The following is a 288,358-nucleotide window of genomic DNA, read 5'->3' on the forward strand; positions in this document are numbered from 1 at the left end:
GCTGGATCCTTCACCCACTGAGCGAAGCCAGGGATTGAACCTGAGCCATGACTGGCAACTCCTCACCCACTCTTTTCCTACCTTGCCCTCCCACCAACCCCATAGACCATGCGGCAGCTTCTGATCACATCTCCCAGCATCCCCTTGGCCTGGAAACAACACCAGAAGTCTTTGCTTCTCAGGTCTTTCCTGACAGGTCCAGGAGCAGGAAGGAAGGCCTCGGCGTGCTCTGTGTGCGTCCGCAGATACACGCCCGAGGCCCCTGAACCGCGGTCTATTGTGGGAATGGAGGAGAGGGGATTAGCAAGTGATGAGAACCGGCAGGACTCTGTTTAAACCTTCTCCCCTATCTAATCTCCTATTGACTGAGAAACATCACAAGGAGGTGTCTGGGAGGAATTAACACTAATCCCTTTCCCACTCTGCAGTGCCTGCACTCACCAACCCTCTCCTCTGCCGGACGCTCCACTGGGGACCTGTCAATCACAGAGGATCCTGGGTAATCAATTGTGAGGCTCACACACCACCTTCAGAAAGGCCTTCGTCCTGGTGCCCCCGACACATTTGAAAGTAAAGCACAATAAAAGTGAAATCTGGAGCATCACAAATGAATTAAAAGAGGAAGATGAAAGCGGGAAAGACAGGAATGACATAGGGTTTCATTTAAATATGAAAGGAGAGAAAAACAAAGGGAAAGGAGAGAAGAAGAAAGAGGAAGGAACTATTTATTTGTTTATGTATGTATTTTATTTATTTATTTATTTATTTATTTATTTATTTATTTTGCTATTTCTTTGGGCCGCTCCCGCGGCATATGGAGGTTCCCAGGCTAGGAGTCCAATCGGAGCTGTAGCCCCGGCTTACGCCAGAGCCACAGCAACCCGGGATCCGAGCCGCGTCTGCAACCTACACCACAGCTCACGGCAACGCCGGATCGTTAACCCACTGAGCAAGGGCAGGGACCGAACCGGCAACCTCATGGTTCCTAGTCGGATTCGTTAACCACTGCGCCACGATGGGAACTCCTGTATTTATTTATTTTTAAGGCCTCCATGCGGCGTATGGAAGATCCCAGGCTAGGGGTCAACTCAGAGCTGCTGCTGTTGGCTACAGCATGTGGGATAGGAGCCAGGGCTGTGACCTACACCACAGCTCATGGCAATGCCAGATCCTTAGCCCCCTGAGCAAGGTCATGGATCAAACTCCCATCCTCATGGATACTAGTCGGGTTCATTTCGACAGAGCCACAACGGGAACTCCTCATTTTTTCTTTTAAAAATTAATCCCGCTGCTATAAACTGGGCCAGACAAGGCCTCCAGGAACCGCTTCGGTGTACACAGTCAGGCCTGCTAAAAGGTGAGATTCACAGCAGGGAAAATGTTAACTAGAGCCAAGTGATTCAAGATCAGGGGTCTTGCCAATTAAAAGGAAAACTGGTCCCTGTGTCCTGGGTGCATATTGCCAAGCACACAGCCTGATACAGAGGAGAGGCTCTGGGAATGTTTGTTAAATGAATTGGTCCCTGGTTTTCTACACCAGTGTTTAATTACTCCATCCCCTCCAAGCTCCCAGGCACCCTTTTTTCATTTACTCCTCCACCAATTCATCCATTTATCAGACATTTATTGAGTGTTGCCTAATCTGTGCCAGATGCTGTGATAATAAATGGTGATGTAGGCATTCCCGTTGTGGCACAGCGGAGACCAATCTGACTAGGAACCATGAGGTTGTGGGGTTCTATCTCTGACCTCACTCACTGGGTTAAGGATCTGGCGTTGCTGTGAGCTGTGGTGTAGGTCGCAGATGCGGCTTGGATCCTGTATTGCTGTGGCTGTGGCATAGGCTGGCAGCTGTAGCTCTGATTGGACCCCTAGCCTGGGAACCTCCATGTGCCGCAGAAGTAGCCCTAAAAAGAAAAAATTTTAAAAAATGGTGATAACATGGTCACTTTCCCCACACACCTCTATAATTGGACAGATATTCATAAAAGCTAGAAGACACTCTAAGTGATCAGTAGTACCTTAGGGCTCATAGGAAAGGCACTGAACTTTTTTGGGGATGCAGAGAAAATTCTGGAGCTACTTACATCTAAATTAAGACCTAATAAGTGAAATTGGCAAGGGGGCTTGAGACCAGGGTATTCCATTTAGAGAAAAGAGCCCTGATGTCAATGCAGCACATGAGAGGAAATCAATGCTGCTCAGAAAGACAAGAGCAAGAACCAGGCATGAGTTACCAGGTAGAAGAAGTCCAGGGTGTCTGATATATAACAAGCCTGGAGGAATAAGCAGGGTCAGATTAATTTCATATTTTATTCTGAGGGCAACAGAGGATTCCTGGAGGGTTTTTAGGCAGGGGGGAAAATGGCATAATCCAATTTGTCTTTAAAAAATTTTATCCTAAGCATAGAAAACAAACTCTAGGAGGTAAAACTAAAGGTAATAAAACTAAGTAGGAGGGAGGCTGAGACAACAGTCCAATAAGAGAGAAAGGTGATTGAATGCAGATAGTAGTGGAGGTAATAGGGGGAAAAAGAGGATATTTTGGCGGGGAGAAAAAAAAACTGTCAGAACTTAATAGCCAATTGTACACGGGGGAATAATCAAGAATGACTTTCCTCCCAGTATCTCTCTTGCTCAACTGGGTGGTTGATGGTTCCATTTTTTTTTTTTTTTTCTTTTTAGGGCCGTACATGAGGCATATGAAAGTTCCCAGGCTAGGGGTCAAATCAGAGCGACAGCTGCTGGCCTACACCACAGCCACAGCCATGTGGGATCCAAGCCACATCTGCTACCTGCACCGCAGCTCATGGCAATGCTGGATTCTTAACCCACCGAGCGAGGCCAGGGATGGAACCTGCATCCTCATGGATGCTAGTCAGGTTCCTTCCTGCTGAGCCACAGGGGGGACTCCTGCTGGTGCCATTTAGCGGTGAGGTAGGAAGGAGTTGGGAGGGAGGGAGATGATGGGTTTAAGGATGGAGACGTTCATTTCCCCATAGGACATCTAAATAGAGATGTGCAGTAGGTTTCAAGAGAGACGTCTGGACTCAAGGCATTGGCATTTGGGTAGGAATCAAGGTCAAGGAACCAGGTGAGGTTACTCAGGGAAACAGGGGTCCTGCAGCCATGCCCTGCCCCACTCATTCCTCCCCTGGTCAGAATCTTGACTCCCAGCCCTTATCAGAGGTATATGGACATGGCTGAGCTCCACTAAAATGGACCTTAGGGCAGCTCTATTTTTCTTTGTTTGTTTGTTTGATGGGGGATGGGAGGCAGCTTCCTGAACATTAGGCTTGGACCACAGAAAAGCTGTCTGCTGTTCTCACTGTGATTCTTAGAGCCAGAAATATGTACTTGGAAAGATGGCTATTTTTACACTGCCTGTATTCTCTGCAATTATTGCCTTTCAGTTTCCCTTAGTGTTTAGTAAAACTCTTGCTGAAAATACCAGCCCGTCTCTGTCGTGTTAAAGGGGTAGAGGAAAGGGGAGTTTTGCCAAGCTTGGGTTCAACTATGAAAAGTCTAGCTGTGGCCCCTGGGGGCTTTGCACGGTGGCACAGGAGGAACCAGCCAGGAAGAGACCCAAATGGAAGGTAAAACCCTGGGGAATGGAGTCAGGGGTCATCTGCGCCTCTCTCTCCCCTCTTACCTGAAGTTCTTCCAACCTGATTCTCTGCTCTCATTTGTTTCGTGAGATATGGTGGGAGATTGTGAAAAGCAAAGGGAGATTGGGGTCAGACAGAAACCGCTTGGATCCCTGAGCCCTGCTACTTAACAAACTGAGTATTTTTTTTTTTTTTTTTTGTCTTTTTGCCATTTCTTGGGCCACTCCTGAGTTATATGGAGATTCCCAGGCTAGGGGTTGAATCGGAGCTGTAGCCACCGGCCTACGCCACAGCCACAACGTGGGGATCCAAGCCTTGTCCGCAGCCTACACCACAACTCACGGCAACGCCGGATCCTTAACCCACTGAGCAGGGCCAGGGATCGAACCCGAAACCTCATGGTCCCTAGTTGGATTCATTAACCCCTGAGCCATGACGGGACTTCCAAAACTGAGAGTCTTGGGGCGAGTAACTTAACCATCCTGAGCCTCTATTTTCACGTAGGTAAAATGCAAATAATAACAACCAACCTCGCAGTATTACTAGAAATTGCCTGCAAAGCTCGAGTCGTAGAGGGGGAACGTGATAAGCGGGGTCAGTGGTCATGACGGTCCCTGTGAGTAGCCATAAGGGGTGAAAATAACGGAGGGGTGGAATTCACAAATCAAAAATGAGCTTCCAGGAGAGGAATCAAGGGAACTAAATGGCAAAATTGGGTCAGCATCGGGTCCAAGTCAGGCAGAAGATTCAAACCTAACAGCCGGTCAGAACAGGAGGCTGATAGGAAGCGGGAAGCACAGAACAAAGAAGAGATAAGAGGCACCAGCCTTCAGAAGATGCCCATGTGAAACCAAGCCATGTCCCAGCCTTTGCATTCTTGTAATCTTCCTGCTGAGACAGAGGCTTACCCATCTGCTCAGTTCTCCCAGTGCCCCGAGGGAGCAGGTGCCTGGGACCTAAGTGGAGGATTCTGATGCTCTTTTTGGGATGTAGAAGTTATTGACCTGTTCACGCTGAGCCCCTACTGCTTGACAGTGACTCTGGCTATATCCCAGATGCTCTATGCACCTTTTCCATCTACTCTTTCCCTTAATCCCTAAGAAACCAAATAACTGCCTCCCCATGTGAGCACCTTTCAAAGACAGGGTGAGTGACTCCAAAAAGCCACTGGTGGCCCAGAGCTCATTTCTTCCCCCTTGCCAGTTGTCTCCATTCGTCCTCCCACCTCTTATGGGAGGAGGTGGATGGATTACAGTCACTTCCTAGGAATTACAGCTGCAGAGATGATACGATGGCTAAGAAGTAGGTATTTCTGGCACAATTTATCTCCTTGTTTTTGGTAGATATTTATGATGCCAGAGATGAAAAGGCTCATGGAATCGCAAAATCCAGGGGTTGCAAAAACTCAGATGCAGTCTCCTCAATTCTGCACTCCCTTGTCCTGGGAGACAAAGTACCCAGGTATAGAGGTCAGAGAGGTATGCCCTCTGGGGTGTCGGCAGACCAGCACATAGCATTCTCCTGTAGGCACAGGACTAATGTTGTTGCAAGAGAATGAGCTTCAAGACTTTTATTCAGTGGTTGGTAGATGAAAAGTCGTCCCTCTGCTCCTGGATGCAAGCAAGGGACCAGGCAGCCCCGGGAGCTGTCAGCATCAATATTATTGACATGAGAAGTCAGCCTGAGATCAAAGCAAACTACGAAGGAGGAGCTGCAGTCCCATATCCACAGTGAGTCCCTCAGTGAAACTGACCCTAAACGTGCTCTCCTTCTGGTTTCTTGAATCAGTGCCAGTAAGCCACCTTGAGTCAACTTCCGGTGACTTGAAATGCCAGAGCTCCCTCTTGATTTGCTGCTTAGAGAGTCCTCCCTTTGGCTCCACATGAGCCCCAAACCAGGAAGTCCATGGAACTACCCTCTCTTCTGCACTCCATTTGGAGTCTGACTGCCCATTGACCTTTGGAAAATTACTTAACCTCTGCATCTCCTTATCAGTAAAATGCGATAATAATAGACCCACCAGGTAGAACATACTTAGACCAGCGCATGAGGGTTCACTGTCCATTGATAGCTGTTATTGCCAGCAGTAGTAATAGCAGTGGTTGTAGTCATGTCAGGATTGGTATTATTACCCTCAACTTTAGTTCTGGGCAAAGTCTTCATTCTCTTCTTTGCTCTGGGGCCTGGGGTAAGTCACTGGAGATAAGATCAGTTCATTTCATATCTGGTATCTCTTAATTCTGGGGAAGAGCCTGGGTGTAAGAGGAGCCTGGGAGGGGAGACCTGGCCGGGTATCAGTCAAGTGGAGTGTGCTGGGATCTGGGTGACAAAGAATGACAGCCAGATTGAGGTGTATTGTCATAGGACCCAAGAGAAGAAACAGTTGAAAAGGCAAGTTTCAAGCAAAACCCTTACGGCTCATGCTTAACCAACCTAGGCAAATCAAAACCAACCAAGCCTAAAGGTGAAGAGCCAGGTCAAAATTCAGGCACAAGTTAGAACAGACCTGGGGTAGGGCAGGAAGAAAGAAAGGTTCTAGGGAGATTGCTATTTGGTCACGTGATCTTTGGGGAACTGGACTGCTTCCTCTAGACACCACTGTTACCAAGGGAATTGGCACAGCTCCACCATACTGGTTATTGGTCATACGAGTCACAGGGATTGGGGGGGGGGGGAGTGGATTAAAGGATCAGGCTCAGGACGGACAAGAGCTCCTAAAGATCCAGTGTCGGTCATTGTGAAGCCCCCATGAATTATGTGATTCTGCGAACCCTAAAAAAAACAGGGGGCAATTGTTCCTGTTATTCATTTGGTGCTATTGTCAACCTCCAATGCCATCATGCATTCTTCATACAGCAAAGAGGTAACGAGCCTGCCTGGTACCTCTTTGATCAGTCCTTCCTCCTGCTACCGAGTCATTCCGGGTGGACAGAACAATTCTCCAGGGACACCAAGAGATATCACTTTCCTGCCTTCATAATACAATTTGTCTCTGATAATCCTCTTGTCATATTTAACTCCCCACTTCCTGCTGGCAGCAACAAGGGCTCCTTTCATTACATGGCCGCCAGGCTTGCTCCAGCCCATCCTGCTGCAGAATTAACTTGTCATGTCCACCTCACCGTGGACGACCTGCCGGATGTCAGAGCCTCAAACAGCTGAAACACCAGAGGGAATGAGGACTGGCTGCCTGCGTCATGTCCCATCTGCAGCACCATGGCCAGCTCATTAAGGAGTGCATTGGTAAGTGCCGCGGATGGAGCGTGTGCAAGGAGAATGGGGACCTGCTTTCGAACTTGAAGTTGGGAGGACATGTGTTTGTAGGACATTTTACACCTTCCAAAACACTTTCTCGTGTTCTCACAGATGAAACAGGCCATGGGGAGGTGATTATGTCTCTTTTCACAGAGTTAGCTGCCATGCTGCAGGAAAAAAACAAAAACCAAACTAAACCAAAACAAAAAACAATCCTCAATTCTGAGTCAGGAGCACCCATCTAGGTGATGCCTCTGCTACTAACCAATTTGTGAATCTGTGCAAAGTCACCTAACGTTTTTCAAACTTTGGTCTTCTCAGCTCCAAAATCAAGGCAACAAAAACAATGTTAAGAAGACTTGATCAGATGAACGTAATTTTAAAGTTCTTTATAAATTCTAAGGTGCTGTAAACATGGACCCATTATACTGATTTTGCTAGGAAGCTGAGGCTCAAGCTGAAGTGAGGCAGCGTCAGTGAAGGCAAAGAGGGCAGCTGTTACCATGGGCCCAACTCCCCAGGTTCTAGTCTTTGTTCCTCCTCTTCCTCCTTCTGTGGCCTGGGGGTAAGTTACTTAACTTCTTTGTGGATTTATTATGGCATCTGTAAAGTGGAACCTAATAAAAGCCACTTTGAGGTTTACTTTGAGGATTAAGTGAGATAGCACAGTCAGAGTACATAACACAGAGGCCAGAACATCATAAATGTTCAATGACTAGCTGGTATTATTATCATCATTATTATTACTTCTGGTTACTAAATATAGGATCCGAATCCAGAATCCATCATTCCTGGTCCTGTGATGCAAAATCTCCCATCTATTTGATGACTAATGATCCTGTTGCAGATCATTAGAGCAAGGGGCACTGGCAACCACAGCCCACCTTTCTGTTATTATGGACAAGAAAATGGGCTCAGAGAAGGAACTGAATTACCCAAGATCATAGGAGGTTAAAAAAAAAAGAGCTCAGACTTCAACCTACGTTCCTGACTCTCAGTCCAGTGCTCCTTCTACTCTCCTGCTGAGCCAGAGACCCACAGATCTTAGAACTGCAGACTGTGAGGGACCAGCTAGCTCATCCCATTACACATGATGGGAGGCCTTCTTGAATCAGACAGGAAATGACATTGATACTCTGGGGTCTCCCTCACTTACCTCAAGCCTCGTTAGAAACCTCACACTGAGGGGGATCCCTTGTGGCTCAATGGGTTATGGATCTGAAATTTTAACTGCTGCAGTTCAGGTTGCTACTGTGTGATTGGTCTGATCCCTCCTGGGAATATTCGTATGCTGCAGGTACAGCCAAAAGAAAGAGAAGGAAGGAAAGAAAGAAAGAAGGAAAGAGAGAAAGAAAGAGAGAAAGAAAGAAAAAGAAAGAAAGAAAGAAAGAAAGAAAGAAAGAAAGAGAGAAAGAGAGAGAGAAGGAAAGAGAGAAAGAAAAAGGCGGAAGGGAGGAAGAAAGTTAGTTAACATTAAACACCCTTGCTGAAGTGAAACTAAAAATTCCAAACCAAAAGGAGAAACTGCCTTTAGGGAAACAAAAGTGAGAACAATAACTCACTTATCAACAGATACCAGCAATGCCAGAAAACAAAAAAATAGCCTCTTTTAGAGCTCTGAAAAAAATTGCCAGTCTAGAATTCTACTCAGAAAATTTGCTCTTCAAAAACAAAAGGAAAAGAAAGACATTTCCAGAGAAACACAAATGGAGAGAATTTGTGGCCCACAGAATTACACTACAGGAAATGAAGCTTTGGGGAATGAAGGAAAATTATTCCAGATGGACTCGTGACAGTTCAAGAAGGCATGACCAGCATTAGAGAGGGCAAATATATAGGTCACTTTAAGAAATATATGGGTGGTTTAAAGCAACAGTAATAACAATGACTTGTGTAAAGTACAACATATGTTGAGGGAAATATATGATAATAGCAAAAAGTGAGAAATGAAAAGAGAGTTAAACTACAGTAAAGATGAAGCGGTGTTCTGGTTGTAATAAAATATTAATCATGGATAGCCTAAAGATTAAAATACATTTTGTAATTTCTGGAGTAATCACAAAAAATACATAATAAATAAATCATGGATAGGCTAAAGATTAAAATACATTTTGTAATTTCTGGATTAATCACAAAAAAAAAACCAGAAAAAAATAGAGGCGGTAAAACAAACAAGTGAAAAATACATAATAAATACCCACAAAGCAGTGAACAGGGAGTGATAAAGCAAAGAACAGAAAGGACATATAAAAAATACCACCATGGGAGTTCCCATCGTGGCGCAGTGGTTAACGAATCCGACTAGGAACCATGAGGTTGCGGGTTCGGTCCCTGCCCTTGCTCAGTGGGTTAAGGATCCGGCGTTGCCGTGAGCTGTGGTGTAGGTTGCAGACGCATCTCGGATCCCGCGTTGCTGTGGCTCTGGCGTAGGCTGGCGGCTACAGCTCCAATTCGACCCCTAGCCTGGGAACCTCCATATGCCGCGGGAGTGGCCCAAGAAATAGCAAAGAGACAAAAAAAAAAAAAAAAAAAATACCACCATGTTAAATTTGATAAACTTTTCTTTAATTTTATCAGTAACTCCATTAAATTAAAATAAATACCCCAATTAAAAGATTTCCAGACTGTAGTAAGAAAAAACAAGCCCTGCCTATGTCCTGATTACAAGAAGAACATTTCAAGTATAAAGGATAGATTGCAAGTAAAAGGATGGAAAATATATGTCACACAATATATAAACACTAAGCAAAAGAAAGAAGATGTGGCTATGATTAATATCAGAGAAAGGTAACAGTAAAGTGAAAAGTAGAAACATATGATACAATAATAAAAGAGTAAATTCAATTGAAACATATAACTATCCTCAAGTTGAACATATTTAATAATAAATCGTTAATGTATATAAACCTTAATTATACAGAGGCAATGGGAGAGAGAGACAAAACTACAATAATAAATGGAAATTTTAACACACATATCTGAGTAAATCATAGAACATTCAGAAAAAAATTAGTGAGGTTATAAAAGATTGAAACAATATGACAAAAATTTGACCAATATGGCCTAATGGGATACCTCCAACAATGCAGAATGCACATCTGTTGCAAGTGCACATGTAACATTTATCAAAAAAAGACTGTACTCAAAGCTACAAATCAAGTCTTAAAAATATTCCAAGGAAGGAAATCATTTAATATGTATACTATGACAAATGTGGAATTATGTGGAATTAAATTAAAACTCAGGAAGAGAAAGATAACTAAAAAATGTCCAGATGATTGAAACTTAGCACACCTCTAAATAACCCAGGTGCAAAATGGAAATATAAATGGAATTTAGAAGATATTTTTATCTGCATACTGAATATCTCAAATACTAAGTAAGTAAATTTGTGAAATGATGCTAAAGCAAAACTGGAAAGTAAGTATATATTTATGTGCATATATTAGAAAAAGAAAGAAGTTGAAAATTAATCACCTAAGCTTCTAATTCAATAAAGTTGAAAAAGCCCACCAGATTAAGCCCAAAAAATGTTAAAGGAAACTAAAACAGGATCATGAAAAATTACAAAAGCGTATAGACATAAAATACAGAAATTAACAGAACCGAAATTTGATTCTTGAAAAGATCAATAAAATAAATAATACAGTAGTGAGACAAGGAAATAAAACAAAGAGCAAATAAAGATTACAAATACCAGGAATAAAAAGTTACCTCGTTATAGAATTTTCTGACATTTAAAAGATAGGAGAATACTATGAACAATTTTGTGAATGTGTATTTATTAAACATATGAAATGGACAAATTCCTTCAAAACCACAATTTACCAAAACTTTAACTGGAAGAAATTGAAAGTGTGAAAAATCCTGTAAGTACACGGTTTCACTGGTAGATCCTATCAGACAGTCAAGGAATAAATAATACAATGCTTTTTGATACTCTTCCAGAAAATAGAAAAACAGAACACTCGCTAACTTCTATTATAGTTCAGTATAATCTTGTCCTATATTTGACAAGAACATTATGAGAAAAAAAATTGAGGTCAGCAGTATCCTTCTTGAATAGAGAAACAACAAGCCAAATCAAAATATTAACAAATCTAATTCGGTGGATATTTTTATTAGTTCCAGTATTGCATTGAAGAAATAAATATAACAGCAAAAAAGCCAATCAATGAATGGGAAAATGGGCAAAAGACCTGAATAGACATTTCTCCAAAGAAGATATACAGATGGCCAACAAACACATGAAAAAATGCTCAACATCGCTGATTATAAGAGAAATGCAAATCAAAACCACCATGAGATACCACCTCACACCAGTCAGAATGGCCATCATTAATAAATCCACAAATAACAAGTGCTGGAGGGGGTGTGGAGAAAAGGGAACCCTCCTGCACTGTTGGTGGGAATGTAAACTGGTACAGCCACTATGGAGAACAGTTTGAAGATACCTTAGAAATCTATACAAAGACCTTCCATATGACCCCGCAATCCCACTCTTGGGCATCTATCCGGACAAAACTCTACTTAAAAGAGACACATGCACCTGCATGTTCATTGCAGCACTATTCACAATAGCCAGGACATGGAAACAACCCAAATGTCCATCGACAGATGACTGGATTCGGAAGATGTGGTATATATACACAATGGAATACTACTCAGCCATAAAAAGAATGACATAATGCCATTTGCAGCAACATGGATGGAACTAGAGAATCTCATACTGAGTGACATGAGCCAGAAAGACAAAGACAAATACCATATGATATCACTTATAACTGGAATCTAATATCCAGCACAAATGAACATCTCCTCAGAAAAGAAAATCATGGACTTGGAGAAGAGACTTGTGGCTGCCTGATGGGAGGGGGAGGGAGTGGGAGGGATTGGGAGCTTGGGCTTATCAGATACAACTTAGAAGAGATTTACAAGGAGATCCTGCTGAATAGCATTGAGAACTTTGTCTAGATACTCATGTTGCAACAGAAGAAAGGGTGGGGGGAAAAGTGTAATTGTAATGTATACATGTAAGGAAAACCTGACCCCCTTGCTGTACAGTGGGAAAATAAAATTAATTAATTAATTAATTAATTAATTTAAAAAAGAAGGAAATATACACAAGACATTATAAAAATACCATGTCAACTTCTCTTGTGAACATAGAAATAAAAATCATAAAGATTAAAAATAAAAATAATAATAATTTTTAAAAATAATAATAATAGAAGAAGGAGTGGGGTGAGGAGAAAAGAGGAGGAGCAGGGTTTCTTCTAGGAAGGTAGAGTTGATTTTATATTCAAAAATCAGTTGTGTAATTAATCATAAACAGAAAAAAGAGACAAAAGTTAGATGATCATCTCAAAAAATGAAGAAAAACTATTTGATAAAATTAAACACCCATTCATGATTTCAAAATAAGGAAAAATTCAGTAACCAAGAATTGGAAAAAAAAAAGGTTTTTTTGAATTTTTTTATTAGAGTATATTTGACTTACAGTGCTGTGTCAATTTCTACTGTACAAAACAGTGACCAAGTCATATATATGTGTGTGTATATATATATATATATATATATATGTATATTCTTTTTCTCATGCTCTCTTCCATCATGTTCTACCTCAAGTGACTGGACATAGTTCCCTGTGCTGTACAGTAGGACACCATTGCTTATTCATTCTAAATGTAAACTGATAAAGATATCTTAAAAAATACCTACTTCTAACATACTCAATGGTGAAAATGTCACATTGGGAAGAATAGATTTCCACTATCATTGCTTTTATTTGGTTGTTTTGGAAGTCTAAGTCAAAGCAATAAGGCAAGAAAATAGAAATAAAAGATAAAGTTTGGAAAATAATTAAAACTATCTTTATTCACAGAAAGTCATTTACAAAATTGTGTAAGTAGAAAACCCACAAGATCCTATATAAAATTATTAGAATTAGTAAGTTCATTTAATAAAGTTAATGATATCTAATCAGTATATAAAAATCAAGTGCATATCTATAGTCCACAACAAATAATTTTTAAAATGAAAATTTAAAAAAAATTTACAGTAATACTAAAGAAATCAAATCCTAGAGGTGAAACACTTCCATGCTGAAAACTACAAAACTTAACTGAAAGAAGTTAGAATATTTAAATAAATAGATAGTCCATATTTATAATTTAGAAGACACTATAATAAAGGCGGCAATTTCGCCCAAAATGACCTAAAGGTAATTCAATCCCCATTAAAATGCCAGAAGGAGTGTGTATGAGTGTGTGCATGTATGTGTGTCTGTGTATGTGCACACTGACAAGCTATTTCTAAAATTTATAAGAAAATAGAAAAAAAAACTGCGGTAATAAAAATATCTTAAGGAACAAATTTGGAGGACTTCAAGTGTCACATTTCTTTTTTTTTTTTTTTTTTTGGTCTTTTTTTTTTTTTTGCTATTTCTTGGGCCCAGGCTAGGGGTCCAATCGGAGCTGTAGCCACCGGCCTACACCAGAGCCACAGCAACGCGGGATCCAAGCCGCATCTGCAACCTACACCACAGCTCACGGCAACGCCGGATCCTTAACCCGCTGAGCAAGGGCAGGGACAGAACCCGCAACCTCATGGTTCCTAGTCGAATTCGTTAACCACTGCGCCACGACAGGAACTCCCAAGTGTCACATTTCTATGCTTAAGTTATAATAATTATGGCTGTGTGGTATTGGTTTAGTAATATATGAATAGAACAGTGGCAGACAAGAGAAATTCAGAAATAAATATGCACATAGATTGCACTTAATTTATATCATTAGTCTCCATGCAACTTTGGGTGGAGGGAGAATGGTCTTTTTAATACATGACTTTGATGCACTTGGATAGTCACATTTTTAGAGGGACCTTGGCTCCTATTTCACACGAAAAATTAATTTGACATGGATCATATTCCTAAATATAAAAGGAAAAAATATTAAGTTTCTGGACAAAAACATAGAAAGAATATTTTATGACCTGGGGAATACAAAATTTTCCTTTTTAATTTTTTATTAAAGTATAGCTGATTTGCAATGTGGTGTCAATTTCTGCTGCACAACAAAGTGACCTAGCCATATATATATTTAATATTATCTTCCATCATGTTCTATCACAAGAGATTGGATATTTTTCCCTGTGCTGTACAGTAGCACCTTATTGTTTATCCACAAGATTTTATTAAATAGGACAAAAATTAACTATAAAAGAAAAAAAGATAATACGTACTTCATTACAATTAGCAACTACTGGCATTCCCACTGTGGCACAGTGGGTTAAGAATCTGACTGCAGTTGCTGTGGAGGGGCTGGTTCAGTCCTGGCCTGGCACAGTGGGTTAAAGGATCTGGCATTGCCCCAGCTATAGCTAGGTCGCAGCCGTGGTTCAGATTCAAATCCCTGGCCCAGGAACTTCCATATACCCCAGGTGAGGCCAGAAAAAAATGAACTAAAGTAACAACTACTATTTATCATAAGAAATAATCAAGAAAGTAAATAGACAAGCCATAGACTAGAAGAAATTCTCAAAACAGATATCTGATAAAGACTATCCAGAAAGTACTTTTTTAAAACTTCAAATAATCCAATTTGAAAATAGGCCAAAACTTTTTAATAGGCACTTCACAAATAGTAACACCCGAGTGGGTGATAAACTCGTGCAAGTTGTTCAACATTGGAAAAACACAAATTAAAATCACAATGGGACATGAGCTCACACCCACCAGAATAGCTAAATCTCAAAAGCCAATTCCAGATTTTGGCAAGAATGTAGTTCTTCTGGGTCATAAAAGACCAAGAAATCCCACTCCTATATATGTGTAGAAGAGAAAGGAATACATAGGTTCACAAAACACATGTACGGAATTTTTATATTAATTTAGTCATAATAGCCAAATCCTAGAAATGATAAAGATGTTTAACAGCAGAAAAAAAAAAGATAAAATTTGGTATATTGGGTATGAAATACCGCACAACAATAAATAAGACAAAACCACTCCAACACAGAACCGCATGAACCAATTTCACGGGTATTAGGTTGAGTGAAAGAAAGGTAGTAGTTTCCACCTTGCAACTGGCCCCTGATGGATACAGGTGCATAACGTATGATTTCACTCATAGGTGCTCCTGAACAGACCAAATTCACCTATGATGATATAATTCAGGACAGAAATTATCTCCGGATTGGTGATATGGACCAAGAAAGGGTATGAAGGAATCTGCTGAGGTGCTGGTAATTGTCTAAATTTTGACTACTATGGCAGTTACACAATTGTATACAAAGGTAAATATTTATTACATTCTTCACTGTATGTAAGTTAGACTTCGATAAAAAAAGAGAGAGAAGTATTAAACTGCCCTTCCAAATCCATCTTCCTGTTACATTATTTTTTCTTGTCAAATTGTAAGTACATTTTTATTTTACAGATACCACTTCTTGATCTATTAGTAGTACCAAAGTTTTTCAGATCTATTATTTATTGATCCTGTCCATTGATTTTGTTTATGGTATCTTTCAACACACAAAGTTTAAAAATTTTATGGAGACAAATATTTCTCTCTTTAGACTTCTGGGCCTCTAACTATGGTTAGCACATTCTAAACATCCCTGATTGTACATGGAATTCCCTGGACAGTTCATAAGATTTTTATTCATTCTTTTTTTACATATGTATTAAATCTTTCCTATATAGAGAATTTTTTGGTACTTGGTATGTTCTGTGGATTGAAATGTGTCCCCTCAAAATTCATACGTGACAACCCTCACCCCCAAAGTGACTTGAAAATAGGGCCTCTAAGGAGGTAATTAAAGTGAAATGAGGTCATTACTACAAGGTTTTGACAACATAATTAGTACCCGTATAAGAACAGACATGAGAAAAATATCTTTCTCTTCACCAGGTGGGGACACTGTGAGAAGATGATTATTTACAAGCCAGAAAAAGAATCACCACCAGAAACCTAACCTTTCCCAGACCTTGGTCTTGGACTTTTTAGCCTCCAGAATTGTGAGAAAATAAATTTCTGTCCTTTAAGTCACCCAGTCCCTGGTATTTTGTTACAGCAGCCAGAGGAGACTAAGGCAATCTGTTATGGAAATCCATTTTGATTTCCTGCTGGATACATAATCAAACCAAAAAGATCTGCAGTAACCTTTCTTTATCCCACTGATTGAAATTCTCAAATATTTGGGGGTAAAAGTCTGGATTCTTCATGTTATTACATGGATAAGTTTGCCATGTCTATACACATTTCAATACCATATGAAAGAATGAGTTCTCAGGAATAGCCATTTAAAAAAAAAGAAGAAGAAGAAGAGGAGGGAGGAGGAGGAGGAAGAAGAGGAGTTCCCATGATGGCATAGCAGTAATGAACCTGACTAGTATTGGTGAGGATGAGGGTTCAATCCCTGGCCTTGCTCCGTGGGTTAAGGATCTGGTTTTGCAGTGAGCTGTGGTGTAGGTCACAGACACGGCTTGGATCCCACATTGCTGTGGGTGTTGGGTAGGCTGGCAGCTACAGCTCCAACATGGCCCCTAGCCTGGGAACTTCTTAGGCCATAGGGGCAGCCCTAAAAAGACAAAAATTAAAAATAAAAAAATAGGAGTTCCTGTCATGGCTCAGCTGTTAGTGAACCCAACTGGCATCCATGAAGACACAGCTTTGATCCCTGGCCTCGCTCAGTGGGTTTTGAGGATCTGCATTGCCCTGAGCTGTGATGTGGGCCATGGGCTAGCTCAGATCCCTCAGTGCTGTGGTGTAGGCTGGCAGCTACTGCTCTGGTTGGATCCCTAGCCTGGGAGCCTCCATATGCTGCGGGTATAGCCATAAAAAGTAAAAAAAAAAAAAGACCAAAGAAGAAAAAAGAAGAATGCTACGTAGCGTTCTTATCGGACTATAGGATAAGTCTCCTGAAATCAAATTAATATCGTGTTACGTATGAGGATAAACAATGGGGATAAGAAGTGTACACATTTGCTGCTAGAACTTTGAAGGCCACAGTGTTTGTAGAAAACATGTATTAAAATTAATAATACAGAGTTCTTTCAGTGAGCCCCTTCAGTGTAGGGTACACACCTATAGAAATGAAAGCATAAGTACCTAAGGGCATGAATCCTAGGCTGTTTCTTTCTGCATTGTTCTAAATGGCAATGAACTGGAAAAAAGTGAAGGCCCATTACTAGATCAATGACTGAGTAAGCGATGGAACATTTCTATGGAATATTATGTAGTCCATTATAGAAAATTAAAGTTATCTGAGCACTTGGAATAATTTCCAAAAGGAACTCTTGAGTGAGAAAAGAAGATTCCTGAAAGATTACATACCGTGACACCATTTGGGGAAGTAAAAATACCAACAGACTTCTGATATATATGTGTGTATAAATAGCTATTAGAATCATGTGGATCCTAGGAGAAATATGAATGAATTCAACATGAATTATTAATATAAGCATACAGGGAGAGTAAAAAGGAGAAAAAGATTAAGCATGTCAGGGGGAAAAGACCACACTGAGAAAAAGCAGGTATATGATGACATTTATACATTGATGAAAAAGTGTGTGTGTGTGTGTGTGTGTGTGTGTGTGTGTGTGTGGTGGAATATGTACAAAATCTTCTAAAGAATTTTTTTTTTTTTTGGTCTTTTTGTCCTTTTAGGACTGCACCTGCAGCATATGGAAGTTCCCAGGCTAGGGGTTAAATCAGAGCTGCAGCCACCTTCCTACACCACAGCCTCAGCCACATGGGATCTGAGCTGCATCTGTGACCTACGCCACAGGTCACATCAACGCTGGAGTGAGTGAGGCCCACTGAGTGAGGCCAGCGATTGAACCTGCATCTTCATGATTGCTAGTCAGTTTTCATTACTGCTGAGCCACAATGGGAACTCATTAGTGGGTTAATGATTTGGCATTGCAGTCAGTGGTGCTGTAGGTCACAGATGCAGCTTGGATCCTGCATTGCTGTGGCTGCGGCTGTGGCTGTGGCTAGCAGCTGCAGCTCTGATTCGACCCCTAGCCTGGGAACTTCCATATGCCACACATGCACCCCCACCCCCTCCCAAAAAAAAAAGGCAAGGGAAAAAAAGACAAATAAATTCAACAAATCTCTGGCAAAATTCATCTAGGAGAAAGGAAGGATTGCTTTCAGTAGTTCATAGAAATAAAGAGCTGTCTGTCCAGTGATACAACAGATTGTTCTAAGAATCTCTGTTTAGAAGAGGAGTTAAACTTCATTCACTCCAATAATGTTTATTTATTCATTCATTTATTTATTTATTAGTCTTTTTAGGGCCACACCTACGGCATATGGAAGTTCCTAGGCTAGGGGTCAAGTCAGAGCTACAGCTGCCAGCCCAAGCCACAGCCACAGCGATGGAGGATCTGAGCTGCATCTGTGACCTACACCACAGCTCATGGCAACTCTGGATCCTCAACCCACTGAGTGAGGCCAGGGATTGAACCCGCATCCTCACGGATACCAGTCGGGTTCATAGTCACTGAGCTGTAACAGGAATTCCTCACTCCAATAATTTAAACACTGATGTTCCATTTTTTTTTTTTTTGTCTTTTGTCTTTTTGTTGTTGTTGTTGTTGTTGTTGTTGCTATTTCTTGGGCCGCTCCTGCGGCATATGGAGGTTTCCAGGCTAGGGGTCGAATCGGAGCTGTAGCCACTGGCCTACGCCAGAGCCACAGCAACGCGGGATCCGAGCCGCGTCTGCAGCCTACACCACAGCTCACGGCAACGCCGGATAGTCAACCCACTGAGCAAGGGCAGGGACCGAACCCGCAACCTCATGGTTCCTAGTCGGATTCGTTAACCACTGCGCCACGACAGGAACTCCTGATGTTCCATTTCTATAAAGAATGTCATTGGTAATTTGACAGGGATTGCACTGAACAGGAAGATTACCAAAACAGTAGTATTGCTATTTTGACTCTATTGATTCTTCGATCCAAGAATATGGTATATCTTTCCAGCTATTTGTGTCATCTTTGATTCCTTTCATCAGTATCTTATAGGTTTCAGAGCACAGGTCTTTTGTCTATTTAGGTAGATTTATTTCTAGGTATTTTATTCTTTGTATGTGATGGAACTAGAGACTCTCATACTAAGTGAACTAAGTCAGAAAGAGAAAGACAAATACCATATGATATCACTTATATGTGGAGTCTAAAATATGACACAAATGATCTATCCGCAAAACAGAAACAGATCATGGACACAGAGAACATACTTGTGTTTGCCAGGAGGGAGAGGGGAAAGAGAGGGACCGATAGGGAGTTTGGGGTTGTTAGATGCAGACTATTACATCTGGAATGGATGGGTGATGGGGTCCTGCTGTACATTTCTGGGAACTGTATCCAATCTCTTGGGTAAGAACATGATGCAAAAATGAAAAAGTAGGCATGTATGTGTGGCTGTGTCCCTTTGCTGTAGAGCAGAAATTGAAGGAACATTGTAAATCAACTACACTTTTAAAAAAATAAATTTTTTTTTAAAAAACAGTGATGGAATGCTCATTCACCTTGAGAGCATCTATAATCATGTGTGTACCTTCACAGCTATTCCAGCACTTGACAATGGGTGTACAATGGAAAATCCAGATCAAAGCAAACATCTATGACAACAGGACAATGAGCAACAAAACCAATTTTCCAAGCATTTATTGACTCTGGGCCAAGTCTGGCACTAAAAGCTTTCTCATTTCATCTTCACAGCAATCTTGTAAAGTAAGAACTGTTGTTACTATTTTGACCACTTTTTTCAGATGAGAAAGTGTCAGCATGAAGAGTTAAATAACTGGTCCAGAGTCAAATAGCTTATCAGTGATAGAACTAGAATCACCCCAGGTACTCTGAGCCTCAGTTGCATTTATAGAAGGTGGGTAGTGACCCTCTATCTCAGAGGGGGAGGACATCAGATGGAGATCAGAGACTGAATGTTGAAAATCACAAAAGGTGGATGAATATTAGGGACAACGTGGTGATTCAGAGTCTGGCCTATGAGACAAACAGACCTGGGTTCAAATCAGTCCCTGCAGTTGAGTGACCCCCTACACCTCTGTTTATGTTTACCAGATGTAGCAAGTAAAAATTCAGGAAGCTGAATTAAATTTGATTTCAGATAAACAAAGGATATTTTATAGCATAAATTATGTCCTATGCAATATTGAGGAAATAATTATACCATAAAAAGTTGTTATCCATTTGAAATTCAAATTTAACTGGGCAGCCTATATTGGGGTTTTGTTTGTTTTTTCCAGAAAAGTCCTTTTTTTTCATGAGACTGAGTTTTTAAATTTTTTATTAAAATACAGTTGATTTATAATGTTCCTTCAATATCTGCTATGCAGCAAAGTGACCCAGTCACATATATATATCCTTCTTTTCAGAGCATCATTCATATTGTACTAACCCCAGAGATTGAACATAGCTCCCTGTGCTACAGTAGGACCCCTATACTGTATCTAGCAACCCCACTTGAGTTTTCTTGCCTGAAAAGATGGGTTGGTATCACTGAGGGTGTAGGTTGACCCCAAATATCCATCCTTTTCTTCTCCCTCACTAGCAGGACCCTGACTTGTAGCTGAGCAAAAAACTACCCAGCTCAATGACTATTTCCTAACGCTCTTTGCAGAAAGTTGTGGCCACGTGACTTAGTTCTGCCCCAGGAAGATGTCAGAAGAGTACAGAATAAGATTCCCAGAAACTTGCCTTGAAAGTAAAAGGATACACCCATCCTTCATCTCCTTTTTCTTCATCCTATTTCCCAAAACATGGGTAGGATGGCTGAAATGCAAAGAGCCTTCTAGGCCTTGAGGACGAGCTATGAGGCATGTGTCTGTCCTAGGGTTTGCAGTCACAAGAGTTGGAAAGATAAGGGAATTCCTGTCATGGCTCAGCAGAAATGAATATGACTGGCATCCATGAGGATGCAGGTTTGATCCCTGGCCTTGCTCAGTGGGTTAAGGATCCAGCGTTGCCGTGAGCTGTGGTGTAGGTCACAGACGCAGCTCAGATCCCGCGTTGCTGTGGCTGTGGTGTAGGCCGGTGGCTACAGCTCTGATTCGACCCCTTTCCTGGGAACCTCCATATGCTGTGGGTGCAGCCCTAAAAAGGCAAAATAAAATAAAATAAAATAAAATAAAATAAAATAAAATAAAATAAAATAAAATAAAATAAAATAAAATAAAATCACCTGGGTAGCATTTAAAATTCCCAGTGTCAGAGTTCTCTAGCGGCCTAGTGGTTAAGGATCTGTCATTGTCATTTTGTGGCACGGGTTTGTCCCTGACCTAGAAATTTCTGCATGCTGATGATGTGGCCAAAAAATGCTTAAAAATAAAAATAAGACTCCCAATGTCCTGAATGATTAAATTAGAAACTTTGTGGCCATCAGTATTTTTAAATGGCCCCTAGGATTACATTATACGAGGATAAATGTTTTAAGATCTCTTCAGTACGTTGGGGGAAAAGGTTTTAAGTTCTCTTCAGTATTTCCCAAACAATGTCCAATGAGTAACCAGGATCTCCTTGCTCTTTCATGCCCATAATTCAGTAAGTTCAGCTTGGGACCCAGGAATCTGTTTTGTTTTGTTTTCACCAAGCACTCCAGGAGATGCTTATCTTCAGTCAGGTTTGGGAAATACTGTTTAGGTCAGTGTGTCTGGGTCTGTGCATCTAAAATAATAATGAGCCTCGGAATCACTTGGAGAGCTTGTGGGGTTTTTTTAACAACTTTATTGCAGTATATTTTACATCTCATAAAATTCACCCATTTCCCATGCACAATTCACTGATTTTTAGTAACTTTACTGAATGGCACCATAAATCAGTTTTAGAACATTTGTATTCCCCCAGTACAATCCCTCATGCCCACTGACAATTAATTCCCATTTCCACTCCCAGCCCCCCAAAACCACTCATCTACTTTCTGTCAGAAAAATTTGCCTTTTCTGGACATGGTCTATAAATGGAATCATATAATACGTGGCCTCTTGGGTCTGGCCCTTTTCACTTAGCATCATGTTTTTAAAGTTCATCCATGCCATAGTGTTTGCCAGAGGTTCATTCCTTTTTTCGCTGAGCAGTATTTGGAGAATTTGTTAAAATTCAGACCCAGTAGTGGGATCCAGCCCCCAGAGAGTCTTATTCAGTGTAATTTGCATTTCTTTTTTTTTTTTTTTTTTTTTTGTCTTTTGTCTTTTGTCTTTTTGTATTTTTGTTGTTGTTGCTATTTCTTGGGCCACTCCCGCGGCATATGGAGGTTCCCAGGCTAGGGGTCGAATTGGAGCTGTAGCCACCGGCCTACGCCAGAGCCACAGCAACGCGGGATCCGAGCCGCGTCTGCGACCTACACCACAGCTCACGGCAACGCTGGATCGTTAACCCACTGAGCAAGGGCAGGGACCGAACCCGCAACCTCATGGTTCCTAGTCAGATTCGTTAACCACTGCGCCACGACGGGAACTCCTAATTTGCATTTCTAACACGTGATCAGATGTTGCTGGTCCACACACCACTCTCTTGGACCAGAAAATGCCAAACCACATCTCCCTACCCCAACACACCTGTCTACTAAATACCATCCCCCGAGTGACAGAATATTGCTAGGATGGTGCCCTGGGCATATGGTTCATCCTGGGGAGGTTTATCGCTGGAAGTTGTTTTTTTTATTTTTACTTTGTCATCGACTGACAAAGGTGTCACTATACACAGGTCCCTGACAAAAGCTCAGAAGTCATTTAGAAAAATAGAGAAATCAGGTCATCGACACGTGGGAACATGACATCTGTCTAATAACTGGGAGGAAATTATTTAAAGTCACCAATAATTTAAAGGATAAAATCATATTAGCCTATCAAATTGTCAATGATGTAGTTAGGTATTAAATGCCCAGTGTTGATGAGAGCATAAACGATGTTGTTTGAGGCAGTGGGCTTTTTTTGGTTTTGTTTGTTTGTTTTTCTCTTTTTACAGCTGCACCTGTTGCATATAGAAGTTCCCAGGCCAAGGGTAAAGTCAGATTTGCAGCTACAGGCCTATGCTGGCTTGTGGCAATGCTGGATCCTCAACCCACTGAGAGAGTCTGGAGGTAAAACCTGAAGACACTACGTCAGGTTCTTAACCTGCTGAGCCATAACAGCAACTCCACTGCTGTTTTTCATGTTGAAAAGCTAACTGCCGCTTAGGTGTTCAACACATCAGGGAGAGAGGCTACACATAATATAATGCATCCAATATGGTAAGGAGGCCAAGAGCGGTCATTTTTGCTCTAACTAGGAAGAGTTCAAATCCCAGCTGTGCCCATTGCTGGCTGCACAACAGTGGACAAATCACTCGCTATCTCTCTGCCTCAGTTTCCTCATCTATAAAACTGATATAATAGTATTACCTACCTCAAAATGTATGATGGTTAATTCTATGCGTCGACTTTACTGGGTCACAGGGTACACAGATATTTGGTAAAAGGTTAGGTGAGGCTATTTGGGGAGGAGTTTAGACTGAGGTAAGTAAATGGTCCTCCATTAATAAGGGCCCCATCCATCAGTCAAAGGCATAAATAGAACAGAAAAGGCTGATGATTTTCCAGATAAGAGAGAATTCCTCCTCCCTGACTGCCTACAAGCTGGGACATCAGGTTTTTCCTGCCTTCAGAGTCAATGGAACCATTAGTTCTCTTGACTTTCCAGCTTGCTGACTACAGGGGTTGGGACTTGCCCACTTTCATCATCATGGAGGTCCCCAGGCTAGCAGTCCAGTCAGAGCCACCACTGCCAGCCACAGCCACAGCCACAGCCACGCCAGATCCGAGCTGCGTCTGCAACCTACAGCACAGCTCACAGCAACGCTGGATCCTTAACCCACTGAGCGAGGTCAGGGATCGAACCCCCATCCTCAGGGAGCTGCTTTCTTATAACAGCTCTCTCTCCATAGATGATAGATTAGATAGATAGAGAGATAGATAAATAGATAGATAGGCTCTCTCTTCCTCTCTCTCTATATATATACCTTATTGATAGGCAATATGTGTATCCTACTGATATATCCTATTGATATATCCTATATATGTATATCCTATTGATTCTATTCCACCGAAGAACTCTGGTCCTGGTTCATACACAATGACAGTATGATGATTCCTCAAAAAATTAAAAATAGAATTACCACATGATCCAGGAGTTCCACATCTGGGTATATACCAAAAGAATTGAAAGCAGAGACTCAGATATTTGTAGGTCCATGTTCATAGCAGCATTATTCACAATAACCAAAGTATGGAAGCAACTCAAGTGTCCATTGATCAAAGAACCGATTAACAAGAGGTGATATATACACGTGCAATTGTAGGTTATTCAGGCTTAAATAGGAAGGAAATTTCTGACCCATGCGACCATATAGATTAGCCATGAAGATATCATGCTAAGAAAAATAAACCAGTCACAAAAGGGCAGATACTGCATGACTCCACTTATCAGAGGCACCTAGAATAGTCAGATTCATAAAGACAGAAAGTGAAATGATGCGGAGGTCCCTGTCGGCTCAGAGGGTTAAGGATCAAGTATTGTCACTGTTATGGCTCTAGTCACTGCTATGGCGCGGGTTCAAGCCCTGTCCAGGGAATTTCCACACGCCTAGGACATGACCCAAAAAAAATTGAAATGGTGGTTACCAAGGACGGAAAGAAAGGGGGAATGGAGAGATGGAGACTTCGTGTTTAATGGGTACAGCTTTGTTTTGGAGAGAAGAAAAAGTCTAAAAATGGATGGTGGTGATGTTTGTACCACGTTGTGAATATATTTCATGCTACAGAATTGTCCACTTAAAAACAGTTAAAATCGAGTTCCCACTGTGGCTCAGTGGGTTAAGAACCCAACATAATTTCCATGAGGATGCAGGTTCCAATTCTGGCCTTGCTCAGTGGGTTAAGCGTTCGGCACTGCCCCAAGCTGCAGCATAGGTGACAGATGAGGCTCAGGTCACAGCCCCAAGCTGCAGTATAGGTCACAGATGAGGCTCAGGTCACAGGTGAGGCTCAGGTCACAGGTGAGGCTCAGGCCTGCAGCTGCCTCTCTGATTTGACCCCAGCCCTGGGAACTTCCATGTGCTGCAGGTGCGGCTGTAAGAAGGAAAAGAAATGGTTGAAATGGTAAATGCTATGTATACTTTACGACAATAAAAAAAAAATGAAAGAAAATTACTTACCTCATAGACTCTCTGTGAGAAATAAATGAGTTAATATATGTAAAACGGCCATACAGTCAGCATGATGTAAATGATATTTGCTTCACAGATAAACAACCTACATAGTTTCAAAGTATATTAGCACGTAAAAATACTCTAGCGAGAAGCTGAAATTAAAATGCAGAATACAAAACTATGCATTACCAGAATAATTCCAATCTTGCTTGAAATATTTTTAAGGTCTACGTATATCTACATGCAGAAAACAAAGCATGTGATCAGGAGCAATACAATGTCAACTGATTCATTCTGGGTGAGGACATCCCATGCGAGGTTTGTTTGCCTTGATAGGTTTCCAATTTTCCCAATTTTGACAAAGGATGTGTGTTATGAGCGTCCCTCCTAAATGATGATTTTAGATGTTTGAGGGGAGCTTACCTGTGTCCAGTATCTTGCTGCCATGTCCTCATTAACTGGAGGTGCCTTTCTCCTTCCAGGAGGAGGGACTGTCCAGATGCTGTCTCTGTGCCCTGCTTACATTCCCCAGACACTTCATCTCTGTGTCCAAGACAGATCAAGGGTCTCTGTGGGAGGAAGGTTCCTTGGAGCATGTGTTTCGCATCCTGTCTTCAGAAGAATTTTGAGAAGCCACAAAAACCTAGAGGCTACAAAGAGGAAATAAGAGTCAGGCAAGAAAGCGGGCTCCTGTCAGACATGGGCAAACTTGACACTCTTGTGTATGTTCCACTTTTTTTTAAAAAATCCGTTCCAGAGACCTCAGGGGACTTGCCCCACATCCCGTGTAATCAGGGCCTAGTTGGACATCTCCGAGACGGACGAATCTCTAGGCTATCTGCTGTCAATCACGTCTTCTCTCACCTTCTGTGTAATTGGAGGGTTTCAGAAGAAAAGCAAAACTCCAGAGATTGCCACTTCATGTCCTTCAAAATTTGGCCTCTGAAATTTGGTTATTATACAGAACCTTGCTCTGGGTGTCCTGTATCTAAAATACATCAGCTGCAGCTTTCTGCCATCCTCTGCTGGGAATATTCACACCATATGTGTGATTTTTATCTCTGCCCAGACCTATTCTTCCTAGACTTCTGCCTTTGTCAGGATACTTCCTATTTTTCAAGGTCCAAGTGGATGGTTATATTTGGGCAGCCTTTCCCAACTCCCCAGGCAGAGTGGAGCTCCCCCATCCTCTGAGTTGCCAGGACCATTAGCAACCACCCACCCAAATGATTCTCTCTAGATGTACCTCCCTACACAACTAGAATGTGAGCTTCCTGAGGGCGGGGGTGGTACTCACTCAGCTTTGTAGTAAGAGCTCAATCAATACAGATCACATATTAAAGAATTCTGTTCAGTTTCACCCTGGCTGTGTCATATCCGCAATGATATCCACCAGCTCATACGTGAAAGGGAGAGACCATTCTTGGCTACTTTGCATGGGTGGCAGGAGAATGTGAGGATCCAGGAAGTTATTGAAAGTGTCATTTTTAGAAAGTTTCAAAAGGATCCCAAAGGATCGTGATAATAACCATGAACTTGCCTGACTCCAATGAAGCAAGCTGGGCCCCAACCCTGGCTCTGGTCACAGCTTTGCTTTATACTGCTAGAAATGGAAGCTTTTCAACTGCCTTCACCTGAATAATTGAATGTTTCATTGCTTGGGAAAGGAACAATTGAATATTCAACTGTTGGGAGAGGAACAATTGGGTGCACTCCATTGTTTGGGAGAGGACTGATTGAATGTTCCATTGCTTGGGAGAGGAACAATTGAGCATGAAACTATTTGGAAGAGAAATAATTAGGCATCCCATTGTTTAGGAGAGGAACAATTTCATACCCCATTCCTTGGGAGAACTTTTAAGGACAGACTTTCACCAATTTAGGATGCTATTCTACCTAAAAGTTAGTTTCCAAGTCATTTATTTGTTTGGAACAGAGAACACTTTTATCCAGAGAAACAACATTTGTAATGATTTATAGATTTGTAGGTTTCCGGAGTAGCACCTTCACCACCACCCCCAACATCTATTAACTTTCCATTATATCTCAAGTAGAGAGCAGGCTTCGATTTCACTTTTATCATACCTCTACTTCTGATACTGCATCAATAAGGAAATGCATCCCTAAATTCAGCCCTGGATGGCAATAGTTTGCATTACCTGTCCTCCCTGCAGACACGTGACCTCCTCCTTCACTGTCCCTGTCAATTCAGTCTTCACAGGTAGAACAGACTAGAGAGGCCAGCCAAGTCACTTTCTCAACCACTCTACATAAATTGAAGTCAGGTCTGTGTGTTGCATAAAAGAAAGTAGCTTTCTAAGCCAGTGACTCCTCAAGGCATCTTGAATGGAGCATTGACCCAAATATTTTCCATCCAAAGAGCGGTGTTAAATGCTCAAGGTTTCCAGAGTTTCCTTGCTTTATATTTCTTATCTTCCAAAAGTAAGTGACAATGAGTTGTACCATCTGCTAAGCTACTGGTGCAAAATTTCAAAGAATTCACTCTCTTGGAGCTGGTTGCCTCTTCTAGGCACTGAGATAAACTTCTGACAGTGACAGTGTCCTTCAGATAGGATTTTGAATACATCCTTCCACCATTCCTTCTCTCCATTTTTTATATCTGTGATAATTGTTTGCAAAACTGGCTTTCAGCATTACCTTCCCTGTAAAAAACCCTTGTATAGGGACCTCCCATGCTGACTCTGGGCTTGGCCATATAACTTGATTTACCAATGAACAGAAAATGCCATGCAAGCAGAGACCTCAAAAATGCTTACATATTGGGGGTTGATCTATCTATATTTAAAACTCTACCTGTTATGTGAGCAAGCTTGTTCTAGCTTGCTCAGCGATGGGAGATACATGGCCGTGTCACCCCTGATGCCCCAACTGATGAGCTTTCCACTTCCAGGTGTATGAGTGAAGTCACAGAGTGCTCACTCAGTCACCAGTTACTCTGCCAGATGACAACAGATACATAAGCAAGCTCAGCAAAGGTAGCCTTGCTGGTCCAAACTAAAACATAGCTGATCCATGGAATCAAGAGCTGAAAAAAAAATTGTTGTGTTTTAATCCAGTGAGTTTTATTAGAGTTGGTTATTATACAGAAAAAGCTAACTGGTAGAGAAATTGATACCTAAAAGTTGGGAGCTTCTATAACTAAAATCTAAAATATGTGGGACTGGCTTTGGAACCCATGGATGGAGTTCTGGAGAAGAGGCAAGGGAAATATTAGTGAAGACTATGGAAATAGTGAGCAAACTGTCAGTGAAAACTGGAAAAGCATGAGGAAACTGCAATAGAAATATGAAAAATTACCTATGATATATAGTGGTGCAACAATTAGTAAAGTGTCATCTGTGATGCTCTATGATAGCAAATGTACCTTTGGACCTTAGAAAAATTATTCCCAAGCATAATATCGATAGAGTCAGTTGGCTTATATAGGTGCCTGTGATCAGATACAAGACAAGAGAAGGCAATTAAAGAAGGCATTGGGAAAGAAAAAAGAAGGAAGGAAGGAAGGAAAACAGGGAGGGAAGAAGGAAGGAAGGAAAAAAGAATTGTTCAGTTTGCAAGCAGAATTGGGAAGGCACAGAAGTATCCAGATTTGTTACATTATAACATAAATATATTTTTCAATCCCAGACTTTTGAGACAGTAAATGATTCTCCAAGTAAGAAATAACCTGAAGGTAAAGGAGAATTAAAGATGTGGCTCTAAGATATTTCATAAAGACTTTTGAAAAATTTAATGAGCTGCCTGTCAGACATTGTTAGCTAGAGGAAAAGGCTTAGAAGAACCTTATAGCAATTGTCCCAAAATAGAAATAGGATTTATGTATTTGTGCAAGATTATGGTCTTACAATTTGATACTTAGAAAACCCACAAAGTATTGAGGGACTCATATTAGGAAAAGAGCCATCATCTTTAATTGGATCTGGATGATGTTGCTCGAATTGCAAAAAGACCTCTAAAGCTCCAACTTTATGAGGGCATAAAGCAAGAAAAAAATCTACTCAGCTGCAAACATAGGTAACTCTTTATGGAAAAGAAAGGATATAGCAAAGGTAGGCTTGAGAGCCAAGATAACGGACCCTTTTAAAACAATAGACTCAAAGTCCCTCTCAAGATGTTAAATTGGATCTTGATCAAGGAACATGTATTGTAGGTGTACAGGGCAACATCTGCCTGGAGGAACTTCAAAATTGCTGTGGACAATGATTGCCAGGTGCCTCCCGTTATATTCATTCTTATGATTATCCTTCCCTTTATTAGTATGGTACCTTGGGGTCAAATATCTTTATTCTAGCTTAAGATCTCTAGATTAAGGGGACTTACATTCAAGGAACCACACCCATGAAGCCTCATCCATATCTGGACCTGATGTAGTTCAGGAGATCCTAGACTTTAATCCTGATGCTCTGATTGGATGATATTTTAGAGGATCCAGAGATGGAACAGGTGTGTTTTGCATGTGAGTGGAATGTCATTGATTTTGCAAAGGACAGACTGTGGTTGATTGTAAAGGTAGCCACATATTTTTCTTTAAAAGTCTTGCACTCTAGGGTTTATATCCTCTTGCTTCTCTTGAAGCTTGCCATTGCTTTGATAAGCATGAGCTAGCCTGGCATATTAAAAACCTGAGTTAGCATTTTGAATGATGATAGACATGTGGCACAGTTATCCCTGCTGCTTCTAGCAAGAAAACCACCAGAAATTTGAGTGAAGCATCTAGGCCCAGCCAATCTGCAAATACCAAAAATACCAAGTGAATGCAAACATATGAGCCAGCTCTGCTGAAATTCACTAAGTCCAGCCTACACAGAAGATTCACCCAACAGAAAGGTGAGTGAAAGCTAAATCTCCAAATACCTGTGATGTGTTAGCCACCTTATCAGAATGGTACCACAAAACCATTGGAATAAATTATACATATTCTAATTTTGGAACTTTAAACACACTCCATCTATATTATGTATTTGCCACTCTTCCTCATCCATTCAAAACAATATTTTCTCCTTTATCTACTATGGTGAAAATTCTTGCCTCTTCCCTAACTAGGCTGTAAACTCCTTTGTAAAAATTAAAAAAAAAAAAAAGCAGCATAGTGGTTAATTGAACAGACTTTGGGGTCATAATTCTTGGGTTCAACTCTCACCTTCATGATTACAAGTTTTGTGACTTTGGGTAAGCCATGTGACTTCACTGCACTCAATTTTCTTAGCCCTAAAATAGGGATAATAACAGTACTTGCATCTACGGCTGTGGAAGAATTATATGAATCAGTATGTGTAATCTGCTGAAAGTGGTACCTGGCGTATATTCATAGTGAGTTCTATGTGTTTCCATTATTTGAGGTCCAAGATGAGTCTTAGGCAATACCAGATCCCTCTTATACTTCCTGGAGCTTTGATTGATAACATATATCTATAAATAAGTAACTGTTAATCAAAGATGTAAAAAAAAAGACATGGGGATTCCAGGCATTATTTAGACTATGAGGCAGTGAAGTACATGTACTATATTCAATGCTATCAGTTTAAGGTACTTGTGCAGCATTTTTCTTTTGGGGGTCTGGAAGTGTTCCCCAAACATTACCTCAACCAGCTCTTCTACCTGCCCTGCTATGTTCTAAGCCTAAAAATGGGTAGATGACTTTTCACCACTAGTGCTGTGTTTTATTCTTAGAATTTACCTTCCTGTGCAAAGAAAACAAGAAAACACCTGTTGTACCACCTCAAAATCTGGCCAAGGCTGAAAAGAGCAGCCCCCAGGTGTTCACATCCCACTCTTCTGGCAGCATCTACCATGTGGTTTGCAGGCTCTGCTTTTCACAAGAAGTTTATCAAACCCCTGGACAATCAATCAGCACCATATCTCTGATGCCAAAGTCACGATATTTTTGCAAAAGACAAAAACCTAGAAATGGGTCTTTCATAAGCCAGCACAGGTGGAATTTCCCTGTAGACAGAGGAATAAATGATGAATAGGTAATTCTATGAAAAGAAGAAGCTGCCTCAATACAAGGAGTTTTCACCTCCTCAGACAAACATTCATTACCCTCAAATCACCGTGGTCACGGTAAGAATGGGAGTCATTTAACAAGTCAGGCACAGCTTGTTGGTATCCATAAATACCTGCATTGATTTAATCTGTCCTTCTTGCATCTTGGATACTTGTAAAATATGATACTTGACGCTGCACCAGAACCTCCAGGGAGCAAAATAAAAATTCTGATGCTGAGCTCAACCCAGATGTATTAACTCTGTGTCCCTAGGGTGGGTGGGGCCCTGGAAGCTCCTCTTAATGATCTCCCCGGATACCCCTTGTGCAACTAATGTGTCGGTCAGGTGCAGACTTGTGCTATAATGACAAGAAGCACAGCGAAGAGATTTAAGAAGTGAGGAAACAAGGTGCATCGAATACCCATTCTTAATAAGTTCCTCCTGTAGTTAGAGAGAAACAGAATGAATGTCTGTACAAAACACATCTTCCCTTAAGACCTGACACACATACCCATTAAACGCACACACTTAACAAAAGTTTCAGAAAACAATTCTTTTTTTCTTTATTACTCAATGAATTTTATTACATTTATAGTTGTACAACGATCATCGCAACTAAATCAGAAAACAATTCTTATAGAAACTTCATAACACCACTTGAGTTTCTTCTGCATTTTTAGTGTATTTTTTAAGAATCCAGTCACATGCGAGTAAATTGGTTTTTTCCACCAAGAGATTGCAAATAGTGTTGGTGTGGAAGAATTGGGGTGGTGATGAGAGTGGAAATAAAGGTAGACAAGACTCAAAAGAACTAGGGCTTTTTCTCTTTGCAAGGAGAGCCAGTGATATTGATCGGAAAGAGGATATAATGAAACCCCTTTCCTCCTCTTGCCTCAGTGATGATTGTCTAGTTCCTTTCATGAAATAGATGCCACGAGTCCCCCTGTGATAACTGAACGTCTTGGGGAAAATGAATTGGGAACAAGAATAGTAGTTAGGCAGGAACCAAACCACACTGACCTGGAGGAAGAAAGTATATTAAGGTGATTTTGGCTATTTGTGGAGACTCTTAGGTTTATACCAAAGTTGCTTCTCAGGTCAGAAAAAATGTGCCTAGGTCCATATGAATCTGCAAAGAGTCAGGAAAAATTAAATTGTCCGTCATGGCCAAAATACCTAACTTTCCACAACATTCCCTTGTTTATTCAAAAATCATTTATTGGGAGTTCCTGTTGTGGTGCAGTGGGTTAATGATCTGACTGCAATGGGTCAGGTCACTGCAGGGGTATGAGTTTAACCACCTGCTGTGGGTTAAGGATTGGACATTGACACAGCTGAGGCATAGTCTCAGCTGTGGCTTGGATTTGATCCCTGGCCCGGGAATTTCCATATGCCATGGTGTGGCCATAAAAAGACAAATTAAATTAAATTAAATTGCAGCCCTTTTCCCAACAAGCCCGTCACTATTTCTTGTTTCCTTAATATCTATTAGCATGACACATATTATATATTTTGCTCACTTAAAAAAGATTTCTACCTTCTTCCGCTGATATGAGCTCCATAAAGGTAGGGGATTTTGTTTCTTTTTTTCATTTTTTTAGAAGTTGTATTGAAGTATAGTTGGTTTACAATGCTGGGATAATTTCTGTGTACAACAAAGTGATTCAGTTATACATGTACACACATCCATTCTCTTTCAGATGGATTTTGTCTTTTTTGTTCATTGTTTTTTCCTTAGCTCAATAAATAAGCATTTGATAAATAAGCATTTTTTTTTTATGGCCACATCATGGCATGTGGTGTCCAATCCTTAACTCACAGCATGTGGCTGAACTCATACCCACTTGATTTTGGAGTCCTCAGCTCCAGAAAGAGGAGAGAACCTTCTGTAGGTCTGTGTTATGGCAGCCTTGGGCAATAAATGCAATGGCGCTTGAGGATACTTATGAGAGATGAGAGCGCATCTTATGGGGACATCTGGAGGGAAGAGCATCCCAGGTCTACGGGACCGTCAGGGCAAAGGCTCTGAGATGGGAGTGTGCCTGGCATGTTCAGGGATGCTGAAGGAGAGCAGGGTGGTTGGAGCAGGGTGAGCCAGGAGAGGAGCAGAAGATGCATTCAGAGAATCAAGGGGATCCAGGTTACCCTGAGCCCTGTAGTTTTACACAAAGTTGAGCTTTCACTTTGAGCGACAGGAGGAGCCGTTGCCGAGTCTTGAACAGAGGGGGTGACTTCCATTAATAGACTCACTATCTTCTGCAGACAGAATAAGCTGAAGCAGAGTCAGAGCGGAACCAGGAAGACCAGTTAGGAAGCTATGCACACAGCCCAGAAGAGAGATAACGGATCAGAATGTGGCAGGGTTGGTGGTGAGAAAGGATTAGGTTCTGAATATATTTTAAAGTTTTGCCAACGGGATGTTCAGTCAGTCGACCCCAACACCTGTCCCCAGGCCAGCAGAAACCTGCTTTCTATCCCCATAGACCAGATGTGCACTTTGTGTCATTTTTTTGCTCAGCCAAATGTGCTTGAGATTTATCCACATCAGTGGCCATATCGGTAGTTTGGCCACTGTAAGAAGACTGAATAATTTCTATATCTAGTCCTCTGGTGATGGACAGTTGGGCTGTTTCCAGTTTTGAGCTATTATGAATAAAGCTTTCCGTAAAAGTCATTTATAAGTCTTTGTGGGGACATCTGTTTTCCTTTCTCTTGGGGAAAATGTGTGGGAGTGGTATGGCTGGGTGGTGTGGTAAGTATACGCTAAATACTTTAAGAAGCCATCAAACAATTTTTTAAGTGATTGTACCATTTTATATTCTCATCATCAATGTATCATTTCCAGTTGATCACATCCCTGCCAGCATATTGTAGGATCAATTTTTCCGATTTCAGGCATTCTCATCATGGTGATGTCTCATCATGGTATTAATTTTCCTTTCCTCATCTCCAATGTTTGAGTATCTTTTCACGTGATTGTTGGCAATGCACTCATCTTCCTTTGAGGGGTATATCTGCTCAAATCTATAGTGTTATTGAGGTATAAATGCGCAAGAAATGGCACATGTTTAAAGTGTGTAATTTGCTAACTCTTGGCATATGTGCAGCTATGAAGCCACCTGTAACCTTCCTTCAAAGAGTGCTGGGCTTTGTTCTCCTAAGCATTTAAGTTACTGGATGGTTTCCTCTTCTTTTTGAGGTCTGTTTTGAAACTTCATTAGGTTGTGTTTACAGTAGAATTTTATCCAGGCTACTTTATTCCTACTACTAAAGCGTGACTCCTCTGGCATGTCTACCCACACCTGATGTTCAACAAGGAATCTCCACTCAAACAGGTCAGAACTCTAATGCCTCCAGCCCTGTCTTGGATCTGGGAATTATTTAACTTAGAGTTCCCTGGTCGTTCTTTGCTCAACCTTGCAATTATACTCTATGGATGTGTGTAATGTATTGGTGATTTAGTATTCATCAACAGATTCAAGAAAACCCATGTTCAGATGTCTGGAGCTTTCTCTTTTTTTTTAAATGATCTTTATTTTTTCCATTATAGTTGGTCTACAGTGTTCTGTCCATCTTGTACTGTACAGCAAAGTGACCCCATCACACATACATGCATACAATCTTTTTCTCACATTATCCTCCATCATGCTCCATTATAAGTGACTAGATATAGTTCCCAGTGCCATACAGCAGGACCTCATTGCTTATCCATTCCAGAGTTAATAGTTTGCATCTATTAACCCCAGATAACCAGTCCACCCTACTCCCTCCCTCTCCTCCTTGGCAACCACAAGTCTCTTCTCCAAGTCCATGAGTTTGTTTGTTTGTTTGTTTTTCCTGTGGAACAGTTTATTTGTGCTATATATTAGATTCCATATATCAGAGATATCATATGGTATTTATCTTTCTCTTTCTGACTTACTTCACTTAGTATGAGAGTCTCTAGTTCCAAAATAATGCTATTTGCAGCCGCATGGATGGAACTGGAGCTTTCTCTTCTTTTAGCATTCTCCTCTCTGGTTCTCTGCCCTGCAAATTATAGCCGTTCAGTTCCTCAAATTCTGATCTTTGTTTTCTCAACTTTGTTTTCCCTGAGCTCCCCCTCCCTGCGTAAGGGTCTAAGGAGGGCCTCTATCAAGGAATCCAGGGCACTCACTGGGCTCAACATCACTCAGGAATCAGACTCTGCACTCTCTCTTATCCAATGTCTGAAAGCGGGGATTCTTCTCCTATACATTTTGTCCAGTTCTCTAGCTACTTCCAGCAGGAGGGTTAGATGAGCTCTGGTTATTCCATTATAGCCAGAAATAAAAATCTTGTTTGGGCTTAAGTATCTTGACAAACACAGAGTTAAATATATTTTGTAGTTATTATTCTCTCTTTTTGCCAACAGATGTCTCAGGAAAGTTGGCTTCCAAGTCTTTTGGATGTATTCCCATTAAGTTATAACAGCTTTTTGGGTTCTAGGAAGATGGTTCCAGGCTGGTTATTTTGTCTGTTCGAGATCTGGAGTCAGACATTTCTACAGAGAGCCCTGGTTTCTTTTATTTGGAAGTGGAATTTGGGGACCACAGTGAGGGTAGCAGGGGCGGCTCACTGCTACAGTGTTGATCATTGAACCTAGTACTTTTTTTTTTTTTTATTTTCCCACTGTACAGCAAGGGGGTCAGGTTATCCTTACATGTATACATTACAATTACAGTTTTCCCCCCACCCTTTCTTCTGTTGCAACATGAGTATCTAGACAAAGTTCTCAATGCTACTCAGCAGGATCTCCTTGTAAATCTATTCTAGGTTGTGTCTGATAAGCCCAAGCTCCCAATCCCTCCCACTCCCTCCCCCTCCCATCAGGCAACCACAAGTCTCTTCTCCAAGTCCATGATTTTCTTTTCTGAGGAGATGTTCATTTGTGCTGGATATTAGATTCCAGTTATAAGTGATATCATATGGTATTTGTCTTTGTATTTCTGGCTCATTTCACTCAGGATGAGATTCTCTAGTTCCATCCATGTTGCTGCAAATGGCATTATGTCATCCTTTTTTATGGCTGAGTAGTATTCCATTGTGTATATATACCACATCTTCCTCTACTTAAAAGAGACACATGCACCCGCATGTTCATTGCAGCACTATTCACAATAGCCAGGACATGGAAACAACCCAAATGTCCATCGACAGATGATTAGATTCGGAAGATGTGAACCTAGTACTTTTTTTTCAGTGGACCAAGCTAGAAAATAAGGTTTTTGGTTCCTTTTTCACTTGAGAAAACTCATTATGAGTCATACTCAAACTTCAACATTAAATTCACGACTAAGGAGTTTTACTTACTCTCTTCAATCACACGCCTTTATGTCTTTTCCCCCACACTAATCATTCTAGTTCTCAAGACACCAACATAAGCATTCATTAAATTTATCCCATGATGGACACACAGAAGCCTCAGAATAACCATACCAATTCCACGCCAACAGTGGAATGACTGCAGATACTTAGGTGTATTTAATAGATATTTTTATCCGTGGAGTATATGTCACTAGAGATATAGTCAAATTATTGTGTTTTGAAGTCACTTGAAATAATTCTTCTCTGTTTTATTATTGAACACACGGTTCGATTCATTTCTTTCACTTTGCTTTCAATTTTTAGAGATGGCTATCATCTAAATTTGATTTTGCTTTTAATTATGTAAAATGTCTCTGGTTCCAGAGTTGAGTCTACAAAGCAGGGTATATTCAGAAATATTTAACTCCCCTCCCGCCATGACACTCATCTTGTTTCTTCACTGCCCTTATAGGTCTGTGCAGCATTTTTAATTTGTGTTTTTGATTTAACTTCCCAGCACTATTATAAATATGCCCATATATAGACATATATAATTTATACCTTTCCTCTTATTTTCTTCAATTACACATTTTTTCTTTTCTTTTTTTATATAATGATTTTTTTTTCATTATAGCTGGTTTACAGTGCTCTGTCAATTTTCTGCTGTATAGCATGGTGACCCAGTTACACATACATGTATACATTCTTTTTGCTCACATTATCCTGCTCCATCACAAGGGACTAGACATAGTTCCCAGTGCTACACAGCAGGATCTCATTGCTAATCCATTCCAAAGGCAACAGTCTTCACTATTAACCCCAAGCTCCCAATCCATCCTACTCTCTCCCCTTTCCCCGTTCGTTTGCTTTTTTTTCAATTTACTTAATTTACTTGCTTTAGTCCAGAATATATTCCTGATGGCCTCATGGTTAAGGACTCAGCATTATCAGTGCTATGGCTCAGGTGTGATCCCTGGCCTAGGAACTTCTGCATACCACAGGCACAGCCAAAACAAACAAACAAACAAAAAAAGCAACAAAACCAACAACAACAAAAAAGACAATGAAAAAACAATATATTCTGAGATTACTCCATTGCTGTTTAGAAACATGCTCCTTGTTACAGCCAGGTGGATATACAAAAGGTTATTCAACTAGTGCCCTGTTGATGCACTGCATTCAGGTTTTCCCACCCTTCACATACATTTCTTTTTGCCCAAGAGTCTTTTTAGATCCTTCTTTAAATTTTATGAAATCTTTGGCTCTACAGATGATAGGAATCGCTAAAGACCAGTTTGGAGGTAATAGATGGAGAGAAACACACCCTGCTTATTTCTTATTTCCACTTCACAAGTGTCACTGATTCTGTGCTATGGCCAAAGCACTGTGGTAGGAGTCACAGGAGAAACCAAGATAAAAAGAATCATCTTGCCCTAAAGGGCCCCAAGTGAGTAAAAAACAAAAACAAGAGATATCTAATTGTGTAATAAAAGGCAGAATAAGATCAGTGTTATAACAGAATTATTGATGAGAAGATGAGGAAAAAGCAGGTGATGACTTACAGCGGGGAAGAGAAATATAACTTCAGGATGGAAGAATATTGTTGTTGTTTTCTTTTTCGAAACAAGTGCAAAAGTTGTGACCAACATAGGTAGAGGAGGATGGGCACGCCAGGAAGAATTAAAGACAAGCATGCAGGTGAGCTCAAGGAACATATGAGATGAAGCTCAGGGGATTCAAAAGTGACATACAAGAGTTCCCATGGTGGCTCAGTGGTTAACAAATCTGACTAGGAACCATGAGGTTGTGGGTTCGATCCCTGGCCTTGCTCAGTGGGTTACCAAGCGAGGCCAGGGATGGAACATGCATTATCATGGAGATGGTGTTGGGTTCCTAACCCACTGAGCCACAACGGGAAATCCCTCAAAATACTATTAATTGCTTATTTTGTACCAGGCAATGTTCTACATACCAAGGAAAAATTTATGAACAAAACACCTGGATGAGGCTGTTATGGAGCATGCGATATGTGTCAGGCATTCTGCTAAATATTTTATGCCTATCGGGTGGTTGAATTCCCACAACAAATCTGTGAGATCAATATTTGTGTGGTCTATAATACAGGAGAATAAAATGAGTGCTGGTTAGAGTAACTAGCATGATACCTGAGTTTGCATCCCACTCTTTGTCTAACTAGTTGTTTAATTTGACCAATTTCTCACAATTTGAAGGATCTCAACTTTGCTCAGTCTCAAAATTCTCACATATGAAATGGGGTTGTTAATTCTTACTTTACAGGATTAGAGAGAAAGTTGTATGTTTATTTAAAGTCCTTAGATTAGAGATTTGGAATTGGCATTGGCACACAATTGTTTATGGAATGGATGGTCAACAAGGACCTGCTGAATAGTACAGGGAACTCTACTCAATATTCGGTGATAGCCTATAGGGGGAAAGAATCTGAAAAAGAATGGATGTGTGTATATGTATAACTGGGTCACTTTTGTTTTACAGCAGAAATTATCACAACATTATAAATCAACTATACTTCAATATAACTTTAAAAAATGAAAAAAAAACTTAAAAAGTACTTAACACAGTTCTTAATCTATAGTACTTGCTCCTTAGCACACTTCTTAATCTATAGTACTTGCTCAATAAATTTCTTTTTTTCCCCTTTTTTGGCTGCCCCAAGGCATCAATAGATTTCTACTATCATAATTATCATTGTTCTTACTCTTATCAATACAGTATTACTCTTGAATGATTAGCACAGTTCCAGTAAGGGAGAGGGTGTTCAAAAACCACTTTGTGACTCAAAGGGACATAAATGAGATAGAATTGATTTGGAAGCTCCCCCCTCCACGCCTCCCCCCCCCCACCTGCCATCCCCACCGGGGGACCTGAGCGATTACCACTGCCTCCCTCTGTTTTCTGAATGGCAACTCATCACTTGCTTTGGTTAACACTGAGCAGTGAGGGCTTACCCCTGCTAACTCCTTAAAAACCAATACTGGGTTTGCAAAAACTGCTTTGTAATGCTCTTGAAGAGCCCTCCAGAAAACCTCATTAGCAGGTGCCAAATCACTTTGGGCTATGCGGGGGAGGTTTGCATGCATGGCCAAAGGGCACTAGGTCTCTTTTGCCCTTGATCGAAGGCAGAGCATGTGCCATGTACCAACTGCACAGAGACCCCATCCCCAGTCTCTGACAGTCAGTCACCTCTTCTTCCTCTTGTCCATCTCGGCTGGGGCTTTGGGGCTCAGTCACCTGCCAGCTGACCTGCCAGACTCCAGACTTTTCCTGCAGAGATCCTCCATAGTCCTCATAGCTGGGTGTCATTCCTCTGCTCAGATGCCCAGCATGGATGCCTATTGGCTCTGCCCCCAAGTCTGAGCTCTTCCCAGGGCCCACTTCCCACCTTCCTCACTTGCTCCTCATGACTCCCTGACATGACACCATTTAAATCAAGTGAATCAGGACGTTCCATCCCAGATCAACTTTTTCCCTGCCATGTGCCTGTTCCACCTTCTGGATTGCCATGGCTCACATCACAATTGTCCCTGTGGCATGGCGGGGAGGAGAAAGAACTCAGGACATGGCTTCTATAGATAAGGGTTCTTAGCCTATCTTTATACCTCAACCATTTTTTGGCTGAGAACAAATACATCATTCAAGGCCCACATGGTCTTCCTCATTGTTCACAATATGGCAACAGCATCGACCCTTCACCTCACATTCAAAGAGAATAAAAGAAAAGACTTGGGCAGGCCCACAGTTGGCTCAACTCCTTCCATCTTGGTTCCCACGCTTCACCCATCCTCCCTGGTGGCTCCAGATCTGGTTGGTCCCTGTAGATATTGCCATGACAATTACCAGCTGTCAGAATGCCTATCCTGATCAATTACAGTAAGACAAAAGTTGTCTCTTAAGAGGCATTCAAAACTGGAGTGGAAGAATAAAACACAAAAACATAAAGAAAAAGAAGCTCTGAGTCCATCTTGATTTCTCAACATGAGTGCTTAATTTCTAAATTAGCTTCCAGTTCTGCAATTCCATTTTTCCACAGAGCGATGCTATGATTTTAACAGATAGGATGTTTAACAAGCAGAGCTTGGGGCCACTTACCAGCTGTGTGACACTGAGGCATCTCTCTTCATTAGGGAGGAAAATCCTTAAAGGGGTTCATTTGCTCTTGCCATAAATACAAGAGAATTTGAAGAAGTGAGCACTCATCATTATCGGCTTCCGTTGTGAGATAGGGTCTCTTCTAGAAGGAAGAAGAAGGGGAATGGCAACTGAGTGAGTTACTACTATTCAAAGACATATAATAAAATGTCCCATTTCTATAGTCAACAATGCACAGTATTGTTTAAAACATCAGCTATCCAGAGGGCCCACACTGTGAGCCTGTTTTCATTGTTACTTTCGGGGGGGGGGGGGGAAGACTCTGTTCTTACTTTTTTATTTTATTTTATTTTATTTTAATCTTTTTGTCTTTTTTAGGGCCGCACACTCAGCTTATGGAGGTTCCCAGGCTAGAGATCCAATCAGAGCTGTGGCCACCGGCCTATGCCACAGTCACGGCAACATGGGGTCTGAGCTGTGTCTGTGACCCACACCACAGCTCACGGCAATGCCAGATCCTCAACCCTGGAGCGAAGCCAGGGATCAAACCCGTGTCCTCATGAATGCTAATCAGGTTTGTTAACTGCTGAGTCACAATGGGAACGCCTTAATTTTTTTGTTTTATTTTTGCATGCGTGTTCTTTCTAACACGATGCTTTTTTCCCCCTTCAAAAGATTTGAAATTTCTAACAGATTCCTTGGATCACCTTTCCATAGCCTGGTGAGACGGGCCTGTTGGAGATGAGAAAAGGAGGAAGCAATATCTTGTTATCTGAATATTCACAGTCCCGTGTAACCAACATGCTTTGAATTAACTTTCTGTGCATGATTTTACATAATTCTTAAATCAACCCTATGATATAGATATGATCAGCACCAGGGCCAGAAGGCTAGGTGAAGAAGTTAGGTGCCTAGGGCTAAAATTTTAAGGAGGCACTTATCCTCAGGGCTGAGCTAATGGCTTCCCTGCATTGACATAACCTAGAAAGTAGGTTCCTCCTTAAATCTTATACTCCAGGCTTCTCACTCACCTTAGCCTCACCCTGGTCCTGATCATGACCACGGCATAGACAAGACCATTGCAGAGGTTATAACTTATTCAAAATTATATTCCTGAAATTTGACCATCCGTCTGACCCCAGAGACCTCACTCATAAGCACTGCAGGCTGCTGTTTTGAGTATGAGTGATGCAGGCAGGTACCATGGAGACAGTGTGGAGGTCTGGGACCAACTGGTAAACCAGATGTCTTAAAGAAACAAGACTCTACTCCATTGAGTGCTCATCCATTAAGGGCAGCACGTTGACTTTAGCTGGTAAAAGGCAGCTGCCTCACTTCTCACTAAATTTCTGTCAGTCCCACCCACCCAAAGCTCCAGCCCCTTTTGCTCCCTTCCTCCTCTGTGACATTTGCCTTCTCTCCTGGGGCAGGGGGGGATACACCTGCAAGTCCCTAGAGCACTCCCGAATCTCTCTTCCAGCTAATTAATTCAAAATCTAAAATAGAGGAGTTCCCATCATGGCTCAGGGGTTAAAGAGCCCGACTAGTATCCCTGACAATGCAGGTTTGATCCCTGGCTTCACTCAGTGGGTTAAGGATCCAGCATGGCTGTGAACTGTGGCATAGGTCACAGACACAGCTCGGATCCTGAGTTGCTGTGGCTGTGGTGCAGGCTGGCTGCTGCATCTCCAATTCAATCCCTAGCCTGGGAACCTCCATATGCCACGGGTATGGGCTTCAAAAGAGGAAATAAATAAAAAAATAAATAAATAAAATAGAGCATTGCCCCAAGCTTCCCTAGTGGCATTCAATAAGAGATCATCTCTCAACTGGATACCTTGCTGTTCACCTCTTCTCAGTTTAGGTGTCCTATAGGGTGACCACAGAGGAGACTGAGTGACAGAGTTTTCTCCATCCTCAGGTGAATTTCACAAGATAGTTTGTCTCCATATGCCTGTGTTCTTCTAGTTAATACAGAATCAGAATATAGAAAAAAAAATCCATCTGGTCCCTAGAAAAGAGAGGGATGCTCAAATGGTTTGACTATTTGATTGCCAAGTACTTGGTGAGGTATGATGATATGTGAGACACTTGTGAGTCTTTGCCAAGGATACCAGGACACATGGACTGGGCTGCTGAGGTTCTGCCCTCCCTCTAACCTAAATTTATAGGCCAATTAACACCTACCTGCAGATCCATCCTGCTACAGAGGTGGAGTAAGGAGTACATTGCAAAAAGATATTCAAATCTACCCGGCCCCATGCTTTAGCTTTTATTTCCCTGATTAAATGAAGCAGCATTTTGCTTTATTATTTCACAGCCAAGCTTGAACCTTATATCGCACATACAGCAAGCAGTTCTCTGTCGGATCTTGATAGGCTCATTCAGTTGCTTTCCTATCTCTGGGTGGACCTCATGATGTAATGGAAAGAACATGGACTTTGGAAGACGTTAGACCTGTTTAGGAAAACCTGGGCTGAAGCAGGAAGATTCCCTCCTAGTCTAAATATAACCCGTTGATACTAGTTAACACTTAGCCAGCACAGACCATATGCCAGGGAATGTTCTGTGTGTTTTTTATACATTGACTCATCAATCCCCAAAGAAACGCTGTGATTTAAGCTCAATTGTTACATCTGTGTTATCCATGAGGAGATCTAGGGCACAGAGGGTTTAAATATCGTTTCCAAGTTGGTATAGTAGAGAATGGTGGAGCCGGGGCATCCTCAGAGTCACATGGGAAAGACCATGCGCTTAACTACCGTGCTTCCCTGCTTCTCATGCAGAATTCTTGGATAAAAGTAACAACAACAAAAATTTAAATGCTGTCGCATTTTAAAACAACAGGGGTGATTCTCAGGTGCCACAGAAAGCAAATGGAAAGCAAAGAGCTGTGACTAGAGTTTTGTTTTGTTTTGTTTTGTTTTTTGTCTTTTTGCTATTTCTTGGGCCGCTCCCACGGCATGTGGAGGTTCCCAGGCTAGGGGTTGAATCGGAGCTGTAGCTGCCAGCCTACTCCAGAACCACAGCAACACAGGATCCGAGCCGCGTCTGCAACCTGCACCACAGCTCACGGCAACGCCGGATCCTTAACCCACTGAGCAAGGGCAGGGACCGAACCCGCAACCTTGTGGTTCCTAGTTGGATTCGTTAACCACTGCGCCACGAGGGAACTCCTGACTAGAGTTTTGATACGCATCCAGGAACAGGAATGGAGACCTCTGTTCCTAGGTAACCAGAGCAACCTTCCTGTCACAGAATTCATAAAAACTCTAAGTAGTCTTTAAAAATGAAAATTCTCCAGAGGTTAAAAATGATAGGAAAATAAAGAAATATGATCTGGAAGAGAAATTATTATTTTCCCTGGGACTTTCGATTTCTAGTGACCAAAAACTTAGGTTTTCACAGATCATGCACCCACTCAGGGGACAGTGGCAAAACCCAGGACTTGCACAGAGTGAAAGCTGAATCAGGAACTCTATGTAAAGAGAAGAGTCTCAAAGTGATTCAAGAAAAATATTAAAAATGTTAAAAAAAAATTAAAACCTTGCTGTCCAGAAGGCAAGGTTGGGATATTTGCTTATCTCTGGGTAGAGCAGATTAAAGCCTCCCCAAGACTCTCTGCTCATAATCGCTCTCCATTCGGGTCCAGAATTCATATGTGATATATAGTCCCCAAAATATCACAAAACAAAGATGAGCTGTGAGTAGTCCAATGATGCAGTAGTGCCCTAGGGTCCTGGCCAAACAAAAAATCCTCTTTTGAGGAACGCAATTTAAACTCAGGCCCCTGAGGAGTGATGTTGCAAAGAATATGTACTCACAGTTATAAATTACATAATATGTAGAAACAAGTCATTAAGATTAAAATTTAAAACATGAACAGCAACGAAATGCAAAATTGTCAAACTAGACTCAAAAAGACTCTCAGTATTAGAATTAACATGAAAAATTTAAATGTATTTGCAAAATATTTAAAGAAATAAAAGAGGGTATTAGACGTATGACAAAAGACCACACTCACACCCAAAAAAACCTATCAAAATTGACCAGGAAATTTTCTGAAAATGGAACTTTTAGAAATAATAAGTGAATAAATAATAATTAGAAACCACATGAGGAGATTATATGGCAGGTTATGTAGAGGAGAGGAGTCTTTGTGAAACCAAAGATAGATTTAATTATTTACCAAGATGGCAGTCAGGAAAGACAGAAAGTTAGGAAATATGAGAAGAAAAAAAAAAAGAGTCATAGAAAATGGAGCAAGAAGGTCTAGTAACTAATCAATTGGCAGTCACAGGAGACAAGAGAAAGGCTAAAGAGACAAAAGCCAAATTTAGGAAAATTACTCTCTGAAAAATTATCAGAGTCACTGAAAGGCACGATTCCATTAGGTTCAGGAAATCTAATAAATCCCAGAAGATAAAAATAAAAACTACTGTCAAAGGGGCCACAGACTGAGAGATGACTTCTCATGCACCAACACAAAAGCCAGAAGATGACTGAAAAATAGCAAAAGAAGTAAAAGAAAAGCATTGTCAATCTAGAATATATGTTTCCAGAGAAACATCTTTTAAGAAAAAGTGAAATAAAGACATTTTCAGATGAAGAAAAGTAGTGTTTACTACCAAGTGACCTTCGTAAAGTATGTACTCAGGAAAAAAAAAAAAAGAGCGAGCCTCCAAAAAGGATTAACATAGAAGGAGGGATGGTGAGAGAAAATTAGTAAATGTAGGAAAAGTTAACACAGGTTTATCGAAACAATTTAGAAAAGTACAAACAATAAAATGATGTCATGTGTGAGGTCAAAAAGTAACTAAAAGAGGCATCATTTTTATTATTGAAGAGTAAGTAGCAAAAAAGTATTCTATGATCCTTTTATTGTTTGGGAAGATAATAAAGATAAATTTTAGGTTATTTTAAATTAAACATACATGTTTAAACATCTAACGACCAAAAGGATAGAAATACTTACATTTAAGACTTCAAGGATAGTAAAAAATATATATATACAATATGAAAGATCTCAACTGGCAAGATGGCACAAAAGGAGATAAAATTGGTAGAAACATAGAAATTATAAACAAAAATCTGAGTCATGACACCAAAAAAATATATACATCTTATCTGTATTCCCTTCCACTGCTTGGAAAAGGAGCAATGAAATGTGTGGATCGCCAGAGCTGGAGGAAGTTGTCTCCGTAAGTCAGGACACACAGAATTAAACGTAGGAAACTTGCTACAACTAAAGATGAGCTTGTGGAGTTCCCACCATGGCACAGTGGGTTAAGAATCCAGTTACAGTGCTTCGGGTCACTGGGGAGACATGGGATTCAATCCCCAGCCCAACTCAGTGGGTTGAGGGATCTGGCATTGCCACAGCTATGGCACCGATTGCAGCAGTACCTCAGATTTGATCCCCGGCCTGGGAACCAACATATGCCATGGGTGCAACCAGTACAAGAAAAAAATCAAAAAAAGATGAGCTTGTACTTAAAAACTATAAACTACATACGGATTAAAGGTCAATGAGAGTCAGCAAATGTCAGTCATGCCCCAAGAACCACGGATGATGATGATGATAATAATAACAGCCTATTCTGTGAACACGGAACTCAGGGTTACTGAAGTTATGCCATCTTTCTAGCACCCGGTATGCTACAGTGTATCCAACAGTCTGATATTTTGGTGTCAAGCCCAGACTGGGGATGGACCTTTCAACTTAAATATCTTTAAAATATTCAAAGAGGAGTTCTCATTGTGGCTCAGTGGTAGCGAAGCCAACTAGTATCCATGAGGATGCGGGTTTGATTCCTGGCCCCACTCAGTGGGTTAAGGATCTGGTGTTGCTGTGAGCTGCGGTGTAGGCCTGCAACTGTTGCTCTGATTCAACCCCTAACCTGGGAACTTCCATATGCTCCAGGTGCGGCCCTGAAAAGACAAAAAAAAAAAAAAAAATTCAAAAAGACAAAGGAAGAAAGAAAGTCAATAATATAACGACTACCAAAAAAGTATCAATAGATTTGAAAAAGACCCAAATATAAATTGTGGAAGTGAAAAACACAGCAATAAAAAACAAATAAAACCTCAGTAAATAGACTGAATGATAAATCTTTAATTAAATTTCAGGTCTACCACCCATGGGTTAACCTTAGTTAGGCAGATTATTTTATTTCTCCAAACCTTAGTTTCATATTTATAAAATGGTCTATTAGTGCCTATCTCATGAGATCTTTGTGGCATTTAAATGAATAATAGATAAACAAAGCTTGGCACACAGTTAATCGCAACCTTATTGCTTTTCCACATGCCTACCTAGGTTTGTGGGGTTTTTTTGCCTTGTATTTTAGTTGTTTTTATGCTTGATTTTTCCCCTACCTGACTGTAAGTTCTTCACAAGCAAGATCTAATATAAAATTTGCATAGAGAGGGTCTGGCGTAAATAAAATTTTATATAATATACATAATATAAAACATATACACACTAGTATGCATAAAATAGATAGGTAACACAGACCTACAGTATAGCACAGGATAATCTACTCAATACTCTGTGATAACCTATATGGAAAAAGAATCTGAAAAGGAACAAATATGTATAACTGAATTAGGTTGCAGCACACGTGAAAATAACATAATTTTGTAAGCCAACTATAAGTCAATAAAATGTATTTGAAAAAGAAACTATTGGACACATTTAAAAGAAAAAAATATACCAGTTCTCACTGTGGCTCAGCAGATTAAGAACCCAACTAGTGTCCATGAGGATGAAGGTTCAATCCTCGCCCTCGTCCAGTGGGTTTAGGATCCCATGTTTTCACAAGCTGAGGCATCGACTGCAGATGCAGCTCAGATCCAGCGTTGCTGTGGCGATGGCATAGGCCTTCAGCTACACCTCCATGGGTGTGGCTCTAAAAAGCCAAAAGAAAAAAAAAAAGAAAAATTAATTAATTAAAGTATAAAAAATAAAGTTACTGCCTTCACTTTAAAAAAAAAATGGAGAAGTAAATACATACACAAAAACAAGGAAAGTCAATTATACCTGAAAGGGAAGTAAAACAGAAAATCAAGGATTGCTATCCCAACACCCTGGAAAAGAAAGAATTCTGAACAACTGCCCCAAATTTGAACCAATGGTTCCTGGCATTCAGCCACACTTATTAAAGGAGCTCAGGAGTCAGCAACTTTTTTCTGTTAAAGACGAGGGAGTAAATAGCTTTAGGCTTGGCCGATCGTATGGTTTCTGCTGCAACTCCTCAACCCTGCTGCTGCAGTGCAAAAGCAGACTCTATGTGAATAACAGCGTGGCTGTGCTCCAATAAGATTTATAAAAACAGGTAGCAGGCAGGATCAGACAGGTAGGCCATCGTCGGCCACCCTCCAAAGTCAGCTGCTTTTTTCTATGCCCTTTTGCCTGCCTCTTCTAGTCTGTATCCTACTAGAGACTAGAGTATGTACATCTGCCTCCATTACCAGACTATAAACTTCTCCAGCTTAGGAGCATGAGGGATTCCCTTTTGCAACCCCCAGTGCCAGCTGGCCAAGCCTTGGCATAGGATCAGGGCTCTATAAACATTGACAGGGTAAATGAATGCTTGACAGGTGTGGTCTAATACCCCTCCCCTTAAATCTATACACATCTTAGGACTTGGCTGCCTACTAGGTCTGGAGCTCCTGAAGCTGTGGCCTAAGAAACCCTACTGCTTCTGCTTGGCTGTCTTAAAACCCTGTCTCGTAGCCCTGAGCAGTTTTGGAAGAAGGCAGATGATGGCTCTGCAAGAGGAGACATGTGGAGAGGCCGGTGCTGAAACTATCTGAAAAAGGAGAGTGACCTAAGACCATCCTTCCAGCCACATCCCCACCAAGGCACCAGGCAGGCCCACAAGTTCTGTTGGACCCTGAAGCCTGGCTCAGCCACTAGCTAATACTGTGAATGATTCTACCCGATGCATAGAAAAATCTTATGGCCATTGTTCCAGAATAGAGACGGGCTTTATATATTTGTGCAAGATAATGGACTTGCAATGTGATACATGGAAACCCCACAGAGCACTGAGGGACTCATATCACTAAAAAGGCCATCCGCTTTAGCTGGTTATGACTGATATTGCTTGTTGGAGCAGAAGGATCATCAAACTGAGCCCTGTCTGAATTCCTGAGCAACCAAATCATGGGGTGTAATAAAACAGTGGTTGTTTGGGGGCTACTACTTTTGGGGGTGGTTTGTTACACAACATCAAATTATCAGAACACTTGGAGATTAATTATATCAAGGAGTAAGCTCCCCTGATGACCCTGGGTGCCACTGTCCAAGAAGCAGCCTCCTCCAGGCAGTCTTAGCATTTCTCTGCCCCCTCCTTCACTTTTCCAGAAGGCTCTCCCGGCTTAGGATGACCTTTGAAAATTCTGCCTTCAGGATCTAACCCAGCCCTGAAGATCCCCAAAGAAAGGCCGCTCTGAGTGGGTCCAGGCCACAGCCAACCCTCCTTTCTCTACAAATCAATCGTGTGTGTTTCCTGTGCCACCCTTTGGAAATTCAGACCTCGTTATGACACAAAATTGTTGTGTGAGTCTTACCTGGGCTTTTACACTTTCTGTTTCTATATTTGTGGGAGATTGGGTTGTACGACTTCTGAGTTCTCTTCCAGCTCAGCAATTCCAAGGGTACATCTAGGAAATCTGAGCACTTACGCGAGTCAGGTCTAAACTTCTTTTTAGGGATATAGCAGGGAACGGGCCCGGAGCCAACCCTTGAGAGGGGGTTGCCAGGCAACCCGAGGAGAACTGCAGGGATGATTTGGCCATTCTGGGCTGCACAGGGAGTCTTGTCTCCTTTCCCTTTTACGATGCCCCATCAGCTAAAACAATCCTAAACCACAGCCTCTGCATTGCCAGGCCCCATCTCCACCAGCTTTGCCCGATGGAGAACAAACAGGCGCTGTGCCTCTTCAGCGCTGTCAAGAGTTTTTCTCACACTCTGCATCCTTGAGCAGTCCTTCATGAATCCACAGCAGATGTTTCTTGGTCCTTTCACTTTCCTTTTTCAGAGGAATTGTAATCGGCGGTGCTTTAATTAGGATCTCCCTCAGGATACTCCGGCTTTCTTCCACACCCGGGAGTTTGCAACTTCCCTCTTAGTGCACCAGGCTGATTAGATTTCTTAATTCTCTCAAATTTGCTGTCTTGAAGCCTAATAACCTTGTAGTGATGAGGTCTGTCTCTCTCCCTTTCCTCTCCTTATTGTGTTCCATCCAGGCGTCATTCTCGTAAGGTGCTTCATCTCTGATTCGGGATCCCTCTCTCTCCAGAGGGTAAGCTGACCTCGAAGATGGAGCCTCTCCTGGATGAACAAGCTGACGGAAGCTGAGAGGTGCCTTTTGCACTGATTTGGACAGTCCTTCTCCGGGCAGCACTCAGCAGGCTGGGCTGGATCTAATTTGGAGGGACCAGCATAAGCCTAGTACAGGTTGTAGCTTTTCATTCATTCAGTCATTCCTTCCATGAATTTCTATGGGTCTCCTGCAATGCACAATGGAGATATCATTATAAATGTGGTTCTTCATTTCTTAGAAATTATTATCTAGTGGGAGAGACCAAGAAGTCGAAAGATACCCTGTGGTGCTTTGAGCAAAGCAGGACACCTAAGTGGGCATCTACCAGTCTTGGGGGGAGGCGGAAAGAGAAGGATTTCTGGGAAAAGCAACATCTACACTGAGACTTGAAGGTCGGGTAGGCGTTTCAGGCCAAGGAGGTTGGGGATGGGGTGAGAAAGCATAGTAGACAAGAGAAGAATATTCCAGGCAAAGGAAGACCCTAAGGCAAGAGAGAACGTGAGGCTTATCCTGAGACCTGAAAGTCATTCATTGTCTCTGGAGTGTAATGCAGTGGGTGAGAAATTGAGGTGTGGTGTGTGTGTGTGTGTGATGAGTGTTGAGAGCTAAAGATGGCAGAGTGGGCAGAGGCCAGAGCACACAGAAGACCAGTGAACCAAAGACCATGCAAGTCACTTGCGTTGTATCAGATAGAAGTGGTTCTCTCCCCTTTTGATCACTTACAGTGTGGACTTCAGCACCTGGCACAGGGTGCCCAGAGGAATTGGGAGAGCCCACCACTACTCATACTCTAGTAAAGGCTGGTCCAAGCTGCAGGTGCCGTCAAAGCCTAAAACACACACCATCTTTGCTCTTTGAAACCTGTAAACCTTATGACCAAGGAAGCAGGCTAGAAAAGACCAAAAGAGTCCAGCAGAGAAGTCGATGGGAAATATAACCTCAGTGAACCAGGAACTGGTGTTCTGAGCTGTTGAAGAAGCCAGAATAATGGGGCAAGACTGCTTTAGACTTTCTCTTGTCATAACACTCTTGTTGCATCCAAGCATGGCTGCATAGCCACTCCGGATGGACCCGTCCCTAATACTTGTCACAGATGGATGGGCTGCCTTTTTTTTATTGCTTGAAGTTTGGGGATTTTAGTTTGTCTCAAAAGCTTCTTGTTGGGTTAGAGGGTAGAAGAATGGGGGAGCAGGGCAGAGAGGGCATTTGCGTCTGTTCCTTTTCGTTCTAATTCAGGGCAAGGCAGAGGAACCAAGCTCAGGGACGATCCAAGTCAGGAGAGGTGGGAATTTATGGAGATTCATGACAAGAGCAGCCCTGGAGTTAGGGACTGAGATAGGACAAAGATCAAAGGACAGGAAGGCATTAGAAACCGAAGGTGGCCAAAAGGCAAAATCTCAAAACCCCAATAACAGATGGGACCAAAGGCTCGAGTACTGAATTATCAGTCAATTGATAACAAGGGACAAAGGTGTGAACAATGGTGATGTGTCATGATTGTTATCTTCCTTAACAACAATAACTATTGTTATCAGTTGATTCCGTCATCAGTGATCATCATTGATAATCACTCTGTGCATTGATCAGGTGCTTACTGTGTGTCAGGTATAGCATTTTCTAGAAGAGAGACAGACACATACATACGTGCAGGTAGAGAGCTAGATAATTAGGTAGACAGCAGCAATGTCTCCTTTTCCCGCTGAGAAGTATATAAAACCTAATCACAGGGTTCCCTGGTGGCCTATGCAGCTAAGGATCTGGCATTGTCACTGTTGTGGTCAGGTCACTGCTGTAGCACGGGTTGCATCCTGGCCCAGGGAACTTCTGCAAGTTGCCACTGAGCTCAGCCAAAAAAAAAAAAAAAAAAAAAGAAGAAGAAAAACCTAATTACTTCAAAACTGTAACTAGGCAAAGAGCTTCCAAAGTTAATAGAAAAATTCTTTTTTGTAGAGCAAAAAAGAGACACAGGCACTCCTATCAGACTGAAAAAATATGCCAGCTCGAAAACCAGAATCTACTGTGTAACCCGGGTGAAGACATTTGTCACAATATTAAGTCTTGCAGGACAAGGTATTTGAATTTTTTTTTAATCACTCCAGGCTATTAAAGAAAACAGGGAGATAAAAAGTCAAGAGAGATCCCAGGGCAGGTGGTTTCCAAGTCTTTTCTTGACTCCACTTCATCTCCGTGTGTTGTTTTTGTTTTTGTTTTTGTTTTTGTTTTAATCTTTCTCTGCCCAGCAATACAAACAGATGCAAGAATCCTGAGATGCAGAAGGGGGTTCAAAGCTTGACCACTGCTAGGGAAGAATGACAATCTGGTAAAAGAGGGGAGAGGGTGGGAGAAAGAAAGAGGCTTTGTATTTCTTTCCATAGGAATCTGCTTGACATTTTTCACAGGCTGGGAGATTGTCTGCAATGGTGCCTGGAGGCTGGCAGCTGGGAGAGGAGCTGCTGTGAAAACCCTGTTAGCCAGAACAATTAGAACCAGCACATTGAAAAAAAAAAATGGTTAAAGAAGAGAAATCTTTAAAAATAAAACATGCAGAGTTCCCACAGTGGTTCAGCGGTAAGGAATCCAAATAGCATCCATGAGGAGGCAGGTTCAATCCCTGACCATGCTCAGTAGGTTAAGGATCTGGTGTTGCCATGAGCTGTGGTGTAGGTTGCAAACATAGCTCAGATCTGGCATTCCTGTGGCTGTGGTGTAGGCTGGCAGCTGCAGCTCTGATTTGACCCCTAGCCTGGGAACTTCCATATGCCATGGGTGCAGCCCTGAAAAGAAAAAGAAAAAGAAAAAAAGATGTATATCCTAAAATTTTGTTTCAACCCAAAACTGTCACCACATTTTTTTGCCCGATGTCATGGGGCCCATATTTTTTTTTTTTCCACATGGTCCTGCAGACTGGATACCCCCATCTTCGAGTATAAAACTCCTTTAGGGTCCAATTTCTATTTTCAAATCCTTTCAGATGAGATGGGAGTGGAGAGACCCACGTGAAGCCATTGGAGCAAAGAGTCATTCTCCATTTTTTGCTACTGTGTTCCAACAGCTGACTAGTACCTCGCATCGACTTGATGGAAGAGCATTTTTAAGTGACTTGGCTTTTCAAATTTTTCCCATTAGTTTAACTTCGTTTTTATGGACACACTGCTCTATTTCCTTTTACATGCACATTTTATCAACTTATATAATTTCTAATTAGGTTAAATTAACAAGAGTAGCCGGATATTAAATGGAATTTTTACTGTTGACCCAGAATTAGCACAGGGTAAAGTGGCCTCGCGTAGCCCACATTCTGAAGGAAACTGAGAATGTTGGGCAGCCACCCCCCACCCCAGGGTGTTCAGGGGAGTCTGAGCCCCCAAACCTCTCTTCGGTATAAGCAGATCTCTAGGGGAAGGGATGGAAGCTAAGACACAAGCAGAGTCTGGGGAAGGGATGGAACCCCAAGGTATGAGCCGCCTCCTCCTAGGTGGGGGTGTGGTTTTGTTCCTCCCTCCCTGCAGGGGGAAAGAGAGGGTCACTCCTTCCTCCCAGGTGTGAAAGGAGGGCACTGAGGACATCACAAAGAAAGGCTGAGGATGTGTCATTCTTTAGTGGGATGCTGGGTACACCCCACCCCATTCCATGCCTATCTAAGCAGAGAGAGAAAAGGACTGGGAAGAAATGCCAGGGCAAAGAGGGGGAAACAGCTGGAAGAGCTGCATGCCCACCGTTGTGGCAAGGATGAGGGGTCTCTAGTGGGTTGGCAGATACTTTAGAATGTAGCCATGAGCTGGGACCAGGGAGTTGGTCACTGATGGGGAGACTTCCTTAGCAAAAGTCTATGGGTTGGCATACAGGGAATGAGCAGAAGATGGGTGCTCTATCATAGCACCACGCAGTAGAGGATCCCCCCCCCCATCGAGGACCCCACATGTGTGTCCCAGAGAGAGTCAGCATCTAAGAGTCACCACACAAGAGGCATTGCCGGCTATCTGTGATGGACACAGCTGGCTTACAGAATGACTCACTTCTCCCCATTGCCAATTTGTATCCCAGGAATTCAACAGAAGAGGTGTTGATAACTGTGGACAGAAGAGAATACTTTTAGAAACGGGACCTGAACATACACGTAAATACGTAGATCCCTAACTATACAAATGATCCCAAGTCTTTGTATGGTGCCTACTAATAGGTACAACTCTGAACGCTTCACCTGGATACTAGTTGATTTCTGAATACTCATCTGTATATTTCTATATCGGAATATAAAGAATAGGTACATCCGATGTGTTTTATCCAAATAAAAGTGGAACGTATTTATTCAGGAATAGGTTTCTGAGGCAGACACTGCTAGGTGCTGACCCACCCACCATCCTTCTTCTCCCTTTCTAACAATCCAATTTTATTCACCCCAAGTGGTGAATAATGATGGTCCTTAGCCTTTTCTCCTTTTCTCCTTGATTCTTCCAGAGAAGTAAAAAGGAAAAGTGTGCTGGGATTTTCAGAAAGGTTTTACTTTTCTGATTAAACAGATAGATCTCTGAAGCTCATTCTGGAAATGAATGACCAATAAGGGGTTAACATCGAAAAGACACAAATAGCTCATATAACTCTCTCCAAAAAAAAAAAAAAAAAAAAAACAGGCTTTTAAATGACCTAAATAGACATTTATCCAAAGAAGACATATAAATGAACAACCAGCACGTGAGAAGATGCTCCATATCAGTAATTATTAGAGACATACAAGTCAAATCTACAATGAGGTACCACCTCACAGCAGTCAGTAAGGGCATCAACAAAAAGTCTACAAATAATAAATGCTAGAGAGGATGTAGAGGAAAGATTCCTCCTACTTTGCTGGGGGGAATGTAAATTGGTACAATCACTCTGGAGAACTGTATCGAGTTTCTTTTAAAAAACTATAAATGCAGTTACCTTATGATCTAGCAATCTCACTCCTGGGCATATATCTGGAAAATATGAAAACTTTAATTCCAAAATATACATGTACCTCAGTGTTCATAGCAGCACTCTTTACAATAGCCAAGACATAGAAGCAACCTAAATGTCCACTGGCAGATGAATGGATAAAGAAGATGTGGTACATGTAATACAATGGCCTATTCCTCAGTCATAAAAAGAAGAAAATAATGCCATTTGCAGCAACGTGGAGGCAACTACAGATTATCATGCTAAATGAAGTCAGACAGAGAAAGGTTAATATCATAAGCTATCAATTACATGTGGAATCTAAAAAAAAATGATACAAATGAACTTTTTTTTTTTTGTCTTTTTGCCTTTTCTAGGGCCACTCCCACGGCATGTGGAGGTTCCCAGGCTAGGGGTCAAATCGGAGCTGGAGCCACCGGCCTACACCAGAGCCACAGCAACGCGGGATCCGAGCTGTGTCTGCAACCTACACCACAGCTCAAGGCAGCGCCAGATCCTTAACCCACTGAGCAAGGCCAGGGATCGAACCCGCAACCTCATGGTTCCCAGTCAGATTCGTTAACCACTGTGCCACGACGGGAACTCCAAATGAACTTATTTTTAAAATGGACTCACAGACATAGAAAACAAACTTATAGTTACCAAAGGGGAAAGGGGGAGGAGGGAGAAATTAGGAGCTTAGGGTTAGCAGGTACACTCCACTATATATAAAATAGATGAACAACAAGGTCCTACTGTACAGCACAGGGAACTGTATTCAGTATCTTGTAATAACCTATAATGGAAAAGAATCTGAAAAAGAAAAAAATATGTGTATATATATATATATATATATATATATATACACACACACATATAATATAAATGAAATAATAATTATATATATATTTAATAATAAATAATAATAATGAAATAATCCATACATAATATAACGAAATTCATATAACATTGTAACTCAGCTATAGTTCAATATTTAAAAGGGGGTATCTGAAACTGCAGTAATCATTTTGCATTTATTAGGTAATAATTATGATTAGGAAAGGCCAATCATAATTGGAGCAAAATGGAGCTTTCTGCTCCACATCCTTCCAATGTACTAAAGAGAGTGGAGCAGAAGGATGAAAAGATTCAGTCTTTGACAGCATTAGTTGGCAGCTGAACAAATAACAACAAACTCCTTAATAGGGAGAAGGCAAGTGCTGGTTAATCATCCCTTAGGTATTATGCTATTAATAATACCCACCCTCAAATAAACTTCTTCCTGAACGACTGCTGCCTATTTAGATTTAAAATCTCTCCTATTTTGTACAGGTGCATATTTAAGTGTATTATGTCAGTGATAAAATCGTATCGTTTGTCTATGAAGAAAAAAAAATAAGGTTTGGAAGACAAGTTCATAAGAAGGAGAATATATAGATGGTACTGTAACTATGAAAAGTTAACTTCTATCTCATTAATCAACCTCAAATAAGGGTTCGAATGACTTTGAAACACGATTCTGATTGGAAATATGTATATATATCACAGGGTTTTAGCAGAACAAGCAAAGTTATGTTCTCATTATTTTTCTGAGCATGTCTGTTCTAATTATAAAAGGGTAAGATTTTAAAATGAAACCAAAGAGATGTGCATCAGTAGCTGGATTTCTTGAGCAAAACAAAACAAAACAAAAATGGGAGGAGGGGCAGTGGGTCCTTGGGATGTAAAAAGATTGCTTCAGTGCTAATCTGGAATAAAGAAAAAGGTAAGTCACATGCCATATTAAACCTCGTTTAACTTTTGTGACCCCCAAGGCATCAGAAGTTAACTTGCATCATGATTTATCCCTTGATGTGTTTCTCCCCCATTTGCTGAAGATGCACCTTCAGATCCAGGCTGGAAATTGCCCCAAGTGAATATAAACCATTTGGCCCTAGGAGTCTAATGAATGGGTCACTCCTGATGCATAATGAGTCCCTGCAAATCTGCTAACTATTTGTGTGATGCTGGGGAAAGTTTCCCAAATGCTCCAAGTCTCAGTTTGTTTTATTGAAATGGGGTAATGACATCTGTCTCTGAAAGTGTTTGTGTCGAAGAACAGACACAATGAATGCACGATGTAGCTTTCTCAGCACATAGTACATGCTCAATTAATGTGAGTTCAAGAACCTTTCTTATGTGTAGAGGAAACAAGATTTTTCAGAAACCTGATCTGAAGGGAGTAGCAGGACATTCCATTTTTGAAAAGCAGAGGTTGGAAAAGTATCATAGTCAAATCTCTTTTGATTGCAAATGGCAGAACCCAACTCAAACCAGCTTCAGAGTTTACTTCTCAAGGAGAGAGGGGTAACTGCCTGTGGCTCATTCAGAGGAAAATGTGGCTATTCTAGCTTTAAGCAAAGGTGGACCCCGTTAGTCAGACAATGCTGAGAGAAATCCATCTCCTTGTCCCTTAACTCTCCCTTCCACCCACTGTATTGGCTTAATTTTCAGCCAAGCCTTCACCATGTGGTGGGAAGTATAGGGATGCAGGGCCAAAGCTCCTACAAGCCCTATGCTTGCACCATCCCAGCTTCAAGGCAAGAGGAGAGAGAGCTTCTCCTTTCCAGAAGTCACACCAAAAGTTCTATGAGTGCATCTTATGGATGCCCAAATTGGGTCATATGCCCCTGATCTGGTTTGCTTGGGCTGTTATAACAGACTGGCTGGCTTAAACAAGAGACATTGATTTCTCACAGCTCTGGAGGCTAGAAGTCCAAGATCAAGACGCGGACATGACCGTGCTCCTGGCTTGCAGATGGCCACCTTCTCACTGTGTCCCCATATGGCAGAGAGAGCTCTGATGGCTCTTCCTCTTCTGCTAAGGACACTAATCTTATCATGGGAATCCTACTCTCATGACCTCATCTAAACCTAATTACCTCCCAAAGTTCCCAGCTACAAAAACCATCATATTAAAGGTTACAGCTTCAGCATATGAATTTGAGGGGGGGATACAAACACTCAGTCCGGAAAACCCATCCTGAACCAACCGCTCTGGTAAAAGAGAGAAGGCTAGGCTGTGAAGGACCAAGCTCACCAGGTGAGGGGCGGAGTCAGCTCTACCTGAACCATACATTCCAAAATAGGAGTGATTTCCCAGAGGAAGAGCAGGATGCTGTAATAAGTATAAGGGGGATGGATCCCTGGTAGAAAAAAAAATCAGATTTCTTCTACACATAGTAAAATATATTGAACTCTCATTAATTGAGCATGTACTATGTGCTGAGAAAGCTGCATGCATTGTGTCTGTTCTTCTACACAAACACTTTCAGAGACAGATGTCATTACCCCTATTTCAATACAATAAACTGAGACTTGGAGCATATGGGAAACTTTCCCCAGCATCACAAAAATGGTTAGTAGACTTACGGGGACCCTGCCATAAATACATCTCATCTCAAAGTGCTTACTCCCTGGGGTTCTGTCTTCTGTTGTGTCACTTACAAGCTCACCAACCTAGCAAGCAAGTTCCTGCTCAATCTGATGTGGGGGGGGGGGGTGTGGGGTAAGGTTGGTGCTTACCTTCCACGTTCTTGGGATCAGCACGTAATTTCAATGAGGAGCAGAGAATTAAATGGGACTTTGAAGGCGAGGCAGAGTTAGTTAATTGTGAAGAAGTCAAAATTATAAGACTTGGGAATTCCCTTGTGGCACAGTGGCTTAAAGATCCAATGTTGTCACTGCAGTGGCTCGTGTTGCTGCTGTGGCGCATGGGTTCAATCCCTGGCCTGGGAATGTCCACATGCTGTGGGGGGAAAGAAATTATAAAACTGAATAGTCTAACTCTATTATAGAAAAAGAGGGAACTATATTAAATATCTTGTAATAAACTACAGTGGAAAAGAATCTGAAAAAGAATGTATATGTGCATGTATGTGTGCATATATATATTCTTTACATAGAATGTATAAATATATGTGCTGGAACACGATGGAGGATGATGTGAGAAAAAGAATGTGTGTGTGTGTGTGTGTGTGTGTGTGTGTGTGAGAGAGAGAGAGAGAGAGACTGGGTCCATTTGCTGTACAGTAAAAATTGACAGAACACTGTAAACCAACTATAATGGAAAAAATAAAAATCATTAAAAAAGCTTCTTGAGACCCAAAATAAATAAATATATATATATATACATATTTATTTATATATATATATATATATATATATATATATAACTGAATCACTTTTCTGTACACCAGAAACTAACACATTACAAATCAACTATACTTCACTTGAAAGAAGGACGGAAAGAAAGGAAGGAAGAAAGAAAAGTAGCAAAAAAAAAAAAAAAAAAAAAAAGAGAGACTGGAGCCATTTACTAAACAGGTTGAGAGTGATGCTTCAAGGAATTAAAATGTAAGGAATTATCTTCCTCATTATACTTTTCTGATCTTCCCAAATTTTCTGCCATGAGAATGACTTATTTTTAACCGGAGGAAAATCTATTTTTAACAATCCTGGAAATACAGGGTGAGCAAAGGTAAAATAACCTTCTAAGATATTTGAATCAGGTTGATAAGCTGGAAAAACCTTGTCAGGTTCCCGTGAATGAATTTTTTAAAAATGAAGCATTGGAGTTAATAGCAAATTCTCTGCATGAACAGACGTTGATATTTTCATGCCCTCTGGCACTCGGAGACCAGCAGCCCACACTGCAGGTATATATATATATATATATTTTAACAACCTGGACACGGGTGCAAATAGCAAGGTTGAAAAAGTTGCTGACTCAGGCGCGCTCCCAGAGTTGCAAGAGATGAAGCAAAGACAAACTCTGAAAACTCTTCCTGGAAGACCCAGAGCTTCTAGAATCACAGGCAGAGGAAAAGTATCCAATGAACCTGGAGAAAGCAAACAAAATCATTTTTTCCCGGGGATGCAAAACCCTGGATGATTCTTGGTGGAGGAAAAAATCATCATTCCCATCTAAAATTCTTTTTTCCGGGTGAAATCCAAGAAAATAGCCCTCATCACAATCAGGGCGCCTCTGACCTCTCTGTTCATTACAATTTACAAACTACTTTCTCATTTACTCTCTCGTTGCACTCCGGTTATGTAAAATAATGCTTTTGTTTTTAGGATATACACACTTAAGTATTTGGGGGTAAAAAGGCATCAAGCTGGCGACCGAAATTATTCAGAGAGAGAGGGAGAGGGAGAGAGAGACTGACCTACACACAAATAGACACACAGAATGATAGAAAATGATAAAGCCAACTGGGATACAGTGGGAAAGATAGAGATCTAAGTATAGACAGGAAATAACAAAACCTACAACAGTTGGGAATCTGAGCAAAAATTGCAAAATATTTCTTCTTACTCTTCTTGCAACTTTTACATAAGCTTGAAACTATTTCAAAATAAAAAGTAAAAAGAGTTCCCGTCATGGCTCAGCAGTAACGAACCCAACCAGTATCCATGAGGACGTGAGTTCGATCCCTGGCCTCGCTCAGTGGGTTAAGGATCCAGCGTTGCCATAAGCAGTGGTGTAGTTTGCAGCTGTGGCTCGGATCTGGCGTTGCTGTGGCTGTGGCGTAGGCCGGCAGCGATAGCTCCAATGTGACCCCTAGCCTGGGAACTTCCATATGCTGCAGGTGCAGCCCTAAAAAAGGGGGGAAAATATAATTTTTAAAAAGCGAAAGAAAAATAAATAAATAAGCAACTTTGGTAGAGCAGATGTGGGATAGATTGGCACATGTGCAGCAACTTCCCATTGCATGTGACAAAGATGCAGGAAGAAAACAGGTGTTTGAATATGGTCAAGGGTGGGACCTGTGAGGTGCGTACATTGCTTGGTCCCAACATGAGCTGGACCTGACTTGACACCATTGTTTGTCCCACACACACGCCAGCGTCTATAGAGCACTCACCATGGTCACACGGACCTCCAGCCACAACCATACCTCGAGAGACACCTTAACCCATGTGATATCATGCCCTGGAACCAAGACTGGAGATGAGAGAGAATTAGCTGTTTGGGACTCCTCCAATAAACAGACTTCATTCTTAAGCGTATGAGTGTTAAGAGCATTGATTTCAACGGGGCCATGTGGATGAGTTGTTGAGGGGTGTGCTAAGCTGTTCTCATAATGGAAACAAGGCGTTTACCCATGAGCTGAAGACCAAGTCTCTTGCTTTAGCAACAGTAAGATGGTCCAGCAAGGCCAGAACAATCCTGTCTTCTGCCCAGAAGAAATGGATGGACCACAGAAATCCTGCAAGGTGCCAGCAAACCGCCTAAGACCCAAGCTAGGACAGTATCTGAGGAAACTGGCCATGAGGTGTCTTAAATGACGTGTGTGACTTGTCAATACCACCCCATCATGGCTTCAATTTCAAATCCTCCAAGGAACGGTGGGGCCCGCTGCTCATCATTCTAGCTAACTCAAGGTCTATTTGGAAGAACAAGAATCATTTCCACTTTGAAGATGAGAGAAACCCAGAGAGGTTCAATGACTTGCTCCAAGACACACAGAACAAGATTGTAGACCTGAAAATTATACATGTTATATACTTGTAATTGTACATTTTACCTGAGCCACTTTTAGAATTTGAGATTTTCCATACCACATTTCCATCTTTCATGGCCTTGGCCACTAGACAAAAACTTTTTTTTTTTTTTTTTTTGTCTTTTTGCTATTTCTTGGGCCGCTCCCATGACATATGGAGGTTCCCAGGCTAGGGGTCTAAAAGGAGCTGTAGCTGTTGGCCTGTGCCAGAGCCACAGCAACGCGGGATCCGAGCCGCGTCTGCAACCTACACCACAGCTCATGGCAACGCCAGATCCTTAACCCGCTGAGCAAGGGCAGGGACCGAACCCACAACCTCATGGTTCCTAGTCGGATTTGTTAACCACTGCGCCACGACGGGAACTCCGACAAAAACATTTTATGGACAAGATGTTTGTCGACTCTACCCAACATTCTCTGATAACCTTTATGGAGAAAGAATCTGAAAAAGAATGGATGTGTGTATACATAAAATGGAATCCCTTTGCTGTGCAGCAGAAATTATTACACCATTGTAAAGCAACTATTTCAATACAACTTAAAAAAATGTTTTTAATTAAAAAAAAATTTAAGAAATTGAATGGCATGGGGTGAGAAGAGATGATAATGGTATGGAAAGGAATGAGATGGAAAGGGCTGTGATGCCATGCAGTGCCCTGCAGTGTGATGCGGTGGAAGTACAAAGAGGGAAAAACACCGTTGTGCAGAAAACTGAACGTAGATGACAGGTTCCTGATGTGTGTGGCAGCAAACAATCTTGCACCTCAATAGTGCTCTCCACCCTCAAAATTCTGTGATTTAGTTCCATATTCTTCCATATTTCCCTCTCGGAGAGAAATCCATAATGTATATAAGCATCTGACGTCCCAGTCAGGAAGACCTGGATTTTTATCCACTGGCCAGCTAGGCAACTTTGAGAAAGTCCTTCATATCTCTAAGCCCAAGCCCCTCAATGGGAAAAACATACCTAATGTCATGAGGATTTAATGAAAAAAAAAATGTGAGATATACGATAAACATTAAGGTGCCCAGAGGATAGCTCAGCAAGCAAACGTACAAAAGACAGTTTATTTTGCCCATTTTTGCTTTCTCGGCACTTTGCCATATTCTCAGTGCCCCAGGGCAACTGAAGAGGTAGGCTGAGCTGCAGGGTCTTCCCCTTGAAGGGATCTCCTGTCACCATCATGCACTGAGTGCCATGTGTGACTCAAATGTGGGTTCCCCACAACTGGGGCTTCTTTCAGAACCTTGTCCTCTTACACGGCAAGTAACCATTTTGGAAACATTTTCATCCAAAATAGATGACAAAAACACTATTGAATTTAATAGAAAACAGACCACATGAACCACCTTATTTCTTAACAAAGCCACGAAGATCAAGCATCATTATTAAAAATGGAAAGTGGTGCTTCGTTACACCTGGCACAATTTGTAATTTTGTATCTATTCTTTTTGAAAAACATTTTTATTGTGTCTGTCTCCTCTCTAGACCATAAGCACCGTGAGGGTAGAATTTAGTCTGACCCCTAAGTGTTTCCATGGTGCTTAGCACATGATGAATTCTAAATAAATGTGTATTGAGTATATGAATAATTTTGGAGTTTGTTTTGTTTTGTTTTTTTTATGGCCACAATTGCAGCAGATGGTTCCCAGTCCAGGGATCGAATCAGAGCTGCAAGTGAGGCCTACACCACAGCCACAGCAACACCAGATCCTTAACCCACTGAGTGAGGCCAGGGATCAAACCCACATCCACACAGACACTGTGTTGGATTGTTAACCTGCTGAGCCACAAGGGGAACTCCGAATGTACAAACAATTGAGTGGGAATTTCTAGGTCTGGAGGGGCTTCTTAGAGATCACTCATGATCTTTGGTCTGGTTTGCAGATGTCTACCTTCAAACAGTCTATTCTCTTCCAAAAATATATCTCTGGAGAGTTGGAATATGGAACATGAACCTACCCATATTCTAATCTTGTCCAACCTTAGTTCACTGGGACTCATCCTGAGAGGAGATACCTTAGTCCCCATGGCTACATCCACACTGGAAGATGTTTTCTATGTCCTGACTCTCTAGAGCACTGAAGATGAGGCTCCAGGCCATCAGACCTGGGACTATAACCTGGAGTGATCTTGGGACCAGTGGATGGAGAGGCAACAGTTTTCCAACTACTATCTAAGGTAGCCTAGTGATAGGGGACCGTGGCAATTCATAGAGACCTGGAGAGGACCAGTCAGAGGCCAAAGCCCATCTGGACAAGAGTTCCTGTCTCCTGACTACCTGGGCCTGTATCCCAAATCCACCAGGTGAGTGCTCTGAGACCTTGGGAAATCCCATCCATCGTGAGCGCCTCAAGGTCCCCATCCTTCAAATGGAATGGAATCACAGAATAGGTTCATGGAACTGTTGGGAGGCATGAAAGCAATAAGGACAGGGATAGAGTAGATAGTTAGGCAGGTAGTTGTAGAAGTCCCAGTAGAGGACCACAGATAGAGAGGGAAACCCAGGGAACTTTGGGAGACCACTGTAAGTTAATGATCGCTCAAGAAAGCCACCAGAACATTCATGGAACAAGCAGGTTTGCCTAAGTATAAAACTATAAACAAAGGCATGAGATAGGCCTCGGGTCAATCAATGAAAGGTGAAATGAGGCCTGCGTTCAAGTTCAGCAAGATAATAATTCTTAGGACCCAGGACAGGAATATAAAGGAAAAAACGACATTACAAAGTAGGAGACCCTTATTATATGAAACCTGAGATGATTCAACATATTAAGCTAATTTGAATAAGCACCCTGGCAGTCCTAGTTTGACCTCATAGGGTCAAACATATACGCTCTTACCTGACATGAGGAGCTAGTGATGTAAGCCTGAAGTCTACTCAAAGAATGAGGAAGAAGGCGGCCTTTTCCCCACTCTCTACTTTCTTTGGATTTTAAAAATACAGCCCCCCTAATCCTCAGGGCAGAGCCTCCTCGCCTGCCTGCTTGTATCCCACACAAGTGTCCTATCTTAATAAATCTATTTCATGCCTATCACTTTTCCTCTCGCTGAATTCCTGCTGCACTGGGACACAAAGAACCTGAGCCTCAGTAAGTCCAGACACCACGTGGATTCAGGTCCCCATCTGGAGTTTGGCTGGGTCCCTTCCTCAAGTCTCCACTGTCAGGGGTGTTTGCAGTTTCAATAACGAGTACAGAACCAGGTACCTGTAAGTGCCCTGCCTTTGCTGTTTTTTTTTATTTTTATCCCAGGTAAAGATTGAGCAAGTGTCACCAGGAGACCCAGTAAGAAGACCTCAAAAGGGAGAAACAAGAACTGTGACGTCATCACTTCATTGGAGAGAGCGCTGCTGTGACAAGGAGGCTTTCAGAGGCCAGCACCATGCCCTCTGGACCATGCCAGAGCTGTCTTAAAGGTTCCAGAAGCATTTGGCACAATCCTCCGCTGAACTGCAGAGAGCACCGTTGATTGGAGTAAACGCATTACATTCCTTCTGCCTAAATTCAGGGTTTACTCCACCCTCCCCCATCACAGACTTCCTGAAAAGACCAACTTGCAACTCATATCAACATTTAAGTTGTCAGGATGTGATTAAGCCTTCCAGAAGATTAATTACTGACTTTCTTATGCTTAACCCCCCCTCCCCCGCTCACATTCCCCCCCACCACCCCCACCGCTCAACCTCTGAAAGAATCTAACATTATAAACAAGGATCTAATTAGCAACTTGAATTCAAGCTTAAGATCTTTTGTGAAGGTTTGGTCACAGAGGCTGCTTTAATCTCCGAGGATTATCCTTCAGCATCCAGAGACACTTCAGTTACTTTCCTGGGCCTTTGAGGAATTTCATCTCATTTGAATACTGCTGCCAACTCCAAGGACCTGCTGAGACGTGGACCCAAGATGAGCCCTTGAGGGCTAAGAAGAGCTCTCCCTCTCTCTAGCATTAGACTTCCTTCCCATTCCATTTATACCTTCAGAGGATGTTAACTCCCCCAACTGAGTTTCTCAGTTGGGACGACAAGGGAGATACAGGGCTCCAGTGCTGGCTTCAACTTGGGAAAGATACAACAGAGCGCTGATTTGCTTGCCAACCCCAAGGACCATTCTAGCTTTGATGGTTAAGGCTCTCAGGCTGGCCTCTAGACCCACGTTCCTTCCCCTCACTCAAGTCCCCACTGCTCCATATCACAGTCCATGCACACAAGTGGAAAAAGAGTTTTCCAGACTCATAGCGAGTTGATGAGAAGAAGAGTTTATTGAGCTAAGAGATGCTGCAAGCACAGCAAGACGACTTCCTAATAATCAGAGAGAGCTGATCCCAGGCACATGGTTGTGTCTGTTTTTAGAGCCTGGAGACAAAGAGAGAGAGGAGAGGGCTGACCTTACACCTGTTGACCTGCTAATTGGTTGGAGAAAGGTGGGGGCTTCCAATACACTTGCTGGTAGGCTGGGGGTGCACATTGCCCCATAAAGGCAAGGTGAGGAACAGACCACATACTTTTCCTAGTAGAAGGCAGGAAGGGGTAAGTCAGGTTGCTCAAAGTGGGAAGGAAGCATTCCAATGAGACAGATGGGGCGATGACAAGGGCCTGGTAATTCTTGTCTTGGCCAGAGGCTTTGGGTTTTATCTCCTCGAAGAGGCCTTGATGTTCCACAGGCCACCGTCATAGGAGTTCACATCACCTCTTGCCTGGACCATAGCTAACTCCACCCCATTCCACTCCCTGTCTTTCTTCAGTCCTGTGTCGCTTTCACTTGACAGCCCGATTCACGGTTCTCTTTGTAGCTCTGATCACATCACTGTGTCAAAACAAAGCCTTTAGTGGCTCCTGGCTGCCCAGCGCCCAAAGTCCAGAGTCCTCCCTCACATCAAGAGCCTCCCTGCTATGGATCCAAATCACCACATTCACCCATCTGCTTTCTCTCGCTTTTCCTCTCCATTCCAGCTCCTCAAGCTGCAGGCGGTGGCTCATTAAGGAAGTCCTGAAATCAGTTGTTCTTGTGACCAGCATTCTCAATGAGGTTTACAGCAAAATGGCAAATATTTATGTGGCCTTTCCGTAAGGGTGGCTCTGTGCTAAATCCTAACTTAGACACATAGATTTCTCATACCGACCCTAAGACATAGGCAGTGTTGCCATCCCTGTTTTATAGAGAACACTGGAGCCCAGTGAGTTTAAATAAAGTGTCTAAGGCAGTTATGCCAAACTTGAACCCAGGCAGCCTGGGGGCAGAGGCCATTTTCCTAACCACTATGCTCTCTGCCTCCATCTGTTGCCAAAACTTGGCAAAACCAGTGCCAGATAGAAACGCAGAGACAGACTTTTGAGCAAAGGAGAAAAAAAGAGCTTTACTGATTTGCCAGACAAAGGAGGGTCACAGCAGGCTAATGCCCTCAAAACTGTGCCCTCCCTTGGGGGAGAATAGGAAGCCAGGGGTGGGGGGCAGAGGGTTATCCTTAGGGAGTAGAAAATAGGGCCACAGATAAGGATCAATGTAGATGCAAACTTTTTTTCTTCAAAGTTGGTGTTTAGTGACCCCAGGACTTGTTTTTGTGGTCTTCTTCCCCTATCTTCATTTGTTGGGGGTTTTAGTTCTACAGAAAAACTCAAAGATTTTGTTATATTTTCCTTGAAGAGGAACCAGGACCCTTCCCAAAGGCTCCATTTACTGTTTCTTGACTTTTCCTCCGTGGTCTCTGCATCCCCTCCCTTCCCTGATTAGCAACGGTTGGAACCTGCCCTCTGGAACTCAGAGAAGGCCATGGAAGCTGAAGCTTATTCCCTAAAAACAAGAAATGGGAGACACAGAAAGGCTTGAGCCCAGGACCCCCACAGAGCCCTGCTCCGCTTCATTTTCACTCTCACTCCCCATCGGTGTGATGGTTTTCTGGGATTCGAGTTCTTTCTATGTCAGTTCAGGGCAGTGGGAAGTGTGGGCCCCAGACCAGCAGCTTCAGCACCACCTGAGAACTTGCTAGAGATGCAAGCACTCAGGTTCCACCCAAGACCTCCTGAATCAGAAATTCTGAGCATGAGCAGCAGGAATGTGTGCTATAACAAGCCCTCCAGATAAGTCTGATGTTCGTTCAAGTTTGAGAACCACCAGCCTAAGGATAACTCATTCTTATTCAGTACCAGTGAAGAGTTTCCTCCACGAGTCTGGGCCAGTTGACTGCAGTGCCATGTTGACGAGGACAAGGTCCTGGGATCGACCTCATGGACACAGGTCAGTGATGTGTTTCATCCATGTGCCCAACTCTAATTTTAGCCTTTGTGCAATTGTAGGCTATTTAATCCTAAGAGAAAGCATGGATGCCTCCATGCACATCTGTCCCCTGCTCAAGGCTAACGCACAGCTCTAAATTACTAACTGCCCTACCCTCGATCATTCACGGAGCCAGGCTCGAGCCATGAGCCATCAACGCCCGGAAGCAGGCACTAAACACAAACCCAGGAATGGACAAGGGGTCTAGTTAGAGGCTATGAGAATGCAGGCAGAATACCAGTCTGTAAAGCACAATTTTAGGATGTATGGCCAAGACAGATTGCAAATGATTGCAAAAGACAAGGAAAGCCCATGTGGATTTACAAGGGGAATAACATTTCATAGAACATCCAAGGTCACAGAAATAACAAAGACGGCTCGAGAGCTAGCTCTTGGATTCAGAAGCATTTCCATGGACATTTGATGTTTGGAAACTCAAATGCACATTCTAAGAAGAAAGAGACAAGATCGCATGTGAGGAAGTGGCAGAGCTAGAAAGCAAATCTAGCTTCTGCTGCTCCCCACTTTACTGCCCTCAGGGAGCTGCCTAGTCTTCTCAGTGCAAGCCTCCCCTTCTCTGTCCCTTTTCCACGCCCCCCATGCTCCGGTCACATAGCCCCAGTGCTGCCCTGCCTGACCACTAGGGCTCTGTACTTTCTGTTCCTTCTCCTTTAAGTATTCTTCCCCTGAATGTCCCCCGTGCCCAGGGGGTCCCTCCTTATCCCTTCAATCTCAAATCCAGTGCTTCTTCCTCAGAGGGGTCTTCTCTGATCGCTTAGCTGACCCTGTGCCCCTGAATGCATTTCCTAAGCCTGCCAAAATCAATGGCCACAATAGGATGGCTTAAAACAACAGACACATATTCACTCACAGTTCTGGAAGCAAAAAGTCTGGAATCAAAGGGTCAGCTGGGCCATGTCTCTCTGAAGGCTCTATGGGAGAATCTGTTGCATGCCTCTCTCTTGGTGTTTGGTGGCTGCCAGCACCCCTTGGCATTCCTTGGCTTGTCAGTGCATCACTCCAGACTGTCTCCATTGTCACATGGCATCATCTTCTCTGTGCCTGTGTCCACATTTCCTTTGGAAGGACACCATTCATTGGAATAGGGAGCCACCATGACAATACATGAACTAAATTTGATTACATCTGCAAAGACCCCATTTCCACAATAAGACACGTTCATAACTTGGGGGTTTGCACTTCAACATATCTATTTGCAGAGGATGCAACTCAACCCCCATAGCCCCAGACACTTCCCTCCACCGTATCTCATTTGACCATCTTCATGGCACATATCAGTACATGAACTTATCCTATTTATTTAGAAGCATATTCATTGTCTGCCTACCACTCCCACCCTCAACTGGAAAGCAAACTCCTTCCGGCCAAGGTGCCTCTCCTTCTAGCTCACAGCAGAACCTCTAGCCTGGCATGAAGTGGTGTTTATCACAAAGCGACTGACTGACTGAATATCCTCTCCCCACCAGGGTCTTTACACAGACCCACCTCCCCAACCGTAGGAATGAGTGTGTGATCTGGGCTGGCCCATCAGAACCCTTCTGAGGATAGACTGTGGAAGAAAGGCTTGTCAATGCATCACTCCAGACTGAAGTTCCATCTTCTGAAGTTATTGGCTATGCCGATGGTTGATGATACCATAGTGTTGCTAGCTAGGATACTGAAGGACTAATCCATGTTTTAGTATGTGCCAAATATTGCATGGGATATACTTATACTAAAACATGGGTCAGTTGTCTATCTGAGATTCAAGTCTAACTGAGCCCTCTGTATTTGTATTTGATACATCTGGCAACTCTGCTTTCACCCTCAAACGGCCAGCAACCAGGTTGTCCATCCCATGGAGAAGGAAGCTTTCCTAGAAGAAAATAGACTCAAGAGAATAAGACGGAATCCTGGTAATATTTTCCATGTGCCCGAATTCTATCATGCCTAAATGCTTCCTTCGCCCCCGAGACTTCCCAGTAATCTGGGTCAATAAAAATCCTCTTTTTTTTTTTTCCTTTTCTTTTCTTTTTATGGCCATATCGTCAGCATATGGAAGTTCCCAATAGAAGTCAAATTGGAGCTGTAGCTGGGACCTACACTACAGCCACAGCAACACCAGATCCAAGCCTCATCTGCGACCTACGCCATAGCTCGTGGCAGCACTGGATCCTTAACCCAACCGAGCGAGGCCAGGGATCAAACCCACATCCTCCCAGACACTATGTCAGGTTTTCACCCTCTGAGCCACAACAAGAACTCTCTCTCTCTCTCTCTTTTTTTTTTTTTTTTTTTCCTTGCCTAAACCTTTTTGAAGTAGGTTTTTGCCACCTGCCAATGAAAGAGTTCTGGTGAACACAAGACACCTTTTAATCAGCACCAATTCCTAGCCTCATGAACACCAGAAGGTCCACGGTCTCTCCATCTCCCTCCTTGTTTTTCTACCACTTTCTCCCGGATCCCTATTTCATTCTGATGTGGTCCTTTGTGATCAAGCCAGACGTCTCAGGCGTCACCCGTGGATGTGTATCATCAAGTTCCATCAAGTGATAAGTGAGAGAGACCAAGAAAACAGGTGAAGGAGAAGCCAGAGAACCCCATCCTGTTGCAGCAGAAACTTCAACGGAGCCTCTGAAGAGACAGACCTCCATTGCTTGGTCTGGGTGTTACAGGTTTCCCAAGCAACAGAACCTCTGCCTTTCATGCCCTTCTCCTGCCTCACTGCAGAAGTCCAGGAGAAGACCCCACTGACCACACAAGAGTGACAGCAAAGGGCAAGGTTCACAGAGGCCAGGGGACACTCCAGATGGTCTTACCTGCAGGTACTCTGTGCCTTATTCCTGCCTTAAGACATGTCCCTTTGGTTCTGCATAATAAATCTTCTCTTGTGGAAGTGGCAGGCTGCTGGGACTGCTAAATTTAGTTTTGATAGATCCTGATTTGATAAAGATCAACTTTTTCATTCCAGGCAGAAGAGAAGAAATAGGCCAAATACTAAGGTGCCCTCCCCTTAGCATCTGGGCAGAGAAGAGAGCAAAGGCACAGCCTTAACCAAGAGCCCATTCAAATGGCCATAGGCAAAGTCACTGACCTCCACTCAAATTAAACACTTGGCTTTCTGAGCCCAGTATTTGCCAAGCATATATTTCATTAAAAGACATTGTTTATTTATCCACCCAATATTTATTAAGATTAAAGAATATACTAACTCTTTGCTATGCACTTGGGAAACAAGCGTGAGCTAATATAAACATGGCCTCTTCACCCTTGCTCCTCTAGTTGGGAATGTGGACATCGATCAAATAAATACTTAGGTAAATGAAAACATTATGGTGCTAAATGCTTCCAAGGAGAGAAATACATGATAGGAGAACCAATAAGAGGGGTTCAACAGACTTCATTCAATATTCAACAAACATCTGTTGTGGCCCCTGTTATGTGCCAGACACTGTTGTGGATAAGTGACAACCATACTTTATTCATCAAGGGTTTGGATCTATTAACTGGTATTATTTACCCCCCAGTGAAAAAGCTCATCTCCATCCCAGCTTGTGTAATGATTGCCCCTCCCATCCGGTTGCTGGCTTCCTGGGTACCTCCATCCCAGAACAGACACTTGCCATACCTATTCGTTTAAAGCCCGCAGAAGTCCAGGGTCTGTAATCAGTCACCCTGGGCTCTCAGGAAAGCAGGGACACAGGCAAGTGAGTTCTGGAGTCAGAATGGAGCAGGTTGTTATTTTGGTTTTGGACTCTGTCTGTGAGACGGGAAGAATTTAGAGAATTACAGAGTAGAATTAACGTAGGACCCAATTGGGTAGCATTCAGGTGTTCTATGCTTTCCTGATGATTCACCAAGTGGGAACTTTGGGGTTTTAATGTATTAGCCTTTGTGTTGTTTCATGTGTGTGTAGGTGTGTGTGTGTGTCTCCTTGGTTTTGGTTTTGGTTTTGTTTTAAGATTCCTGGCTGCCCATGGCTTCTCTCCAAGTGATGGTCCCTCTGATGATTTGCCTTCAGACCCACCCACCACCCTCAGCTGAGGAAAACCTAGTGGCTGTTTCCTTGCCAGGAAAGTGCCCTTGCTCTTCCCATAAAGAATTTTGGCTGTTGGCCCAAAGTCAAAATTCTCAAAAATGTTGCAGCAGCCCTGGACCCCAGCATCATATGCGTTAGTCCAGTCTCTTGACTGATGGAACCCACTTTAAATGAGCTTAAGCAGCTAAAAGAAAAGGAGGGGGGGAGCTGTAATCAGGAGGAGGATGAGGCCTGACTTGCAGAACCCAAGGCAGGCAGAGTCGTCGGGCCCTACAAGGGTTTGAAACCGGAAACTGGGCAGTCAACAGGGAGCAGGATGGCCACAAGGCAATGTCTTCTGTCCCCGAGGCCCCTCATCTCTGCTGGCCTCTATGTTATCTGGGCCATCCTTTCCCGATGCAGAATAGCTGTCACTTTGCTCTGTGCACAGAGGGAGGAGGACGACTTTACAGTTCCTGCTTTTCCACATCCTTGCTTTCTGCCACACCAGAGACTGACCTTCCTCTGAAATTCCAAAATTGAACCACGTAGTCATTTAACCGCACTTATGAAGCACCTGCCATGGGCCAAACCCCATTGCAAGCACTCTACGAATATTTACCTGTTCAAGTGAGCCCTTCAAAAACCCCAAATCATCCTTGTGAGGGTCCTTTGGGAGGGGGTGATACGTGTCTGACCCTCCCCCTCCTGTGTACACAATAATTTGAGAGACGAGACTATCGAACCAAAGCAGGGTTTTTATGTTTGATGGAAGATGTGAGTTACGTTTGTAGATTTTCCAAAGCTGAACCCCAGAGTTGAAGCCTTACCCTCTCAGACACCGGCAGACCTGCCAGGAGAGGCCTAAGGCCATAAGCAGAGCTAAGAGCCACCGCCTGGAGCAGCGACTTAGAACTCACATACCCTGAGGGCAGCTCGCTCCCAAGGAGGAACCAGCAAATGCTGAGAAGAGTGATCTGCTTCCTTCTTCTAAATTTACCACCTAGATAAATCACTTCGCCTTCCCTTGGGCAGTGTCTAAAGAGGCAGAGAAAGGTCAGGAGTGGGAGAACAAACTTGCTGCACAAAAGAGACAATAAGAACTGAAACAGCGCTGCCCACCCCCACATAAGCATATTGAATATTCTTCTCTGTCATTATCAGGTACGTTTTTAAAATCTTTTATTAAAAAGTCTGATTTTCTTTTCTTTTCTTGTTTTAACTGTGTGGGCAAGAGTTGCTGCTGATATTTTGGAAAGCTCAGGTTATTGTTTGTCCTAGTGGTTGTCTTTACAGCTACACTACGTGTGATATATAATTCTCTATTCTTTCTCTCTTTTTTTTTGCTTTTCAGACTGTTCCCACAGCGTATGGAAGTTCCCAGGCTAAGGGTCAAATCAGAGCTGCAGCTGCCGCCCTACACCCTCGTCACAGCGACACGGAGTCTGAGCTTCATCTGCCGCCCACAGCACAGTTCACAGCAACACCAGATCCTTAACCCACTGAGCAAGGCCAGAGATCAAACCCGTGTCCTCGAAGATGACTGGTCTGAGCCACAAGAGGAAATCCTATAATTCTCTATTCTTTAGACAATATCTATCAACTCCCTGATATGAACTAGGGCAATATTTTCCCTCCTCTCACACCTCTTTCTTTTCATGACCACCCAATTTTAGTTGATTCTTCTTTTTTTCTTTTTATGGCTGCACCTGTGGTATATGGAAATTTCTAGACTAGGGCTCAAATCGCAGCTGCAGCTACAGGTCTGTGTCACAGCTGCAGCAACATGGGATCTGAGCTGCGTCTGTGACCTACACCACTGCTCACAGCAATGCCAGATCCTTAACGCATTAATCAAGGCCAGGGATCAAACCCACATCCTCATGGATACTAGTTGAGCCATAATGGGAATTCCCAGATTCTTTTTTTTTTTTTTTCTTTTTTGTGGCTGCACCTGCAGCATGCAGAAGTTCCTGGGTCAGGAATTGAACCCATGCCACAGCAGTGACAAGACTGGATTCTTAACCCACTGTGCCACCAGGGAACTCCTTCAGTTTATCTTTGTATTTTTAAATATACTTCTGTTCCATGATCTATCAGCTTTAAATCCTACCCAACTATGAAAGATTAAGAAGCCTGCCTATATAACATCACCTTCCACCGTGTTGCCCTCTGCTTCTCCCAACTTTTCTTAATGAACTTCTGCATTGCTTATAAGGTTTTGTTCTGCAGTCATAATCCCCAGGTTTATTTTAGTCTTGGTTCCAGTTAGGTGGGTACCACACTCATCATGATCACTTTCGTGACACCTCCTGTCATCCCAAAGTTCATCTTCTGGTCATTTCTTCAAGCAGGGCTTTGGGGAAATGCATCCTGAGTTAGCACACGCTCGAGAATACCTGTCTTCTCTCTCCAGATGCATTCCACTGCATAAAAAAATTATTCTCTCACATTTTTTCTTATGAATATAAATATTGCTCCACTTCTTCCTTCCTCTGAAAATTGTCCTGGAAACACTGAGACATTTCCGGTGATTTGATACTTTTTCTGGTTGCCTAAAATATAAATTTTTGATTTCTAAAGTCTGTTGGTCTAATTATTATATGTCTAATGGTTGATCATCCTAAACCAATGTCTCCAGGATATGCCTGTCCCTCTCAAAGTGTGTGTGTGTGTGTGTGTGTGTGTACTTTCCTGGAAAGTTTTCATGAACTATGTTTTGATTATTTTTCTGTTCTACTACATTTTTTAATTTTTATTTATTTTTTGTTCTCTTTTAAAAACATATTTTAAGATGACCTTAAAAAAAAAAAAAAAAAGACTTGAAAGAAAAAAATATCCATCCATTACGTGTGTGTCGTGTCTCCGTTATCCATCTTCCATGGCTATCGTTTTATGTCTAATCCATTTTCGTTCCCTGTTCATGGCCATTTTATTTAACTCACTTATTCACTCTTCCATGTCCCTTTTTACATTTTCAGCCATGTGTCGTCTATTCAAGTGCCTCTTCCAATAAAAAACCCTCATTCTTGAGATGGTTTATTTTTTTTTCTTTCTTTTTCCCTGAGTGCTGCCATCTCACATTTAAACTCTTTTTGTTGTTTTACTATGTTCTCTCTGACCTACTCTGTGCTCATTTTAGACCAGTATTATGGAGGTGACGCTTTTTAATAACATAAGGATAAAGTACATCTTTTTAAAATCTGCTTTGTCATAATTCTTTATAGAAAGAATGATGATCTTGGCTTGATCTTTAAATGCACCCAATCTTTCAACCCACCTGCACTCACCTGCAAGGAAGACAATCACAACCTCAGCACCACAACTGGACATGCTCCAGCCTAAGCTCATCATTCCTGTGTTCCTGTTTGTCAGAACCACTGGACTTCTAAGCATCTCTGGGTATCACTTTATCATTTAGATCTCCATTCCCGCATGTCAAAGTTTATCCTTTAACCCTCCTCTACCTTGCTTCTTTCCTGGAAAACTTTCTTCTCTGCCTTCTGGAACTCAAGAGTCTATTATCAGCCAGATCTTTGATAGTCTCACATCTCCTCTGAATTACCCCTTCATCTTTCTTTCTTTTCTTTTCTTTTCTTTTTTTTTTTGATAGGGCAAGAAATAGATTTATTAAGATAGGATGCTTGTGAGAGATGCAAGTGGGCAGGCAAGGAGGATTCCACGCCCTCAACTCTCCCCTCTAATTGAAGCCTGGCCCTAACTAAGGACAATTGAGCTCTTCCAGAGCTTTGCAGAGTTGGCTATTTCCCCCACATCCTTCTGTACCGCTGGACCTGGAGGTGTTTTGTCCATTCCATGTATGCCCTGATGCTTTTTTCCAGACAACATCTCCTCCTTTCTCCTTGATAAGCATTGGCTGTGAAGCTTCTACCATCAGATTGCATATGATCTACCTTCCTTCCTACAGTTGTCTACAGAAACCTGGACCAACCCCTCTTGTCCATCAGAGATTCTAGCCCCTCAGTCATTGCTGCACCCTACAGTATTATTCTGAATGATTTCAATATCCCCATGTAGGATCCTCTCAATACTCTATTCCCTGAATTTCTTTGACCCTTTTATCTCAGCGATCTCATTCTCCACCTTAGTCTCTCAATCTTATCCTTAGATGTAGGTCTTATCATTGTTACTAATGACAATTACTAATTACAATGTTTCAGGCATCCTAAACCCTACCACCTTTGAACTTTCCCACCCATTTTTAAAAATGTTCCCAACACCAATAATTGTATAATCCAAGGAGGACCTTTAGTATATTGATTCCACCATCATTTTACATTGTACTACCATCCTCCACTTTTTTTTTTTTTTTTTTTTTGGTCTTTTTGCTATTTCTTGGGCCGCTCCCGCAGCATATGGAGGTTCCCAGGGTAGGGGTCGAATCAGAGCTGTAGCCACCGGCCTACGCCAGAGCCACAGCAACGCAGGATCCGAGCCGCGTCTGCAACCTACATCACAGCTCACGGCAACGCCGGATCCTTAACCCACTGAGCAAGGTCAGGGAGCGAACCCGCAACCTCATGGTTCCTAGTCGAATTCGTTAACCACTGTGCCACGACGGGAACTCCAACTACCATCCCCCACTTTATATCCTTACTTCCCTGTTTATCCAGCTGAGATTTCACATTCCCTTACATATATCTTCAAATACCTTGCTTTTTTCTCTCTTTAATGTATTAGTCTGGGAAAAACAAACAAACAAACAAAAAAAAAACAGAACCTTGGTTAAATACGTCTTGCCCAGACAATTGAACATGTTCAGAAAACACACACCCCTTTTGCCTGATATTACTTTATACTTAGCACCACTAAATTCACATGAGCCCTTGAGGAACACTCAACAATCGCAATAATTTTTCTTAGTGCTTTCATTTTCTCTCTCTTCAAGACAATAATTTAGCATTTTCTCCTTTCTCCTCAAATTTCCTCCCTCATTTCACTTTCGGTTGATTATCCTGCTCTGTATTTCTTTGAAAAAATAGAAGCAATGAGAAAAGAACCCCCTTGTGTTCCTCCAACCCCATATGTGAACATGCCAGATTTGCTGCCATACACTGTGTCCCCTTCTGCTGTCAGCAATGAACTATACATGCTCCTATTGAACGTCAAAGCCTCCTGGGCAACAGATTCCAACCTGTCTCCCCTTCACAAGATTATTGCTCTTCCATTTGTCTCCCCCAACCCTTTCTCCCACCTTATCACAATTTCTCTTTTAAATAATTACCCTAAGTATGTTAATGTGCATATGTTCCTTACATTAGTCGAGATACTCCAGAGAAACAGAATCTAAACAAGAGAGATGAGAGAGAGATTAGATAGGAAGGTAGGTAGGTAGAGAGAGAAAGAGCCTTATGCAGAATTAGCTTTTGCAATTATAGAGGTCCCGAAGTCCCACTGTCTGATATCTGCAAGCCAGAGACCATGCAATCAGGGAAAGCCAGTGGTGTGTTTCCAACCTGAGTCCTAAGGCCTGAGAACCAGGAGAACCAAGGCTGTGAATTCTAGTCCAAACTCAAAGGCTTGAGAACCAGAAGCACTGCTGGTATAAATTCCCACCTGAGGACAGGAGACTATCGTGTCCCAGCTCGACAGTCAGGCTGAGAGCTCAGAGTCTCACTTCTCCCACCTTTTTGTTCTCAACAGACGGGATGCTGCCCATTCTCACTGAGGGCGGGGGGGGAATCTACACTGAGGACAGCTTTACCCAGCCTACAAATTCTAATGTTTAACCTCATCCAAAACACACTCACAGACACACCCAGTAACAACATCGAACCAAACGTCTGGACACTCGAGGATCCCACCAAGTAGACACGTGAAATTAACCATTACATGACTCACCCCCACCCTCCCTCAGGTCCTGCCCTGTTATTCTGCTTCCCTTTGCAGTGAAACCATGTCCTATTTCCTCACCTCCCTTTCTCTCCCGACATCAGCCGATGGGTTTTGATCCTCACCCTTCCACATCCTGACAAATGCCATTCTGTCCTCCAAGAAACACGGGGCTGTTTTGCCGACCCCCTCGCCCTTGCAGACTGCTTCCTGGAGTTATGATTTGTCTGGGTGAATTTCTCATTCAGCCCCATCTTCTCTTCTCCTTCAGGCCAAACTGGGTCCAGGGAAGCACCTGCCATAAATTTATAGAGCCGTTCCCACTGTTCCAAATAGGGGCTCGCCAAGTTTGCCCTGAATGTGCCATGGATGCCATGGAATGCATTTGGCCATATTCTCCTGACATCTGCAGCTGTGAGCGTGTTTTCTCTGTACCTTCCCTCTTCCCTCCCCTCATTTGATCTTTTTTTTAAATTTTATTTCTATTATAGTATAGTTGATTTACCATGTTCTGTCAATTTCTGCTGTATAGCATAATGACCAAGTCATATATATATATATATGACATTCTTTTTCTTCTATTACCTTCCATCACAGTCTATCCCAAAAGACTGAATATAGTTCCTTGCGCTATACAGTAGGATCTCATTGCTTATCCACTCTAAATGTATAGTTTGCATCTACCAACCCCTAACTCCCCGTCCATCCCACTTCCTTCCCCATCCCCATGCCAGCAACTTCAAGTCCATTCTCAAAGTCCGTGGTCTGTTTCTGTTTTGTAGATAGGTGGTACATTAATACAATGGAATACCACTCACCCACAAAAAAGAACAAAATAATGCTATTTGCAGCAACATGGATGCAACTAGAGATTCTCTCATTTGATGTTCACTGTATTTGACAGCTCCTCTCTATATATGGTGGTTCAGGTTTACAGATGCCTCTTGGCCTCATCGAAGATGGAGCTTTCATTTCTTTCCACATAGTTGTTGCTGCTTTAAGGGTGACCTCCAAGAAAGCAAAAATACCATTTGAAACTAGAAATCACAAGGTATGTGATTCGAAATTTGCTTTGGGTTGTTTTTTTGTTGTTGTTGTCGTTGTTTATTTGTTTGTTTTGGCTGTACCCATGGCATGTGGAAGTTCCTGGGCCAGGGACCAAACCTGAACCACAGCAATGGTCCAAGAGCCACAGCCGTGACAACGCTGGATCCTTGAACTGCTAAGCCACAAGGGAACTCCTCTAATTTGCTTTTAAGATAATTCTGACCACAGTACCTAGGTTGAATTGGGAGTAGAAAACCAACAGGCAGGGACAACACTTGATAATGGCAGATGGTCCAAAAAGCGGTGTCTAAGAAGTTGTTGGAATTTAGAGCCTAAAGAGTTTAGAGAAGAATTGAGCAAGACTACCTTTGGACATGCATTCATTCCAATGTGCCAGACAGGGTTCTTATAGATTAACAAAAACTAGTGCTTTTAAATTGTTTAAGATATTTGAGGCAGGGAACCAAATGCTTATAAAATTATTATAAGGTCTAGGTACATCTAGGTAATGAGTGCCCAGGAATGCCTCTAAAAGAGCACCCCATTACATGGAATGCTCTTTTAGAATGGAATGGAATACTACTCAGCCATAAAAAAGAACAAAATAACGACATTTGCAGCAACATGGATGCAACTAGAGAGTCTCATATTAAGTGAAGTAAGTCAGAAAGAGAAAGACAAATACCATATGATATCACATATGTGGAACCCAAAATATAGCACAAATAAACCTATCTACAAATCAGAAACAGACTCACAGACACAGAGAACAGGCTTGTGGTTGCCAAAGGGAAGGAGAGAAGAAGTGGTATGAATGGGAGTTTGGGGTTGGTAGATGCAAATGATTACACTGAGAGTGGACAAGCAATGAAGTCCTACTGTACAGCACAGGGGACTATATCCAGTATCCTGAGATAAACTACAGTGGAAGATAATATGAAAAAAGAAAAGAATGTATTTATATATGTATGACTGGGTCACTATACTGTACAGCAGAACTGGACTCAACCCTGTAGATCAATCTACCCTAATAAAAAATAAATTAAAAAAATCAAATAGCATCCCATAACTAGCTCATGGAGAGAACTTCCATAACAATAAGGCTATTAAGTAATCAGAAAACCAGCATTCTAACTACTTTCTTCCACCATCCAGGTCTCAGGAGCCCAATGCCACAACTGTTGGATCAAGAGTCATGTGGGGGTTGGGACATCATCATCCGAACGCTGAACCCTCCAGAGCCAGAGTGGTCCAGACACGGGTGACATAGACACTTCATGCATTGCTGTCCCTTTCCACCCATCTCCGTCCTGAAACCAAGTCTCACAGGTTGTTTGATTGGCACAATTTTTACATCAAAAACTGTACCTTCAACTGAGAAGGTTATTTTTAGATTCCCGAAGTGTCCAGTTTAAAAACACATAAAAGAAGAAAACGGGAGCAGATGATGAGCAAAACCACCCACCTGTGGTCCTGCTTTCGTCTCCTTCCTCTTGCGCTCACTTCATGGATGCTTTAGCTGCTATTAGCACTGATTTCCTCAAATCCCTTTCCTTATTCCACAGTCCTTTATTCCCACAAATATCTCTGTCGCTCTATACCACATATTATCCTATTTGCTTTTCATGACAGCCTTAGGTATTATTAACCCCCATTTTATGGACAAGGACACTGAGGCTCATAAAAAGTGAAATAATGTGTCTAAAGTCACCCATTCAAGAAATGATGGATTTGGGACTTAGTCTCATGAACTTGCTCTGAATCCCTTTGTCCTTCTTCTGCCTATTACGCTCATGAACTTTTTTTACTATGTCTCCTTCTGAACTGTGAAGGGCACCAGCCTCTCCTGAGCAAGTAAAATTGGTTTCTTAATCCCTATATTTTTCTGATGCCTAATTACCCTATACCCCTCACCACTGCCTGTCCAGATGGCAAATGTTGTTGCCAGCCTGGCTGAGGGCTACACACAACATTACCCTGCTCTTAAGGGACTACCGTTCTCTTGGTTGTTGTATTTTACCTGGGTGACTCATCAATCAAGTTTTCCCTCATTGGCAAAAGTTATTGATGGTCACTTCCTCTTGAATGTCAAAAAGGAAGTTTCTAGTCTCCAACCAACAGGTCTCTTGGGTCCATAAACTGATCAGCATTCTCAATGGTCCCAGCTTTCCCTGATAACCACAGCTTCCTTCCACAAATCTGGCCAAGTTAAACTTCTCATTCTGGTGGGACATGGCCCAGAGTTCATGCCTTTGTGGATAACGGTTCTCTCTGGCTGGACTTCCCTTCTCTTTCCCAAATGCCTGGGAATCCAAATCTTTACCCACCTTCCAAGGTTTATCTCAACCAATCCATTTTCCATTATATTTCCCTCGAATGCTCAAGCAATTAGAGCAAAATTCTTCTAATTTTGAGCTATTTTGACATTTCTATCTAGACCTCTCCTCCCGTGTCTCTGACTTCCTACTTGGTATTAAATAAACATGATGTAGGCTCACTACTGGACCCAAATATTTTCTTCCTTTGTAGCAATAGTATATATCGGCACTCTTGGTGTGGCCAGAGGTACTTGGCTCTGGGCTTCGACATGTGACTTGCTTTGGCCAAAGGCATTGTTAAGAGAAGGTGATACAAGGAGAGGCTTGAAATGTACGTGCATTTCCTGTTGTCTTGCATTTCTGCCTTTTGCCAGGAGGAGAACTTCTGAGGGTAGATGCTGTTCCAAGGAGAATGGAAAACAAACGGAGCAGATTTGCACCCAAACTGCAGCTTGAAACCAAGCCCAGCCTAATCATAAGCCAAATTCCAGCCAATCCAACTACATAAGTGAAAACACATGCTTTTTTTGCATGCTACTGGGATTTTAGCAATGCTTTTATACAGCAGTGACAGCCTAACACCCACCAAGGTGACTTCATGTCCTTCTGCAGACCATATGAAAGGCCTCACCCTTTGTACAGCTTGGTGACAACAATGCATCTAACCATTACGGGTCACTTACTATGTATCCTATGAAAAAGCTGAGGTCCACCAAGGCTTAATAAATTATCTAAAGTTACATAATGAAGTAGTTAACGGAGATGGAGCTCACATCCAGGCAACCTCACTATAGAGGCCGATGTAATACATCCATCTAGGAGGTTGTGGGTTCCATCCCCAGCCTCACTCAGTAGGATCTGATGTGGCTGTGGCTGTGGCTGTGGCAGCTATAGCTCTGATTGGACCCCTAGCCTGGGAACCTCCATATGCCACAAGCGTGACCAAATGCAAAAAAAAGGAGAAGAAGAAGAAGAAACATTTCAGAGTTTCTGTTGCAGTTCAGTGGGCTAAGAAACTGACTAGTGTCCATGAGGATGCAAGTTTGATCCCTGGCCTCGCTCAGTGGGTTAAGGATCCAGCATTGCTGCAGGCTGCAGTGTTGGGTGCAGCTGTGGCTCGGATCTGGTGATGCTGTGGCATTGGCAGGTGGCTGAAGCTCTGATTTGACCCCCGGCCTGGGAACTTCCATATCCCACAGGTTCAACCCTAAAAAGAAAGAAGAAAAAATATTTCCTACTTGCTATTGAGATTTTAAAAGTATAATTATGACCTACGCCCTTGAAGAGGATGTTTATCCTTTTAATTTCTCAGGCATTATTCTTTTGTATGTGTAATTTTTTACATTTTTATTTATTAATTAATTTTGGCCACGCCCTTGCCATGTGAACGTTCTTAGGCTAGGGATCAAACTAGCATCAGTGACAGTGTCAGATCCTTAACCCACTGCACCATCAGGGGATTCCTTTTTTAATTTTTGGAATTCTGCATTTCTTTTTCATTTTTTGATGTTTTTAATTTTTAATTTTTTTTAATTTTTATTTTTAGGTTCTTCTTTCTTAGAGCACCCGACAAACTTTTAGGGAACACCTGTACCCACATTTCTTGGAGAAGTGTACATCCAGGCAAGGATCTCCTGCTACAGAACCCTTCCACCTGCAAGATCTCCTTGCTCCGGCCACAGAAGAGCCAAGGGATGGGCCCGTGAGCCAAGCTGACCCAGCTGGCCACTCTGTCCAGGACTCAGGTGAGTGATGGAAAGAAGAGCTTCATCAAACATCACAGGACGGCGCACACACCAGACCTCCTCGCGAGGAGCCATGGTTGGGGCTCAGACCGTGAGTTCTCCTGAACGCCCCACCTCCTCCCCACTTCCCTGCCTAGTCCCAGCCTCCTTAGGTCAGAGAGTTCCCCATTCTCTTCTAATATATCCCTCACCTAAGAAATCCAGTGTTGGTTTCTGTCGCTTGCAACAAAACCCTGTGATAGGTCCTAGTCTTTTCCCCAAAAAACAATTCCCCCAGTAATGGAACTATGTGCTTCATTGGCTTGAAATCATGAGGGACCTAGATTTTGAAAGAAGTTCAAGGACAAGTCACCTGTCTGTTGCTCTTTTGCCAGTTGTGGTCTGCATGCGAACAGCTCTGAGACCAGTAGCTGGTGGTTTAAACACATCTGCTGCCAGAAGAGGAAGATAAATGTGCTCGTCTGACCCTTTTCCAGGAAAGGAAAGGATAGGAAATATTTGAGGCTTTGCCAGCCATATAATCTCTATCACAAATACTCAATGCTGCCATTGTGGTACAAAAGTGTCCTCACACCACATGCAAATAAACGGAGCCCAAAGGCCTTCAGATACCCCAGGTCCTGGGCACCACGCTCCACCTTTGAACCTTGGGGAGTGGAGACTTCTAGTCTGCATAACCCTGCATGACCCTGCTTGACCCAGTGGTCAGGTGGAGTCACAGCCCCTGGTGTGTCCTGGGTGGAATCACAGAAGGTGGAGCTGCAGGACCTGGTGTGTCCTCAGATGGAATCACAGCATGTTCAAACTGGATTTCATTTTAAGAACATCTGGTCAACTCCTTTGTTGAGCAAATGAAAATGAATCCAGCCCTGAGAGGGGAGATGACTTGACCAGAGTGGAACAACTTAGTGGCAGAGCTGAGACTAAACTACGGGTGTCCTGATTCTCATTCAGGTCTCTTTCCATCCCTCCACCTGCTGTCTATTTCTCTGCCAGAGTGCTTTGTTTTCATTTTAAAGCTAATCCAGTAGGATAGTGTTTAAGAGCACAGCCTGGGGGGTGACAGATCACTGGGCTCATATCTCAGCTAAGCCACTCACCAACTCCCTGACCTTGGAAGAATCACTTTCCTTTCTGCACTTCAGTTTACTCATCTGTAAAATGGGGATAACTGCAGGATCTATACCCATGAGATTGCCATGAGAAACAAATATTATAACTGTATTAACCTGGTCCTTGGCAGACAAAACGTGCTCAATGAATATTAGAAATCATTAGGATTCTTCATAAAGGAAGTGATCTTGAACATGTTATTCCTCATTGTAGAATTTTATTTTATTTTATTTTATTTTATTTGTTACAGCCATACCTGTAGCATATGGAAGTTCCCAGGCTAGGGATCGAAGCAGAGCTGCATGAGGTAACCTATAAGCACAGTTCTCTTTGAAGCAGATCTGGAGACTCAACCAAGAGAGTGACCTGCTTCTCTTTCCCTAAGCACCTCAGACCCGGGTTCGGGGACTGTTGGCTCCAGCCCTGGCATCCTTCCTCAGCAGCTGGAATCCTCTAAAGAAGAAACAGGGAGAACTCGGATTTGCCAAGAGCCAGCCTGGCTTTGAACACCGCAGGGGAAAGTCAGAGTCACCCTCACTTCCTGATTGTAGGATTTCAACAGCAAGCAGGCTATTTGCTTTTTCGAAAGGCTTGGGGCCATAGAATGGGGCATATGCTTTGGCGATGTTGGTTTTAACATCAGATCTCAGGGTAGGAGTCCATGACTTTGGGCAGGGCATGTAGCCTCAAAGGAGTCTCAGTGTTCTACTCTGTAAAATGGGAGCAACAGTATCGAACTTGCAGGGGTGATGTGGTCGTTAACAGAGATGATGCATGTGTTACCCTCTAGCGTTGCTCAGCACTGGTCCCCTCCCCCTTAGCCCTTTCATTCTTCTTCTTTATGGATCAGTCAGAATAGACACGGGGAGAATAAGGAACACCAAAGACTCTGGTAAATGGCAGAATCTAGGAGGGGACAAGGAAGGCTCTTCCCACAGAGCTTCTTGAAACAAAGAGGGTGGCCGTGCCAACATCTCGATTTTGGAGGTATGCGACCATACCTTTCTGTTTTTAAAGCTGCCCTATCTGTGGTATCTTGTTATGACAACTTTCAGGGGAAAAAAACACAATGAACTATTATTATTATTTGGCTAAAAGGCTCATTGAATACAAGAATGATTTCATGCACTTCAGACACCCTCTTGGTTTTCTGTGGCCCTTTGGGAGCCTGGAAAGAAAGCAGCCTGGTTTGCAGAATCACAGATTTTATTTGAATCATTCTTTTTTTTTTTTTTTTTTTTTTTTTTGGTCGCATCCAAGACATGCAGAAGTTCCTGGGCCAGGAATCGAACCCATGCCCCAGCAGGGACAACATCAGATCCTTAACCCACTGAGCCATCAGGGAACTCCTGGAATCATTCTTTTTGTGACATCATGGAAACAAGACCGTGAATATCTCCAGCCTGGTCACTAAGTAAATTTTAAGGCTTATATAAGTCACCCAGACACACACACACAAATCCTACCCTTTCACAACGCCTTCTAGTCCTCGTACACTTTCAAGCTAACGTTCATCACAGTAATAAGCTATGTTCCATGACAAGCAGTAGGAATATCACACAGAGAGATGAGAACCAGCCAGGCAGTGCAGCCTCTGCCTCCATCTCAGAAGGCTTGGCATGAGAGGTCGCATTCCAACTCGTTTACTTTCTGCATTTGATCCTATTTCCCATAAGCCCTGAAAGCATTCCACGAGGAATCAGACTTCAGGCAAAATCTGGGTACCAAGCCTAACGACCTAAAAACTTCCTCCATGCGTTTTTCCATCCAGTTTCCTCCTGGTGGTCATATCACCTGGAAGGAACAGATCTCAGGGGATTTTTTTTTTTTTTTCCCTGCAGCTGTGGCATATAGAAGTTCCCAGGCCAGAGACTGAATCCGAGCCGCAGCTGCAATCTACACCACAACTGCAGCAATGCCGGATCCTTCATACCCACCGTGCTGGGCCAAGGATCAAACATGAACCTCCACAGCAACCCAAGCCACTGCAATCAGGTTTTGAACCCACCACAACACAGTGGGAACTTCTATCTCAGTGGCCTGAGGCAGGCCCATAGTGGACAAAATTGGGTGCACAACCTGCGCCCCCCACCCCTAGCATCCATTTGTCCATTTCGCCCTTTTCTCTTCTTCGAGCTGTGAGCCTCAGGCATCCCATCCCCCTGGGTTCAGGAATATATCCTGATTGGTCTAGGAGAAGTATCATTTCCCTGGCCTGGGATTGGTACAGGGCTGAGCGGTACCCAATTCAGAAACATAATTTGTGAGGGGAATTCTTCAGATGAGCTAGTGAGAAAAATTTCCTCACTCAGCCAAAGGGTGGGAGCGGAAGAGAGGGAAGGGAAGAGAAGGGAAGACAGAGAAGTAATCTCTTTTCTTTTCCGGACATTCTTGGGTCTGGATAGTTCACCTTCAGCCTAAAGATGAAGACAACACCCCAGGCAGAGAGGAGAGATTTTAAAAGAATTTGGATCCTTGATTAAAAAAAAAAAAAATACTGAACAGCTTGGGAGTTCCCATTTTGGTGCAGTGGAAACAAATCCAACTAGTATCCATGAGGTTGTGGGTTCAATTCCTGGCCTCGCTCAGTGGGTTAAGGATCCGGCGTTGCTGTGGCTGTGGTGTAGGCCGGCGGCTACAGCTCCGATTAGACCTCTAGCCTGGGAACTTCCATATGCTGCAGATGCGGCCCTAAAAGTTCAAAAGACAAAAAAAAATAAAATAATTTTTTTAAAAAAGCACGTCATAATTTTCTTAGCTCCTCATATGTTTAGTGATAATTAAATGATTTTCGTTTTCAAAATAAAAATGAAGATTTTGATTTTCACTTTAAATAACACTGAAGTCAACCTCTATAAACAACCCATTTTAGTTCTTTAAGATAGATTAGAGAGGTAGAATTTTTAGTTCAAAAGGAAAACTTTTTGAAGGTGTTTGATATTGCCAAACTGCTGTCTAGAAAGACCACATCCATTCAAACTCCCAATGCCATGATGTAAGAGAACCTCTCTTACCAGAATGTAAATCAAAGGCATCTTATCAAGATAAAAGAGCAGTATTCTCATCTTCATTGAAACATTTGATTCCTTGTGACGCTGTATTTTTCCTTTGTTTACTGGCCACATACATTTTTTCCTCAACAAATTGCCCATTCATGTTCTTACTAATTTTTAAAATTGGGGTTTTATATTTTCCTGCAGACTTCTAAGAGCTCTAGGACGAATAAGGACAATAAATTTTAAATTCATGATTTATTTTAATCCTCAAACTCCTTCTGTTAGATAGGTTTGATGAAACCCATCTTACAGTGGAGGAGATATAGGATCCGAGAAGGTTAATAACGTTGTTGCAGGCAGCGAGGTGTATTTCAAGTGTGAGGACAGGTGTGCACTCACAATACCAACTTGCCATTTGCCACTGGAGGTGAGTCTGCTATTTCCCAGGCTCTGTTCTTTTTCCTGCAGGTGAGCTTTTATATCTGGGTAATTATCTAACCCTCCATGCAAAAGAGATACTGGTAAATATAAGGGTGGATTTTTTGTCCACTAGGTGTGTTGCCTATTCTTTTGCTACAACCTCAGCTCACTGACAGAGACATAGTTCCCCCCCAATGTGGCAACTGTTGCAGTAAACACAAATGTTCCCAATGCATGAAATCTGGCCCATAGCCACCTTCGTCACCTGCTTCTTGCTTGTTAGCAATTGCAGGAATAATTGCATCCCATACTTGCACCAACAGATGATACCAGGGGTAGAGGGACACTTTGAGCTCCCAGTTTGGTAGACATTATAAAAGTAACCCAAAGGAAGAATCTGGTGGGGTCTATCAGGGTTGGGAACCATAGAGCTGTGGTTTTGAAAATGTGTATAAGAATCACCAGGGAGAGAATTCTCATTGTGTGTCAGCAGGTTAAGAACCCAAATAGTATCCGTAAGCATGAGGGTTCGAACCCTGGTCTTGCTCAGTGGATTAAGGATTCAGTGTTGCCACAAGCTGTGGTGTAGGTCACAGATGCAGCTCAGATCTGGCGTTGCCATGGCTGTGGCACAGGCCAGCAGCTGCAGCTCTGATTCAGCCCTTAGCCTGGATACTTCCATATACCCTAAAAAAAAAGAAAAAAAAAAAAAAAAGAAGAACAAAGAAAAAAGAATCACCAGGGAGATTTTTTAAAAGCTCCATACTACGTTATGGCTCAGCAGGTTAGGGACCCAACATCCTCTCTGTGAGCATGTGGGTTCAATCCCTGGCTTCACTCAGTAGGTTAAGGATCCAGCATTGCTGCAAGCTGCCGTGTAGGTCGCAGACACGGCTCGGATCCCAAGTTGCTATGGCTGCGGCGTAGGCCTCAACTGCAGCTCCTATTCGACCCCTAGCCTGGAAACTTCCATGTGCCACAGGTACAGCCATAAAAAGAAAAACAAAGAAACAAAAAAATAAAACCCATACTTCAGGGCACACTCAATACCAACTAAATCAAAATCTCAGAGGGGAGGGACCCAGACATCAGTGTTTTTTTAAAACTCCCCATGTGATTCCATGTGCAGCCAAGTTTGAACACTAGAGCTTTAGAATCACACCTCTGATTTCCTGCCTTGAAAAAGAAGCCTTGCACTCAGCGATCCAGGAAGGCTCCAGAAAAGAGAAGAAAGAACGTGCTGTGTTAGATCTTGGAGATCTAGTGGGATGGCTTCTTTACGGCCTGCCTCGACTTGAGGATGGGCTTTGAGTTAAAAGGTACCTCCCCTGGTTTAGGTGACTGATGTTGAGATAGCTCCATGTACCTTTGAGTAAACGCAGACACTGGAAAGTCAGCTCGTTGTCTGAAGAGAAGGACTGGGTCAAATACTGAGGCCAATCCATGGCTTAGAAACCAAGGCATTTTTAGGAGACGGAGCTTCTATCTTTAAAGAAGAAGAAGGAGAAGAGGAGGTGGAGGAAAAATGAGGAGGAGAGAGAAAGAAAGAAAGAAAGAAAGAGAGAGAGAGAGAGAGAGAAGGAAGGAAGGAAGGAAGGAAGAAAGAAAGGAAAGAAAAGGAAAGAAAGGAAAGAAAGAAAAAGAAAGAAAGAAAGAAAAAGAGATAGAGAGAGAGAGAGAAAGAAAGAGAGAGAGAGAGAAAGAGAGAGAGAAAGAAAGAAAGAAAGAAAGAAAGAAAGAAAGAAAGAAAGAAAGAAAGAAAAGGAAAGAAAAGGAAAGGAAAGAAAAGAAAAGAAAGAAAAAAGTCTCTTTTGAGCCCATGAGAGAGATATAAGCTTGAGGGGGAAAGAAACCAGAGAACCTCTGTGTTGAGCTTGATGATGCTAGGAGCACTTCCCAAACTCCAAACTTGTTACATCTTTCCAAGGAAGACAGTTTCCTAGAGTCAGGGTACCGCTAAGAGGATATCCCACCCCACCACCCCCCTACTGCCATCAAACAAGCCAAAATAAAAAGGGCAAACAGGCTGCAGTAACTCCTCCTGCCTCGACAAGCATCGAATTCCCATCTCATCCTTGCCTCCTTTGGTTCTTCCTTCTCCCTCCACAGTGGGCTTTCTCCTGAGGCTAATTAAAGGGTTGCGTATGCACAAATGGGCTTCAACATTTCTGTTGCCCCAGAAAAATCTTTCTTCCCCTCGATCCCAATTCAAACTGCTGCTTCATCTCCCATTATGGTAATGTGTTTTCTATTCTCCCTTTCCCCTCGTGAGCAATAACACTCTAAAAGTCCTCTGATGGGGAGCGGGGAGCTGCAAGTGCTAGTTCTCATAGGAAGAGGTCAGGTGCATTCCTAGGGCTCAAGCCTACTCAGCGGAAAAGCTGAGAAATGCTGAGACACAGCTGTGGCCAGAGAGATAGACAGTAGCTCAAAGACAATCGGAAAGCAGATCAATGCTCAGAGATGCAAAAAAAGAAAGGCACCAGGGATCCTGGTGGAGGCAGAGACATAGACACACAGGCAAGAAAGTTTCAGGGTCAGGAATAGAAGGGCTGACTTCCGCTGGAGGCAGGTCATTCCGCAAAACCTACTGAGAGGTAGTGTTGGGTCATTTCCGCTGCTCAGTTGTCCCCTGTGCACCTGCTAGGACTTGAACGGGGATGACAAACGAGCTTCATTTTGTGTGCCAGCTCCAATCAATCGGCAGTCGCCTACACCCTGGATTGACAAGGATTTAAGGCTACACCTGGGCTCATAGGAAAAAACCACAGTGAAGGATTGGCAATGCCTGCCATGGATGTGGGTGACAGAATTACAGCATGCATGCCAGGTGCTCTCCATCTCTGAAGGAGACTGTCTCTAAATTCTCATTTCAGTTCTAATTCTGTGATTCAATGCAACCACGACAAAGATGCAAGATCTTTTCACTAGACCATGTTTCCCTCTAAAAAGTGTGACTATTAACTGACATCATTGCATACGAGAGGGGAAAAAATATGATAGAAGGAATATTTAAAGAGGGAACATGCATGGGTTTTCTTCTTTTCTCCCAGAGCTTCTAGAAATATGAACATTTTAGAGTGCTAGAAACTGCTTCTTGCATCCCTTGGAGAGAAGAGGAAAGGGAGACAGCTGGAAAAAATTGAGGACCACTCTAAATTATTTAAGACACTTTGCTTTAGGTGTACTTTCCAAAAGAACACAGGCACCCAGGTTTCAGCCCCATGCACCCTGCTCACTCAATAAGAAATATGGAAGCTTAGGCTCTGAAAATGAAATAACCACAGCGTGTGCTCAGAAACATCTGAAAGCTGGGGTTTCATGATTTGTGTCTTGCAGTATGAGTAATCAGTCCTCCAGGAACTGTGAAAAAGCAGAGGTGGTTGGCAAGGAGTTAGGACTCGTGTCATTCTGAGAATGGTGATCAAAGGGACCAGAATTCTCTAGCTTGGGGTCTCATACAAGGCTGCCCTTGGGGATCTATCCCTCCTCGTGACCTTGTAGCTGAGGAAACTCTATGATGAGATGCTTTGGGCTTGGGAGTCTAGAAACTGTTTTATTTTATTTTATTTTACATTTTATTTTACCTTACATTTTATTTTATTTTATCTTATTTTATCTTTTTTTCTGGCCACAACCACAGCATGTGGATGCTGCCTGGCCAGGGATAGAACCCGCACCACAGCAGCGACCCAAGCCGCTGCAGTGACAACACTGGATCCTTAACCTGATGAGCTAGAAACTAGTAATCAATTTTAGCTTCTAAATATTTTGGAAATCTTTTCATTTCTTTCTGACTCTCCCATTAATACCCCCTCATTGTCCTTCACTGAGGCTCCTCCTAAAGTCTTTTATTTATCTCTTATCTCAACCCATTGGTCTCACCTCAATATTGCAGCCAGATGGATCTCTCTGAAATTTCCACTTGACCATATGGCTCCCGTTTAAAACCCCTCCATGACTCCTTTTACCTTTGGGTAAAATCCTGAATGTCCTAAGAGACTTCTGATCCCTACTTCATGCGCTACGAACACCAACACAACTGAGTTTCCCCTTCATTTTGACTTCTTTCCCACTTTTACTCCTCTGATCATGTTGCTTCATCTGGAACGGCTGCTCCCTAGTTGTCTGCCTGGCTAACTCTTTCGCCCTCCGTTTTGCCCCCTTCTGCATTTCAGGACATTTTTCATATTTCACTGTAATATTTGTTTCTCTGCTCCTCCAGACTGGAGCACCTTGAAGATAAGAACCACATCCTACTCATCTCTAATTTTTTGTCATCTGAATATGTGCCAGGCACCCTGCAAATCCTTAGTGACTACAACAAAGGAATGAATAAAAGTTACCAGACTCACTCCCCTTCTTTAGCAAATTTACCAAAAGTTACAGTGTATCTTAAAAAAGATTAAATCAAAGTCAACATGAAATCTAAAATGCATTATACCAATAGTCTACTTACCCCCTTTCTAACTAGTCTTCCCATTTTGACCACCTTCTCATTGAAACCTTGCTCACCCACCTCCCTCTTCTTGATCATGTGAGGTTGTTATTCCTCCTCATGTTTTCCTTAACATCTAATTTCACATCTTCAACACAGACTAATTTTAATTTTACATATCAATATAAATATCAGTCTCCCTGGCTACAGTATGAGTTCCTTGAAGGCAGGAATTGTGGTTGATTTGTCTTTGGAGTAAAAAAATTCAAAGTACAGATAGTAATCATTGAATAAGTTTTAAAACAAACAAAACATTATTTATTATTATAATACCTTATATGTAACAAGCTCTTAGTTAACACTCACAATAACTCTGTGAGGTAGCTACTATTTGTATACCTATTTTATAGATGAATAAGTTGAACCTTCTAGATGAAGGTAACTTGCCCAAGGTTACATTACTCCCAAGTAGTGGATCCAAAACATGAAGCTAGATGTGCCACACTATGTAGTGCCTCATGGATAAACAGGTGGATGGATGGATGGATGGATGGATGGATGTTTGGACAGGCAAACTACCTGGGTTCCAAAATCAAAGAGAAACATCAGACAATCTTCACCATCTCTACCACCCCTTGATGTCTTGAGAGGACCAATCATTTCAGCACTCATTGAAAATAATGATTTTAGTGAGAAGGCAGAGAGAAAATCTGGCAGGAGAAGCCCAGATTGATTCACCAAGAATGATAATTCCTTCATACTTGCATCCTACCTGAAAATTTATTTTAAGGTACAGGATCTAAGTCTTTGTCCAGATTTCTTCATTCTTCTTACTCCTTGAATATTGCTAAACTATTGTGTATGTATGTTGTGTGTGTTAGACATGAGTATCTTTAACCTTTTTGCAAAGTAAACGTTGACATTTCATTTTGTAAAAAAAAAAAAAAAAATGTGTGATGGCACTAAGAAGGTAAATGGATTTATCTGGTTTCAAACGCTTCTGAAAAAAAAAATTTCTCCCTGATCCTTGACATTTTCCTGTTCCAGAAGAAATTCCCACTTAGTCTAATTAGGCTCTCTCTCTTCTTCACTGGGTCTCCATCACTCATTAGTTTCCAGCTGGTTGATGCATTACAAGGAGTTTTCTAATTACCCTTATTTTGTAGACATCCTTACCTGCAGGTGGCCAATGAATGCTTACCTAAGCCAGATTGCTGATCTCCACTGACCATTGACCTAATGATGTCTACAATCTGTCCTCTTTCTTTCTTTCTTCCTCTCTCCCTCTTCCTCTCCCCCTCTTAAGAAATCAAGAACAAGGACATACCCCATACACTGTAAAGTATATCATCAAATACAGATTTCTTAAAGGATCAATGTACTCGAGTTGAAGAAGTAGTGTTTCACTTTTGAAAGCCTAGAGTTTATTTAACCCAAGATTTCTCAATCAGATCATCCTGGTTCAACAGAAGCTCCCTGTGCTCGAACGTATGAAACCTCCAGCTGATTGCTACCAAGTGCCACTCTCTCGGACACATTAGCCCCTCCCAGAATTTTTAATAGCTAGAGTGACTTTAGAATTTATTATCCAAATTGGGGCATTTTTGGAAGTCAAAGCGGGTGCTCTTATAATTATACCAAGAAAACAAGAGCAAACTAGGACTATCCCAATCAATAAGCCTGTCAATAAGTACCTGAGCATCGTTGTATTCCACCCCTTAACCTCTGTCCATGTTTTCCAAGTACCATGAAGTTTTGTGATAAAGCCCCCTGAACCATACTGAGTTCTCACTACGGCTCTCATTGTATGCTTCCACCAAACTCCTCATACCCTCCAGGTTGACTTTATCATGATTGCTTATGTGTGTTCGCTTCTAGATGATATGCTGGATGATGACAGGAACTGGGTCTCTTGTGTGTCCGTAGCACTAGAACAGTTTTACCATGATCCAAAGGTCCTTAGTGGGTCACCAGTGAACTCGGTTACATGGTAGGTGCTGTCCATTCACAGGCAAAGCAAGCGTTTATTAGGTATTAATATTAGGTAGGTACCTATATTAGGACCTTTGGTACCTACTATATTAGCCGCCTAATAAATACTCGCTTTGCATGTGAATGGACAGCACCTACCATGTAACCGAGTTCACTGGTGACCCACTAGGGACCTTTGGATCATGGTAATAAAGATGATGGCAGTTCACCCACTCACTCATTTTTTCACTTACTGAGCACCTGTTATACACCAGCCACCACATCCTCATTTGTGGACAAACTAAGTTAGGACTCTTTGGTGGTCTTTGTAATTTCGTCTTACATTTTCTTCTAAAATGAATCAGCTGAGATCATGTGGCTCCTGAGTCTTTTAATTCCTAAATATTCCTTTTCCTTTTGCTGTTTTTGCTGTCCAAAATGCTATGCTTTTTTTTTTTTTCTAGGTAGAAAGTTGTTTTTGTTTTTTTTCCAAAACTGGGTCAGCGGATTTTGATCCTGATATACCACTATGGGATAATATGATAGATAAAGCCTAGACAGTTACGATTAATTCCTAAACAGACTTAATTTCATTTCCCTTCTCCAATAAACCCAATTTACCTCAGTAGAGGTGTGACACGCCTGATTAGACACAGCGATGCTGAGAGCTGCTGGCCTTAGAGAGACAGGGTTGTGTTCGCAGAGCGATAAGAGATCAAAGCTGAGTGAGATTCCTCTGCAGAGTGATTAGTCATAATTCAGCAGACCCTCGAGTTCAGTTGTCCCTCAGATGCTCTTTAATTGGAGAGATAATTACGCTGGGAGGGGGTGGGGAAGGGGAGGCAGGGTCAACCCTCACTTAGCGTTGGAATTACAGGGAGAGAAGAGACTTACTCAAGACAATAATTTTATAATCTTTGACTGCTAACTCCAAGTGAGGATTCAGCTCCCAGGGAGTCCGACTGAGGAGAGAATGGGGTCAATTCCAGTGCTTCAAAGATAGCCACTTCTCTCAAGAGCATGTAGAGAGATTGACTTTTAAGTCAATATGCAAAGTGGTTTGGGATTAAACTATCATCAATTGAGTACCTATTGATGCTTGGGGCACAGAACTTTTGGACCAAGCAGTTTGATGTACCCTGAGTGTTGAGGGTAGTGAAAGGAATAAGAACACACCAATTCTTTCACTAGTTCTCCAAAACTTTAGAGGTTGAGGGTGGCAGATTTGGGATTTCCAACATCCAGTCATCATTGTTAATCTCCCCCCCAACTTGATAATTACAAGCATTTAGTGAGGCCTTGATTATTGATTCAGATATTTGAGATCGTGTCCCTTATAAGAGCAATTTCATTATCCTACCTCCCAATCCTTTAGCATCCTTCCTGTGACATGATTAAGACAGCTGCCTCTGGAAGTTCCCATCATGGCTCAGAGGTAACAAACCTGACGAGTCTACATGAGGTTGCAGGTTCGATCCCTGGCCTCGTCCAGTGGATTAAGGATCCAGCATTGTTGTGGGCTGTGGTGTAGGTCGCAGACATGGCCCAGATCTGGCATTGCTGTGGCTGTGGTGTGGGGCCAGCAGCTACAGCTCTGATTTGACCCTTAGCCTGGGAACTTCCATATGCCACAGATGTAGCCCTTAAAAAAAAAAAGAAAAAAAAAAAAAGATACCTGCCTGAGTTTTTATTTTTATTTTTGCCTTTTTAGGGCCACACCTGTGGCATATGGAAGCTCCCAGGCTAGGGGTCAAATCAGAGCTGTAGCTGCCAGTCACAGCCACAGCCACAGCCACCACAACACCAGATCCAAGCCTCAACTCCAACCTATACCACAGTTTACAGCAAAGCTGGATCCTAAACCCACTGAGCGAGGCCAGGGATTGAACCCGCATCCCCATGGATACTAGTCAGGTTCATTACAGCTGAGCCACCACAGGAACTCCATCTCTGTGTTTTTAGTTCTTGCTCATGCCCTAACAAGCTGTACAATCTCAGGCATGCTACCTCTCCTCTCTGAGCCACAGTTCCTTCTCAGCATGCATGAGGATAACACGACCTGCCTAATGGAGATCAAATAAAGTAACAGAAAGTAGCATTTAATATGCTCTCCATAGAACATGGCACCTTTCCTTTCCAGGCATCACTACAGTGACCCTCTGCCCACTGGAAATATTTCAGACAATTTCCAGATTCAGCAAGGAGACATCACGATCGGGGTCCTGAAATGAGAGCAGTAGAAAGAAAGACAAAAACACCTCTTAATTGTGACTCTGTTGAACAGGACTGAATTTTAATTAAGCAACAAGATGGGAGACACCATGCATTTCCAGGCAATTATGGAGCACCGTAGGGGGTGTTGTCAAGTGAAAGACTGCAGGCTGAGCGACTTCAGAAGTTCACCAATTTCACTGCAACACAGAGCCCAGGGTGTCTTGTTGCTGATGGGGAGCAATATCTGTCAACGAAAATAGGCGAGAACTCTGGTGGCCAGACCAAGAGAATCATCAAAGGGGAAGTTGGACTCTTTTGTCTGAACAAAATGATCCAGAGGTCTTTCCATCGAGTGCTGAGCACACATTCGAAAGTTCTTGATGGATAGATGTTAATATCTTATCCACAGTTGGCTCTACTCATGTCAGCATCAGGACCAGTGAAAGCAGGGCAGGGTGTGTGCAAGGAGGGAGGCAAGACCTGGAAAGCCCAGGCTGTCTAGGAGCTAGGATCATGAACCAGCAGAGAATAGGGAATCATCAAAAGAAGGGCAAAATCCAGCACAAATCTGGATTCTAGTTATGGAGGCAGAATTAGGACTCTGCATGGGAATGTTGATTATATTTTGGTGTTCATCCATTTCCATAGAGCTATGCCTCTCTATGCACCAGGTGTTATGCCAAGGGCATTATCTAAATAAAACAAAGTATGCTTTATTATGCCCATTTCATGGAAAAAGAAACTGAGCCTCAGAGAAATGAAATATATACGTTCAGAAACTTCAAAATTAGACCACTACTAAGGGATGAGGGAGGATTTCAATCCAGGCATTTGATTCACGTCCCACACTCCTGACTGTTACCATATTATGATGCATAATGGATACACTCGGCCAGATTCAACATTCAGAGGAGACACTTTCGAAAAGGGAGGAGAGTTGGTGTCAGAGTATCACAAAGAGAAAGAGTGAAACGACGACGCGGGTCAGGGTCCGAACACGTTCACTAAAACGTGAAGGCTCAAATCAGGTTGCAAGGCTAAATAGTTACACGGTCCAGAATGCAGGATGATCATCTGAGTAGCAGGAGTCAAGATCTAGACCAGGAGAATAAGGAACCAAAGCAACTTTCACACTGCGTCAGCCTTCTGCCTCAGCCCGGGTGATTTTATATACTCTGAGCTTTTTAAGCTTCCTTTTTAAAAATTTTTCTTTTTAGGGCCACCCCTGTGGCATATGAAAGTTCCCATGCTAGGCATCAAATCAGAGCTGCAGCTGCAGGATTATGCTACAGCCACGGCAAAGCAGGATACAAGCCACATCTGCGAGCTATGCTGCAGCTTGCATCAACACCAGATCTTTAACCCACTGAGCAAGGCCAGGGATCTATCCCAGATCTTCATGGGTACTATGTATAATTCTTAACCTGCTGAGCCACAACAAGAGCTCCCTAGACTACTTCCAGGAGTGCTTTTTCCCCTGTCTGCTGGGAGAATTTTTACTCACTGGTTCAAAGGCAGAGGTTGAACTGGCCAGCTACAGCATCCTGCAGATGGGTTTAGTTCACCAGCACAAGGTTCTTCAAAAGGTTACATCCAAATGCCTTTGGAGAGGACAGGTACTCTCCAGTGCATGATGCTTCTCCTCTCCCTACTGTCCTATATATGATCAATTTAAATATTTTTCCTGCTTGGTCCTCAAGTTTGTAAGCCCATCTCAAGGTATCACCACCTCCATGAAGGTGCCCCTGATTCACTCAGTCAGAACTTTCCCTTCTGCTCCCATAGCATCTTGCACCTAACTATCACAGAGTTTATCACACTGCCATTATGCTGCCATGTTCTTCTCCCGTGTTAGACTGAGAATTCCTGCAGCACAGGCTCCTAGCCTTGTTCATTTCTCCAGGGCTCAGCCTACTGTATGGAACATAGAAGGAACTGGATACATGGTAAGTGGATGAGTAGGACCTTGGAGGACTTCCCTGACAAAAATGCTAAGTGCCAAGCTTGGGAACATGGTCACTCATTGGCTCCTCTCCTAGACATCGATAGAGCCAGTGCCATTTTCTGCCTAAAAGACCAAGAGTTTGGGCATCAGACACATGCCCAAAATTTGCTCCTGATGAGAACAGAGGTCCTAAGCTTTGGCATAAATTATTCTAGTGGGAGCTATTCACAGTTCCATTCCATCTGGTGATAACCATCCCAGAACCTTCTCAATTCCCAGCTTCCTCTCTCAGAATGGATATGGTTGGTGGTGCTCAGCTTATGTGATCCCGGGATGGATACCTAGTCACATCATACACACACACACACACACACACAATTTTATGCCACCCCAGAGTCATCATCATCTAAATTAGGTTAATATGGAAGTTGTGGAAGATAGAGCAGCAAGTGGTACAGCCCAAGAAAGAGCAAGAAGCATAAAGATGTGGTGTAAAATAACCATGGACTACTAGGGAGGCTTGGAACTGAGGCCAGATGTGTCACTAATGACTGTGTGAACCTAGACACATCATTTATAACGTACAGGGTAAGATGCTGGGCAACAGCTACAAGAGACATAAAATGCAACTCATACTGACTTGACAAGAAGGGTATCTTATTGACTCATGTAACAGAAAAACAAAACAAAAATGCAGAAATGAACTGAACTTCAAGCATGGCTGGATCCAGGTCCTTAGATGATGTAGTTGGGAGTCTTTCTCCCCATCAATTTGCTCCGCTTCTATGTTGGCTTCATTCTCAGATGACTTTCTCCAGCGGGTGGCCCCCAGAAATCCCAGGCTTGATATACATGGTCTCAAGTCCAGCCCACAAGAGAACATCTTCCCCGGGTAACCTCAGAAGTTATGAGATCAGCTCTGACAGAGGTTTAGGTTTATATGGTGAAACCTGGAGCTGCAGGTCAAGTCATCTCATCTTCAGATTCATGGAGGACCTCTGAGCTTTTTTGCTGGTCTTCTTTTTTCTTTCTATAATTTCTGCCTAGAGGATTTCACTTCGTATCACAGTTGTAAACATCATCTATATCCAGAAGTCCCAATACATCCCTGTATCTCTGATCTCTTTTTTGGAATTTCAGATTCATGGACCAAACTACCTCCTTCACACATCTCTACTTACTGTTGTCTATTATTCACCTCAAATTTCAAAACAGAATCATTGATATTTTATCCCAAGTCCATTCTCTCCCTAGCCTTCTCCATTTCATGAAACACCACCACTATCCACTAAGATGCTCAAGATAAAACTTAGGGATCATCCTTAATTCCCCTCTATCCCCACACTCCACGTCCACCCCATCAGCATGTCCTTTTAGCTTCTCCTTCAAAAACCACATCCCACATCTAACCACTTCTCCCATTTGTAGTGTCCTAACTGAACGATCAGCTTTGTCTTTTGCTTCCTAGAGTTATTCTCTACTTGGCAACTCAAATCGCCTTTTAAAGATATAAAGTCCTCCCCTACTCAAACCCTCTAGGGGCTTAACATTTGCTCACAATAAGATCTGAATTCTTTCCTATGACCCACAAGGCCCCACATGATATAGTCCCCACCTTCATCCCTCACTCACTCTTATGTCCTTCCACTCCCCTCGCTCAGTGCACTTCAGCCTCACCGATCTTGCTATTTCTCAAAAACCCCAAGCTCGTCACCACCATAGGGACCTTGCATCTGCTTTTCCCTCTGCCTGGAACACTTGGCCCCCAGAATTATCCCATGGCTTGTTCCTTCATTTGATTCAGTTTCTACTTGAGTGAGCTTCCTTCAAGAATATGTCCCTGTCATTCATATATCTGAACAAAACTATAATTCGAAAAGATACCCCTATGTTCATAGCAGCACTACTCACAAAAGCCCACATGGAAATGACCTAAAAGTCGATCAACAGGTGAATGGATAAAAAAGATGCGCTATATAAACACAATGGAATACTACGCAGCCATAAAGGAAAATGAAAGAATGTCATTTGGGGTGTTTCCTGGTGGCTTAGTGGGATAAGGATCTGGCACTGTCACAGCAGTGGCTCTTGTCACTGCTGTAGTGCGGGTTCAGTCCCCAGTCCAGGAACTTCTGCCTGCCACGGGTGCAGCCAAAAAAAAAAAAAAAAAAGAAGAATGCCATTTGCGGCAACAATGATGCACCTAGAGATTATCATACAAAGTGACATAAGTCACAGAAAGACAAATATCATATGAGATCACTAACATGTGGAATCTAATAAAAAATGATACAAAAGAACTTATTCATGAAACAGACATAGACTCAAAGATTGGGAAACCAAACTAATGGTTACCAAAGGAAAAACGTTTTGGGGGGAGAGCTAAATTAGAAGGTTGGGATTAACATACACATGATGGTATGTAAGATACGTAAGTAAGAAGGACCTACTGCAGAACACAGGGAAATCTATTCCATACTGTGGAATAACCCGTATGGAAAAGAATCTGAAAAGGAATGGGTATATGCGTATGTGTAACTGATTCATTTTGCTGTACACCTGAAACTAACACAACATTGTAAGTCCACTATGCGTCCATAAAAATGTTCTCAAAAGAAGTTCAAAAGTGAACAAGTTTGTGGAGAAACTGCCACAAGCGGGATTGCACCGGACCATGGAAATACACTGCCACGAATTTCATTTTAGTATCAGAACACGTTGATGGAATAGTTTCAGTTTCCTTTTTTACACAAGAAGAAATACAAGGATGGGTATTTAAGAAAGTCCAGATTCCATCATCCTGAATGGGGATGATTTGATTTCATACATAAAAGTTGAACTACTTAGAATGCATGAACTAGATCATTCTCTTCCTATAAATACAACAGAGCAGCCTAACCTATTTTCAGATGACGTGACACCTTTTTTTTTTTTTCCCCCTTCCTAAAGCCTGTATTAAGAGTCTGATTTTAAGAGTGGGCGATCAACCTGGTGGCCTCATTTGCAAGGATGAAAGGCTGAACATTTTTTTCCACCTGTTTTCTTTACTCTCTTTCAATCAATTGCTTTGAGATTTTAGAGGTAGCTTCATTGATTCTCCAAATCTCCCCGTCCGCTGTTCTATCAACACTGAGTTCAAGGTTACAGGAGGTACCATTTGTTTTATCGATGTAATTCCTCCTTCTATTTCCACTGGCCTAGCTTGGATCAATTTTATTAATAATACAATTGGCGTCTTTCCACACCCTCCCCCTCCCTCAATCCCCAAATACATTTCAACTTTAACCTCCCCCATTAAAAGCATTCACTCTTTCTCAGAATATTCTGAAAACCTGCGCGCTCAAGAATAAACCCTCCCTCGGTTACGTCTGAGCTGAGGGTATTCAGCCTTCAATGGATGTTTTAAAAATTGCCTGGTGTACTTAAGGCACAAGCTTGGGGAGTCTTTATTTCCAATGTATGCATGTTCTTCTCACTGCAAAGTGTTTGAAAGCCGAGTCTCACTTTTTTATCTTTCTACTATGACTGAACATTCTTTTTATGTGTTTCAAATCCCTTTTTTTTTTTTATTGTAAGCTTCTTGAAGGTAGATAATGTATTTTAGCCACCTTTGAGTCTCCCCTATGACTAAGCAAAGAGCTTGGCACATAGCAGGCAGTCGATAGGTATTCGGAAAATGCATAAATAAGTGAATTGTTAAGGTTTCCGTAGGAATATATGTTATCTTCCTATGGATTTTCTAGAACATAAGACTCCAAATGAGTGAACTGACGCCACTGGACTGAGCTTCCAAGAAACTGGGTGTCCCTTCTCTCTGTATCCCCAGGAACCAACAAGCACAACTCATGACACAGAGGAATACATGTTCGTTAAATGAGAGAATAACAGCAACTGAAAATTGGATATACACTGCACACTAAGAATGGATACAGGTATTTAAATCACTGATTCACTTTGCTTACACCTGAAACTAATACAGCCCTGTAAGTCAACTATACTCCAACACGACTAGTTAAATTATAAATTCGCATATAAAGTGGTATATGTGCCAGAATCTTTCTGCTGGGACAAGAAACTTGATGAAAGACGCTATGGGTTGAGTGGTGCCTCGATGGCTCTAAAAGGTTAATCCAAGTTCAAATCCGGGAAACCTGTGAAGATGACATTATTTGGGAAAAAAAAAAAAAAAAAGAGTCTTTAGAGGTATAATTGAGGATCCTGAGATGAGATTATTTTGGATTTCCTGGTGGGCTTTAAATCCAATGACAAATGTCCTTAAAAGAGACAGAAGCGGAAAATACTCAGCAAAGAGGAGAAAGCGACGTGAAGTTGGAGGCAGAGACTGGAGTGATGGGGCCACAAAGAAAGGACTGCCAGCACACACCCTAAGCTGGAAGAGGCAGAAGAGTCTCCCCTAGAGCTTCTGAAGGAAATGTTATCACTTCCAGCCTCCAAAACCGTGACAGTGTGTGTTCTGTTGCTGTTTTTTTGTTCTGTTTTGTTTTGTTTTCATTTCATGGCTGCACCCACAGCTTAGGGGAAGTTCCCCGGCCAGGGTTGAACCCAAGCCACCGCTGTGACTTGTGGCAGTGCCAAATCCTTTCACCCACTGCTCCAGGCCGGGGATCGAACCTGCCCCTCTGCATCAACCTGAGCCCCTGAAGTAAGATTCTTAACCCACTGTGCCACAGAGGGGACCTCCCATGTCTGTTGTGTTAAGCTGCCCTGCGTGTGGCAATCTGTTACAGCATCCTCAGGAAACTAACAAACACTTACATGGAGTTCTTGTCCCATGGAGCCCTCTCAACTTTCAGTATGGTCATATTTTTCAGATGTTCATATTTCTTGAAGCACACAGAAGTGAACTGATGTTGGTCTCAGAGGGGATCAGAAAACAGCTGAGAGGAGTTCTTTCGTGGGTTAAGGATCCAGCATTGTCACTGCAGGGGCTTGTGTCACTGCTGTGCTGTGGGTTCGATCCCTGGGCCTGGAACTTCTACAGCCTGTGGGCATGGCCAAAACCAAAACAAACAACCAAAAAAAAAAAAAAAAAAAACCAGAGCTGAGATTTAAAACAAGGCTCATCTTGAAAAACAGATCTTCAATGAGACCAGGCTTTTACTGCCAGCCCGAGGGAGACTCTAGGGATACAGACTTAAACAAGATGTGAGATCGACCTCTGATGTGTTTTCAGGGAACACCAAAGCCCATGTTCTTTCTTTTGTACATGCTGTGAAAAGAACCTTAGACATTCAAGCTACACACATGTTAATTTTTTTCTCCCCCTCCCCTGGCTTTCGGGCACCGATAGCCTGTGTGCCAGAAGAACATCTAAGCTGTCTACGACAGATCCCAGGCACAGGGAAAGAAGAAGGAAGAAGAAAGAGAAAGCCAGTCTACGAGGAAGCAGCAACAAGAGAGTGTTTCTGCAACGAAGGACATTGGTCATCAGATGCGCAGCTGGAGGCCAGTTTGGCCCTCTGGTGTGAGAGAGATTGAAAAAAAAAAATTAACTCTCTTGCTCAGGAATACCTGCAGACATTGAAAAAGCAGCTGTGTTATCCCACCTCTGAGTACGTTTTTCCCAGTACATCTCTCATTTGTGCACTGATTCATGGTTTGGAAAACCCTTTTGTCAAATATTACCGTATATAACACTTCCCTTTTGATTTTATTTTTTTAGGGCTGCACCAGTGGCATATGGAAGTTCGCAGGCTAGGGGTCCAATTGGACCCACAGCCGCTGGCCTACACCACAGTTCATAGCAGTGCCAGATCCTTAACCCACTGAGCGACACCAGGGATCCAACCCACATCCTCATGGATCCTAGTTGGGTTCGTCCACCACTGAGCCACAAAGGGAACTCCCTCTTCTCATGATTTCATGAGGTAAGAATAGTTTTACCACATTGTAGGAGAGGAAAGAGTTTGATGGATGTAACGTGATTCCCCAGGTCAGAGATAGGATCCAGACCCGAGAATTCTGAATACACATTTCCCTACCTCTGCATGTGAACAATTTAGGGGCAGAGACACTTTGCATCAGGGGAAGTGAGTCCTCCAATGTCCATTCTTGCCCCTCAAATTTTCACTAGGCATGCGGCCATGCAAAATGAAAACAGCATTTGCTAGCCTCCCTGGCAGCTAATTATGGCACATGACTAAGCTCTAGCAAAGAGAAACATGCACAAAGTTATGCGTAATTTCTAAAATAAGGCTGTACATGGAAGACCTATGCTCTTCTCTTCTGTCTTCTCCCTTCCTAGCTGGAATGCTAAAGTCTTGGCAAGACCTGGGCAGCTATTATGGACTGTGAGGTGGATGCTGTTTTGAAAGGGTGGATTAGCTAGAAAGGAGCTGGAACCCAGGGATCATGGAAGTGTCTTGCCCACCTTGGATTATATATATATACCTCCATTTAAATGGGAGAGAATTAATGTCTACCCATTTTGTTTAACTTATTGTTATCCTGAGTTTTTTGTTATTTTCTGTGAAACTTAATTTTAGCTGATATGGTTTCTAAACTTACAAAGAGACCAAGTGGTTTAAAATCTCTCCGTTTGAAGGTTCAGCTTGATTTGTTAGTCTCTTTCATTTCCTACAACTGCTATAATTGCCTGAAAGTTGTTAAAATGGGGGGGGGGGTTAAACAAAATCAGAATTATACTACAACTATGAAATAGTCATGAGAAGGTGGGATTTTGTTAAGAAAGAATTATGGGGAGTTCCCTGGTGGCCTAGCAGTTAAGGATTCTGCGTTGTCACCGCTAGCCAGGGAACTTGCACATGCTGCAGGTACAACAAAAAAAAAAAAAGAATTATTGGCATCAATATCAAGTCGTTTTTGCTACAGGTTGAATTACTGCCTGGGATAGAGACTGGTTAAAAAATCAGGTTTGTGGAGTTCCCGTCGTGGCTCAGTGGTTAACGAGTCCGACTAGGAACCATGAGGTTGCAGGTTCGATCCCTGGCCTTGCTCAGTGGCTTAACGATCCGGCGTTGTCGTGAGCTGTGGTGTAGATTGCAGATGCGGCTTGGCTCCTGAGTTGCTGTGGCTCTGGCGTAGGCCAGCAGCCACAGCTCCGATTTGACCCCCGGCCTGGGAACCTCCATATGCCGCAGGAGCAGCCAAAAAAATCACCAAAAAAGACAAAAAAAAAGAAAAAAAAATCAGGTTTGTGTCATCAGCTTATTTCATCTTTTTTTTTTTTTTTGGTGCCAGCTTTGTTGAGATATAATTTACATATCATTTAATTCACCCATTTGAAGTATACAGTTCAATAGTTTTTATATTCATGGAGTCATTGCAACCAACTATCAGCTATGGCGATTTTCATCCTCCTCCAAAAGAAACCCCATGTACTTGAGCACCCCATCTATCCCTCCTCAGTCCGAAGCAATCCCTAGTCTACTTTCTTTCTCGGTGGGTTGGCCTAATCTAGACAGTTCATACAAATAGCCTTGTATACTGTCAAATTTCCGTCTGGCCTCTTTCATTTAGCACAAGGTTTTCAAGGTTCCTCCATGATGTCGCAGGTATCAGTACCTCCTTTTATTGCCAAAGAGTATTCCACTGGATGGATGTATCACATGTTTTTTAACCAGTCATCCGTTGATGGACATTTGGGTTGACTCCAATTTTGGGCTGGGATGGACAATGCTGCTCTGAACATTCCCGTTTTATCTCAACTTTGAAGAGTCTTGACTATTACGAAAGTCTCATTCCTCTATCGGTCTTCATTTTCATGCCCCGCTCATGCTTGCAGAAGACAAACTATGTTCCCACGACGAAAGTGGAGTCGTGTCATAGCACCAGGGGGAAAAAAACAACTGGTTCCTGGGGTCAGAGGCTAAAAACAGTCACGCAGATATTACTTGCAATAATAATAGCAGCTACCAGTTGTCGACATGCTCCTATTGTTTATCCCTGTCCACTAATTCAATTGATGCGCCTTAATGTATTTCATAATTCCCTATGGCTGATGGATTTGGGTTGTTCCCATTTTATAACATGAAGGTTAATAATTCAGCAACCATTTTCTGTAAGAATCTCTTTTTGTCTTTCCTCCAGAAGTATTTTCTCAGGATAACTTCACAATACGACTGGTGAAAAGGATAAACCCTCTTATGGCCTTCATGCTTAATTGCTGTATTGATTTATAAAAGCATTTAGAAATACTCATTTCAGCCTGCTTCACCATCTGTGGGTGCTGACCTTTCAAACTTTTACAAGTTTAAACAGTGAAAAACACAAACTTCCCAATAATGCTTAAATGTGCATATCCTTGATTACTTTTTTATTGTTTTGTGGAGAACTAGGGCTGGGTTACCCCATGGAGTCTGTGTGAAAAATTAGATTTCAAAGAACACAAGCTTTAACCCAATATCCTTCTGAACAACTGACCAAAGGACTGATAACACGTTTGAATTAAAGGTGATTTTCCTGGAACAAGAGGCAGCCTCAGGAGAATTTCCCAGAAATGGCTGCAAAACTCAATTCCATTGAATGTTTTATCTTCATTAATGATTTGGGAGAAAAGAGTAAACAGCCCTGAAATTAACTTCACAGATGGCTCTAAATTGAGAGGATTGTAAATAGCAAATGAATAATGAGAAATTACATAGAGACCAGAAAGGTGAGAGCTAGCAATACATAAACACAGATCCATCCTGGGAAACAAGGTTTCCAGGGCAGGGAGGCAGAGGCTCACATCCAGTACAAGAGTAAGAGGTGCCACATGCCTGCATCCACCAGACACCCACCCAGCCAGCACAGGGCAAGTACCAGGGCCTCTCGGGTTCCCATGATCTCAGAGAGACAGCAGTGAATGATGGCTCAATCTTAATTCTCTGCTCAGGAATTGAACCTGTGCAGCCTGGAAGAAAACCAGGAATCCTAGCCACTGAACCAGCTAGAGGCTAGAAGCAGAATTGCCCTGATTCTTGCCCCCATTAAAAGCAAGAAAGGGGAGTTCCCATCATGGTGCAGTGGTTAACGAATCCGACTAGGAACCATGAGGTTGCGGGTTCGGTCCCTGCCCTTGCTCAGTGGGTTAATGATCCGGCGTTGCTGTGAGCTGTGGTGTAGGTCGCAGACGCGGCTCGGATCCCGCGTTGATGTGGCTCTGGCGTAGGCCGGTGGCTACAGCTCCGATTCAACCCCTAGCCTGGGAACCTCCATATGCCGCGGGAGCGGCCCAAGAAATAGCAACAACAACAACGACGACGACAAAAGACAAAAAATAAAAAAATAAAAAAAATAAAAGCAAGAAAGTTTCAAGGAGGCAGCATCTGTAAAAACATGTACATGGGAGCTCCCATTGTGGTGCAGTGGAAATGAAGCTGGCTAGTATCCATTAGGATACTGGTTTGACCCCCAGCCTCACTCAGTGAAGGATCCAGCATTGCCATGAGCTGTGGTGTAGGTTGCAGACACAGCTCGGATCTGGTGTTGCTGCGGCTGCGTGTAGGCTGGCAGCTATAGCTCCAATTCGACCCTAGCCTGGGAACTTCCTTATGCCATATGTGCAGACCTAGAAAGAAAAAAAAACAAAAAACAAAAACAGGTACAACATTTATTCTTAGAAACACAGTGCAACACATGGACAAGCACACAGAGAGGTGGTCAGTTTATCTAAGACACAGGCAAAGCAGTCGTACACACCCAAAGGAGGAGTGTGGGTGCAGGAGTCCTCCTGAATGAAGTGTGCCCCCAGAGAGGTGATTTAAACCACTTAGATGGGGCAGTTCATCCAGGTCTTTGTTTTCCTCTGGCCAATTATCTTCTTTTATGTCTCACACATGACAGGACCCAGAACCCTCCCCAGTCTGCGTGCACATCTTTTGGCCAAGATGGGTTCCAGAGCAAGGCCTTGGTGGAAGGTTAGCTTGACTTATTATGACCTGGTATCCCCTCCCTTTTTGACTCAGAGGCATCTTTCTGCGTGTGTGGAGTTGGGGTCTCCCTGACTCTGAGGTTAGGAAGTATGTGACCTCTTGATCTTTGCCCCAGCAGGGCTTAACCTCTCTCTGCCCCTGCCGTTACCCTTGTCTAAATGGTCCACAGAAGACAGATTCCAGTCGTTTACCTTGTTCCTGTTGTTATTTCTATCTGAAGTATAAACAGGTGGCTGGATGTAAATGTCTATCCTGGAGCCCATTTATCTCCTGCCTCACCCGCAGGCCACTTGCTCTTTCATCCCTGACCACTCACACATGCGTGAATATCTTGTTCTCCCTTATTTAACTGACCGACTCCTCTAGGCTTCATTCAGACAGCAGGTGCCTCCACAAGTTACCTCCAACACCTCCCCCAACTTCCCTCTGCATTTTGGAAGCATTCTGTGCCTACAACCATTTTAGCAGATTTAACGCCACATTTTGGAGGCATGGAGAGATGGCTACAGTGGTACAGTAGTTTTTAAAACCCTTCCCATGAGACCATCCAGAACCATCAGGATAGCAAAACTAAAATTCCACATATAATGAAGATTAAATGTCAAAATGAAGACTAAAATAGAAAAAAAAATGGAAGAGTAGAGAAACACAATAGATAATACTTTAAAAGAAATAGAAGATGCAAAGGAGGAATTTTTAAACAAAAAGAAATAAAGGGATAAAATAAAGAAAGAAGGAGGCGCTCTCATTGTGGCTCAGGGATAGCAAACCCAATTAGCATCCCAGGTCTCGCTCAGTGGGCTAAGGATCCGATGTTGCCATGAGCTGCAGTGTAGGTCGCAGAAGCAGCTAAGGTCTGGCATTGCTGTGGCTGTGGTGTAGGCTGGCAGCTACAGCTCCGATTTGACCCCTAGCCTGGGAACCTCCATATGCCGCAGGTGAAGCCTGAAAGAAAGAGAGACAGAGAGAAAGGGAGAAAGAGAAAAAGAGAGATAGAAGGAAGAAAGGAAGGGGGGAGAAGAAAGAAAAGAAGGAAGGAAGGAAGGAAGGAAGGAAGGAAAGATGTTTTAAAAGAAAGAATTTTTAGAAGAATTTTTAGAAATATAAATCATAGTCAAAGATGATCCAACACATGTATAATTAGAGTCCTAGAAGAAGAAAATCCAAAGAAAAGTAAGAGAACAAATCCTAAATCTATACCTCAAAAGACTACCCTAAAATATTTTTAATTTGAAACTACATGTAAAATAGCATATTATCTATTAGGGACAATCAACCCATGTCAACCAATATAGAGATAATTAAAATAAAACTTGCTTGACTTTAAAGAAAAAAAGTCCTAGGGAATCCAAGCACAAAAACTAAGTCATTTATAAGAGAAAGTATATCAGATTGTCATCAAATGTTTTGAGAGCAGTACATTATGCTGGAAGACAATGAGTGATGTATTTAATATATGCAAAGAAAGACATCGTGAATGAAGTGAATGAAGCCAGTCCTAAAATACTCACTTGTACGATTCCATTTATACACTATGTCTAGAATAAGCAAATCTACAGAGATAAAAAGTAGATTAGTTGGTGCCAGGGTCTGGGGGGAAGTATAGCTCTATATTACCGCTTTGCAGGAAATCCTAAATTATATGTTTAAGAGGAAATAAGAAAACAGAGAAACATGCATAGAGTATGCTTCTGTTTACGGAAAAAGGGTGATAAATTATCTCCTTCAATTTTTAAAAAAAAATCAATAAAAGATAAACCCTGGGTTACTTTGAATGGTTCTTTATAAGGAAAAGAAGGAATATACTGAGAGGTACAGAGATAGAAGCTATACTTATTTGATGTGTCTTGTTCGGTAAGTTTGATTTAAAATTATAAATTATTTTAATGTAATTATAAAATAAAAGGATTGGCTAAAAATTAAAAATAAATCAATTTAACAGCAAGAACAAAAATCCCAAAACACTCTGATCAGTGGCAGAGCTCACAGAGAGGTTATTATTACAAATAACTTTAAAGGACAGTAGGCTTAATTGTACTTCCCTAGCAAGCTGTACACCAAGGACATTTTAAAATACAAAAATAAAAAATAACTGTTTTCAGTAATCATATTATTGGAGATAGTGTTGGTATTATTATTCTGTTGTGTATGCATTAATACAGAAAATTTCTGTAATGCCTTAATTCTATGATTTCCAATTTTCATGAGATCAAGCATCTCGGAAAAGAAAGGAGATAATGATATAATACAGGAGTTCCCACCGTGGCTCAGCGGAAACGAATCTGACTCGGACCCATGAGGGCCCATGTTCAGGCCCTGGCCTCGCTCGGTGGGATAAGGACCTGGTGTTGCCATGAGCTCTGGTGTAGGTCACAGATGCAGCTCAGATCTGGCATTGCTGTGGCTGTGGGGTAGGCCAGCGGCTACAGCTCTGATTCACCCCTAGCCTGGGAACCTCCATGTGCCATGGATGCGGCCCTAAAAAGACAAAGAGACCAAAAAAAAGGGACATAATAGAGAAAAGATTAAGGAGAAACCCTGTAATCCTATCACTGGCTTGACAATACCAGTATAAACTCATGATGTAGTTTCTCTTAGCAAAATGTTTCTTAGCACTACCTACTGAAAAGACCTAAAACACTGAAAACCCTAATAGCAATGAGCACCCCTAAAGCACAGAATGCAGTCTTGAAATTTAATTTCCCCGTGGAAGAAATCAGGGCTCCTGGCAGAAACGACAGATTCTCGGAAAGTGGCTGCCCAATTCCAGGGTGTGGGTCTGGAGTAATGTTAGCAGAGATCCAGCTAACCAATGATGAATATGAAGACTAGGCAAGAAATAAATCTTTGTGTTGAACACCCCTGAGATTTGGGAGTTGTGTTTATTACATGATGACGGAGCATACCCTGAGAGAGTCACTGGGGTTTTGCTTTGTTTTATTTTCGCAGGAGCAAGAAGAGTAAAAGCTGAGTTTGCAGCAGCCCAGAAGAGAGTTGATGAGAGTATAAGCTAATGGCAGTGGAAAGTGACAGGGCTGAGAGAAGTCATAGAGGCAGCATCCGTAGGATGAAATGAATAGAGGTTGTTGGGACGGGGCGGGGGGGCGAGGAGTGGAGGGATAAAGATTCCAGAAGCCATCCAAGGATGACTGGGTAAGTGGTGCTGCTGCAACTGAGAAAGGGAGCCCTGGGAGGCAAGAAGGCTGTCACTGAAGAGGAAGATGATGACTTTGGGCTTTGACTTGAAAGGGATCGAGCAAGGCTAAAAATACACTCTGTTACGGAGTCAGGGTTCATTCTGCTCGCTGCATGACAGGCCAATAAACTGGGAGACAAGGTATTGGGGCAAGGAATAAGGACTTTATTCAGAAAGCTGGGAGTCCTAGAAGATGGTGGATGAATGTCTTAGAGAACCATCTCACCCAGGGCAGAACTCGGGCTTCTTTTGTCCTAAAGGGGGAGGGGGTGTGGTGGGTCATTGCAAATTTTGGGTGTTGGAATCCTTTGTTCTTGCAGCTGTCCCCCTAGGTCAGGTCATGATGTTCCACGAGGCAAACGCTGTATTCTCTGTTCTGCAACTTTTTATCTCTATATGAATGGAAAAGTCTTATACCCTTCAAGGTCAGAGCCTAGAGAATAGGTTATCCTATATACTTCAGGCTGGAAGCCCCATTCTTACCTCGAAGCAAAAGTAATAGCAGATACAGGTTAAAGGAAAAGAAGCAAATCTTATACGAGTCAGATTTGTTCTTGCCTATGCCATTTGTACAGACCAGCTGCTCAGTAAGCAAAGCAGACTCTCAACACAGACTACAAGTATCAGAAGGTTGGTGATGTACGCAGGGGCCCCTCCCAAGGTTATGCACCTGTCCCTGGCCTCCAAGAAGGGCTGGGTCTGCAAAGTCCCTAAAAGATGAGTGTGTTCCTGCTTTTCCACCTTATTTCCTCTGACTTCTCCGGGACCCCTCCAAGAAGGGGTGGGCCTGCGAAGTCCCTGAAAGATGAGTGTGCTCCTGCTTCTCCATCTTTGCCCGGAAAGGCAATTTCCCTGACTTCTCCAGGACCCCAGCAGTGTTTGACAAGGCCTGTCGTCAGCAGGTTTTCCTCTTAGTAAGCTGGCAGCATTCATCCCCAGGGTGGGCAGACCACAGAGCATTAATCAATAATTGCTTTTATCAAGGCTTTCAAGATTTGGCATTGGAGGTAGAGTTTCTGGATTTCTGGAGTCTTTCTGAGCTTCAGCCTTGAAAAGGCCTCCTTCCAGAAGTCTCTTTCCTTGCCAAAAGTAAAACAAGCTGTGAGAGCTCTAAGCCATATATCTATATTTGGGAACTTCTTGTGGTAGTCATCCCTTACTGGTAGTGGTCATAATAGAATAAGAATTATAAAAATTATAATTACTTAGCACTTTTTATATTCCACATATTGTGCAAAGGGGCTTCGTATTATTTTCCCTCATTCATTCATAAAGCTCTCACAATGGCTTTATGAAGTTGTAAGAATAATGTAATAGAAAACACAGGCATAAGACATGTAAACAACCGAAATGTCCATCAACAGATGAAAGGATTAAGAAGATGTAGTACATATACCCCATGGAATACTACTCAGCCATAAAAAAGAACAAAATAATGCTATTTGCAGCAACATGGATGGAACCAGAGACTCTCATACTAAGTGAAGGAAGTCAGAAAGAGAAAGACAAATACCATATGCTATCACTTACATCTAGAATCTAATATATGGCACAAATGAACCTTTCCACAGAAAAGAAATGCATGGACTTGGAGAAGAGACTTGTGGTTGCCAAGTGGGAGGGGGAGGGAGTGGATGGACTGGGAATCTGGGGTTAATAGATGCAAAGTATTGCATCTGGAGTGGATAAGTGATGAGACCCTGCTGTATAGTAGAGGACACTATATCTAGCCACTTGTGATGGAGCATGATGGAGGATAATGTGAGAAAAAAAGAATGTATATATATGTGTGTGTGTGTGACGGGGTCACTTTGCTGTACAGTAGAAAATTGACAGAACACTGTAACCAGCTATAATGGAAAAAATAAAAATCATTTTTTTAAAAAAGAAAAGAAAACACATGCATTACTTAGGGGGAGAGGGACATTCTGGTGACTATAGATCTTCTGTGTCCTAGTCAAGGTGATGGTTATGGAGGGGTAAGCTTGGAAGTTATTCTGTATAGTGAGATGAGGACAGTGATGGAAAGAGAGGGAGGAAGAAGATGTAAGAGACAAGAGATAAGACCTAGCAGCTGGAGCCCTGAGTAGAAGAAAGGAGAAACATACACACACATATACACAAACACACATATTGGTATTGCTTTTTTTTTTTTTTTCCATTTCTAGGGCCACTCCCATGGCATATGGAGGCTCCCAGACTAGGGGTCTGATCCAAGCTGTAGCTGCTGGCCTACACCAGAGCCACAGCAACGTGGGATCCGAGCCATGTCTGCAACCCACACCACAACTCACCGCAATGCTGGATCCTTAACCCACTGAGCAAGGGCAGGGACTGAACCCGCAACCTCATGGTTCCTAGTCGGATTCATTAACCACTGAGCCACAACGGAAACTCCACATATTGGTATTTCTTGTAAGGCATAGCATGTAAAATCTTTCAGAATGCCCGCTTCAAAATCTTTAATGAGTATCTATTGCTCACTAATGCTTTAAGAAGAAGACTCTATTGGGGGTGGACTATAAAGGGGTGCTAAGTCCTGCTTGAAGGTTAGGGCAAGGCAAAACCAAGGGTGCTCAAGGCATTATGGTAAATGAAATAAGCCAGACACAGAAAGACAAACACTGTGTGGTATTATCTGTACATAGAATCAAAAAAAAAAAGAAGCACAGTCTAGGAGCAGATAATATCCCCTCTCCCCACATACTATTGGCTGGAACCAGTCACATATCTCTAACCCACCTGTCGGGGTCACTGGGTGCTGTAACCTGATTACATGCACAGGAAGAGGAAAATAAAACAAAACCAGGTGAACGCTTAACCTGGTCTCTACCGCTCTAAAGCTACAAGCCTGAGAGAGCAGGCAGGAAAAGTTTACCACCACAAGCTCCGGCAGCATCTTCCCAAATGAAATGCAGTTGACCCTTTTAACGGCCCACAGAGGAGCCAGACACATTTCTTCTGGACAGAGTCAGGATTTAGCCCCAGCTGTGGTGTGAGAAGGGTGCATGCAGCAGTGTGGGAGTGAATGTTTTGAGCTCCTAAAAAGCTTTGTGTTTTAAATGTATGGTCCCCTGTTTTCCTTACAACCACCCTCCAGTTCTAGAGATGGAGAACCTGAGGTGTGGAGAGGTTTGGAGTTCTCACCACATGGACCCCCTCCCCAGAGATCCAGTTAGGACAGGTCTAACTGGACATTTAAGGAGACCACACAGTTTAAACAGAAATGAAAATAAGGTGTCTGTTATGGCCTGAAATGTGGTCCCTGTCTCCTCCAAAGTCATCTGCTGAAGCCCTAACCCCCAGTACTTCAGAATGTGGCTGCATTTGGAGACAGGACCTGTAAGGAGATGATTAAGTTAGATAAGTAAGGCCTTCAGGGCATTTTCATTTTTGGTTTTTGGTTTTGTTGTTGCTGTTGTCTTTTTAGGGCCTTGCCCAAGATATATGGAGGTTCCCAGGCTAGTGGTTGAATTGGAGCCACAGCTGCCAGCCTTGGCTACAGCCACAGCAACACCAGATCTGAGCCACATCTGCAACCTCTACCACAGCTCACGGCAACACTGGATCCTTAACCTACTGAGCGAGGCCAGGGATTGAACCTGTGTTCTCATGAATACTAGTCAGATTCATTTCCGCTGAGCCACTACGGGAACTCCTAGGGTGGTTCTTAATCCAATACAAGGAGTATCCTTGTAAGAAAAGGAAATTTAACATGGAAAAAAACCTAAATGTCCATCAACAGACGAATAGATTATGATGTGGTACATATACACCACGGAATACTACTCAGCCATAAAAAAGAATGAAATAATGCCATTTGCAGCAACACAGATACAACTAGAGATTCTCACACTAAGTGAAGTAGGTCAGAAAGAGAAAGACAAGTACCATATGATATCACTTACACACGGAATCTAAAACATGGCACAGATGAACCTATCTACAGAACAGAAATAGACACACAGACATAGAGAATAGACTTGTGGTTGCCAGGGGCGGGGGGGAAGGAGTGGGATGGATGGGAAGTTTGGGGTTAATGGGTGCAAATTATCACATTTCGCATGGATAAGCAATGCGGTCCTGCTGTACAGCACAGGGAATTACATCTAATCTCTTGGGATAGAACATGATGAAGATAATATGAGAAAAAGAATGTATATATTTACGATGACTGGGTCACTTTGCTGACCAGCAGAAATTGGCACAACCTTGTAAATTAACTACACTTTAATTAAAAAAATTTAAAGAAGGGGAACTTTGGACACAGGTATGCACACACAAAGAGGAAAAACCATGAGAAGGTGGCCACCTACAAGCCAAGGAGAGGTCGCGGGAGAAAGCAATCCTGCCCACACTTGATCTTGGATGTCCAGCCTCCAGAACTGGGAGAAAACTGATTTCTTCATCCAGCCCATGGCACTTGGTGATAGCAGCCTGGGCAGATGAATGCTACTCCCCAGGTCACAGAGCCTGGCAGGAAGGAATGAAAGATGAGTCTGTCTATACTCCACTGGCCCTTTCCAGGGACACCAGTCTCAGTGAAGCAAGATATTGCTCACTGAACCCCATAAAAATGCAGGTGCTTTCTCCCACCTGTCCCACCATGGACCCCCATCACCTTATCAGGGGTAGAAGGGAAGCTAGTTTGAGAAGCTGAAGTTGTTCTCTTACCAGCTGGGTCACCTTGGGTGACATCATCTCTCAGATGCCCAGTTCCCCCAGTAAAATGAGGAAAATGGGCAAGACTTGTGTAACCGTGGGCTGGTCAGGGTCCATGGGTGGAATGCATGTGAAAGCACCAACTCCAGGGCCTGGTATGCATGCAGCCAAAACGTGGAAATAGCAGCCTTCATCACCATGCCTGGGGCACTCAGGACTTTTGTCCTCTGACTCATGACAACAGGCAGGGCTTGGGAACCAGATACACCTGTGCCCACCTGTCACATGGGCACATAATGGGGACTCCTTCCCAGGACTCTTCTCGGGTCCCAGGGAGATCTTACACATAGAGCTCCCAGCAGAGAGGCTGGCCTGTCATTCTCTACAGCAACAGGGGTGTTCCAAGGTTTGGTTTGGTTTTCAAGCGTCTTTTCTTCTGTTTCTGGGTCAGGACCAGTCTGCTCAGAGCCCAGCTGAACTCATCCGAGAGGCCCGTTTTAATCGCCAGTCGGGCTGGTCTGTGTCCTTTTCCAAGCTTCTAGAGAACAGATACCTCCTTCCAGATCTTTATCTTCGAGATGTCTCTACTTCAAAGGGCCAACATGTTCAAGGGAGGAGGCTTATATTCTTGTTCTCAGACGTTGCTCTGGAAAACGGATGGAAAACTGCTCCCAACAGGTTGGCATTGATACGATTCTATACTTACTGGTATGGTTTGCTTTTGTGAATTCTTTATTAGCTGGTCATTAAGAGCCTAATCGCTGATTGGAATTGGTGCAGAGGGAGACATTTTCTTGCCGTCTGCTTTTGAATCTTAATTGTAAGGCAGATGGAATGAGTTTGTGTATTGACCTGGGACCGGGCCTGAAGACATCTTTCCAGTGGAGGCAAAAACAAACAAACCAGCCCACAAGCAGCCTGGCTCCAAACTCCACCTGGAAGGTGGTTGGGAAGGAAAACTGGACAGATCTTCCTTGGGCTGCACTCTGGCTCCAGGAGCAAAGGGATCTGAAATCTGGGTCAACCACCAGACAGACAAAGGTGAGAAGGATGCTCGAACAGATTCATCAAGCTTGTTCTGAGCCCCGAGTCAGCATCCTGGCCGAGATGGTCTATTACATACCAACCACACAACACTGGGAAAGCTCCTTCTTCTCCCAGAGCCTACTTACCTACCTGTAAAATGGGAACAGTAATGTCTACTCAGTAGCACTGCTGTGAGATTTAATGAACTTGTGTCTGGTCCGTGGTAACTGTTCAGTATAAATGATAATAATTGCGGGTGATATTTATTGTGTCTACTATGTGACAAATGTTTTAAGGGGTTACGCATGTAATACACCTGATCCTATAAATAGGATTTTTTTCTTCTTTTTATGTCTGCACATGTGGCATACGGAATTTCCTGGGTTAGGGGTCGAATTAGAGCTGCAGCTGTGGCCTACACCACAGGCCCAGCCACACCCGATCTGAGCTGCCATGTGCAAACTATGCCACAGCTTGTGGCAATGCTGGACCCTTAGCCCACCGAGCAAGGCCAGGAATCAAATCTGCATCCTCACAGAGACAACACTGGGTCCGTAAACCACTGAGCCACAAAAGGAACTCAGTATTCCTATTCTTTAAAGAAAAGAAAAGAACACAGAAAATTTAGACTTAAAGAAGTTAACTTACTTTCCTTGAGCTCAAAGCCAACAAGTATAGGCTAGAACCAGGTTTTAAATTCAGATAATTCAATTTCAAATCTCAGGTCTTAATTCCTACAATATTGTGGGCAGTGGCAGAGGCAGGAACATCTGGATTCATCAATAAGTAAACCACCATCCTGGCCCCCAAACAGCTTGCCGACTGATGGAGGAGTCAGATGTGTAAACACAGAAATGACGAAACAATGTGTTAAGTGCTGGAAGAGAGTCGCAGAGAAATGCTTTGAATATACAAAGGAGAGAGGAGCTTATCCTCCCAGTGGCATGAGAACGGAAGCTCAAAGGAGGCAATACTTAAGCTGAGGAGCTGGCCAGGCTCAGGAAGGGGGAGGAGGCCCGAAGAAGGAAGTGGTACAGGAGAGGTAGGATCAAAAAATCATGAAAGGGCAGGTTCATGAAAAGGCAGATGCAAAGTCCAGGGTTCCTTTAGTGGATGGAGCGCAGGCTGGGAGGGCAGTGAGCACGGGCATGGAGAGGTTCACTGGGGCCAGTCTGTGTATATATTCGTCCTATAGAAAACTACTGGGTGAATGGCAATGAAGCAGAATAATAAACGCCTCAAATCATTTGTTTTAAGAAAAAAATCCTCTAGCAGCAGTTTGGCGTATCAGAGGCAGAACTTGAAAAGGTGAAAGAGATGGAGAATTAGATAAAGACCTGGCGAGTGACAGACCAAATCAGAACCACGGCATCAGCAAACTGTAATATACAAACCAGGCAGGAGGAGTTCTCTGATCCAAGAGTGAAATGCATGTTCCAAAGATGGGCAATAGGAGTTTCTGTCGTGGCGCAGTGGTTAACGAATCTGACTGGGAACCATGAGGTTGTGGGTTCAATCCGTGGCCTTGCTCAGTGGGTTAAGGATCTGGTGTTGCTGTGAGCTGTGGTGTGGGTCGCAGACGTGGCTCAGATCCCGTGTTGCTGTGGCTCTGGCGTAGGCCGGTGGCTACAGCTCCAATTTGACCCCTAGTCTGGGAACCTCCATATGCCATGGGAGTGGCCCAAGAAATGGCAAAAAGACAAAAAAAAAAAAAAAAAAAGGCTGGGGACTAGCATCTACTTAAAGGTAAGACACAGTGATGAGGAGGCTTTAAAATGAGAAATGAAGGAGGGGGGACGTGCCCAGATAAAACCTTTTGCTTGAGGAAGATAAGCATTCATTCAGATGTTCAATAGACTCCTTTTTTTTAAATTCTTTTAATTTTTGCTTTTTAGGGCTACACCCGCGGCATATGGAGATTCCCAAGCTAGAGGTCCAATCGGAGCTACAACTGCCGGCCTACACCGCAGCCACAGCAACACAGGATCCGAGGTGCGTCTGCGACCTACACCACAGCTCACAGCAACACCAGATCCTTAACCCACTGAATGAGGCCAGGGATTGAACCCGCAACCTCATGGTTCCTGGTCGGATTCGTTTCCGCTGCACCACGATGGGAACTCCCAGATAATCAATAGATTCTTATTAAGCACTTATTAAGATGTACACACAAGGGACAGAAGAAGAACGACAACACCCTAGTTCTTGACCTCAAGGAGCATGCAGTCAATACTTACAAAGAACACAGGGCACAAGAGGGTCCCAAGAGTTACATGGAAAAGATCTTGGAAAACACGCCCAGGTATCTCTCCACCTTCCTGCATGACAAGCGTGAATGATGGAGAAATTGACCTAGGGGTCCTTGCCTGGAGAGGCAGTGAGCTCCCAGAGCATCACAGAGACAGGGTGAAATAGGATTGGATAGCAGATGAGCTAGACATAGGAAGGTGTTCTTTTTCCCTTCAAAATAAAGAGGGTGTGGATTCCACAGACCCAATGCTGGTGACCTGAGTGACAATAGAGAGTAGCTTTCTGACTCAAAGTTTGAACAAGATTGAACAGCCCCGTGCCATTTTAGGAACGTAGGATTTGGAGATTTGCCAACCTAGGTTCTCTCTCCCGTTGAGTCCCTGAGTGATCTCGCCTGGGTACTTCATCTTCTGCAGCCTCTTCATCTGCAAGAGTGTGGACGATAATTGCTTCTACCTTGGTCTGGGTTGAGGCATACATGAGGGGACATTACAAAATGCATGAAGGGACGGCAACGCAGCAGGTGAGTGTCGGCATCTCTGGAGCATCCCTACTATATTTCTCTCTCCTCCCTGCCCCAATTTCTAAACAAGAGGAGAAATAAAACACGAGAGTAACGATGGCGGTCAATGGTTAACTTTGTGAGTGATTATCTGCATAATAAACCACCTTAAAATGGAGTAGCTGAAACACCATGTGTATTTCGCTCTTCAGGCTGCCACTTGGACATGGCTGAGTGGGGCCAGCTTGTCTCTGCTCTATTCGATACCAGTTGGGGCAGCTCCAAGGTGGAGGGCTGGATTCATGTGAAGACCCATTCACACGACTGGGAGGGGATGCTGCTGTCCGCTGGGACACTGACAGGGGTGTCCTCTCCATGCACAAGCTGGGTTCCATGAGTGAGCCTCCCCAGAGGAACAGGTGGAAGCCCTATGGCCTTTTAGGACTTAGCCTCAGCATTCAGGCAGCATCACTTCTGCCGCTTTCCTGGTGCTGCCCAGATGCAAGGATGGGGACTTAGATTCCCACTTCTGGGTGGAGTAGTCTCAGTATCACATTTTAAGAACACATGTGAGATGGGATGCATAGTGGTGCAGGCATCTTTGGAAAATACAATCTGTCCCAGCAAGAGATGCCGAGCAGTAAGGCTACGCCATGGAGGAGAGTTTAGTAAAGTGACTATTTACAAGGGCAGGGGAAGGTCCTTAGCAAAGGACCTCCTTACCGTGGATGCTGTTACTACAGCTCAACCAGAAGGGATAAAATGGAAGAGGGGTTGCCCAGCAGAGCCATAGACTCTGTCACACGGTTAGGAAGGCAGCCAACCAAAGGCAATCAGTACAGGGAGCAAAGGGGAATAGAGACCCCCCTTCTCACTCTCCTCCTTTCTCCTGATCTTCCAGACACCACCCCCCCCCCCCAGACTGAAACCAGAGGGCAAGGGAGCCTACCGATATAGGAGGCACTGGCGGGAACAGAGAAGGAGAATATGGATCTAGAGGGGCGAACAAAAGTCACATGGCACAAAATCCATGTTGGAGTATCAGGACTTAGGTGGGATTAATAAATGGGTCCATTATCTTCCAGCCTCTAAATCGTGAGTGAGGACCAGCCCACCTGCTGGAAGTTTGCAGAGCAGATCCATTTACCTGGCCTTTGCCCCCTGTGGGTGGTGGAGGAAGAAAAGAGGAAGCATATCAGTCCCCTTGGCTACGTCTGTCTGAACAGAAATGGGGGTGGGTCAGTGACTGGACAATTCACCCCCCACGCTGGAAATGGGAAGTATCAAGAAGGTGGGGTGGGGAACGTCCCCCATCAAGAGACTGGGAGGGAGACTCCCCCTCAACACGGTTCAAGCATCCTCTCCCTCTCGTCTCCCTGCCCCTTCTACCCCCTGAAAAGGAAACGGGGCATTGTGAGCGGAGGGTAGTGACAGAGGGTTTTGTCTGTATGCAGCCATCACCACCATCCATCCACCGGAGGCGCGTCGAGCAGACCCACTGAAAACAAAAGCCTTTTCGTTGGGTTTCTGCATTTCCCGTGTACACAAATAACATGAGAGGACACAAGCGCTGCCTGAACGTCTCCGTCTTACTCCTTCCAGAGTCTAACAGAACCTGACATTCTTCGGGGCAACTTTTCAAATAAACAGCCAGGCATGGACAGGAAGCAAATGCTTTGTGCAAACACCAATAATTCTCATTCTATCCCCTTACATGTTGATATGTCCTAGCTGTAATCTTTTTTTGTTTGTTTGTTTAAGTTGTTCTTTGGGAGGAGGTGAAGAGCCTCAGGAGGCAATTCTGATGATGGAGAGGATAGAAGTGGAAAAACGAGATATGGGAGATGGCAGCCTGGTGGTGGCCTCCTCTAGGAACCACCCCCCCGCCGCCCCCGAGACCTCCCAGGCATGGCTGACCACCTCCCCTGTTCACTCCCCCCTCACCAGGCATCACAGATGGCATCTCTCTATTCATGTTTCCGTCCTGCTTAAGGGTAGAGGCAGCTTCTTGCAGGGAGAGGCTTTATCTTTCTCAGCTTACATGGCTCGGTACCTGGCTCATTACATAAGAGTTGTTGAATAGCATGAAATAGGGTGGCTTGGAGTGAACCCATCAGCTATGGACACAATCAGAACATTCTTCCTCTTCTCCACTTGGAAGGCTCAAGAAACGATACATGGGAAAGTGCTATTCAAGCTGTAACACCTAAGTGCTGAGAGGCAAGGCATTCGAGAACCAGGGGCTCCATAGCCAGAGAAGGGCAGACTATTTCAAATCCCAGAAATATGCTACAGTTGTTAGGAGCAAGACAGCCTAGGTTCAAAACCCAGTTCAGCTTATGACAAGCTGTGTGATTTTGATCAATTCACTTACCCTCTCTGTGCCTTGGGCTCATCATTTGTAAAATGGGGGATATAATGGAATCTACCTCATAGAGTGGCTGGAGAATCAAATGAGCCCATATGTAAAAAACATTTGGAACAGTACCTGGCATAGAGTAAGCACAGTATTATCACTAACTACTATTAATAAACATCTTTATTTTCATTATCAAGGTTAATAACTTGTGTCTGGCTACTGCCGCAGTCTCCAGAAATCTTAGAAATGGAGTGAACCTTTAAGGTCCTACTGTCACTGCACTTCTAACGGGCAGGTGGCCAACAACAGAGGGCATGAACATTTTTCAAACCTCTGCTATGTGCCAGCACGAGTGCTGGGTGTTTCGTGCACACACTGTCACACTTTCATCTCCACAAAAACTCAGCAAGGTCGATCTCATTATTCCCCCATCGTATAGATGGAGGAATTGAAGTTCAAAGGGAAAGCTGCCTCTGGTCACACAGCCAGGAGACGGTGGGGTTTGGATCCCAACACAGATCTCAATTACCCTAAACCCTTAATCAGCACGTCATTACCTGGAGTCTCATTCTGTGCTCCAATCACTCTGAGTGAGCCAGCCTCCTTTCCCCCACCTGCTAGTTTGCCTGCTCCAGCTCTTCTACCCAGTTTGGTTTAATAAGTGTAAAAACACTTTTCGTGATTTAGTTATCCATCATTTTCTCAACACCCACATGTGCCTGTCACTAGCCTGTGTCCTGGGGATACAAAAGTGAGTAATTCATAGTCCCTGACCACAGAGTCCAGAGAACGCTGCATGTCTCATGCCAGGTTGCTATCTGTTGGGCCATTTTCATGATGGAGATGAAGAATGAGATGCACCACCCCAGTAAATGTCTTATGCCGAGGTTCCCCCTGGAAAGCAGAACAAGCATCAAGGGCTTACATGCAGGTACTTTGTGTGAGAAAGAGAGCCTGGGACCAGGCGTGGGAGACTGGATAGTGAATCGTGGAAAGAGAGGAAACCTATCTAAGGGTGTGATGCATAGTTAGCCAACACAGTGGACGACTGGGACACAATTCCCCGGGGACCTTCAAAGGAACCTTCTAGAATGCATCTCAGAACTGTCTACCAACATTTATCTACCAGCTCTTATCCTCTATGGCTCAGGGGTTCACCTCCAGATTTTAACTGTCCTGTGCTTCCAGAGAGCACATGCTTGAGGGCCAGGCAGGCTCCCCCAAAGCATCCTCTGCTGAAAACCCCCAGGGCCCAACGTATGGCAGGGGAGGTTGCTTCAGTAACAGCTGGAGTGGGAGGCAGGGCGGAGGACCAGCAAGATCAGCATCAACTAAGAAGTTACAACAACAAATTCTCATGCCTCACCCCAGGGCTCCCAGCCAGCTACTCTGGGAGGGGTCTTAGCATGCTGTGTTTCACCAAGCCCAAGGCCTCCAAATGATTCTTCTTCTTTTTTTTTTTTTTTTTTTCCTGTTTTACAGCCACACCTGCAGCATATGGAAATTCTCAGGCTAGGGGTCAAATCAGAACTGCAGCTGAGGTCTACACCACAGCCACAGCCACAGCAACACCAGATCCGAGCCGATCTGCGACCTATGCCTCAGCTTTTGGCAATGCCGCATCCTTAACCCATTGAGCAAGGCCAGGGACAGAACCCACATCCCCACAGAGACATCAGGTCCTTAAGCCACTGAGCCACCGTGGGAACCACAAGGACCACAACTCTTGAGCACCTACTGTGTGCTGGGTACCCCACTAGGCTCAGGAGCTTCCGTGGGGAAACACAATCCATCACCTCCCCATGGAGAACGCCCATGGGCTTTCTGTAAAGAAAATTTTAAAAACTTAGCAATAAGAAAATAAACAACCCAATTTTTTTTTGTCTTTTTAGGGCTGCACCTGCAGCATATGGAGGTTCCCAGGCTAGGGATCCAATGGGAGCTACAGCTGCCAGTATACACCACCACCACAGCAACACAGAATCTGAGCCACGTCTGCAACCTACACCACAGCTTATGGCAATGCCAGATCCTTGATCCTTAACCCACTGAGCGAGGCCAGGGATCGAACCTGCAACCTCATGTTTCCTAGTTGGATTCATTTCTGTTGCACCACAAAGGGAACTCCAACAACCCAATTTTTTAAATGTGCAAAAGATTTGAACAGAGAGTTTACCCAAGAAGGTATTTGGATGGCAAAAATGAAAATGAAAAGACATTCCACATCGAAAGTCATTAGGAAAATGCAAATTAAAATCACAAGATATCCTTACATGCCTATTAGAAAGGCTAAAACAAATTTAAATTTTTTTTAAAAAATCTGACACTACCAAGTGCTGATCAAGACAGAGAGCACTGGATCTTTCATGCTTGGCTGTTGGGAATGGAAAATGACCCAGGAAAATATTTCAGCAATTTCTTATAAAATACACTTACTGCATGGCCAAGAAATCACACTCTTTATGTTTACCCTGAAGAAATGATAACTGGTTCACTCCAAAATTTGTTATGTAAATGTTTAGAAAGACCATCTCTATTCAAAATTACTCCAAAAAACTGTAAGCGACAAATATATCCTTCAGGAAGTGAGTAAACTCTGGTATATCCATACAGCAGAACACTACTCATCAATACAAAAAACAAAGTAGTGATGGTTACAGCAACTTGGATCGATCTCAAGGGCATCATGCTGAAAGGAAGCCAAGCTTAAAAGATTATACACAGGGGAGTTCCCGTTCGTGGCGCAGTGGTTAACGAATCCGACTAGGAACCATGAGGTTGCAGGTTCGATCCCTGGCCTTGCTCAGTGGGTTAACGATCCGGCGTTGCCCTGAGCTGTGGTGTAGGTCGCAGACGCGGCTTGGATCCCGCGTTGCTGTGGCTCTGGTGTAGACCGGTGGCTCCAGCTCCGATTCGACCCCTAGCCTGGGAACCTCCATATGCCCGGGAGCGGCCCAAGAAATAGCAAAAAGACCAAAAAAAAAAAAAAAAAAAAGATTATACACAGGGACTGAGTCCCTTTGCTGTACAGCAGAAATTGACAGAACATTGTAAACCAGCTATAATGAAATAAATAAAATAAAACAAAATAAAAAGATTATACACAGTATACTGCATGACATTTTATTTTATTTTTATTTATTTTGTCTTTTTTTTTTTTTTTTTTTTTTTGCCATTTCCTGGGCTGCTCCCGCGGCATATGGAGGTTCCCAGGCTGGGGGTTGAATCAGAGCTCTAGCCTCTGGCCTACACCACAGCCACAGCAGCGCGGGATCCGAGCCGCATCTGCAACCTACAGCACAGCTCAGGGCAATGCAGGATCCTTAACCCACTGAGCAAAGCCAGGGACCGAACCCGCAACCTCATGGTTCCCAGTCGGATTCGTTAACCACTAAGCCACGACAGGAACTCCCTGCACGACATTTTAGAAAAGACGTCATTGCCAAAGGCCTGGGGGACGGGAAACGGGGGAGATGGAGATTATAAAGGAACTGCAGGAGGTAGATTTTCGAAAGGGTGAGCTTGTTCTTTGTCATGATGGTGAAGGTGGTTACACAAATCTATGCATGTAATAAAATTCATAGAAATATACATCAAAATAAAATGAGGTCTACTGTATATAAATTAAAAGCACACAACCAAAAAAAGAAAAAGAAAAAAAAAAAAAAACACCCCAAAACAAACACAAAAAACCACCACAAGGTAGGCTCCGGGGTCACTTTATCTATTTGGCTCCCATCTGTATCTCTGACTGGCTGTGTGACCTTCTGTGAGTCACTTAACCTCTCTGAGCCTCAGTTTCTCAATTGGTAAAATGAAGATAATATTTTCTCCCTCATAAAGTTTTGTGCGCCCAGGGTGAGACATAGAAAATAAACTTAATCATAAAAACATGTTTACACTTATTATTCAGTTTAGTCCAGGTGTTACATTGAATTGATCTTACTTTGTTATTCAAAAACTGATCCCTTCAGGGGGGTTGTAGAGTAATTCTCACTTGATTCAGACTGTCCTTATTTCTCATAGCAAGTTTTTCATCTGTGCCAGACTCCGAAGGATTTTACGAATTCTGTAATTCATCCTTCTAAGTCATGAGATCATCCCCACGTATTAAGCTCTCTGTCTGTCTCCTGCCTTTCAAAGGCTTTTCGAGTGTGCCAGTTTAAAGCAGTTGGGGGGAGGAAGTCAGGATGGGAAATTGGAGTCCAGACATGGGGTGCAGTCGTGTTTCATGCTGCCTGGTTTGCTTTCTTCCCAGTTAGTCTGAGCACCATCAGTTTGATGGAGTGACTTGTGCTGCTTGACACCCCAACAACACACACACTCTTCCTCACCCGTGGAATTTTCTCAGTTATTCTTTTCTTTCCGGTCCTGTGATTCTTGAAACAATCTCTCTTTTCTATGTCTTCCATCCCCCAGCCCACAGCTTCCCACCAACCCTAACCCTCTCAAATTAGGAGACGGTGGCCTTTGAGCTGCCACTTTTGTCTTCAAAGGACTAAGTGTCTCCGGTCCCCTTCACAAATCATCATTAGCCTTCTTTAGCACATTTTTCCACTGGAGATAATTGTTGTGACATGTCCTCAACTCCTTTCTAATGAATGCAGAGCGTAACCCAAGGCTTTTCAAAATGTGAACAAAAGGATTTCATCTCAGTCACACAAAACACAGTCATAGCCAGCTGTCAGTTCAATGGCTTAACAAATGTATATGGAACATCATCTGTGCCATGCCCGATAGGAACAAACAGGATGAGGAACGGCCCCCGTGGACCCCCAAGGATCCTCATCGACGACTGGTGAGAGTGTAAATTGGAACAACATTCGAGAAAACAGTTTGCCATTATCATTACAGCTGAAGATAGACCTGATGACACAGCCATTCCCCTCGCGTGTCTGTATCTTAGAGAAGTTTTGTAACGTGGGCTCCAAGTGTACAAAAATGTTACGGAGCATTCATTGCTCCTTGCAGCACCCAAGCCAGAAACAACCCAAATGCTCATCAGCATTCGCATGGATAACACACTGCTGGATGTTTCCACAATGGCACACAAAAATGAAAATTAATTCGTGACAGCCATGCCCAACAAACTGGATGAGTCTCATAAACACTATCAAACAAAAGAAGCCAGACATAAAAGAATCCGTTCGATGTACAGAAAGTTTGAAAAAAAGGGTAGCGAAACCATACTGTGGTATAGACGTTAAATAAAAACAAGTATGGAGACGTCTACGACCAAGTCAGGAGTCAGTGGTTACTTCTGGCAGGTAAAGGAGTGAGTTGTCGCTGATGTTTTCGGGATATCAATAATGTCTTATTTATTAACCTGGGTGGTTATTTCATAGGTGTCAATTTATATGCATTTAAACACATACATAAACATATACATTAAATATAATATATATTATGTATATATACATATACATATCTATTGATATGTATATGGTATATATGCATATATTATATATAAATATATACATATATTATATATAAATATTGCTATTTTCTTATGGATATTATATCTCATAATAAAAAGGCTTAAAAAGAGGTAATTTTAAAAATGGAGAAATTGACTCCACCTTCTCTCTCTCACTGGGTGCAGAGTACATGGAGCAGCTTTTTAAGGACTCTGAAAAGTAAATAGTTTGACGCAGAGTGGGGAAGATGAGAAAGTGAACCACCAAATGGGAGGTGAGTTTACCATAGTTTTTCTTCCATTATTCCCTAGCCTCCCTGCAAGGCAGCCTGAAGCCAGGAAGTGAGCCTCAGCGTGAACATAGCTTCCTCCAAAAGAAGCTTCTAGCTGTGGCTCCAGGTTTTAGAAAGAAAGCTGCTAGCACTCAGGAGTATGGAAACACTCATTTTTTCCTTCTCTCTGTTCTCTCTTAGCCAGACCCCAAGCAGTCCTGTGACACCAGTGGCAGAGGCTCCTGTGGGAGACAGATCTGGCTCTCTGATCTACACAGCTGCGATCCCGAGAAGGTGGGGCAAACATTGACTGACGTTTTAAAATACCTGTTTTAATTTTAGAATAGTTTCAGATTTACATAAAAGCTATAAAGGAAGCAGAGAGAATTCCCAGTGACCGGCACACTATTGTTTCTCCTATTGTTAGCCTCTCCCGTTACTCTCTCTTTCTCTGACTTCCCGCAGCTTGACCCTGGATATGCAGAGGTAAGTGGATGGTGCAACAAGTTACTTAAAGCCCCATCTTTCTACCCAAAGGAGAGAAAGGAGGGTCCCAAGCAAATGCAAAGTGCCAGAGACATAAGGGAGAAAGAGAAGCCCAGGAAAAGGACTGTATAAAGTGGCTGATGAATTCCCGTGCTCACCCCCAAGCTGTGCCTGCATGGGTTTGATCCTAACCAGCATATCTAGCATTGAGAACTGGACCAACAGACACCCCCCTACTCACCTACTTAGAATGACCACCACAGACATGGGCAGACCTAATAACACTATAGAGGGTTGGAAACAACTGATCAGAGTTCACAGAAGGGCAATTGGGACTTTCCACCTAAATCTAAGCAGATTGATTTCCTACTAGAACCAAACCATTCCACAGGAGTTAAACAGGGCCCAGTGCTGCATAACATGCTAGTCCAAATGTTCAGAATCTAATTCAAAACTACTCAGCATACCAATAACCAGAAAGCTTTTAAGTCCGTTGGGGAAAAACAGTTAAAACATGACACAGGTGAAAGTTCCTGTTGTGGTGCCAGTAGGTTAAGACTCCAACGGCAGCAGCTCAGGTCACTGCAGAGATGCAAGTTTGATCCCTGGTCTGGCACAATGGGTTAAAGGATCCAGCATTGCCACAGATGCAGTGTAGGTCAAGGCTACACAGCTGGGATTCGATCCCTGACCAGGAACTTCCATATGCCATGGAGATGGCTATTTAAAAAAAAAAAAAAAGATGACACAGATGTTGGAATTATCTGACAAAGACTTCAGTCATTATACAAACACTCCAATAAGCAATCATCAATGATCTTGAAACAAAGGAAAAAATATAAAGTCTTATTAAAGAAATAAAATATATACCAAAGAATCCAATAAAAATTGAAAAACAGTAAACTGGAGTTTTAAAAATTCACTGGATGAACTCAGCTGCAGATTGGAAGAGATATTTAGTGAACTTGAAGACAACAGAGAACAAAATTGAAAAAAATAAGCAGACCCTCACAGACCTGTGGCACTATAACAAAAGTTCTAATATTTATGTCATCTGAGTCCAAAGGGGGAAGATAAAGAGTGTGATGGTGAAAAAATATTTGAGGAAGTAAAGGCTGAAAAGTTCCCAAGTCTGGCAAAAGACATAAAGCTACAGACTGAAGATGCTCAATGAATCCCAAACAGGACACATCCAAAGAAATGCACATACAAAGAATCATCATGCTCAGACTGTTGAAACTGAGGACAAAGGAAAAAATCCTGAAAGCAGCCAGAAAAAATCCATGCAGTAACTAAAGGGGAACAATTTTTCAAATAACCATGAATTTCCCATCAAAAATCATGGAAGCCAGAAAAAAATACTATAGTATTTTTCAAGTGCTGAAAGAGAAAAATTGCCAATCTAGAATTCTGTATTTAGTTATCTACATCAGGAATAGGTTAAAATAAAGGCATTCTCAGATGAAGATAAGCAAAGACAGTACAGCTTTAAAGCATACGCTCTTTAAAGGAATTTCTAAAGCAATTTCTTCAGGCAGAAGATACATGAAACCAGAAGAAAACTTGGAACGTTAGGAATGAATAAAAAAAGATATAGAAAATATCAGGATGATATCATAGACAATTCTTTCCTCTTGAGTTTTTAAAAATGCATGCCACAGTTTAAAGTAAATATAACATTTTCTGGTAGGGTTTTTAATGACTTTAGATGTTATGTATAAGACAAATATAAAGGTGAGAAATAAAGTTACCTATATAATAGTAAGTTTTCTGGGTTCCACTTCAAGTGATGAAATTTTGACTATATGTAGACCACTAGAAATTAAATATATGTATTATAATTCCTGTGTTGAACAATAAAATATTAAAAGGGGAATAGTCGAAATCTAAGTAGCAACATTAAAATAAAATGCTAACTACATTAAAATAATCCATTAGAGAGCAGGGCAGAGGAAATAGGAAACAAAACCAAAAGGAGCAGAAATTAAAAAACAAAATAAGAAATCTAAATTACAACATAATAATCACAGTTAATGTAAAAAGTCTGAACACACTAAATAAAAAACAGAGATTTCCTAAAATTGATAAAACACATGCATGTATAAAGAACTCAGAGCATGATGACAGATAAATTAGAATTTTTAATTATGAAAAATGATATATCATGCCAACACTAATAGAAAAAGAAAACTGGAATGGCCATACTAAATAGACTTCGGAGCAAAGAAAATTAGCAGGAGTAAAGATGGACAATACATGAGGTAAAAGAGTCAATCCAATACCAAATCCAAAACATATATGCATCTTAACAAGTTTCAATGGCAGAGCTGAAATAGATAAATCTACATACAACCACAGTTTGAGAGGTTTTTTTTAACCCTTCTCTTTTAGTAATAAAGAGAACTAATACAAAAGAAACTAGTAAGGATATGAAAGAGCTGAACAAAAACATCAACTAAAAGAACCTCACTGATTTTATAAAACATTCCATCCAACATCAGAACACACATTTTCTTTATGTGCATATAAAATATTTATCAAGATAGGCAATATTCTAAGCCATAAGACAAAGCTATCGAAGTTTAAAAGAACTGAAAACATATAGAATATGTTATTTAACAAATATATATGTTATATCTATATAACTCATATATAATTATTATTCACATATTATTATGAATTATATAAAGAGAAAGTCTGGAAAAATCCCAATACAGGTGTTTACTAACAACATACTTCTAATTAATCAAAGGGCCAAAGAGGAAGTCTCAAGGGAAACATATATTGAACTGAATAAAAATATACCAAATTCATCAGCTTCAGCTAAAGCAGTGCACAGAGGAAAATTTATAGTATTACAATGTTTATGGTCGGGAGTTCCCATCATGGCTCAGCAGAAACAAATGTCACTAGTATCCATGAGGACACGGGTTCGATCCCTGGCCTCACTCAGTGGGTTAAGGATCTGGCATTGCTGTGAGCTGTGGTGTAGTTCACAGATGCAGCTCAGACCTGATGTTGCTGTGGCTGTGGTGTAGGCTGGTAGCTACAGCTCCAGTTCAACCCCTAGCCTGGGAATCTCCATATGCCACAGGTGTGGCCCTAAAAGACAAAAAAGAAAAACACAACGTTTATGATTGTACAGCAAAAATGATCACAACACTGTAAATCAACTCTACTTCAACGAAACTTCAAAAAATAAATTTAAAATGCTCGTGCTAGAAAAGAAGAAAGATCTTAATAATCAGAGTTTTCACCTTAAGAAACTAGGGGAAAAAATGGAGTTCCCGTCGTGGCGCAGTGGTTAACGAATCCGACTAGGAACCATGAGGTTGCGGGTTCGGTCCCTGCCCTTGCTCAGTGGGTTAACGATCCGGTGTTGCCGTGAGCTGTGGTGTAGGTTGCAGACGCGGCTCGGATCCCGCGTTGCTGTGGCTCTGGCGTAGGCCAGTGGCTACAGCTCCGATTAGACCCCTAGCCTGGGAATCTCCCTACGCCGCGGGAGCGGCCTAAGAAATAGCAAAAAAAAAAGACGAAGAAAAAAAAAAAAAGAAACTAGGGGAAAAAAGGAAGAAAAAGAACCCAAATTAAACAGAAGGAAGAAAATAATAAAGACAAGAGCAGAAATCAGTAAAAATGAAGGGAAAAAAATCAATGAAACAAAAAACTGATTTTGGAAAATATTTAAAGAAAAGATAAACCTCTAGTGAGACTGGCCATAAGAGACACCAATTACTGATATCAGAAACAAAAGAGGGGATATCGCTGCAGACCCTAGAGACATTAAAAGGACTAAAAAGAATATTATGAACAACTTGACAACATAAACTTTACCAGCTGGAAGAAACAGACCAAATCCTTAAAAAGTCACAAACTTCTCAACTTCATCCAAAGTGAAATAATCTGAAGACTTATCAGTATTAAATAAATTGAATTCAGAGTTTTAAAACCTTCCAAAAAAGAAATCTCCACACACTAACAGTATCACTGCAAGTTCTCCCAAATATTTCAGAAATAAATACCATCAATTCTACACAATCTCTTAAAAAATACGGAGTTCCTGTCCTGGCTCTTGCAGTAAGGAACCCAACTAGTATCCATAAGGATGCGGGTTCAATCCCTGGCCTCATTCAGTGGGTTCAAGATCCGGCATTGCCGTGAGCTATGGTGTAGGTCACAGATGCAGTTCAGATACCACATGGTTATGGCTGAAGCATAGGCCAGGAGCTGTAGCTTGGATTTGACCCCTAGCCTGAGAACTTCCATATGCTGTGGGTGTGGCCCTAAAAAGAAGAAGAAGAAGAAAAAAAAACTTTGGGGAAACGTTTCCTCTGCATAGACAGATAGATATTTGTCTTTTAGGACCACGCCAACCACAGAAGTTACCAGGCCAGGGGTTAGATCAGAGCTGTAGCTGCCCACCTCCACCACAGCCACAGCAACTCGTGAACCAAGCCACATCTGCCACCTCCACCACAGCTCATGGCAACGCCAAATCCTTAACCCACTGAGCGAGGCCAGGGATCGAACCCATGTCCTCATGGGCACTAGTGGGTTCCTTACCCCTGGGAGTCACAACAGGAACTCCTCCCCAAACATTGCATGAGACTGATGTTACTCTGATATCAAGGAGAAGGGTTCAGAACTGGCAGTGCAGAACTGGGGGTCAAGAGCATCATAGCAAATAGCAGTGCATGCAAAATCCATGCACTTAGCTGAGATTACCCAAGGAGAACACATCTAGTAGGAGGAACCCCTGGCCCATGAGAGAAACCGGAAAACCACAGGGGCCTGGCAGCTGAGAAAAGGGTCAGGGGAAGAGACCAAGAAGAACTGGTCAGAGTTGAGGCCAAGAAAATCAACAGCTTCACAAAGAAATGAGAGCTCAACAGTATCAAAAGAAGCAGTGTGATTGAAAACATGAAGAAAAGTGCCTGCAGTTATTATCCACTTAAAAGCACAGGCTCCCTAAAGAGGAACCATTGTCCACTCACTATTGGTGAGATTGCAATGTGGTTCACCCATTATGGAAAACAGTAGGAAGGTTCCTCAAAAAAATGAAAACTACAACTAAGTACAATCCATCAATTCTACTTCTGGGTACATAGCCAAAGGGAATGAAAACAGATTATCAAAGCGATATCTGCACTCCTATGTTTATTGCAGCATTATTCACAAGAGCCAAGCTATGAAAACAACGTCAGTGACCATGGATGGAAAAATGTGGTACACAATGGAATACTATTCAGCCATGAAAAAGAGGAAATCTTGCCATTTGTGACAACATGGATGGACCTCGAGGATATTATACTAAGTGAGATAAATCAGACAGATAAAAACAAATCCTAAAAGATAGCCCTTTTATCTGGACTCTAAAAAGAACTGAACTCCCCCACAGAGAGTAGAAGGATGGTTACCAGGAGCTGTGAGTTGGAAAACTAGGGGAGATGCTTAAGGTACATACTTGGAACTAGCAGATAAATAAGATCTGGAGATCTATACACAGTCCAGCGATTACAGACAACAAAAAAATATATTTTAAGCATTAAACTTTAAACATTAAGAAAGTAGATCTTAATTGTCCTCCCCACTAGAAAAAACAGTAATCCTGTGATGTGACAGAGGTGTTAGCTGACTCCACAGTGGCAACTGTATTGCCCTGTAAATGCATCAAATCAATATGCTGTATCCCTTAAACTTATACACTGTATGTCAAATTCTACCTCAGGATTTTTTTTAAAAGAGTATGGGCTTTCAAGTCTATCTCACTGGGCTCAAATCCTGACTTCACTAACTCAGAACCTCAGTGCCTTCATCCGTAAAATGGGCTGATGATAGTTCCTGCTTCAAAGATTGCTGTGGAAAAAAAAAATGAGCTAATGGGAGTAAACACCTGGCATAGTTGCCTGGCACAAAGAAAGTGTAAGATAAATATTAGCTGCTAATATTTCAGTGCCCTTCCTGCTGACTTTCCTGGCAATAATCAGACCCAACACATGTGGAGGCAAAATGAAAGTAAGCCACAGATCATTCACTTGAACTGGTCTCATTGCAAACACATTACTGGCCCTCATAGCAAAGTCTGAAACTCTCTGAAAATGCTCAGAGAGCATGTGAAAACCCAGTCACTGGTGAGACCTTATTTTCTGATTGTGCCAGGTATAAAAGCTTCATTTTCCACATATAACTAAAAGGCAACAAGGTATTTCTATAAGAACAGTAGGCCGGTTCTCCAAAGATAATGGTTCTAGCCCTGGATTCTGCCTCCAATGGACTGGGTGAACCTGGACAATTCCACTGACTTCCCCGAGCCTCAGTCCCTCCTCAGATCCGATGCATATCTTTCCATCTCATATAAGGGCTGTTGGGTTTAAGCAGATACAGCAGACTCTTCCCTTCCCTCAACATTGTGGAGAATCTTCAAGATGCCGCTCTGTCTAAAGTTGCCAGCCTGGGACTTACCTGGGAGAATCTGAAGATCAGCAGGCCAGGGTGGATGGATGAGGGAACAGCCACATCACTCCACAGAATTTCAAATCCCCTTCCAAGAGGTCAAGAGGTGATCCAGTCTGTCTTCCATACTGCCAATGATGGAGGTCTCACCACTCACCAAGACAAAACCCAGCAGAAGCCTGCTCCATCTTTGAACAGCACTCACCGTCCAAAAGCCCCTCGTAGGATATGGAAGAAGCAGAATCGCCAGCACAAGAGTCAGGGGCGCTGGGTGCCAGGCTAAGTCGTGACCCCAGTGAGCTGTGAGGTGGTGGACAAGATGCATCCCCTCTGTGGGTCAGTTTCCAGATTCTATGGGTACCACCCAGGGAGAAAAACAAAGCAAGTAAGTTTCCAACCAGAATACTTTGTTGCTTTTTAACAAGAAGGTTTTATTCCCCCTCCCCCCCACTCTTTCTCTTTGGGTGGCATCTATTGTGCCAGAAAATGTAGGTTTTAAAGCAACGGTGGCAAAAATGCTAGATGACAGTGATGCAAAATGGGACCCGAGGAACCTCGTCTCATAACTGCTTCTCATTCAGGGACACAGGAGGCAATCAACCCACCATCGCTTCCCAATTATTTTGCCTCCTGAAGCTCATTAAGGCTTTCTCAATTCATAATCAATACATTAAAGTCCCTCTGTTTTATAAAACAGTGCATCAATATTTTATGGTTTTAATAATTTATGTTTTATTACCGAAGCAGATGGAACCCTACAGCACACATGTTCTCGAGAGACGACAGAGGAGAAAGAAAACTGGAGTTGCAGATTCTGGACTTAAATAATCAGCCTTTCTGGGGCCCTGGCCTCCAATCTGGAATTTTGGGAGGCAGAATGGGCTGGGGGATGACCCACCTGCCTGGACAGTTCATGAAGGAAGGGATTAATTCCAATTATTTCTTGACCATCTACCATGGGTCAGGCACTACCCTGAGTATTTGACAGGCATTATATCATCAGCTCCCCCAATAACCTGATGACAGATTGAAATCATAACAGAGTAACCCAAGTTCAGGCATACAGAATGGAATCGGGCAGCCATGGAGCATCTGGCCTCAGACACACAATGTCCCTGCACCATTGAGAACCTGAACTTTCTGAACTGTACCAAAGCCAGGGATATCGCCAGCCATTTTTAGCACATCTGGTAGCTGCAACCTTGTGTCTCAAAGACCTCCCCTAGCAACAAGGTAACCATTTCCTTCCCCAACCAATCCTAGCCACAGTCACAATTCTTGACAAAGAATATATGTAACTAACTGTGACCTTATGGTTTTCGCCTTTGTAAGCTTCCTTTATTTTAAAGTCCAGCAGAACAAACAGAGTTCAAGTGATTCTTGAATCTCTGCTTTCCAGCCTGCAGCCCTATCAACCCCCAGATAAGCACCTTTTTATTTCTGCCTTTCTGCATCTTGCTTAACAAAACCACAGGAGAAAAATATTATTGTCCCCACTGCCCAGATGAAGAAACTGAGGCTCAGTGCCCAAGTAATTTAGCCAAGGGAGCACAGCCAGGAAATGGCAACACTGGGATTGAAATGTCTGACTCTAACATTTACTCAGTTGATACCTTTTTTTTTTTTTTTGTCTTTTTTGTATTTTTAGGGCCACTTCCTCGGCATATGGAGGTTCCCAGGTTAGAGGTTGAATCGGAGATATAGCTGCCAGCCTACACCACAGACACAGCAACTCGGGATCTGAGCCGTGTCTGCCATCTACACAACAGCCTACAGCAATGCTGGATCCTTAACCCACTGATCAAGGCCAGGGATCGAACCTGTATCCTCATGGATACTAGCCGGGTTCATTAACCACTGAGCCACACTGGGAACTGCTCAGTTGACAGCTTGCCATTCAATTGTCAATATTTCTTCAACAAAATGTTTATTTATTGAGCACAGATTTTTTTCCACGCACTGAGAATACTGAGATGAACTACACAGACAGCGACTTGAACCCATGGAGCAAACATATTGGTGGCGTTATACCACATAAAGGTAAAAGTTTTCAAAAATCAAGAGCATTCAGAACTCCTCTAGAGTCCAGCCAGTGCCCCTTTTGCAGCAAAGCTCCTGCAGCCCATTTGGCCTCACTAGCCAGGTCATGGCGTGACTTGGCCGTCTTGGCTGGGTTCATATGGTCAAGAGCAAAGATCCAGACTTGACAATGGAGAGACCAGACTAGGTTCCAAAGAAGTACCCCCCAGAGGTACGTGTTTGTATTAACTCTGCCCTGGGAACTGTGTTTCCCAATGCACTGTTGAGTATTCTCCTGGATGTTCATGTTTTCCCAGGGGTGTTATTCCCATGGAAGCTGGTTTACTACAGGACCAGGAAAGTAGCTTCTTTCATAAGCCCACAGAGGAACTTCAGGCTAGTGGATATATTTACTGCGATTTCCAAGGTGAACACAAATGTATAAAGGATCACTCCACTATAATCTCATTGACCACTTAGGAATCTGTGTCCCTTGTTCATTTCTTAAAGCTGAGATTTTTTTTCTTTTTGTCTTTTTAGGGCTGCACCCTTAGCATATGGAGGTTCCCAGGCTAAGGGGCTCAAGTTCCTTACCACTGAACTACAACAGGAACTCCTTAAATCTCAGTTTTGAGTTCCCATCCTGGCTCAGTGGAAACGAATCTGACTAGTATCCATGAGGACGCAAGTTCGATCCCTGGCCACTCAGTGGGTTAAGGATCTAGCGTTGCCATGAGCTGTGGTGTAGTTCACAGACACAGCTTGGATCCCATGTGGCTGTGGCTGTGGTATAGACCAGCAGTTGCAGCTCTGATTTGACCCCTAGCCTGGAAACTTACAAACATCAATGGCGCAGCCCTAAAATGAAAACAAAGCAAAACTGAGATTGAAGAGCCCATTGCCTAACACAATGCTAAGTGCTCAGCAAATGAATGAATGGATTCTTGGTTGAGTTCAAAGCTGGGGCTGTCATTTATTTCCTGTGCAACTTTGAGCAAGTTACTGAACTCTCTATGCCTCTGTTCCCTCATATATAAAATAGGGCATAAAAGAGTGCCCACCAAACAGAGCATTTATGCGCTTCAAGTGAGCTAACAGACATGAAACTCTTAGAAGAATGTATGACACATTATGTACTCAAAATAAATGACACTTTCCTCTTTTTCACCGTAGGTATGCCGTCAAGGCTATTTTTCTGATGAATATAATTTTCCCAAGCATAATTTTCCAGGGACTATGTGTTTCATTCAGGATATGTTTCTGTAGGTGTTTTAAATACTAGGTGTGTTTTTTTCCCCAGGATATTTTCTTCCTTGTGCATATTTTTTGAGTGGTCATTTCTCCTGGTACAAATTTTCTTGTAGGTATTTTTCCCAGAAAGGCTATGCCCCCAGAGTTTATCCTTACCCCCTCCCTGCTTTTTGCAATGATGTCCCCCCACCCCATGAATACTTTTCCCTGTGAATATTTTTATAGTGAGCATTTTCATAATTACCATTTTTCCCAGAGAATATTTTTCCTAGGAAGCATTTTTAGCGAGAATTCTTCCTGGTGTGTATTTTTCACAGTAGGTACTTGGGCTAGACAGTATATGGGTCCATGGAGAAGGACATTTGTCTTCAGTGGGTTGTTTTTCCAAATAGGTACATTTTCCCAGAAGTTCTATGTTTCTCCTTGAGTATTTCCACGAAGAAACACGATCCTCTTTATGGACTGACCTATACCCCCCATTAATGTATTGAACCCTAATCCCCAATGTATTTGGAAACAGCCTTTAAGGAGGCAAGAGGTCAGAAGCGTGGGGTCCTGATCCAATAGGATTAGTGTCCTTAGAAGAAGAGAGAGAAACACTAGGAGTGTGGGCACAGAGGAAAGGCCCTGTGGGGACGTAGCTGGAAGGCTGTCATCTGCAAGCCATGGAGAGAAGTCTCAGGAGAAACCAACTTTGCTGATACCTTTTTTTTAAATTTATTTATTTTTGTCTCTTTAGGGCCACACCCATGACATATGGAGATTCCCAGGCTGGGGGTCGAATCGGAGCTGGAGCCCCCAGCCTACACCAGAGCCACAGCGATGCGGGATCTGAGCCCTGTCTATGACTTACATGGCAGCACACAGTAATGCTGGATCCTTAACCCACTGAGGGAGGCCAGGGATTGAACCCCAGTCCTTATGGGTACTAGTCAGGTTCATTACCGCTGAGCCACAAAGGGAACTCCCTGATACCTTGATCTTAGACTTCCAGCCTCCAGAACTGGGAGAAAATACATTGTTTCTGTTTAAACCACCCAGTCTGGTATTATGCTAGGGCAGCCTGAGCAAACTAGTAGAGTTCCCAGTACTTCATATTCTTCTGGCTGGAGACAATACAGTGATAACTTTGGGCCACTTTTTGCTGGTCCCTCAAAATCATCCTTTGCTCATCCCACATCGAACATTCAGGTCTAACACGGGAGAACCAGAAAACCTACCCTGGCCTATAGCTCCCTTGTGTGCTGCTAAAAGAAAATACTGTCCTTAATCCAATTTATCTCCCGGCCTGCAGCCCTCCATAACACTAGCCCTGCAAAACCAGCTCAGTAAGGAGTGTTTTGTTCCCACCCGTGCAGCCCTGAGGTTGCACCCCAACATGTTGCAGAGAGAGAAAGATCCTGAGGAATGCACAGAGATGGCTTGGGGCCCTTCGCCTGGGTAATCCTATAGGGAGGCACCCACCCCAAGAGTCCTCTCCCCAAGGGTCTATCCCTTCCACCCTGAATAAAGTTCCAGAGACCTGGATTTGTTTCCAGAGTTGTTCAGACCCTCTCCACTAGAGGGCTTTCGATGGCGATGGGCATAGCAGTTAAGAGAATCCTCACTGCACATCCACACATTAGACTTTGGATGATGGTGTATTAACTCTCCATGAGCATAAGGAGAAGTCCTGGGCAAAACAGCCCATAAAAGCCAGAAAGCGGGGCTGGTGGGTAGAGATTATATTCGAAAAAGAAAGGGAGTTCCCTGGTGGCCTAGTGGTTAAGGACTCAGTGTCATCACTGCTGTGGCTCAGGTTACTGCTGTGGCTGGAGTTTGATCCCTGGCCAGGGAACTTCCACATGCCATGGGCATGGCCAAAAAAAGGCAAAAGCTATTTCACCTTCAGCCTCCCCGCCTCACATTTGAAGCTCCCTTTCTCCAGCTTCTATACCCACGCAAACCCACTCCCCACGGAGCCTGGCCTGATGGATTCTATTCCTTGTACACAACTGCACACTCCAAGTCCTCTTAGCCCCTTCTTATCGCCATCTATTTTTTTCTCAACAACAAACATAATCAAAAACTGCCTCATTCTGATGTAAACAATTTATAATAATGAATAGTTTCACTCCTTCTCTCCTCCTCATTTTTTTTCCTCACACATTGTTTTAAAAGAATAAAAGCCACAGAGTTCCCACTGCGGCTCCCAGGTTAAGAACCCAGCAAAGTGTCCGTGAGGATTTGGATTCCATCCCTGGCCTCGATCAGTGGGTTAAGGATGAGCATTACCGCAAGCTATGGGGTAGGTTGCAGATGTGGATAGGATTGGCGTTGCTGTGTCATAGGCCTCAGCTGCAGCTCCAATTCCACCCCTAGCCCAGAAACCTCCATATGTCACAGATGTGGTCATAAAAAGAAAAAATAAAATAAAATAATAAAATAAAATAAAAATAAGCAAAGACTTCAGTGAAAGAAATAAAGATCCACCATATGGAATTTCCAAGATTAGCGAATTGGGGAATGGATGATTGGCAGGTGGTGACACACCTGCCCTGTACTTTTCCTCCACGTGGGTTAATGTAAGAGAAGCAAAGGCATCTTGCTGGGCATCTGAGTGGTACCCAACCAAGATCCTGAAGATATTAAAGCACAACATGATACTCTCACTCTGCTCCAGGTTAGCACAAGGAATTTTGTAATATGAGAATTCCGTGAAGAACAGACTCACCACGTGCTGTATAAAGAATAATGCTCCACCCCACCCTGCAAAAAATATCCATGTCCTGATCCCCAGAACCTGCAAATGCGTTACCTTACACAGCAAAAGGAACTCGGCAGAGATGAGAGGTTACCCGGGATGATCCCTACAGGCCCAACTCTCAAGAGGCAGGAGGGGGAGTTCCCTTCGTGGCGCAGTGGTTAACGAATCCAACTAGGAACCATGAGGTTGCGGGTTCGGTCCCTGCCCTTGCTCAGTGGGTTAACGATCCAGCGTTGCCGCGAGCTGTGGTGTAAGTTGCAGACGCGGCTCGGATCCCGCTTTGCTGTGGCTCTGGCGTAGGCCGGTGGCTACAGCTCCGATTCAACCCCTAGCCTGGGAACCTCCATATGCCACGGGAGCGGCCAAGAAATAGCAACAATAACAACAACAACAACAACAACAAAGACAAAAGACAAAAAAAAAAGAGGCAGGAGGGTGAGAGTCAGAGAGAGAGTTGTGGTGCTGTGCTGCCGACACTGAGCCTGGATGAAGGGTTTATGAGCCAAAGCGTTGAGGTGCTTCTAGAAGCTGGAAAAGTCAAGGGGACGGAGTCTCCTCTAGAGCTCTCAGAAGGAACATGGACAAGCTGACACCTTGATTTAGCCCATTTCAGATTTCTGACCCCCCAGAAGTGAAAGATAATAAATTTGTACTGGGACTTCCCTGGTGGTCTGGTGGTCAGCACTCAGCACTGTCACTGCTGTGGCCTGGGTTCAACCCTTGGTCTGGGAATTGAGATCCCACATCAAGCTGCTACATGCCTCAGTTAAGAAAAATACAAATAAATAAATAAAATAAATTTGTGTTATTTAAACTCCTAAGTTACAGAGTTCCCATTGTGGTGCAGCGGAAAAGAATCTGACTAGGAATCATGAGGTTGCGGGTTTGATCCCTGGCCTTGCTCAGTGGGTTAAGGATCTGGTGTTGCCGTGAGCTGTGGTGTAGGTCGCAGATGTGTGCAGATCTTGTGTTGCTGTGGCTTATGGGGTAGGCCGGCAGCCGTAGCTCTGATTCAGCCCCTAGCCTGGGAACCTCCATGTGCCACGGGTATGGCCCTAAAAAAAAGCAAAAATATTTTAAAAAATTAAAAATAAAATAAATGACCAAGTTTGTATTAACTTATTACAGCAGAAATAGAAAACCAACACACCATGGCCCAAGTCGCTACATTGTGGGTATAGAATTTTCACTGCAGCCCAGGGCTAACCCTCAAATATCCCATTACAGTGAGGGGATAGATTGTTTATCAAGCTGGTGATTTTGGTGGGTTGAAGGGTGGCCCCCAAAATGATACACCCAAGTTCTAACCTCTGGTATTTATAAATGTGGCTTTATATGGAAAGAGGGTCTTTGCAGCTGTGATTAGACTAAGGATTTCAAGATGCTATTACCCTGGATTTAAGGTGGACTCTAAGTCAAAAGACCGGGGAGTTCCCATCATGGCTCAGTGGAAATGAATTTGACTAGCATCCATGAGGACGCAAGTTCGATCCCTAGCCTTGCTCAGTGGGTTAAGGAACCTGCGTTGCCATGAGCTGCAGGGTAGGTCACAGACGAGGCTCAGATCTGGCATTGCTGTGGCTATGGAGTAGGCTGACAGCTACAGCTCCAATTCCACCCCTAGCCTGGGAACTTCCATATGCCTCGGGTGCGGCCCTAAAAAGACAATAACAACAGCAAAATTCAAATGGCCAGTAACTCTTATAAGAGAAAAGAGAGAGAGATATGAACCAGAGACACAAAGGGGGCAATGCCATATAAATATGGAGTCAGAGATTGGAGTTATGCTTTTTCCAGGGCAAGGAACATCTGGCACCACCAGAGGCAGATGAAGGCATGGATTTTCCATGAGTTCTTTCCAGGGAGTTCTGCTCTGCCAATACCTTGATTCTGGCCTCCCAAACCATAAGAAAATCAATTTCTTTTTGTGACGCCCCCAAACCTGTCCTAATTTGTATGGTAGCCAGGATCCAGCTCACATGCCACTTGCATCACCAGCCTTCTCCCCATCACCCGGAAAAAGTTATCTTCCCCTCCTGTGGATCGCTCCAGTCCTCCCTCGGGCAAAGAAGAGGAGGAACGCATGCATGGAGCATAGCGACATACTGTAGCTGCCTTCTTGAAACACTCATTCCATGGCCGCACTATCCCCCCGCAAGTCTCGCTGTCCCCACCTTAGAGGTACAGAAATAAGCTCAGAGAGGGGAAGTAGGTCAGAGTCAAGCAGCCCACAGCTGGGCACAGGATGCCGTCAGAATTTAACCCAGCCCTCTGCTCCTCCCTCACGCCCTCGCCACTGCACACTGCATCACCCTTGGGGCATTTCTCACTTCTGTTCTAAGTACTTTATGTCTTATCTTTAAAACGAGACCAAACTGGGTCTTAAGCATCTGTGCAGGTCTCAGCTTGAATCTTTCCGCACCTCTGGCATCTAGTAGTGCTGCCCAGGTATCTGTGAAATGTGCCAAGTGGAGGGAGAGGGAGGATTAAGGAAGAGAGATGGGGGGATGGGAAGATGGGGGGAGAGGGGGAAATTAACACGCACTGGGCATTTCTCCTCTTTTCTGATGTTCGATTACCTGGCCCCAGCTCTGGCTCTTACTACCAATGTGGTCTTTCACCCTCTTTCTCCAGCTAAACAGAGATGTCTCTGAGGACCTGAAACAGGGAGGCGCCACAAGGTGGAAGGAGCCCGGGTGCCCAAGGGGCTCTATAGAGCAGAGCCCTTGCCTGCCCACGCTGGACTGTGACGTGAGGGAGGACTCACCTTCACTTCAGGAAGCCATGAACATCTCTGGAATCTTTCCTGCAAGGATTAGCCCACCTTGGGCCATTTGCTGGCCCACTGCATCTCAGTTTCCAAACCAGTAAAATAAGGTAATCATGTCATATCTAAGATGATGCGCCATAAAAAAAACCCTGCAGGTCTCTGAATTTCTCCGGAATTTAGTTCCAGCTCCTCCGTGATTTAAAAAAAAAAAAAATCATGTGCATCCACCAAGTGGGCTTTTAGTGTTACGTATGTTACACTCGGAATAGATCCATTTCTTTTAATAATAGAACAGCAGATCCATCCATAACAGGCTTACTCCAAAACAGGGTTTCAATTGACTGAGCCTCAGAGCGTTTGCATCCCATAACAGAAAATCAGTCTGCGATTGACTGAATTTAACTAATTTCAATTTGTAGGGTGGTTCCTGATTTAAACACCATTTCTCGCCCTCTCTCTTTTTTCCCTGTCACCCAGCTCCTTGCCAGCTGTACACCTACAGAAGGACGATTATTCTAAATCTTCCAGCCGAGGCAGCTCTCAGGGTACCGTCCACCTTGATGGAGCAAACATGCATCAAGATCGAGTCTCCTCTGTTGGGGACGTTTGGGGCACAGCTAAAGGGGATGGCGGCTCTCTCTCCAGGCTAACTGCACTCACTGACAGTAGTGGAGTCTTTCTAAGTTCCCATGATATGGGCTCTGGGCGAGATCCATAGAGACAGGTAAAGAGAGAAAAAAGAAAGATGGGTTTCGTTTATTTGATGACAATGACTGACCTTCCTAATGGTCCCATGAGTACCCTGCTTGCCCCCTAGAGTTAACTCTCCACACAGCAGCCAGTATGATTCTGTTAAAACACCAGTTGGACCATGTTACTCCTGCCTGCAGAATCCCTAAGAATTCTATCTTGTTCAAAGTCCTTACGAAGGCCCACGAGGCCCTACTTTCCTGGTCTGCCCACGTTCCCTTCTCATCTCTTGTTTTCCCTCCATCTCAGTCACCTGGACTCCTTGCGGTGACTCAAAGATGTGAGCAGACTCCTGCCTCAGGGCCTTTGCACATGCTGTTCCCTCTTCCCGGAACACAGTTCCCAAGATCTCTTTGTATCCGCCCACAATTCTTTCAACTTTTCTGTTCCAGTAAGAGCTCTTCCCTGAAAATCCTATTTACACTTGTAACTCCATCAGTGGCTCTGCCTGGACCCTTTCCATGATGATATTTTTCCCTTTTCACCTTCTATGTATTCTATAGTTATATATAGAAGCATACATGGTTTGTATTTTCTTGTCTACTAGCCCTTCTTGGAGTCCATGGGAACTTTTTTTTATGGCTATACCCACCACATATGGAAGTTCCTTGCCCAGGGATTGAATCCAGGCTGCAGCTGTGACCTACACCACAGTTGTGACCCATCCCACAGCCATGGCAATGCCAGATCCTTTAATCCACTGCCAGAGATCAAACCCACTGCAGAGACCTGAGCTGTTGCAGTCGGATTCTTAACCCACTATGCCACAGCGGGAACTCCCATGAGAACTTCCTGTTGTGCTTTTGCTCCCATTCCCCTGGCACCTGGAAGACAGACTGGCACAGAATGAGTGCTCAAGAAATATTTGTTGGAAATTTTAGAGATGGAGGATGCATCCGTGGTTGAATTACCAGGGCTTAGAGACGGGGTGAGGAGAGGGCAGGAGGGATGGGACTGGGTCACAGCAGAGAAACAGAAGTCTTTGCAGTCAGGATCTTGACTGTGACAGCTATTAACAACCCAGTTAGCTGATAAAATTGCATAGAACTTAATACACACAAACACATAAAAGCATTCAAGTAAAATTGGCAAGAATGTAAGTAATATTGGTGGATTGTATGAATGTCAGTATCTGGTTTTGATATTAAACTATGGTTTTTCGGGAGTCCCCGTCACAGCTCAGCAGTAATAAACCCAGCTAGTATCCATGAGATGCAGTTTGATCCCCTGCCTTGCTCAGTGGGTTAAGGACCCAGTGTTGCTGTGAGCTGTGGTGTAGGTTGCAGACGTGGCTCGGATCCCACGTTGTTGTGGCTGTGGCATAGCACAGGGGCAGCTCCAATTCAACCCCTAGCCTGGGAACTTTGAGGTGCAGCCCTAAAAAGCAAAAGAAAAAAAACTATAGTTTTTCAAAATGTTATTGAGGGAAACTGGATGAAGTGAAGAAGGAATGTTTGTATTATTTCTTACAACACCTTGTGAATCTGTATCTCAAATTTATCAATTATGTTAAAAATTCCTACCACATTTCAGATTCCAAAAAATAAATATTTATGGGAAAGAATAGAAATTTTGTTCTGCCCTTGTATTAAATGGTACTAGAGGCACTTTTTATTTAACATATGACATTCTGTGCCCTGGACAGGTGTCAACTGTTTTTATCGTAACTCTTCAGCTGTAGTTGTAATTTTGATAAACATTGTAAGTTTTTTTCACCCAAAGGTAGAAAATGCTACGGCAATGCCCTACTCTGAAAAGTCAGCCTGGGGAGGAGGAAAGAGAGTGGTGGGTGTTTCTAGATCACAGAGACCCCTTCATTCATTCACGGAACTATTTGCTGAGTCCCTTCCATATGACAGGCATCTGTAGTGTTTTCAGATGATTACCTGTGTCTGCCTAGCTCAGTACAGGGGTTTAGGAACTGTTTTTGAAAAAAATAATTTAATTAAAGAATCCCTTTAGAAACTAATGCGTGCATTGAATGCAGAGCCTAAGGTGGGTTTTAATTATTGTTGCAAGAATGATCTCTCGAAAGACCCTCTCCAGTTCCAACAGGCTAGGAATCTATGGAATGAGTCTATCACTTCAAGGGTTGGCAAAGATAGATTGAAGCTTCTAGAAGTCGCAGGCCCTCATCTGGTGGTTTTCTTAAAGAGATGCCATCAGCAGGTTATTCCCACCCCCTCACAGCAACCTTCTGAGAAAACACGCATTAGTAGATAATTCACCTGCCTGAAAAAAACAGGTGCTACCTTCTACTTTACGGCTAAGCTTTGGGGAGGGATGGGGGTGATAAAAGGAACTGTTTCCATAGCAACAGAAATGCACACATTAAAGAACATAGTGTCTTGCTTAAGTCTATTTATAAAAGAATGTGTAGGAAATACAATTAAGGAAACTAACAGCAGATGAGGTGCTCCGGCTCTGGCTTAATTGTCTGTCTTCCATCGCTTAGCACCCAAGAAAAATGGGCAGCAAGAGGGTCGGGGGGTCAGCGACTGCAGGAGGGGGTGCCACCAAGAGGAGCATGTGACCTTCCTGCTTCACTGCAGAGAGCTGAGCCCCCTCCTCACCCCCGGTATTCCCAAGCCCAAACTGGCGGCTCCTTCTACTGGAACCAGAACTGGCCCTATTTCGTTGTTCAGGAGGGGCCAGATTTGTGGGTTCGTAAGCCATCACCTTAGGGGCCTGATTTCATTGTCCCCTGTGGCTTACTAGCTGCAAAAGTCTTTGTTCTTGTTTTTTGTTTTTTGCTTTGTAGGGCCACACTCATAGCATATGGAGGTTCCCAGGCTAGGGGTTGCATCAGAGCTACAGCTGCCAGCCTACACCACAGTCGCAACAACTCGGGATCCGAGCCATGGCTGCGACCTACATCACAGCTCACGGCAACACCGGATCCCTGGCCCACTGATTGAGGCCAGGGATCAAACCTGCATTCTCTTGGATACTAGTCAGATTCGTTTCCGCTGTGCCACAACAGGAACTTCTAAAAGTCTTTATTGTTGACCTGAAATTCCCACTAGGAGATGCCCAAAATTCCCTCTATAATAAGATTCTGCCTCTTTCCCCAAACTCAGAACACTCCCTGGTTCTTCCATGGTGCCATGAGCTCAACATTTTTAAAACCACTGATCTTCCTGACCAGCTTACTTCTGTCCCATCACCCTCTCCAGCATCAGAACCGACACAGCCCTAAATCTGGCCCAATTTACCTTCTCAATTGCCTCTTGCAAGCTCTCCATCCTTGTGACCCAAGATTGCACAAAATGTAGCACAGCCGCACTGGATGCAGTTCTCCTAGGACAGGTCTTGGCTCTTTCACGGGACACGTTGCCTCTCCTCATCCTTGGCCTGGATTCCCAACTGAGAGAATACCCACCTATTTAAATCCATCCCATTAAGTGAAACCTCCTGAACTTCCCAGGCCAGCCCTTGAGGGTCAGAGGCTGGAGCACACACGTGTCTCACCGTATGGGTTTCAGCTTTCACCCGACTTTGTGGGAGCTGTGGTTCTGCACCTTCCCTCAGCACTTACACCTTCACGGTGCTCGGCGGCACACCCACAAGGGGCACCCCGCTGTCAGGAGTGGCTTTGGACCTCTCTGCCCTGTCCTCTCATGCTCCACAGCAACCAAAGACTCTCATTCAACCTGGGAAAAAAGAAAGGCCGCCCAGAGCACAGGATCTCTTGCTAATGAGACAAACCCAATGGGGCCACCGGCAATCGGCGCAAACCCTGAAACGGAATTAAAACGCATCTCTCCTTGTCGCGTGGGCTGATCCTGACCCAACACTGCCACAGAAAGAAAGAACCAGAAGCCCAAGCACTGGCACACATCATAGGTTGTTCCATAAGCTCTCCTGATCCATTTCTCGGACACCCTTCTCCCTCCCCCGCCAAGAGTCAATCTTCCATCTTTATTCTGTAAAGACCAAAGGTCTTGGTGCTGCGGGAGAACCTTTACCCTCTGGCCACTGCCCTCAAGGCAAGGTTCTCTCAAAGAAGCCAGCTATTCCCTTGGAACACGCTTCTCCCACTCCCTGAATTGCTCTCCTCCAAATCATTGTTTGGCTCCTTCTTACCATGCCATTCTCAGCTGAGAGGAGCCTTCCTGGACCACTCTATCTAAAGAATCTCCACTTCCCAAAAAAGGCATCCTCTATTTGTTCTCTTTTCTCCATGGCATTCGTCACTGCCTGTGAGGACGAATTTGTTCATGCATGGCTCCACGTACCTTCTGTATCCTCCGCTTGGATATATGTTTGTTGAAACAGATATCTTATCTGTCGGGTCCACTATGGTATCCCCAGGGCCCAGAATAACACCTGCCGTGATATGAGACCTCAGCAGACATGCGTTGTCTGGCTGAATGGTTTGCTCAGAGACACTAGTGGTTAGAACCTCAGGCTTCAAAGCCTGACCTCTGCACGTGAAAATCCTGGATGGAACCTGCCACGAGGCAAGTCAGTTAACTGTCCAAGGCCTCCCTTACTTGATTTGTAAAATAGGGTGAAATATAGCCATTTATTTCATCAGATGATTGTAAGCATTGAATGAGAGAAGATCGTTCAAGCACTAACCATAGTGTCTGGCGTATAACCTCAACGCCTGGAGATTATCTTCCTATTTTTCCCCCATTCTGTTTCGCAAAGCTCTTCCTATTACCGCCGATTAATTGAAATTAAAGTTTGTATTCTGTCTTCCCATAGAAAGTTCTCTTAAGGAGACGCTGGTCTAATCCAGTCCTTTCCTATCGCCCTGTGGAAGTTTTCTTTCCCACGAAGTACTGCAAAATAAAAACAGAGTGCTTATTCATTGAGCATCTACTATATTCAGGCTTTTTTTTTTTCCCCTTTTTTTTGGCCTCAGCCACAGCATATGGAAGTTCCCAGGCTAGGGGTCAAATTGGAACTGCAGCTGCCACCCTATGCCATAGCTCACAGCAACACCAGCAGATGCTTAACCCACTGAAGGAGGCCAGAGATTGAATCCACATCCTCATACATACATTCCGCAGAGCCACAACAGGAACTCCTATATTCCGTCATTTGACATACAATTGGGATTTGACATACATTATCTCCCACCCTCAGGGAACCTAGCCAAGGAGAGGGCAACACTGGCAACTGTCATAGCACAGCCATTCAGCCCTCCTTCTTGAGTGACAGAGCCCTGATTAGTGGGGGTGGGGAGGAAAGAGAACATTTCTCAGCCTTTTTTTCTTAACTTGATTCACATTGGTGGCATCTGAGCTTTTCTGTACCAGCAAAACTTCATACTAACACTTACCATCGGCATTGTAAGTCCTGTTATTGATAAACAACCAAAACCTCAGAAAGAATGAGTAATTGGGCCAAGATCCCACAGCTAAAATGTCACCCACCTGCAATAAACATAGGGGTGCATGTAACTGTTTTGTCTGGATATATGCCCAGGGGTGGGATTGATGGATCATATAGCAGTGCTATATTTCGTTTGCTGAGGAAGCTGTATACTGTTTTTCCTAGTGGTGGTACCAATTTACATTCCCACCAACAGTGACAGTAAAATAAAACAAAAACTTTATCTTAAAAAAAAAAGTTGCCAACCTGGTATTGGAATGCAGATGAACTTCATTCCAATATATGAGCCTTTCCCTTTAATCTGCAAGCTATTTCTCCACTCAGAGGAAAAAGGATCTCACAGGAGCTTCCTTCAAGCCTTCACACCGTAGGGGACCCTGAAGGATGATGGCAGGCGAAGCTATAGCCGCCCAAACTCCTGCCTTTAGTTCGGTGTCATACTCAAGTGGCATAGAGGCCAAGGTACCCATGTGGCCATGGGAGTGCAGGGAGTAAGATGGAGGGGGTAACCCTGAGCCCCCATGGCCTGAGGGACCCCAAACACCTACATGCTCTGGGGGAGGGCACAGAATGGCCAAGGGAAACCTCAGAGCAGCAGCCTGACGGTGGTGGAGCAAAGCGACCGCAGAAGCAAGTAACCAAGACCACAGATGCCAGCAGCATCAGCACACATTATCCAGGCATAAAAACAGATGGCACCAAAAAACCACCACCGCCACCACCACCACAGAGCACACAAAAATGAGCAGGTCAAATGAATAGAGGAGCCACAGCAAGAGCTCCCAATGGTAACAGCTAGAACAGCTTGAGCAAGCAATTAAGGACTATCAGATTATAACCCAAACCCTAAAATAAATATCCATGAATCTATGCAAACCATTGAGTGAATAAATAAATGGGAGCGAAGAGAGAAATCACCCATGCAGAAAGATTTTAAATAATATTTGGAAAAACTCCACCCTGGAGGAGGTGAGGCATAACTTCCCACTCCTTAAGGGCCAGCTCTGCCTACTGACTTCCTCCCAAAGAGGACAACACGGAAAGTGGATGGGATACCTTCCCAGTGGGGAAGCCTGGCACACGAGACCTTGGACACGGGATCCAGGTCAGCATCAGTGGTGATAAGTCGTGTTGACAGTGCGTACCCTTGACAGGATAAGAATGGCTCTTTACCACGAGATCTTCCTCCAAAACCCATGGCCTTCGTCTCATCGTGAGAAAAACAATGAGAAAAATCCCAATTGAGGGCCGCTGTACAAAACACATGACCAAGACGCCTCCCAAGTGTCAAGGCCATCAAAAACAAGAAAAGTCTGAGAAAATGTCACAACCTAGAGCTGCCTAAGGAGACAGGAGGAGTAGACGTAATATGGTGCCCTGGACAAGATCCTGGAACAGAAGGAGGATGGTGGGGGGAAACTGAGGAAATCTGAATAAGGGATGGATATTAGTTAATAACGATGTCCCGATATTAGTTCCTTCATTGTGACAAATGCACCAGACCGATGGAAGATTTTAAAAACAGAGGAAACTGAATGTGCAGTCTATGGGAACTTTCTGTACTCTCTTTGCAATAATTCTGTAAATCAAAAACTGTTCTAAAATTAAAAGTTTATTAAAAATACAAAACAGATGGCATCAGACAAAATGTGCTTCAGGGCTCGGCACATCCGTGGAGAGGCTCTGACCAGCCTCTCGGCAACAATCACTAGTAAGCTTCGCAAGGATTGGATCTGAATTCAAAGGCCCCGGTTCTCTCCTCTCCACCCCCTCATCAAGGTCAACTAAGATGCCGCTCCCTTTTTACTCTGATTCTAACTTGCAGAGAAACAGGAGAAGGGCAGCACTCTGAAAGAAATCAATGCATTAGTTATCACAGAGAGAGAAGGAGCTTAAAACACTGGACTTGGCTGACTGGACCCACCCAGTGGGATGGAGACACTTGGATGATAAGAACAGTCTTGGGGGGGAGTTCCCGCTGTGGCGCAGTGGTTAACGAATCCGACTAGGAACCATGAGGTTGCGGGTTCGATCCCTGCCCTTGCTCAGTGGGTTAACGATCTGGCGTTGCCGTGAGCTGTGGTGTAGGTTGCAGACGTGGCTCGGATCCCGCGTTGCTGTGGCTCTGGCATAGGCTGGCGGCTACAGCTCCGATTAGACCCCTAGCCTGGGAACCTCCATATGCTGCGGGAGCGGCCCTAGAAATAGCAAAAAGACCAAAAAAAAATAATAATAATAATAATAAAAGAACAGTCTTGGAAATAAAGTGAAGCACACTTGAAAGAAAGCTGTGCGAGAAAACATGGACCTTCTTTATCCATAGGGCATGTCAGGGATTCTTCAGACTCTGTGTGCAGGGAGGGATCACTTGCACCGAATGGCTGATGACAACTCCCCAGATCAGAAATAGCATCCGACATCCTGAGGCTGCCTCCATGACACCACGAGTCCAAGCACAGGACGACGTGGAGAGGAAAGTTCTTCCTACTTAACAGAGTCCCTCATCATGCATGATTGTTTACCACTCAAATTCACTCCCCTCTGGAGATGGATTATAGAGTCTGCCCAATGCAGCCCATACTTGAGCCAGATGGAATGAAGAAATCCATACCTGCCAGGGATCCACCCCTCCGCTGGAGAGATTCCACTGATCCCCACTGATGTTGGGGCCCCTTCTCCCAGAGCAGAAGAAAATGAGGAATCAGCACTGAAGAGTGCCACTGGTTTTTCTCCTTATTTTTCTATGTTCCAGTGGGAAACTAGACCACTCATTATTCTCTGCTTTGGGTGATGAGCCCTCCAGAAAACACTTAATATGTAGCTAATTTTAGAAAAAGTGTGGAGGGTCAAACGAATTAACACGGTTGGTATTTTAGAAACTTGAGTAAGGAAGGGTATAAAATGGGAACTATGGCTTGCTAGGAAAGAGTGGCAGGAGGAGTTCCCATCGTGGCGCAGTAGTTAACGAATCCGACTAGGAACCATGAGGTTGCAGGTTCGATCCCTGCCCTTGCTCAGTGGGTTAACGATCCGGCGTTGCCGTGAGCTGTGGTGTAGGTTGCAGATACGGCTCGGATCCTGCGTTGCTGTGGCTCTGGCGTAGGCCGGCAGCTATAGCTCCGATTAGACCCCTAGCCTGGGAACTTCCACATGCCGAAGGAACGGCCCAAGAAATAGCAAAAAGACAAAAAAAAAAAAAAAAAAAGAGTGGCAGGAAACCCACTCCCAAGGTCAAGTTGAGGAAGCTGGGCAGCCACCTTAAGTTTCAAGGATAGAGGGAGAGTGGAACAGGGTAACCCACAAACTCAATCTAAAGCCCAGTGCTTCTCTTCCCTCTCCACTACCCCCACCCCCTGAGTCTGAATCAGTAGATCTGGGTGGGCATCTGTGAATTTGCATTCTTCTTTTGTTTTGTTTTTGTTTTGTCTTTTTGCCATTTCTTGGGCCCCTCCTGCAGCATATGGAGGTTCCCAGGCTAGGGGTCGAATCGGAGCTGGAGCCACCGGCCTACGCCAGAGCCACAGCAATGCAGGATCCGAGCCGCGTCTGCGTCTGCAACCTACACCACAGCTCACAGCAACGCTGGATCCTTAACCCACTGAGCAAAGCCAGGGATCGAACCCGCAACCTCATGGTTCCTAGTCGGATTCGTTAACCACTGAGCCACGACGGGAACTCCTGAATTTGCATTCTTTACAAGCTTCTGGGTGATGCTGTACCAGGGACCACACTTTATGTCACACTGATACAGAGAATTTTTTTTTTTTAACATCGATCCCTGGGCTCCTTTCCTTGAGATCCTGATTCAAATAGCCTGAGTTAGAACCCAGGCATCACTGGTACTTTGTAAGAGCTGCCAGGGAATCCTAACACATAACCAAGACAGAGAACCATAGTCACAGCCCATAGAGCACTCACAGGAGGACAGGGACAACACACACACACACACACACACACACACACACACACACACACACACACACACACACACACGCATACACATGGATAGAGTCTGATGGAGTCTGGCTGAAAGGGCACACATCAGATTGAGACTCAAACCCACATGCTGGCATTCAAACCCAGCCAAAACCCAGACTGGGATTTGAACTCACTGGTTTTTCTAAATTAAAAATCACAATAAAATCACACACCTGGTTCCAGTACTTCCTGAAGTCCCGGTTCCTTATGTCTCCTGTAGAAGGAATTCAGCAAGAGGCAAAGTGATAGGTAAGAAGTAGATTTACAGAGAGAGAGTTGGGCCATCTCAGAAGGCAAGAGGACCCGATAGAGGAAGTGGTGAGTTTTTAACGGGCTAGGCAATTTCTTAGGCTAATGAGTGAGAGGATTTTTCCAACTCTTTGGAGAAAGGGGCGGGGATTTCCAAGAACTGGGCCCCACCCACTTTTGGCCCTTGGGTCACCTTGGAAATGTCCTGGCGCCTGTGGGCATGTCATTCGGATGCTAATGTGTTCCAAGGAGCATATAATGAAGTTCAAGGTCCACTGGAAGTCAAATCATCCATCATCTTGGACCTAGTTTGTTCTAACCTGTTTTTGTCACATCCTCAAGGACTATGTCATTCTTTTAAGGGCTGTGCCCTGTCCCCTTCCCTCCTGTTTCGTAACCAGGGAAGAGGCAGGAACATTGGAGGACAAAATGAGCATCATTCCTCTAATTGCCTAGGGCACTAGGAGAAGAGTATAGCAGGGGCTCAAATGATACACAGGGGTGTGAGGGGACTTGGATTGCAGGGTTCCAGGAGTTCAGCTCTTGAATGGACCCTTTGGAACCTTTCGGGGTCCAAGAGTGGACACGAAAATATCTGGCATAATCTAGACGTGTATGGGCCCCCAGAGAGTTAGGACCACGAGCTCAAGGATAGACCTTGAGGATGTGCCAGCACTTCGTCCCAAATAAAGGCATCTAGGCTCAGTTACTACCCATCCTTTGTGAATCTGCCATCTACAGAGCAAAATGCATCTGGGTCGAGGAGACATGGTTCAGCCCTCTGAACCTCTGAAACCCTCCGCTATTGGGTGTGAGGTATGTTAGAGCAGAAACTCAAAGAAGAAGCAAGAGGCCGGAGCACTGAGACTTCAAGCAAATTTGATTGACCAACAGATTGGCCAGGAGCACAGAGGGAGAACTCAGGCTCCCTGCCGCTTAAGGAGCAGTTAGTTATACAGGTTAGCACAGGTTTGTTCTTGGACTAAGTCAGTATTCAAGGGTTGGGGGAAAGACACATCTCCTTACGAATGTGGGTAATGGTTTGGGGTAGGGGGTAGAGGCAAACTGTAAAGAAACATCCATGACAAATGACTGTTTAACTGGTCTCCAAGACAGCTCATTATTGGGGGGGGGGGTAATCAGCATTCTAGATTGTAAGTCTGATTAGAGTTTTGGTGGCTTGTGATGACTGATGCCCCACCTAAGAAGCTAAAGGGGAGTCTGAGCTAAACCTTACGATTCTTGAGGAAGGGGAAATGTGAAATTCTGCTAAGGAAAGAAACACAGGAAGAAAATGTTTAGTCATGCCTCCACTAAATAAATATTTACTGAGTTGCTACTTTGTGCCAGGATCAAGCGACCAACTGAACATCTCTTTTCCCCCCGGCTCAGTGTTTGTGAGTTTCCTCCCTGCCCTTTAGAAACAACCACTTTGCCTGGAGATTTGGGCTTGTTAAAAAAAGAAGGAAAAGAACAAAAATTTGTAAACTGTAGGGGATTTGTGAATAAACGGTTCTCCCATCCTCTTGGATACACAGTTAATTTTCAAGGCTCTGCCCCCAGGATCTGCCATCCTGAGTTCAGAGATCAGCTTTAACTTAAATTGGTGAATTTAAAGAAGTGATTAAACAAGGACTCAAAAGAACACAGGAGCTGAAAAGCCAAGGTCTCAGTAAACAGATGTGAGGGCTAGTTTCCTACCCAGCAAAGGGAATATTGGTTAGCCAGCCCGTTCTCAGGAAAGCTGCCCTCATGGTATCTGGAGTAGAAATTGACATTCATAACACCCTTTCATGGGGTGGACAATAATCTCATCTATTATGCATTTATTTTGAAAGTAATTTCTTCTCTTCTGCTCTCATTAAATCATTTATTGAACACTTACTACCTATTATGTTCCCGGGGAATTGAAGCAAAGGACAAGCCTGCCCTCTCACGTGGTTCACGATCTAATGAGGAAGAATGACAAATAAACAGCCCGTGATGGAGCAGTTTGATGTGGGCTCTGATGAGATGAATTTGCGGAGAAGGAGCTCAAGCCACGTGGAGAGAATTGGGAAAGGCTTTCCGGAGACATCAACGTCAGAATCAAGATTTGAAGGGCAAGAAAGACTTGGTCTGTGTCATGCACTGGACTGTGTCTGCCCCTCCCCCAGTGCACCTGTTGAAGTCTTAACCCCCAAGGAGATAGAATCTAGAGGTGGACCTTTGGGACGGCGTTAGGGTTAGAAGAGGCCATGAGAGGGGGGCAGCATGAGGGTGGGATTAGTGGCTTTATAAAAAGAGGAAGAAAGATCAGTCTCTCAACGATGTGAGGACACAGAGGGGAACAGTGATCACCATCAACTGAATTGGCCAGCACCATCGTCTTGGACCTCCCAGCCTCCAGAACTGCGAGAAATAAATACATGTTCTGTGAGCCACCTATCTGTATTTATACCTATACCTATACTATGTCTCTCTCTATACACACACACTATACCTATATATGCTGTATCTATACCTATATACATGTATGCACTGTATGTATACCTATATTCATATCGATACCACCAGTCTATGGTACTTTTTAACAGCAGCCCAGCCTATTACAGACGAATAACATAGGGAGGGACAAGCATTCTAAGTAACAGGAAGAGCACCTGTCGAAGGGATGGGTGCTTGCCATGTTCTGGCATCTGTAAGCATGTCCGGAAGTCTGAAACACAAAGTTCCCATCTTGCTGGTGCTAGAAGGCAGGGAGCCACGACAGGGACAACGAGAAGTTGAAAACAGCAGACACCCAAGAAGGGAACTGCTCTCAAGTACCTGCCCTACAGGAAGGACACGACGAATGGAGGTTCAGGGCTGGGGCCACGGGGCAAGGACGTTTCTTGGAGGGGGCCTGGCAGCAGAGGGAGCAGGCACTGGCCGAAGGTCCAGAAGGGAATCTGGTTCATTTCTCTTTTGCAACCAGATGGAACAGGAGCCTGGCCCTGCCTCTCTCTTCTCAGCCCCTCTGCAGGACTTTTCTTTCCCTGGGCACTGTGGAGGAACATGTGTTTGCTTAAGGCAGATGGGAGAAGCCGCATCTTTGGGAAATGCACGCGGAGCTTATTCCAATTGGAGAGATTAAAGTACATTTTGGCCAAAGGATTCTCAAAAGGCTTTGCCAGGCTGGTTCCAGAGAGGCAGTGCTGTGTATCCTTCCGTGTCCTGGGCTGTATATCTACAGCCACCTTTTAGGGCACGTACCCAGCCAAAAATAAATAAATAAATAAATAAATAAATAAATAAATAAAATTGTGTGTTGAAGTGGAGGCGTGATGTGCAAGAGAGACATGCATCTCTATAAAACCACTCAGCACTGCCAGTCTTAGCCTCTTGGGACCGGAAAAGATGGTGTGTTTGAAGGGTAGTGTATTTTAAAAAACTTGTTCCAAGCACGAACAGAAATAGGTTTTGGCTTTTTTTTTTTTTCCCTAACAATTAAGAAACATTTTCAGATACTTTGCTGTGGTGGGGTATTTCAGAAACATTTGTGTCTTTAAATGCCAGATTCTTCAAACTGGTTTTTGCAGAAGCATGAAAAAAAAAAAAAAAAAGACTCTATTTGAAGAAATTCGTTTCAGAATGCACGCAGCAGTAGTAGTGTGGCATGAGGGATTTCTCTTTTTTTTTATTCTTTTTCACCTTTTTCAAGCCTTTTTTAACAGCAGCCCAGCCTATTACAGACTAATAACATAGGGAGGGACAAGCTTTAACTTAAATTGGTGAATTTAAGAACCTTAATGATTGGCCCCCTACCGCCGCGGGCGCTCCTCTTGAAACGCCTCTGTTTATCTACGGCGTTCAAATACTGTCAAAATGTCACTAATGCACCAAAGGCTTCAGGTTGTGGGGTGCCTTTGTTTCTGCACTTTCCCCGCTCGGCCCAGAGAGCATTTTCACCACTGGTTGCCTGGTGAACCCTTTGGCTTTTTTTTTTTTTCCCTAACAATTAAGAAACATTTTCAGATACTTTGCTGAAATTAAGTAGAGACATGACTTCCTCCAGAGTCCCTGAGACAATGATGAGTTACTCATATCCACTCTTCTGCAGCAAAACCTGCGAGTTTGGTCCCTGCTCTCAGGCTTGGACCATCGAGATCAACTTCCGGCCCCCTCATCCAAGCTTAAAAAATGGGGAGTCACAGCCACAAAAAAAGAACATCGCGCCATGTGCAGCCACATGGATGGACCCAGAGGTTATCTTACGAAGCGAAGGAAGTCAGAGAAAGGCAAACATCATACGCTGTCACTTGTGATGTAAATTAACTTATTTACAAAGCAGAAATAGACTCACAGATACGGAACAGAAATTTAAGGCTACCAGAGGGGTGGGGTGGGAATAACTTAGGAGTTTGGGATTGACATGGACACAATACTGTGTATAAAATAGATAAAGAACAAAGACTGGCTGTAGAGCACAGGGAAACACATTCAGGATCTTGTAATAACCTATAATGGAAAAGGATCTGAAAAAAAAAGAACCTGAATCACTTTGCTGTACACCTGAAACTAAGACAACCTTGGAAATTAACTCTGTTTCAATGAAAAAAGTAAGAAAGAAAGAAAGAAAGAAAGAAAGAAAGAAAGAAAGAAAGAAAGAAAGAAAGAAAGAAAGAAAGAAAGAAAGGAAAAGAAAATGGGGAGTTCCCGTCGTGGCGCAGTGGTTAACGAATCCGACTAGGAACCACGAGGTTGCAGGTTCGGTCCCTGCCCTTGCTCAGTGGGTTAACGATCCGGCGTTGCCGTGAGCTGTGGTGTAGGTTGCAGACGCGGCTCGGATCCTGCGTTGCTGTGGCTCTGGCGTAGGCCGGTGGCTACAGCTCCGATTCAACCCCTAGCCTGGGAACCTCCATATGCCTCGGGAGCGGCCCAAGAAATAGCAACAACAACAACAACAACAGCAAAAAGACAAAAGACAAAAAAAAAAAAAAAAAAAGAAAAAGAAAATGGAAGGTCAGAACCAGCTTCAGAATACAGCCATTTGTTCTTCATCCACCCCAGACACACATCTTGCTGAGGGCTGCCCCGAGCAGATTCCAAGGCTCTCTGGAAGCTCAAGTGGGCGCCTTCCTTGCCTGGCGAGGGTCCGTTCTGTGTCCATTCTCTTGATGAGCATATGGGTACCTGTGCTCGGGTACCTGGATGCACTTCGAATGATATCGGACAGTTTGTGCAGTGAGCTTTTCTAAGCAGGTCCCTTGTTTTAACAAGCGGATTATTTCTTCCTCTCAATCTTTAGAGGCTGGGCTTACAGGGCACGGTGAACCAAACGATCAGCCTCATGTTGGCTAACTGGCCAAAGATGAGGATTGGATTCTAGGCATTCCGATGAGCACGTAACAGAGTTTGGGGCACAAAGGGCTCTGGGGACACAGAGAACGGAGCTGCTGACTTGCCCGGGGAGAAAAGGGAGCGTCACAAAGGAGATGCCTTGTGCGAGATGCCTTGTGGATCTCGTTCTATCTCCGCCGCTGCCTCCCAGACCACAGCAGGGGGCTTATTTGTGCTCTTCAAGGGTACAGGAGTGAGTGAACACTTAAGTTTAAAATACACGTCATTTTAAAAACAAGAAGCAGTAAAAGTGGAATGTGGATTTGGCAAAGACTCAGAACAACCAAAGTGTATTACATACAAAGTTTTTTGTTTTTCCCATTGTGAGGCTCCCTTGTGCCGTCCTTTTTAATTTAATTTTATTTGATTAAAGTATTGTTGATTTACAGTGTTGGGTCAATTTCTGCTGTATATCATAGGGACCCAGTCATACATACATATATATATATATACATACTCTTTTTCTCATCCTATCTCCCATCTTGTTCTATCCCAAGAGATTGGATACAATTGCCTGTGTCCTACAGTCGAAACTCATTGCTTATCCTTTTTGTTGTTGTTGTTGTTGTTGTTGTCTTTTTGGGGCCACACTCACAGCATATGGAGGTTCCCAGGCTCCCTCGCCAGGCTCCCAGTGGGAGCTGTAGCTGCTGGCCTACACCACAGCCACACCAACACAGGAACCGAGCCACATCTGCAACCTACACCACAGCTTGCAGCAACGCCAGATCCTTAACCCACTGAGTGAGTGAGGCCAGGGATTGAACCCACATCCTCATGGATACTAGTCAGGTTCGTTAACCACTGAGCCATGATGGAAACTCCTGCTAATCCATTGTAAATGTATGACATGCAGTCCTACTGGCTTAATTGATGAATGCCCTTCTGCCCTGACTATAAGAGGAGGGTCACTAATCTATTACTTTCGGGTATTAATTCACTTGATCCTCAGAATAATTCTATGAAGCAGATACTCTACTATGTTTAAATCCACAGGATAGAGGAATGAAGGCACAGAAATGTTAAACCATTTACCCAAAGTCATGGAACTAGTAAGTGGGAGGATTTGAACCCGGGCAGTATGGGGCTAGAACCTATACATGTAGATACAAATGTAGTATGTTGCCTGCTATGCATATAGGCATAGAAAAACCATAAACACTGGAATGGTATGGCCCATATCTCTTTTCTTCTCCTCCACTAAATATATAGCCCTGAGCTTACAGTATGGCTCAGAATAGGTGCCAAATATTAAACACTTATCAATAAATGGATGATAGAAAAAATTAAAAAACATTTTGGTTGCATCGGTCACCCCATTGCTTATACCTGTTTGCATATTTGTTTTCCCTTCAGACCTTGAGATTCTGAAATACAAGAACTGGATTTTTTTTTCATCTCAGCAACTTCTTAGGTCCAGCCCACTCCTGTATACTATTGGCTCAGTGAATTCATTCATTCAAAAGACATATATTCGGTGCTTCAGAACTAGGTACCCCATAAAAGAAGAAGATCCACAAAGAAGATGCTATCGTGATGCTGTAAAATTTAGGGGGAGACTTTTTTGGAACATAAATAATTAGCCCATCAAGTATCGGTCTAGTCCTGTGTAGGGTCATCACACAACAAGGGTAAGCCCCTTTAAGAAAGCCAGATTTTCGGGAGTTCCCCGCATGGCTCAGTGGTAATGAACCCAACTAGTATCCATAAGGATGTGGGTTCGCTCCCTGGCCTCACGCAGTGGGTTAAGGATCTGGCATTGCCACGAGTTGTGGTGCAGGGCACAGGGGCAGCTCAGATCCCTCGTTGCTGTGGCTGTGGTGTAGGCCAGCAGCTACAGCTCCAATTCCACCCTTAGCCTGGGAACTTCCATATGCTGCCAGGGCAGCCCTAAAAAGACAAAGAAAAAAAGAAAGCCAGAAAAAAAAGAGAGAGAGAGAGAGAAATTGACAGAGCAGCACGTTACATGTGTCACAAAAAACTGTGCTAGGGTACCTCCTTTATATTGATTCCCCGGAAACATATTTCAAAGTGATCATTTTCAAAACTTAGACTCACTCTTCCAAGGACTGTTCCGGGACCAAAGTGAATGTACCCGCAAATCAATCAACTTACATTATGCACGTGTATCTCAACAATCATACCCACAGGAAAGGGCGCAGAGCATTCTCATCCGAGAGTTCATAATTCTGCCGACAAAATTATGTGATGGTTACCCTTTCAATCATAATTAGTGACATTTTCCGAGAGCACATGGTACAGAAGAGTAAAGAAACAATGAACTTTGAAGTTAGACCCCCACGGGGTCAGATTTCAGTCTGCCCCTTCTAATTGGGTGCCCTGGAACATGTGACTCCTGGAAAAAAAAAATGGAAATAGTTATGTCCAACTACACAGGGCATTGTGAGATCACATACGCCAAGTGCCAGGCACATAACAGTTCTAAAATAAAAACTATTTCCTTTCCTTCTTTCACATAACCCTCTATATTCATTACCATGAAAATGATTAATTCACTGTATTAATAAGAAATATCTAAGGAGCCCGTCGTGGCTCAGTGGTTAATGAATCCAACTAGGAATCATGAGGTTGCGGGTTCAATCCCTGGCCTTGCTCAGTGGGTTAAAGATCCGGCATTGCCGTGAGCTGTGATGTAGGTTGCAGATGCAGCTCGGATCCCATGTTGCTGTGGCTCTGGTGTAGGCCAGCAGCTACAGCTCTGATTTGACCCCTAGCCTGGGAACCTCCATGTGCCACGGGAGTGGCCCAAGAAATGGTAAAAAGACAAAAAAAACAAAAAAAACAAAAACAAAAAAAAAACCAACAGGAGCAATGCCAAGTAGTTATGTTGTGAGCCACATGGATGTGGTACACATAACACAATGGAATACTACTCAGCCATAAAAAAGAACAAAATAATGCCATTTGCAGCAACATGGATGGAATTAGAGACTCTCATACTGAGTGAAGTAAGTCAGAAAGAGAAAGACAAAGACCATGTGATATCACTTATATCTGGATCTAATATATGGCACTAATGAACTTTGCCACAGAAAAGAAAATCATGGACTTAGAGAACAGACTTGTGGTTGCCAAGGGGGAGGGGGAGGGAGCAGGATGGATTGAGAACTTGGGGTTAATAGATGCAGACTGTTGCCTTTGGAATGGATAGGAAATGAGACCCTGCGGTGTAGCACTGGGAACAATGTCTAGTCCCTTGTGATGGAGCAGGATAATGTGAGAAAAAGGAATGTGTACATGTGTAACTGCGTCACCTTGCTGTGCAGTAGAAAATTAACAGAACACTGCAAACCAGCTATAATGGAAAAAAATAAAAATCATTATATACAGTAAAAAAAAAAAAAAAAAAAAAAAAAAAAAAAAAAAAAAAAAAAAAAAAAACCAACAGGAGGCACGAGAGATGCCCAGTGGATTGTAAGACAGAAGGACTGGAAGGACCTGGATTCTTGATGATATTGTTGAGACAATAAACCAATCGGGGCATTATCTCCTGCCTTGTTTAAAAAATAAAAATACTTCATGGTTTCCTCTACTATCAGCCAGATTTTCTTTTTTTTTCTTTTTTTTTTTTTTTTTGTCTTTTTTTGCTATTTCTTGGGCCGCTTCCACGGCATGTGGAGGTTCCCAGGCTAGGGGTCGAATCGGAGCTGGAGCCACCGGTCTACACCAGAGCCACAGCAACGCAGGATCCGAGCCGGGTCTGCAACCTACACCACAGCTCACGGCAACGCTGGATCGTTAACCTGCTGAGCAAGGGCAGGGACTGAACCCGCAACCTCATGGTTCCTAGTCGGATTCGTTAGCCACTGCGCCACGACGGGAACTCCCAGATTTTCTTTTACCTGCAGCCACAGGCATTCTTACATACCCAAGAAACAAAATAAGATCAGGACTAATCTAGAGAGAAAACTAGTGTGGGGAACAGGCAATTGCCTACCAAACTTTAGTTTGTTTTCTTAGTCATTCTATAAATATTTATTGCGTGGCTACACTTTGCACTGGACTAGATGCCAGGTTTTCCAGGATAAATCAGATTCCATCTCAGTTGACCATTTACAGCTCATGTTCACAGACCAAAAGCAGAAGGGAAAAAAAAAAAAAAAAGCAGGCTTAAAAGACGAAGCCGTGTGAATGGGCTGCTTGCAAGTGCAATCTGGAGGACAGTTTCATGCCAGGCAGGGTGAAGAAACAAATCTGTGGACAGGCCCTTGGCTGGCTGCCAAGAACATGGAGCCTGGGTACCAATGTCAAGGACAGAGTATTCAAATGGTGGCCCCTATGCCTTATTTACAACCACTTTCATCTAGCTGCTCTCTGCGAAGGCCCTGGCTCTCATCTCCTTGCCACTTTCTTTTATTGTCCAATTTGACAGCCTAATTTATACTTCTCCCTTCTCAGCTACTCCCTAGGCCCGAGAATGAGTAGATCACAGGGCAGATGGCTCCGGAGAGAACTCAGGGAGACTGGGCTGTCTGGAATGAAGAAACTGGCTGGAAATCACTCTGCTTTAGACAGAGGAGCAGGAGGTTGTTATGCTCAGGGTCCCTGTATTCCCCTCACCCCAATCTCCCCACCTCACTCTTCCTAACCCTAACCCTAACCCTGACCCTAACCCTAACCCTGACCCTAACCCTAACCCTGACCCTGACCCTGACCCTGACCCTGACCCTGACCTAGACACTAATGCCGGCTCTGGGGAAAGGTTGAAGTTGGTTCATCCATCTCGGAAAGTCAGGTTACCTGAAAGGTGAGGGCCAGGTGTGTTTGGTAGGAAAGAACTTCTCTGCCTCTTGTTTCCATGTTCTGTGCTCAGAAATGGGAGCTGGGCAGGTGGCACAAGGGCAGGAAAGAGAATTTCTTCCCCAGAGAGCCCTATTTCCCTCTCCAAAGGACCTCTCCAATTAACTCAAAGGAAGACATATTTGCCTTTCTTCCTCAAACCAGAATTTGCAGTTAATCACATAAAGCACACAGAATACTGGCGTCAAAGTTGCATATAAAGTTCAAAGACGCATAACATTTCAGAACTGGAAGTGAATTTAAATGCCATCCAGTCTCTCCCTCCACCCCATTCCATGCTTTAATCCACTCTCCCAATCATGTATTCCTTCAACAAACACTACTTGAACACCTACTGTGTGCCAGGCACTGAGAATAGAACAGGTGAACAAAACAGGCAAAAATTGTTGACCTCATGGGGCTCACCCTTGAATGCCAAATGGGTGTCCTCCTTTTGTTTGAATAAGTGAACCTGATCTCGCAACGTCTGAGGCCAGAATAGCCCTTCTTGTGCAAGCTTGATTTCTACAAGATTCTTTCTTCCACTGAACCAAAATGTCCATTTCAGTCTTTCTCCTCACATGCATCGAGCGCCTACACAGTACCAGGGCCTTTCGCTTGCAACTTCCACCCGCTTGTCAGAATATATTCTTCATAATTACTCTGCAAGGAAAACACGATTTATTTTCATATTATAGCTGGGGAGCTGAGCCACAGAGCGACTAAGTGACTTGACCAAAGCCACTCAATGGGCAGTGGAAGAGCCAAAACTGGAATACAGATCCTGCCACCTGAGATCAGCCTCTCTGGTCAAAGGCAGCCCAGGACATCTTTGCTGGGTCCTGTCCGGTCAGAAGAAAGAACAACCTTTCTCTCTGAGATAGATTCTTGGGGTGAAAGAGAGCTGACCCCAGGTGACTGCGATTAACTCAAGAAAGGGACAAAGAACATTTCTGCTTTGGATGCCCCTGCTTATGAAGGAGCCTACAGAAAGGAAAGTACCCCCACTTCATTGTTGCCTGGAAGGATTTTTTTTTTTTTTTTGTCTTTTTGCTATTTCTTGGGCCGCTCCTGCGGCATATGGAGTTTCCCAGGCTAGGGGTCCAATCGGAGCTGTAGCTGCCAGCCTATGCCAGAGCCACAGCAATGCGGGATCCGAGCCACGTCTGCAACCTACACCACAGCTCACGGCAACGCCGGATCGTTAACCCACTGAGCAAGGGCAGGGATCGAACCCACAACCTCATGGTTCCTAGTCGGATTCGCTAACCACTGCGCCACGACGGGAACTCCCCTGGAAGGAATTTTAACTATTCACCAGGATGCAGAGTAATGGATTAGGGATCTTTCATTGGTATTCATTTCCTTCAGACAGCTTTTATCCCAATGCAGTGACTCGAATCCTCAGAGGTGATCTGGTCTAGCACCCCCAGTTTATAGGTAGTGAAACCAAGGCAAAGAAAGGGACAAACGGTGGACCTAAGGTAGTGGCCAGTCATGACCAGGGGTTGGGAGGTTAGGAAGAAAGTCTCAGATACTGCTTGGTCTGATGTCACACCAAGTGGGTGTTACCTAGATGCCCAGACGTGGCCCAGGGGAGCAGCAGGGTCTTTGTGGCTGTCAGCAAGAGAAGCACCGGCCAGAGGGCTCTGGAGTGACCCACTTGAATCTGTGTGACCTTGGCAAAGTTACCTAACTGCTCCGTTCAGCAACCTCATCTGCCAATGGTTGATGACAATAAAGGTAACAGTCACAATTCTGTCACTGAGTTGTGAGGATTCACTGGGACACTCCAAGTAAACCACTTAGGACACAGCCTGGCCCAGAGTGAAGGCTCAGCAAATAGGAGCTGCAACAGTAGGAACCACTGACATGTACTCTCTACGATATGCTAGACGGTATTAGGCATTTTACATGCATTGGTTCCTTTCAGGCCCTCCATTCATTTTCAACCCTGCTTCGCTACACAAGAAAACACTAAGATTCACTCAAGGCAGATTTGAAATGAGGTCTAGTCAAATTCCAGAGCCTGGGTGCGTTCAAACATGGCAGGTGTCTGCAAGCACTGAGAAGGCAGCATTTCCCAGATACAACACTGGCCCATCCTCCCCCTTTGCACATCTGTCTCTCACTACGAACGCCTCACGGGCAGGGATTTAACCATCGTGTTCATTGCATATCCCTAGAACCTGATGCATGTGGGTGCTCAGTTGTTTGAGCAACTAATTAAAAGAAAAATAGCATAGCAGATCATGTCACTTGGAGGAAGAGCATGGAGGTAGGGGTGGCTGTTTAATCCACGCCTCCTACCTTCCTCCCCGTGGTTTCCTCTTCTCTCCCCCCCTTCCTCCTTTTCCCCACTGGGAAGATCAGAGAACCAAAGCCCTGAAACCAGTCTCTCCTCTTTAACCTTCCCATGTTATTTCCATTTTTGGCCAATTGATTTTTGACTGAGTGTCTTATATTTTCCATGCCCCCTCTACAGCTAAGGGGCTCCTAATCATCCTTCAAAACCCAACTGAAGTGTTACCTCCTTGGCAACGTCTTCTCCTCTCCATCAGGGGACCTCAGCATTCACTTTCCAGGTTCTGATGGACTTTGGTTGTTGTTCACAGCCTTGCTCTTGCACCTACCAGACAGAAATCTCTGCTTGCCCCCAGTGCTATATTTGTCCTCTTTGCCATAGTAAAAGTTACCTAAGATCAAGAACTGAGTCTCCCTGTCTCTACCTGCAGCATCAAGCAGGGAATCTGGCAGCTATCAGGTGCTCAGAACATTTTTTAAATGACTGAATGAATGACAGCACGGGCCCAGTTTTTAAAATAGATTTGTCATTCTGAAGGCAGCAGCATTCAGACATTTGATAGCTATTTCTAAAGTGCCTACCCTGTGCTGGGTACTGTGCAAGCCCCGGGGCTAACATGTAGAACAAGGTAAGAGATGTTAGACGCAGGTACAGAAAGAATGATGCCGCTTATGCTAAGGTAGAGATGAGGCTATGAAGGAAATAATGCAGAGATTGTAAGAGAGAGTCACTGGGGTTTCTTATAAACAAGGGGTCGGGATGGCCTCTCTGAAAAGGTGAATAATCAGGAGAGCTGGTGGGAAAAGATGAGGGGTCAAAGCTATACCGGGCAGAATGAGCATCGAGAGAAGCGCTCTCAGGAGGAACAGGTTTATCATGTTGGAGGTACCTCGAGGGGACCTGGGTGGGAGTTAAGAGGGCAGAGGACATGAGCTTGAGACTACATGCAAGGGTCAGATTATTCAGGCTCCTGGACCATGATAAGGACATCAAAGGGTTTTAAACAGAACAGTGAGCTGATCTGCCTTTTGTGGCTGGGAAATCACTCTGGCTCAGGTGAAAAGAATGGGTTTTGATGCTCTAGGAGGAACAGACATGGGAAAATCAGCAAGGAAGTCACTGCCTGAGTCCAGGTGTGAGCTGATGGCAGCTGGTCCAGGATGTGGTGATGGAGAGGGGAAAGGAGATTTGGGGGGTGTTTCAGAGGTGGGTCCTACAGATCCTGCTGCTGTAGTCTGTGTGAAGAGTGAGAGAAAGATGGGCATGAAGGGTGGCAGTCGTTGGCACAAGCGCATTTCTAAACTAATGCATTTCCATTACTGCGAGGTTCCTGGAGAGGATTTCTCTCCCTTTGCCTCTCCACATCCGGCGGAAGTGCTGGAGTGTGAAATCTACCCGCACACCCGGCTGCCTTCTTCTTATTCCCCAACCCATCTTCACTCGCCTCCTGCATCTTTTCCTCCTCAAAAGCACTGCCGGAGCCTGAAAATCATTGCTATTGCTTTCTCCAGCAAAAAAAAAAAAATTTAATTTGGGAAGCTGGTTTACTTTTTTTAAAAGCATCCTTTGTACTCAGGAAAGTGGTCCGTGGGGGCTGATGGCTTCCATGGAAAGCGATGCATGAGTCAACAGGGCCAGGGAGATGGGGGACTAACACTTCGTGAAGTGCTGATTCCTCGAGGGTGGGGGTGGGGGTGGGTTTCCTCTTGGAAGGAAGTGGCCTGAGCTGATTTCATGCCTCTCTGCTTCGTGGTTGCTGGAGCGCTTGGAGAAAGTTGTGGCTCCATCATAGACCCACACCCCATTGAATCTGAGGCGGGGTTATGAAATTGATTTCTTGCACTTTATTTTCGTAGTTTAAATAACAAACGGGGAGGATGGCAGCTAGTTTACAAAAATCCAAATACGGAAAACGCATCCCACTTCCTGATTGCACACCCTCCAGCACTGTACAATTATCAGGCCACTCCCACCTCCCACCATCCCCCACCTTCCCCCCCCCCATCGCCGCATCCCCCGGCCAGGTTTATCAGCGCACTTAGTCATTGGAACAAAATACATTCATTAAACACCTCTAGATGCTCCGGGGTTACATCCCCCAGCAAGAAAGAGGTAATATCGCTACTCTCATGCAATTCACCTTCTGGTGGGATCGGGAGACTGAAATAACAATGAGTTGATTCCATAAAGGAGTGTAATAAGGAAAGCAGACTGATTGCCATGGAGTGACTCCAAGAGCAGGGTCTGGCAAACGTTTTCTGTCCAGCCAGCCAGTATGGAAAGGGATGAAGAAGCAAACTTTGTTCACCAAAACAGGTGGCCAGCCCGGGGACTGTATTTTGCCACTCCTGCTCTAAAGGAAAGTGGGAGGAACATGGAATAGAATGGACTGAAATAGGGTGACATTTAAGCTGAGGTCTGAAAAATGAGGCAGAACCAGCCACTAAAAGATGAAAAGGGAAGGCATTCCAGACAAGGGAACAGCACTTGCAAAGCCCTGAGTCACAGACTATTTCAGGAGCCGAAACACCCACCCATGTGGTGGGCAACAGGAAGGGGAGGGAGAGAGAAAGGTAGGCAGGGATCAGGTTGCCGTGGGTCTCTTAGCCCGTGAGGAGGCCTGGCACATAGTAGGTCTTCAATTAACTAATTGTAGTTCTAGCAAAGGAAATGCAAGGAGCTCTAGGTCCTTACCCAAATAACCTAGATGAAGTTCCATAATCTTTGTTCAGCTCTATGTGCACCAATTCTAGGATCTTACTTTGCTCCTGTGCTTACACTTTCACCAAAATCTCAGTTCTCTGAACTATGTTTCAGCTCATCTCCTATGAAGGGGTCTATAGGTGTCTAAATCCTGCCTCCATCACCTGGCTTGAGACCCCAGATCTTCCCAAACCAGACCCTCACTGACTTGAGCCTAAGAAATTCTTGCCTCTGACCCCTCGCAGGGGAGAGCTCTGCTATGTGCCAGCTGCTGACAGGTGGGGGTTTGGAATGACCATGATTCGGAATATTCACAAATATTCTAGTTCTCCTTTTTCCAGGTTCTGCCTCAACCCCTGAAAGTTTTATGTGATAAGTGATTTGTTTCAACCAATGGGGTGTCTGCCACTTCCTAGGAGAGGCTTTAAGACCCCTGGTACAAATTGCCACAACTCTGCCAGGATGCCTGTAGTAGCTCCTGCCAAGAGGAAGCCTCCATCTCACCCACGTTGGACGTACAGTGTCAGCAGAATAGACTTGTGTTGTGCTGAGGCGCTAAGACTTTGTAGTCATGATTGCAGCATGGTGATCTGTTGCATCCTGACTTGTACAGAGACTCATACTTAGAAAGAAGGGCCTGCCATAACAAAAATCTCAGACAGGCTGCACGGACCTACAAGTTGGACAGAGGGTGGATCAGGATATCCAAAATTAAGTCAAGAGGGAGTAAGCCACGGGAACATCAGAACACACAAGTCTAGGAAATATGGCTCTTGAAGAGCTGTGGAGGTGACTCTGGGCTCATGGGCCAACCAGAGGCTAATTCTGACCTCTAGAGGCTCACACTCTGTAGAGAGCACATCCAGGTAAACCAGGCAGTGCAATGCCCTGTATAACAAACGGGAGAGTCATGAACAAAGTCACCGGAACCAGAGAAAGTGGGTGGCGTTAATACCACAGTGCATTGTTCTGTAATAGGAAGATTAATGGGCCAGGCTAAATTTGACACATTATATAGGCTAACTCAAACGCTAAACCTGGAAATCTTATGGTAACCGAGCACCAACACAAACCCTAACACTAACCCTAACACCTAAGCCAAACCGAACCATAAGCCAAGCCATAATTCAAACCCTAACCATAACCCCCACCCTAACCCTAAATGGAACACTATCCCTAACTGAAAACCTAAACTTAAAATGAACCCTAACCCTAAGCCTAACCCTAACCCCTAAGCTGGACCGAACCCAAAACGGAATGGAGGGATGGATAAATTAGGATTTGGAGATTGACACAACCACTATATGTAAAATAGATAACCCACAAGAACCTACTGTATAGCACAGGGAAATACACTCATTTCTTTGTAATAATGTATAAGGCAAAAGAATATGAAGAAGTTTTATATGTGTATAACACCGAATCACTTTGCTCTACCCCTGAAACTAAAACACGACATTGTAAGTCAATTATACTTCAATTGAAAAAAAAGGCAGTCTGGAGTTCCTGTCGTGGCGCAGTGGTTAACGAATCTAACTAGGAACCATGAGGTTGCAGGTTCGATCCCTGGCCTTGCTCAGTGGGTTAAGGATCCGGCGTTGCTGTGAGCTGTGGTGTAGGCTGCAGACTTGGCTTGGACCCCGCGTTACTGTGGTTCTGGCGTAGGCCGGTGGCTCCAGTTCTGATAAGACCCCTAGCCTGGGAACCTCCATATGCCATAGGAGTGGCTCAAAAAAAGGCAAAAAGACAAAAAAAAAAAAAAAAAAAAAAAAAAACAGCTAGAAGCCAATAGGAGTTTCCAGAAAAAGAGTACAAATACACAATCCATCTTCCATAATCTTAAAATTCTAAAAGCCAACAACTGAAAACTTTTTTCATGAGTTTGGCACCAACTCCTTTGGCAGCAAACACCACCTGAACTTACATGAGGCTACTTATAATCTTTATTTGTCCCTCTTCATGCGAATATTCATACCTTTTACTCTTATGTCTTTGAGGACGGGATGCTAGACCTACATAATATGCTGTATCTTGATTTTATTGTCTTTTTAGGGCCACACCTTCGGCATATGGAAGTTCCCAAGCTAGGGGTTGAATAGGAGCTGCAGTTGGAGACTATGACACAGCCACAGCAATGCCAGATCTGAGCCACCTCTGCGACCTACACTGCAGCTCACAGCAATGTTGAATCCCTGACCCCCTGAGCAGAGCCAGGGATCGAACCCAAATCCTCGTGGATACTAGTCGGGGTCGTTACTGCTGAGCCACAACAGGAACTCCTGTATCTTGATTTTCTTTAATCCAAAAGATTTTGAATGTTTGGAGCACTCCTCGTTTTAGATAAATGATTAGGGACCCCTAACGCGATCAGATTCATCATCTTTAGGTGAAACACTCTGGCAGCTACATTAATGAAACACCGGAGGAAGAAGAGAAGGAAGCTGGTGAAGGATCCGTGGGAAAGCCAGTGGCGATTAACACTGAGAGATGCACCAAGATGGAAATTCTGGAAATGAAAGGGTATGGGGGACATTTCCCAATCGAATCAGCACAACGTGGTGCCTTGACTGGAGGTGGGAGGTAAGAGGGGAAGGGATCCAGGATGAGCCTCATGATTCTAGCTTGTAAGACTGGACAGATGGTGAGCCATCCACTGCAAGAGAAAATTGAGAATGATTAGAAGCAAGGGGAGAAAAAAAGATAAATGCCAAATTGGACCTGGGGGTGTGAGGTTCTGCATCCTGCGATAGGGAGTCAGAAATGTGGATCTGGAGTCCAGGAGAGAAGCTGATGATGGAGGTACAGGTCTGGGAGGTGTCATCGTTTGAATAGAGTCCCCCCAAAAGATAGAGCCATGGTGACTGCAAATGTGAACTTATTTGTAAGTTGCGTCTTTGTGAATGTAATTGATTCAGATATCTTGAAAGGAGATTATCCTGGATGTAGAATGGGCTCTAAATTCAATGACTGTTGTCAAAATAAGAGAAAGGAAAGGGAGACTTGAGACACAGAGAGAATCCAGAGGGAAAGACATGTGACGGTGGAAGAGGGAATTAGATGGGTGAGTGTGCAAGTCCAGGATAACCAGAGCCTCCAGACCCTGGGGGAACAGCATGGACCAGCAGCTCCCTCGGAACCTCCTATGGCACCTTGATCTTGAATTTCTGACCACCAGAGCTGTGAGAGGGTAAATTTCTGTTATTTGAAGCCCCTTGGTTTGTAGCCATTTATCATGGCTGCTCTAAGAGACAAATACAGAAGGTTTCTGGCATTTTCTGTCCCCAAATACGGTGAGGAAGAAATGAGGAGGCTCTCAGGATAGAAATTAGGTGACACCAACCTTGAGTAGAAAACAGCTCAGTCACTGAGAAAGGGCAGTCAGAGAGACAAGGCGAGAACTGGGGCGGGGGGCGGGGGGAGGCGGAAAGGCATGAGCCCCAGGAGTGAAGATGTGTTCCACAGTGTCAGATTTTGCAGAGAAGACATCCAGAAGCAAAGCTTAGAAGAGACTATCAGATTTAGCAAGAAGGTCATTGATGACACTGAGTTGGAGCCGTTTCAGTTAACTAAGCAATAATGGGAGAAAAGTGCAGTCAGTAGAGAAGTCTTTCAAGCCATCTGGCAATAGTGAAGGGGACAAGGTGGCCATATCAGTAACTTGAAAGGAGTTCCCTTGGTGGCTCAGTGGTTAATAAACCTGTTAGGATCCATAAGGATGTGGGTTCGATCCCTGGCCTCACTCAGCCGGTTAAGGATCCAGCATTGCCGTGAGCTGTGCTGTATGTAGGTCACAGAAACAGCTCAGATCCAGTGTTGCTGTGGCTATGGTGGAGGCCAGCGGCTGTAGATCTGATTCAACCCCTAGCCCGGGAATTCCCATATGCCACTAGTGCAGCCCTAAAAAAGGGAGAAAAAAAAAATTAACTTCCAGTAACTTGAAAGGGTTTAGAGTCAAGGGAAAAGGTCCATAGAATGGGAAGCACATATGTCTAAGGGTTTTGTGGAAATTAGTGCTGGGCAAGGCTGTCTGTGTAGGAAAAAGCAAAGCAAATGAAAGAGCCAGAATCATCTGATAGCTATTGTGAAATGTCCATCAGCATCTGGGGCATAGAGGGCAAAGCACTTCTTACTCTAAGCTGCTCTTAGGAAGCAGATACCAATGAGAGGCCATATTTCCCAGTCTCCCCTGCAGCCAGATGGGGACACGCAGTCACTTCTTGCCCATGGAGTAGCTTAGATGAGGTGAGTCTCCCCCAAGCCACGGTGGGTGAGACATGGGCATGCTTTCTCTACCCTTCTTCCAAGTCTCCAACTGGATGCAGAGGCCTTCACAGCCCCTAGAGATGGAAACATCACAAAACAAAATCCTAAGTTTCTGATTCACTACTTCCTATTAAGAAGAAAATATTATATGAGCAAGAAACAAAGATTATTTTAAGTCACTGAAATATGGAAGTTCTTTTGTTGTAGCAGCTAGTGTGACTCTAATACAAACTGTATATTTTATACGCCCAGATCTTATACTGCTGGGAACACACCACCTGCCAGAGAATCAACCCCTATCGGACTAGCCCGCTAAAGACCACCTGCCAGGCCACACCTGGTATCTATCTCATCCTGATTGAAGGTCTTTCGCTCATTCAACACAGATGTATTAATTTCCTGTTATGTACAGTACACTGGGCAGGAGACAGGGACATGGCCATAGATTGAAGGGAGGGATGGATCCCTGCCTTCAGGTAGTTTATATATTCTAATGAGGCAGACAGAAAATGAACAAATAGACACACAAACCTATAACATAATAGCAGGTAGGAAAATATGATGTACTATACAAAATAAATGAGGCAGAATCAAAGGATAAAAAATGATGGAAAAAGTATGATGTCGTTTTGAATAGAATGTTCTGGAAGGCCACTTTGAGGATGTGATCTTGATGCAGAGACTTATGTGAGGTGAGCAAGCAAAGAAGCAGCTGGAGGCAAGGTAATCCAGACAGAGCAGCTCCTACAGAAGTGCAGAGAAGAGCAGCGGCTGGGCCTTTGGGAGAGCAGCAAGAAGGCCAGTGCGGCAGTGAGCAGAGCAAGCGAGGCAGGCAGGAGGGACGAAGGTAACGACGTCTTAGTATGTCTGGCCACGGTGAGGACTTGGAGTCCCATGCTAAAAAATAGGGAACCACTGGCCCTGCTGAGCCTCCCTGGCAGGCAGGCTCTTTCTGGCCACTTCCTAAGAGACAGCTTCTTCCTTGCAGACCTGCCCAGCTGCCAGGGCCTGGCTCCTGCCTACCTGTTCCCACCCTGTTAACTTACTCTCACTCCCCTGGGCACCGAGCTGCCAGACTGCAGGGTGCATTTGCCAAGGATAAGCAAGGCAGGGGAAGTGGCTTTTTTTTTTTTTTTTTCCCCCTTCATTGGAGAGGTGACTCCTCTGCAAAGAAAATAAAGTCCTTAGGCTTCCTAGGAGAGAAGCAGCACCCACGAGGCAGTGAGCATTTAAGTCTATATTTGAGCTGAAAAACATTCAGACAGGCGGGCGGGAGCCCAAACACAACTGCTTCTGCCTTCTGCGATCGCAAATGAGTAATTTGGCCTCCTGGAGTTTCAGGAAGCTCCTCCAGCCCTGAAACAGGGCCATTTCTCATACTAGAAGGCTGCAAAGATACGTGTGAGGACTTTGGAGCCTCTGCAGATGGAAAGGCTTCTAAGCCGCAATAACTCGCATTTGCAATCTACACTTCACGCATTTCATCTACGCTGCCCCGTCTTCACAGCTAAGATGGAGCCCAGACAACTTAACTCCAAGAAGGAGACATTCTGGCCATGAGAGGTAAAGTCTTATGACTAAGGTCACAAAGCCAGTGATGAGATTATTCTCAGGAACCACATTTAAAAGTAACCTATACTGGAGTTATGGCTCAGGTTAAGAACCCGACAGAGTGTCCAGGAGGATGCAGGTTCAATCCCTGGCCTCCCTCAGCGGGTTAAGGGTCTGGTGAAGCCTAGGCCCCAGCTGCAGCAGCAACACAACCCCTAGCCGGAGAACGTCCATGTGCTACAGGCGTGGCCCTAAAAAGAGGGGAAAAGTAACCAATATTGCCCTGCTTGAGATTATCCACTGGTACTTAAAATTCCAACCCCTCCTGAAGTCCTGCAACATCTTATACCAGAGACCAGCTAATTGCAGCCCATCACCTGATCCTGCGAATAAAGTTTTATTGGGACATGGCCATGCTCACTCATTTGCATATTGTCTCTAGATGTTCTTGCCCTTTAGGATCAGCCCAGGGTCACCTTCTCTTATCTCTTCTGCCCTCCCTTCTGCTCACTCTCTTCCAGGCACTTTAGTCTGCTTTCTCTTCTCCGAACAAACCTGGATTTCCTGCCTCAGGGCCTTTGCACTTGCCATGCTCTCTGCCTGAAACACTTTCCTTCACATTTTAGGTCTGAACTTCAACGCTGATTTTTCAGAGAGAACTTCCAGAATCTCCGTATCTAACAGGACCCCTCGGTACTATCTCAAATTCACTTTTTTTTTTTTTTTTTTTTGAATAGCACATCCAAAAAAAAAAAAAAAAAGCTTTTAAATTGGCTTATTTGTTTACGTACTTCTTTTTAGAGTCTCCCACTAGAATAATAGCTTCATGGGAACAAGTATCCAGACAGTCTTGGTCACAGCTAAATCCCCGATATCCAGAAGAGTCAAGTGTTAAGCGAATGAAATCAATCAAATAATTAGTGAGTGAATCATAACCTGATTTACCTGACTAAACCTCACTCTATATCAGAGTTTCTCATCCTCGGCCCTGGTGACATTTGGGGCTGGATAATTCTTTGTTGCAGGGGCTGTCTTGCACACAGGAGAATGTTGACTAGCATCCGTGGTCTCTACACATCTGATACCTGGAGCAACAGCCCACCACCACCACTGCTGCCAGATTGTGACAACCAAAAATGTCACCAGATATCTCATCAAATGTCCTCCTAGGTGATAAGTCACCACTCCCAGTTGAGAACCGCTGGGCCACATGGTGTAAGTTTACCCGTGGAGCTTAAACTATCCCAGCAAGAGAGTCAAGCTATGACACAAGACCAGAGTCATGGCAGATGTCTAAATAATTGTAGTGGTACCTATAAGTGACCTCCACGTGGCCAGCTCCTTGGTAAGCTGATGCAATGATTCCTCTAAGGAAGTACCGGCCTTGTTTTGGAAACAAAAGTCCCGAGTTAGAAAGCACTTTAGTGTTTTCAGGAGGGAATGATTAATAACCGGGGAGCCGGAATGCATAGAGCTCCACGTTATCACCGTCTCCCCACTGACATCCACGTAAAGAGACGCTGTTGTGTTGAAACTGTAATGAGGGTGGCAGGGGAGGAGGCAAAGTGGACAGAGGGGCCTGGGGCCCCCTTGGGAATTTGGCCATTTACAGGGAATCAGAATTATTAATGGGAGTGTTTTGTTAAGTCTACTCTCATGACAAAAAGAAAAATGGATGAGAACAGAGATGGAGCAAATGCACTGACTGGCAAGGGCTGCCGGTGATCTCTGGGGTCCGCAGATGAAGGATATGGAAAGGCATTTAGTGATCTTGTTCTTCCACGAGGGAAATGCTGAGTGCAGGGAGCCTGCTTCTGCTGCAATCTGGCTGCTGCCGCTGCCTTTGATGTAAAGGCTGGTCAATGTATTTTGCGCAGCTCTTGGGGATGGAGTCTATTTTAATAGCTCTGGCCCCCATGGGGCACCGCTTAATGTGCCACCCAACAGATAGGTCCTGCTCAGCAGAAGGATGGTTGCCCTCCAAGAGATGATCCATGAGGCCAAGAGAGAGGACGCAGGCCACACAGGCTTCCCCTGACCCCTAAGCTGCATTTTCAGATGGAAGTGGGATTTGGATGGGGGGGAAACTGGGCTGCACAGTCAGCTTCCAGGAACCATGCCTGTTAAAGTGAGTGAATTTCTCCCAGACTGACTTTGCATGAGTCTCTTTCCTCCTCCGAAAGCCTCCGGGGACCAATCCCGCTTCCTATCCCTCCTCACTGCCGCCTCTCTCTCTCAGATTTGTCTCCCACCAAAGACTACTTTCAAATTAGGATGCAGTCCTGGCTCCCAAATTTCACTGTGGAAAACAAGCCCATGGTCTTTTTTTCCCCTAGGATGTCAGGACTAGGGAATAGAGAGGGGTGAATACAAATAGCAAAGGAAGAGAAACATATAGTGGAATCTGTTGTTATTATGTATCTAGCATCCAATGCCCCTTCTGATTGTAACACATTTTGGGAGAGATCTACTATCCCCTAACCCTCTGTTCTTGGGGCCGGAGTCATGGCTAGACTCAGCCCCAACAGATTCAGGGCAGGCACATGGCTCCGTCCTGTGCCAATCATGGTAGTCCATCACGGAAATGGGTGTGCAGCTGGGATGACCCAGGTCAGCCCAAGCTCTGTTATTTCAAGTTCTTATGCTAAAGAGTCTAGTGAAGACGAATGTTCCTTCTCCCTCAACTGAGAAGAGAAGAGGATGAAGGCTAGGGGCTGCTAGAAGCCATTTTGTCACCACTGGTAGGGAGCCCACCAATGGAGCCAACAGGGAAAGGCGAGCCTAGGAGATGAGAACCGCATGCCTGCACCCTAATGACCACCGGATGCAGCCATGCTTGAAACTGACCATACTCTGAACTCATTGATTGCATAAGCTATTCATTACGTAGAATACTTCTGTTGATTTTTTTCTCAAGCATGTTTCAGTTGGGTATTGTATCTCTTGCAACAAAGGAATCTTGTATTTGAACTGACAACGTTCCCAAACCCTCCAAATTTCACAGGGGCTTGGTCTTTGGCTGATATTAGTTCCCTCTACTCCCTTTGATGCCTAGACCCTTTTTGGAACAGTGGTTGGGTACTTATATCTAAGAGTACTCCTTCTTTAATTCCAATGCTGGAAGCTACTAAGTAAGTATTTATTGAGGACAAAATATATTCAAGGCACCATGGATGGTTTTTAACTAGGTTTTTTTCATTTCACTTAGGTTATCAGAACATGGGACACACAGTCGTACTCTCAATTTAAAGAGGAATGATCTTGGATTCAGAAAGTAAAGAAATGCTGAAAGTCATGCAGCTAAAACAGGACTGAATGAGCATCACATCCAAATCCTTGGTCATACAAGCTCTCCCACTGAAGCCTGAAGCTCCAACTAGGAAGACCAATAGTTATGTACTGCTTGACAATTCAAGATTAATAATATAATTCACCATTTGAGTACTTACTAGAAGCCCAAGCTCTGGGCTAAGTACATCACCTATGGTCTTTCTAATGCACAGCACTGTAAAATAGGAAGTCTTTTCTTTTCATCATCATTTCTTTTTTACGAAGGAAGATACCAAGGCTCAGAAAATGTAAAATAACTCACCCAAGGTTACGTTGTTAGTTCAAGAAGAGATGGAAGACGGACCCACAGAGACTCTCAGCCACTGCTTTCCCACTGGCCAAATTTTCTCCCAAGTCTCAAGTTAGAAATTAACATCTTCAGAGCTTTGTTTTCTCCCACCCGCACAGCCCCCTGATCTGTAAGAGAAAGCTCTTCCTAAGAAATTTCATCATATGCCATCCAACACTTAACATTAAACACTTCATGCAGGAAAAGCTTGCATCCCCAGTTAAAAGAAGATCCTTGGAGGCCGGGTCCGTGACTTACACATCTACACATCCAGAGGCGCACCGGGTGCATCACAAGTACTTACTGAAGAAACAAGCAATGTCACACTGTTTCCATAGCTTTAAAGTCTCCGTCTACCTCTTTTCCTCAAGTGCGATCCATGCAGGTTTCCCAAGGAAGCTGCTGAAAGTACAAGTGCCCAAATTTGAGCCCAAGCTTACAGGATCAGAATATATGGGATGAATGGAAAAAGAGAAAGTGGCATAAAAACATGTGGTATATTTGGATTATATATATGTGTATATATATGTATATATATATATAAAGTATATAATTTACATAAATTACAAATTAAATATATAAAATACATAATAAAATTTATATTACATATAATAAAATTATATAATAGTCCAATAATGGATATATTATTTATGTGTATATTTATATAAATAAATATATTTATAAATATGTTTAAATTTTTTATTAAAGTATAGTTGATTTACAATGTGCCAATTTCTGCTGTAGAACAAAGTGACTCAGTTTTATATATATATAAATATATATATATTTACACAGATATAAATATATATACATAAATCAAAAAACGTTTATAACTTGGAGAACAGACTTGTGGTTGCCAAGAGGGAGGGGGAGGGTGGGATGGACTGGGAGTCTGGAGTTAACAGATGCAAACTATTGCATTTGGAATGGATAAGCAATGAGAGCCTGCACAGGGAACTATATCTAGTCACTTGTGATGGAACATGATGGAGGATAATGTGAGAAAAAGAATGTGTGTGTGTGTATATATATATATATATGTATGAATGTATGTATGTCTGGGTCATTTTGCTGTAAAGTAGAAATTGACAGAACACTGTAAATCAACTATAATGGAAAAAAATCATAAAAAATGTTTTTAATGTTTCTGTATGTACATATGAATGCATTTTATATAAACTATATATAATTATACATAAATAATATATAAATTATATATTTAATCATATTATATAATTATATATTGATATAATTACATATTGTATACTAGTTTTATATATTATGTCCATTACATGATTTGTATATATTACGTATAATCTTCCAATAAACCACACAGTCCTTATATGTAACATTCACACTGAAGGTCGGGTAAGAAATAACCAGATAAACAGGCAGACTGGGGCAGGCATGGGGCACAGGGTGTGTGCAAAGGCCTTGAAATAGAAAGGCGAAAAGAAGGTTCCGGAAACTGAGGGAAAGCGAGGGGGTCTGGGTCTTGGAGAGAGCCTGAAAGTACCACATTTCGGTGAAGCTCATCTCGGAGGGGTCCCTACGCCACAGTCAGATTTGCATTTTGGAACTACGGGCCCAGCTGCCCTGCAGAGAAAAGAAAGAACAAAGGTGAACGCAGGAGAGCCGACAGGGAGGCAACTGTTACCCAAGCGGCAAAGGAAGGTGGTGTGGACTGGACGGCTGCGGACAGTGGACATGACAGCACATCGGGGGCATTTCTCAGATTCATCTCTACAAACCTCAGTGACCGATCTGATACAACAGTAAAGAGAAGAAGGAGTTGCCTGTGTCTCGGTGGACATTCCAGAAGAGAAGCAGCGTCCTGGGGGGGAATTTGATGAGCTTGCTTTTGAGATAGTTGAATTTAAGGATCTATCCACCAAGGCTCCCTTGCAGGCAACAAAAGCCCCTTTAGCTGTTTTAAGCCATAATGGGTTTACGTCCTCTGTTATCTCTTTACTTTGTAACAAACCGCTCCAAAGTCCAGGCTTGGACCAAGAGCCATTTACTTAGCTCACCATTCTGCAGGCTGCCAATCTGGGTTGGGCTTGGCTCGGCGGTTCTTCTGGTCTTGGCTGGGCTCCCTCTTGTCTGCAGTCCGTTCTGAATTAGCTAGGCTTCTCCGCATCTGGGCATCGACTGGCTCTTGGTTGAGTGTGACAAGGACAACCAGGCCATGTATTTATGATCGTTTAGCAGGCTCTTTTGAGCTTATCACATGGCTGCTGGGAGGATCCCAAAAGGGAAAATGCACCCAAGGCCTCTTAAAAGTGTAGGCTCAGAATGGACACAATGTCACTTTGCCTCATTCTGTTGGTCAGAGCAAAGTTACAAAGCCAGCCAGGATCCTAGGCATGGGAAGAGAGACTCCATCTCCTAATGGGAAGAGCCGCAAAGCCTCATTGGAGGCTGAATATTAGGAGGAAGAGGATTGTGGCTATTTTTGCAATCTAGTAAGTACTGAAAAATCATTGAAAGATTAGCAGAACATGCTCACGCCAGCCTCTAAGAATAATCTGCTCAGAGTTCTTGCTGTGGCGCAGTGGAAATGAATCCGACTAGGAACCATGAGGTCACGGGTTCAATCCCTGGCCTTGTTCAGTGGATTAAGGAGCTGGCATTGCCATAAACTGTGGTGTAGGCCGGTGGCTACAGCTCTAATTTGACGCCTAGCCTGGGAAGCTCTATATGCTGTGGGTGTGGCCCTAAAAAAAATAAAAATAAAAAATAAGTTAAAAAAAAAATGAAAGAATAATCCGCTCACCATGGGGCTTCTGTCCCTGCCACAATCAGGAAAGCCACACCAGGACCACTGATTTCAAGAACTCACCGCTTCATTGTGATCCCATGATCAAGACACGTCTTGAGCTGCCATCTCATCAATGACTGCTTTTCCACATCCAGGAAACAGCAACGGGAGCCTGGAATCCTGTTGCAGAAAAATATGACATCCCAGGAGTTCCCATTGTGGCGAAGTGGTTAACGAATCCAACTAGGAACCATGAGGTTGCAGGTTCGATCCCTGGCCTTGCTCAGTGGGTTAACGATCCGGCGTTGCCATGAGCTGTGGTGTAGGTCGCAGACGCGGCTTGGATCCCGCGTTGCTGTGGCTCTGGCGTAGGCCGGCGGCTACAGCTCCGATTTGACCCTTAGCCTGGGAACCTCCATATGCCGCGGAAGCAGCCCTAGAAAAGGTAAAAAGACAAAAAAACAAAAAAACAAAAAAAACAAAAACAGAAAAAACCTGACATCCCAGCTGCTGCAAGAGAACAATGGCCTCCAGCTTCCAAATCTCATGCAAGTGCATGTAATTGGTGGAACTTGGTTTTGATCCAGAACTCCAAGGGAGTCTATAGCTGCTAGCTTTCCAACTTCAATAATACAGGAAGGTACTCTAGAAGGAGTCTGGGATGAATTCTGCATGCTGAATCACCATATACATCTCAAGGTGATGGTGAAAAGGCCGGGGAGAAATAACGAGGAGGTAACTGGAGAGATGCGACCGCAATTCAGGTAAGCATGCCGGGCTGATCTGAGATTTGAACAAAGACTTGAATGTGGTCCAGGAATTCTTTACTATATGCCTAGGACTCATGCCAAGGCCAAACATCTTAACTATTTCTGGAACATTGTTCATGTCCAATCCCATTCCCACTGTCTCAGTGATTCCCGCTTTAAGAGAGGAATCGTAGAAGCATTCTTAATTCACAGTGAGGAGACCAGCGTCTAAGCTTATTACTCAACGGCTCTGTGAATTTGACCACCGTCCCCGTTCCCACAGCATTGGTTGAGTAGGATTTGTCTACATGCTTGAATGGCAAAAGCCTCTTTCAGCAATAGAGAGAGATCCTTGCTCCCATGCACAGGTATTCCCCCTCCAGAGTCTCTTGGTCAATGTTCACGTCCCAGCAGGTAGAGGGCTTATTCACTAGACACTTGGCAGTTAAAGCAAGGGAGATGCCCTGGATGCATGCCAGGCTGTCCTGTTCCCCCCTCCTGAGAAGCAGCAGCTGTGCCCCCAGCATTGGGAACCCTTCTTTCTCTTGCCCATTTCACCTCTCCCTCTCAGTAAATCCCTGATCTGTCCATGACAGATGCAGTAGTTACTCAAGGACCAGCTGGATGGTGGGGTAAGAGGTTTGGGGACCACAGAGCTTTGCCCTGTTGGGTTATTCAATGGCAATAAAGGGTCAACTCGGAGAGGTAAGTCAAAGAGAAGAGAATAATCTAGAAATGCAGCAGTTCCATCCTTTTATGTAATCGATGAATATGAGAAAGAATTCGGTCAGAGCAGTCCTCATGACATAAAAATGAAACATAAGAGTCTAACTATGTTTTTGAAAGCTACACATAGAGCGCTTACCAAAATGGTCAGCACCCAGTGTTTTTTAGCGTCCTGCCTACCAGTCTCAAATTGCTTCTTACACAGGCACTGAGGTAAGCATCCCTCTTTGCCAGCTCTCCTCCAAAAGTTTAGCCCTGAAAAGATAGCTTCTCCCTTTCCACACGTCACCATCTTCCAACAACTAGAAGGAATTGCCTCTAATCATAATCTTTTGGTGGCTCCACTCTACTCCTTTACATCATACATGAGACCTTTTATGATCTGGCTTCTGCCGACCTCTCAGGCTTTGTCTCTCATTACCTCTTCCAAGCTATGCTCCAGCCCTGCTGAGCCTCTTCTACTTTCCTGGAAACACCGCATCCCCAGTATCTCCAATTTCTTTGCATGTGCTTCTCCTTCTACTTAGAAGAGTTTCTTATCCACCAGCCCAGCCCCATATCTGGCTTCCCTGTTTCCCTGCCTTGGAAATTTATCCAGGCGCTGCTGCTTCTAGAAAGAGCTCTTTGATCCCAAGAGAGTGGGTGTGAAACCCCAAATTGGGCTTCCCTTGTCCTCTTCTCAGAGGGGGCGCTCGTGAGGATAGGTGTCACCTTATTGGTTGCCAGTGTCTGGCCCAGAAGAGTCACAGAGTAAAGGTTATATTTTAAAAAGAAAATAATAGAATTTCCTGCTGGCTCAGTGGGCTGAGGATCTGGCATTGTCACTGCTGTGGCTCAGGTTGCTGCTGTGGCACTGGGTCAAACCCTGGCTTGGGAACTTCTGCATGCTATAGGCATGGCCAAGAAAAAAAAGAAAAAAGGAAAATCATATCATTTATATGGGGAATCTAATTTTTAAAATGACACATATGAACTTATTTATAAAACAGAAACTGTCTCGCAGATTTCGAAAACAACCTTATGGTTGCCAAAGTGGGGGAGAGGGATAAATTAAGAGTTTGGGGTTAACATATACACACTACCCTATATAAAATAGATAACCAGGAGCTCCCACTGTGACACATTGGTATAAGGATCTGGTGGTGTCTCTGCAGAGGCTTGGGTAGCTGCTGAGATGTGGGTTCAATCTCTGACCTGGTGCAGCGGTGTAGGTCACAGCTGCAGCTCAGATTTGATCCCTGGCCCTGGCCCTTCCATGTACCACAGATGCAGCCAAAAATAAAAGAATTAAAATAAAAAGATAGATAACCAACAAGGACCTAATGTATAGCACAGGGAAATATACTCAATATTCTGTAGTCACCTATATGGGAAAAAAAATCTGAAAAAGAATGGATATATGTATATGTATAACTGAATCACTTTGCTGTACACCTGAAATTAACACCAAATTGTAAATCAACCATACATCAATAAAAATTCAAAAGAAAGCAAAGGAAAACACCACACCCACCACCCCCAAAATCAATCCATCAATGCATTTGACAATCAATGGTCTCTGAGGATATTGATATTTCCTGGGTACCTGAGTAGTAGATCCCACTGAATATAAATGAGTACAAAATTCTAAGATCAGGTCTTTGGATTCAACTCACAAAGGGTTCAAATAACCCTGCTGTGCATTTTGGCCAGAGATAGGATCCCTAACCTCCACACCTTGATGATCTGGACACACTAGGGGTGTCCAGAGAACAGAGTGCAGACAGGAGCCCAAAATTTCTCCAGGTTGGCCAACAAAAATTTATTGAGCAATGACCAGGAGTCAGGCCTGGTTCTCTGTGCTGGGTATTGAAGGGTAAATATGTTTGACGAAAGCTGTGCTGTGCTTGACTTTGCATTCCAGAGAGGAGAGAATGAATAGAGAATTGGGTCCATAAATGAACAACATGCTCTAGTGAGTGTGAAGAAATCAAAACAGGACAATGGAAGTTGGAGTGGCCAGGACAATCTGCTCAATTCCAATGACTAGGAAGGCACAGAAGACCTCACCGAGGAAGCAGCCCATGAGCTTGAGTGCTAAATGGTGAGAAGCATCAGGAGGCAAAATTATGAGATCACCTCGTTCCAGGAAGATAGGGGAGCAACCGCAAAGACCCTGAGTGGGGGTGGGCAAAGGTGGGGCATTCGAGGTCAGGTAAGCTGTCAGCATAGCTGATCTCAGTGACCAAGGTGGGACATGGGAAGAGCTGAGGCCAAAGAGATCTGCAGGAATCAATAATGTAGGATTGGACAGGCCACCCAAGGAGTGGCTTTTGTTCTCAGGGCAGTGGGAAGGAATCAGAGCATTTTAAACAGGGGTATGGTGTAATCTAACTTAAAAGCTCACTCTGGCTGCTACATAAAGAGGAGATAATGGGCGCAAGAGAGGAGGAGAATTAATTAGGAGGCTACTGCTGCAATCTAGGGAGGAGGTGACATGAGGGATGATGGGGCCTCCATGGAGGTAACCTCGGCAGTAGTGATGATTAAGCAGGGGAAGAGTTAGCCAACAAGACTCGACATTTCAAGGGGTTAAGGGAAATAAAGAACCTGAGGATGACTTCCTGTTGTTTCGCTTGAGCTTCTGGGTGGAACATGGCGATATCTAGATGGAGGGTTCTAGAAGAAAGAGTTAAAGACTAAAAGTGTCAGCGCTTTGCCCATGTCACACTGGAGACATCCATACGATGCTGAGTTGGACATGTGAAACAGATCATGGATATGCGGATCTGGAGCAGAGGAAGTTCTGGTCCAGAGATAATGACTTCTGCATCATCACCAAACGCAATGGTTTAGAAAAGCTTGGGCTGGTTGAGGGACTCAAGAAAAGAGCACCCACAGGAAAACGACCCTACATATCTGAAAAATAATAAAACCTCTATTTTATTTTATTTAAGAAAAAAAAGAAAAAAAAAGAAAAGGATCCTGGACTGAGCCCTAGGGGCACTTCATTATTTTGCAATCAGACAGAGGATAACACGTCAGCAGGAGACAAAGACAGTGAAGTCAGGTGAAAGCAGGAGAGGGCGGTGTCCTGGAGCCAAGAGAAGCCCAGCACCTGAGTAGATCAGGCTAGAAAAGCCCAAATCAGTCATCGCTTCTGGAAGGACATTGGATGAGTGACAACATCTCCAGGAAGAAAGGGAAGCACTTACTGGAAATGCTGTAGGGTAAATAACTATGTGATAATCAATAACCATATCAGGCAGAACAATTGGGTTCAAATGGTAATTACAACCTAAGGTCACAGATCACCGTTTGAATTAATGTTGAGGGCTTAATCTGGAAAACCCTGGTCCCAAGAATATGTAGAGACGAACTAGACGGGAAATACTTTGAGAGACTCTATTTCATCCTTTAGATCATGTTTCCATAGCGACCATTTTTTTAAAAAAGGCCTTGCTATTTAACTTGTTGAACTAACAATTACTTTGCAGTGTGGTGAACTGTAGTTCATCACTTGTAGTTTCCAAGAGACATGAGTTGCTTCTGCTACAGGAGGGAGAAGAGCACCAGAGAAAAGAAAGGACTGATGTCAGATTTTTCCAGATGTTGGGACCCCTGGGGGAGCTGCAGACACAACGCAGGGGTGAATAAAGTTGGGTGGCAAAAAGATCTTCCTCTTTATCTTCACTACCTTCTGATATTTGGCAGTTCGTTCAGTGCCTTTGACTCTCTCACCGAGAGAAGCAAGGTATTAATGCATCAAGTCACAGTATCTTAAAATATTGTGGATACTCATCTACTACTTTGAAGGAGACCTGCCTCTAGAGCTTCATGTCTAATGTGTTAGTAAAGTGCATACATTACTAAACCATGATGCTTATTTGGTCTATCGATATTAAGATAGCGGAGTTTCCACATAACTCCTTATTACTCCCCTGTGTTTTATTTTGTGCATTTGAAAGCATGACGCTGAGAAGGGGTCCATAAGCCTCAGCACACTGGCAAGGCATCCATGATACAAAAAAATATGAAGAGACAGTATCTAGAAGGGAGTCTGGCCCCAGTGGAGAAGAACTGCTTCAGGAAAAATGAAGATGGGTGACTCCAGAAACAAAACTGGTCCAGAAGAGAAGGTGTTCACGAAGGAAGTTCCCATTGTGGCGCAGTGGTTAACGAATCCGACTAGGAACCATGAGGTTGCTGGTTCAGTCCCTGGCCTTGCTCAGTGGGTTAAGGATCCCACGTTGCTGTGGCTCTGGCATAAGCTGGTGGTTGCAGCTCTGATTCGACCTCTAGCCTGGGAACCTCCATATGCCGCGGGAGCGGCCCAAGAAATGGCAAAAAGACAAAAAAAAAAAAAAAAAAAGATACTACACAGCAGAATAGAGACAGCTGAGTGGAAAATGCTCCTCAGAAAATCTGGAAGAAATCAAGTAGCTCTTAGTACCTGGGAATAGCAAAGACACAAGCACCCATTTGAGGAACTATCTGAGGCAGAAAAGCCCAAAAGAGCAATTTTACAGTAGAATTTTAAAAGGACAAGAATGCAGGTGATAGATGATTATGTCAATAGTTTCCAAAAGAGAGATGCCAGATATAACAAATAAAAATATTAGGTGACCAGTTAAACTTTAATTTCAGATAAAAAAATAACATTTCAGTATAAATACGTCCCAACTCTTGCTTAGAATATACTTATACTAAAAAAGTGACCAAAGGATAATTTCGAGCATAAGTGTTCCCCAAATATTGCATGGAACCTACTTATGCTAATATACTAGACCTATTATATGCACATAGACGTTTTTTACTTACCTGAAATCCAAATACAGCTGATCGTCCCGTATTTTACTTAGCAGTCTTTTTGTGCGTCTTTTTGCATTTTATAGGGCCACTCCCTGACTAAGAGATCTAACCGGAGTTGTAGTCACTGGCCCACGCCGCAGCCACAGCCCCGCCAGATCCGAGCCGTCTGCGACCTACCCTACAGCTCACGGCAACACCAGATTGTTAACCCACTGAGCAAAGCCAGGGATCAAACCCGCAACCTCATGGTGCCTAGTCAGATTCGTTAACCACCGCACCACAACGGGAACTCCTTATTTGGCAATTTTAAACAATAAATCTTGGCTCCCAGCAGCCATACTTCTGCATGCCCCGCCCACATTCACTGGTCATGTGACTTGCTTTGGCCAATAATATGGCAGCAAATGGAACACAGACAGAGACCTGGCAAAAGCTTCTGCCTTGAGGCTAGTACTTTTGGAATGCTGCTGCCACCAAGTGAGGAAGCTTGGTTTAGCCTCTTGGAGGACGAAAGATGCCATGGAGAAAGAAGCCCAGCTGGCCAGTTGGCTTAACTGCAGCTGACCCTCCAGCTGAATGCAGCCGCCTGAAGGACCCAGGTGAGCCCAGCGAGTTATTCAGACTGCCAACCCACATGTTGTGAAACACAATGAATCATTGCTTTTTAGTGATGGCTTGTTTTGTAGCAATAGATCAATGATATAGTGCATCTTCTTAGGACTCACCTAATGAAGATTTCTAGAAGAACGTACTACATGCCAGCCACTAAAATAAGATAGATGAGCAGCCATTCCCAGAGTGCTGTAATCCACCCGCATTAGAATCACAAAAATTATTTGTTAAAAAATCCATATTCATGGACCAGTCCTTTTGAGTCAGAAACTTTGGAGGTTGGACTAAGTAATTTGCATTTTTGACAAGCCCTCCCTGGAGATGCGTAATGCTCTTTAGAATCTAAAGCTGACTGCACTAAAGAAACACAAATTCAGCAGACACTGCTCTGCCCTCCAGCTATGCAATGTAGGCGAGGAGACAGAGCGTACACAGGTGCCTCTAATACAAGGCAGAAGGAAATGACTGCCCCCAAAGTGTCTAAAAGAAAACTCTGTGAGGAGTTCCCGTCGTGGCTCAGTGGTTAACGAATCTGACTAGGAACCATGAGGTCGAGGGTTCGATCCCTGGCCTTGCTCAGTGGGTTAAGGATCCGGAGTTGCCGTGAGCTGTAGTGTACGTTGTACCTCCATATGCCACTGGAGCAGCCCCAGAAAAGGCAAAAAGCCAAAAAAAGAAAAGAAAACTCTGTGAGCCACAAAGAAAGGTTAGCTTTACTCTAAAAGAGAGGTAAAAGAAGGTTTTACAAAAAAGAAAGCTTTAGAGCTAGAGTTCTCATTGCAGCTCAGTGGGTTGAGAACCCAATATAGTATCCATGAGAATGTGGGTTTGATCCCTGGCCTCGTTCAGTGGGTTAAGGATTCAGCATTGCTACAAGCTGCAGGGTAGGTAGGTCATAGGTGTGACTCAGATCTGGTGGTGCAGTGGCTGTGGCATAAGCTGATTTGACTCCTATCCTGGGAACTTCCATATGCCACAGGTGCTACCATATAAAGGTGAAGAAAAAGAAGAAAAGAAAATGCGAGATTTAGAGCTAGACCTTATAGAGTGAGTGTAGGTCAGCTCAGGGTAACGAAAAGGTACTGGACTAAGAATTTGGGTTCCTGAATTGGGGTCTCAGCAAATAAGAGCTACTGTTTATTGAGCAACTACTATTTATAAAGGAATGAGCTTTATTTATAAAGGAAAGGAGTTCCCGTCGTGGCTCAGTGGTTAACAAATCGGACCAGGAACCATGAGGTTGCGGGTTCGATCCCTGCCCTTGCTCAGTGGGTTAAGGATCCGGCGTTGCCATGAGCTGTGGTATAGGTTGCAGATGTGGTATAGGTTGCAGATGTGGCTCGGATCCCGCGTTGCTGTGGCTCTGGCATAGGCCGGTAGCTACAGTTGCAATTTGACCCCTAGCCTGGGAACCTCCATATGCTGCGGGAGCAGCCCAAGAAATGGCAAAAAGACCAAAAAAAAGAAGGGGGGGTGGAATGAGCTAGGCTCTCTCTATACATACTCTTTTGAATCTTCATAAAAACTCTTCAATGCAGGTACTATGATTCCATTTCTAAATGAGAAAAGAGGATCAGAGAGAAGATGTCACTTGCCCAAGGACAGTTAGGAGTTGTCAGAGTGAGGTTTTCATACCTGTGTACTAGATGCTATGAATCAGGTAGCTTTCCAGGTGTCACACTACCACTATAAAGGAGCCAGCCCACCTTTCTGGGTTGGCCTCCATTTCCTCGTCTATGAGATGGGACAGGATGCACAAGATAATTTCCGAGGCCACATCTTTGGAGCCTAATCCACTCCGCTCTGGATAACGATTGTACCTGTTACATGGTGGGAGTGGTGGAGGACAACAACTGAGGGAGGGAATCTAGGCCCTGGGGGATTCGTTGCTATGTCACCTTGGGTTGCTACAACAAACCATCATACACTGGGTAGCCTAGCAACAACAGAAATTGACTTCTCACCGTTCTGAAAGGTGGAAGTTCAAGATCAGGGTGCCAGTATGGTTGGGTCCAGGTGAGAGCCCTCTTCTGGGTTGCAGGCTATTTATTGTTATGTCCTCACATGGCTGAGAGCAGAGGGAAGAAGCAAACTCTCTTGAGATTCATAAGGCACCAATCGTAAATAAACAAATAATATAAATTAAAAAAAAAAAAACAGGAGTTGCTCTCATGGCTCAGTGGAAACGAATCTGACTAGCATCCATGAGGACACAGGTTCGATCCCTGGCCTTGCTCAGTGGGTTAAGGATCTGGAGTTGCTGTGAGCTATGGTGTAGGTCACAGAAACAGCTCGGATCTGGTATTGCTATGGCTGTGGTATAGGCCAGCACCTGCAGCTCTGATTCGCCCTCTAGCCTGGGAACCTCCATATGTCATGGGTACGGCCCTAAAAAGCCAAAAAAAAAAAAAAAATAGAAATAAATAAATACATATGTAAGGGCACCAATCATGAATTCATGAGGGCTCCACCCCTGGGACCTCAACCTCATCAAATGCCAACCACCTCCCAAAGGCTCCATGTCCTAATACCACTCCACTGGGGGTAGTGTTTCAATATACAAATGTGGGGGGGGGGTCACAAACATTCAGTCCATAACAGACCCAAAACCAGCCACAAACCATCTGCCTGTCACTTTCTATAACCATAGCTCTAAAGACTCGGTTTGTTTCCCTCTTGGGGAAGAGAATGAAGGGAAAGAGAGGGTCAAGGGGGGATGCAGGTGAGTGAATAACTGATTTTTTGTGAGTAAGTGAACGACCGAATGAATGATTGAAGGAGAGTTCCTGCTGTGGCTCGGGGTTAAGAATGTGACTAGCATCCATAAGGATGCAAGTTCAATTCCTGGCCTCGCTCAGTGGGTTAAGGATCCAGCATTGCCACAAGCTGCAGTGAAGTTCGCAGATACCGCTCAGATCTGGAGCCGTTGCTGTGGCTGTGGTGTAGGCTGGCAGTGGCAGCTCTGATTTGACCCCTAGCCTGGGAACTTCCATATGCCATAGGTGTGGCCCTATAAAAAGGAAAAAAAGAAGGGGGGGGAAGAAATGATTGAAGTGATAAGAAGTCTATCAAGAAATAATGGCCAACCAGAGGGTTGATGAAACCCTAGTAAAAAGGCCTCCAATTTTTCAAATTTAGAGGAATATCAAGTGCTTGAGACCAAGGCAAAGACTGCCTCTGGAGACAAGACGTGATTGGCAAGCAAAGCCTAAGCAAGGACTAAGACAAGGTGTGAATGGGTGGCAAGACCGACCTGCCGAGCTTTGGCTTTTGACACCAGAAGGAAGGGCAGAGAGAGTGGAGGGACTGAGAAGACCCAGCAGAGGGTGAAATGATGCCAGAGCCCTGGGGCAGTGACAGCCACCCCACAACCAGCTTGCCACAGAATGAAGGCAGAGGGGGGAGCCTGTCCCACTCCCTGCACAAAGTTCTGCCCACAGGGGGCGAGAAGCCACTAACTGATGATGAAGCAAACAAGGAGAGTTTACTGCATAAGGTCCGAGAGAACACTGAGACACCTGGGCGGTAAAGTGCTGGAATCATTCTAGCCTGAAACCATGCAGGTTAATGGGGTGGTCAAGGATCTCAGCCCATGCTGAGAGTCCTTAATTCTGTACTAAACGAAGTCAATCCGGACCATTTAATTAACTGTGTTCTGAAGTTTTCCTACTTGGGAAAGAAAAAAATAGATACTTTGATGGTATCCTGATTTCTGAGAAAATTAGACAAGCCTCTAGGACTGTGCATTGTAAGCACTTTAAAAATTATGAAGTGTTTTTAAGTGCCAGAGATTGCTTTGTTAACCAAAGAAATCTGCCCAGAAGGGGGAAAAGGAACAAATGTTGATATGCCAAGCAGGGTACTAGGCAATTTATGAACATCGCATCGTGGAGTCTGTACCGCAGCTCTCTGGTATCTTATTGTCTCCACTTTACAAGGAAGGAAACCCAGCCCAGCAGTATCCCCCTACAAGAAACTACGGTGATTTGTGTGTCATTGGCTGCTTTTACTTTTTCAGAGTAGAACCCAGAGAGCTCATCTCTTCACACATTTGCTCTGGAAATACCTTTTCCATTGCCCAAACCCATTCTATTCATTGGATTTGGGACTGCAATCTAGGGCCTAGTATTTCAATATTATATAATACTTTGCTTCTTCCTGGATAAAGGGTAAACACGGAAGAGGTGGAAAGAAGTATTCAATCCGCTATGCCTCTCATCAAGGTTCTTTTCCAAAAGAAATAATGATAAATTATATTTATACATAGGATGTCACGAAACTCCAGGCATCTCATCCCCAACACATTCAAAACAGAAGAATGGGTAAGCAGTGAGGTCCCACTGTACAGCACAGGGAACTCTATCTCTTGGGACAGAACATGATGGACGAGAACATTATATGACTTAGTCACCATGCCACACAGCAGAAATTGACACAACCTTTTAAATCAACTGTATTCTAATTTTTAAAATACACATTTCAAAACCCCTCCCCCCCAAAAAAAACTGAAGTCTTGATTTTTTCCTGAGCCTTTGCACAAGCCATCTTTTCTGCTGGTAGCTCCTGCCTCTGTTTTTCATGTTGCTTCTTTTGGGTCTTTGTGTCTCAGATGCAAACACTCCTGCTCAGAGTGTCTTCTCCGACTCCCATCCTCAAGTGGTTTCCTCTCCAAGTCTGCTTGCACCTGACTGTGGGTTTCCCAAGGGCGGAGACCTGGTCTATCTCATCACGCACTCTGCCCGGCCTCCAGCACACTGTCTGGTACATGGAACAAGCCCACTATTTCCATCATCTTGCAGTGTAATTCCAAGAGGCATGTGTGGTGTGTTTAATGCTCTGTCTCTGGCACCAGGATTTCCTGCACAGGAGCACAGGCCTTAGGGACCTGGAGACGTTGTCTTTACCAAAGTTCATGGCAACAGACACATTTTAGAATGTACGGTCCCAGCCTAGATTCAAGACGGTGGACATTTTGAACAAGGTTGGTTAAAAAGAATGAGAAAAACCCCCTTCTGCAACTGTGTCTGGTCCCATTGCAGCCCTCCCCCAACACAGCCTGTAAAAAGGGTGTGGAGGAGTTCCCGTCGTGGCGCAGTGGTTAACGAATCCGACTAGGAACCATGAGGTTGCAGGTTCGGTCCCTGCCCTTGCTCAGTGCGTTAAGGATCTGGCGTTGCCGTGAGCTGTGGTGTAGGTCGCAGATGCAGCTCAGATCCCACGTTGCTGTGGCTCTGGCATAGGCCGGTGGCTGCAGCTCTGATTCAACCCCTAGCCTGGGAACCTCCATATGTCGTGGGAGCGGCCCAAGAAATAGCTAAAAAGACAAAAAAAAAAAAAAAAAAAAAAAAAAAAAAAAAAAAAAAGGGTGTGGAAAACATGGCAGAGAAAGACGAAGAAATAAGCCTGCCTTTGAGAACTGCATCTTCATTTCATTTCTTTTTTCTTTTTTTTTTTTTTTTTTTTTTTTTTTTTTTGTGTGTGTGTGTGTGTCTTTTTTGCCTTTTCTAGGGCCACTCCTGCTGCATATGGAGGTTCCCAGCCGTGTCTTCAACCTATACCACAGCTTATGGCAACACCAGATCCTTAACCCACTGAGCAAGGCCAGGGATCGAACCCGCAACCTCATGGTTCCTAGTCGGATTCGTTAACCACTGCACCACGACGGGAACTCCCAAGTCTTCATATTCTTTTGTTCAATGTTGTCACCCCAGTACCTAGGACAGTCACATAACAGGCACTCAGTAAATTTTCCTGTACACGAATGAACAACCTGCTGACACAGGCGTTACTAATATTTCCATCTTATGGGTGAGGATCCTGAGTCTTAGGGAAACCAATTTGGTCAACATGATGGAAGCAGGAAGTGGGGAATCAGGACTGCACACGTGTCTGGTCTGAGATCATGTGCTTTCCGGTTGTAAAAATCAATCCTGACAAGTCCCCCTTCCCACCCCAAACTCATTCTGGATGCAAGGCCATGGTATTGTCTAACTCTAAAGCACAAATGGGAGCTCCCATCATGGGTCAGTGGAAACGAATCTGACTAGTCTCCATGAGGACAAAGGTTCGATCCCTGGCCTCGCTCAGTGGGTTAAGGATCCGGCATGGCCTGAACTGAGGTATAGGTCACAGGTGGCTTGGATCTGGTGCCGCTGTGGCTGTGGCAGAGGCCAGTGGCTACAGCTCCAATTCAATCCCTAGCCTGGAAATCTCCATATGCCATGGATGCAGCTCTAAAAAGACAAAAACAAAAAACAAAACAAAACGAAAAACAAACAAAAACCCTCTAAAGCACAAATAGTTAATAATCCCCAAAATCTAAGAATCGTCACACTCGCGCCCACATAATTCTTTCTTAACTTTCCAGATGATTGGATCTGTATGGCGCCCTGAAGGAAAGAACCACCAGACAAAGAGACCTTTCTCCAAAATGGCATTTGCCCTTTAAATCTGATAGTCAGCTGATACTGCATTTTCTTTCATTTGCTCAGGGTTGCTGAATTCCCACTTAGATATACAGGGAATAATGTACAGGTTAGAAAGTCCAAATCGGTGTTGCTGAATCACCCTAAGGTGGACACACCAGTTTGATTGTTCTTACCAGGCTGCTGAGCAGAACTCAGGGGTGGAAAAATCTTTTTTTTTTTTTTGTCTTTTTGCCTTTTCTAGGGCTGCTCCCCTGACATATGGAGATTCCCAGGCTAGGGGTCGAATTGGTGCTGTAGTCACCGGCCTATGCCACAGCCACAGCAACGCGGAATCCAAGCCGTGTCTGCGACCCACACCACAGCTCACAGCAATGCCAGATCCTTAACCCACTGAGCAAGGCCAGGGATCAAACCCGCAACCTCATGGTTCCTATTCGGATTCGTTAACCACTGCACGACGATGGGAACTCCTGGAAAATCTTAAATAGCTCTACCAGCTCATAAGGCTTCCTGTCTTCAAATAGGAAACAAAAGCCACAGGGGGTAAACCTGGGCCAGAAGGCAAAATAGGAGTCAGAGCCTCTCTTAGAAAGTAAAACCGATGATAATAAGTGATGTTAATTGAGCAGGACGGCCATCTAAGGATAAGGAACAAGACTCCTGAGACTGTGCAATATGGCAGACTCACGTACATGCCAACAGCTGTCTTAAACTCCTTACATGAATTCTCGAAGTTCATTCTCACAGTAAAACTATGTATGACACCCATGCCCATGCCCGTGGGCAATTTCCAATGAGGAAAGTGAGGCTCGGAGAGATTAAGCATCTTCCCCAAAGTTACACACCAGCCACGTGAGAGAAGAATTTTATCAACTGCTGTGAAAATCAGCAAGACTACGGCGAAGTCCTGGGCATTGGTGAGATGAACAGGGCTTTACGAGACTTGGATTTAAGTGCTGTGTCTGCTTCTCACCAAATAGGTGTTTCTGGGCTAATCCCTTCCTCGCTCTGAGCCTCCGCTTCTTCAGCTGTAAAATGAGGAGACAGGACCACATGGGCCAGTTTCATGGGAGGGTTGCTGCTCAAGGAGAGTTAGTGTTTAGAAAAACAGAGGCGGGGTCTCGTCTAGTGTAGATTAAGCAGAGAGACAACAGGGGGTCACAGGAGGTCGTGTTTGACCTGGATTTAAAAGATAAGGAAGAGTTTATTGGGTATTGGAACTCCAGGCACTGGGAACAGCATATTGTAAGGGACAGGAAAATTCCCTTACAGTATGCTAATTGTAAATGAGAAAACCAGGAGAAATTTCAAGGAATAGCACCAGGGTTGGTGTGCCTGTCTATGCAGCCAATCAGCAAACCTTCTATTAAATTTTATTGGAATAGAGTTGACTTACAAATTTGTGTTAATTCCAGGTATACAGCAAAATAAATCTGTTTTATGTGTATATATTCCTTTTCCAATTCTCTTCCCATACAGGTTATTGCAAAGTGTTGAGTAAATTTCCCTGCGCTATAAGTAGGTCCTTGTTACCTGTTTATTTGATATCTAATAGTGTATATATGTCAATCCCAACCCCTAATTTATCCCCCCCCACTGCCACATTTCCCCTTTGGTAATCACAAGTTTTGTTTGGAAATCTTTGAGTCCGTTTCTGTTTTGTAAGTTCTATTGTATTGTTTCTATTAGATCCCACATATTAGTGATCTCATATGATGTTTGTCTTTCTCTGTCTGACTTACTTCACTTAGTACGATAATCTTTAAGTCCATTCGTGTTGCTACAAATGGCACTTTTTCGTTCATTTTTATGGCTGAGTAATGTTCCATTGTAAGTACATAGCACGTCTTCTTTAGCCAGTCATCTATTGATGGACACTTAGGCTGCTTCCATGTCTTGGCTATTGTAAATAGTTCTTCATTGAACATTGGGGTTCATACATTTTTTCAAATTACAGTTTTCTCTGTATATATGCTTGGGAGTGGGATTGCTGGATCATAAGGTAGTTCTATATTTCGTTTTTTAAGGAACCTTTATACTGTTCTCCATAGGGGTTGTGCCAGCATACATTCTCACCGACAGTGTAGGAGGGTTCCCTTTTCTCCACACCCTCTCCAGCATTTATTGTTTGTAGACTTTTTGATGGCCATTCTGAGAGATGTAAGGTGATACCTCATTGTAGCTTTGATTTGCATCTTTCTATTAGTGATGCTGAGCATCTTTTCATGTGCTTTTTGGCTATCTGTCTGTCTTCTTTGGAGAAATATCTGTCTGACCATTTTATAATTAGGTTTCTTTTTTTTGATATAAAGTTGTATGAGATGTTTGTATATTTTGGAGATTAATCCTCTTGCTTCATTTCAGCAAACATTTATGGACGGCACAGGTGTGTCAGACATGTTCTAAATTGATGGGAAGGGAGGGTGGGAGGCAGGGATAGTGAGAGGAAATAAAGAAGCTGGTGGAGCAATCATGAAGAGCTTACTATGCAAAACAAAGGAAAGCATCATTATCTTGGAAACTAGAAGGATTTTAAGCAAGGGAATCAAATCATCACATTTGCATGAAAGTCAGGGAGGGAGACTGGTTGGGATGTGGTAGATGATCAGGGGAATGGAGATGTTACCCTGAGCTGGGGTGGGGTTGAGCGGCTATTGGGGGAGGCGGTGGGGACGGAGATAAGAGAGTAGATGCAAGAGATCTTAAAGAGGTGAAAATTACACCACAGAACTTGATAATCGGTTGGATGTAGAAGGAGAGAGAAAGAAAGGAATTCAGAGGATGGATAGATGGAAAATGGTAGGTGTGGATACAGCACAGCTCAGTTCTGTTTTAGACAAAATATAATTCATCTTTTTTCTTCATATTCCACAAAGAATCGCTATGACAAATCCTCAATATTTTCTTAAGTGAGTGACCCCAACCTTATATCCAAGGACATTTGTAGTAGGCATGGTCTAAAATACTTGGAGCTTCAGAATTACATTTAAATAATTTCCCCTATTGGCTTCTGGAAACCCCATGGGTCACACTGTGAGTAGAGGGAAGTCCACTGAGCTGGGGGGTGGGAAGTCTCTGTTTCTGCATCTTATTCACAGGGGCAGGGAGAGGGGGGATCTTCTGTGGATCACTTCTCTTTTCCTTTGCTTTTCATAAAATTTTTAAAATTTTATATCTATGAAACAATTGAGAATTTTTTTATTAATGATTTTGATGTTTTCCGTTATATTTGGTTTACAGCGTTCTGTCAATTTCTGCTGTACCAGTCAGATATCTATCTATCTCTACATTCTTTTTCTCACATTATCCTCCATCATGCTCCATCACAAGTGATTAGATATAGTTCCCCCTGCTATCCAGCAGGAGAGAATTTTTTTTTAAATCTATGAGTAATTGAGCTAGATGCTCTGGGATTCTCTATACAGCTCTAATGATTTCTATTTGGAGTTAAAGCACTCCATGATATTACCTGGGACATTGGGAAGGGTGTCTTATCAAATGCAACTAGAGTAATGAGTATGTCCACCCTTTTCCTGGGTGTGTTATCAAATTAGGATAATTTCCTCCTAATCTCAACACCTCATTTCGGTCATTAGATTGCCTGGATTCAAATTCAGCCCTGCCTGTCAACCACCAGCTGTGGAACCCTGAGCTGCTAATGCAGCCTCAGTACATAAATCTATCACTTTTCAGAAGATACTTGAGAAAATAAACAAATGCGCCCCTCTTAAAGGTGATAAAACAAGAAAGAGTCCTGAGGTTAGACTTCAGTTCTTCTCAACTCTCTCTCTCTTCAGTCTGCTCTTAGAGCTAGAATGACTTAGGTCTTTAGGTGCATTACTGGACTAAGATATAAAGAAGTTTTTTATTTTCCTAACACCAACATTCCACTCGGCAACTTGGGATTGACTTGGTAGATACTTAAGACTCAGCAGACTCTTTCCCTTCCAACCTCACTCCGCCAAGTGGTGGCCTCCCATCAAGAACTCCAGACACCTTGCAACTTTAACTTGCCATAACCTGAAACCACTATCCCTAGCGATTTTACAGACATCTCACTTACATTTTCAAATTGGATGCACTAAAAAAACTTTCAGTCACCACAGGTGGCCAAGCCCAATCTTCAACCTATTTTTAAACGCCAGATGAAGTTTGAACTGTAATATCTTTTTCCTGACCCATTACACTACCTGAAAGTCCAGTATAAACATAATTTTAATCAAGCCCTACTATCAAGAGAAAACCTGAAGTGTTTACCAGCTCATGCCAGACCACTTTCCAAATCCACAAGAATAATAGACAGACAAAAGAATTAACCTTGGTATGAATAGATCGAGTAGAGACGGGAGAGATGATAAAAGATAATTCTCACTATGGCACAATTTTCACAGGGGCTCAGACCAGGTTAAGAAGCACAGAGAATTAGGGGTTCTGCTCTTCGGAACTTATAAGAATGCAGAAAGATGATGCCAAACGAACTCAAAAATTAATGTATAAAAGGCCCAGAGAAAAAGGATATGGAATCAACCATGAGAATCAAAGTCCTTTTTTGTTTGTTACCTTACCGTTTCCAAGCAATTTCCATGGCAATGATGGTGGCCAAAATATAGCATATCCTGCATAGGGTATTAAAAATGTCTACAGGTGTTAATGTATAACTAAAGGCACTGAGATAAAATACAAACAGCTTTTCCACATCATCTTCAAACTTAAATTCAACCGACCACAGAAGAAAGATCTGTTTCCTCTTGTATAAACCCCCACTTAAGCTATGGCATTAACTCTGTGTGTTCTGGAAATAGAGAGGCACAGAGCAGTCTTGCAAAGCACAGGGAGGGTGTGCCGGCAGGGAACACCAGCTTGGCTAGGGTTAGTCATTGACATAAGACATGATATTTGGAGTTCCCGTCGTGGCTCAGTGCTTAACGAAACTGACGAGGAACCATGAGGTTGTGAGTTTGATCCCTGGCCTTGCTCAGTGGGTTAAGGATCCAGTGTTGCCGTGAGCTGTGGTGTAGGTTGAAGACGTGGCTCGGATGCTGCGCTGCTGTGGCTCTGGCGTAGGCCAGCGGCTACAGCTCCGATTGGATCCCTAGCCTGGGAACCTCCCTATCTGCGGGAACAGCCCCAGAAAATGGCAAAAGACAAAAAAAAAATGATATTTATGTCCCAATGTGGGGCAAATTCGATCTGAAATGGCTCTAAAGGGCCATCTCTCTTCAAAAAGCCCAGCCACATACTTCCCATCCAAGGGAAAGTTCTGTCTCATTCCTTGAAGAAGCCTGGGTTTTATCTGAATGGTTTATTACTCTGGGGTTTGAGGATGGAAAGGGTTTGATACAGGACTGTGATTTATCACGATCTGATTCTGTGAGTAGAGAATTTTAACGTCATTTCTGTGACTGCACTCCGTGAGTCATTTGATGAATGCTTTCTTCCGATTCAGGCATTGCCTCAACCTTCACAGCATCCTGGTTCCTTACAAAACCCGACAGCAAATTCATGAGAAGCAATGGCTGGAGAGGTTGATGAGAGTGCTTGTTCCAGTAGATATAAACAGGAATGTAGGGAAAACCTTACAGTCATTAAAAGCATCTGCTTGGGGATCACAGTTAGTAGCAATGGACAGCCGAAGGACTGGACCTTTCAGCAACTTGTTTTCCATATTGTATTATATGGATATCACAGTATCAACCCTGAAGGGCAAAGGGAAGTCTCCAAAACCACGATGCCTGAAAAACACCCAGCATGGTGCAAGGCATGGCACGTGATAAGCAAACAATGGATGGAAGGTACCATTGTACATGAACAAGGAGGAACAGAAATAGAAGACAGTGGTATTTAGAAAATGGGCACACCACCAACCCTGTGAGGGCTCTAGACCTGTCCCAAGCCTGAAGCTGTGGACACTCCATCAAAGTGAAGGAGAAAAAGAGAAGGGTTTCCTATTGGAACTGCCATGGGCTTGATAACAAGGACCTCTACTTTCTTATCTCTGTACTATTAATGCCTGGTGGGCATAGACCTTGGCACAGGAAGATGCTCAATGACTATCTGAGTGAATAGATGAATGAATCAGTCCAACATCAACAAAGTTAAAACCATCGTCATCATCATATCCAACTGCTATGGGGTTTACTAAATGCCCAGTACACAGGGAAACCCTTTACATAGCTCAACTCATTTGATCCTCACAACAGCTCTACAAGGAATGTCCTACTAGGATGCTTTTCTTAAAGATGATGAGACAAGACACAGAAGAGGGTATTAATTTTTCAAGTCCACACAGATAATAAGTAGCAGAGCTAGAATTTAAATCTAGACAGCCTGGTTTTTTGATTCTAGGCACCTAAATCTAAATGTATTACCTACCTCAAATGAGAAATCTGGGGAGTTCCCACCATGGCTCCCCAGTTAACAAACCCAGCTAGTATCCATGAGGACTTGGGTTCGATCCCTGGCCTCACTCAGTGGGTTAAGGATCCAGCATTGCCGTGAACTGTGGTGTAAGTCGCAGACACGGCTTAGATCCCGTGTTGCTGTGGCTGTGGCTGTGGCGTAGACTGGCGGCTACAGCTCCAATTTGACCCCCTTGCCTGGGAAATTCTGTATGCCACGAGTGTGGCCCTAAATGACAAAAGACAAAAAAAAAAAAAAAGAGAGAGAGAGAGAGAAAGCTGGGAGTTCCTGCTATGGTGGAGTGGAAACAAATCCAACTAGTATCCATGAGGATGTGGGTTCGATCCCTGGCCTTGCCCAGGGGCTTGGGATCCAGTGATGCCATGAGCTGTGGTGTAGGTAGCAGGCATGGCTTGGATCCTGCACTGCTGTGGCTGTGGTGCAAGCTGGCAGCTGCAGCTCTGATTTGACCCCTAGCCTGAGAACTTCCATATGCTGCAGGGCCCTAAAGAACAAAAAAAGGAGAGAGAGAAATCTGCTAATTTAAAAAAAAAAAAAAAAACTATTTACACTCATTTGGAGGAAACTGGACTGTACAGAATGTTAATCTTTTGGGTTACTTCCTTCTAGGCTTTTTTCTATCCTTGTTTAAGCAGATTATAACCACAGTTTACATACAGATGTATATCCTGCTTGTCAAGGGACCAGCTATATAATGAACTGTGCTACAAACCCCTCTGTTAAGAGTTTTTGCAGGAGTTCCCATCGTGGCTCAATGGTTAGCGAATCTGACTAGGAACCATGAGGTTGCAGGTTCAATCCCTGGGTTCGATCTGGCGTTACCGTGAGCTGTGGTGTAGGTTGCAGACGCAACTCAGATCCCATGTGGCTGTGGCTGTGGCGTAGGCCAGTGGCTACAGCTCCAATTCGACCCCTAGCCTGGGAACCTCCATATGCCATGGGAGCGGCCCTAGAAAAGGCAAAAAAAAAAGACTTTTTGCAAAGTGAAAATAATCAACATATTTATTAGTTGCAAGTAATGGTGCCTGACCCAAAAGTTGGAGTCCTTCTCGACCCTTTGGTCACAGGGACTCTGGATGAGTTTCCTCCCAGAATTTGAATCTGGAAGGTGGGTGATGCTTAATTGGTGCCTTGACTTGATAAGCTCAAGAACATTCCATTGCTTTCCATTGAGCATTACTGTTCCCGCCACAATCTACTCAAAACCTTCTTCCGGAGTTCCCGTCGTGGCGCAGTGGTTAATGAATCCAAATAGGAACCATGAGGTTGCGGGTTCGATCCCTGGCCTTGCTCAGTGGGTTAAGGATCAGGTGTTGCCGTGAGTTGTGGTGTAGGTTGCAGACGCGGCTCGGATCCAGCGTTGCTGTGGCTCTGGCGTAGGCCAGTGGCTACAGCTCCGATTCAACCCCTAGCCTGGGAATCTCCATATGCCACAGGAGCAGCCCAAGAAATAGCAAAAAAAAAACCTTCTTCCCTCAGGTCTCCTCCACAATCTCCCAGTTAGAAGTCTATTTAGACCACTGCTATTGAACATAGCAAGGAACAATAAGTTGTTTTTTCCTTTGAATTCTTGTTAGTCTTTCCTCTGGGGCCTGTAAGTTACAATCCACAGAAAGCAGAGTCTGTGCTTTTCAAAAGCAGTTAATAAAGTGTTACAGCTGAACCTTGTGTATCCTTTGCCCATTGCTGTGATCCAGACACAGCATTTATTAAGCCTTCCTACATGCTGAAAATAATATACCCAGTGATAGAATTAGAAGTCTTTATTATCCCCTGATATTAACCTGTAATAGCTAAGTCCCCTTACTTCTCAACATGACGTTACCTAGAAATATATAGCACATGGTAGTGATTCTAAATTTGGCTGATTGATAGTATCTCCTGTGTAATTTGGTTTAAATATAAATTCCTGAACTTTCCCCATTCCTTCCAGATTGGAATTTCCAAGGGTAGAGCCCAAGATGTTCTGTTTTCAAAAGGCCCCCCAAAATATATCCGATGGTCAGTCGTGTTGGGAATCACTAAACTAAGTAAAGATATATGTAAAGATGCTGGGTAACTGAATTTCATTTGAAAATCTAGTTTTTCACATGGAAAGTATTATCAAGATATAATTCGGTAATGAAAAAAAAAAAGCTCACTTGAAAGTACGGAAAGGATCTGGATAGAAGTTTCTCCAAAGAAGATATACAAATGGACACAATAAACACATGTCTCAACATTCTTAGCCATCAGGGAATTGCAAACTAAAACCACAATAAGATATCACTTCCTTCCCACCAGGATGGCTGTAATCAAGAAGGCAGATAATAACAAGTGCTGGCAAGGATGTGGACAAAGCTGAGTCACTACTGGGAATGAAAAACAGTGCAGCCACTGTGGGAACGTCTAGCAGTTCTTCAAAAGATTAAACGTAGACAATTCCATTCCTAGTTATACACACAAAGTGAAGGCATATATCTATACAGAAGCTTGTACATAAATGCTCACAGTGGTGCTAATTAGAAAAGCCAAGAAGGAGAAATAATGCAAATATCTATCAAGTGATGAACTGATACATGCAATGTGGTCTATCTATATAATGAAATATTATTTGGTGATAAAAAGAAATGAAGTAAAGTGCTGAGAGATGCTACAACATATGTGAACCTTGAAAACGTTGTGCTCAGGAAAGAATCCAGTCATAAAAAGATCACATATTGTATGATTCCATTTCTATGACATTTCCAGGCAAGTCTGTACAGATAGAAAATAGGTTAGTGGTTTCCCAGGGCTGGGGGAAGGAGGGAGGGGAAATTGGAAATGACAGAAAATCTTTGAGAGGCTATAAAAATATTCTAAAATTGATTTTGTGATGATTCTACCTCTCTGAATACACAAAAAGGCACTGAAGTACGTACTTTTTTGTTTGTTTGTTTTGCTTTTGAGGGCCACACCTGCAGCATATGGCTGTTCCCAAGATAGGGATCAAATCAGAGATATAGCCTATGCCACAGCCACAGCCACATGGATCCGAGCCACGTCTTCCACCTACACCGCAGCTTATGGTAATGTTGGATCCCCGACACACTGAGTGAGGCCAGGGATTGAACCCACATCCTCATGGATACTAGTTGATTTGTTTTCACTGGGCCACAACAGGAACTCCCTAAAGTATACACTTTAAATAGATGAACTGTATGGCACGTGAGTTACATTTCAATGAATCTGTTTTTAAAAGATCAAGACAATCGATAAGTTCAGACAAGTGTCATTGCATCATTAAGATGGCCAGACCCATTGATCAGATATTTTTGACCCAGTCCTTTCCTTTGTCTAGATATGGTAACCACCCTAAAGCATGGTGTCTTACACTGGCAATTGTGTATTCAGCTCATAAATCTGTGGGTTCCCTGGGTGGTGCTGCTGGGCTGAGCTGAGCCATACTCGGCTGATCTTGGCTGGGCTGGCTCAAATATTTGTAGTCAGCAGGACCATCATCTGGGGCTTGACTAGTTAGGGTGGTCTCCTCCGCAGTGATTTATTTCTACCTCACATCGTCACTCCTTCTCCAATGCGCAAGCCCAGATTTGTTCATGGGGAGATAACGGAGTTCTCAGAGGATCAGTAGAAGCCTGCCAGACCTTTTGAGGTTGAAAGTGGAAATTGGCACGCAGACACTTCCACCACATTCGGTTGGATAAAGACGGTCATGAAGCCCATTGAGATTCAAAGGGGTAGGGGGGTTTCTGAAAAGCAACATTTCAAAAGGCAAGGATACAGGAAGCAATAAAGAATTGAGGCCGTTTTTTGCAATCAATCTTCCCCATATTCTTTGGTGCAATACGTTTAGCTTTTAATTTCATATTAACCATTCATCTTACAGGTAGCTTTGGGCACATTTATAGCTTCCTCTTGCAAAAGAGATAAGGCACACTTGACCTTCAACCAGATTTCTTAGTTGAAATTAGATTTAAAACCTCTTTAGGCTACTTATTTAAAAAAAAAATGCTTTAAGGTTAAACACAGAGTTTTCCATACTTATTAGCCACAAGTGTCTTGTGATCCATGGATATAAATAAGGCAGTGTTCAAACTACCACATCCTGGAGAGACCCACTATTTCTGAGAGTAAAAACCTATTTAGGTAATACCTTCCTTGGAGTGAAAGCAGAGTACAGAAAATTCTAACAGCTCCACCGTGATTCACTCAGTCTAATCCGTTCAATTTATTACATCTCTGTGTAAGACACTGGGGATTCAGGGATGAACACACTCTCCATTCCTTCTAGGAACAGGAAATTCCTATTCTCACCTCAAGACTAGGTGCAACTTCAAGCCCAGAATATGAGAGAATTGCAAGAAGGGTGGATAGTCAGCAGCAGCAAAGGCACCTGAGAAGACTGTTTGATTGACAAGGAAAAGGCTCCACTGGACTGGGCTGAGCGTATCCCCTCTAGAAAAAAGTGCTAGGCTCACTGTGGAATGCTAGAGCACGGAAGTAGCAAAGCTCCTAGATCACAAAGAACAGACCAGTGGGAGAACATAGACACCGAAAAATAACAACACAGTGTGAAAAAAATTTTTCGAGGGAGGTTACTGGTCTCCTATGTGTTTTCTCAGTGGAAAGAGAGCGATTAAGCACAGAATTGCTTCAGGATGGATAAGGGGGAAAAGATAAAATAACATCAGTGGAAGGAAGAAGAAAACCAGGTGCAGCTTGAGGGAAAGGTTGCATTCTGGGAAATTTTGATTTGTTTTGTCTTCACTTTTTTTTAAATTTTTTTTGTTAATGTATAGTTGATTCATAGTGTTTTGTCAATTTCTGCTATACAGCATAGTGGTTTTATATAAATATATATTCATATATATTTATAAATATATATATATATATATATTCTTTTTCTCGTACTGTCTTCCGTCATGTTCTATCCCAAGAAATTGGATATAGTTCCCTGTGCTGTACAGTAGGACCTCACTGCTGATGGATGCAACTAGAGATTCTCATCTTTTGTGTGTGTGTGTGTGTGTGTGCTATTTCTTGGGCTGCTCCCACGGCATATGGAGGTTTCCAGGCTAGGGGTCTAATCGGAGCCATAGCCACCGGTCTGTGCCAGAGCCACAGCAACTCAGGATCCAAGCCACATCTGCAACCCACACCACAGCTCACGGCAACGCCGGATCCTTAACCCACTGAGCAAGGGCAGGGATCGAACCCGCAACCTCATGGTTCCTAGTCGGATTCGTTAACCACTGTGCCACTACGGGAACTCCTAGAGATTCTCATCTTAAGTGAAGCAAGTCAGAAACACAAAGGCAAATACTGTAGGATATCACTTATCTGTATAATCTAAAATAAGGCATAGATGAACCTATCTACAGAACAGAAACAGACTCACGGACATAGAGAGCAGACTTGTGGTTGCCAAGGGGGCAAGGGAGGAAGTGGGATGGACGGCGAGTTTGGGATTGGTAGATGTCTTTGCGTTTATTTTTGTATGTATTTTGCACACACTTCAAAGTATGTTTGAGGGTTACCAGAAGAAGCCAGGAAAACAGAACAACTTGAAAGTAGAGGCAGGGAAGGCAGTGGTATGGCCTCCTAAGGAAATGGACCCAGGACACATAAGAAGGATTTATTTGGAAAGAAGTGGAGAACTCCTTCCTCTGAGGGGGAAGGAGAGGAGTCCTGGGGTAAGTGCTCATATTTTTAAGCCAAATATCTGAACACAGAGCGATTGGTGTCACTTGGGGTCAAAGAGCGGCAATCTAGGGAGATTTACTTTGGATTCAAAAAAATTGCCCGTTCCGGGTATTTCTAACGTGTATTGGAAAAAGAAGACAGAATCATTGACATTGGGAGGGTCTAGGAAATCTAGGACCTGGGTTTGCTTAGATATTCTCCTTTAGAGATGGATGGGAGGGAAGTGGAGGGAAATCATGGCAGGCTCGCTCCATTTTCTTGGTGGGGTTGGAATAAAGTCATCTGCTGAGAGCAGCGTTGTGGCTTGAAGCAGCGGACTTTCAGGCGAGAGGCACTGGGTGGGACCAATGGACACAAAGTGGGAAAAGGTGCCAACCAGGAGTCTTCTCCCCAGTTGTTGAAACGACTGAGGAGGGATTTATATATCCTGGGATATATGCTAAAGAGGTCACGCTGGTTTATGGGAAGCCTCATTAGGAAAGTTATTCAGACGCAAAATTACCCCAAAGCATGCCATGCATTCCAAAGCTAAAGAGTTCCGATTTGAACATTGCCTGCTGTTTTGGATTCTGTATGCTGCTGGCTCTCCTCTATTACCTCAGATAATTGTGTTGGAACCACAGAGTGTCTTTCTGTATAAATGTGGAGGGCACGTCACACGTTTCCTGGGTGCCACTTGTCTCTAGGCGAGCCTGTTGCCTTTAAAACAGTTGTACTGTGGTTGTGCAAGAAGAACGGAGCATCGAGACGTGAAGGCTACCAAGCCTTTGATGGTGAGTAATACGTACCATCCTTCTTCCTAAAAATACATCCTCTCCATCCCCAAAATGTCAGCTCCAGTACCTCATTAAAATGTGTTTCTCATTTGCTCGGAGCACAGGTAGTTGAGGGAGATAGTTGACACATATTTTTCTTTCTTAACGTAAAATTGAAAATAACAGTACTGAAAAAAGACTCCCTGGCTACTTTATTCAAAATCTCGAAGTCGTTTAAAGAAAAAAAAAAAAAAAAAAAAAAAAAAAACCAGCACAGGTTTTGGCGTCAGACGTTTTTCAACTAGAAAGTCAGCTGTGATATCTGGGGGTCTGTGAAGTTTGTTGAGCTTCTGTTTTGTTCTCTGTATTATTGGGCTAGTTACACATACACAAATAAGTAGAATGTGTAGACAGACAGTAGAAGGTAAATGATTGATAGAGAAAGGCAGCAGGTGAATAATAGGGTGATGAAGAAGAAGGTAGATAGACTGATACATAGATAGGGAGATAGATAATAGATGATGGATAGATAATAAATGATGGATAGATATACACAGATAGGGAGATTGATAGATAGATAGATAGAGCTGGATGGTAATAGACAGTGAAAGAGAAAGAGAAGAGGGAAAATGCACATGCTATTCAAAGTAAACTAGTTAATAGCACAGATTCTAGAGTTAAACTGCCTAAATTAAATCCAAGCTACTAGCTATGGGAACTTGGCAAAGGTCTGCCTCATAGGATGGTTATGGGGATTAAACTCAATAATCCTCTAAAATCCCTGGCACATAGCCATGTTAATAACCAATAGTTATTGCATGGCTATGTCATGTCAGCTACCAAGCTAAGCAATTTCTGTACCATAACTTACTTAACTCTCCCCAGATCCCCCCGAGGGAAATATTGTCCCCATTTTCAGATGAGAGGATGAGAGTCCAGGCAGCGTGTATAGCCAGGAAGTCTACGCACTGCCCACGCCTATGGCCACCATCAACAAGTACCAGATGTGGCTGGAGCTTCAAGGAAATTAAGTAACCATTTATTATACGAGAAGCAAATACAAGAAATGCTTAATACCTAAATAAATTTATACAAGAAATGCTTAATACCTAAATAAATTTGTGTGTTTTTAACCTCTAAACACATTCTACCATAAGCCCTTTTTTTTTTTGTCTTTTTAGGGTCACACCTGTGGCACATGGAAGTCTGCAGGCTAGGGGTCACATCGGAGTTACAGCTCCAGCCTACCTCACAGCCACAGTAACAAGGGATCCAAGCCACTTCTGTGGCCTTATATCGAAGCTCATGGCAATGCCAGATCCTTAACCCACTGAGCGAGGCCAGGGATCAAACCCGCATCCTCGGAAGTTCCCATCTTGGCGCAGAGGAAATGAATCCGACCGGGAACCATGAGGTTGCGGGTTCAATCCCTGGCCTTGCTCAGTGGGTTATGGATCCATGAGCTGTGGTGTAGGTCGCAGACACGGCTCGGATCTGGTGTTGCTGTGGCTCTGGCATAGGCTGGCAGCAACAGCTCGGATTAGACCCCTAGCCTGGGAACCTCCATATGCCGCAGGTGCAGCCCTAAAAAGACAAAAGACAAAACAAACAAACAAAAAAAAACCACCGCATCCTCATGGATACTAGTCGGGTTTGCTACCACTGAGCCACAGTGGGCGCTCCCAAAAAACTCATTATTGTTGCTCAAATCAGACTGGTTGAAAATCAGTTTAGTGTTCAGAAAGGTAAAGAAGGAGGGAGGAAAAGAGAAAGTGTTGGAAAGATTATCTTGACATATCTCCTTTGCTGACCCTCCATCCTCGGGCACTGCACAAATTCCATCAGCAAGCCTACAAAACCAGCTTACACAGGATTTAAAAAAGGGGGTTTTTTTGCACTTAAGCTCTGGTTGTTTCCTGCTCTCGATTAATCAGGTGTGGCTTGTCTTTTGCAAATCCATCTGCAAAGGTCCCATCTTTCCCAACCACTAGCTTGTGGCCACGCTTGCTTCTCCATCCCTTAGTGTTTGCCGAGGAAACAAAAGCCAGTTTAAATCATAGCCCTAGGAAATCTTAATTAGGAAATCGTTGCGCTGTGTCCTTCCTTCTCGTTCTGTCAAATTCCGCAGCTGAAGGCTCAAGCCTCAGCACAATCAGGAGAGTGGAGACACTCACTGGTGTTTAGATAATCTGGCCCAGGATACACCCTGCAGGCACCAGCTTGCGGATCCCAGCTCCCCTGGGGGGTGTCAGCATCTCACACTTGCCTGCTCTCCCACCAGCGACCTCAGCCCACTTTTTCCTCTTTCTCAGAGTCATCTCCAGATGGTATGTGTATGTCAACCAACGGATTTCAAGTAGGGGAGTGACCAAGACATATTTGCTTTTCAGAGGAAATCACTTGACAGAAGAATGGATTGGAGTGGGGGGCAAGTCTAGAAAAGGGAAATGAATCCGAAAGCTCTCACAACCTGTCCAGGAAGTCAGGTTGAACAGTGAAGATGGAGAGGGAGGGACAGTAGTGCTTGAGACATCCTGGAGGAATTTCTTTTTTTCTTCCTTTTTTTTTTTTTTTTTTTTTTTTTTTTTGCCTTTTATGGCTGCACCTGTGGCATATGGAGGTTCGCCGACGAGGGGTTGAAAAAGGATCTGCAGCCACAGCAACGTGGGATCCAAGCCACGTCTCTGATCTACACCACAGCTCACACAAATGCCAGATCATTAACCCACTGAGCGAGGTCAGGGATGGAACGCACATGCTGATGGACATTAGTCAGATTTGTTACCACTGAGCCACAACAGGAACTCCTGGAGGAATTTCTTTATGTGACTTCCACTAGCTCTCCCGTTCTGCTCCCACTCCAGGCTAGAAATATTCTTTCTTCTCAGAACGCTATTTTTGTATTGATAATTCTCTTATGGTGTTTACACCTTCCACTGTTCATTATAGTTACCTGCCATATTTCACGTACCCAGCTGGATGGTTGTTTCTTGTTGACTGGGACTTTGACTGGTTCATTTCCCCTCGTTGACCCAGATCTGGGTTAGCCATAAATAAATAAATTCACAGAATGGAATAATCTTTAAAGTTAGGAAAGAAAGATTCTGGCAAAATCAACAAAGGGTAACTCTGAAAAGACAGTTGTAGCAGTTACCTACTGCTACCTAACAAACCACTCCCCAAAATAACTAACTTGATACAGCACCCACGTTTTAGTGCTCACACATTTACAGGTGAGATGGGTGGTTTCACGGATCTGGGCCAGGCAGAGCCTGTTATCTGTTGACCGCACTCATGGGTCTGTGGTCATATCTGGCAGGTGGCTGAGAAATGACCAAGTGAAGACAGTTGTCAGCTGGGCAGTGAGGACTCCTGGACCACAGGTCTCTCATCATCCAGCATCCTAGCTTGGCCTGGTTCTCATGGTAGCAAGGCAAGGTTCCAAGAGGGTTAAACAGAAGCATGCCAGGCCACGTGAGGTCTGAGCTCCACCCTGAAATGGTACCATTTCTTCTGCATCCGATCAGCCAAAGCAAATTGCCCAGCCAGCCCAAATTCAAGAGGTAAGGAAATAGAGACGGGAGGACCTGACAAGTCACGCTGTTAAGGACATAGAAAGAGGGCGGGGTGGAGAATCGAGGACATTTCTGCCATTGATATTCCGTGGGGACCTTCCAGGCACAGCTTTGGCTGGGGCAAAATAATCCCTTACCAGCAGCGACCAAGAAAGCGATGCGCTTAGTGGTTACATGTGCTGATGACGATAATTGCAATGATGATGGAATTGATGACATTGAAGGTGATTTGGTGAGGATGGTGACAGTGACGATGAGAATGATGATAAAGGCAACGCACCATAAATATTCTTTTCCTTAAGTCTCTGAGGGAAATCCTCTTATGATCCCGTTTTTACAGATCGGGAAATGTAGTCTTCAAGCAGGAAAGTCCCTTACTCAAAGTTATCTATCTACTAAGGTAATATATAGCAAAACCAACAACAAACATCCCGAATCACCATATGGGTTGTGGGCAGCGGGTTTGGGACCAAACTCTGTCAGATTTTCCCTACTTGGCAGGGAACCACAGGGACTTTTCTTTTCACGGAGGTCTCTTCTTCCCATTGCATCTTCTTTCTCTGCTCATCCTTCTTGAATACGCCTATTCCTGTGAAGTCTATTTTTCAGATTTAGTTCATAATGGTTTATAATAAAAGACTTTTTTTCCCCCTGCTTTATAGAGACATGGAGAGGATTAACACTTCATTTAATGTTTGCAAAATGCCTTGAGCACCTTGGAATTAAATATGCTCTGTGCAAATAAATAAATAAAGGCTTTCGAGTAGAGATATTAGTCTTCTCTGAATCATATGCTTGTAGCATCTAAATGCATGCATGCACACAGACAGCTGCTGATGCCACTAGACAGGGACCATGTCACCCTGAAATTTGCTCTTTCACATGTGGTATGAGAAGAGAGAGGTGTCATTCTGATCATGGCGCAGCAGTAATGAACCTGACTAGTATCCATGAGGATGCAGGTCCGATCCCTGGCCTCGCTCAGTGGGTTAAGAAGCCAGCATGGCCCTGAGCTATGGTGTAGGTCACAGATGCAGCTCGGATCCTGTGCTGCTGTGGCTGTGGCATAGGCTGGAAGCTGCAGCTCCAGTTTGACCCCTATGACCCCTAGCCTGGGAACCTCCATATGCCTCAGGGGCAGCCCTAAAAAAAAAAAAAAAAAAAGCAAAAAAAGTTTTTAAATAAAATATTATACAGCTTGGGCTGTGGGATAGAAATCCTGTGAAATCAGACTATTGTGATCATTATACAACTAAAAAAAAATAAAAAATAAAAATAACATATTATACAAATGATGCTATCTATGAAATAAAAACAAACTCATAGAGAACAAACTTGTGGTTGCCAGGTGAGGGGAGGAAAGACTGAGCATTTGGTCTTAGCAGAGGTAAACTATTATATATATAGGATGGGTAAATAACAAGGTTCTCCCATATAACACAGGGAGCTATATTCAATATCCTGTGACAAACCGTAATGGAAAAGAATATGAAAAAGAATATATATGAATAACTCAGTCGCTTTGCCGTACAGCAGAAATTAGCATAACATTATAAATCAGCTATACTTCCATAACATTTTTAAAAATCAAGTAAAATGTCTATGTCTGGGTCTCACAAGACATACAGACTCAGGGGTCTCGGGTGGGGCTTTAACATCTATGGTTCGATAAGGCTTTCCAAGTGATTTTGAAGCTAGTTTAAGGCAGCTTTTGTGATAAACGCAGATTTTCTGGGGTTTTTTTCTCACACGATGAGCTTTTTTGAATTTCTAGCTTCTGTGCCAGGAAATCTGGGAACTTTCGTCACACACAGACTGCAGAACACATGCTGAACCCTTAATATGAGCAGGCATTGTGCTGAGCCTTTTTGTACAGATTACCTAATCCTCAAAGCAGCCCCATGCAGTGGAAATGTGTATTGCCCAGGCAGATGCTAGTAGTATCATTATTCCCATTTTCCAGATGAGGAAGCTGAGGCTTGGAGAAGTAGAGTCATCTCTGTGAGGCCAAAGTGCTAATGCTTCAAAACCAGAATTCACACCCAAGCATTTTGATGCTAGGGCCTGTACCCTTAATCATTAAGCTTATAGCCTTCCAAAGACTTTCAAAATAAAAAGATTAAAACATTTAATTTAGGAGTTCCCGTTGTGGTGCAGTGGTTAATGTATCTGACTAGGAACCATGAGGTTGTGGGTTCGATCCCTGGTCCTGCTCAGTGGGTTAAGGATCCAGCGTTGCCGAGAGCTGGGGTGTGGGTTGCAGACTCGGCTCAGATCCGGTGTTGCTGTGGCTCTGGCGTAGGCTGCAGCTCCAATTAGTCCCCTAGACTGGGAACCTCCATATGCCGCGGGAGCAGCCCAAGAAATGGCAAAAAGACAAAATAAATAAATAAATAAGTAAAACATTTAATTTAAAAATCTCACAGACTGAGCAAAAGAATTTTTTTGAGTCCTAAACGTTTCACCCAAATGTCAAATTCTTTTTTTTCTTTTAATTTTCTCATAAAGAAGTCTGAATTGGTTAAAATAGGTTTCTATGGGTGGAAAGCAATCAGAAAACTTGGTTTGAGTAGAGCAAAGTAACCAATAAATTAGCTTGAACATGACCTGTCTGAGGTGGCCTTCTGTGTTGCTCCTTTTCTCTGGCCCTGAATTGTCCCTCGTTAATTAGTAGTTTGTTCTCTAGTCAAGCTGCCTGTTTCTGACACCAGCGAATGCATTATGAGATAATCTACTTTCTGTGACTTCACAGAGTTCCCATGGCAACCGTCAATGCCATTTCCCTGCAGAACGGCTGCTTCATTTGTTCCAAATGTGTTGCAGAAATGTAAACATCTTGGGTAAAAATGTCCACTAGAAGGACAGTCCAGGCAAAGGATGACATTTATATAATGATCAAAGGGAAACAATCTATAATTATCCCAACTTCTTTCCCCAGATTGAAAAAGGAGGGGTAGGATTTTTGCTGTTGTTGTGTCTAACTTTTTTGTTTAGGGAAAAAAAAAAAAAAGGAAAAGATTTGCTTAGCAAGACTTAATTGAAGATACACAACACTTGCGTGAGAAGACCTTGTCCATTAAAGCTTTAGTTCATTACCGCCAAGGTGGCCACCTTTCTAGAAGGAATGTATTCATCAACCCAACCACCCCACATGCAAGGCAAGGACGTACTGAAAGCATTGCCTCCGATGACCTAGACATCCTGACATTTGAAACTAATAATTCAAGATTTTCTTGGTCAATAGAGAGAGTTCTTTATTTTCATTCTTTCTGGCTGAAAGAGAGGGCCTGAGGAAATTTCTCCAATCAGATCTTCAAGATGCAATCCCAACATGAAGATGTCAGTGTCTGGATTTTTTTAAAAGTTTTATTGAGGTATAATTGATACACAAAAATCTGAACATATTTTTTTATAGCCCCCCTCATGGCATATGGATGTTCCCAGGATAGGAACTGCTTCCAAGCCACAGCTGTGACCTATGCCACAGCTGCAGCAATGCCAAAAATCTGCACACATTTAATGCACACAACTTGATGAGTTGGACATAGCATCTGAATCTTGATGGCATCTCTTCAATGCTCTCTCTTCTTTGCACATTCTGTTCCTTCTGCCTTGCCTGTTCTTGCCATCTTCCAGGTCAATTCATTACACTTGCTTGTTTTGTTTATTTTTTGTTTGGGGGCTTTTTTTGGGGGGAGGGGACGAAATACAAGTATTACCTACTCCAGTAAGCCATAGTAGGCAGAACTTCCATGTCCTGAGGGTGCATCCCCAACAAAAAGAAAAAAAAAAAAAAAAGACAAAAAAAAACCAACTCTATCACTGGAGAAACACTGCAATAGGGTGGGCAAGCACACTGCTGTTAGAAAGCCACCAGTAGTGGTTCTGTTCCGCCATTGGTGGGCCCGGAGAGGGAGGTGGCAGAAAGTGTGCCCATGGAGGGGTAAGCAGCAGTTGACTGTGCAGGATTTCAAAGGCAGGGGTATAGATGTTAGGAATTTAAGTTGAGGGCTCTAGGAAGGCCTCGAAGGGTTTAAGCAGGAGGGCACCCAGATTTGCTGTGCTAGAACATTCACTCACTCCAGCTGATAGAGAACAGATCTGATGGGGGCAAGACTGGGCTTAAGCAGAAGAGCGAGGAGATGACTCTAGAAGCCCAGGTAGGGGAGACACCAGACAAGAATGGTTGCATTAGATGTGAAAAGAAGAAGACCTGAGAGCGACTCAGGAGCCGGAGTAACTGGACTTCAAGGGGGTTGGTGAGAGCATGTAGGAAACAGCAATGCCAAGGAGGAGTCAGGCCTCCCACATCCTGGATAAAAAGCAGCATCTGCCAAGGTGAGGAAGGCTAGGCCAGGTCCCCACCCATTGTTTCAGGACTGAACCTTTCTGTTATTTTCTTCTCTGCCTCACATAGTCTTCCCAGCCATCTTCCCCCTGGCTAACTCCTATTCTACCCTCAGAACCCCGCTCAGGTGTCACTTCTGGGAAGCAGGCCCTGACCCCTCAGCCGTGTTGCGCATCCTCTTGTCAATCTCCAGATGCTCATTCAGGCCTCTGGGCACCAGTCTCAGAGCACAAAGTATTCTATGACATGCGTCTGTGTCCTCCCTTGTCCCACAAAATCAGGAGCTTCCTGGGGGAAAAAATGTACTTCAAAACTCTCTTATATTTGGCGCACAGTAAAGGTTTACCACATGAGCAAAGGGAATACAAATGTAAGACTGATTCAGCATTGGGAACCACTGCTTCCCATCGCACAGCCCGAATACAAGGAATAAACAAAAGTCCTCTGAAACATGGAAGCGAATGTCTTTGAAGGCAAGCTGAGAAGTCCGTGTTCTCCACTCCAAGGTGAGACGCCCTTGGCAGAACTGAGAGAAGAAATATGGCTTATCTGCTTTCTTCATCCAGAGCAGATGAGTTGAAATGTATGGGAGTTGCCACCCTGACAAAGAGCACAGAGCAGGAAAAAAAAAAAAAATGCGCTTGACTGTTGAAATCAGGACATCATGCTGGAAAACATGCAGCCAGTGGGTATCTAATCTCCCGTCTGTAGCAACATAATGATTGTAGACTTAAAAACAAGGGAATTGCAATCATGAGCATTTGCATTGCACCGTCCACATACAAAATACAATCTTCTTAGCAAATGTATGAGAAATTAAGAAACTGGCTGGCAAGGAATGGTCAATCAAAAATTCTGGCGGTAATAGGGGGTGCGAATGGCACCAGATACAGAGGGAGAGGACTAGGAAATGGAAGAGGGGACACGGGGGTCTTCGCAGGTGCTGGTGATGGTCTGGTGGTTGTTTAAGGGTGTTTGCTTGGGAGTCTTTATTTTATAATCTCATTCAACATTTTTATTTTCATGTAGGAATCTGAAGACACAACTTTCTTGCGCAGGGTGACAAAATTAGTCTGTGGCAGAGTCGGTTGGCACTTTAATTCAGACTTTGAGATTCTAAATCTGGTGCCACCCCCACTTCTCTTTAGTGTCACGGTTGCACAGCAAGTGCCACCATGAGCTATGCCATGGCACATCCAAACCATGTGTGACAAGGCGTACCCAGGGAGGAGACATGAGCCTCTTCTTTGATTAATACTGCAAAGTTTAATAATAGTGACACCATTGTTATTATTACTCTTAGGAGCTTTGCAGTGCAGAGATGCATATCGCTTCAATCTGTGTTTGATTTTATGTATAGAATATTGCTCAGTCACATCACCATTGCCCTGCAAGACAAGTTGTATTGTTTCCATTAACCAGAAAAAGGAGATGCATGTTAAGCCAGTCATAGACTAAGTGGCATTGAATTCATCTCTGTCTGATTCCCAAAAGGTCATTCTAGCTACTATCTCTTCCTGCAGGGTAAGTCTCCACTCAACCTCTTTATCCTGCATCCTTCTTAGCCGTAAAGGATGCTCAGACCCTGAGCCAGCAACCACTGCACCTGCTTGCACAGAAGACAGTTACAGATTGGTGGTTGGGACTCCACGTTAGCCAGAGCATCCCATGAGCTGAATTCGTCATCGTTCGGGAAGGATCCTGAGCACATGGCTTAGATCTAGGATCTAAGCATCCTACTGCCTTTTACACTGAAGCTGAACATGATCAAACAGGCATGCAGCAAGAGAGACAGGAAGACAGAGGACTGAGCCCCTGAGCCTGCCAATTCACACAGCCACCTGGATAAGGGGTGGGGGTGCTGGGGTTCATGCCTCAGCATCACAGTGACCAGAACCTCAGGCAATCTGATCAGTAATTCCAGATCGGTTTGGCCTCCATATTGTGGTTCGGTGCCTGAAACGTGCTGCTGGGAGTACACAGGGTGTTTACTCAAGACCCAGAGGCGCTTTCTGTGTTACTTCTGACACCAGCTTTAATGAGCCCAGGTACCATGCTGGTCTATTTTCTGCAGCACATCAAGCTGATGTCTTCATGCAACAGTTCTCAGAGAGTTCAAGGTCCAGGTCTGGTCATAGCTGAGAGTGGGGAGCCCTCTCTCCCTTCTTCCATGCCTGTCACATGGGCTGGTTCCCTCCTGGCATCATGCCAGACGTAGTCTCATATTAGCATCACATACTTGCCCTCCCACCTGGACCCCCTTGACCCTCCTGTAGGTACCCCTTTGCCTTGCCACATCATTGCAGCAGGCGGAAGTTCCAGGACCAAATACGGAATCCATACCTCAGCAGTGACCCAAGTCGCAGCAGTGACAAGTTCAGGTCCTTAACTGCTAGGCCACCAGGGAACTCTGTCACATCATGAACCAGAAATATTTTAAGGACATTTGCATCCATGCAGATGCTACTGTGAAGAGCAATTGTGAAAGTATCTCAAGATCGAGATCTCTGGCAAGGAGTTCCCATCGTGGCTCAGCGGAAATGAATCTGACTACCATCCAGGAGGAGGCAGGTTCAATCCCTGGCCTCGCTCAGTGGGTTAAGGATCTGGCAGCGTCATGAGCTGTCGTGTAGGTTGCAGACACGGCTCAGATCTAGCGTTGCTGTGGCTGTGGTGTAGGCCAGCAATTGCAGCTCTGATTCAACCCCTAGCCTGGCAACTTCCACAGGCTGCAGGTACGGCCCTAATAAAAGGGGGGGGGGGGAAGACTCCTAGAAAAAAATGTGCTAAATAATACAGTCAAATGTTTCTACAGGATTACGATGCGCCAACAACGCCATTGTATCTGCTTTTTTTTTTTTTTTTTTTTTTTTTTTTGTCTTTTTGTTGTTGTTGTTGTTGTTGTTGTTGCTATTTCTTGGGCCGCTCAAGCAGCATATGGAGGTTCCCAGACTAGGGGTTGAATCGGAGCTGTAGCCACCAGCCTACGCCAGAGCCACAGCAGCGCGGGATCCGAGCCGCGTCTGCGACCTACACCACAGCTCACGGCAACGCCGGATCGTTAACCCACTGAGCAAGGGCAGGGACCGAACCCGCGACCTCATGGTTCCTAGTCGGATTCGTTAACCACTGCGCCACGACGGGAACTCCTGTATCTGCTTTATATATGTGACCCATTTAATTCTCAAAGCCACCCTATGAGATTAAGACTATTATTACGCCCATTTCATAAATGATGACAATGAGACTGAGCAGGGTTAGTGACCTGCTCAAGTCACCCAACTGGTAAGTGTTAGTTTTGGGGTTTGCCTTCTACCCTTGTTGGCAGGGTTGTAAATTGGTGCAACCACTGTGGAAAACCGTATGGGGGTGCCTTACCAAACTAAAAATAAAGTTACCATATGATCCAGCAACCCACTCCTGGGCATATATCCAGAAAAAAATGAAAACTCTAATGCAAAAACATACAAGCACTCTTCATATTAATTCATTGCAGCACTGTTTACAAGAGCCAAGATGTGGGAACAACTTGAATGTCCACTGACAGAGGAGTGGATAAAGAAGACGCGGTACATATATACCATGGAATATTACTCAACTATAAAAAGAATGAAATAATGCCATTTGCAGCAAACGTGGATGGAGATTATCATACTAAGTCAGTCAGACAAAGAAAGGCACACATTATATGATACCGCTTATACGTGGAGTCTAAAATATGATACAAGTGAACTTATTTACAAAGCAGAAACAGACTCACAGACATAGAAAACAAATTTATGGTTACCAAAAGGGGAAAGGGAGTCAGGGAGGGATAGACTAGGAGTTTGGGATTATTAGATAAATGCTACTAAGTATAAAATAGATAAACAACAGGTCCTATTGCATAGCATGGGGAACTATATTCCATATCCTATAAGAAACCATAATGGAAAAAAATTGCTCTCCCCCCCCCCACCGCCTCCCCGCCGCCCATTTGTTCCTTTTTTTTATGGCCGCACCTGCCACACATGGAAGTTCCCGGGCTGGGGTCAAATTGGAGCTGTGGCTGCCGGCCTACACCACAGCCACAGCAACACAAAATCCAAGCTGCCTCTGTGACCTACACCGCAGTTTGCAGCAACGCTGGATCCTTAACCCACTGAGCGAGGCCAGGGATTAAACCCACTATGTCAGGTCCTTCACTCGCTGAGCCACAATGAGAGCTCCAGAACTGGCCCCTTTTGGAGTCCTGTGAAATACCCGGAGACACGAAGACAGATTGTCTGTGGGGGCTAAGCCCTGAATAGGACACCTGAGGGGGCCCAGCTCTGCAGGGAAGTGGCCCCAAGGCATGGGCTCACTAGCTGCTGTGTCCATGAACCCGGCTCAGCACACACACTCAGCAGGCTGACTTCTGGCAGTGGGCACTCTTCAGTTTAGAGCTCACCAGTCACTCTTTGTCCTGCCTCCTGGGGTTTCACCCCCCCCCCACACACACCCACACCCACACACACCTCCACACCCACACACACCTCCACACCCACACCCACCCACCCACACACACACACACACACACACACACACACGGCTTAGTGCCCAGCAAGACGTGGATGGATTCCTACGCAGCTTTCTGGAGGTCTGTCTTTCTCTCTCCACTCCCCACCCCCAACCGCCGACTCTAGGCCCCACAAACACCAGCCACCACAACCTCCCTGAACTCCACTCCCTGTGTCTTCCCCTCCGCAAGACCACGGCCCAACAGCCAGGACCGGGCCTCCGGGCAGAAAGCCTGCACGCTGGCCGGCATCACACTGGGGTTTCACTCCTCTCCGGAAGCAAAGTCCCATCCTGCCCGCCCGCCCGCGACTGAACACAGTTTCATCTATTTTATCCTCTTTTCCAGCAGTTTCCGGGGGAAGGCAAGTCTAGTCCCCGTGACTCCATCCTGACTAGAAATAGGAACGGGTTCCTTCTGAAACTATGTTTAGCCTCCAAATTCTCTTGTTGAATGAAATTCATCACAGGGTCACAACAGAGCAGAGGAATAAATGTGAGAAAGGTAGAGTGTCTCTGAATTTAAATCATACCCCTGGACAGAATTCTTTTTTTTTTTTTTTTTTTTTTTTTGTCTTTTTGCTATTTCTTTGGGCCGCTCCCACGGCATGTGGAGGGTCCCAGGCTAGGGGTCGAATCGGAGCTGTAGCCACTGGCCTACACCACAGTCACAGCAACGCAGGATCCGAGCCGCGTCTGCAACCTACACCACAGCTCACGGCAACGCCGGATCGTTAACCCACTGAGCAAGGGCAGGGACCAAACCCGCAACCTCATGGTTCCTAGTCGGATTGCGCCACGACGGGAACTCCCCTGGACAGAATTCTTTCCTTATTTATGGAATCCCTTACTGTTCCTCTGCTGGCATTAGGTGTGAAAATCATTACCTAGATCAGGTCGTCAAATTGCTGGTTCCAAAGAAGGGTCCAAATGGCCCCTGGGGATCTTGGGAAACATACGAGAATGTATCTTTATTTTCAACCTGTTTTAAAATTGCCGTGTTGGATGAATGTTTTATGATTAAAAACATATATTATGGAGATCCGGCTATGGCTCAGCGGTAATGAGCTCCCCTAGACTAGTATCCATGAGGATGTGGGTTTGATCCCTGGCCTTGCTCAGTGGGTTAAGGATCCAGCGTTGCTGGGAGCTGTGGTGTAGGTCACAGATGTGGCTTGGATCTGGTGTTGTTGTGGGTGTGGAGTAGACCAGCAGCTGTAGCTCCAATTCAGCCCCTAGCCTGGGAACCTCCAAGTGCCCTCATGCAGCCCTGAAAAAGCAAAAAAAAAAAAAAAAAAGAGCATATATATTAGAGAATAGTATGTTTAAATACTACTTTACAGGAGTTCTCTGGTGGCACAGTGGGTTAAAGATCCAGCATTGTCTCTGCCCTGGCACAGGTCGGATCCTTGGCCTAGAAACTTCCACAAGCCAAGCATACAGGCAAAAAAAAAAAAAAAAAAAAAAAAAAGGAAGAAAGAAAGAAAGAAATACTACTTTATAAATAAACAAATATTCATATGTAGGTCAAAGGCTGTGGGGTTTTTAAACTAATCGGAGTACATGATCAAACTAGCTGGAAGGCCTCTGGACTAGATCAGGGTCAGTAAACTTTTCCTGTGAAAAACCAAATAGTGAAATATTTCAGGCTTTGGGGACCATATGGTCTTGGTCACAACGACTCAGCTCTGCTTTTGTAGCATGAATGAGCATGGCGGTGTGCCAACAAAATTTTATTTGCAAAAGCAGGTGGTGGGCTAGATCTGGCCTGCAAGCTGTGGCTTGTCCACCCTCGGTCTAGGTGATTTCTGAAGACTGCTTCAGCCAAAGAGTCTTTTGGCTGCATCTCAACCTACAAACCAGAGTGGGACAGAAAGGAGGGGCTTTGATGCCTTCATCCTAACCACACACAGACACAACCCCCCTTTTTTCATAGTACGTTGAACTATAGAACAAAATCTCTTCCAAAAAGAAATCACCAAGTGGGAATATTACTCAGCCACAAGAAAGAGTGAAATAATGATCCTATTAAGTCAAACCAGACAGTGAAAGGTCAACATCATACGGTATCATCTATATGTGAACATTTTTAAAAGGATACAAACGAATTTATTTGCAGAACAGAAATTGACTCACAGACTTTGAAAACAAACTTATGGGGAGTTCCCAATCCTGGTGCAGCAGAAACAAATCCGACTAGGAACCATGAGGTTTCGGGTTCGATCCCTGGCCTTGCTCAGTGGGGTAAGGATCCGGCATTGCCATAAGCTGTGGTGTAGGTCGCAGACACGGCTCGGATCTGGCATTGCTGTGGCTGTGGCATAGGTCGGCAGCTATAGCTCCAATTTGACCCCTGGCCTGAGAACCTAAAAAGCAAAAAAAAAGGAAAGAAAAAGGAAACAAATTTATGGCTACCAAAGGGGAGAAGTGGTAGGGGAGGGAGGGACTGGGGGTTTGGGATTGGCATCTGCACACTGTGGTACATGGGATGATTGGCCAACAGGGACCTCCTGAAATAGCACAGGGAACTCTACCCAATATTCTGTGATGGTCTATATGGGAAAAGAATGGGTATGTGTATATTTATAACCGAATCACTTTGTTGTACAGTAGAAATCACCACAACATGGTCAATCAATGAGATTTTGGTAGAAGTTTAAAAAACTGAAAAAAAAAATCACAAAGTGGTTAAAACTCAGGCACTGAAATAAAACAGAATTTAAAATGCTCGTGCCACTGTGTTGAGCTAGGCTCAGTTAATTACTTCTGTGGCTCTCAATCCCCACCGTGTGTAGACAGGGGCTCCAAGCCAGCTAGCAGGTCTGTTGCACTGACTGAAAGGAATAAGGTATTTGAGAGGGCCAGGCAAGAACTCAACACAGTAAACACATAATAAAAGCTGGCTTCCTCCTCTGGTCTTCACGCTGGGCCCTTTTTGCCCTCCAAAGCAAAAAAAAAAAAAAGGAAAAATAAAAACAGGGTGAGAACAAATGAAAAGATGGATGGAGAGAGAGGGAGAGAAAGAAAGAAAGAGAAATTTTGCTATTCCTTTGTCCTCCCAAAGGTTTTGCTTCTTGTGCTGGAAAAGATAAGGCTTTGGCACTCCTGCGGCATGCTGAAGATCCAGGCCCAGGGATCAAGTGTGTGCCATGGCAGTGACAACACTGGGTCCTTAACCTGCAGAGCCACCAGGGAACTCCAAGAGGAGGCTCGTCAATGCTTTTGTCACACACCAAGGCACGTCCTCAAGGCAATGGGGTGGGAACAGGAGGTAGGCAAAGGCCAGAAGAATCTGCAATCCATCCTGTACGTTAGTGGTGTCCAAAACAAGGTGTCTACACCGGAGATTTTACAGAATGATCCAATGGGGCACAGGGAGAAAACATCAGAACTTCTAGTCATATCTACTTGTTATCTCATCTTTTAAAAATTTCTATTTCTGATATGTCTCCTTATATATTTAACATACAATACTGTAGCATATTCATGTAATTTATCAATGATTCTACACACAGTAAAGAATATGCTCAAAACTTTTCCTGATTGTGAGCCATGATCAAGGACATAAAAAGCTGGGGAGACTTCTGCTCCAGGGCTTGATGGATATGCCCAAACCCATCCATGTGTCGGAAGATTCAAGAAGCCGCAGGAAAAATTTGGAACATCTTTGGGAAGGGGGGAAATCCATGTTGTTCAAAGGTGTTTTCCCATTATATTCAAACAAATATTTTGGAGTTGAATGCTAAATCCACATGATATTTTGTTCTTTTTAAATTGTAAGTTGAGGAATTCTCTTTGCGGCTCAGCTGGTACGGAACATGACCTAGTGTCCATGAGGATGCAGGTTCAATCCCTGGCCTTGCTCAGTGGGTTAAGGATGCAGTGTTTCCATAAGATGCAGCATAGGTTGCAGCTTCGGCTCTCATTCAGCCCCTAGCCTGGGAGCTTCCATATGCTGCAGGTGCAGCCATAAAAAGGAAAAAAAAATTATAAGAAAGATTCTATTATCCTCCTAGAGCTAAGCATTTGTGATGAGAAACATTTTTGACCGAGCTTCAATGATCTATGCTCTCATATAATCGCCTCTCCTGCAGCGTGGGTGAGACCAGTGAGTATGATGGGATGTCACTCCTGTGTTTACATCACATAATACATCAAAATTGGTTTTTGCAGATGTGGTTAAGATGCCCAGCCAGCTGATCTGGGTTGGATCTGAGTGAGCCTGATCTAATCAGGTGTCCTCTTAATAGGGGTCCAGCCGTCACACACTAAAGAGGTCAGAGAGAAACGCTCCTGCTGGCCTCGAAGAAAGCAAAGGGTTTTGTTGTGAGCTGCTACAAACTACCAGCTGAGAAACTACCAGCAGCCTCTGGGAGCTGAGAGCTTTGTATAGCCAACAGCCAGGGGAAAAAAAACAGGGACCTCAGGCCTAAAAGCACAAAGAAATGAATTCTGCCAACCATCTGTGAGCTTGAAAGAGGACCTCAAACCTCAGCTGAGCGTTGCCCTTCTGGCTTGATTTCAGCCCAGTCAGACCTTACACAGAGGACTTACCTTGTACCCAGATTCCTAGCCCTTGGAAACTGTCAAATAATATACTCATGTGATTTTTAAGCCACTAAGTGTGTGGTAATTTGTTCAAATTACAGGAAACTCATGCAGGAAATTAGCAGGCTCACTGCACTTCCAGCTAACAAGAAGTAGTGTCAGGATTCAAACCCAAGCACTCTTGGTCCATATATCCCCTTATGTATTCATTCGACACTCTCCTGGTTCTGGAAATACGGCCGTGAATAATAGATGTTCTTACTCTCGTAGAGATTTTGTTTCCCCATCCCAGTGGTTCCTGAACCTTTTTTTTTTTTAATGCTGCACTTGCAGCCTATGGAAGTTCCCAGCTAGGGTTCGAATCAGAGATGCAGCTGCAGGCCTACACCACAGCCACAGCAACACCCAGATCCGAGCCACGTCTTCAACCGACACCACAGCTCACGGCAACACTGGATCCTTCACCCACTGAGCGAGGCCAGGGATCGAACTCACATCTTCAGCGAGAAAATGTCGGGTCCCTAACCCACTAAACCATGACAGGAACTCCTCAGGAACCCTGTTTTTAATGCTACACTACAGTGCCTCTCTGTAAACCAGAGGGTTATGAAACGCGGTCTCATATTCCTAAGTAGGAGAGGGGATTCCAGCTTCTTGTGAAAAGGTAGGTTTTCCCAAAAAAGAGAAAGGGAAAAGCGATCACCAAACCCAGCGAAATTCCCATTTACTGCGATTTTCCTTTGGATTTCTTCTGGGACTCAGGACTCCCATGGAATGAAGCAAGTCAGAGTGTGTGGTTTCTGCCACGGTGTGGTCCTGAGACATTCAATCTGATTGATAGACTGTCTTTTTAGGGCCTCACCTGCAGCACATGGAAGTTCCCAGGCTAGGGGTCGAATCGGAGCTGCAGCTGCCAGCCTACACCACAGCCACAGCAACGCCGGATCCTTAACCCACTGAGCGAGGCCAGGGATCAAACCCTCGTTCTCATGGATACTAGTCGGGTTCATGATGGCTGAGCCATGTGAACCCCCCAATCTTATTTAACATGGTCTGTTTCTGTGGGTTTTCTTTTTCCGAAGCAGGTGATGATTATTTTTAAAAATATTCAGGATAACTTACAGATCTTCCAATGTGGTTTTATGTATTTACTTTTTTTTTTTTTTTTTAAAGATTCACTACCTTGAAGCCAGTGCCTGGAAGAGGACAAACTAGAAAACCGACACTAGCCTGGGAGGGCTGTGCTTCAACTCTCTCCTCCTGCACGTCTCCTGGATGCCCAGCAGTGTGGCAGATGGCAAGGAGGTCTGTGGTACAGCCCTGTCCTCAGAGAGACTGGGCAGGAAACACATCAACACGAAAACCTAAGAGGATAAACCTCCACAGAGGCAAACATCAAGGCGCGTCCAGAAAAGTCTATGAATGTTGAAGGCACCCAGACCTGGGTTCGAATTCCTGCTCTACCTCTCTCTACCTTCGTAGATTTCTATAGTAATCCTAATGAGAGCATCAGCTACAATTTTATTAAGTGCCTACTGTGCACTGAGCCCTATGTCTCTATCATGGCCATCACTAAGCCTCATGAATCTGAAAAGTACAGAACCATCCTTGTTTTCTAGATGAGGCTGTCACGCTCAGAGAAGCTCAGCAACCTGCCCGAGGTCACCCAGCAGAACAACTGGGGAGGTGAGATTTCTCTCCAGGTCTGTTTAACTCCTCAGCCTAAACTCAGAGCTTCAGGTCCCTCACTTATAAAATGAATTTAGAGGTTCCCATCATGGCTCAGCAGTGACAAACCTGATTTGTATCCGTGAGGACTTGGGTTTGATCTCTGGCCTCACTCAGTGGGTTAAGGATCTGGGATGGGCCGTGAGCTGTGCTGTAGGTTGCAGATGCGGCTCAGATCCCACGTGGCTGTGGCTGTGGCTGTGACTGTGGCTGTGATTGTGTTGTAGGCCGGCAGCTGCAGCTCTGACTCAGTCTCTAGCCTGGGAACTTTCATGTACCATAGGTGTAAAAAGCAAAAAAAAAAAAAAAGAGAGAGAGAGAGAAAGAGTTTAATAGGCCACACGTCACGGAGTTGCATGAAGGAATAAACAAGATCATGTCTATAAGGTGCCTGGTGGAAGGCTGGCGCTCAGGACATGTTCGTTTCCTTAAGGAAGTACCCATGAGGCTGCAGGAGTCCTGGTAGGCTTCCTGGAGGAGGAGTGGCCTGGGAAGAATGGATTTTGACTTCGAAGCTTTTAGAGCCCCCTCTTGTTTGTCTCTGTGGTCAGGCTGCCCAGCACTATGCCAAAAAAAAAAAAAAAGAAAAGAAAAGAAAAGAAAAAGCTCTGCCTGCTTAATAACCACAATGCATTCTCTTTCTTCTCCAGGTAACTGAACCAGGGAAGCATCTGTGATTCCGCCATGGACACAAATGCTCAGCGCTGGGCACACACCCTGTTGCCCGACTCATCTGCTTTGCAGAACAGCCTCGTAAAGAGGCAACAGCGCCCTTCTCGAGACGCTATAAGCTCTTCTCCGTTTGAGTTGACAGAGAAATATTTATCCAGGGTTGCAAAAAATCCTCCAGGAGGGCATTACATGGGGAAGAAAAAAAAATAGAAGAAAGGAAGAAATTTCTCGCTGTATTGGAGAAGCAGTGCTTCCCTTTTGACATTTCATAAGGCATAAATTTGATAGCAACAGTGGCCCCAGAGACACGCTGTTAGCTAAACTGCGGGTGAAGGCATATTGCCGAGGAGCCCAGGGAGCGTCGCATCCTTGCCTCTGCTATCCTGAGCACACTCTTGTCTGCAGCATCTCTGGTACACATCTTCCTTCCCGAGGCCAGCTCACCGGGGACTCCCGCTTCCAGTTTACCCTCTTAAAAATGCACGCTTTAATCCACGCCCCCGGCTCCCTGGCAGAACCCGTCCTGACAGTGAACAACTCCAGGGTCTGAATTTAAGGAATCTGGCAGGCCTCCTTGGAGCCTTGCAAGAGCCAATTCTTGTTGTTTCTGGCTGCCTTTTTAAAGTCACCCCTTTGCTCTTGGGTAAGAGGGAGAAAGGAGTTCCTTGGAGGCTCAGTGGTTAAGAACACAACATAGTGTCCGTGAGGATGTGGGTTCGATCCCTGGCCTCCCTCAGTGGGTTAAGGATCCGGTGTTGCCACACGCTGAGGCGTAGTTCACAGATGCGGCTCGGATATGGCGTTGCTGCAGCTGTGGTGTAGGCCTGCAGCCGCAGCTCTGATTTGACCCCTAGTCCGAGAATGTCTATATGCCTCAGGTGAGGCCATAAAAGAAAAAAAAGAAAAGAAAAAAGCAGAGGGAGAAAGAGCAATAGCCACCTGGATGGTGACATTCAGATCGAGGGGAGGCCTTAGGCAAGGATGCGCTCACTCATGCCACCAGCAACTCTTGATGGGTTTCAATGAGGCATTTGCTGCCGCTACTTAAAAAGTTTAAAAAAATAAAAATAAAAATAATGATTGGGCAGGGTTCAGAGTCCCATCCTCTCTGAGATGAATTTAGGGATCTCCTTAGTTAATAAGACAGAACATTGGCTTGAATTTTAATGGACATGACTTCTGTGCTTGTTTTGTTGAAAATATAGGTTCTTAGCCCCCTACGCCAAGAAGGCCTGATTCCACAGGGGGGAACCCTTGACTGGGCATTTTACAAGCTCATAAGTGTGATTTTGATGCAAACGGTTAGGGAGTCAACTTCTGGCAACTTCGATTAAAGGAAAGGAGAAAAAAACTCTGCAGTCAGAAGGCAGCATCTGCTCTGATTCAAATCCCTGCTAGGTCATTGACTCGCTGTGTGACTTTGGGCATGCGCCTTAACCTCTCTGGGCTTTGGTGGTTTCATCTGTCAGTAAACCTGTTTCAATGAGCCCGTCACCACTGGGATTCCTAATCTTCTGAATCTTTGGGGGGAAGAGAAAGGGGGATGGGAAACAACATTTGATGGGGCCCCTGCTGTGTGCCAGATATGTGATCCCCCTTCATTACTCTTTCGGTAAGTATTCCTCCTTGTTGGGTCACAGAGCCTATGCTAATCTGTTCCAGCTTCTGGAAAATATCTCAGGGCAGTGGTTTCCGACCCCCATTCTAATACAAAAACTGTGTAGTGGGTTAATTTTGTTCAACACACCTTGGTCATTTTTGTGAAAGGAAATTTGGTTTCCTCCAGTTATTTAATGCAATCCGGTTTTCATCTACTCAGCAAGCACTTACTGAGTTCCTACTGTGTTCCCAGCCCTGGGTGAGGTGCAGAGATACCACATGGAACAGGCGCCAGGCTGCCCTCTCTCAGCTGGGCGCACTGGCCTTCCTGGCTGGCGGGCAGGGTGAGCTCCCCAGAAGCGCCTGGCGCCCACACCACCCCGCACCCTGTTCATCCTGGAAGAGAGGTGGGAGAGGGGCTGTGAGGGGATGGCTCTGGGAGACAGCTGCCCTGAGTCAGAGCTTGGCTGCTCTAACACGCAAGATGCTCAGGCCAGGTGAATTCAAAACACCTGCCTAATGGAGTTCCCGTCGTGGCGCAGTGGTTAACGAATCCGACTAGGAACCATGAGGTTGCGGGTTCGGTCCCTGCCCTTGCTCAGTGGGTTAACGATCTGGCGTTGCCATGAGCTGTGGTGTAAGTTGCAGACGTGGCTCGGATCTGGCGTTGCTGTGGCTCTGGCATAGGCTGGTGGCTACAGCTCCGATTAGACCCCTAGCCTGGGAACCTCCATATGCCACGGGAGCAGCCTTAGAAATAGCAAAAAGACCAAAAAAACAAACAAAAAAACAAAAACCACCTGCCTAAGATAAATAGCAAAATAATGATACTGTGATCCTTAAACCTTAGCATCCAGGCTTCTTATTAGCGGGGCAGGCGTGCAGGGAGGAGTCCAAGACAATGGCAAAGCCACATTCAGGTCTTTAGACAGGAGCACTGATGCGGGAATCCGCAGGTTTTCTCTGAATGGGTTCCTAGGCCATTGGTCACATAACCCCCGGGGGGAGCTCATTCACAATGCAGATCCCAGGGAGTTCCCACTGTGGCACTGCGGAAAGGAATCTGACTAGTATCCGAGAGGATTCAGGTTCCATCCCTGGCCTCGCTCAGTGGGTGGAGGATCCCGCGTGGCTGTGAGGTGTGGTGTGGGCTGCAGACACAGCTCAGATCCCACGTTGCTGTAGCCGTGGTGTAGGCCGGCAGCGGCAGCTCCTATTGGACTCCTAGCCTGGGAACTTCCACATGCTGCAGGTACTGCCCTTAAAAAATAAATAAATAAAGCAAGCAAGCAAGCAAGCAAGCAAGCAAGTTAGCAAATTCCTCCCTTGTATCCTGGTGGTAGAAATGTAAATTGGTGAAGCCCCTGTGAACAACAGTATGGCGGTTTCTTAAAAAAAACTGCAAATAGAACTGCCATGTGACCCAGCACTTACACACCTGGGTATGTATCTGGAAAAAAAAACAAAAACACTGATTCGAAAAGATACAAGCCCCCCAATGTTCACAGCACCACTATTCACAATGGCCAAGACATGGAAGCAACCAACGTGTCCATCAACAGATGAATGCATAAAGATGTGGTAAAATAAAAATCATCAAAAAAATTAAAAAAAAAAGATGTGGTGTGTATATATACACACTGGAAGTTTATTCAGCCATTAAAAAAAAAGAATGAAATTGTGTCTTTTGCATCGACATTTTGTTATCCTTAATCTGCATGGCTTTTGTAGATGTGTCTTCCTCCTTTTTGGTATGAGGAGCAATAAAAAGAATCTTCAGTATTTCCTGAGCACTATCTGCTAGGGAATCGTCCAGGCACCTCCCGCTCGTTTTATCCCCACAGACATCAATGTCGGTCCTATTGCTGTTCCCCATTTTACAGATGACGAAACTGAGGCACAGAAAGTTTGGCGACTTGCTAGGATGCAGCCAAGTTTCAAACCCAGACCGGTAGGTCATACAAGAAAAAAAAAAACCCCAAGGTTTTGTAAAAACAAAGTAAAATGAAAGCAAGATGTTGGTAGCAGTTATTTTAGGGTGGTGGAAATACAGAAAAGTTTCATTTTTGCCTATATGTTCTCCTAAGTTTTCTACAGTAAACATGTATTTATCTTCTGTGTGAAAACAGACCTGGGTTCATATTGGTAATTGTGCACTTATCTGCCCTCTGAATTCAGGGAAATGTCTTCAACCCATTGAAGTTCAAGGTTTACATCTGTAAAATGGGTGTGATAATTACTATTGTCAGGTTGACAGCTCAGGGCAGTTATATAACTGGTGCCAAAACATATTTCCTTGGTTTTCACTACTGCTCCCCAAGGCATCATTGTTTCACCTGTCACTGACGATGGGCCTTCCTGTCCTAAAAGTGGTCCTGGACCAACAGTACCCAAATCCCTGGGGAGTTTGTTAGACTCTTGGGTCCCCTTCCAAGACCTACTGAATCAGAATATGCATTTTATTTACTTATGTTTTCCATTTTTAGGGCCACACCTGTGGCATATGGGAGTTCCCAGGGCTAGGGGTCCAATCGGAGCTCCAGCTGTGGCCTATGCCACAGCCACAGGCAACACTGGATCTGAGCCACAGCTTCGACCTACACTGCAGCTTGTGGCAGCCGCTGGATCCTTAACCCACCAAGCCACGACGGGAACTCCAGCACATGCATTTTAAGACACACAAGGGATTCTCACAGAGGCAGGGCCCAGCAGATTGTTTTTCCAAACGAAGTGGTGCTCCAGGGGTTTTAAAACAAGGATCTCCTGGGGTGCAAGCAGAAAATATTAAAACTTCTGTTTACCTTTATGTTTGGTCTCCATTTTTAAGGTCTGATCCTTGGGTGTGTTTTACGATGCGTTTATTCAACTAGAACCAAGTACACATCTCTATACGACTTATGAGCAAATGTGGTCCCGAGTGAAGACTTTCACACATCTGCTGACATCACCCTTGTTGGTCCTGCCACGCTCCCTACACCAACTTCCAGAAGCTCTGTTGGTTGGGACAGGGTTGCCCCTTCCCCACCCCTGGTGTTCACTCTACTTTGAGTAAAGAACTCTCCGGACTGGTAAGACTTCTAACCTCTACTTCCCAGGATTTAACCCCTCAGTCAATTGGTGACCCAGCCCCCTTCTCTCTCATCTCCTGGGGGGAATGCATGTCACTCTGCCTTCCCCTGGTTATGTGTTTTAAAGAGTTGCTCTGGAATCTGTTGTGGCTCAGCGCGTGAAGAACCTGACTAGTGTCCGTGAGGATGCTGGTTCCATCCCTGGCCTTGTTCAATGGGTTAAGCATACGGCGTTGCCCTGAGCTGTGGTGGAGGTGGCAGAGGCAGCTCGTATCCTGCATTGCTGTGGCTGTGGCAGTTCCAATTTGACCCCTAGCCTGGGAACATCCATGTGCAGCCCTAAAAAAAAAAAAAAAAAAAAAAAAAAAAAAAAAAAAAAAAAAAAAAGCAACAACCAAGGGGTTTGCTCTGTCTGTCTGGGGTACCCTGTGTAGTCACCCTTGCTAACAGCCCATCAGGTCCTCTGCCTGCCCTTTCTCCACTGCACTTGCCCAGCAAGACCCAAATCCTGGTTCATGCCAGCACTCAGCTTGTCAGCACCTTGCCCAGGAAGTCGGATATAAGCACTCTCCTTAAATTTGTGTCCGTGCACGTCAGATGGACCCTGAGTTCTGCCTGACCCTCCTGCCATGATTCCTCTGTCAGTTACTCTCCTTTTCCCCTATTCCTCAAACCTCCAAAATCTGCTTCCCTTCCCCACCCTCCACTCAGGACTTCTGGCTCATGCTTCGGAATTTGAGAAGATGCTTGTCCTTCACCGGGGCTCATCTGACCTGGATTTTGGATTTAGGCATTTCAGCCCTCTGGAATCAAATCAGATCATCTCTCATTTTGTGTTCTTTCCAGCACACACAGCACCGCTGGCTCCCTCTCCATGTTAGAATCCAAATACCGCGGTTTTAGAAACTGCTCTTTTTCCAAGCACCTTATTAATCCTCAAAGCCTTTGTGAGCTTTCAAAAAAAAAAAATTGTGCTGTCAGCATGTAACAAGTACGACGGGCCAGGGCTTATACTCCCCATTCTCCAGACCAGGAAAACTGGGCCAGCAAGTTAGGTTTCTTGTCCAGCATCCCAGGGTGAATCAAGTCAGAGCTGGCTCCTTCTTACAGCTTCTTTGGACTATATGTTAACCTGTATTCTAACCATAAGGGAAACCAAAAATGCAAAATATAGGCGTTTCCTGGTGGTGCAGCCAGCTAAGTATCCAGCATTGTCATTGCTGTGGTGCAGGTTCAATCCCTGGCCTGGCAATTTATGCATGAGGCAGGTGCAGCCAATAATAATAATAATAATAATAATAATAATAGTTCCCATTGTGGCTCAGTGGTTAACGAATCCGACGAGAAACCATGAGGTTGCAGGTTCGATCCCTGGCCTTGCTCAGTGGGTTAAGGATCCGGCGTTGCCATGAGCTGTGGTGTAGGTTGCAGACGCGGCTTGGATCCCGTGTTGCTGTGGCTGTGGTGTAGGTCATCGGCTACAGCTCCAATTGGACCCCTAACCTGGGAACCCCCACATACCATGCATGTGGCCCTAGAAAAGACAAAATAATAAAAATAATAATAATAATAATACAAGATTTCTTCCTGGAGTTCCAGTTGTGGTGCAATGGGGTTAGTGGCATTTCTGAAGCGCCAGGACACAGGTTCAATTCGCAGCCTGGCACAGTGAGTTGAAGGATCTGGTGTTGGCGCAGCTGTGGCATAGGTCACAACTGCTGCTTAGATCTGATGCCTGGCCCAGGAATTCCAGATGCCGAAGGACAGCCAAACACAAACAAACAAAATGCTCTCTGGTACCCCGAATGAGTTTGAATAACATAGTCTGGAAGATATCTACAGATGTAGGCTAGTTTCAAGGCCCAGAATCCAGAATAGGGGTGAGCAGTGCGAGGGAGCGGTCAGGGTTTTATCCAATGAGACCTTTTAAAAGAACAAGAATGACCCCAATCTGGGCTGGCTGCAAAGGGCTTTCAGATCTTCCAGTGATTCTCAAGCACCTGGCAGACTGAAAAGATGGGCTTTACAGAATCCCCTAAGCCTATTAAAAATACATATTTCTGGGCCCTTACCTAGACCTACATAATCAGACTCTCCAGGGTGGGATCAGGAAATCTTTTTATTTTTAACACCCTCCTCAGCTGCTCCCAGCTGAGGGATCCCTGAGTTCTTGTCATTATGAATCTATTTCTATCCTAAAATGGCAAAGCTGGCAGGGGCTTAGAGATCATTTAGACTAACTCTTCATTTTAGAGATAAGAAAACGCAATCTTAGAGAGATGCTGCCTGTCCAAGTTTCCAGACCCAGGGCGAGGTAACTGTGGCCCATTTAACTTTGAGTTACAGTCCCAGATCGAACTGCAGAATCAAACTGGTGCTGCTGAAATACACTTGAATATTAACTTTTTTAAAAAAAACCAAATGGGGAACTGTTGGAGGGCTGGGATACAATGAGGGGGGCTGGGATTGGCATACACATTACTACGTATAAACTAGACAAAGAGGACCTACTGAACAGCACAGGAAAATCCGCTCAATACTGTGTAATAACCTGTATGGGAAAAGAACCTGAAAGGGAATGGACCTACACATGTGTATAAGTGATTTACTCTGCTGGACCCCTGAAACCAACACAGTTTCGCAAATCAACTCTATGCCGACAAAATTATTTAAAAAATCATCTGTCTTGTGTGTATTAGTAATCTAGCTTTTTGTTTTGTGTGTGTGTGTGTGGTATGGATACACTACAACTTCTTTATTTACTTGTTGCTGGTCGTTCAGGTTGTTTCCAGTTTGGCGTTGCTATACGTAAACCTGCTTTGAACATTTGCTTATTAAAAAAATGAAAATTAAAGTCTTGTGTTCCTAGCTCCCATCCATAGTCCGCATTTAGTTAGTTACATCATAATTTTTTTTTTCTTTAAGGCCACACCTGTGGCATATGGCAGTTTCCAGTCTAAGGGTCTAATTGGAGCTGTAGCTGCCAGCCTACATAACAGCCAAAGGAATGCTGGATCCTTAACCCACGGAGCGAAGCCAGGAATCGAACCTGCATTCTCATGGATCCTAGTCAGGTTTGTTACTGCTGAGCCACAACGGGAACTCCCAGTTACCATCATAATTTAAAATGAAATGAAGACGAGTTGGTGTGTTAGAGAGTGATGGGAACGGGAACAAAGATGAAAGTGAATATTTTATTTGGCAAGTTGATCAGGAGATTAGTCCCCCAGGCCAACTGGTTTTGAGCTTATCTGAATATTAACTTTTTTAACGGCTGAAAAGCAAAGGCAAGTTTCTCATTTGGATTTCTCTATCCAATAAACTAGGGGAGTTTGGGTTTAGTAGAGGCAAACCATTATAATGGAGAATGGAGAAGCAATGAGGTCCTGCTACACAGCACAGGAAACTATATCCAATCACTTGTGATGGAACATGATGGAAGATAATATAAGAAAAAGAATGTGTATATATATATATATTTATATATAAATGTATGTATGACTGGGTCACTCTGCTGTACAGCACAAATTGACAGCACATTGTAAATCAACTACAATAAAAATGTAAAAAAGAAAAGTAGGTAATTTAAGTCATAAGAATAGGGATTCTCACATGCCATCCGAGTCAATAGGGATTTCCATCATGAATGAGGAGGGGCATGCATCCTGTGTACCTTTTTATTTTTCTGCACTGATCTTCACATCTGGAGCAGGTTTGGTCCTGAAATCAGGTCTCCAGCTCCGCATACAGCTCCCAGCAACATTTGCTCCCCACCTGTCATTGTCCCACTGAGTCAGATGGATGCTTGAGGCTGACTTGAGTCTTTTAAATCCTGAATGATCAGCTAACCTCCTTAGTCAGACCCTAAAAGCCACTCACCTGCAACTGACAATATGCAAATGCATTCTGCGTGGGCTTCCTCCCAGGGGCAGGTTTGCAAACAGAGGTTGTACACGTTGGTGATATCTAAAAAAAAAAAAAAAAAAAAAAAGCAAAAAACGCACATGCCCCGGGCCCAGGAAACACAGGCAGCAGATAGGAGAAAAAACAGGCCATCTCAGTGTGAGAACTGGGAGGGCAGATGCAGCCTGAAGTTCCTACCAAAATCTCTCCCCTAGGGATTTGTCCCCGAGGTCTTTGCTTGAGCCACCAAGTCCAGGCCTGTTTATCTTGCTACTGGCCAGCTGGATGCTTTCCTGGACATCTGCCTCCTTCAATTGACCAGGGCCCGCAGGGAACCCTGAGCCCAGCTTGGTGCCTCACACTTAGTGGGCATTCACAAAAATAGTTGGTGAACCTTTGAGCCAGACTCACCCTCTCTGATATCCATATGCTTCTTGGGCCACTTCCAACCGGCTAACTGATGCCAAAGTGAATTCAACTGGATTTTTACCCAAAGAGTATCAAGTGCCCATGGTTTACTGTAGCTGTTAAGATCAGTAGAACCGAGGTCCTTCCCACCAAGAGGGTGTCATCCGGGGAAAAGCAGACACACACTCACACCATTCTTCCATAAGGTGGCCCGTGATGAACGCGGCTCAAAGTGCCCAGCGGTGGGCAGAGCGGTGGGAAGATTCTTGCTGGATATAGTCTGAGGTTCATAAATATTTCTGAGCGATTTTGATTCAAATGAAGTCTGGATGCCAATCCTCTTTCTGCTGCATTTAAAGATACTGGAAGGAGTTCCCGTCATGGCTCAGCAGTAATGATCCAGATTCCGACTGACATTCATGAGGATTCGGGTTCGATCCCTGGCCCCACCCAGTGGGTTAAGGATCCAGCATTTGTGTAGGTCACAGATGCTGCCCGGGTCCCATTTGCTGTGGCTGTGGTGGAGGTCGGCAGCAGCTGGGGCTCCAATTGAACCCCTAGCCTGGGATCTTCTGTATGCTGCAGGTGTGGCAGTAAAAAGAGAAAGAAAAAAAAAATCACCTGGATAGCATGGAAATAATACTGAAGAATCCACATGCCCCAGGTGTGGCCCTAAAAAATAAAAAGGACACGCACACACAAAGACACTGGAAGACAGTCCTCTCAAGCCAAGGAGAGAGGGAGAGAGGCCTTTAAAAGAAAGCAGTCCTGTCGATCCTTTGATCTCAGACTTCCAGTCTCCAGAACTGCGAGGAAATAAGTTTCTGCTGCTTAAGCCACCCAGTGGCTAATTTGCCATGGCAGCCCTAGCAGACTAGTAGCAGCCACCAATCTTACCGCTTTATACATTTTATACGTATTATATTATATTGGCATTCCCATGGTGGCTCGGCGGTTAACTAACCTGACTGGCATCCATGAGGACTCAGGTTTGATCCCTAGCCTCGCTCAGTGGGTTAAGTATCCAGCATCGCCTTGAGCTGTGCTGTAGGTTGAAGACACGGCTCAGATCCTGCGTTGCTGTAGCTGTGGTATAAGACGGCAGCTACAGCTCCAATTGGACCCCTAGCCTAGGAATCTTCATAGGCAGAGGGTGCAGCCCTAAAAAGACAAAAAAAAAAAAAAAAAAAAAGACATGTTATATTATACATATTATTAATTTATCATGTATTTGCGGAGCAGCTACAGTGGGATGAGTCCAGTGCAAGGAAGGTCAGATGTGGTCCCTGCCCTCAAAGAGCTTCCAATCTAGTTCATGTTGTCTCATTGACACTTCACAACAGCCCCGTGGGATAGATCATTACTGCAACTATACCCATTTTGCAGATGGAGAAACAGAGGCCCTTAAAATAGCAGCTGGATGGAGTTCCCATTGTGGCTTGGCCAGTTAAGAACCCGACGCTGTCTCTGTGAGGATGCAGGTTTGATCCCTGGCCTCCATCAATGGGTTAAGGATCCCACGTTGCCACAAGCTGCAGCATAGATTGAAGTTGTGGCTCGGATCTGGCATTGCTGCGGCTGTGGTGTAGGCTGGCAGCTGCAGCTCCATTCACCCCCTAGCCTGGGAATTTTCATATGCCATGGGTACAGCAGAAAAAAAAAACAAAAAACAAAAAAACACCTTGATAGCATGGCAATAATATTGAAGAATCCATGGGTCACATGGGAGTTACTAAAGGCCCAATCCCATGAGTAAGAAACAGAAGTCCAAAACCAACGCTATGGTGGGTGGTAGGAGGTCCTTTATTAGTAAAGGACAGGCAAGATTCAGCCCAGCCCCAGGGGAGGGACTGGCAGGGGTTACGTAGTGTGCGTCCGTGTGTACCAAGGACACAGCTTCTGTGTCGTTGTGAAAGTCTGTGCCTGGCTCACGCCCATCAGCACACATCCCTGCGTCAGTCCTTGGCAGGTGTTCTAAGGTGTTTGCTCCGACCATTAGACCCTCTCCACGACCTCCTCACAAAAAAAATAAATAAATAAAAATAAAAGTATCAAACCTGCAAAAACCATGATACAATCGAAGCCAGCGTGGGAATCAGTGAAGGGTCCCCCTCTGCGGGACAGTCCGCTGGAAGGCAGAGCCGAGCCAGCCCATTCAGTCAAAGGGACCGCTGGGGGTGCGGTGGCAAAAGGTAAAGTTTCCATTTATCAAACACCTCGGTGGCAAAAGGTAAAGTTTCCATTTATCAAACACCTCCTGTGTGCATGAGATAACTGTATGCGTGATCTCACTGACCATTTACAACCTCCCTGAGAAGCAATCACTGTCATCCTCCGCCTTCTGCGATTTAAAAACATCGATATGGACCCGAGAGTTTCAGGAAGCTGCTCAAGATTCTGCCGTCGGTAAGACATAGACCTTGGATCTGAATCCTATTCCATCTGATTCCACGTTTTTGCTCTTAATTACTATATTCCCCAACTTCTCAGATTGAAGGACATTGGTCCAGTCTGCAGAGTCTGGGGAAGAGACTGAAAAGGAAGCCTATCCTTTTTTTTTTTCTTTTTTTTTTCTGATTCTCTATTGTGCGTCCTGCCTGCCCACCAGGCACTGTGCTTTGACATTTAGGGAGTGTTTTAGAAAATTGGAACAAGAGCAAAGATCAACAACATGGCCCTACATCCTGCTCTCATCCTCCAACCCTATAACTGGTAGAATATATTTGAATAAGACTACATCTATAGCAAGGATGAAAATCCATAAAGGACAAGTGGATCAGAGGAATACCTGAGAGACGGCAGGCAAATGAGACCAGACCACCAATGGAGGGAAAGCAATGACTTAAAACTCCTGCAGGGGCTTCCCAGGTTCCGGGGATCCTCCAGGATTAGAGACATGCCATGTCTTGAGTTGCAGGAAATGGCCCTGAAGTGGACATCAAGGTGATTGGTTGGGGGGCCCATATTTTATCCAGGCTGAGCCCCTTCTGTGTCTTACACCCTCTTATACTGAGTGGTGGGTAGTGGAGCTTCCTGTCTCCCCATCCAGGCTGGAGTTACGAGTGCAGGTGTTTTGGCTAAAGAAACTAAGAGTTCCCTAATGTGTTTGGTAACACCAAGAAAAAATAGGGGGGGAGTTCCCGTCATAGGTCAGTGGTTAACAAACCCAACTAGGATCCATGAGGTTGTGAGTTCAATCCCTGGCCTTGCTCAGTGGGTTAAGGATCCAGCGTTGCTATGAGTTGTGGTGTAGGCCAGAGGTTACAGAACTCCTATTCGACCCCTAGCCTGGGAACTTCTATACGCCATGGGTATGGCCCTAAAAAGACCAAAAAAAGAAAAAGAAAAAAAAGAAAAAGAATGGGGATTCCTCACATATTAAGGAAAAAAATAACTGAGACGCCATTCTTGGATAACAGCATATCGTTTCCCCACAGCTATTAGAGAGAAGTGATAACAGGAAGAGAAGCCACAGACAGACAGGTAGGAACTGTCAAATAAAAGACGGGCACATAACCTAAAATCTCTGAACACCGAAGGGAAAACAGCACCCTGAGAGATGTGTATATCACCAGCATTTAAGGCAGAAAGAAATCCTGGCCTGCGCTTTGTCACAGGTGAACCCGAAGGACATTGGACGTAAAACCAGCCCATCACAGAAGGACAAGTACAGCCAGCTTCCACTTCCGGGAGGGATCTAAAGCAGTCACCCTCATAGAAGCGGAAAGTAAAACTGTGTTGCCGGGAGCAGGGGGGAGGGGAAACGGCTCAATGTGTATAGAGTTTCCTTTTATTTATTTATTTATTTATTTTTTGTCTTTTTGCCTCTTCTAGGGCCGCTTCCTGCGGCATATAGAGGTTCCCAGGCTAGGTAGGGGTCAAATCGGAATTGTAGCCACTGGCCTACGCCAGAGCCACAGCAATGCAGGATCCGAGCCGCGTCTGCCTCCTACACCACAGCTCATGGCAACACCTGATCCTTAACCCACTGAGCAAGGCCAGGGATTGAACCGGCAACCTCATGGTTCCTAGTCGGATTTGTTAACCACTGCGCCACAACGGGAACTCCTAGAGTTTCCTTTAGGCGAGGTGAAAAAGTTCTGTAGATTTGCTGGACAATATGTGCATATAGTTAATGATACTGTGTGATACACCTAAAATTTTGTTAAGAGGGTAGATTTCATGTTACGTTTTTTGTATGTTTGTTTTTTACCACGATAGAAAGACAGAGAAAAGGAAGGAGTCAGGGAGACAGAGGGGGGAAAGGAGGGAAGGAAGGAAGGAGGAGAGGGAGGATTCTTCTTCTCTAGAGCCCTCAGAGGGACAATGGCCCTGCCAACATGGTGATTTCAGCTCCCTATCCTCCAGAACTGTAAGAGATTTTTTTTTTTTTTTTTTTTGTCTTTTTGCTATTTATTTGGGCCGCTCCCGCGGCATATGGAGGTTCTCAGGCTAGTAAATATGTTCACAGAGGTGAGGGAAGATAGCCACGAAACGGAGTTCCCCTCGTGGCACAGTGGTTAACGAATCCAACTAGGAACGATGAGGTTGCCGGTTCAATCCCTGGCCTTGCTCAGTGGGTTAAGGATCTGGGAGTTCCCATCGTGGCGCAGTGGTTAACGAATCCGACTAGGAACCATGAGGTTGCGGTTCGGTCCCTGCCCCTGCTCAGTGGGTTAACGATCCGGCGTTGCCGTGAGCTGTGGTGTAGGTTGCAGACGCGGCTCGGATCCCGCGTTGCTGTGGCTCTGGTGTAGGCCGGTGGCTACAGCTCCGATTGGACCCCTAGCCTGGGAACCTCCATATGCCGCGGGAGCGGCCCAAGAAATAGCAAAAAGACAAAAAATAATAATAATAATAATAAGACCAATTAGGCATCATGGACAACATCCTAAAACTCAAAACGGATTCCATAGTCCGAGGAGCAGGACGGACCAACACACGGAAATAACGTGGGAACGTGGTAGGCGGGGCCTAGGAATTCTCCCAGGATGCTGTGCGAAAGAAGAAAAAGGTAGAAACTAAGAAAGAAGTTGAAGATACAGAAAATAACTTGAAATGACCGAATATCTTCAAACAGGAATTCTACAAGAGAGCATGGAGGAAACATGGGGGAAATCATGAAAAAATGAAAAAGGTGCTGCCCAGAATTCACGAAGGACTTCAGCGCCAGGGGGCGCCAGAATGTTGAGCCTTGAATGGGAAACGCAGTGTTGGGATGTCACAGATTCGGGTCCTTCGCGCCTGAGGTGCGCCGAGGTAACTGGGTTCCCACCCTCACCCCCAACATTTATATGAGACACAGCCCTCTGTGGAGGCAGCTCCTTTCTCTCTCATCCTCAACGCAACTTCTCCATTATCTGAAATGCAACAGTTCAGAATGCATCCTTCTTTCCAGGCCAATATTTGTGGCTCATGGAATCAGAAGTGTCCATTTCAGAAGAGGCCTGTGCTGTACTTAGAGTTTGTCAGTCTCCGTGGTACGTGTTCATTAAAAGTTCATCCTGTTGGGCACAGTCTTGGCCCGTGACTGGCTAACGCTTTCATCCCCCGCCAAAGGAGAGGGGAAATCAAGATAAGGAATGGGCTCTGAGATCCTTTATTGCCTATAAAACATGTGCAAGGCCGAAAAAAAAAAAAAAAAAAAGCCCTCATGTAACAATCTGCTTGGATAATATTGAAATGTATTTATTGGAGATGTTGACATGTAAGTGAGAAAATTATTGCTCATAAAGGGAAATGGACTGGGGATTATAAGCATCTCCAATCAGATAACAAAAGTAAAGACCTCCATAAACCAATCAATTTTTTCAATTAAAAGGGCACTCATCTGGGAGGTGAGACATCAGTTTTGTAAACATGGTTCAGGGCTGGCACCGGGAGAGGACTCACGTCCCTCGAGGAATAAACAATTCACAGGATCATTTTGTGAATCGACTGGTAGGAGACAGAATCAGACCAAAACCATTTTACTTAGCAAATGAAACATATTTAATTTGGTGTCTCATTCTGGATCCATCTGTCTTGGGAGCAACCCATATCAAGACATATAACAACAACTTCCCATCCATAATCGACAGTTGCTATGCTCCTGGGTGTCCCTTTCAAATGTATAATTAGGAAGATTTGGAAGATGGGACATATTGATCAATAACATAGTCAATTTTCTATTATGGAAGTAAATTGATATTTCCACTGCAAAAACATTTCTTTCAGTACCTCAGAACAACACTATTTATTTCTAGCAAGAAGATAACTAAGAGGAGGTATATATGTTAGACACATTACAGTAAACATTTACCAGGCCTTCTGACTCTACCACATTTTCAGTATCCCTAGGAGGTGTCAAGCTCGCTCAGCAACTTCCCTGGGAGAGATTTGTTTCTAGATTGCTGCCTTGGGTCAGGACAACGGGACCCAATACTTACTGTTCATCCGTCCAAGGTCATGGTTCTTGGAAATGGCGTTGGCATTGGTGGGGGGTGTGATGCAAAGGAAAATGGATACAGAGTGCAGATGTAGAAATCAGACATATCTGGCCATAAATCTTGGCCTTGAACTTGAACACATTGCTGACTCTCCCTGACCCTTTGGTTCCTCACCTGTAAATTGGGAACCACTGGATCTCAAGTCACACCCTTGCCTTTCTACTTGCTTATTAGCTAGGTAAACTGAAAGTTGTTTGGTTTTTTTTTTCCTTTTTTTGAACCTCTCTCCTAGGCAAGCTTTCCTCCTTGGACTATTGTGAGAGTGAATTGAAATAATGTATATAAATGTCACAGGACCAAGGGCATGCCTCAGAACTTTCAGTTAATTTCCCCTTCTCTGTGATATGTTACACCGGCAGTGCAGCAGGGCAGAGACATTTGAGATCTAGACGTGCAAGCGGATCAGTCCCAGATGTCATTGCCTCTGAGATGAATCTATGCTCAACCGTGAAATCACACGCCTGTTCCAGGCTGCGTTACCTGATCATGGTGTCTACTTGATCGAGTCAATCGCAGAGATTCGTGGAGAAGCAATACACAGTGCGCAAGGGTGGATGGTAAAAAGACCGCATCACGGCCTCCAACATCTAGAAGGTAACCTTTAGTTGCGAAGTCCCTATTCCACCTGAGAGTAAACCTAGTCATGACAGGATACTGGCATCTCCTAGGGTTAAGGGGAAACCCAGTCTGTTGGGATCTTGGGAATTCGCAGCAATCCCTAACCTCCACCGAAGTATATCAGAGAACATTGTACCTGAGTCTTCTGGGCCCTGCTGTGTCTCCTTCCCCTGGGAATGTAGCAGCTTGAGAAGAAGGGAGTCATACTATCTGGTTTTAAATACTGACAATCTCATTGTCCACCTCAGGCTGAGATATTGTCTGTTTTCTCCATTATAGCCATACGATACTGAAGAATGCTTAGCATCAGGATAAAGTCTGACCACTTTCTTGGGACATGGTTCTTGGAAACCATCTCAAGATGGTTAAGGATGGATGGTGGGACAGGAAGACTAGGAAAATGAAAGGTGTATTTGTTCAGGAGGGATGGGAGAATGGGGAACCAAGGGTCTCTTTGGGACATGCTAAGTTGTCTTTCTCACTCAACACGTGCATGGAGATGGCGAGTAGAATTTTTGATATGGCGCAAATCAGGAACTCCAAAGAGATGCCTGAAACAGTCAACTTATGTTATAAACTGGAGAATCAGTGCTGCATGGAGATAAGTAGAACCATGGAATTACTAAGGATATCTGAAGGAGAGGGGGCAAGAAAGGGCGGGGAGAGGTGAGGGCAGGGGGCAGAGACGGAAAAGCAACAAGCTCAGGGAAAGTCTTCCTGGAGAAATGACACTGATGTTCAATAGGATTTGGATGGAAGGCAGAGGAAGGTCTCCAGGTAAGTTCAAGCACATGAACAAAGACCCTGTAGGACAGATTATCTTTTTTTGCTATTTCTTTGAGCCGCTCCCGCGGCATATGGAGGTTCCCAGGCTAGGGGTCAAATCGGAGCTGTAGCCACTGGCCTACGCCAGAGCCACAGCAACACGGGATCCGAGCCGCGTCTGCAACCTACACCACAGCTCACGGCAACGCCGGATCGTTAACCCACTGAGCAAGGGCAGGGACCGAACCCGCAACCTCATGGTTCCTAGTTGGATTCGTTAACCACTGCGCCACGACGGGAACTCCAGGACAGATTATGATGTCTTGTTTGGCAGCTAGTAAAGCCACTCACTGGGTTTTCCAAGAGTACCCCAAGGAGCCCCTGGGTTCCCCTAACCCTTTGAGGGCTGCCACTTGGGGTCCAGCAGAAGAACAGCCATGTGGGTCTCGAATCCCCCATCCCTGCTTCAATCATAACAGCTGCTTTTTCGTCTCTTTTGTATTTTTTAAGGTATTATTTTCAGGAGACAGAACTTTAATATTTTTAAAGAAGTTGGTTTCATGATAAGATTGTAGGTCCTGGAGTCCCAAGAAATGTCTTGGAATCTAGATTCTTGGCCCTTATATACTGTGTGATTTTAATCAAGTTTCCTCTGGTATAAAATGAGGCTACTAGGAGTCGCCTAGTGGTTAAAGGATCTAGTGTTGTCACTGCTGTGGCTCAGGTCACTGCTGCTATGGTGCAGGTTCCATTTACTGGTGCAGGAACTTCTGTATGTTGCAGGTGTGGCCAACATATGAGGCTACTAACATTTTCAACTTTGTGACTTTGTTAAGAGAATTAAATAAGAAAATCTATCGAAAGTTCCAGAGTGTCTGACACTTAGTAAGTCCTCTCAGCCCTTGTTGGCTTCCATCCTTTCTCAAGGGCGTGCTAACTTGGGAAAATTCACTGGGAGAATTTTCAGGCATTGCTAGCCTGACTCCAATGCCTTTTCATCCCCTTGAGTGATTCTCCTCTCCTTCCCGCAGCCTCAGCAGCCCTCACCCATGTGAATGCAACACACCTGCACACACACACACAGTAAACACAATTTTATTTCCTTCCAGTCCCCAGCAATGTCAGATCTGCACTGCAGCATCCCCTTCTTGGGCTCTCTTCCATTCCCACATAGTCTCACATGTCCGCACGTCTGCTGTGTTGGATCAAGGCTTCCGCAAGGCCAGTGGGTTCCCTGGTGCCCTACAAAGCCACCTGGATTCTCTTGGGGATTCTTCTCAATGGACCTGCCCTCTCAGGAGCTGGACTTCAATGGGAGGTTTCCAGGGTTCCTGAGTTCACTCACCTGCACTGGGGTCCAGACCCGAAGGCACCTAGAGAGGGAGAGAGGGGCCTTGGGAATGGGAAGAAAGACATTTTAAAGCTAGGCACTGCTGCTTTCCTCCCCAGGGCAGACTGGGCTCTCCCACCCCACATGCTTTTCTACAGTGTCACCTAGACTCTCCTCCGTCAACATGTGGGATCTCATTTCCTCCCCTTGAAACCTAAGCTCGTCTCATGACTTACGTGTAACCAGTAGGACGTATCAGAAGTGACTCTGAGACTTTCAGGACTAGGGCAAAAGAGGCCAGGCAGCTCTCCCTCAGTTTTCATAAAGTGTTTGATCCGGGCACACACCCTCCGGGAAACCAGGTGCCATGCTGTAAGAGGGTCATGTGGCACATAGGTGCGTGCTCTGGCTGGATCATCCCAGCCTGGGTGCCAGACCAGACTTCAGATGATCCCACCTCCCGGGCATCTGAGTCCTCATCCATCAACAGGAAGCCCCAGACATTGTGAAACAGAGACAAGCCATCCCCGTGGCTCCCTGAATTCCTGACCCACACAATCTGTGAGCAGAACACGTGGTCATCATTGTACACCACTCAGCAGGGGATGGTTTGTTATGCAGCGTTAGTAACTGGGACACTTTGAGTAAGTGCGGCTCAACGCAGGGAAGGATGACAGAGGCTAGGGCAACGCACACACACTCACCCCTCATGCCTCACCCTTGATGGAAAGTGGGGCAGATGTTAAAGAAGATAAATTCAACTCTCTCTACGTCCTGGTTTCCCCATCTGTCAGGTGATGCGTAAGTGAGAGGACACTCCCAAAAGCCCCCCCAGCTCAAACATTCTGCTCCTGTGATCTGCCCTCCCTCGCCTTCCATTAAAGCCTCCTCCGAAATCCTTCAGGTTCTCTGAGGTATACGTGACTGACAGCTCCCCAGCAGTAGTTGCATTTTAGGCAGCATCAAAGCTGAAGGGGAAAGGAATAAAGCTTTGAGGGTGGAATTTCAGAGCCAGGGTTTTGAGTTTTGGTTTTTTTTGTGCTTTTTTTTTTAGAGGATGACAAAGACGTTGTTATCCTAAGTCTTGAAATCATGACAGTATTTCAGAATTTGCATATCATGATGATATAAATGAATTATAACAGACACAGCGATTGTTGTTTTATGTAGAGTGTTACCACGTGGTGCTGCTCATTTTGTGCTGAGCCTTCTTCCAGGCCCTGTGGCTGCATTATGCTCCCATCCCAACATGAGTGGTACCTGCCCTGATGCCATGTTGGGGGATATAAAGATATCCGGTCCCTAGAGAGATGAACCTGCTTGAGAAGTCTACACTAAGTGTGGGTCTGTTGAGCCCAGAGGTTTTCAAACCTCACTGCAGTGAAACACTTTATGTTTGAGACACTGGTATGTTCCTCTGATAAAACTGAACAATGTTAATTTCATCATTTGCAGGAGAAATATGTTAATGAAGAGGATTTTCAATTTCCTCCTATACTTTTTTTCTTTTAAACGTTTGATGTGCAATACCGCTTACTGCCTAGGAAAATCAGTTCTAGCTCAAAGGAGGAAAATTTTGAAGCAATTAGGAAAACGGACTCTGGAGTGAGACTAGGGTTCAAAATTAGCCACTTACTGCTGTGTGAACTTGGGCAAGTCACTATTCTAATGCTTAATTCTATTATCTGGAACATAAGGTCCCTATAGGTCCCTCCTCGAAGGGTTGAGTTGGGACTAAAGGAGATTATGCGTTGGGTATAGTGCCTAGAACACGTAAGCAGTTAATAAAAGTTTGCTGCTTTTATTAATAAGCCATTCCTCCATCACTGCAGGCAAATACAAGATTGAAGGCAATTTTCAAGGTGATTTTAGCCCACTAGAGAAAGCTTAGGAAAAAGGGAAGTTGTGTGTGAGCACACATTCATATCTGAGTTTTGGAAATTAGATAACTTCTTAACAATAAAGTTTCCAGATTCGTTGTTTAATTTTCACTCTTATTCTCTGCTATAAAAATGCCCTAGAGAAAAATAATACAGTGAAGCAGGAAAAGCCTGGCTTTTGGAGTAAAACAAAACTGGATTCTCATCCCAGATTAGTTGCTTATCTTCTCTGAACCTTGGTGCAGACACGTATTAAGTGCTCAATACGTATTTGCGGAACAGAATTCTAAAATTCTACCTTTTTCTTTTTTAGGATTAAATGAGATATAGAGTGAAAGTACCTGGCTCACAGATGCTAGTTGGCCAATGTTCCGTTTTCTTTCTCCAGACATTTTTTAAGTGCCTGGCACTTTTTATTAAGAATCCAGATTTGGAGTTCCTGTCGTGGCACAGTGGTTAACGAATCTGACTAGGAACCATGAGGTTGCGGGTTTGATCCCTGGCCTCACTCAGTGGGCTAAGGATCCCACATTGCCGTGAGCTATGGTGTGGGTCGCAGACGGGGCTTGGATCCTGTGTTGCTGTGGCTCTGGCGTAGGCCGGTGGCTACGGCTCCGATGAGACCCCTAGCCTGGGAACCTCTGTATGCCACAGGAAGCAGCCCTAGAAGAGGCAAAAAGACAAAAAAAAAAAAAAAAAAAAGAATCCAAATTTGATCAGTTCGTTTCATTCTGATGAATGAACCAGTGCCTCTGATTATTGTGCAGATAACTGTTGTAGCTACAGAGCAGGTTTTATTGAATGTACTCATGCTATTCTCTTCCAGGCAATCTCTAAAACCACATGCCGTATGGCTACAGCCAAGGTGCTTCTCAGAGGAACCCAGAAACTGCACCGATATTTACTCTCATCCTTGCGAAGGTAGGAAACATCATTTTTCATTAAGAGATCACTGAGATTGCTTTTCTCATGGACACGCGCCCACACACCCCTTGAACATGCTATCTCCTTATAACCATGAAGTCTGAGATGGCCGTAGAATCATTAGACTCCTTTCCACTCAGGATAAATTTAGATCTCCATGACTTCCTGCGAGAAGGTCATCGGTTTCATCTTTAAAATTAAGGAGCGTGGGGGAGAGTTCCAGTGATTCTTTTTTAATGTTCAGCAATTTCTACTCTTCCACTTAGAAGTCACTCAATTCACATCACGTGACTCGCCTTCCTGCCATAAATCTGGTGATCAATCTAAAAGCCCCAGACCGCCAGGCATTTCCTAGGTAACCAACCCCAAGTGACTTTAATGGACAGCCCATAACAGACAGAAACCAGCGAGAGAAAGAAAAAAAAAATGTCCTTCTGTACTTTTTCTCAATACGTTTAAATAATTAAAAACACCATCAAGAAATGAATCCATAGATCAAATGGTATGTAAAATACGATTGCAGAGTGCTCCCCTGCCTTCACTGAATCACTCAGGAAGGAAAAGAACCATTTCCTCAAGACTTTGCTTGTCCCCAAAGAAATTTCTTCCAACCTTGGAAAATGAAGTTAGAGTTATCAGGCTAGATCTTGTTGAGTGGATGAGTTACAAATGGGCATGAGTGAAATATATGCAAGAGTCATGACTTCTGAGTTTCTTCTTGATCTGGAAATATCATAAACGGACTCTTTTTTGGAATGTACATTGGATTAAATTTAGTGGGAAGGAAGTGTAAAGGTTAAAGCATCTCTTCAGGATGCAGTCCACAGCCAATCCTGGATCCACCGTATGTCAGTGCATGACCTTTGGAAAAGACACACGATTTTTCTGAGCCCCGACTTACTCATTTGTAAGGTAGGCATAATCAAAATAAATTGTATCTCATCAGGTTACTGGGACACCTAAACCAGGTAATACAGGTCAAGCACCTAGTACAGTGCTGGTCACATGGTAAGCACTTAACAAAGGTTAGAAATAAATGAAGAAGAAGAAAAAAAGAACCATCCTATGTGTAAATACTCTCTGGGCATCAGGCAGGAGTTCCCACTGTGGGGCAATGGGTTAAGTATCCAGTGTTGGCGCAGCTGTGGTGTAGGTTGCAGCTGTGGCTCAGATTTTGGTCCCTGGCCTAGGGACTTCCATGTGCTAGGGGTGTTGGGGGAAGGGGGAAGCAAGAGCAATAGAGTTAATGGCTTGAGTTGAAAGAAAGCAAGCCACATCCTCCCCCCTCAAAGAAGTGGGATGGGGATTTCCCGTCGTGGCGCAGTGGTTAACGAATCCGACTAGGAACCATGAGGTTGCGGGTTCAGTCCCTGCCCTTGCTCAGTGGGTTAAAGGATCTGGCGTTGCCGTGAGCTGTGGTGTAGGTTGCAAACGCGGCTCGGATCCCGCGCGTTGCTGTGGCTCTGGCGTAGGCCGGTGGCTACAGCTCCGATTCAACCCCTAGCCTGGGAACCTCCATGTGCCCCAGGAGCGGCCCAAGAAATAGCAACAACAACAACAACAACAACAAAAAAAAAAAGACAAAAAAAAAAAAAGAAGTGGGATGGGCAGGGAGTTTGGGGTTGGTAGATGAAACTATTACTTTAGAATGAATAAGCAATGAGGTCTTACTCTACAGCTCAGAGAACTATATCCAATCTCTTGGAATAGACATGACGGAAGACAGTATGAGAAAAAGAATACATATGTATATATATATCCGAGTCATTACGTTGTACAGCAGAAACTGATACAACACTGTAAATCAACTATAATCTAATAAAAATAAAAATTTTAAAAAGAAAGCCATTAGCTCTGCAGCGTCATAAACAATAAACATATATTGAACCCTCTCAATGAGCAACAGAGTAGCAGATGGAGACAGCATGGGTTTAGAATCAGAGGTGCTTTCAGATTCTGCTTTACCCTTCGTAGCTGCATGACGGCGGGTAGACAAATGACCTTCTCATCTTCAAAATAGGGATGTTCATGAGAGCTCATAATTGCCATCGACATGAATGCACTCGGCAATCTTAACCAAAAGTGCAATTTATGAGACATACTTGGGACGCTTACAGAGTCCCTGAGATACTGGAAGCCCAGTTTTGAAAACCGGTTAAGGTTTAGGAAGGTCTCAGACAGCTGGGTGAGGGAACCACAGAAAGGCTGTCAATGCTGCTGACATGAACACAACCTCCAACTGGCCCCCGTCTTGAGGTTACTGGTGCAAAGTCCTCCTTTGTGATGCTGTGGAACTCACATGGTGCTGCTGATTCCTCCAGGATCAAAGAGCCCTCTTCAGCCTCCATCAGATGAGTAGATGCCACCTCCACCATAACCGTGCATGGTGAGCTATTCCAGAAAAGGACAATTGGGCACCCACACAGCAAACAACCTCATAGGAATAATGACACAAAAATATCACAAACTTGTTGTGAGGATGAACGTGCATATCACAATGCCTGGCACAGAGCTGAGGCTTGAATACTGAGGGTATGATTATTAGACGTTCAAAGCATAATTCTGGGACAGAGAAAACTTGAATTGACCACCTATTCTGTGCCTGGTCCCACGCTAGGCTGAAGATGGACTAGTGAAAATACAGCTCAATGTAGTATGACATCTGCTCGTAATGAAATTACAGTGGAATGGGGAAGGCAGTGAAGTCAAAAATAATAATAGCCATCTGAAATAGCCATGATGAAGACCAGATGCTCTGGGTAGGAGTGAAGTGGTCTGGCTTCTAAAAGGAGAAAACTTTTTTATTCTGTCTCGGATGGTTGGAGAAAGTGAGAAGAAAAAGAAAGAAAGAAATTCCTCACTGGAATAGCGGCCCCATTGAGCCTGGAAGCTATTCTCCTATCCATCTATGCTGATTCTGTTCATTCTTTTTAAGGTGCTGCCTCTAATGAAACAGCCTTGTTAATTAATCCAAAATGCAGATTAGAGGATTTAAATAGAGGAAAGTTTTGGAATGAAAACGTCCAGATGGGTAAGAGGTTGAGTCAAAGACATTCTTCTTTCTTTCTTTCTTTTTCATGATTAGCCGTTGTCATCCTGACATCATTCCCAGGGGAATTCTTTTGATCTTTAATTAATGGTCTGACACAAAGGAAAACTTTTTCTCTCATTTATTCATTCATGATCCAAAAGGTGGCCAATGTTCATGGAGGGGACCCAGACATACATTTTTGTGGTTAAGCACTGGGATTATGGAATAAAGCAATCAAGATACAGATCTTACCTTCACCCTAATGCTCCATGTAACCTTGGGCAATTCACTGAAACTGTTTCACCAGGTGTAACTAGGGAGGCACCCACTAATCACAGTTCTCAGAGTTGTGACACCATGCACTTAAACCCTCACAGGATGATAGGTATTCAATCAATGTTAGCTGTCTTATTACTGGAAGTGGAATGTGGGAAAAATGCTCTCCATTAGCAAAAGAAGACGGCCTGGAATTTTCAAAATGCTTTGTTCAATACTGGCAGAGCCAGGAAAGAAATAAAGAGAATTCAGGAAACACAATAGTTTGGAGTTCCCATCATGGCTCAGTGGATCCTAACGAATCCGACTAGGAACCATGAGGTTGCGGGTTCGATCCCTGGCCTTGCTCAGTGGGTTAAGGATCTGGCATTGCCGTGAGCTGTGGTGTAGGTTGCAGACTTGGCTCAGATCTGGCATTGCTGTGGCAACAGCTCCAATTAGACCCCTAGCCTTGGAACCTCCATATGCCACGGGAGCGGCCCAAGAAATGGCAAAAAGACAAAATAAATAAATAAATAAATAAAAAGAAAGGCAATAGGTTGACCTGAGAACAGATTTCTGAGTCTTTCATCATTAGTCTCTCCCATTTCACTGAGTTTTTTGGTTTGTTTGTTTGTTTCATTTTTGGGACAGGATGCACAAGAGTGGCTGGCACCCAGGACGTGTTGAATAAACATCTAGTAAATGATTTAACTAAAACATGTGTTGAATGAATCAGTGAGGTTTAGCCCCAGGCCATCAATCACCTTGCACAAGTCGAAGAGATACCATTTCCATATGACACATGTAGATGACAACATCCTGCTTCAGAGCAGTAGTTCTCAAACTTAGCTAGACTTTTCAATCAGCGGGGGACATTTCAGAAAATGATGCTGCCTGGTCCTACCTTTAAAGATTCTGATTTAATTGGTGCAGGGTGTGGTCTGGGCATTAGCATTTTCAAGGTCTCCTGGGAGAGTATAATATGTAGGAGAGTGAGAGAGTCAATTCTCCAAAGGACCATTGTATTCTGTGTGCATTTTGACCCATGGATTATGCATCAGGCTGTCCTGTTATCAACAGGTCAAGTCCCTTGTTCTCTAAGATGTACAAGGAGAGGGGAAAACAGGCAGGTCTGCCTAGGGTGGTAATTTATTGTGGTAAGAGTGTAGAGATTTGAGGTCAGGTAGACCTGGATTTAAGTCTAGGTCAGCCTCTGACGAAATTATGCAACCTTGGGAAATTTACATTGGAGGCCTCAAAATTCAATGAGCTGTGGTACGCAGAGTACCAGGCAGAAGGGTTGAGCCTGAATAAAGGGTGATGCTATCTTAAAACTTCCCTGATTGTTAAAACAAGTGATCGATTCTTCTGTAGCCTTCCCTCACATCCAGTCTCAACAAGGAGTCAGCAATGCACAACTGGTGGATCCAAAAGAGTCAGTCACCCGTGTTTTTAAATAAACTTTTATTGCAACACAACCAAGCTTATTCACTTATCATCTGTGGCTGCTTTCACATGGCAGTGGCCAAGTTGAGTAGCTACAGCAGAGATCATATGTCCCACAAAGACTAAAATATTCTCTCTCTTGCCCTTCGTGGAAAAATTTGGCCTGCCCCCCCCTGGTCTCATCACCCATTAAATACATTCTCTTTGCTGTTTATTATGATAAAGAGCTATTGTTATTGGAAAAACCCCACCTCCACATTCAAATTTTAAGTCCTTTGAGGCTGGACCATTTCATGGAGTTTTTCCTCAAATAGTACAGTTTCACATTCACCTCTTGCTTGCCAAAGCACTTTGATGTGGGAGCTGTCGTGTCCCACAGAATCACGTATAGTGTTGAGCAAACAGAAGACACTTGAAAACTATTTGACTGATTGATTGCCTTTCTCTGGTTTATTTCAAGCTCTAAGCAATGGGGCCAATGGTTATTTTTATCGCTGACGTGGGAGGTCATGCAGATCATCACAAATCCCTGTATCAAATGGGCCCAGAATATTTCAAACCATTGTATGGAATGGCTTTTTTGTAACATTTCTGGTCCTCACTCGTTTCCATCCGAATCCTTTATAAGCATTATGTGATTTTTTTTTTTTTTCTTTCCCCACAAGAGACAGGGCTGGTTTCTGTAGAAAAGAACAATGTTTAGAGTCAGACTTGAGCTAAAAATCCCAGGTTGGCCACTTCTTAGCTTTGAGGCCTTGGCCATATGGCTCATGTTTCAGTATCATTTAGAATCTAGACAAGTCAGAAACACATTCTTCCTTTCACTCATACGTCTTAGTCTTACTTTTCTACCTAGCAGCTCCACAGAGACGATGGGTTAGCATTTACCAGTTCTAGGTGTGGAAAGTAACATAATGTCTTTTCTATGGAAGGAAATCTTGGTTATTCCATTTTGCTCGGCTTCTGCTGAAACGCCCCTGCGACCCCCTTCCTGTTTGCCTCTTCTCCCAGCAACAATTAGTTTCAATTAGCCAACCGGGAAGAATGTGCGCTCTGATCTGACCAATGGGAAGGGGACAGGTAAATCACCTGCGTTAGGGATAAATAGGGGAGCGTCCTTTGTTGGGCGGAGCATGCTTTTTGAGCACCCACACCCTTCTGCAGAAGTAAAGAGCCTTGTCGGGATTTCTCCTTGTCCACGTGCCTCACTTTCCGACACTGGCAACCCGAGCCAGAGTTATCTTAATTTCCAACACCGGGAAATCATATTGGCCAATTGTCTTTTTAAATTATAGACAAGGACGCAGATCAACCTAAAGTTAGGTGAATTCACTTAGAAAAAAACAGGGATGAGAAGCAATGCTCAAGACAGAAGATAAGAGATACGGAGAAATACACATTCCTGTCTGAGAAGTTCTGGAGTGATGTGACATTTCTTGTCATTGATTTGACCTACTTACAGCTCTACCATGTAACCAATGGCAAAGCACTCAGTGCTACTAAATATTCCATTTCTGCTTAACGTATAGTTAATTGTAATAATGCTGTCTAGTTATTTTGCACTTGTTATCATATAAACCAGGAGGACATCTTTTTTCATTTTAAATAATTGAATTTACCAAGGAGATTTCATTACAGAAACAAGTTGAACATGGTCCAGCTACTTAATATTGTGACGAAATGTAAACCCAGTATTGAAGTTTTTAAATGGGAGATTTATGTAATTATTTTGAGTTAATTCTGTCTTTATTCCAGGTATTGGATACTTCTTTGTTGGGATCTTGTATTTATTGGATGCTTTTTTTGTTGGATAATTTATAAAAGAGCCTCTGAAAGGGATTATGTAGCTGGAAAATAAGACCAAGTGTGGAAGAGATGTTTTTCAACTATATGAGAGGATGGCATGGTTATTAGCAGTTCTGCTCATGATTGCAGGTAACCAAGGGCATGCATTGAAGCTCCAATCATGTATTTGGCAGCAAAATGGATTTTATATTTATATTTGAATATGGATAGAGCTTATATTACGGGAGTACACTTTAAATTAAATAATGAAGGCTTGAACTTGAGCCTCCTTTAGAACTTTAATAATGAAAAGACTGGTGGTTTTGGGTTCCCGAGGCCAAGACTGGAGCAGCAGACCCTGGCCCTCGCCCAGGGGTTCAGACCCGCCCGGACTCCAGGAGCTATGCCTGAGCCAGAGAGATGGGATTAAGATGGCAGAATAGAAGGACCGGAGCTCAACTTCTCTCCTAAAATCAACAAAATTTACAACTAAAGGCTGAGCAATCTTCACCGAAATGGACTGGAAACCCTAAAAAAGATATCCTACTCCAGAAGACAAAGAGGAGGCCACATCAAGAGGTAGGAGGGGCGATTTTGTGATATAAACAACCCCATACCTCCCGGGTGGGAAGTTCCACAGACTGGAAACTAACTGGTTCACGGAGAGAGACTCACCTACAGGAGTGAGAGTTCTGAGCCCCACATCAAACTCCCACGTGGGGGGATCTGGCACTGGGAGAAAGAGCCCCTGGAGCATCTGGCATTGAAGGCCAGTGGGGCTTGTGCGCAGGAGCTCCACGGGACTGGGGGACACGGAGACCCCATTTTTAAAAGGTGCACACAGACTTTCACGTGCACTGGGTCCCAGGGCAGAGCGAGGTCTCCAGAGGAATGTGGGTCAAACCTGACTGCAGTTCTTGGAGGACATCTGGGAAAACAGGGGTGAACATGGCTTGTCGTGAGGGAAGGACATTGAAAGCAAAGCTCTCTGGAATATTTGGCAGCATGCCTTTCTCTGGAGGTGGCCATTTGGGGAAAATCTGGCCCCACCTGTCAGTCCTGCTGAGAAGCCCCAAGGCAAACAACAATCCAGGTGGGATCACAGCCCCACCCCTCAGTAAACAGGCTGCCTAAAGACCCCTCAGGCACACAGCTGCCTCTAATCCCATCCGGAGACTAAACTTCACCCACCAGAGGGATTAGACTCAGCTCCACCTACCAGGGGGCAGGCATCCGCCCCTCCCATCAGGAAGCCTAGACAGCAAGCCCCCCATACAGACTTCAGCCACAAGGCGGGCAGACACCAGAAGTAAGAGAGGCTACAACTCAATTATCTGGAAAAAGGTCACCATGCCAAAAACCTATAAAAACAAAAAGACAGAGAACTATAACTCAGATGAGGGAGAAAGGAAAAACCCCAGAAAATCAGCTAAGCGATGAGGAGATTCTCAACCTCCAGGAAAAAGACTTTAGACAGTGATGCTGAAGATGATGCAAGACATTGGAAATAAACTGGAGGCAAAGATGGATAACTTGCAGGAAACCCTGAGCAAAGAGATGCAAGATAGAAAACTTAAGCAAGAAGAGATGCAAAATACAATAACTGAAAAAAATAATAAGACTGGTAATAAATAATAATATTCTCTCCATGGCACTTATCTCATTTGATCACAATGATCCTACAAGGTAAGCATGGGAGGTGTCAAAATTCCTGTTTTATAAAGAAAGTTAAGCCTCAGGGAAAGACGCTTTCTCCATTCCTACCACTGAGTTCTCCACCTGTATCTGACTTCAAATCCTTTGGCGTTTCTAATCCTTCGTAGACGAGCCATCCTCTGTTTCTCCAGAAAAGGGAAAGGCTCATCTTAGCAGTTGTCCTGTGTTCTCCCTCCCTACAGAGTCTGTCTGGCTTCGGACTTTTTGGTAGTTTTTATCTCAATTCTAATCGGCACCATCCCCTTGGGAACCATTGCAGGATTCAACTTCCCCCCTTTGGGGGCTGTATTTCTTGTTCTTGGTTGTCTGAGGGTAACTGTTCAGGACTGCCCAGCTCCGCTGCCAGACCTGACTCTCTTCCTCTCTACCTCTGGCAGATAGAGTGCCTGCTCTAATAAGGTGCGTTAGCCTGGAGAGAGTCTCTGCCCTCTGTTAACTCTGGAAGCATATGTTCAGAGACTAACAGGAGAGGCTGGCCTTCTAGGTAGGGGCTGGGTATGGAAGAGGAGATGAAGACTGTGAAGGGGGCTATTCTCCTGGCAGGCCACTGGTCAGTTTTGGTCCCTAGGGCTAGAGGAAAAAGACAGATAGGATTGTTTTGTTGAGAAGCTTTTGGAGACCCTGAACCCAATCCGAACTGCTTTGGATCCTCCTACGGACATTTATTAACATGTTTAATGAGAAACAACTGTGTTATTCGACACTAAAGATATATCCGAGAATGAAACAAAAAAATGCCTGCTCTCAAAGAGCTGACATTCTGGTGGGAGATGCAGATAAAGAACATAAACAAAAGCATACATTTTAGTCCAGCCGTCCTTAAACAGGGTCTATGTCCTAATCTATTTTGTTTACTTCCCTCAGCAAGGTTTTGTGATTTTTAACATACAGCTCTTAACTTCTAGGATATTTCATTCTAAGTATTTTCTGGTTTTAATGCTATTGTAAGCAGAATTTTCAAATTTCATTTTCGAGTTGTTCCCTGCCAATATATACAACACAGTTGATATGTTTACATTGACTTTGAACCATGAAACCTTGTTAAAGTCACTTATTATTTCTAGTAGTTGTTTTGTGGATTCCTTAGACTTTTCTGTATGAATAATCATGATATCTGCAAGTAGAGACAGTTTTACTTTCTTTCTGACCCTTATGCCTTTTATTTTCTTTATCTTGCCTTATTGCAAAGGTTAAGATGTTCAGTATAGTATTAAGCAGACTGATGACAGTGGACCTGCTTGCCTTATTCTTGATCCTTGGGTGAAAAAATTTAATATTTTTTTCTGTTAATTTTTATCTTATTTGTAAGTTTTAAAAATAGATGTCCTTTAACAGGTTAAGGAAGTTCCTTTCTATTCCTAGTTTATAGAGAGATTTTATTATGACTAGGTGTTGACTTTTGTCAAATGTGCTTTTATATTTGTTGGAGTGTTTATATGGTTTGTCTTATTTATTCTGTTATTATCGATTATATCGAATTTTTAAACACATATATTAAAAAGTTATAGAATGACTACTATAAAAAAAATTAAAGACCTTAAGACTAATGGGAAGTGCTATTTGAAGCAGGGCAAGGAGGATTTCTCTGAAAAGAGAATATTTGAATAAAGATTTAAATGAAGTGAGGGAGGAAGGTACGCAAAATGATGGGGAAATATTCCAGGCACCAAATTATAGAAGATGGGTTTGAAAGAGAACCAGGGGCTGGATATACAAGCCCGTGAAGGCCATTATAAGGGGTTTGGGATTTGGATCTGGGACTCTGGGAATCATTAGTCGGTTTTTAGTAAAAGAGCCCCATGAATTGATTTGTGGTTTAAAAGATCATCCCAGCTGTTGTGTGGCAAACTGAATGTAGTGGCAAGTGTGGAATGAGGAAATCAAGGGCTTTTTTTTTTTTTTTTTTTTATGCCACCAGGGTTTATAGAATCCTGGATTAGAATGGAAACAGAGAAGGTGATAAAATGTGACCTGTTTTGGATGGTTCTGTTGGAGTGGATCTGGGACCAAGGGAAAGTGAGAGCGCAAGGAGTTTGGGGCATGAGACATTGGATGCATGCATGATGGTACCACTTACTGAAAGGGAAAAAGAGGATTGGAAGATAGAATCAAGAGAACTGTTTTTGCCATTTAGATATTCACCTCTTTAGGCGAATTCAAAATAGCTGGATATAGGGAGTTCCCATCATGGCTCAGTGGAAACGAACCTGACTAGCATTCATGAGGACTCAGGTTCAATTCCTGGCCTCGCTCAGTGGGTTAAGGATCCAGCATTGCTGTGAGCTGTGGTGTAGGTCACAGACTTGGCTTGGATCTGACATTGGTGTAGCTGTGGGGTAGGCCAGCAGCTGCAGCTCTGATTCGACCCCTAGCCTAGGAATGTCCATATGCTCCAGGTGTGGCCCTAAAAGGACCAAAAATAAATAAATAAAAAATAACTGGATATAGAATCCTGGTGCTTAGGAAAAAGGTGAGAGTAGAGAAAAAATAGAAGTCTTGCGAATATGGATGGTATTTAATTCCACGGAGCTAGCAGAGTTCACAAAGGAAATGAGTGTAAATAGAACTATGTACTGGGAAATTCTAAAACATACAGAGGCAGGAAGAGGAGAAAAGGCCAGCAAAGAAGGTTGAGAAAGAGCAGCCAGTGGGATAAGAGCACAATAGGAGGCGTGGGATGGCTCAGAAGCCAAGCGAAGAAAGGGTTTTGGGAAGGAGAAACTGATCTGCTGTGCTCGATGCTCCTAAGCAGCCAAGTGAGATAAAAGTCAAAAATTGAGACACTTGGGAGTGTGGTGGGAACTGAGGTTACAAGGAATGGAAGGCATAATGGGACCAGTACTGGGGGGTCTTGTCAGGGAGGGTTTATGCATTATGGACTCCCTTTAGGGATTAACCTAGTGGCTAGTTGGTTGTGGGAGGCAGATTGCAAGGGTCTTACCAAGAGCCCATAGATTTGGGGCTGGGGGGCTTCCTTCGCTACTATGAGGGGTTACGTCGCAGGTTGTCTCTCCCCACCTCCACACAGAAGCCCACACCCCAAGTCCTGGCAGTTTGGGAAGGACTGGGTCACTCTGCCCTGCACGGACTAGGAAGCATCATGATGAACTTGAGGAACAGTGACAGGTGCAGGCATCCTTGAAGCAGATTCAGAGAGGTCGGGATGCCACAGCGAGCCCATCCTGAACGCGCCCAATTTCTTTTGAGATGAACAGTGGGAGCTGGAGCAGGAACAGTAGGTCACCCTTTGAAGGATTTTCCCCCCAAATGGCATACCTTTCTGCCTGAGAGGATGTGGGGTGGAGAGCCACCCAGTCACTATAATTTGGACACAACTATGAAGTGACCCCAGCATATAATCACGGGTGGGTGAGGCCAGAGGACAGAGAAATTACAGGCCACCATTCCAACCTCAAGATTCCTTGTAAAACCTTTCCCAAATAACTCAATTCTTGCTCCCCCTCTTTTTTAAAAATGTAAAAAGCTGCCTTTTTGGAAAGCGTCCCTAGAACAACCATGGTTCTTAAGCAGTTAGATTTTATTTTTTTATTTTTATTTTATTTATTTTTTCTTTTTTGCCATTTCTTAGGCCGCTCCCGCGGCTTATGGAGATTCCCAGGCTAGGGGTCGAATCAGAGCTGTAGCCACCGGCCTACGCTAGAGCCACAGCAACGTGGGATCCGAGCCACGTCTGTGACCTACACCACAGCTCACGGCAACACCGGATCGTTAACCCACTGAGCAAGGTCAGGGATCGAACCCGCAACCTCATGGTTCCTAGTTGGATTCATTAACCACTGAGCCATGACGGGAACTCCTGCGCTCAGAATTTTAATATTACAAAATCATAATGGATCCTGAAAATACCTGCTTTTTACTCTGAGCTCTATATGAATTATATCAGTGAATCCTCTATTTGCATAGTCTATAAGGTAGATACCATGATTGCCTCTTTTAAAAATAATTGTAATAATGGAATTCCCGTTGTGACTCAGTAGAGAAGAATCTGACTTGTAACCATAAGGTTACAGGTTCAATCCCTGGCCTCGCTCAGTGGGCTAAGGATCCAGCGTTGCTGTGAGCTGTGGTATATGTTGAAGATGCAGCTCGGATCTGGTGTTACTGTGGTTGTGGTGTAGGCAGGCAGCTGTAGCTCCGATTAGACCCGGGAACCTCCAGGGAACCTGGGAACCTCCATAGGCCGCAGTTGCGGCCCTAAGAAGCAAATAATAACAATAAATAATGCATAGTGTTTAATATGTTCCAGGCACTGTTCTAAGCACTTTTACTTACACTGACTAATTTAATTCTCTAAACAAACCTTTGAAGTAGGTACTATTATTCTTCCCATGTTAATAGCCTGATAGCAACCTGAATTGTAACGACACTTAGGAAGCAGCAGAGCCTGGAAACTGGTCTAAGGTCCATGTGACTGCATGGCCTCCCCAAATTCCCAGGCCAAAATTATAAACATTCCAGGATTTTCCAAAACGTATCTGTACTGACCTCCATCCAAAAACCAGTATATTTCTGACCTCGGAGTCCCGAAAGATGCTGTGTGTTCTTCAGGGAGGAGAGAGTAATTAGAAATGGGAAAGTGAGTTTTTGAGTGGATTTAATCCCAACGAAGCATGGATGGGAGAAGAAAAAAAATCAAAGGTTTTAAAATGTTATTGCAAAGCCTGTCTGCACCCTTACCTGTGCCACCCTCACAGTAAGTGGCTCTATCGATTTCCCATTTGGTCATTAACACCTATTATCTCACTCCCCCCACAGACTTGCCAAATTGACTTTTAACTGCTCTCAGCACTGAGACAGAAGGGGGGGCAGGATAATGAGCTTCCACAATGCATAATTATTATAAATGAGCAGAGATAAACTACACCTGTCAAAATAAATGATCAGCATCCTAAATCGCTGGTTTCTCCATTTACTGTTGTGTAAACTCGAGTTATTCACCCTCGCAAATTTCTCCCACTGCCGTTCCCAAGACTTTTTTCCCTGGTTTGAGCCCCTAGAGTTATCTCAGAAGGGGCTTGTCACCTCCAAATTCTTCTGAGGATAAGAGAAAAGCTTGAAGTAAATCATTCCTGCAGGCAATGAATTCCTAAATAGCTGGAGTCCCCTGAAAGAATGTCAGGCCTGGGCTGGTATTGTGGCTCCGTTGTCGAGCAATGTTCAGCCCTTCAATCATATCCCCTTTTTGTTCTTTCCCTGAGGTTCCTCCAAAGCGACAAAAAGACAATGGCAGCCCAGCATAGAAGTCAAGCTAATTTTAAATGTAACTATATTTAAGGAACGTTCCGCCGACAGTATCTTGGATGCAGAAACACTTATTTCCACAGTCTCCAAAGTTCAAAGTCCAACTAACAAAACTATTGACTCCCTCCATGTCTCTCAGACTACACTCGTGTAAAATAACTGTTTATTTTATTTATTTATTTATTTTTTTTGTCTTTTTGCCTTTTCTAGGGCCACTCCCTCGGCACATGGAGGTTCCCAGGCTAGGGGTCGAATCGGAGCTATAGATGCTGGCCTACGCCAGAGCCACAGCAACGTGGGATCCGAGCTGCGTCTGCAACCTACACTACAGCTCACGGCAATGCTGGATCCTTAACCCACTGAGCAAGGCCAGGGACTGAACCCGCACGCAACCTCATGGTTCCTAGTCAGATTCGTTAACCACTGCGCCAGGACTGGAACTCCAAAGTAACTGTCCATTAATGAGAATACACGTACCTCTTTTTCTTGTGATTTTTTTTTTTTCTTACTACCTGGGTTTGCTGGTCGGGATTCTCAGGTTGTGAGCAACAGAAAAAAGGACAGGAGCTTTGTTGGAAAAACAATGAGGTCCCTCAGGAGAGAGAGAAGGGGACAGGTTACCTCCTGGGGGATGGGATCAGATCAATCTTAGCCCCCCCCCCCCCCCCCCCGTTTTTGGTCTTTTTAGGGCCACACCCACAGCATAGGGAAGTTCCCAGGCCACGGGTCAAATCGAAGCTGCCCGTCTACACCACAGCCATAGCAATGCCAGATTTGAGCCACGTCTGTGACCTACACCACAGCTTACAGCAACACCAGATCCTTAACCCATGGAGTGAGGCGAGGGATTGAACCTGCGTCCTCATGGATCCTAGTAGGGTTCATTACCTCTGAGCCGCAATGGGAACTCCCTTCCCATTCTTTTGAGAGAAGATCTGATTGACCTTGAGAGAGCCATGTATCCAACAACCAGGGGAGAATGAGCACGATATTGTAAAAGCAAGCCTACAACCAGAAGAAGGGAAAATAAGAACAAAAAGAACAAACAAACAAACAAACAAACAAAAAAAAATATATATATATGTAGCTTGCAGCCTGTGTTTGGTTTGTTACTCCACATAAAGAGCCCTCAGCCTTCCAGAATTCAGTTCCTGTTCCAACACACACTCTGAGCCAAGACACAAATCTGTTTTTCTTTGAGTTCTTGAGTGACAAGCAGCTCTGTGAGAAGAAGGGCAGGTGGCCGTGAGCGCGTGAGGCTCTTCCGACCGCGCCGAGTCCGTGGACTTTCTCCTAAGCGGACTAGTCTGGAGATTCAGAGTTTAGGGAGAATAAAGATTGTGTTGCTGGGAGTTCCCATCGTGGCGCAGTGGTTAACGAATCCAACTAGGAACCATGAGGTTGCGGGTTCGATCCCTGACCTTGCTCAGTGCGTTAACGATCCGGCATTGCCGTGAGCTGTGGTGTAGGTTGCAGACGCGGCTCGGATCCTGCGTTGCTGTGGCTCTGGCGTAGGCCGGTGGCTACAGCTCTGAATGGACCCCTAGCCTGGGAACCTCCATATGCCGCGGGAGCGGCCCAAGAAATAGCAACAACAACAAAAGACAAAAAGACAAAAGACAAAAAAAAAAAAAAGCAGGAGAGGAAGGAGGCTGATGGTTGGCAGCTGATTCCAAACCCATGTGAAACTAAATAAATGACTTCTAAAATCTTTAAAAAAAAAAAAAAAAAAAAAAAAAGAAGATTGTGTTGCTGGCCTCTATTTACCAAATATCCTCAAAAATAGCTGTCACACTCTCCCAAATGCACGGGTGATCCTGTGGTTAACTTTAACTTGGGAGTGAATACGTGCAAGGATGGTATTCAAAGCTTGTACAAACCTATGTGGCTCAGCCTCCCCTTCCCTCCAGAGCAGATCCAGAGCCTGATGTTTCAGGAATTCAGTTTTAGTTGCTGGATCAGGAGAGGTCCAAAGACCGGTGGGGAAGGGAGAAACTAGGGTGGCCAGAATATTGGCAGGGGCCCTCGGGGGTCTCAACACAGCGGCTCTTGTGTTCTCCCTGTCCCTTGGGATTCCAAGGCCACAGGCTGCAACAGTGCAATACTAATCAATAAAGAATATCTCAATAGGTGAACAATCTGTATGGCCATGCTGGTGTGTTTCTGATACAAGCCCTACCTGTCACCTCTGGAAGACTTCAGCCTATGGGTCTTTGGGGCTTTTTTTTTTTTAAAACAGATAAAATCTAAGAGCCATATTAGTGATTAGAAATTCTGACTGAGGAAAGAGAAATAGAGGAGACAAGAAGGAGAAGGAGGAGAAAGAAGGAAGAGGGGGAGGAAGAAGGAGGCAGAGGAAGTGGGGGGGGGAGGGAGGGGGGGAAGGAGGAAGAGAAGGAGCTTCTCCCCTCCCCCCGAAATTTAGCTCTCTCAACACCCCTTTGCCTTCCCTGGCCTCACTAAGTAATAAGGCACATCTAGCCACGTCCTCGACATAGTACTCTTAAACGCCTCCTAAGTTTCTGGCTCATCACTGTCGTGGGAACCCTTGTGTTCTCCCTGTTCCTTGGGAACTCCAAGGCCAAGGGCTGCAATAGTCTGTACAAAATGCGAATGTTCAGCTTTCCCCAAAGCCTCTGCTTTGCTACAAAAAGTATGACATTAGCTTAGAGAGGTCACCATAAAAAAAAAAAAAAATCATCACCAAAAATAGGTTATTAATTCCGAAGATGCCTGATTTTGAGATGTCCTACTTTGTTACCCCAAATTTCAGACTTTGCTATATCCATACCCATGCCTAGCTGCTCTGTTGCCTTCACAGGATTTACAGAATACAGGAAAGTGGAAGCACTGGCTGAAGTATACTTAATGATATATTTGCTTCAGAGAAAAAACAACCACCCAAAGGTAAAATGTTACCTGCAGTTATCAGGCAAATTTCTGTTTTTATCCCAGAGGCAACCAGCACACATAATTGGTAAAAAGGGAAAATGCACCAGGCCGTCCTTCTCCACTGGTCCTATAGTGAGGTGAAACCTCCAAAGGTGAGTGGGTACCACCGGGTTGGCTGCATCTTGTTATTCCATCTTGTCGATGTCCCAAGATGTGAAAAAAGAACCCTTCTAATAGCAAAGGGCCATTGGCATCTAGCCCTGCAAGCACTCGTCTCCCTGATTCATCAACCTGGACCTCAAAATACCTGGTTTTGACCCTCTTCCCAGGTCTGCTCAATAAATTGCCTTGTAACCTGATCCAAATCTCCCAGGCTTCCAACCCAGTCTTTCTTCCCTGTGGATGGCCATGGTCCCTTTCGAAGGCCTAATGTTTATTCCCCTCTTCCCTTCCTATGCCCTTGACTGACCTTCAGAAGCCATCTCCAACTACTTTGCCTCTGGATCCTCTGGACAAATACTTTTCGCAATTCTTTTTGACCAGCGGGCACTGCAATTCTATTTGACCAGCAGCCTCCAGAAAAAGAAGGTTGATAAACAAGTGCAATCGTTCTCTAGAGTAAGCTAACATTTCTCTTTTTCATAAAGACTGGTTATGGAGCCATTTCCTTCCAAAGAAGCTGTGAAGTTGATTGCCTTTGCTTCTATCTGAGATTTCATGGTGTCTTGTGCAAAAACAAAACCAAAAACAGATGGAAAAAAAAATGCTGATTTGCTGCCCAAGTGGTGAATGTGGACGGTATGTGGACATCGTGGTTTGCCTTTTGGTTAGAGAAGCAGGGCTGCTCTTCCTGCTCTGGGCTTGGCTGTTGAATCCATCTCTACAGAAGATAATGAGCCCTTTTGGCTATCTGGTACACTGTAATAATTAGTTGGCAGTCTACGTGATTGATTACACAACGCTTAAACAGATTGTTTTTTTTTTCTCCTGTCCCCTGGTTGAAAATTCAGGGCTTAATTGTTCTTCCAGAGCATAATTGAGAGCGTTGAGGGAGGGTATGAAACTCAAAACAAAATTGATGCCTGTGTGAGAAATTTTCTGACCACCTTTCCTCCTGAACCGGCTTGCTGGGCAATGAGATTTGTTGGAAGAATGTTTGAAAAGGCAAAGTGACTTCTAGACTCCTAATGTGCTCCTGGATTTGGTTGTTTGGAAAGGCAAGGAAGCACAAGTGGTTTGGGGTTCTGTTCTTTAGAAAACGTTAAAGTGATACACCTCAGTCGCCCCATGTAAAGCTCCATCAAGGTATGTTTTATTTGCAAGAGCTCTGGGCTCTGAATGCCGACATCTGACTTCTGTCCCCAGCACAGAATATTACATAATACAATACACGTGTTATTCTATGCGACATAGCATACGAACGCATTCCTATTCATGCACTCACAGGTATTTATTAAATAGCGACTATGTGCCAGACACTCTACTAGGCACCCCAAATACTTAAGTACCATAGACACCATCCCCACAGTGAAGTCATTTAAAACTAGAAGTGGATCCAGCAAGACGGAGACTGGTGCTGACTCGAACTGAAACGAAGCAGGGCCTTGTGGGCTCGTGGGCACACAAGCCTTTCTGTGCCCCCATTTCTTATTTTTAGGGAATGAACTCCAGCCTCCATGACCTTCCCTGAGTTCCAAAGGGCAGGTTCAAACAGTTGCTAATCAGGGAAGGGAGGGGATGCAGAGACCAGAGAGGAGCCATCAAGAAACAATAGCGCAGCTTTGGGGGCAGGGTTCTGGTCCCCCGCTCAAAAAATATAGGTAATGATATCTTTGTATTCTTCTGCAGAATTAAAACCCCCAACAAATGGAAGATGTTAATGAAGCATTCTTTATTCTGGAAAGAAGCCCACCAGACCACTGAACACGGGCTTTGAAAACAATGCAATCTTGCCTCTACCCTGATCCCCCCAAAACTATAAAACCACCTCCCAGTCTCTGCTAAGGGGGCAGAGTCTTTGAGGCATTAGCTTGCTGTGACCCTCCTTTGCCTGGCAAAGCAATAAAGCTATTTTTTCTTGTTTCCCCAAAACTCTATCTCCATGTTTCTATTCGGCACCAGCGAGCAGGGGCTGCGTTCAGGCAACATAACAAGAGCCATTTTCCATGAAGCATCAGAAGCTTCAGAGGTGGGGGCAGGGGTGGAGTGGTTGGAGGTAGCAAAGACCAACAGGCATTGCTCAACTTTTCAGGAAAGCAAACATATCTGAATTACCCATGCTTGGCCAAGAGACCTTCTGCATAGGTCAGTGCCCTTCCCATTGGATAGAGCAAAGGGATAAACCAAAATTAACTGCTTGATGGGTAAATTCTCTCAACAGAGTTCAAATTCAGAATGATGTGGATTCTGTTCTCCTGGAACAGAGGGATTGTCGTCTTAGCAAGTCTTGACCATGGAAAATCTTTCTCCCTGTGTCTGCATTCTTGCCCTCAAATACCACTGATGCTCTGCCATGGGTTCTGGCAATTGTAACATGCGCTCGGACGAAGGGCTGGGGTCTTGTAAACAATTTTCCTTGGAGGAGATGCTCCAAGGACTGAAGATTGACATGTTTTACAATTTTGTGGCTGTTGGGCCAGGACTGGGAAAATCTTCTGAGTACCAGGGATGAAATCCTTTCCCGACCCTCAAACTGTTGCCCTATTTCCCTCTTTCTTAATCGCAAAACACTTCAAAATGCCAAAGAATTGTACATGGAACATAGCAGACTTATGTGTGTATTTGTCGGTGTTGCTATTAGTAATACTATTATTTCCAGGACTTAATCCCCTTGCTTCTCTAATCAGGACTTTGATGATGGAGGCCCATGTAAGACGGGTCATTTTGAGTGCTGAGCAGGTGGTCACAGAAAGCTATCCCAAAGAAATAATTTTATGCATAATAGAATTGGGAAAAGCTATGACATTGATCATTATAGGGCGATTGGTGGGGGATTGCAGAAGTCTCGGCTTTTGAGATGCATGTGTTGAGACTCACTCAGCTGCAAGTAAGAACTAACATAACACAACCAATAGTAAGGGAGTCTTAAAATTTCAAATGGCAAGCATCTTGAGATAAAATGGCTTCAGAATTGGTTATTTCAAGGCTCGCTGACATTACTGAGGGCCCACATCTCTGCTCATTTTCAATTGTACCACTGTGTTAGCTTTGCGCTTGGTGAAATCATGGTCATTTTGCCAACAGCAAAATGTCCAAAGGAAGGAGGGGGCTCTCTCCTCTACTCTATCCCCTTTTGTGACTCATGAAACCTGTCCCTCAAAGCTGCGGAGTATTTCTCACATCTCATTGGCTAGAATTGCCTTAAGTCACATTGATAGGGAGGGAGTAGGATGGTTACACGGGTAGTTGTAGAAGTCCCAGTCGGGGCCCACAGATAGGAAACCTAGGGAACTTGGGGAGACCACGCTAAGTTAATAATTGCTCAAGAAAGCCATCCGAGCAAAGCAGGCTTGCTTGACGGGTGGAGGCTCCAGATGTGCCTCAGGTCACTGGCTGGGGGATGGGGTGAGGCCTGCATTCAGCTTCAGACCCAGGGCAGGAGGTTAAGGACCACCCTTCTGCTGGTTGGAATAAGCAGCAGGGCAGTCCTAGTCTGACTTTATAGGGTCAAATACTCTCTTACCCGATACAAAGGAGGAGCTAATGATGTAAGCCTGACATCTGCTCATCTACTTGAAGAAGGAAGAAGGGGGTTTTTTCCCACTTTCCACTTTCCTTGGATTATAAAACTGTAGCCCCTCTAATCCTTAGGGCAGAGCCTCCTCGACTGCCTGCTTGTATCTCTCACAAGTGTCCTCTCTTAATAAATCTATTTCTTGCCTATCACGTTACCTCTGGTTGAATTCCTTCTGCCCTGAGACACAAAGAACCTGAGCCTCAGTAAGTCCATACATCAGGTGAGTGTTTCTAATTTAAAAAACCGTGCGTTCAGGACCCAATCTGGGTTTAACCTGGGTTCGAGTCGGAGGTGTTTCAGTTTCAGCAATCCTAAAACCAATTTCTGGCAAGGGGTATGTACCTCAATGGTAGATGTAGACGCATAAGGATTTCTGCCAGAGCAGGGGAATTTGCTGGCAAGGGTGAAGTGGGCATGGCCTTGGCAGTAGGCACCACACCGTCCATAGGGCAGAATTACTGCTCGACCAGCCTGTGGGCAGTTTTCAGACAGGTGGCTTTGCTTTAGAGAGCAGGGTAACCAGGCCTCCTGGGATCATATTCAGTGGAAGCATCCACAAAGTAGCCTAGGAGTGTGTTTTATAAACAAATGTTGCACCATGAGCTGGTGTTCTGGGCTAGGGGAGATAGGGGAACAGCCTTGGAAATACCAAAGTCAGCTACACGGCAAATTTAGTGAGGTTGGACTGTGCGATGTTATGATTTATAAAACAAAATAAGTGTTTAGTCTCTGTCCTTTCTGGCTCAGAGCTCCTGAAACCCTTGGAATCTCCTAGGTGTGGAGAGAGATTTAAAGTGTCTTTTTGTTATGTTAACGAGATGGTTTTTGGACTGTGCCTAAGGCTGGGGGCTGGTTGCTAGGAAACCACAAGGGTCCTTAGAGGTTTGCAACTTTCTGTCCTACTCCCTGACCTCGGAAGGGGAGAGGGGCTGGGGGTTGAATCTGTAGCAAGTACCCTATGTCTTACTCAACCAAGCCTATGTGAAAAAGCCTCTGTAAAAACCCAAAGAATGAGGTTTGGAAAGCTTTGAGGTTGGTGAACACATGGAGATGCCAGGAGAGTGGGATCCTTAAACAGAGCATGGAAGCTCCATGCCCTTTGCTCATACCTTGATCTCTTTCATCTGGCTGTTCTTGAGTTAAATACTTCTATTTATTTATTTATTTTTCTCATCTTTTTGTTCTCTTAGGGCCACACCCACAGCCTATGGAGGCTCCCGGGCCAGGGGTCTAATCTGAGCTGTGACTGTCAGTCTACACCACAGCCACAGCAACGCCAGATCCAAGACACATCTGCGACCTACACCGCAGCTCACGGCAACGCCGGATCCGTAACCCACTGATCGAGGCCAGCGATTGAACCCAAGTCCCCATGGATGCTAGTCGGGTTCCTTAACCGCTGAGCCACAGCGGGAACTCTGAGTTAGACACTTTTGTCATAAACTGGTAATCTGGTAAATAACACGTCTCATGAGTTGTGTGAGTTCCTCCGGCAAGACCATAGAAACCCAGGAAGGAACTTGCCAGAACTCGGCCTCTGTCCACTGGTGCCAGAGAGCCATGCGGTGACAGTTTTGGGCGATGAAGAAAAAAAATAGCTTTATTGCTCTGTCAGGCAAAGGAGACCACAGCAGGTTCATGCCCTAAAGACTGCCCTCCTTTGGAAGAGATTTGGAAGTGGTTTGATAGTTTGAGAGTAGCAAATAGGATCAGGATCTGGGTGGGTGCAAGTTTTTATTCTTCGAAGTTGGTGTTTAGTGTCCCCAGGACAGGTTCTTGTGCGCCTCCTCTCCTGTTCTCTTTTTGTGGGGGGTTTTGCTCTGCAGAACTCAAAGATCTTGTTGTGTCTATTCCTTGAAGAGGAATCAGGAACCTGCCCCAAGCCTGCACTGTTGTTTCTTGATGCTTCCTCCCTTGTCTCGGCATCCCCTCCCTTCCCTGCTCAGCAGTAATTTGAACCTGCTCTTTGGAACTTGGGGAAGACCTTGAAGGCTGAAGCTTATTCCCTAAAAACAAGAAACGAGGGACACAGTAAGGCCTGTGCCCAGGAGCCCCTGTGCTCCGTTTCAGAAGGGGTCATTCCATAAACTTGGAATTCACACCGCTGCTCAGAAGCTTAGGTAACAATCTGGGCTTGTGATGGGTGTTCTGAGTTGGAGGGGTGTGGGAATAAGCCCCTGACAGCCCAAGTTTGACCTTATAGGGTCAAATACTCTTACTGGATACAAAGGAGGAGCTACTATTGGAAGAAGTCCTACCCTAGTCCCCTTGGATTATAAAACTGTAGCCTTTCTAATCCTCGGGGCAGAGCCTCCTTGGCTGCTCACTTGCATCTCTCACAGGCATCTTATCTTAAATAAATCTATTTCTGGTGTCACTTTTGTCTCTCACTGAATTCCATCTATGCTGAGGTACAAAGAACATGAACCTTGGTAAGTCCAGACACCAGGTAAAGGGATTCTAATTTTTAAAATGCAAGTTCAAGTCCCAGTCTGGGTTCTGGCTAGGTTCAAGTCCTCCGTGTTGTTTGTTTCAGTTCTGGGCTTGCAACTGACCTCTGAAGATGAGCTGGGTGGAGCAGTCATATAGACTAAACCCTGAACTTGTGGGATCTGAAGCTATTTTGAGTAGCTAGCGTCAGAATTGAATTGAATCATAGGGCAAGCAGCTGGCATAGCAGACTTGCTTGACAGTGTGAGGGAAACCATTCCCCCCCCCCCGCCCCGTCCCCACACATTGGAACTGGGTCTAAGAGCCCGAAAGACTCCCATATAGTCTTCATCTGTCAGATCCTCGCAGCCCCCATGAGTCCAGGAACAGTTACAAATGATTCCCTTTGCCCTAATGGTTTACTAATGCCGCCAACCTACTTGTTGGGACCAATTTCTACACCCATGAGAGATGCAAACAGCAGATCGAAAATTATTTTATTGGAAGGTTATTGCATAGCTCACAGAATTGATGGAAGGCAGGGAAGAGTAGGCGCAGGAGAAATGCAGAAATTAAAGGATACTAAGACAGCACAACTGTAAGCAAGGCCATGTTTCAGTGCCACTATAGGTCCTACCGTCCCTGAGAAGCCACTGCTGCCACCTCAGCTCTCCAATTCTACTACGGCCACTGGAATCATCTCCAAATGAGCTAGATGTCTTCTTTGCCCTGTCAGATAGCAAAGTCCCTGATGGGGTCATTTGATGGGCTCAGCTGAAATATCTCCTGTCTTAGTTCCCAGAGAGTGCAGGGAGGGAATATCTGCCCTTTAATAGATAGTTGGATATTGGTCCTATTATCTGGCTGCCCCATACCTTTTGATCACCTTGTAATCTATGGGTCATGCACCCTTTCCCCCACAGGTCCCAGCTTCTCAAGGTAAAAATATTTTCTCCCTGCTCCTTTGCAGCCTGAGCCCCGACACGTGACCTCAGTTCGACCCATCAGCAGGAGACAACCCAGGAATTGGGCTCTATGTAGAGCTTCTACTTTGCAGTGTTGCTGGTTGCAAGGTCAAGTTCCCCATGCAGAAGGGGCATCTTGAGCTGTGGCAAGAAGTCTAGCTGCTAATGGGGGGGGGGAAGCTCTAGTATCTCATATCCAGGGCAGAATGGCAGTTTCCTTGCCGGAGCAGCTCTCCTGCGTGGGCATGACTCCTAATCTCCTGAGCCCACTTGTTCAGCCCTCCCAGTGATCTGTAAATGATCCTTCTTCTGCTTCGTCATCCAGAATCACTTGGTACCCGTCACAATCAAGATCCCTGGCTGATCATATATATCCCTCTTCAATGCCCACATCAGAAGTTGGGAGTTGCCTCCTATCAAGACCAAAATAATGGGGATTTCCCACAAATAGAGGTGAGATTCTGATCCTGGGAAGCAAAGTAACAGCAAAAAAGACACATCGCTCCTCTGCCTGTACCCTGTGCATTATCGCCAACTCTCACAGTGGTCTCAAAATTTGCTATTACTCTGCCCATTTTAGAAATGAAATAAATCAAAGCTCAAAGCGATAAAGCAACTCTCCTGAAGTCACATAAGCAAGCAGAGCTGCAACTAAACCCGTCAGGTTCTGATTCCTGGGGAACATGTTAAGCCAGATCTTGCTAATTCCTCACTCTGCTGTTTCCCATGAGGAAACACCTTTTTGCTTTTGTTTTTTAATTCAGTGAATTTTATTATATTTATAGTTGTACAACCATCATCACCACCAAACTTTAGAACATTTCCAGCCCAAAGCCCCTTTTTGTTAAGAGAAAGTAAAAACACAACACAAGACAAAGCACAAAAGCCAACATGACAACGCATCCTTCCTTCGTGGGAAAGCACATTCTCCCCAGTAGGAAATTTTACAAGAGTTTTCTAAACAGGGTTCTTAGAAGGAAGATTCCATAGGGTGACAATAGGATGGAGTAGGCACAGTAGACATCCCAATAAGGGACCATAGATAAAGAGGGAAACCTAGGGGTCGTTGGGAGACCACTGTAAGCTAACAACTGCTCAAAAAAGCCATCAGCACAAGGCAGGCTTGCTTGACTAGTGGAGGTGCAAGAATTGCCTCAGGCTGTTGGGTGGGGGATGGGGTGAGGTCTGCACTCCGATTCCTGCAAAGGGCAGGTGTTTGAGGACCTCCCTTCAGCTGATTTGAATACACCCCTCACCTGATACTAAGGAGGAGCTACTACTCCAGGAGGAAGAGGCGGTCTTTTCCGACCTCCACTCCCCTAGGAGGATAAAACTGTAGCCCACCGGATCCTGGGGGCAGAGCCTCTCCGCCTGCCTGCTTGCATCTCTCGCAAGCATCCTATCTTAATAAATCTATTTCTTGCCTATCGCTCTGTCCCTTGGTGAATTTCTTCTGCGCAGAGACATGAACTTGAAGCTCAGTAAATCCAGACACCAGGTGAGTGATTCTAATTTAAAACTGGGGGTTCAAGTCCCCATCTGGGTTTCGGCTGGGTTCGAGTTCCAGCAGGTGCGTTCAAGCCCCAGTCAGTGTGCTGGCTGTGTTCAGGCCATTGGTGCTGTCAGTTTCATCCTGACCGACAGTCTCACAGCAAACACGGGGGAGGGACCTGTCGTACTGGTACTTGAGGCTGCATGGTACTATATCCAGGAGCACAGGGTGGGAGAGTCACACACACCTGACTTTGAACTCTGCCTCCGCCACTTGAGCTATGATATCCTGGGCATGTGCCTTAACCTCTCTGAGCTTCAACTTGGTCTTCTGAGCAATGGGGATAATAATAGAACCATCGCCTTTGTCATGAGGGTTGAAAGATACTGCATCTAAAGCACGTAGGGCGCGCAACGTCTGACATACATTAAATGCTCAACAAAAGTTGGCTATTATTATCCTTGGGTGACCTTTGATAAAAGGCGAAGCCATTCCGCAGGGGAATGAGGCAGCTAAGGGTTCTGAGAGAGACTGCCGTGATGAAGCCGAAGCCCCACATTGGTCCAGCTTGACCCTGAACTTCTACCTGAGCGAATTAAGGCTGCGTTTTATTCTTTTCCCCAGGGAGATAATAACATCCACCCTCCCTAATTCACTGAGTCATCAAGTGGACAAAAGATGATGTATGTGCAAAAATAAGCACCAGGAAAAAAGTTAAGTGCCCTAAAGTTGCAAGGAATTGTTGTTCTTGTGGCTGTTACTGTTTTGAGAAAGTTTTACCCTAGTAAATAATGACTTGCCCTTGAAAGCACTTGCAAATATGTAAGGTCTAAGTATGTGACCAAAGGGGGAAAAAAAGTTTAAGGGATGTGAATTAGTCTGGCAAAAGGAAGGCTGAACAGGGTGATTTAATTATTTTTTAGAATTATTTTTTTGACTTGACTATTGCCTCCCCAGGGAGGGTTGTGACCAAATCACCTGGTTTCTACGAGGTCGGAACAATAGGAAATTAGTTTCAAGTTGCAAGTGCAAGAGATTAGGTTAACTCTGAGAGATTTTACTGAAAGGATTAAAGCTGTCACATGATAATGCTATCTGTATAACAGCTGTGGCTTTCTAGAATGAGGAGCCCAGGTGGATGCTCTGACCAAAAAGAAAAAAAGGTTTATCAAATAAGATCATGGCTTTTATAATAAAGATAAGCTCCTGGGATGGGGCGTGAATTCCTCAAAATGGAAGCTCAGAGCTCAGCAGTGGATTGGAGGTGGTCCCAGAAAAGCCACAATGCCCGGAAGGCCCTCCCAGTCCAACTTTAAAGGCCGTAGGAGAGGGGAGTTCCTGTCGTGGTGCAGAGGAAACGAATCCAGCTAGGAACCATGAGGTTGCGGGTTCGATCCCTGGCATTGCTCAGTGGGTTAAGGATCTGGCATTGCCGTGAGCTGTGGTGTGGATCACAGATGTGGCTCACATCTGGAGTTGCTGAGGCTGTGGTATAGGCTGAGTACAAGGTTAAAGGAACAGATCCGGCATGGAATCTGGGAGTTCCCACTGTGGCACAGCGGAAACGACTCTGACTAGTAACCATGAGGTGCCGGTTCGATCCCAGCAGCTCTAGCTCTGATTAGCCTGGGAACTTCCATATGCCATGAGTGCAGCCCTAAAAGGACAAATAAGTAAATAAAGGTGGTGGGAGAGGATGAAATGAGAAATACCTGCACAAACTGTAATGGAGAAGAACAAATTGGATTCCATACCGGGTTGGTTTTTTTTTGTTTGTTTTGTTTTTTGCTTTTTTAGGGGCCACACTTGAGGCATATGGAGTTTCCCAGGCTAGGGGTCAAATCAGAGCTAGAGCTGCTGGCCTACGCTACAGCCACAGCAATGCCAGATCTGAGCCTTGTCTTTGACCTACACCGCCGTTCCCTGCAATGTGGGATCCTTAACCCACTGAGCAAGGTCAGGGATCGAACCCGCAACCTCATAGTTCCTAGCCCGATTCTTTTCCGCTGTGCTACAGTGGGAACTCCCGGATTCCATACCGTATCTATTCCTTTAACCTTGTACTCTGCTGCTGGTGGTACAAGCTAATCCCTAAATGGATGGTGCCTGTAAGCTTAAATTACACATAAGGGCCCGTCTCTGGGAACCCTGCCCCTCCGGTAATGAGCATTAGGCTAAAATACCTTGGTTTTGCTCACAGGAAGCCTCCTGAGCAGGCCCATCATAAATGGTTGCAGGCAGAAAGAAATGAACACATCCCCTCTGGATGCGGACTGGAACCTGGACTTTATTCCCTCCCCTTTCAGTATAAGAGTTGCCTGGGAGTTCCCGTCATGGCTCAGCTGCTTACAAACCTGACTGGTATCTGTAAGGATGTGGCTTCAATCCCTGGCATCCCTCACTCAGTGGGTTAAGGATCCAGTGTTGTCGGGAGCTGTGGCGTAAGTTGCAGACATGGCTCGGATCCCACGGTGCTGCGGCTGTGGTGTAGGCTGGCAGCTGCAGCTCCAATTGGACCCCTAGCCTGAGAACATCCCTAAGCCATAGGTGCAGCCCTAAAAAACCAAGGGGAAAAAAAAAAAAGGACACCTCGATTTTAACTCAGGCAAGAAGGATGGTTCTTTGGGACACCAGTCCATTATCGGCTCAGTCTCCCGGCTTTCAGAATAAAGCTGCGTGTCCTTGCCTCCAACAATTGGCCTCTCGATTTATTGGCCTGTTGTTTGGTGAGCAGTCTGAGCTTAGACTCAGTGACAAAACCAACTCAATTTGGAGTCAAAGAAACATTGAGAGCTTTCAAATAGCCTCCCTGCTTAGACTTATTCAGGGTGTTCCCAGAATATGATTTGAGAATAGGCTTCTTCGGGGGTTAAGCAGGTATTCTAGCAAGAATTAGAGAAACGCAGAGGTAAGGGGCCACGGGGACCATGACACAGGCAAAGCGGGGTTTCCACACATCTCCTTAACAGAGGCAAAACCTGAAGACAATCAGAGTGATAGAATAGTGTTGGAGAAAGTCCCAGACCTGTGCTGACTTGGATCTGCATTAATTCATGCTAGGTTCAGGGGACCGCACTGCTACTTGGCAATCTACGTATTCCTCGCTTGTTGATTCCCCTAAAAGCCCTCAACAGCTGTTCATGTCCTAGTCTTCTCTGCAAGACTCGCCCTCCTACGTGCTAAGCTCCAGCTCCACCGGCCTTCTTTGAGTCCTCAAACCTCGTGGCTTTTCACATGCCCTTCTGTCTTCGCGGAATGCCTTGCCCTCCCTCATGGCCTGAATTATTTCTACTTCAGACCTCAGCCCAAATGTCCCTTCCTTGAAAAGATCATCCTGAAATTCGCACATGGGTCTTTTCCCCTATTTGACCTCTTTTGTTTCCTTGGTAGTTTCTCCCTAACTAACAATGGTGCCCATGGGTTGCTTAACAGCTGTCTCTCCAACTAGATCCCATTCCCCAGGACAGAAGGAACACATGCCTTCCCATCTGGCCCCGGGTTAGAAGAGGAGGAACTCCGAAAGTTCCAGCTGAACACGTGAATGTTCAAACCAGCTCGCCTCGCTCCCTCGGAGGTATTTTCCACTAGCATTCAGCACATGCTTTAGGTTGGGCAGGAAAGAGTTAACTCATTACCACGTTCCTGCGATAATGGGAGGGCGAATCCAAAGCAAGAGTTAGGCTGATTGTGAGGTTAATCTGGCGGGTTTGGGTTTGGCTAATCTGACCTCTGACCCCCACATATGTACTTAGGTTCTGATGCTCACTTGAAGTGGACAATTGTTCCCAAGAGAAGAGGCAGGCAAATATACTTTTCCCTAAAATGACAGCATCAAGCAAATCCTTCAGCAGACGATGCTCATAAACACAGGTCCCAGACCCAGGCACGAGAAACGTAAGCTGGGATTCTCTCCCTCGGGAGCATGAAAGAGCCTTTTCACACCTTGCCTTTTGCAACTTCTTCTTTTTTTTTTTTTTGTCTTTTTGTCTTTTGTTGTTGTTGTTGCTATTTCTTGGGCCGCTCCCGCAGCATATGGAGGTGCCCAGGCTAGGGGTCCAATCGGAGCTGTAGCCACCGGCCTACCCCAGGGCCACAGCAACACGGAATCCGAGCCGCGTCTGCAACCTACACCACAGCTCACGGCAATGCCGGATCGTCAACCCACTGAGCAAGGGCAGGGACCGAACCCGCAACCTCATGGTTCCTAGTCGGATTCGTTAACCACTGCGCCACGACGGGAACTTCGCCTTTTGCAACTTAACAACAACAAGAACATGGAAAGGTGGGCCTCTCGATTTTCTTCTTATCTCTACCTGTTTCTCCCAGCTGTTGGGAGGGATGGAGATGCGAAGAGGCATGGGTCCCCTTGGTTGAGCCGATCGAAGCAGCTATGAATCTTGAATTCATAGATAGACCCTTCAACCAGCTTCCTCTGTCTGAGAAAGTCTTAGTCTCCACGAATGAGGATCTGAAAAGGAGAGTCCGCACGGGTAAAGCAGTAGAGGGAAGAGCTGGGAACTGCAGTTTTGCACACCCTGCTTGTTCAAAGCCTCAGCGAGCCCGCCCGGTGGCAGGGAAAGAGGAAGATTCATTTTCCTTCCAGCAAGTCGCACGTGATCTGAGTCAGCCAGGGAGGGGACACTGGGCCAGGAGCTCTTTGTGCCTCTATCAGTCTCTGTCCAGCCGTTCATCTGGAAATCAGTTCAAAGCTCCCACTCTGAGCCTTGAGCTAAGGGACGTCCATCACCCGTGTATTGGTAAACACTGCATGGAGGTGATTCATTCTGGGGTGAGGATAAACAAGCAGGGAACAATTATATGACACCCACGAAAACCTCTGCAGAATAAGGGAGACAGAAGAATATCCTAAAGATGTCAGGAAAGAGGAATTCTCTCAAAATGATTTACTATCGGCAATAAAGTGAGACTTGCGACCCTGCCTGACATTGATAGAACTGGAGTGGAAAGGCCAAGACGGCGAGACAAAGACAATGAAGTTAAAAGGGAGACAGGTGCCATAGGAAGGAGAGTAAGGAGAAGAACAAAGGCAATACAGATAGAAAAATTAAAATGTACAATGAGGAGTTCCCATCATGGTGCAGTGGTTAACGAATCTGACTAGGAATCATGAGATTGCGGGTTCGATCCCTGGCCTTGCTCAGTAGGTTAAGGATCTGGCATTACCGTGAGCTGTGGTGTAGTTTGCAGACGCGGCTTGGATCCCGCATTGCTGTGGCTCTGGTGTAGGCCGGTGGCTGCAGCACCAGTTCGACCCCTAGCCTGGGAATCTCCATATGCCAGGGGAGCAGCCCTAGAAAAGGTAAAAAGACAAAAAAAAAAAAGTACAATGAGCAATGAAGAACAGAAGTGAATATATGGATATGTGGGTCAGGACAAGGGCAGAAAAACCAGGGTAGCCCTCTCTGAAAGGATATATAAATGACAGGGGTGTAAACATACACATCTAGAGGAGATTACACACACCGACAAAACCTATAGGGAGCTCGCTGGCACCTTTATCCACCTCTTCCCCAGCCATTAGTCAAAGTCGTGAACAACCTTTAAAAAGTCCCTGCAGGAGCTCCTGTTGTGGCTCAGCAGGTTAAGAACCTGACGTAGTGAGAATGTGAGAATTCAGGTTTGATCCCTGGCCTCCCCCAGTCAGTTAAGGATCCCACATTGCTGCAAGCTGTGGTGTAGGTGGCAGATGCTGCTCGCATGCAGTGTTGCTGTGGCTGTGGCATAGGCCTGCAGCTGCAGCTCCAATTCGACCCCTAGCCCAAGAAGTTCCGTATGACGCAAGTGCAGCTCTAAAAAGAAAATGGAAAAAAGAAAGAAAGAAAAAAAAGGCCCCTGCAGCTTTGTTCCAGTGACTCAGAGATGCACCTCCTAATTCCTCTCAGTCTTTAATGATCTCTTCCATGTGTTGTGGTGCCCACACCAGGCAGAGGCAATGCGGTGGCAGAATGGTCAATCAACTCTCTCATTTTGATAAGTTATCTAACTTCTTTGTGTCCTATTTCTCTCACCTCTAAGCTGGGTTGTGATGATGATAATACAGATGCCCCCCACTATCCAAAAGTATGGCGTTCCCTTAATTTTTTTTCTTCTATTTTTGGGAGGGGCTGCACTGGGCATATGGAGGTTCCTAGGTTAGGGATCGAGTTGGAGCTGTAGCTGCCAGCCTACACCACAGCCACAGCAATGTGGGATTTGAGCCCTGTCTGCGACCTACACCACAGCTCACAGCAACACTGGATCCTTAATCCACTGAGCAAGGCCAGGGATTGAACCTGCGTCCTCATGGATACTAGTCAGGTTCGTTACTGCAGAGCCACAGTGAGAAGTACAGTCTATCCCCTTTTAATTTTTTCCCCTTTATGCACTTGGCTGTGAGCTACTAAAAGAATAAGAACTGTCTTTTTATTAAAACCCACAATGGCCAGTAGAGTAACTGACACACAGTAGGGATTCAGATACTATTTGTCAAATAATTATAAACCTAAGTTAGCTTTCCACTTTCTGATCCCTTAAATAAACACATCATCATTGCCAATCACACCTTCTGTGTAACATCTTCGTAGCCTCTCAAAGCTTGAAACTCCTTCCCTTTACAGGTGGTCAAGTCTTACTAAATCTTCAAAACCCACCAAGAACCTGCCGATTTTAAATTTTTTCCAAAGACTAAGTGAACTGTAGTAAGCTTTCTCTCCCAAATTCAAGCTCTTCTCTTTACTGCATCTTTCAAGAACACTCAATGACACCTCTTTGTATTTCTCTAAAGTCTGCAGTCATTTAACCCTTCAAAGTAAGTGTTTGTCTCCTGAATTGGATTTGAAGAAACTCAGTTGCAGGAACCACATCTACGTTTCTTTATTTTTTTTATTTTTTTTTATTTTTAAAAGTACCGTTGATTTAAGTACCATTGATTTACAGGGTCGTGTTAGTTCCTGCGGTGCAACGGAGAGTGCTTCAGCTATACATATAGGCATATTCATTCTTTGTCAGATTCTTTTCCCACCTAGGCTGTCACAGAATATTGAGTAGCATTCCCTGTGCTACGCAGCAGGTCCCCACTGACCACCCATTCTCATACAATAGTGCACATAGGCCAATCCCAAATTTCCAATCCATCCCCTCCCACCTTTGCCCTTTGGTAGCCATAGTTCATTTTCGAAGTCCGTGCGTCTGTTTGACACCTATATTTCTTTTGTCCACCTTCCCTGTGACTCCCACCCCATAGAAAGAAATAATAGATGTTTGAATTTTTTTTTTCTTTTCATTTTTGTTCTGAGAGTCTTGTGATCCACTCGCTTGAGGTCCCCTTATCTTTCAGGGGGCCGGGCTCTCAGGAGAAAAGCTTACTCTGTCCCTTAAATTGACCTCTCCAGTCCTGGTATTTCCGGCCTGTCTTCCGGAGGGTCTTTGCACCTCCAGATAAGCATTTTGTCATAAGGCGATCAAGGTGCTATATACCTGCTGAGGTTATACCCTGATGGACTTTCACAGTTAGTGAGGGAAGAAACTCTCTCCAAGACAATGGGATTCTCCAGGTAGAGCTGAATTTGTTCTGATTAGCTGGCTCTGAGGTTTTCAGTGGCAAGTCTTCCGGAAGTGAATAATGCCATTTTGAGAATTCCTGTACCTTGCCTGCTTGCTTAATGCACAGAAGAATGGGAACATAAACTCTTTTTTATTCCACCGAGAAAGACTTCATCCCCGTTCCCTGTCTCATGTCTCAATTCTAGACTTGCTTTGTTTTTAGTGAAATGATGTTCAAATCACACTTCCATTGGTGTTAATTCAGTGGCTTTTGCATTGTTCTTTCATTCTTCAGCCAGCAAGTAGCTGGTTTCCTGCTTAGCCCTGATGGAGGTACCTTGTTTTGCTCAGGAACACCTTCCGATTACTGGCCTCAGGGGCAGAGGAAAGTTGTACGTCCATCCAGCACTCAGATTTACCTTTGAACTATGTCTGGAGGGGACATTTTTTTGTGGATATTTTTGCAGGATTGATAAAGGATAGTTAGGCTTCTCTGTATCTGTGCAACCTGAGTGCTGTTTGATTGACTCTCAAAAAAGACATCTTAGCCTTATTTACTGGTAATATGTAGGAAATACATATGTGACAGCTAAGAATGTGGAAGCCTTGAAAATTTGATTGCTAGATATTGAAGTCTACAAAAACTTTATGGATGGTCAGGCCTGATATTCAGTTCTTTTTTTTTTTTTTTTTTTTTGTCTTTTTGCCATTTCTTGGGCTGCTTCCGCGGAATATGGAGTTCCCAGGCTAGGGGTTGAATCAGAGCTGTAGCCACCAGCCTACGCCACAGCCACAGCAACGCCAGATCCGAGCTGCACCTGCAACCTACACTATAACTCACTGCAACACCGAATCGTCAACCCACTGAGCGAGGCCAGGGAGCGAACCTGCAACCTCACGGTTTCTAGTCAGATTCGTTAACCACTGCGCCACGACGGGAACTCTAATAGTCAGTTCTTTTGGCAAATATAACATGACGTTAAAATATTGAAATCCTTCCATACTGGCTGGTTGAGTGTCCCCAGCAGTAATACCTGCCTACCAAGTGCTTCCAGAATGCTGGTCTATTGCTTGTGCCCTTATGGCTGGCTGGCTTCCTACAAGTTGGCTGGTCGATGCCCTGTTGTATCATTAAAAAAAAATTTTTTTTTGTCTTTGTTCTCTTTTTAGGGCCACACCTGCGGCACATGGAGGTTCCCAGGCTAGGGGTCCAATCGGAGCTGTAGCCGCTGGTCTAAGCCAGAGCCACAGCAACGCATGATCAGAGCCAGGTATGCGATCTACACCACAGCTCATGGCAACGCTGGATCCTCAACCCACTAATCGAGGCCAGGGATCAAACCCACGTCCTCATGGATGCCGGTCGGGTTTGTTAACCACTGAGCCACGACCGGAACTCCCCCAGTTTTTTCATTATCACCTTGTGAGGATTTGTTTATTTATTTATTTAGGGCTGCAGCCCACAGTATATGGAAGTTCCCAGCCTAGGGGTTGAATCTGAGCTGTAGCTGCCGGCCTACGCCACAGTCACAGCGATGCCGGATCAGAGCCAGGTCTGTGAGTTACACCACAGTTCACAGCACTGCCGGATCCTTAACCCACCGATCAAGGCCAGGAGTCAAACCCGTGTTGAGGAGTCATTTTTCTTGCTACCTAGTAGCACCTGAAGACCATTCAGAGCATTCAGAAAACAGCCGTAAAATCTCAGAAGGGAGGTTCTATTTGGAATTGTAAAAATAGTTAGGTTGACTTAAAGATGGTAAAATGTCTGGCCAGTTTTGTCTCAGTGAATGCAATATTGCTTTCTGTTGTATTTTTGGAAGCAAAGGACGAGTGGGGTGATTAAATTCTTGATTAATGAGTCAAAATTGGACTCGGGCTCTTATTTTTATTTATTTATTTATTTTGGTCTTTTTTTTGCTATTTCTTGGGCCGCTCCTGCGGCATATGGAGGTGCCCAGGCTAGGGGTCTAATCGGAGCTGTAGCCTCCGGCCTACACCAGAGCCACAGCAGCGCAGGATCCGAGCCGCACCTGCAACCTACACCGCAGCTCACGGCAACGCCGGATCGTTAACCCACTGAGCAAGGGCAGGGACCGAACCCGCAACCTCGTGGTTCCTAGTCGGATTCGTTAACCACTGCACCACGACGGGAACTCCTGGACTCTGGGCTTTTAAAACATAATGCTTGACTTGCCTCCAAACTTTGCGCCATGCTCCTAACTTGCTTTTAGATTCCAGTTTCATTAGTACCCAGAAAGCAGACCTGGAAAAAACGGAGGTGAGAGCAGATTTTCCTGCTTCCTCTTTGAGATGCCTTTAGGGCCCCCTAGTGGCTGTTTTAAGACAGGTTCTTATGACAGGTCTCCTTGACCCTGATTTTAAAAAAAGAGACCTTTTTGAATCTCTCCCATGACAGTTGCAATAACTGTGTGGAGATAAATAGATAACAGTTGGTTTAGAAGGCTCAGTATGTTTTTACTTCCCAGTTCTTAGCAAAAGCAGTGCAGATTCCTTAGCAATAGAAGATATATCACCTTACATATTTTATTCTGCATTCCTCATACTATATTATGTCATAGGTGAAATCCTTTGAAGACATTTATATCTGGTTGGTGTCAAAGAGCTGTAATTCATAAGCAAGTACATCCTACTTTAGGGGATATAGATACAGCTATAGATAAAATCTCCCACTGGTGGGGCAAAGGAATTCTTTAAATGTGGGGCTTGACATGATATTAACTAACAGAAGGCTTCCGTTGGTGGAATTATTCAGTATGGCAACCTTCCTGTCATTTACAGCATTAGCTAGTCCGCTGACTTTAAAACACTGCAACACTGAGTTGAAAGAACAAAGCTTTTACATGTTGAAAGTGCGTACTGATTGCTGCAAGTTAATTTTTGTGAAATCCCCGAATAATGACTATGTCTTCCATGTACCTTACCGACCATGGTCATAGCTGGCTTTCTAAAATCCAATCGCAAGAGTGCACTACACTTGGGTAATTATAATGGACACGTTTATTTTCCATATGCTTATCTCTGAGTTTCTGATGTTACTCCATTATTTTCTTTGCTGGTAAATTTCAGGTCTCTCCTTCCTCATTCACAGTGCCCTTATTAATATGCTAATGTATTGTAATAACGTATTTTACACCATTAATGAAGTGAAGCAAAGCAGTGAATAAACCGAAAACCCAAATTGTTGCTTTAAGTTTACCCGGTTTCAGGGCTGGGGTTGGAGCGGGGGTGGGGGGAGGAGGAATAGAGTAGGAAGTAAGGACAGTCGGCCCGCAAAAAATAAAAATGATCCCCTTGTTTTCAGCGCGTTCTAGAACAGAGCTGCACGTCAACAGGAAGAAAGGAGCAGCTTTCGAGCTAAAAGGCTTGGCATCAAACTTTGACACTTTAGTGGTCTCTAGGATATTAGATAATATTTTATCATATAATCTTCTCCGACACGGTAATGGCATCAGAACCAGATAAGATCTCCTAACCCTGCAAACGCAGAGGTTAAGACTCATCCGCAGAGAAGACCCAGCTTCGCAGGGAACTTATCCCGAAGCTCCAATGCAAACGTTTTTACTTCTTCGCCGGGGACGCTGCTGTGCAACCGCTACCTCCCTTTCGCATTCTCCGTGGCTCAGTCAGCCACTGAGATTAGGTAAACCGCGCTCCTGAGCTGAGGAAGGGCGGGTGGTGATGATGGAAGTTGGGGGGTGGGAGTGTGGATGGAGAGCTGCTGAAAGAGGCTGGAAGGAACCGAGCGGATGGGGGGAAGGTCCCGGCTGGGTCAAGTTAAAGGCCGTGAGCCGGGTTGCTTAGGCAGGAGCCAGGTCCGGAGCCGAGCGAGTGACGAACCTCCGGAGCCCTTGGGTCCCCAGCCTGACCTCTGGGGAGTGTGGTCAGCACGGCGGCTCGAGATTGGCATCCTTTTCTTACGCGCCCCCTCCCTTTCCCACCCTTGCACTTTATCTCTTCTTTTGCATCCTTCCCTTGCCCCTTTCGAAAACTAGGCTGGGCTTCCCGCTGCCTTCTCTGAGTCCAAGGGCTAAGAGTGGCGCGCGGAGGCGAGCCTGAGACCCAGCCGCTCGCCCGGCTGGGGAGAGGTGGGGACCCGGGGGGAAGGGGACCCCAGAAGCCCTGGGACTGAGCGGAGAAAAAACCCGGGAGCTGGATCGCGCGCGGGAGCTCAGGTCTCCCAGAGTTGTCCATCCCTCCGCGTCCTCTTTCTCTCCCTGCTTCTCTGCTTTCTCCTCCTCTGGGTTTCTTCTCTAGGCTTCCTCCTTCCAGCCACTCTCTCACCTCCTCCCCCTTTGCCCAGCCAATTTCACCCACTCCTTCCTATAGAAGACACTCTCTCGTCTTTAGGACTGGCAGGTCCATTCCATCGGATATTGCGCTCGGGGTGGTTCTGCCAGGAGAGAACAAGAAAGAAATCGGAACGGGGAGGGGGCGTGTTGTTCCTGCATCGGGTGTGCGTGAGGGGTTGGGGAGTAGGGGGCAAAGAAATGAAGTTTCTCCGCAAGAGTAGGGAGAATTGGACCGGATTCTCGAATACACAGCCCCAAATGATGCTGTCAAAGCGCTTCAGCGCGATGGCTTCTTGCTTTGAGAGAAGCGGCGACCCGAGTAGAAGTGGAGGCGGGGAAACTTCCTACTTCCCACGACGGCTGTTTTGTACAAGGGGGAGTGGACAGGCTGTACGGCCTGGCGAGCCTGCAAGAGTCTACAGCAGCTGCTGCGAACCCATCCCGCTTCCCTTCCCCCTCCTTCCGCGAGGCTCGCTAAGCCGGAGGCGGCCAGGAGCGGCCGGGGTGGCGGGGGAGGGGGGGAGAAGGGCGGGGAGCTCCCAGCTTGCACCCTTTCATCCCGACCCAGGCCCAAATCCTGGCTCCGGGTGTTGCTTCCGCCTGCTTGCGAGCGAGCTGAAGAACTAGAAAGGAGGAGCCTCGTTGAGGGGCGGAGCCTAGGCGGGGGCGGCCGCCGGGTCCGCGCCGCTGCGGCGCCTACCATTGGCCCGCCGCGCCGTCACGGGGTGGGGGCGGGCGCCGAGGCGAGTGTTGGCCCCGCCCCCGCTCCGAGCCCGGCCCCGGCTCGCGGTCCCCCCCAGCTGCACAGACATGACACAGACACACAGTCACTGCAGCTGCTGAGCGAGCCCAGCGCCCTGGGCACGCGGCGGCGGGGCCAGCTCCGAGCCCGGACTCGAGCGCTTCACCCGCCTTCCCTCATCCCGGAGGCCCCCGCCCGGCGGCCCCCGCCCGGCCGCGAGCGGGAGGCGGGGATCGCGCGCCGGCTCCGGCCAGCGGCGCCCGGCTGCCGGCGGCGGCTTCCGCGGCCGCCCAGCTCTGAGTGCTTGGCGCTCGGGGTAGTCGGTGCGTTTCCGAGGCGGCGGCGGCGGCGGCCGGCGAGCGCTCCCGGCGGCAGCGGGGCCACCCGCCTTGGTTCCCCGCACCCACCGCGCTGCGCCCCGCCTCCGCTCTGGTGACCTTCCCGGGGCGCCTCCCCCGGCCCTGCGCCCCCGGCCCCGCGCCCCAGGCCGGGGCGAGGCCCTCTCCAGCGCCTCCTTAGCTCGGAGCCGCAGGCGGGCGGCGCAGGCCCGGGGGGAGGGGGTGCCGCGGCCGGCTTTAGCGCCTCCGCCGCCGCGCTCGGTGCCCGGCCCGGCCGGACAGCCGCTGCCCCGTCGCCGCGCGGGAGCCCGGGCGCCCGAAGCTGGGGGCGCGGCCGCGCTCGCCCGGCCGGGCTGGGAGCGGGCAGGCCCTGCCCTGAAGGGGCGAATCGAAGCGACTGGGAGCGCGGGAGGTGGAGCCGGCCTCGGCGGCCGCCCCGTGTCTCTCCCCAGCGCCCCCTCCACGGACCCAGCCCGAGGTGGATCCAGGCCCCTGTCCATGAGGGGAGCCCCCCTCTCGGAAGAGTCCCCGGGCCAGGGAGCAGCTCCAGACAACAGCGCCGGAGGGAGAGGAAGAAGGGACTGTGCTCAGCTTGGGCGACCCGGACCCTCCCCGCCGCGTTTGGAGGCGGGGGCTGCACCGAAGTCTCCACTTGGCACGGTCGCTCGGACTAGGGCAGCTCCAGCTGGGACCCCGACCCGGAACCCCTGCGCCTCGTAGGCGGCGGCGCCGCCGCGCCACCCAGCTCTTCCGCGGTCTTCCTCTGCCAGGCGGCAGTCACGGCCAAGGTAGGAACCTCGGGGGGTGCGAGAGACGCCGCGGGGATGCCCTGGTGAGCGGCGCCGGACAAGTTCTTGGAACCTGTGGCTGGTACCCCTTGTACTCGGGATGCTGGCGAAGAGGGAGGGAGGGAGGGCACACCCTCTGCCGCTTGGGCTGGGGAGCCCTGGAGAGGCTGGAGGTAGGAGTCGCCGAGTTTCTGATGTCCTCCTGGACCGGTCCCAGGGCCGGCCCTGCACCTGGGCTCACTGACTGTTAACGGGAGCAAGGAGTAGGTTCCCGTCAATGCCAGGAGGTGAGGTCCCCTCCTTCCCTCCGCCCCCAGCTTGTTAGATGTGAGCCCCTGTGCTTTGGGGGAACTTGCTATCTTTGGAGCTGACCCTTTGAGGGATCCCCACCTGCCTTCTCTGGCGTGATGCTGTGAAGAACTTTTCTTTGCTCCTTGTTGCAGAGTCGAGGCCAATTTGGGGTGAGAGCCACAGCTTGGAGTCCCTCTATTGGACAGAGCGGTTGGGTGGCAGCGGTAGCTGTAGAGAGGAAACCCAGCCAGTGTCAGTCCTCTTAGACAAAGCGGCTTGTGCTGAGTGACCAGTGTGGAGCGATCCAGACAGTCTTGGGAATGTCATTCTTTCTGAAGGGCCGGGTGATCGACTCCAAAGTTTGTGCATCCCTGAGTTGTTTTGCTCAGCGCCTATTACCTTCTTTACAATTTTCCTCTTAGGGCACCTCAGTCCTGCCCAGCTTCCCTTTGCCTGTTTGTAATTTGTTAAACCTATGCGCTTTCCCTGGAACATTCTCATTTTAAATGGGTCACTTAGGAGGGAACAGATTGTCTCTCCTGCACCGAATCCTTCCCCCCTGGGTGACCCTGTTTAATGGGGATGGATTTTTTTTTTTTTTTTTTTTTTTTTGCGTCCTGGAGCTGATGTACCTCGGTTGAGCAGGTTTCTGCTGAATTCGGAGTCTGTGACTTTTGTCACTCAGTCCATTAAAATGATCTCCCAAGGGAGCCAAATAGCAGCTTATACTCTCCGTGACTGTCACAGGAAGTTTCACAGGGGCTTATGTAAGTGCTCCAAGAGAGGGATCAAGTGCCAGCTTTCTTCATGGGGTAGCATGGGGGGAGGCTGGGGAAGGGGCGGCAGGTGCAAAGCCCCCCCCCCAGTTCAAAGCCCCCCCTTTCTGACACAGGTGGAAAGCCGAAGTGCTTATTCACTCCCCGCTGGCAGTCACTTCGGGTTAATTTTCCTCCTCACCTCTCCTGCCTTCCCTCCACTGGAGTCAGCTTTGATAGACTTAAGATAAGGGAAGGTTCTAAATTAGGAAAGGAGCAAGTGAGTTTTCTTCTCTCGTCTCCCACAAATGGGTGACACGAATGCATTACTCAGAGGCATGCCGAGTCCTCACCGGGCGGGATTAAAAAAAACCAACTGGAAGGTTTCACACATCTCTTCGTGTACTTTTATTTTTCAAGAGTACTTTGCACTTTAGTGAAAATTGCTTGAGGAGAACACACATTTATCGAGCCTGGCCCTGTTAATTCCATACCGGGAAGAAACCTAATTGGAACAGAGAGGCAGAAATCAAGATTGAGATCTTGGTGGGTTGGTGAGAGCGGCCGGAAAAGGAGACAGATCTTCCTGGTGGGATGGAGAGGTTTCTAAGGAAAAGATGGTGTGGCTTTGGAATGGGCAGAAGTCACTAGTAAGTATGGGCCCTCTGACTTCACTTAAGGCACTGTGCTGAGCTGTGGGTTCCCTTTTTTGTGTGGAATAATGCAGATTCTCTTGGCTTTTAAAACGTAACTCGAAGGACCTTGGGAAGGAAAAGACGGGGTGTTTTTTTTTTGGTCCCCATGGCAATGTAGGTCCCAGGAGTGCTTCCCCCTCTTGGGAAGGAGGCAAAGGTTTTTCCTTTGGGTCCGGGTTCTGGAGCTGTGCTTGAAAGCTGATACAGAATGCAGAACTGTTTCCATCCTTGCGCCACCTACAGTGGCAGGACACTAGGGGGGACTAGTTTTCTATTCCACCACCAGTGGAGAAAACACCAGGCGCTCTGTCACAAAGGGCTGTGGTTTACCTTTAAGGCTCAGGAGCTTAGCTTTTTGGTACCCGGTGCCTGCTTGCACCAATGCTTGAGGGGTACCCGGAGCATGCTTGTACCAACGCTTAAGTGATAGGCCTGCTTATGTTTAAAGAGTCATTTGGGCAACTCAGAACAGGTTAACTGCAAGGTATTAAACGTGAGACTGAAAAGATTCAGTAGTAGTCTCTTAAATATACGAGGGCTATAAATCTGGGGGAGACAGAATCTCCTGCAGGCCGACTCTATCCTTTGGGCATTAGACCATGCTAACTCTAAGTTCCCTGGGGGTTTGTAATCAAAGTCTTTGGTTTTCGG

The 288,358-nt window shown here is 44.3% G+C and overlaps 1 protein-coding gene and 1 long non-coding RNA gene across 4 annotated transcripts in view; one reads left to right on the forward strand and one right to left on the reverse strand.

Moving 5' to 3' along the window:
- Positions 1–22,797: 22,797 nt before the first annotated feature.
- Positions 22,798–187,076, reverse strand: LOC106507469 (uncharacterized). The gene is made up of 7 exons (XR_014803090.1): positions 186,953–187,076; positions 180,759–180,857; positions 134,215–134,556; positions 49,117–50,058; positions 47,256–47,450; positions 40,540–40,681; positions 22,798–25,728 (listed from the first exon to the last, which is right to left on the reverse strand). It is a non-coding gene; the product is annotated as an uncharacterized LOC106507469 (long non-coding RNA).
- A 96,002-nt stretch (positions 187,077–283,078) lies between these two features.
- The window catches only part of LARGE1 (LARGE xylosyl- and glucuronyltransferase 1), a 593,475-nt gene continuing 588,195 nt past the window's right edge, over positions 283,079–288,358 (forward strand). Inside the window, exons 1-2 of one of the 3 annotated variants that reach the window (XM_021081477.2) lie at positions 284,900–284,945; positions 285,486–285,966. The gene's annotated coding sequence lies outside the window, so the exon portion shown is untranslated. Of the gene's footprint in view, positions 283,450–284,899; positions 284,946–285,485; positions 285,967–288,358 lie in introns of those variants that run through there. The other 2 variants (XM_084955467.1, XR_014803097.1) reach the window with 2 other exon arrangements.

This window comes from Sus scrofa, chromosome 5 (genome assembly GCF_054392235.1).
Source record: "Sus scrofa isolate SSC_HxYL_T2T_F1_AM1 chromosome 5, Sscrofa_HxYL_maternal_Yorkshire_Landrace_v2.0, whole genome shotgun sequence".
NCBI lineage: Eukaryota > Metazoa > Chordata > Mammalia > Artiodactyla > Suidae > Sus > Sus scrofa.